The sequence below is a fragment of the Antechinus flavipes genome, chromosome 1 (assembly GCF_016432865.1).
Source record: "Antechinus flavipes isolate AdamAnt ecotype Samford, QLD, Australia chromosome 1, AdamAnt_v2, whole genome shotgun sequence".
Taxonomy (NCBI): domain Eukaryota; kingdom Metazoa; phylum Chordata; class Mammalia; order Dasyuromorphia; family Dasyuridae; genus Antechinus; species Antechinus flavipes.
The window spans coordinates 222,368,699-222,657,056 of NC_067398.1; the positions used below are offsets into that span (position 1 = coordinate 222,368,699).

Below are 288,358 nucleotides of genomic sequence, written 5' to 3' on the forward strand. Positions count from 1 at the left end.
CCTACTTCTCAGGCTTCAGAAGTTTGAGTCCTCAAAGTTTCTTATCCCTGTTGAATTGGATTCTACTCCAGAACTTTAGCCTATGGGGTCTTATTTGACTCTTTTAAAGCCTTTACATTCTTCTTTCTCAAAATTTAGGGCTCATATCAGATTATCCTGTCATCTTCCTGTCACCTAAAACCATGCCCTGTATTTATTCCATCTCTAATTCTGACGCTCCTCATTGTTTCTCCCTCCTACCGCACTTCAGCACTGCCACCTTTCTTAGATTTCTCATGTGAAGATATTATTTTTATATACAATTTCTCCTTTTACATATCTTGTTTCTTTTTGAGAAAAAACAAAAATATGCCCATCCAGAAACATCTCACCGGTAGCTAAAAGAGCAAATTTTCTCCTTTTACTAAGACTTCTATTTTCTTCTTAGTTGTTGCCTGAACTTTGAACATTTGTAGGTAAACATTTGATGACATAGGTTTCATTGCAGCTTCCCTTTTTTTTTTTTTTTTTTTTTTTTTGGATTTTGTCTCCTATGAACTTTTTGATAACTCAACTGCTATTTTTTTTCACTGATTATAGCATCTCTCTGGTATCTAGCTTAAGTTGTCTTGAATTTTTTGCTCCTCTATCATTTTTAAGTTAAAGGTCTTTGAATAGATTTAAAACAAATGTGGTATCTCAAAGTTGTCTTAATTTGCATTTCTCTGATCAAAAGTGATTTGGAACACTTTCACATGAGTGGAAATAGTTTCAATTTCATCATCTGAAAATTGTCTGTTCATATCCTTTGACATTTCTCAATCACCTCACAGAATTTCTTGACAAAAATAAAAAAATTAAAATGAAACTGCTAACAAAACAAAAAACTTATATAAAACTATTAACTTTTTGATTCAATTAAGATCATATATTCATGGATTGATATCAACATTTATTTGTTTGAAAAAACATTTTCAATAAAATCCATAAAATATCAAAAAAATTCTAATTAAGACTATTTACCCCAAAAATGTACTCAGCTATCATCACTATATTTTTTAATTCTGTAAACAAAAATTGATGTGTTCAACATCATACAGCAAGTATGTACCAAAGAACAATTTAAAATGAGGTTTTCTTAACTCCAAGACACTATCCACTCACATTCTAAGGAATTGTTAAAGGAATTCTATGAAAGTATGTGAAATCTCAAGACTTCTTCAATTTTTTAAAGATGTAGCCAAAAGGTATTACTGTGGAAAGCAGACTGTAATATTCTATCTAGTTTTCTGGAGGGCCTTTGGAACAGCCTTGGTCTCAACAGAATAATCACCATAAGAATAGTCAGGGATAAAGTCCAAAGTCTTTATTGTCTCCTTCAGTCTCTCAGTCTGTGTCAGCAGTTCAGCCAGTCAGCCAGTCAGCAGTCTGCATATCTCAATGTAATGTCCTGCTTTCTAGAGCCCCCAAGTTGGGGTGACAAAATGTACCATTGCTTTCTAGAACCCCCAAACAGGTAGATTAAAATATAGTATCCAGACTAGTTCTCTGGAGGATCTCAGGACCAGCCCGAGTCCTTGGTCTTAGTGGACAATTAATAAAGGCAGAAGAGCCACTATGAGGCTGGTCAAGTCTTCTCTTCCTGCCTGAGTTTGTCCCCAGTTTATATACTCTATTACAATTAAATCAATTCATCATACTGAGTATAAGCCAATCATTATATCACTAGGGAACCAATATTTGTTGTAAGATTAAATCATTCATACTGAATAAAAAAAACTATTAATCACTATGCTACACTAGATAACCACTGTCTCATCATTTCCATTGAGTTAACATTTTGTTATAAGAATCATTGCCCCAAGTATATTTCTCCAGAGTTCTGGCCCATTACTGGAGACCTTGTCCAACTCCCACATGGAAATAGAAGAAGCTGACTCTTCCCAGATTTACCTGTTTCTGTTCACAAGGATTGAATGTTTTTTATATTCATTGCCTTCTCCTCCCTCTTCTTTTCCTTATGAGAGACTGGAGATTTGTTGTCTAAGGTACCACTATCTTGCTACATTGGTGAACTCATTTTAGCTTAACAGCAAAAGAAATCTAGTAGGTCTAGTTTAAACTCTGGTTATTGGGAATTTATCAAAGATTACTAATAAAATAATAATCATAAGATCCTCTCATATATAATTTATCATGCTTATAGTTACAGAAAGCCCTCACTTTTGGTCAGTGATAAAAACATCTGACCTATGTAAATTCAATACATCAAGACAGTCACTAGCATCACTCAGTTTTCATATTCTAACATACAACTAAATCCATATGTGACTCAAAAACAATTAAAATTGATCTTATATTTGTTCAGATAGCTATCTTTAAGGTACTATTGGAAAAAAAATAAAAAGCTAAAAATGAAGACAAAATTCTTGATTTAAATATCCATTTATGGAAAAGGACTCTAGGGATAAGAAGGGGAAAAGAGGAAATACTTTACTAGACTACTGGATTTTCACTCAGTAGAAAGCTCACCAGTGAGCATTCATGACTTGTTCTTTGGTTGGACAAAGTCATTGGTTGCCTTAGTGGAGCCTCAACACACTCAACACTATTCTTCTCTCTCTGGGACCTGACCAACTGTGCACCTGTGAGTATCTGTCCATTCCTCTTCTTTGTCACAGAGCAATTCAAAAGCAAATGTTATAGGCAAAACTCCATCCTTCAATGCTCCCTAGACTTTCCCATTGCAAATAAGAAAACAATTTCTCCTATAAATTTTAGGGTTCCTATCTAGTTTAGGATACCCTCCCTTCAGCCTTCAGAAGAGTTAGTCCCTTTCAAAGATATACTTTAAAAAGGTTAGACTATTTAAACTAAATTCGCAATGATTTTTTTTTTCCTTCTCTTGGCCACAGTAATTGTTTGAGCAAAGAACATTTCATTGTTTAATCTTTGTATAATAAGCTCCTACATAGTGTCTGGCACAAAGTAGGTGTTTTAAAATTAATTATTGGTTGATTGGTGGGAAAATAAAAGGAGTCATAGATATTTTTAGACCAGTGAGAGGATTAGAAAAGAGTTGGATATGATAGTTTTTCTCTACTCTTCTTTGAAATACAAGTTTTCCATTCAAAAAAATTGGTTAACTTTTGTCAGCCTGAATTCAAAAGAAAGCCAATTCAAAAAAGTGGAGGTCTTTAATCAGAGTGATTGAGTTGCAGCTTGAAGAGCTGCACAGCTAGTGCTGGGGCACTAAGGAAAAGCAAATAGCCAGACTGCAAGTGGGAGGGGTAGGTGCATTTTACAGTTTTTATAAGACAAGCTGTTTCACATAACAAGCAAAAGTGCATAGAAAAAGCTTGAGAATCTCTGAAAAGAAGAGTTTGGGGCATTTATAAGATAGTCTGAGTCTGGGGGTGATCATGTCTGGTCAGTCTCAGGCAATTCATGGATCAGTTTCCATCATCTGAGTTTGACACAATAATAAAACAAGAAATATGTTCTAGAAAATTTTTGTTTGCATGCTGCTCTTGTAGCTCTTAAGTATTTTAGAAAGGTTGTATTAGAAAAATTATTTTGTAAGGATCTGATTATTCCATCAAGACCTGCAGGGTAGGTTTTTTCCCTTCAAATACAGATATTTAGATTGACTATTTCAGTTAAATGTTCTTTAGTAGTTTCCATTTCAAACTCTCTGTTCTTTAGATGAAGAACATTGTTATTGCATGTGGCCTGAATATCTTTCATTCTTTTGTATACCCTGAAGACGGTACCAGGTGTGCATCTTAAATAGGAAGACACCAACAGCATTCCTGGAGTGGTGAATGTGAAATGCCCTACTGGCTAAGCCCAAAGCTTTCCTCATTAATACTCAGACAGTAAATAGAGGTGGGACAGCTAGACTGTGCAAATAACATGTTCTTAAATGAAATTAGGTTTATTCAGAGATAAGCACTTCAGACTGATACATTTCTGGGAATATAATCATCCAAGATAATATCTGAATTTAAAGACCCTTAATAATTATATTAGGGCCTATGGACCTGTTTTATTTTCCCATCTAGAAATAAATCCACTAATGGAATGTTTATTTGAATACATTATCAGAATACAGATAATTGTAAAGCTGAAGACGAAACTGAAGTCATCCTTTGGAGAATCCATTGTCTACCTCCACAATCTGAAACTGTGCCATCTGGATGCACTAATGTGAAATAGAAGAGATGGTTCAAGGGGGTTGAACTGAAAGAGTTCAAAATGTTTTTTTTCTATCTATTTTTCTATCATTTTGCTTTCTTTGAATGATTTTTCCCTCTCTGTGTAATACTTTTTTTTTTTTCCTATGAATATTTCATGGATCCACTCGCTAGTTAAGAGTGATCTAGTATAGAGATGTCAATCAAACATGTTGCCTATGGCCTGCATGTGGCCATACTTGGGAGAGAAAATATGACTCCAAATCAAATTAAAATACAATTGAGAAATACTTTAACAAAATAAATATGTGATAAAATATGCATAATATTATCTATTAAAACTAAATGAATACATGACTTTTGGAGATCATTATTTATGGAATAGTGTCCCCTATTTCCATTTGAATTTAACACCACTGATATTCCCTCCCTTTTTTTAGTTCTAATTATTTTACACCAAAACAAACAGTTGTGATTAGGTAGGGTTTTTTCTTTGTGTATTTGTTTGGGGAGTTTCATCTTTAAGTCCAAGTATAAAAATGTTGATGTGTTTGAGAGAACATTTTCCTTTAAAAAGAAAATTTATTTTATTTTATTTTATAACTTTTTATTGACAGAACCCATGCCAGGGTTATTTTTTTACAACATTATCCCTTGTACTCGCTTCTGTTCCAATTTTTCTCCTCCCTCCCTCCACCCAATCCCCTAAATGGCAAGCAGTCCTATATATATTAAATATGTTGCGGTATATTCTAGATACAATATATGTTTTCAGAACCGAACAGTTCTCTTGTTGCACAGGGAGAATTGGATTCAGAAGGTAAAAATAATCCGGGAAGAAAAACAAAAATGCAAATAGTTTACATTTCCCAGTGTTCTTTCTTTGGGTGTAGCTGCTTCTGTCCATCATTTATCAATTGAAACTGATTTAGATCTCTTTGTCAAGAAATCCACTTCCATCAGAATACATCCTCATACAGTATTGTTGTTGAAGTGTATAATGATCTCCTGGTTCTGCTCATTTCACTTAGCATCAGTTCATGTAAGTCTCTCCCAGCCTCTCTGTATTCATCCTGCTGGTCATAACATTCATATACCACAATTTACCCAGCCATTCTCCAATTGATGGGCATCCACACAATTTCCAGTTTCTAGCCACTACAAACAGGGCTGCCACAAACATTTTGGCACATACAGGTCCCTTTCCCTTCTTTAATGTTTCTTTGGGATATAAGCCCAGAAGTAACACTGCTAGATCAAAGGGTATGCACAGTTTGATAACTTAAAAAGAAAATTTTTAAAACTAAAATAAATACTATACTCTATATATCTACTATATAGATCCCACTTGTTCTGTTTTTAGAGCTCTTCAGATTTCAGCAGCTTTTCGTACAATAAATGGTTTTTCATATAAGAAAGCTCTATATCCATAATATAATACTCAAAGTATGACTGTTCTAACAATAAAATCAAATTCTACTGCAAGCAGCATATTGATGTCATTAGCAGTTAGTAGTATGCTGATTAGAGTTGGATGGATCATTTCATTCAATACTGTGTTCTTTTAGGTGATTTTGATAGAGATTTTTTTTCCTTTTAAATTTATTTATTTATTTATTTTTAATATTTTATTTTATTTAATAATAACTTTATATTGACAGAATCCATGCCAGGGTAATTTTTTTTTTTACAACATTATCTCTTGCACTCGTTTCTGTTCTGATTTTCCCCTTTCCTCCTTCCACCCCTTCCCCTAGATGGCAAGCAGTCCTATATATGTTAGCTATGTTGCAGTATATCCTAGATACAATATATGTTTGCAGAACTGAACAGTTCTCTTGTTGCACAGGGAGAATTGGATTCAAAAGGTAAAAATAACCGGGGAAGAAAAACAAAAATGCAGATAGTTCACATTCGTTTCCCAGTGTTCTTTCTTTGGGTGTAGCTGCTTCTGTCCATCATTTATCAATCGAAACTCAGTTAGGTCTCTGTCAAAGAAATCCACTTCCATCAAAATATGTCCTCATACAATATCATTGTCAAAGTGTATAATGATCTCCTGGTTCTGCTCATTTCACTTAGCATCAGTTCATGTAAGTCTCTCCAAGCCTCTCTGTATTCATCCTGCTGGTCATTTCTTACAGAACAATAATATTCCATAACATTCATATACCACAATTTACCCAGCCATTCTCCAATTGATGGGCATCCATTCATTTTCCAGTTTCTAGCCACTACAAACAGGGCTGCCACAAACATTTTGGCACATACAGGTCCCTTTCCCTTCTTTAGTATTTCTTTGGGATATAAGCCCAGTAGTAACACTGCTGGATCAAAGGGTATGCACAATTTGATAACTTTTTGGGCATAATTCCAGATTGCTCTCCAGAATGGTTGGATTCGTTCACCAACAATGCATCAGTGTCTTAGTTTTCCCGCATCCCCTCCAACATTCATCATTATTTTTTCCTGTCATCTTAGCCAATCTGACAGGTATGTAGTGGAATCTCAGAGTTGTCTTAATTTGCATTTCTCTGATCAATAATGATTTGAAACACTCTTTCATATGAGTGGTAATAGTTTCAATTTCATCATCTGAAAATTATCTGTTCATATCCTTTGACCATTTATCAATTGGAGAATGGCTTGATTTCTTATAAATTTGAGTCAGTTCTCTATATATTTTGATTATGAGACCTTTATCAGAACCTTTAACTGTGAAGATGTTTTCCCAGTTTGTTGCTTCCCTTCTAATCTTGTTTGTGTTAGTTTTGTTTGTACAAAGGCTTTTTAATTTGATGTAATCAAAATTTTCTTTTTGTGATCAGTAATGGTCTCTAGTTCATCTTTGGTCACACATTTCTTTCTCTTCCACAAGTCTGAGAAATAAACTATCCTATGTTCCTCTAATTTATTTATAATCTTGTTCTTTATGTCTAGGTCATGGACCCATTTTGATCTCATCTTGGTATATGGTGTTAAGTGTGGGTCCATGCCTAATTTCTGCCATACTAATTTCCAGTTTTGATAGAGATTTGATAGAGAAATTTGATAGATAGTGGACATGTCACTCTAGAACTCTGGACCTGGAGTCAATAATATTTTAGCTCAAATACAAACTCACTGCTAAGCTGTGTGACTCTGGGTACTGGGTACTTTTTTCATATGTTAAGTGAGAATAATAATAGCATCTACCTTACAGAATTATTGTGAGGGGGAAAATGAAATAATACATGTAAAATATTTTGTAAACTTTAAAATGTCACACAAGGTTAGCTGGAAAAATAGACATCAAGCTATGTTAAAAATACATAATATAATTTAATTTGTCCAATTAAAATTCGGGCAGTTATGCTCAATGGTTAATGGCTAACATATTAGGGAAGAATATTTTCTCAAAACTTAAAACAATTCTGCATTTGAAAAAAAATTAGATATTGTCTCCAATAAGTCTACACCATAATTGGTAGAGTTTTGAGGTACAGTCAGACTCTGATATAGGACCACCAAAATGATGGGATTGCCCACCAAATTATGGAGTATGAGGAATGATTCCAAAAACATAATGGAGTCACAGGCTAGCAGCCCAAATTATCTCAAAAGAATTTGTAGGCTTAAACCTTCTTCAAAATCAAGAGACAAAGATTTTATTATGCTACTTACAGTGTACTAAATCCATTAGGGTTTTTAACAAAAAAAGGGATTTTATTAATTAACAAGGAAGACACTATTTAGGAGGAAGACTCCATTAAGGTAAACAACTGGAGGATAAGGTAAACAACTGGAGGATTATGTCACTGAATAGTAGGGTAATCCTAAAGGAAGTTACTTATAAGTATTAGCAAACTAATGAGATACAGGTGGGCTCTTTTATAGGGGAAGTATAACCTCATGGAGTTGACATCATAACTTGGCCTTTTGACTGTATATACTAACTGTGGTGTTATGATGATTTTGTCAATACACAGTATATAATGAGGAACAAAAGTCTATTTGAGAACAAAAGGTCCATTTTGGGCCCAGATGATCCTATCAGTGTCCCTTCCTGCTTGCCTCAAACATTAGTTAGGCTTCCAGATCGTTTACTGTAAGTCTGGCTTTCTCCTGATGCCATTCCTTGAATCTTGCTATTGATAATAATATCAATGATCTGAACTTCTACCCTCATTATAACCAAGTTTTTAAATGGTGGGTTTTGCCTCAGAACAGTTGTAAATGATAACTGGTATTTATTATAGGGCAGGTAAGGGTTTTCAAATTACTTTGTATTCATTATATTACTTGATCCTCAAAACAATCCTGTGAGTACAAGGTAATGTTTGAAAGAAAGAATTCAACTGTTCATGCTACTTAATAAATTTCTTGTGGAATTTGAATTTAGTTTTTCCTGATTCAAGTCCAATGTTTTGCCCTTATATTATATTATCTCTAGAAATAAACCTTTAATGTTGTGGAATATCCTAGGCAATACTGAGGAGTTATAGTAATGCAAACTGCCCACTCCAGTATGAATGTCAACTCCTTAAGTTCATATAAATGGTCTCCATTAAGTTTCATCACTATGGTTTCCAGATTTCTTCACATTATTGTATCTTCTTAACATACAATGTTATACCCACTTCCTCTCTTTACTTATTCCTTTTTTTTTTTTATTCTGAATGAGGTATTACCATCCAGAATTATATTCCAGTCATGCATTTCATCTCAGTGATACCGCTCCATCTCAGAAACTCTACTTTTGTTTATTGCCTAAATTTTAGGAATGTCTTTTGACACTATCCATTATTATTTTTAAAAATTTCCCTTGCTTTTTTTCCACTTAAAAAATGTCCAAAAGAGGAGAAATAATGGGCTAGCCAAGAAGAGTCATCACTATCATGATCTTTACTGCACCAAATACAGCTTCTGTGGGACCTAAGGACAAGGCCATCAAGAAGTTCGTCATCTGGAATATCATGGAAGCTGCAGGCTGTTGGGAACATCTCCAAGGCCAGCATTTTCTTTTTTTGGGGGGAGGAGGGATATATAATAATAATAATTATTATTATTATTATTATTATATCTTTTTATTTACAAAACATATGCATGGGTAAATTTCTCAACATTGACCCTTGGAAAACCTTCTGTTCCAAGTTTTCCCCTCCTTCCCCAAACCCCCTCACTTTAATGGCAGATAGTCTAATACATGTTAAATGTGTTAAATTATATATTAAATCCAATATATGAATATGTATTTATACAGTTATCTTGCTGCACAAGAAAAAGCAGATCTAGAAAGAAAGAAAAAAAAAAAAAAAAACCAACCTGAGAAGGAAAACAAAAATGCAAGCAAACAAGATAGAGTGAAATGCTATGTTGTGGTCCACTCCCAGTTCCCCTAGTCCTCTCTGAGTGTGGATGGCTCTCTTCATTACTGGACAATTGAAACTGGTTTGAATCATCTCATTGTTGAGGAGAGCCACATCCATCAGAATTGATCATCATATAGTCTTGTTGTTGCCATGTATAATGATCTCCTGGTTTTTCTCATTTCACTCAGCATCAATTCATGTAAGTTTTTCCAGGCTTCTCTAAAATCATCTTCCTGATCATTTTTTACAGAGCAATAATATTGCATAATATTCATATACCACAATTTATTCAGCCATCCTCCAATTGATGGGCATCCATTCAGTTTCCAGTTTCTTACTACTACAAAAAAAGGCTCTCACAAACATTTTTGCACATTTTCCCTTTCCCTTCTTTAAGATCTTTTTGGGATATAATCCCAGATGAAACACTATTGGATCAAAAGATATGCACAGTTTGATAACTTTTTGAGTATAGTTCCAAATTGCTCTCCAGAATGGTTGGATTCATTCAGAACTCCACCAACAATGCAACAGTGTCCCAGTTTTCCCACATCCCCTCCAACATTCATCATTACTTTTTCCTGTCATCTTAGCCAATCAGAGGAGTATACTCAAGGCCAGCATTTTCAACTAAGAAATTGATTAAACTCTGAGAAGTTGAGTAATCTATCCATGACAAGTGTTCACTGGAACTTGAATTTAAATCTTCTGTCCTAAGCCCAATGCTCATGTCCCAGTACAAATCTATGGAGGACAACTTGTGCAAAGGAGATGGAATGTTTTGTGTAAAGAACAGCAAGAAGCTCAGTAGAAAAGAAGCTATACAAAATATAAAGGAAACTAATATATTATGATTTCCTAATCCACAAGTCACACACCTTATAAGTTGAATTTCAATACAATTCTTTGAATTGATTTTCCATTTTATTTAGCTATTATTGTTGTGCCAAGATATATAGAGACAAATATTAATTTTTAATTGGAGAATTTATTAAAGTCTACTGGCCCACAGAAATCACATCCAAAGCTTACGCTGCAGAACAAAATGACTTAGGGCTTTTTATAGAATTTGATAGAAACCAGCAAACAGGTTAGCTTGCTTCCTTATCTGACATATTTGTAACTATTTGTTAAAGGAATACATAAAAGACAGGGCAGGGAGACAGAAGTCTTGCATGAGATTTATGTTATGCAGGAGTAAAGGACAAAGGAGTGCAAAAGGAGTTTGGGATTGCTGGGTCATATAAAATTCTCAAACCCAGTTTTTCTGGGGTGTTTGGGCTATGGTTATAACATTATGTCATAAAATTCACTAAATAACATGACTAAAATTGAATTGAATCTAAGAAAATAATGAAATTAACAGGTTAAGTGATTCTTATTAGTTTTTTTTAAAGGAATGAAAAATTGAAGACCAATATCTATGCTTGTCTCTAACTCCTTAACACACATACCCCTAACTTCCTCCTAGAATTTTCTGGGGATGCATTAGCATTTTGGTTTTTGTTCGTTATTTGGCCCAAAAAGACAGAAACAGGAGCTATGGGGAGTTTTAAAGAAGCAAATTTAGGCTTAACATCAGAAACAGCTTCCTAACAGCAAATGCAATCCCAAAGTGGAAGTAGTTACTTTAAAAAATAATAATAATAATAATGGTTTCCTCTTATTTGGTGATTTTGAGACAGAACCTAAATGGTCATTTGTGAGTTGTGTTATACTGGGAGGCAGAAGCAGGTGCTAAATATCACTTGGAGCTTGATCAAATGATGAAGACACTGAGATCATCCATTATATCCAAGAGTCATTGCCAGTCATCTTGACTTTTGTTCTGCCATGGTTAAATAACTCTGAAGAGAATGGAGCTGAAGGCTTTGGGTAACTGCCTCATTTAAAATCCAATTCACATGCAAGGCCAGACTTCCCCATGATATCACTGAGTGTTCTTCAGAAACAAAGGATAAATAGCTACAACAAAGGAATGGAATTACTCTATTCTGGATTCCACAAGCAAAGCAAATAACAAGGCTTCAAGTACAACTGTATTCTGCAATTACACTGGAAGAGATTATAAAACAAGATAATGATACTGTTAGGAGAACAAGTATCCAGAATACACTACAAATAACCATGTGTTTCAGGAATTCATCAAAGGAGGTGACAATCTCCCTCATCCCAAACCTTTCTTGATTCATACCATCATTAAATGAAGATTTTTGCAACATCTCTAAAATAATACTTTCAATTGACCAATAAAATTGGTTTGACAATTAAACTGTCAAATTTAAATTTGACAAATAAAATAACACAGGTCAAAAAAGATGAAAGAAAATTATTGTGTCCCTTTCATGAGATCACTGGCAGTTATTAATCAAAGATATTTTTTCTCTTAAAATGGTAGAGCAAAATTATCCATGACTGAACAACTTTGTTCTATACCTTTGTTAAGTTGGAATATGACATGGCAGTAACGCTCAGTACACCAAAACCGATGGACATTGACAGACAATCTGAATGCAAAAAATAGTTCAGGTAGTTGGCAAGACAGGTAAATAAATCGTGCTTGCAGAAATGGCAAATAACTGGCTGTTGGGAACTGTGAAAATAGAGTTGAAAACTTTTTGAAGATTAATGTAGTCTCCTGTGAAGAAATGTCCTTACAATTTGTCATGTTAAATTATTAAGATATGTTATCAGCATGCAGCCTGCCAGGTGGCTCATCCCCATACGCAGAAATTTTATTTTTGCTCCTACAAGAGTGTAATTATAAAAACTGCTGATGTCACCCTAATTGCTATTTTATTTAATGATCACACAGGGTACTGCTCATTGGTGTGGATTTTTTTTTTTAATGTAATATATGGCAGAGTAGGGAGAAAAAGAAATAAACCCATCTGTGTTATTGTGGATCGCACCAAGGGGTAAAGACTTTTGAGACAAGGGTGGTAGCTCAAATTCTCTTGGAAATGTCAATGTAAGCCAAATCCAAATTATTCTCTCTGTGTGTATCTCTATGTGTCTTTCAGTCTCTGTCTCTCTGTCTCTATCTCTTTCTCTCTTAGGACATTATCTATATAACTTAAGTGTTATATAGATTTAGTAATATATATTAAGTGATATCAAAATAATAGGTTATATTCATATTTCTCATTATAAGTACTTACATTTTATAATTATATTTTAAGTCAAGAGAGATTTCAGACTCTAATGTTTGCCCATAGAAGGTGCCTAATTCTCAGAGTCTAGATTTTCTTATATGGAAAGTAGTAATACCTATAATGCTTTACTCAGAGCATATCAGATAAGTTATTTTATATACACATATGTATATGTGTATTTGCATGCTTGTTAATATAATTCATTAATGTCTAGAGTTCAAATGTCAAAAGAGAACAAAATGACAATAACAACAAAAGATGAATAAGGGATTCATCAGTGGGGCTTATATTTATTTAAATGCTAGATGGTCTGATTTTTAAAATTCAAATTATTTCTTTAGAAATCTGAATTAAAAGGTTTCATTTTTCTATATAGCAATTTATACTGTGAGAACGTTTCATTGCAAAGAAAAATTCATTAATGTAGTATTTTTCCAGATTATTGAGAAAAACTGAACTGCTGATTATCATGCTAAAAGCATATGGTTAACTTTGTTGCATGTACAGTAGTAATAATCAGTTGCATATTTCTAATTTCTTCAATAGGGATGACAAGTAATATAGATTATTGTGTCTACAGGGAAAATCAGGCTATCTTACATAGAGCCTGAGAGATTTCTACATATTCCTAAGATGTTCTGTCCTTTACTGTCAAAAAATGTTATATCTTTTTTAAAAAATTTATTCATTATTTATAGACTTTACAAGTTCAATGACAATATGCTAAAGTAATACATCTCTCACCTTTGTTACACACACATATATAACACAATTCTCCATTTTTCCATCCCTGTGTATAAAACTCTACAGGAATTATTATTATTATTTAATATAAGAACGTTATGGAAATTTTTGAAAAAGCATATAAATACATGTTTATGTAGATAGATAGATTTATTGATTAATGATAAATAGATGGAGAGAGTGAGAGAGAGAAATTATTTTACAAAATTTAAAGGGTTATGCCTGGACAAGTCCTTTCACATGATACTCATTTTTGGATATTTAATGAACACCTACTAGAGGATTATAGTAGACATACCCAGAAGAAAAGTAAACGAACTTAAAGAGTTCCCTGAAGCAGAAAGTTAAGTGACATACCCATAGTTAAAAAGTTAGTTTGTGGTGAGGCCATTGACACTATCAAGCAGCAATAGACAGTTATCAAACCCAGGTAATGTCAAATTGAAGCAAAGTTGATCACTCCCAAAACAGAAATTATTCCACCTACCTACTTCCATCCAATGTTAAAAAAAAAAAAAAAAAAAAAAAAAAAAAATCTTTATTCTTTCTTCTGGTGGGCTCATGTGTTGAAGAAGAAAAATGAAATTCGTGGGTTTTCTTTAAATCCACCAGGCTCTCAAATACATGGGGAAGGAGAATTCCCTCATTCACCCATATCAGTGGTTGATCTACTTCAGGGCATACTTTGGAGTGTACAGATCATTCTTCATGGCCTAAATGGTTACTAGACCTTTGCCTCCATACAAAGGCTCCTCATAATGAACTTGACTGCTCTCAATTTAGTAGAATGAGAAAGCAAGGAGATTTTTCTATTGAGGATATAATTCTCATTAATAAAGAAATGGTTCCTGGATATTAATGATTAGTAACTTCAAGGGAAATCTCAACTTGTTCATGTCTTCATTCAGCAATTTATTTGGTATAGAAGAAAAAAGTTATATGCTGTCTAAAATGTTCCTTAGATTTAGGGCAAACAGGTTTTTAAAAATTCAAAAGTAGGATTTAAAAGGAACTAAAACTCTACAGGGAAAGTAATCTCTTGAGCAATAGCAAGGGTTGGAGAATAAAATTTTGAAGACAAAAAAATAATAATAAAACTGATGAGATACATAGTTAGCTAAAGAGAAGGATATGCTTACAAGGACTGCCAAAATCAACTTAGATTTTTAAATGATATGTACAAAAGATGGAAACAAAGTGAATTAATGGGAGGGAGTAGGTGAATAGAAAAGCATGGTCCTCTGTGAATAATTTCAGTATTCAAATATGTTGAATTCAAAATTCAAAAGATATTGAAACTGATGAGGAAAGTTAAGAACATCCTCCCTTAAAAAAAAAAAAGAATATTTAAAACTATATTGGAGAAAAGAGAAGAAATAAAGGAAAGAGTAAATGGAACAATAGAAATGAACTTTGCAAAGAAGGCAAAGCTGCAAAGTTAATATTTTTCTTCTTTTCTCTGCCAAGGAGTCAATTAGTAAAGGAGTATAATTTTTTGACTGGAATGAACAAAGCAAAAATTATTGAATAGGGAGCTCATCTACTCAATAGGTGGGGAGATAATAAGAGGGCAAAAAATCCTTCAATGAATTCAGGCCAGAAGAACAATATCTTTGAAAACCAAAAAAATTGACAGTTATTATTGCTAAGTCATTATCAATGATTGTTGAAAATTCAAAAAAAAAGAGAGGAAAAAATGTCTTTTTTTTTTCAGAAATAGGGATAAGAATAGAAGAAATATAGACTAGTAAATTTGGTTTTAAATTCTAGCAACATTAACAATTATTTATTCAAGTTAATGGATAAACTAGAAAAGGAAGCAATATTCCCAAAGTGAAGGCATGGCTTCATCAGAAACAATCCTTTTTTGGATAAGGTTACTAAATTGGAAGATTAGGGAAAGGTTTAAACACAATTTATCTAGATTTTAAACAAATATTTTACAAAGTCTTTCATGCTGTTTTTTTTTTTCCTTTAAACTTGAAGAGTAGATGAGACAGTACACTAAAGTAGATTCAGATCTTGATGAATGACTAGACCCAAAGAGTAGTCATACTTTGATGTCAACTTGAAATAGTTCTTTGATGTAATCCCCCAAGGATTTTTCCTTAGTCTTAAGTTATTTTTATCAATGACTTTGAAAAAGGAATAAAGAGCAGGCTTATAAAATTTGCAGATGACACAAAGCAGATCACACTAAATATCCCTATTCACAAACTTAGAATCAGACTTGACTTCTCACTCTCTCACCCTACACGCCCAATCTATTGCCTTCACAAGGTCTCTCCCATATTCCCCTTCTCTCCATTGTAGCTATCACTATAATACAAGTCCTTTTACCTGAACCATTACAATAGCCTCCTAATTCATCTCTCTGCCTCAACCCTTTCTGATCAGTTCTCTATGTAGTTCCCAAAGTGATAATCTTAAAATTTATAGCTAATCACAGCACTCCCTTAGTCAAAAAATTCAAGTCTTTAGCATAAAATGTAAGTACTAGTGTCATTTAAAGCCCTTCAGACTAAATCCAACCTACCTTCTCTCCACCCCCAATTAATAAGCTTTTTTCCTCTTTCCTGCCACTTCCTCTCTCCAGTGGGTATTTGTGTGAAAAGACAAATGAGAGTTGAGGATGACCTCACCTTTTTTTTTTCCTATTAGGAAAAAAAAATTGTCAAATCAACATAGATTTTTATTAAGTACTTATTACTTGCCAGGCACTATGCTAGCATTTATGCTAACTGTACACCTTGATTTCCATAGAACTATAATTTCAGAACTGGAAGAGATCTGTCTTTTTGTTCCAAACCATATCCACAAAAATAATCCCAACTATTATACCCTCAGCAATTGGTCATCCAATTTTAGTTTAAAGAGTTTCAATGGAAACTTCTTTATTCTAGGAAAAAATCATTTATTATATTATTTAGAAAAACTATCATATTGGTGAAGACAGACTTAATGTGATCGAATGTTGTCTCTACCCAAAACATTTTTTGACTCTAGTAACTCTCTAGGAATGCTAGAGTTGGTTGCAAGAAATTTTGGATTCCTGCAGGTCCTGAATTCATCCAAAACATTTTTTTTGGGGGGGGAGTTGGAGGGAGGGGTATCTTCCATACCCAGATCCAAAATTTTATTTAATGTTTACAGTTATTCATTTCCATCACAATCCATCTTGCTTTCAAGTTGCTGTTTTGGCAAATTTACTTAACTGTATGGGGCACCATTGTGTAAATCCTACATAACTGGGCCTTCCAAGAGCCTGCTTGGGAGGAAGCTATATATCTCCTTTCTGGCTTACTTTTCTCTACCACAAAAAAATAATACATTTCTTTCTAAAACTATTTCAGATTTTTGGGATTTGTTGTCACAAACAATACTCCATTGTTTCCTAAAGCAAATCATAGTACTTTTATAGAGTTCTGTTAGGAAGAGTCAGATACAACTCAAACAACTGAACAACTACAACAACAAATTGTTAGGAAGTCTTCCATGGTATAAAACAAACTTTTTTTCTCTTTGCAACTTTTAGCCATTGCTTCTAGTTCTTCACCCTGGAAACAAACTGAACAAGATTTAACTTTTCCTATCTAATAATAGCCTTTATATATTTCAAAATAACTATTATTTCCCCCTCAAGTCTTTTCTTTTCCAGCCTAAACATTCACAATTTTCAGTCTACCCTTATATGGAGAGCATATAAATCAGAAAACAAAGGAGACTCAAAATGAAGATGTAAGGAAATAATTTTACTTAGTTAAGATGGCAGCAGGCCATGCAATCAGATTAGGTCATTCATACCTTAGGTCATAAGTGCCCCATTAAAAAGGACAAAGACAAAGGGAGAGGAGAATGTGACAAATCAGCCGGAGTCAGGATAAACAAAAATGCTTAGTCTTTATTCTTAGTCTTTAGGGGTAGAAGTGAAGGGGATGGAAGAGAATCTCTGCAACTTCCTTCTTCCTATTCCACCGCAAAAAGTGACTCTGGCTACTCTTACTCCACTCCCTAGTCCCTCCTACAATCTTCTGTATATACTAATCATTGAGCCATCACAGGATAGTGGGAAGGGCCATTTTCCAAGCATATGCCCATAGAGTATTGTCCAATCAGTAGTTAGCCTCAAGTGCTCAGCTGTCCTGACCTCAGTGCATCTACTCAAGAGTTTCAGCCCTCTACAGGAGAGTTAGCAATTTTTTGAAAATCAGAGAGAGGTTAGAAGTTACCCAGAGTCTCCTTAAAAGTTACATGGTACATATCACTGGTGAAGAAAATCATTTGATTAATAATATCTATTCACCAGACAGGGTAATATAAATCTATAATCTATGCTATTGGAGAGACTGAAGTAGTAGATTATTTGAATTTGAGAGCTCTAAGCTGTCAGGGCTAAAGATCATCATGAATCTGCATAAAATCTAGCAACAATATGGTGACTCTCTAAATACAGGAACCCACCAATTTGCTTAAGGAAGGGCAAACCAAATCCAAGTTAGAAATTAAGCAGGGCAAAGTTTTTAGATTAAGCAGCTTCAGAATCTTTCTAGTGGGTGGCTATTACACTTCCAATGTGGATGAGATAGCAGTCTAAAATAAAAATCCTAGTATTTACTACAGTTACTACACAGACAAGTTATGATTTTTGAAAGGATATTAAAATGGCAGGAATGTGGACTTAACAATTTTAACTGCCATTTCTACTTTTAGATTCTATGGAAAAATCCTAATAAGAGGGTGAAAACTTTCTGTTGCATTTTTTTTTTGGATGAGTGGAGAAAGGCAACAGAGTAAAAGAATTTAGTAACAATATACTTTATACTTTAATACTTAATAATGATACTTAAGTATCATTGAGAAAAGTAGGCTGTATTATTTGTGATCAATGATTGAATCTTCTCTTTAAACCAAAATTTTAAAAGTTTTCACTTTTGTCAATAATTCCAACTTTGTAGTTCTTTAATCATTTTACTAGACCCATTTGACAAGTTTTTGTTTTCCCCTTCTTTTCTCTTTTCTAAGCATTCTAGTAGCACTTATTAGAAGTGCTAATCAATGTTCAGTGAAATAGTGAAAAAAGACAAGATTGTAAATTACTGGGATTCCAAGGAACAGAAATCACCAACACACTTTCTGAAAACTATATGGCAAGATGTACAGAAGAAACAGTAGAGATTTGAAGAGCTTTCCTAATTTGAGTCTCCTCACCAGGGAACATAGAAAAATAGAACAGAAATCATGGTTTTTCCAAAGATAAACCTGCACTTTCATCAATTCCTTACTACAAAACATAATGGTAAGAATACCTAGCAGAAATCCTCTGAATTTGCTTAATGTATCTTCTTACAAGATGGTTTAGAACTCTAAAAGATCTTGGAGACCATTAATCCAACTTCCTTACTTTATGAATAATGAAGCTGAAGCATGTTGAGGAATTTTCCCAAAATTTCAAAGCCAATAAGTTTCTGGGATAGGATTTGAATCTAGATCTCCTAACTCCAAATCCAGCTCTATGTAATATGAATGCTTTTCTTTTCTTTGCCAATTGACATGAATAATTAAAAAATGACCATGTTTAATTTTTTTTTTAGTAGTTTGGTTTATTTTTTGGTTTTTGTTTGTTAAGTCCTTTTTTAAAAATAGGAATCCCGTTTGAAAAAACATAACATATTCAACTTAGGGACAACTGTTCATCAGCAAATTAACATTTATTAAGGACCTACTATGTGTCAGGAACCGTACTAGGGATACAAAGAAAGGCAAATACAGTCCCTATTCTCAAGGATCTCAGAATCTAATGGAAGAGATAGCATATAACTATATATAACAAAACATATACATGATAAATTAAAAAATCAGAAAGAAGATATTAACAAGAAGGAGAACTAGAAAAGGCCTATTGAATAAAATGGGACTTTTGCTGAGACTTAAAGGAATCCAGGAAAACTAACAGATAGAAATGAAGAGGAAAGAGATGCAGACATGGAGGGAGCCCATCAAAATACTCAAAATGGGAAGGAGTGTCATATACAAAAAACAGCAAAGAGATCATTGTTATCTATTCTCCAAAATTTACTAAATTCAGTTTAAAATTGCATGCATTTTAAAATTACATATTCATTTTTTTAAAGTTAATAGTGTCATTTTCAGTTTGTTTTCACAAGTGACATATCATTTCTTTAAGAGTATAACCTAAGGTTTCAAAAACATGTCAATTCTCTTGAAATTTATAAAATAGATATTTAAATTGAGAAATTCCAAATTTTGATTTATCAAGTTAAAAAGAAATCTATATTCCATTTGTACAAATATTTTTCTTTCAGTGGAAAAAAAAGATCTTAGTTTGAATAAGTATGCTTAGAACTTTTGAGAAATATCATTTTATGAAAGTTTATATATTACATTTGGAGTTGTCTTGACTCAATATAACTCATTAATGCAATTAGAGAGGCTTAAGCTTTGGTACTTAGATAGTTGGCATGAGTCCTCTGTTAATTAATTGATTGATTGATTAATTAGCAAGCATTTATACATATAACTTGCCAGACACTGAGCTGAGTATAAAAATATAAATACAAAAAGAAAAAAAAAAAGAAAAGAAAAAATCTCTCCTCTAATAAAACTGACATTCTAATGGGGAGACAATAACAAATACTAAGAGGATATTCAAGATAAACATATGCAAAAAATAAATATAAGGCAGTTAAATACAAAGTAGAGAGAGAAGGAATGAAAAGTTGGGAAAATCAGGAAAGACTTTCTGTACTAAGTAGGTCTTCAACTACATTTTAAAGGGAATGATTCAATTCTTGGAAGCATAGATAAGGAAGGAATGCTTTTCAGCTATGGTATATTATGTACATATGGTATATGTACAAAGATACAGAGATAGAAGACAAAATCAGTTCAATTAGAATGCGCAAGGGAGTGATACATATTAAGGCAAAAGTGGAGCTGAATTATAAAATGTTTTAAAAGCCCAACAGAAGAATGTCCCCATTATGATTTCATGTTCAGGATAAATGGATGACTCAGAGCCTGAGTATGTGTATAAAAATTTCTTTAATAAAAACATACTCAATAATTCCAAGTTAAAAACAATATGCAAGGTGGTAAAAGCAGACCACAGAAAAGGAAAATGATATACATTTTCTTGATATGGAGATAAAAGCATTAAGTGTTGGGCACTGCCCTCCCCCCTTCCTTGCTATTAAAACTGGAAATTGAGTCTTACATACCATTGTGACACAATGAAAGATAGAAAAGAAAAACAGTGATCCAGATGCCTGCCACTCTCACTCCATCCTTGTCCAAAACTACCCTGGAGTAGAATTATGTTATCTTGCTTCCTGCCTGTGCCCTCATCAAATGTCCCTATCTATCCATGAATGGTCCTACTCCCTTCTCTGACAGGATCTGAGCCATGATCCAAAGTACTAGGTTAACTTCTCTCTCTGCTCTCTCTCTGAAGTAAAGACTACAGTTGTAAAATGTTAGACTAATTGCTTTCTCATTTTCTGTATCCTGCTTGTAAATGCTAATTAGCTAAAGACTCTTTAAAAGTTCCCTGACTCAGTTGCTCAGGGCCAAATGATTTTTGAATATGAGTTTGATTAGGTCAGCCTAAATTCTCCACATTTAAAATATTAAAAACTAATCTTTGTCTTGTCTCAGTTTCCCTGGCATTACATAAAAACAGAAGTTTCTTCTGATCTAAAGAGTTACCCACTAAAATTCTAAAACTGCCTTTATATACTATTTCACTAAAGGTCCATGGTTAGGTTCAAGGTCAACCCACTTGGAGACCCTTAAACCGCCTCAAATCTGTTATTCAAAGTCTTAGCTTACAACAGTATCTGTACTTGGTATGGAAATATGGAGATTAATTCAAGAAGTCTGGTTTTACTAATGTCCTGGCTATTAACAAGGTATTATCTCTCCCTCCCGTAGGCAATAAGTAACCACTAGAATTTATTGAGTAGAGAAATAGCATAGATAGATAGATCTCCAATTAAGAAAAGTTGCTTTGGCAGCTGTGTGAAGGATTGATTGGAGTAGAGAAAGATTTGACTCAGGGAGACCAATTTAAAAGTCATAGAAATAATGTTGGAGTGAGGTAATGAAGGCCTGAAGTAAAATGGCTGCTGTGTTAGTGGAGAGAAAGAGATGCATACAGGAGATATTGTGGAGGTACAAATAAGAAAATTTAGCAACTGATTGAATATATGAAGTGATGGAGAATAAAGAACTGTGGGTAACACTGAGATTACAAATTTGAGAAACTAGAATAATAGTGTTCTCCTCAAGAAAAGTAGGAAATTTTAGTATAGCCATGGCTTTTGGGAAAAGGCAACAAGTTCTGTTTTAGATTTGTTGAATCTGAGATGAGTCCAATGCAGCCAGTCTGAAATGAACAATAGTCAGCTGGTAAAAAGAGACTAAAATTCATGATAATGAGTGAGCTAGATATAAAGAACTGTGAGTCATCTTCATTTTTAATTATGCCTATGAAAGAAAGTATTGAGGAAGATAAAAAGAGAAACAGGGCAAGAATTTTGAAACACACCACAATTAGTGGACATAATATGGATAATGATCCAGTAAAAAAAAAGAATGAGATGGATAGGTAAAAGGACAATTAAGATAAGAATATCATCAAAAAAATACAACGATGAAATAGTATGCAGGAAGATATGGTGGTCAACAGTTTCAAGATGCAGGAAAGAGTTCAAGAACGATAAATACTAAAAAAGATGAAATGATTCGGTATTTAAGGGAATAATTTCGATTAAGTCATGAAGTTGCAAAAGTCTAAGGATTAAGTAAGGAAGTTGTAGCAATTACTGCACAGGAAAAAAATTAAGTTTAGGAGATAGAAGACATAAGTAGGAAGGGAATGATAGAAAATCAAAATGAGAAGTTTTCAAATATAGACAAATATTTTGAGGTAATGGGGAGATCTGAAGAGTATGAACCCTGTGTGTGGTAAGTTATAGAATATTTGATAGGATTTAAGGAGACTGAGGAACTTAAAGGCTTTCATATTTGAGAGGGTAAAATAAAATGGCATAAATTGAGAACTAGAAGAAGGTACTGAACAACTTGAAAATGAAAGAAGAATGACCTTGGCACCAGGAAATAGAAGCCATCATGGTTTGTAATGGGTAAAAAATTTTAAATAAACCTTGAAATAGAAAAAATCACTGAATATTAGTAGCAAAGAAATCTAATTTTGGCAATAAAAACCAAAGTATATTTTTCCTCCTCTTTTTAGGACTGTACTTAGGGTAAAGACATGTTAGAGAAGATCCAAATGGTGCTGAAGAAGATGGCCAGAAACTGAGTGTTATCTGGACAAAACAGATCCCTAAAGGATGGAGGTAATATGAGAAGAGGATGTTAAGAATGAAAAGAAAATTGTTCACTATAGAACAAAAATTTTAAAAGACACAATGGGAGGCATAGATAGAGTTACAGTGGGATTTTGGAGGGGTAAAATTGGAGATAGAGATAGAAATGAGAGAGAGAAGTTGGAGATAATTTATTCCAAGATAAGAACCAATTAAATATTCAGTAGGTGATGAGTAGTAAGAATCTGACAGGGATAAGAGTAATGCTAGGAGAGGAAGATAGGAATATGTTTGCTTAGAGTCCTATCAACTTAACTTTCATGTCTTAATCACTCCAACATGGAGTAATATTGACAAGTCTGAAGGCACAAAGATGTAAGACTGGGGACCTGACTTTTTTGTCTCTTTCTGCTGATTGAGAGTATCTTGAGGACTGTGCCAAGGACATTGCTTCTTCTTTTGATTGTGCTTCCAGTTTTTCCCCTCTGGCGGACTGACATGATCAAAGTGAAATTTATCTGCTTAATTTTATACTGCTTTTCTCAATTCAATTATCAATGTTTGAGTGATTTCTTCTCAATTTTAAGATATTTTCCGTAAATATTTATTACAAACACATTTAACATGTAGCCCCCAGCTACTTTCATCAGGAAGAGCATTAAACTATGCAAGGTGATGGAGTGCTTTCCTTCAAATTACCTTCCTCTGGCTAAACTACTTTGCAGATTACTAACTGGTTTCCATTGATTTATTTTTAAGGTTACTCCATGCTCCTCTACACATACACTTTTCTATGAATTATGCATGGTGAAAAGTCCAACACCTGGCAAAGGCATCATGCTATGTATTTGCTTCTCTCGTAATTTACCCTTCTCTACAATAAAATGACTTAAGCATCTAAATCTTTCATTCAGAAGGTACTCTAAGCTGAGATACTTTTTAACTACCTAATTATATTATGCTCAGCCTCATTTCCTCAAGACTCAAAACTTAAAGAGTAGGTTTTTCCTAAGTTTTATATAAAAATATAAGCCATACCTAATAAATTACAAGGAATCATCTAATAGGAGAGTAATGCATTTGGAATAAGAACTTCTACTTATATTTGCGGACAGCTTGTCTGAGACACAATTTCTTTATCAATAAAAGAAGACTAACATTATTTATAATATTAGGTTTGTTTTGAATATCAAATGAGAGACCAAGGATTTGACAACACTTTGTAAATTCTATCGTATAAATCTAAGGTTGCTATTTTTACTGTATCAAAAGATTTGAAGAGAAGAAAAAAGTAAAATCTATTGCAAGATGATTTGACTCTGTCTCAATAAATTGCTAAATTCTAAATCTAATCTTACGCACCTTTGTGTAACAGAAGAAATTCTGACTGTCAAACTTCCATTTTTTTCAGCCATTATCATAATCATTCATACCTGGAAATTATAAGAAAGAATCTTAATTTGGATAATAATGCAGTTTTCCTCCCTCCAGTATCTTATAAACTGAAAGAATAGGATAACAAAATAAGTAGGAGACCAGAAAATAGAGAGCAAAAGCTTTGAATGACTCATAAGTTTTATTTAATCGCCTCTCCCAGAAGTATTTAGTCTTTTCCTAGGGACACTTTTTTTTTTCTTTCAGTTCTTTAAGTTTCTTGAAGCCAACTATTTAGTTTTGCTCATAATAGGTATTTAATAAATGCTTATTGAAAGATTAAACTTAACTCACAATTATAAATTTTCAGAAATGAGGATAAAAGAGTAAAGAGTTATTTTATTTTGTAGAGATGATTACGGATTTTTAATTTTAAATAATTATTTTTATTATGAATGTGATATATACAGCGAAATATGCACATTTTTGAAAAACAAATATTGAAGGCTCTTGTTACTACCAGTTTCTATTTCATTTTTTCTAAGTATTCTTATAGTCTGGAAGCCATTTTTTTGACTCTGCTTATAGTTGTTTTAGAATTTATTATCTTAGAAGTCTTTTTTCCCCATACAATATTTTTTCATAGTATTTTGTGTCTTATGCTATTTACTTATACCTTCAGCCTAAGTTTTTTTGTTCAACTTTGTGTCAAGGCCAGGATGTCTTACTGAATAAATCTAAAATAGATGATCAGACTCTGATTTTTCATTATTTCATTTTCCTGGTCTTTTACCCTTGATTTCTAGGTGCTCCTGGTATGTTCCTCAAATTACGGCCTGCAGGCCAGATGCAGCAGCTGAGGATATTTATCCCCCTCACCCAGGGCTATGAAGTTTCTTTATTTAAAGGCCCACAAAACAAAGTTTTTGTTTTTACTATAGTCCAGCCCTCCAACAGTCTGAGGGACAGTGAACTGGCCCCCTACTTAAAAATTTTGAGGACCCCTGTGACACTCTATGCCTTATGATGATAGAAGCTATCAGGCTTCTATGTTCCTGGTCAAAGCTCTGCAGTCTTACGGGGCTACTGTGGCGTACTTGTTTAGGGCATTGTTACTGTCATATGTGACAGTGTGAGCAATGGTATGCACACTTTTAATTTCAGGACTATGTCTTGTGAAAGCACAGTTATGGATTTCTGACCTATTCACCAGAGCTAATTTTGGTTTCCCTGATAGGACTTTGCTTCCAGTAGCTTGTGGTTATCTATTTATACAATCTCACATTGAATGAAGGACATCATTAATATTTTTCTGGATTTCTTGATAAATTTTTAACATGCTATCTTTTTTTAGTTTATTACTGCAACATTTGTAAGAAAGCTCCAATTCAGAGCTTCATTTATTCCCCCCAATTTAGCTTTCCTATTCCTTATTATAAAAGTACTTAAATATTTACATGTTATGGACTCCTTTGGCAAATTGGTAAAACCTATGGATCCCTTCTCAATATGATGTTTTTTGTTTTTTTTTTAATATCACAAGTGGTGAAAATGGTGAATTGCAGTTAAAGGTTAGTGAGAGTAAAGATGTATTTTTTTTCCACTCAAGTTCATAATGCCTTTGAAATCAATCCATAATTTTACATGCAAAACCTATATCAGATTGCTTGCTGTTTTAGGAAAAAGAGAGGTAAGGGATAGAGGGAGAAAAATTTGAAACACATCTTACAAAAATTAATGTTGAAAATTATTTTACATGTATTTGGAAAAATAAAGTGCTATTGAGAAAAAAAGAAATAAACCCATAGACTCCCAGAATCCAGTCTTAAGATCTCCATTAATGTGACCTGAGAGATTGAGAATTAATAAATGTAAAATGACTACAGATGCCCACTGATATATTTTTATGAGGTAGAAATGATCCTCGGATCTCAAAGACTATATTGATGGAATATAAACTCAAGACAGAAAAGTTACAAATTCAGGCCTGGAGGAGAATGTGTATCTGTCATTTGAGAACCAGTCAGGATACAATCAGAATATTGTAGCAATCAGTTACCCATGGATGGATGCATTTTTTGGCAACAAAAAGAGTTGGAATAATATAGAATTTGGCTAATCTCAATGATTTTAGTTTTTTAGAAGAAAATAAAGATAAAAATATATGTTGATCCAAGCTATATAATATTTTCAAAGGAACTTTGTGAAATAACTAATAATATGTAATTTAGGAACTACATCTATCACTCAAAATGCAGGAAGCAATGTAGGATGAAAGAGAGAAAAAATATCCAAATTGTGCCTTATTAAATACGAGATCTCACATTCTTTCCACCTGTATAAATCCCTGCAAATGCGAAGCAATACAGCTGTTAAATACCTGTTTAGCCTGTTATTTAAGAAACAAAGATTCCCCTTGAAACTAGCAGTGTCAAAATTTGAACAGTTCTGAAGGAGATGAATAATTGTCTGAATACACAGATTCCTTCACTGGTTAAGGTGCCAAGAATACTATCACCAGGCAAACTGTTGTTAGTATCTCTGACCTGTTTTAGATGGTCTTATTGCAAAACTCCTATTATCTTCCAGCAATAAATTTCATCTACTCTCTTCAACCCCAGTTACAAGGGGATCCCTTCCAGGGATTAACTCCAATCATAAAATATTAGCTCTATAGTCTTTTTACTGTTAATTTAGACCAATCCCCTCATTTTTCAGAGGAAACTGACTCCCAAGATTAGAAATTAGATATGCTGATTTATTTGGTAAAAAGCAATGAGTTTTTCATCCTACAATGCTACCTTTTTGGTGAACGGAAGTAGGCAGGAATTACCCAGATAAACTTCTAGGCAAATTATACTAAATCTCTCAGAATTTCAATCAACCCAATACCCTTGTTGTATTCACCAAGACTAATGAAGACTAGAGATATTTTAGAGAAAAAAGAAGGTTCAGATACCCTGTACCTCAGACTTCACACATAAAATACTGTAAAGATAATATCTTGAAGAGAATAGACCCTTTCTATAGGAAAACATTTACGATTCAAGGACTACTTATAAAGTGTGTCATTGAATGTAATTAAATTGCAGATCTTTAAATCAATCCCTACTACAAAGAATGGAACATAGAAAAATACTGATGGATTCCAGCTGCAGGACTGGGGTCTATAAGCAATGATCTTTACCAACAGTCATAACTGTGAAAAAAAGAGAAAGATGTTCTTTAAAGCGCATTGTTGTTATAGGAATAGCAGAATTTGTAGTTCTGCCATGAAGTATTGAATCAGACTTTAAAATGAATGTAGCATAGTAAACATAAACTTTATTTATGTCAGGGAAACCTGGGTTCTAATACTGTCAGACATATATTATTGTGTGACCCTGTAAAAGATACTCTCTTTGTTTCTAAGTTTCTCCATCTGTTAAATGAGATTGGACTTCAAGATACTTTGAAGATTCCTACCACCTCTAAATTTATGATTCTTTGAATTATGAGAATTCCACTAGTGGCCTCAAATTAAAGCATGATAGGCAATGATGATGATTTTTGGCTACCTAAATCAGAGAAAACTCTGAATCTAGTACAAAATAAGTTTTACTGGTCTCAAACAGCATCATATTTAAATACAAGAAGTAAGAAATTATTAAATTTACATTGAGAGGATACTGATTTAAACTACTTATCAGGACAGAATAAATAGCAGCAAAACTTTGGTGTTTATATATAGACTTTGTCTATGCAAAGAGACCAGAAAAATATAAGCAATACCCTAGTAGTGATAAACCAATACATATAATATACACAGAACTATAAACCAACAACCATATGGCAATCAGCATTTCCTTCAAAGATTCATTCTGATTAAAGATTTTGAGAGCAAACTGTGCAAAGAAGTTTACAGGAAAGAAGGAATTAGAAAGTCAAGAAATGGCATCCTTAATGAGACTTAAACCATTTTAATGGCACTCTACTGAAAATATTAGAGATATTGGGGCCTTAACACAAGATTCAGTGGAGTCAATTTGTGACCTTCCATACATTACAAAACAACCATGATATATGAATGTTATGGAATATTATTGCTCTGTAAGGAATGACCAGCAGGACGAATACAGAGAGGCTTGGAGAGACCTACATGGACGGATGCTAAGTGAGATGAGCAGAACAGGAGATCATTATACACTTCGACAACGATATTGTATGAGGATGTATTCTGATGGAAGTGGATTTCTATGACAAAGAGACTTAACTGAGTTTCAATGGATAAATGATGGACAGAAACAGCTACACCCAAAGAAGGAACACTGGAAAACGAATGTGAACTATTTGCATTTTTGATTTTCTTCCCGAGTTATTTTTACCTTCTGAATCCAATTCTCCCTGTGCAACAGGAGAACTGTTCGGTTCTGCAAATATGTATTGTATCTAGGATATACTGCAACATATTTAACATATATAGGACTGCTTGCCATCTTGGGGGGGGGGGGTGGAGGGAGGGAGGGGAAAAATCTAAACATAAGCGAGTGCAAGGGATAATGTTGTAAAAAATTACCCTGGCATGGATTCTGTCAATACAAAGTTATTATTAAATAAAATAAAATTTAAATTAAAAAAAAAAGATAATTAAAAAAAACAACCATGAATAATGTCATAGATTTTCAACCATTTGTATTGATGGCTAAAAAAGAAAAGTTCTGGCTATCTCTGAACTGGAGCTTCTGAAGATGCAGAAAATCCAGAATAATAAGCAGTTTCATTTTTTCTAAGAGAACAATTGAAGGTGGTCTAATATCTAGCTACAATCTAGAACAGGACAAGGAAGGTTATAAAGCCCATGTTCTTCCTACAATAGAATGATCTAATATAGAGAACAGATAAGAGGCAGCATGATATGGAAAATAGAGAACAGTCTTGGAGGGAATTAGTGAGCAAGTCACTAATTCTCCCCATACCCCAAGTTTCCAAAATCAAAATTTACAGTCAACAAGCATTTATCAATGACTTACTACATCCTAGACACTGTGCAAGGCATTAGGGATGCAAAACCAAAGACAATCTCTGCCATTGAAGAGATTATATTGTAATGGGAGAAGACATACATAAAAAGAAACTCAAAAGGAGAGGGGAGAATTATTCACATTGGACCTCCACATGCTGGAGGAAAAAGATGTGGAGAGGAACAGAGGTTAAGAGAGATAAAGATATAAACATGGCTGTCCTGAGGGCCCTTAGTTGAAATAGAAGTTCTAGGAGAAAATACACAATCATAGGAAAGGAGCACAAAGGCAGAAGGGACCACAAAGGCAGAACCAACAAGACTGTATTTGTCTTTGACACATACTGATTATGTGAATGACCCTAAATCTTTCAGTGCTTTCAGAAACTCTCAGAAATTGTACATTTCAGAGAAGGTTAGAATGAGTATCTTTTTCAGGGGTTTCTACCCTCTGTTGTATAATTATGAGAGTTAATTAATAGCTAATTACATTTGAAAATGATTTATTTCTCTAATAGTATGAAAATTTATTAAGATCAAAGACTGTCTTTACTTTTATGTTCATTGTATATTTTGGAGGATATCATATGGATAAGGGATTAAATTTCTATTTAGCTCCAAAAGGAAGAACCAGGGACAGAGGGTATTGCATAGTTAAATATAAGCTTAAGGCAGCTATGTGGTTCAGTGGAGAGAGGGCAAGGTCTGGAGTCAGGAAGATAAATATTAGGTGTGTGATCCTTAATAAGTCACTCAACTTAGTTTGCTTCAATTTTCTCTTCTGTTAAATGAGGTAGAGAAAGAAACGGCATTCCAGTATTCTTTGCCAAGAAAACCCCAAAGGTGGGTAATGAAGGGTTGAAAATGACTGAAAACAACTGAACAAAAAAAAAGGAAAAACTTCTCAATATTTAGAGTTGTTCAAAATGAGAAATGAGCTGCCTTTAGAAATATTGAGCTTCCCCTCTATGGAATTATTCAAGTGGAGATTACATAGCCACTTGTTGAGCATTTTAACATAATTTTTCTCATAAACCTTTGCAACTGAAAATTTAATGGTTTTGGTCAGATCTATATATGTTATATAGTCATCTGTTCTGCTCCTGGCATTTCTCCTGGCATTGTTAGGCATCAAACACCATATCAACTGTTCCTTATCCCCTTCTGAAGCCACTGGTTTTCAAGTAGAAGACCTTCTTCCACTGTGTAGGATCAGCCTATTAAGGAGAACCCTACAAAGAACCTTGCCAGCAGTGACTAAGAGAGAGGCTCTTCTTTGATTATCACAAAACAATCTATTCCCTTTACCTTTATAGAGATGTATAATGGAGACATCCTTGAACTAATGTCTGATAATATGATAGCTTAATCAACTTTTAAGTGAATTCCTCAGAGTACAGATGAAGGGCTAGACTAAATTTCTCTATTTAAGAGAGAAGATTGAGTATTTCTTAGCTCCACTTAATTTTTTTAAGAAAAAAAAACAAATATTTCTTTAACACAGTGGAATAGGAAAAAAAAGATTTTAGTAAATGAAACTATAATCTATTATGTACAACTTGCTATTCCTTTTAAATATATAATAAAGTTATCATGTAAATGTATTTTCTCTTTTTTTCTTCCTTCCCCCCTTTATAGAGATAACCTTGAGATATTATCTCACTTTATTTAAACCTCTAATTCTCATTAATTTCTCTTGATTACATCACTTCATAAGCCACTTTCCTCTTTGATAGTATGCAACTATAACTCTTTTGGAGGATTTATTTGCTAACATACATTGCCATGAGTAGAGAGCCCTTAAGTAAAGTGTCTATTACTACTTCCAGAGTTCTGGAATAATCTTGTGGGTAGCTATTATTATAAATTCTAATTGATGATCCTATCACTAGAGTTCTTCCTTTTAACTCGATTCAGTTTCTTCTCTAGTAAAAGCATAGCAAGAAAAGAAATTGCAAAATATTTTCCTGGTAACAAGAGAACAATTTCCCACAAAAACACCCAGAGTTTTTTTTTAAAATGGGCATTAATTTGTGATACAATTATAATGAAGCACACATTTAGAGTGCACATGTGGTCAAGGTAAGTCACAGCTCTTGAACTTTATGAATTTGACAACCTTGATCCTTATAAGAAACATCTCCACAAGATGATGACTCAACTGGTATTGCTATAGAGTGTATTATAATATTAATATTATTTGAGAAAAGAGTCATGTTCAGGTAAGGAGTTCCCTCAGCATCCCAGGAATGTAGATGATCAACCCTAATAGCTAGGGTCTCTCATGCTTTCTTAGAGCAAAAAGGGTAAAAAGCTCCAATGAAGACCTTGATCATGAAATTCCCCCAGGAAAAAAATAGTTGGGATTGTATACATTCACACACACTGGTACCAGAGCTTCTTGCTTCCCAGGACCTAGTCAATCATACTAAGACACTTTTAGATCTATCCTCTGCCCACCATATTCTACCTCCATATCCCATCAATCTAAGAAAAATATATATATATATATATATATATATATATATATATATATATATATATATATATATTCTCTCTTTTGAGTGAGAGAGAGAGAGATTGGTCCCAAGGTTGGATGGGACAAGTTCAGTAGATCATTCAATGGTATGGGATTTTTAACAAGCTCTGCTGATGTTGGATTGAGCCAAGTAGAAATTGACAGTGGCCACAGATGACCACAGATAGTAGGTTGTTCCGCCATTGCATTCTTCTAAGGATCCTCTCTGCAGATTGGGTCCACTGGCTGTTTTGGCTCAGTCCTCAAGGCATAGTTCATTCCTTTTCTACCTTTACCAATGTGATTGATTGGGTTATACTGTGTTTCCATTTACAAAGCTCTTTTCAGCTTGAATGCTACAGAACTCTTTCTACAAGAGTAACACTGACCCTTAGCTTATGATTAACAGAAGTTTCTTCATATTGAATCTTGCAGAAGTTTCATCCTTGAAATTATTTGTCTGTATGAGGAAAAAGATGAGAAAAAAGTTGACTTTCCTATGGACAAATGCTTCCTAACTTCAAAACATCTTCCCTCAATAAGCCTTCTATATTGTCTTAGAGTGATTAGTCACCACCATTCTCTCTACCCAATCACTCACAACTCAGGTATCAATCATCATCTACTCATTCTCTCATGGCTCTCCATATCCAATTTGCTGCCAAGACCTGCTGATTTTGCCTTTAAAATATCCCTCTCATATGTCCCCTTTTCTCCTCTAACACTGAAAAAATATAATGCTGCAGTTCCTCATTATTTTGTACCAGAACTATTGCAGAAGGCTGTTGATTAGTCTGCCTGCCACAAGTTTCTCCAGCCTCCACTTACCTTTCAAAGTGATCTTCCTATTTTGCAGAACATGTCACACTCAATAAACTCTAGTTATACCCTGTCATTTCCAGGATAAAGTATAAAATTATTTGTTTGGCATCCAAAGTTCTTCATGTATGCTGTACCTCCCCCCATCTCTGACAGTTTACATCCTTTCCCCTATGCATCATTCAATCCAAACACATTGTCCTTGCTCTTCTTCGAACATAGCATTTGAATTCTCAGCTCTGGGCATTTTTCCTGACTGTCCTGGAAAGCTTTTCCACCATCATCTCTGTGTCCTAGCTTCCCTGACTTTCTTCAAATTCCTGTTTGCTACAGGAAATCTCTCCCACACCTTAATTCTAGAGCATTCCTTTTTTGATTATTTCTATTTATTTTTTATGTTTGCATGGTATCTCCCCAGTTAGGTTATGAGCATCTCAAGAGCAGGTACTATCTTTCACCTTTCTTTCTATCCCCAGAATTTTGCATAGTGCCTGATATATAATAGATGCTTAATAAAGGTTTCTTGGTTGATTTGATATGTATTTTTAGTGGGCCTAAAAAACTATATAAACTAAATCTTAACAATAAGAAAGGACAGAGGCAGGGTATGTGAAAGGGGAGCCTTTTGAGCAAGTCATCTTTTTTAGCTCGCTAATAAATTTATTTTCCTTTTAATTTAGTTGGTTACTCACTTTATATACCCTTCAGTTTTATAAACTATATTGTCAACAAGATTTTTTCTAAGCTCTGGAGAAACCCAGGCTGAAAAATTTTTCCAACATATACTCTTTGTGTGAATGTTTATCTATCTGTTTGCACTCTCCTTTTGTTCACTCTTTTTACTAATGAGTGTATCTATGGGAGAATGTGTTCTGGGTTTATTGGGAAATGTTTTCTTGTTACTATAACAGTGTTTTGAATCTATAATGATATATTATAAAATATAGATTGAATTCATAGTAATTTTTTTCACTTAGAAGGATAGCCCTGAGTTTGTGCTGGTGCCACCAATTAGAGCACAACTTTTTCCCTTTATTTTTATTAAAGCTTTTTATTTTCAAAACATATGCATAGGTAATATTCAACATTCACTCTTGCAAAACCTTGTCTTTCAATTTTTTCCTCTCCCTTCCCCCATCCCCTCTCCTAGACAGCAAGTAATCCAATATATATTAAACATGTACAATTCTTCTCTACTTATTTTCACAATTATCATGATCAGATCATAAAGGAAAAGAATGAGAAAGAAAACACAATGCAAGCAAACAACTACATTAAAAAGTGAAAATGCTATGTTGTGATCCACACCCAGTTCCTACAATCCTCCCTATGGATGTGGATGGCTGTCTCCATCATAAGATCTTTGGAACTGGTCTGAATTACCTTGCTATTGAAAAGAGCCACATCCATCAGAATTATCATTGTATGATCTTGTCGATTGTATAATCGTGTAGACCATAACTTTAAAAATGGACTAACCTTGGGGTTGGAGTTCCCAACCTTGGGCTAGGAAAATTCTTTTTCTATACTTGGCTTTCTTTTGTTGTTGCTGTTGCTGCTCCCACTGTTGCTGTCATTGTGTTGATGTTGTATTGATGTTGAAGTCCTTGTTGTTGACTTCTCCTTTGTCTCCTTTTTTCCCTTTCTTTTTCTCCCCCTTCCCCTCTTTCTCCTTCCCCTCCTCCTCTCCCTTCTTTCTTCCCCCTTCCTTTCCTCCTCCTTCTCCTCCTCCTCTTCCCCTTTCCTCCCCTCTTCTTCCTCCTCTTCTTTCTTTCCCTCCTCCTCATCCTTCTTCTCTTTCCCTTTTCCTCCTTTCCTACTCCTACTCTTTCTTTTCCTTCTCTTGCACCTTCTTTTTATTTTGCTTTCAAAGATGGAAAAAAAGAGGTCAGGTAAAAAGACAATGTCAATCATAAATACTTGTGGGAAATACTATTAAAATCAGTAAGCATATTATTTAATGGAATACTAGAATGTGCACAACAAATATCTAACATCCACCTGACTTAGCTCCTGCTGAAACCTATTCTGCTTTTGGATGTCTTTAGTCAACATTAAGTTTTCGTGATAACAAACCTAAACTTACCTTCATCTAACTTTACCAGTTACTTCTAATTCTTCTTTTTGGGTCCAAATAAAACAAATCCTGTCTTTAAACACCAAAAAAATTTCATCATTTCCTCAGTAGATTTTTACTATCACAACCTCCTTGAAATCATACCATAGATTCTTTTTTCTAAATCGAATTCTTTTTTTGCATAAAGGAAATCAATCCCAATGGAAAGAGAAAAATAAAATTGTTTCAATTTTTTAATTTAGTCCTGATTATTTTCTTTCTCTAAAAAATTCATGTATTCCCCATGCCTTAATTTTCATCATTTGAAAAATAGGAACCATAACATTCCTAAATATAGGAAGTTTTTGATCAAAGGATTCTTTTCTTCTCATTGAGCTAAACTGCTTAAATGGTTCAATTTACATTCTTCTGTGTAAATTTCTTTTTCAAATAATTTAGTAGGTTGCAACATATCATTTACATTTTTATCTTCATCAGAACAAACTTTTATGGCTCTGTATTAAAATCTACTAGTTACTTTCATTGAGGTTTACATTCTTTTTTAATTATTTTGTTTATATTTACATGAATATGTATGAATAATATCTACAAACATTCACATGATATATTTAATCTTTGGAATATATTAATATCAAAATAGTTATAATTTATTAAAACTTTTTTAACATTCATTCATATATGAGACAAACTGAGGTTTTTTTGCATAAAACACTAACTTTATTGAAACAGAATTACATGTAAATTAGGCAAATTTGATTCATGTATGAATCTACATTTTCCACTGAGAGAAGATGCATTTTAAAAATTTGGTTAAATTTTATAAAGAAATTTATCTTTACAAATCAATAAATAACTTCCAAAATAATTAATATTATATAATTAAAGACTAAATTTTGTTCAAAAAATAACTTTAACAAAAACAATTTTAACAAAAATATTTTTATTTAGAGTTGTAGTAAAATTAGTTTGCTTTTTCTTAATCTTTTAATCTATTTGCAAAAAAATTCTTTAATTTTAACAATACACTTCTAAATATTTAACTGTGTTAGTATGGTTTCCATGATTGCATCTGTTTATTTGACATCTTTACACTTGTAAAATCATTTTATATTTGTTGTAGTGAAAATAAATTGGCTTACAGTCAATAGAAACAGTTTTACATCAGACAGTGGAGCATAATGGGAAGAGTGTTAGTACTACCTCACAAAGACATCAGAGTTCAAATTCCACCTCTCACTCTCACTTCCTTGAGACTCAATTTCCTCTTCTGTAAAATGGAAATAATGCCTATAATACTTACACACAATGCTATTAAGTGGCAAAAATAAAATAATATATCAAATGTTATATATAAAGGCCAATTATCATCATCATCATCATCATCATCATCATGGTTGTCAGAAGAGGCCTCAATATTGTTAATACTTATCTATAATCCAGTTTTTGGTCATAGAAATTTAAACTGCATAATTAAAGGACTGCTTTATGGGTTTATGAATTAGAAGAAGGAAGATAAGAGGAATAATCCTGAAAATAGGTGATTCTCATAACCATTAACTGTCCTCCTGCAATGCTAGCCCTTTGAAAATTCTTATTCCAAATTCTCCTTTTCAGTGCTCTAAGCAGCCCCTTGCTTACATTATAAGCTTAACCTCTCAATGCCTTTCTTTATAGAGGGCAGAAATTGGACTTTTTACTTCACTCCACTCTCCATCTGCTGCTTCATATGATTTTAACTCCATGGAACAAGATGTTCTCACACCTACGCAATCCCTAGTCTTTATTCATTCCCCCCCCCCATCCTGATTCATTTTTATGTGTATTATCTGCCCCCTGTTTTGGTTTATAATCTTTTTGCAGGAAAGAACTATCTTTCTTTTTATTACTTGTATGTCCAGCACACAGCACAATGCCTGGTACATGTTATATATTTAATAAATATCTACAGGATTGGATATGTGATCCAGATTTGGAAACCTCCACTTTCTACAGTAACATTTAAAATCTATGGAAAATACAGTTTTTATAAACCATTGAAAATAATTCTATAAAAATAAAATTTTACAAATTATGTTTAAAAGAGCAATATAATCTAAAATTCTATATTTTTGAAAATGATACTGTCAGCTTATAAATTTGGTCTGTAAAAATGCAGCTTTAAAAATCACATATTTACTAAAATGTTAAATGATCATTTCCTAACTATCAAAGTTTCTTGAATTCTGTTCTAAAGCACATCCCCTTGTTTTTATGAATGAAAATAAATTCAGTTTGTTATACTTAAAGGACACTTGAGTTAGTTCAGAACGCCAAAGTTTCCACTCATAATGACCATAATCAAGGGATTTTTCTGTCTTCCTGAAGGATGATATCAAAGTTGAAGATTAAATGATACCTTTGTTGTATAGCTAGGAACAGATTCTGTAAAAAAACAAACAAACAACAACAACAAAAAATTCCATTCAATTTTAACTTTTTAGAGACAAATAAAAAATACATGCCTTAACAATATGCATATTGTTACTCAAAAAAAGAAAGAACCTCTTCATAACTGTTGCAGTGACTTAAATGGAAATCTGCCCACATGAAAGAAGTGACTGTATTTTAAACAAATTGTAGAAATATTTAATTATAATATTCATTTGTTTATTATCAAAAGTTGCCAGTTCTGAACAGTTGATTACACAAATAAGCCCACTAGAATAAAAGTTATAAGAGGTAATGACTTTGGATTGAAAGTGAAATTTAAAAAGCAAAGGTATCTACATTTCTTTTTAATTTTGAAGTTATAACAAAGGTAACTATAATTAAAATAACAAAAGGCTGGGTGTCATTTAGTATCTCATGGGTCAATCTACTTCATTTTATATACAAAACTATAAACATCTGTTACACATAATTTGGCTTATTTTTTCTACTAATAATACTCTTAAAATAATTCATATTTAATAAGGTAGTTCAAACACTTCATTGATCATCTGTGTCTCTGAATTTTCTTTTGCTTCTTTCTATTTTTAAATATAATTCATCATTATTATTTTCTATCTTTTCTTCTTTTTTTGTATAACCATCATTACCTTTAAATTTACATCAAGAAAAAAGAAAAAACTCCCCTTAGGAGAGAACATTTTCACATGTTAACTGAAAAGTTGTTTTTATTTGCATTTTCCTTATTAATTATTTGGAACATGTTTGATATGTAGTTGTTGGCTTATCTATCTTTTAAGGAGTGCCTACTCATGTCCTTTTACAATTTATAGATTAAGAGATGGCATTTATTCCTCCCTATCTGTATTAATTTCATATGTATCTTTGATATCAGTTCTTTATCAGAAAAATCTGCTACAAAGATTTTCCCTAGTTGTTTCCATTTTAATTTTAAATATATTGATTTTAGTTTTGCTTAAACTTTTCAATTTCATGTAATAAATATTATCCACTTTACATCCTGTGAACTTGTTCATAATTTGATTAATCAAGAACTCTTCCATATTTATAAAATGTATCTTTATCCCTTCTCCCTTAATTTGTTTATGATGTTACTTTTTTTCTATCTCAATCTTTCATATATTTGGAGCTTACTGTGGTATCCAATTGAGATATTGGTCTAACCTAATTTCTGTTAGATTGCTGAAATAATTTGACAGAGCAATGTGTCGCTGGAGACTTGGAACAAAAGACAGAAAGAGAGACAGACAGACAGATAGAGACAGAGACAGAGAGGCAGAGACAGAGACAGAGACACATAGGGTCTTTTATCACTGTTTCCTAAAGGAAAAAAAGTATATGTGTTTATCATGAAAAACTTAGATGGGTTATTGAATCAATAATAGGATGGGGGAAAAGAGAGGCTGAATAATCCAACACAAAACATCTTATTTACCATACATATATGTATGTGTATGTTCATATGCATATGCATCACATAGCAACTCAAGGAAAACATATGAAGTTAGAGAGGATTTTAAATCTATATTTGTGGAAAAACCAAACCAGCACTTATGATATCTTAAGGATCCTTAAAATATAAGTAAGTTTTAGAAAGATCTGATAAAAGTAAAAAATCCATTTAAATGACTTAATAATTTAATAAGTTCCTCTAATTTATTTCTATTTTTCCTACTTTTATCAAATATATTTGTATATATTTTGTCTATATTGCATTGTAAGTCTATTTAAAATGTTATATAATGTATTGGTAATAATGTGTAGTGATTAGTTGAGTACTACTGTTATCCTTTGCCTTAGTCCAAGATGAAGGATTGGTCAATAAGACAGGCACTGGAATATAAATAGAATAAATCCTGGATGATGCATTCAAAGACCTAAGTTTAAATCCTGGTCCTCTTACTTACAATGTGTGCCATGTTGGATAAGTCCCTTTATTTCTTTGATCCTCATTTCCTCATTTCTAAAATGAAAGGATTTAACCTTCAGGGTCCCTTTAAATACTAAATCCAATGATCCTGGAATTTCTCTGAGAATATAAAGGAAGTCACATAATTTGATCATCCAAAAATAATTGTTGTCGTTGCTATTTTTAAGGTATATTTAGGTCGGTAAAAAGGTAATTAGTTTTCAAGAATTTATTTTTTTTCACTAAGAGGCTAATGAAAACATTTATATGCAAAAGTATTATTCAAAGCATATGACTTACAACAATTGATAGAATTCAATATAGTAGCAATTTTTAAACCGAGATCTGCCTTTTACAACAAAATGATTGTCATGATAGATCCTGAACTCTCTTTTTATATAAAAAAACTAAATGGCAGAACTAAAAGAATAAAAATAAGATGAGTTTGTTTTAATTTTACTCCAAAGCCTGATGAAAAAGTCATCAAAAGAAACCACTGCTCCTTTACAACCACCACCACTATCACCACTTCCAGTGATGTAGCAGGATGACATAGACCTCAGAGGCAAGCTACAATCTTCAAGGGTGACTTTGCCTTATTCCAATTGCATCTTTAAATTTCACTGAATCATACAGAATGATAGAGATGGAAAGGACCCAAGAGACCATCTACATAACCTCACAGCATAAAGATTTGATGGAACAAAAATGAGTTTTATAGAAGTTGAAAAATGTAAGCTTCTTCATTAATTCAATACTGTATAATGTGTGCAATCCATGTTTAATTAGACCTGACATTTCCCAATCCAATGACCTCCCAATCCCTTTCCCAGTTTTGTTTTTTTTTCCTCCTAACTCATAGAACAAGTTCTATATTAGTCACTTCTGAAAATTAAAACAGCTTCAAAAAATAGGTTATTTTTAACTTTTTTTCTAAGATAAGCAAATCATATATGCCTCTTGCATAACTCTAATTTTGGCTTTTTCTCAATGCCAAAATATCTTGTCAGAAACATATAAGTGAAATCTTTTAAAGAAATAGTTTAGACAATGTAATAGAATAGTGGTATGTGATATATAATTCAAAGCTAATAAAGAAACCTAGGCTATTGTCCTAAATTTGCCACTAACAAGTTGTATAATTGTAGATAACCCCATAATTTCTGTGATTTTAGTTTCCTCACTAGAAAATGAAGCATTGGACTAGATAACAACAATAATAGCAGCTGACGTTTTAAAAGTTCAGGATTTTCAATGCTTTAGATACATTATTCATAGTTATTGAATATACTTATTGAACATAATATATATTGAACATTCTTATTGAAATAAGTGTAGAAATAGAGTCTCAAAAAAAGTTGACTCACTTAGGTGAGATAGTGGATAGAATGCTTTACTTCAAATTAGGAAGGCTTGAATTCAAATCCACCCTCAGACCCTAAATGTTCCTAGGCAAGTCACTTAATTTCTCTTAGCCTCAGTTTTCTCCTCTGCAAAATGAGGATAATGATAATACTCACTTCACTAACAACTAACAATATTTATTATTAGTACCCCAAATTAGATAACACATACGAAATGCTTTACAAACTTTAGAGTGATCTATAAGTTCTTACAGTTCTTATTAGCTATTATCACCCAAAGTCACAATGTTAACAAGTATGTGAGGCAAGATTTGAACTCAGATATTCCTGCATTCAGGTCTGATCAATCAGCAAGGATTTATCATATGCTTCTGTTTATTTTATTATGTATTAGTTCATAAAAGTCTTCAAAATTATAAATTGCTTTTCTTTTTTCCTTTCTTTACTCTGTACCAATTCATACAAGTCATTCTATTCTTCTTTGAAATCATCTATATCTTAATTTTTATAAATATGAAGAGCCTTTTTACTTGGAAAAGGACTCACTCTGATAAAAATAACTAAAAGTTTCTCTTATAAAATTCACACTTCTAAGAGGATCTCATTCTAACTCAATGATAACAATGATATAACCAAGTAGGTCTTAAGGGAAAAGAACCCAGACTATCTTTAGATATATGAGGAAAAATGCCATAAATCACTAATAATTAGAAAACTGCAAATTTAAAAATACCAAATTAACAAAGCAAACTAATGAAAATGACAAAAGTCTGAAAATTAGATATGCTAGTACATTGTTGATAGACTTGTGAACACAGATAACCATTCTCGAAAAAAATTTGGAATTATTCACAAAATGTTATAAACAGCATATGATATGCCTTTGACTTATATACAAAAGAAATTAAAGAAGGAGGAAATGGTACTTATCAAATTGACAGCAGTATTTGTTTGAGTCAGCAAAAACAAAAATATTTGGAGAATATTATTAATTAATTAATTGATTAATCAATACTGTTTATTGGAGAAACTATGCCATTGTTTTTCACTGGTTTACTCCTCTCTTCAGTTTTAGTTTCTGAATTGGGCCTTTGTTTTTATGATAGAATCCATTCTCTGAAGTGTTTGGGGTAGTTTGTTCTAGTTTGCCTTGCTTTGGCTCACTCTGACCTCCTCCAAGTGGAGCCAGCCCTTCCCAAATCTTCAGCATAAAGATGGCAGGGAACTCAGAAGCCTGGAGTGTCCTGGTCTAAATTAAACTTACTCTAGTCACTGCTACTATGTAGTTTTCCAAGGGGAGCCCAATATGAGTTTGCAACCACATTGGGGTTTTTTCAGGGAAATCTTTGGCTCTTGTTGCTTCTAAACATAGAGTTTTATAAGCAACATATGCTCCTGGATCTTCATTGATTACAGTGGGAAGCTATGGGCTTATTTTTTTATGTTGGAATCTTTACTATTCCCTAGGAGCTGCTGCAATTTTTGAGGTGAAAAAAGTCACAGTCGTTTCTCCTTCAATTTCTTCATCAATATTAAGTCCAGTGAGAATTACTGGATTTTCCTGGAATAGAGGTGAGAAAACTGGGTAGGCTGTTGCTGTTCAAGCAGCCATATTCAGAAAGTCTGAAGACTGAAGAGGAGAGAATAAGAGGTAGAATGATTAAAGGGACAATCTGGTAGAGAGGGTGAAAGGAAATTGGAACAAGGGAAAATGGAGAGGAGTTTGCCTTGGCAAGAAGATGGACCACCTCATTATTAGAGGCTGGAGAAAAGTAAAAGAGTGAGATTCTGATATGTCAAGACAAAAAGAGGGAGGTGAAAAAATGGTTATAATTTCCCTAGCAAAAATAAGGATGACTTCTTTATATGAGAAGAAGCAAGAGACCTTAGTAAAACGTGTGCCATTTACTCACACCACACAGACTCTAAGATGATGTATAATGATTCTTTGGGCTTTTAAATTCTAAAGTAGACTAATAGGTTTTTCTCTTGTGTTTCTGCTTTGTAAACAAATGAGATTATACTTTTCTTTATCAAAAAGATTGAATTTAGTGGCAGAAAATATGCTGGAGTTAGCTTAAACTGCTCTTAAAAGTTGATTGTTAAATTTTCCATTGATCATTTATACCTTGAAAATTAGCCAATGCTACAAATCAAGGCATGAGTTATTATTTTTTTTATTTCCAAACTTAAGAAAACGATGGAGAAAATCCTAATACTGTAAAATAAAGTTAACAGTATGCTCTATGAGCATTTTTAAGTTGATTATTAAACATTAATTAAGCAGCATATTCCTGAAATGAATTAAAGTTGATTCAGCCAATTAGAAACTAAAAACAAAAAATTACATGATTTACAGAGATTATTTCAATGACAGAATTATGCAAACTATCTTTGTTATTGACATGTGTAATTGGATATTAACATCAACAGCTTGTATTTATGTAGTTTTGTAAGGTTTACAAAGTACTTTAAATATATTATGTTATTGGATCCTCAAAGCAATCCTGAGGTAGTTGTTATTATTCCCATTTTATACATGAGAAAATTGAGGCTGAAAGCAATTAAATAATTTGCTCAGAATCATACACCGAGTATGCATCTGAGACAAGATTCACATTCAATTTCTTCCTTATTCCAAGTCCAACTCTCAGCCCTCTATGCCCTGCTTGAGTCTTCCTTGACCTTCACCCATGCCAGTAATCTACCACGTCCTGTTAGTTCTCAAACTTGATGCTTTTCACTATTCCCTTACCTAGACCTAGACTCTCAATGCTTTATTCTTGAATTGTTGCAATGTAGTCTATTCTTAATTCTAGCCCATCTGCTATCCAGATGATAGTACAATCTTTGTAAAACCTAATTTTTTTCTCTGTCTTTATTTTAGTGCTCTTATCAAGCCAAACCTAAATTCTTCATCCTCGTCTTCAAAGCTTTCCAGTAAGTATCCAATCTTATAACAGTCCCTCAGCTTCAACAAGACCAAGTTGCTTCTCTCTCAGGTTTATTACTCCCCTCATGCTTTAATGATTTTGCCAAACTTTTTCCTCTAGTAAGAACGCCCTCATTCTTTCTCTGTGCCATTATCTCCTATCGCTTAATTTACTTACCTCTTACAAAAAGTTTTCCCTGACAAAACTCACTCCACAATGATCATTGCTTCTTGGTATCTGGTTGTTATTGAACACTGAAATTCTGTCGATTACAACAAGCATTTGCATGTCTATTCTTCACCCTTTTGTGAAAAAATACTCTTCCCTACTATTTTCTACTTTTGATGATAAAATTTTCTTTGAGGCTACAATCTGAGCTGTATTGTATCACAGAATAACACAATTTAAGATGTGGAAGGGATCACAGCCTCCATCTAGTCCAATTCATACTCAAATGGAATCTCCACTATGTCATTCTCACCTAGTGGTCTTCTAGACTCCTTGAATACAAGCATTGAGATTAAACATTCAATCTCCTATGGCAGCCCATTACATTTTTGGACAGTTCTAATTGTATGAACTTTTTTCCTAGCATTGAGCCTAAATTTACTTCTTCACAACTTGCCTTCATTTCTCCTCATTCTGCATTCCTTTACACCAAGGGGAAGATATCTAATTTGTCTTCCCTCTGACAATCCTTCAAATACTCAAAGACTATGGCTTTTCTGTGGGGTCTTTGTTATGCTGCTGCATTACTAAGGATAGTAAGAGCAGAGCCTTCTTTGAATGAATCTTTCATTAGATTTTTGAATAAATCTAAAATTAGTTCTCATACTATTTCTCTCTTTACTTATAAAGAATGATCTTTTTTACATAACATTTCTCCACTGTATCTTAGCCTGATGGACTGAGTCATGTGGTTTCAGTAGCACTGAAATATGAAATGACCAAATGTCCCATGAAATGAGGTTTCTTGAGCCTTTAGAGTCATGATAAAACCAAATCTACTGACTCTGTTATCTGTTTCCCCAAGAGAACTCTCACAGAATTATTATAAGGAAAACACATTGGAACCCATAAAAAGCTCTATATATGTGAGTTATATTTTTCCCAATTTCTTTTTATAAGTTCAGAATATTCTGTTGAGACAAGAGAAAATCAGATTCAAATTTTCAAGAAGAAAGTGACAGAAGCTATAGAGAATGTTTTAAAAATTAGTGATTCCATTATTTCAGTTGCATGCTTATGCATACTATACAATTGCTCGGTGAAGCCAATTTGTACTGACTTATGAGAGTCAATTGTCAAAATTTCAGCATAAGAATTCACATTTCAGAAATCAGCAACATACAAATGAAGGCTTGGTTTACTGTTTTATTGCTTACCTAACCTTAACAAAGTGTTGGAGAAAATGTTAATGCAAATTAAATTTAAAAATATATATATTTTTTTTATTTTTGTTTTTCCCAGGGATCTGATTATTAAACATTCAATAGCAACCCCCTGCCTATGGTTTAGCTTCCACCTTTACCCCCAGATCCTTTGAAATGATTCTACCAAATGATGAGTTTTCCAATAAATTCAGTAAAGTTATAGGAAATAAATTCACTTGGATGTGTCTAAGAAATCTGTGAGCATATCCACTGTTGTATTATTCATTGTTTTTAAAGAATCAGATTGCTTAAGGCTGATTTACTAATTGCTCCTCCCTGTTGTCCAAGCATGGGGTCTGTCCACAAGCTCGTGTTTTAAATTAATTACCCCCATAAAAGATCTCCAGGGAAATCTCCTGTTTTGCTCATGGTAGAGCTCATGTCTAAATCTTCCCAAACATGGGTAAAAGACTATTTTTTCCACTATAAAAATTCAAGATAAAAAAGCATATATAATAGAAAAGTCCATTTCATTCCACAGGAAATAAATAAAATGCTAAAGACTCACACAAGCCCATCACGAGATACCAAAATACTCAGAAGGGGATTGAAAGTGGCATTCCTAACAGAACAATGCTTTGACATTCCAGGGAGTACCACTTCTCCATACAGACAGATGCAATCCCCTTATTCAGCAATCTCCTTTCCAATGAAGTTGCACTTTCTTTCCTTTTACTGGCTCTGCTCTTTAAATAGATAATCTTTCTTCTCTTTGGAGTATACTGTATCAAGAAATTCCCTCCTCTTTCTAGAAGGTCAAGTGTCCAAACTGTCAAACAGTGGCACATTATCACCTATGAGACAACTCTCAAAGCTGTGAATTCTCTCTTGGGTAAAGTGAGCTGGTACATGTCTATGTCTGCCATGTGCTTCTTCAGAAAATTCCTCAGTGACTACTAAATACCAGCTGTTGTTCTGGGAATATTCACTCAAGTCTCCAGTCTCTCTAACCTGCTTGGAAAGCAAAACAGAAAGGCAAAAAGTAGACAGGAATCTGATGTTCAGAAACTCCCTTCTCAGATCACCTGGCCAAGCATATGTAGTTTGCTATGTTCTGCTACAACTCAGCATTTACTCTCCATGTGTCTAAGAAAGCTTCACATGGACAGATAATCTTCCCCACTTCTTAATATACCTACCCCCAGAATAGAGGTTCATAATACTATGTTTTGACTATAACATTGTTATTGGAATTGTGAACTGATCCAACCATTCTAGATAGTAATGTGGAACTATGCCCAAAGGTCTATAAAGCTATGCATTTTTGATCCAGCAATACCACTATGAGATCTGTATCCCAAAGAGATTATAAGAAGGGAAAAGGAATCACACTACAAAAATATTTATAACAGCTCTTTTTATGGAAAGAAATTGGAAATTAAGGGGATGCCCATCAGCTGGGGAATGGCTGAACAAGGTGTAATAGATGAATATAATGGAACGGTACTGTGTTATAAGAAATGTTGAGCAGGATGATGTCAAAAAAGCTAGGAAGAGTTGTATGAACTGCTGTTGGGTGAAGTGAACTTAAATGAGACTATTGTACAGTAACAAAAATATTATGCAATGATCAATTATGACAGACTTCTGATCAATGATAATTCCAAAAGACTCATGATAGAAAATGCTACACACTCAAAAAAAAAAGAACTATGGAGTCTGAATACAGATCAAAAGATACTATTTTCACTTTGTTTTTTGTTTTTTCTTTCTCAAGCTTTTTCCCCTTTGTTCAGAATCTTTTTTCACAACACAACTAATATGGAAATATGTTTCATATGATTGAGCATGTATAATCTACATCAGATTGCTTGCTATCTTGGGGATGGAGGAAGGAAGGGAAGAAGAAAGAAAACACAGGAACTCATAATGTTACAAAATAAATGTTTAAAATAAATGACCTACCTTTACATGCAACTGGAAAAAATATATTATGAAGTACAAGAAAAAAAATGTTATGTTCTGGTTTGAATTCAATAGACAAAGAAAAAGTCCAAGGAAAAAAACAAATATTTCACTTTTATAGAACATAGGAAGGCAGGTATGATTCCCAATATATCATAGGAAAATATATTGAGAGTTGGAAGGGAAAATAGAGGTTATGGAATTTAACTATCTTTTTATGCTTCAAGACTCATATGAACAAAATAGAATTTTTCTTTTTTTTAATTCTGAAAGCCTTGGAAGATTCTAATTAATGACTTTTTTTAAAAATCAAGTTTATAGAAATTGCTGACTATGGCTAATAACCCCAACCTATCACACTTTATCATTGTGATAACTTTGGAAGGAAATCAATCATGTAAAAGCATTCTTTGTGAGAAATGACACTTTTTGTGCATGGTTTTATTTGTTTGCCTGTTTATTCATTCATTCATTTAATTGATTGGTTTGTTTTTGCCTTTCAAGGTATTATACATTCTTATGGACATAAATAAGGCACAGTTATATACAAGGGAAGAACACCGGACCTGGATTCTTTTTTCAGCTTTGCTATTTATCAACTATGTGACTATGAAGAAGTTATTTAACTCAGTTTCCTCATCTGAAATGTGGAAAGCATTTTTCAACATAAGGTTATAATGAGTGAAGTATTTTGTGAATTATTATTATTCTGTTCTATTCAATATTATAAATATTATCATTTATTATAATATTATTATATTATTATCATATGAAATATAATTATAAATATGTTGAAGGTTTAGGACAATACCATAAACTATTAAAATCCTCTTTTCTCTCCCTCCTGCTCCAAAACAATCCCCAGCATTCAGGATTACATAATCATATTAGAATTACAGGGACCTCTGCTCTTCTGTCTTCAAGCAGATATAATCACTCTAAAAATGGGTGTGGGTACCCTCTCCTGCTTCCCTTTACCCAAATGTAGCAATACTCTTTCCCTCATTTGGGTTTCCTGAAGCTTCTCCCCCAGAAAGTCTTAAAGATTCTGATGCTCTCTCCCTCCTTAAAAAGCTTGCTCACTTTTCACCTTTATCAAGATTTCACTTTTTCCTTATTAGGGTGAGTTGCAGTATCTTTAGTTCTTGAGTCACTGGGGATTTCTATCCTTACCTAGATGTATGTGTGTGTATGTATACTTGTATGAAGACAAACAGAGGAGAGGAGGAGAAAGAGACACACACAGAATATACAAAGAGAGACAGAAGCAGACAGAAACAGAGAAAGACAGAGAAACAGGCAGAGAGGTATGTATCCCAAAGAGATTAAACAAAAAAAAAGAAAGAAAGAAAGAAAGAAAGAAAGAAAGAAAGAAAGAAAGAAAGAAAGAAAGAAAGAAAGAAAGAAAGAAAGAAAGAAAGAAAGAAAGAAAAAAAGAAAGAAAAAGACTATATATACAAAAACATTTATTCCAGCTCTTTTTGTGATGACAAAAATTGGAAATTGAGAGAATGCCTACCACTTGTGGAATGGGTAAAAAAATGATTGTGCTATAAGAAATGACAAGCAGAGTGCTCTCAGAAAAATGTAGAAAGACTTAAATGAACTAATTCAAACTTAAGTGAGCAGAACCAGAAGAACACTGGATATAGTAATAGCAATATCATGTGATGATAAATAGCAATTGACTTAGCTATTCTGATCAATGCAATGATCCAAGCAATTTCAAAAGACTTAAATATTTTCCATTTCTAGAGAGAGAATGGATGGAATCTGATGACAGAATGAAGACAATTTTTTTCATTTTATTTTTCTTGCATTTATTGAACATAGCTATGTTTTTATAGGAATTGTTTATATGTGATTTCACATTTATAATTAATATCACATTTCATGACTTCTCAATGGGAGATAGAAGAGAAAGAATTTAAAATAAAATTTTTTAAAGAATGTTAAAAATAAGTAATAAATTTTTAAAAATTGATTTCACATCTACTCCATGCCAGATACTGTGCTAACCTCTGGGGATACAAAAAGAAGCAAAAGAAAGTTCCTGCCCTGAAGGAGCTTACAACCTAAAGGGGGGGAAAAACCCATCTAAACAGATATATACAAAGCAAGCTAAATACAGAATAAATAGGAAACAATTAGGAGAAGGAAGGCACTGGAATCAAGCAGTATGAAGGAAGTTTTTTTTGTTGTTGTTTGTATGTTTTTTAAATAGAACATGGGGTTTTTAGCTGAATCTTGAAGAAAGCCAGGAAGTCAGTAGTCAAGAGTGGAAAAGGGATAGTGTTCCTGGCATGGGGAACAGCCACAGAGAATGCAGGGAGCTGAGAGATGGGACATCTTGAACTAGGATGTCAGTACCACTGGGTTGAAGGATATGTTGAGGAATAAGTTATACAAAAACTGAAAAGGGGGGAGCACAGATTATAAAAGGTTTTGAAAGACTGAGAAATTTGTATTTGCTCCTGGAAACAATAGGAACCCACTAGATTATTGAGAAGAGGAGTACCGTGGACATTTTTATGTTCACTTTAGTGGTTGAATAAGAATGGATTAGAGTAAGATTAAGGTAGGTAGTTCCACCAGCAATGTCTTAACAATAATCAAGGCTTAAATGATGAGAGCCCAAATTAGAGTGGTTGTGATGTCAGAGAAGAAAATAGTAGAGTCAAAGGATCTTGCAAAGCCTTCTTTTCAGGCACAGGTTGAATTAAGTCTACTCTCTGAAATTTCTTCTAACTCAGTTAATCAAAAGAGCATTTATTAAGTGCTTACTAAGTGTCAGACTCTATATTATATGTTAGAGACACAAATACAAGCATGAAGCAGTCCCTATTCCAAAGGGATTCTAATAGGGAAATGCAATATGTGAGTGAATGGTATAGTTTTAGTCTGAAGACTCACATAAATGTGAGCTATTATCATAAAAAATTTCATATTACTTTAAAAAGTATACTTTGGAACTCAGAATTAGTCAGTCAAAAAACACTTATTAAGGGTTGACTGTGCACCAGTCAGAACTTAATTTTGGATCCTATTAATACTAATTTCTTTAATATCAACTTGTTTTATGTTTTTTGTCAAGTCCTCTATAAATCTTGGTTTTTTAACTACAAAAATAGATAAAACTACTTCCACACTGAGTTGTTTTAAGGAAAACACTGTTTAAACCTTTAAAAACTAAATAAATACCTGCTATCATCATTAAGAATTAATTTTCAATTACCTTCATGTCTCTCAATTCCACTGCCAAATAATTAATGACCATTTAAGTTCATTAAAGAAACTTGATATTTTAAGGAAGGTAAGAATAGGGGGAGATAGCCTCAGGAAACTGGCTCCAAAAAAAAAAAAAAAAAAGATAGAGGACTTGATGCTGTTTTTTGTACTTACTTAGTGACCTAAACAGCTCAGTTTACCAACATAGTCCTCAGTTTCCTCATGTGTAAAAGATGGAATTTTGAACAAATGGTATCTGACAATGACTGGTTTTTGTTTTTGTTTTTTTATTTTTTGCTGAGGCAATTGAGGTTAAGTGACTTGCCCAAATTAACACAGCTAGGATGTGTTAAGTGTCTGAGGTCAAATTTGAACCCAGGTCCTCCTGACAAAAATGACTTTTTATGTATTTACTTGTAAAAGTATTGTATTTCTTAAAAATCTACTTTACGAAGATACCATGCTAGGTCCTTTATATCTTTGGAGTACATTTTTATATATGCATAATGCCTTGTCCATTTTAGGCACTTAATAAATGTTTGACTTGTTTTTAAAAAAAACCATTAAAAGTGTAATATTACCACACACAAATAATTGCAATTTATATATACATTTTCTAAAGTATGAATTCTCAACAACTGTATATGTTGTATTAATCTTATGACTGGTTACCTAGTAATAATAGTAAAAGTATGTATCCAAAGTTTAATATATGTACCTCTTTCTTTTAGATCTTCAATGTAGGCTTTCATAAACTCCTTTTCAAAATGCTGAAGATCTTGCTCACTTCCTGTCATTTCTTCACTGTCTTGATAGTTGGTTTTCCCAATTGGGTTATCCACAAGGCTTACAAATCTATTATAAAAGATATAAAAAAATACTCATTTTTCCATATGACTTCATTTTTTTTCAAGTAAATCTACTATATATGATCTTTTCCTATTAATGCTCACTTGAAAACAGCTTCCTATCATTTGGGGTGTGGTAGTTTATTACCAGGACTCTCCTTTCCTTCTTGCTTCTTCACTTTTTCTTTTTCTGCTTTTCTCTCTTCCCTCACAGCTAAATCCCATGCTCTAAAGATCCTCATTCTCCCTTCCCACCCCAATCTTGCTTTTGCTTCTAATCATACTCCAGTACTATCTGAAAACAAGAGTCTAGAGAGAGAGCTGTTGGTGAAGGGGGAAAGGGAAGAAAAAAGGAAGAAGTAAATACTTTTCAATCATTCTCTCCTTATTGCTATTCTCTCATTCCCAGTACTGTCCTGGTCTGCAAAACCCCAACCTCACCCCATCATCATGCTTCTCACTCTAATACCCATACCCCAGTGATAAAATATTTGAATATGGAATTTCCTCTGAAATAGAGGAAGAAGAGGAGAAAACAAAGGCAATAGAGAAGAAGAAAGAAAAAACTAATAAGACTATAAAATAGCTCTTAAACCTGTAGTGGATTTCTTCATTTAAGTATTCTAATTTATCCTTGAATGTAAAATATTATTGAGCTTAGAGAAATAATACTTATATTAAATTTAAAAGAAAGGATAAGAAGATTAGTACAAAGTAAAGTTTATATTGAAATGATTCAGAGGTGAGTGAGTATATGCCAGACACCCCATAGTTTTTCTAATATCATCATTATATGGAAATACTTAAATACTTAAAGATATGATATAGGAAAACATTTAATCAGCACCTTTTGATTAATCATCTATTTTATTTTACCTTTTTTTAAACAAATAAGGAAAAAACCTGCAGTGATTTAAATTTTTTAATTGTGACATAGACACTTATCCTTATCTCCTTTACAACAATACAAAATACAATAATACAACAAAGGAATTGATCTTAATAATTAGAACCCCAAAGACTTTCAAAATCTTTAATTCATATATTCAAAAGTATAAATATACTACGCTTATTAAACAAGAAGGTAGATTTTGAAAAACAACAAGATTTGGATAAAAGGGACTTTTGGGTAACAGGTAATCCAAGTATTCAATTATTCAAATTTCATTTCCCAAGAGCAATTTGATGAATTGAAATTTTATGGTATTTTGCATTTTGATGTCTCCCTAATATTCTTATATCTTAGAGTACTATAACAAATTATCAAAAAACCTGCACCAAATAAAATCTTATTCTCATCTTATTGGTATGTGAAATGACCAACCAAATGTTCAAGCATTTTTACAAAGGGATACACTTAAGTAAAACAAAGAAAGATTGTGTTTCCCCCTCCCCATATTTCTTCTTTGATCATCATTTTTAAAAATTTTCAACCTAAATTCATTTGTAGATTGATTTTTTTTCTTTCCTCTACTTACTTTAAAGTGCTTGATTCACAAATAGCTGTTGGAATCTCCACCAAACCTTCCCCACTGACTACTAATAAAGTGAGCTTTGTTAAATTGAGCAAAGATTGAGGGAGGTAGGTCAATTTGTTTTTATGTAAGAGAAAAGTCTGCAGTTCTTCCAATCTAAGAAGAAGGAAAAGACAATATCAGTAAACAAAACATGAGTATAAACCTATTTTAATATCATATGTCAACTCATTTCAGTAGAAAAATACCATGGTGACTGGGATTTTATATAGACATGTATGACTCTTGAATAAATAGCTGAATCTAACAATCCATCATCTCCAATAAAGGTGATTATCTTTAATTCAATCAATCAATCAACAAGCATTTATTAAAGGACATACTATGTACTAAACACTGGAAATAAAACAAACAAACAAAAAATGAAACATTATATGATCTCAAGGAGCTTACACTCTATTGGGGGATGTAATCAATAGAAATGATTATGCTGATAAACATTTCTTCATCAGCAGTGCATAAATATAATACTTAATGTTGAAAAAGCACTTTTCTTCCATAAGTACCCTATTGCAAAGCTTCACTTTGGAGTTGGAAATGTAGCATGACAATAGATAAAGAACCAATATCAAAGTTAGGATGAATTGGGTTCAAGTCTTGCCTCTGATACATATTATCTGCATGACCCTGAGCAAGTTGTTTAACTTCTCAATGTTCCAGATAAGTTGCAGATAAGGTATCACCCTGACCCTAGAAAAAAGAATTTATCTGAATTTGTCCATATTTGTTTTTACCAGATAGTTCCGTACAATAGTGAAATCACAAGCCCTGCCCATATTCCATTTTTTAGATAAGGAATGTAAGGCTCAAAAAAACTGATTTGTCCATGGTCTTTTAGCTAAGAAGACCTGATTAATTGAGAATGAATGTAAATAGCACTCATTTCTGTTCTGGCCAGGAACCCTAAGGATCTCCCCCTCTTAGACTTATTTATTTATTCATTTATTTTATTTACTCAATTATTTATTTGTTTGTTTAGGTTTTTTGGACTGGGTGAAAGAGAAATTTCTTTGCTTCAAATGCTACCTATACTAATCTCTGAATAGTAATGGCCTTAATTAAACTGAGACCTGATGAAGACCTTAGCTTAAAAAGGTCAAAGTTTCCCCTTTGCATCCAAAGTCATCTGTAATCTTCTTGATATATATTTGGCCACTAGGCTGAAATAGCTTTGGAGAGGAAAATGAGGCAGGTGATCTTGCATAGTCTTCCCTCACTTAAATCCAATTCACTCATATATTATAGAATCACCTCCCTGATGTCATGAACCTATTCAAGACCAAAGGACAAAGAGCAAGAAAATCTTTAACCACAATCTCTGATCTCTGAGTTCAACACTCTTTTCCCTATATAACACAGGAAAAGATGATTTAGCTAGGAAAGAGTTCTTTTAAATCAAAGGATCTCAGTTCAAATCTTGCCTTTGAGGCTGATGCTCTCTTCATGACCTTGGGTGGACCTTCATCTCTAAGACTAGAAAAGTCTTAGAATTGGCCTTGAATTTATATTGAGAGACATTGTGAAACATTATACTTAAGTAAAATGATTTGTGAGTAATAAGAATTAGACTTAAATTAATCATATTTGGTATTTTGAAGTGTTGAAATCACATATCTACTTTCTCCATAATTTTCCTATCATACTTGAAGAATGACTTTGAAATTAGTGAGGGACTTGCATAGGAAAGAGGAAATAAACAACATGAGCATTTCATTGCGGATATGTTGATGTAGCATCACTAGATCTCACATTAGCTTAATATAATTCCTTGCACATAGTAGCCATTTGATAAGTGCTTGTTAAATTAAATTGAATACAGAAAGGTAATGGTACAATGAGGTGCCAATTAAAGATTTAAGTGAGTTAAATAGTACTTGAAGCAAAGAATCCATAAAGTGATTGTTAATCACTAACATTAAATGACATTTCACAGCATAGGCTTTAAATTATACAAAACCATTCCTTAAAAGAAGTTTATGAGGTAAGAAGTACAAATATTATGTCCATTTTACAAATGTAAAAACCAGTTCAGAAGGTGAAATAACTTTCCTAATGGCATATGCTTAATGAGTATCAGAGTCAGCGCCAGTCAAATGAAACTTCAACCCATGTCTAATGGAATCAAAAATAACATTTCCCAAGGTAGTGCAGGCCTGAAGTCAGAAAAACTCACTTTCTTGAGTTCAAATCTAACCTAAGACATTTATTAACCATGGGACCTTTGGCAAGTTATTTATCCCTATTTGCCTCAATTTCCTTATCTGTAAAATGAGCTAGAGAAAGAAATGTCCAAACTACTCTAGTATCAATGCCAAAAAACTCCAAAGAGACTTAATGCAGAGTAACATGACTGAAAAACAAAAATTATTTCCACTACCTCATGTGGCAAAAACCTTTTCAGAAACCAAAAGAATGCTTAAAATTAACTGTTATTTTTAAAAGAATTTGTTACATGTTTTCTCCAAGGTAATATCTAATAATACTTTTTAGAAAAAATCAAATATTTTACCTTGTAATGTAAATAGCTACCTGTCTATATCTTGTGGAAGATCATTTAGGTGATTGCTGCTGATGTCCAACCACTGTAAATTTGACATCCGGAGAACACATATGGGAATACTGGACAACTTATTTGCTGAAACATCTACAAATGTAACTTGTTTCAAATTACTTAGCTAGAAAGAAAAAAAAAAAATTTAAATTACATCTTAGAGAAGTTCTTTTTTTTTTTTTTTTTTTTTTTAATCTACAAATGTGTTTGTGTTTGAAGGATTTTGTTTGTTTTGTTTTGTTTTATTTGTCACCCTGGAAATGGGGTGGGGTGGGGAGGGGACTTCCATAGAAAGGGAAGGAGTGCTTTGTGTGACAAACAGCTACATTGATTTACCTGTTTGTCACACACAACACATCTCATCCCACATGCTACCCTCCACCATGTCTTTGCATTAACTATTCCTTATGCCTGAAAAAGTCTTTCTCCTTATTTCTGCCCATTTAATTTCCATGGCTGCCTTCATCACTCAGGTGAAATTCCATCTTGTTCTTATCTGAATATTAATTCTGGCAAAAAAAAAAAAAAAAAAAACAAGGTCTCAAAGGACCTTCCATCTGTTCTATTTTATATGCACCTAGTCATTTAAATGTCGGCCCCCCAATTAAGCTGTGAGCTAGTAAAGGTAGAAACTGGTTTGGTTTGGTTTTGTTTTTTGCCTTTTGTATATCTCTAGAAAAGCACAATGCTTATCACCAAATAAGCACTTAATCAATTCGTGTTGATTGTTGATTGAATAAATGGTCCTTACCCTCGAGGAGCTTATTTTGTCAAGAAGATACTAGACCCCCCAAAAAAATGTAATACAAAAGGATATGAAAAGTTCAGAAGAATTAGTATAAGAATTATAAGTAAAGATACTACATTTTCTTTATGCGGCTGTACATAAAGAAAAACTACGAGGGAGCTCATTTTGGAGTCTGGATTTGAACAGAAATTCAACAAGCAGAGATTGTGTTGGAAGGGCATGCTGAGAAAAAAGGATGCCAGGGGTTTCAGTTTGTTCAGGGGATGGTTAGTGGTTTTATTTGATTGGACCATGGGATATGCAAAGGGGAGTAATGTCAATCAGTCAATTAGTTGTACGCCTGTGCAACTTGAACAATACCCCAGTGTCATGCCAGGAAACTGAATTGCTTCTTTTTGAATTGTCTTAGGAAGATTCTGAAGATCACCAGGGCAAGATAAGATACTGTCTTTCTCCAACTAAACCTCTAAGCATTCAAACTCTACTGCAGAGAGTTCAATTCAGATGAACTGGCCACATTCTTTGAGTGTCAAACTATTTTATGGCAACCTTGCACAACACAGGGGCACACATGGTTATCAGATGGATTGATACAAGGACACATATATCAGTCTCTATGAAGAACTTTGAATTGATTGTGTGACAGGAGAGAAGCTGGCAATGGATCAATAGCATGCTTGCATCAAAGAAGGCACTGTGCTCTGTGAGAGAAGCAGAATGGTAGTAAATCAAAAGAAACAAGCGATGTGCAAATTTAGAGACATCTCCACTTTGGATTTTCATATAGACTATTTGTTTTTGACCTATGGTAAAGCATTCTGCACTTTTATTAGTCTGATCAGCCAGCTAAATACAATATATCTTGTCTCCAACATAGTGATGTCATTTTGATTCTTTTCGAGAACAAAGGAAAACAACCAACCAACCAAGCATTTGTTAAATGCTTACTGTGTTCTAGGCACATAACAATGAGATATAAAGAAAAACAAAACACAATCCTTGCTTTCAAGGAGCTCATAGCACAATGAAGAAAACATGCAAACTATGTAAAAACCACATACATACATACATACATAGATATATACTTAGTTTTCATATGTAGAGTTATAGTTATAATTGTAATTACATAGAGATTAAATTATAGATATTGTTTGCATATATGTAATTTATATTTAAAATTATAATTATATAGATTAAAGATATACAGTGTATGTATTTGTGTATGTACATACATATATACATGTATGCATATATATGCATATAGATATATTTGTATCTTTGAGAGGACCTTGGGCTTCTAATTGTAAGGATACATACATACATACATACATGTATACACAATTGGTAATAGTGGCAATGGTGAAAAAGAAAACCCCTATTTGGGCTTTTCTTGATTGAATTGATTTGCCATTTCCTTCTATAGCTCATTTTACATATGAACAAACATGGCTAATGATTCCCTGGTTCCCACAATTAATGTCTAAGACTAGATTTGAATTCAGGTCTTCCTGGCTCCAGGCTCAGCAGTCTATCCACTGTCCCATTTAGCTGCCCATATACTTGATAAAATGAAGATAATTAAAAGGTGGGGATACTAGAGTTAAGATAGATTAGGAAACATTCTTATAGAAGGTAGGAATTAAACTGAGATTTGAAGGAAGACAGAAAAGGCAGGAGGTGAAGATGAGGAGGAAAACTATTGTAGCCAGTGAAGATGCCTGGGAGTCAGGAGATGGAGCAGCAATCATAACATTGTCCCTCGAAGAATCAAGACTAGAAAAGTAGGAAGGGAGTAAGTTGTAAAGGGTTTTGAATGACGATCAGAGGATTTTATATTTGATACTGGAGATGATGGGGAGCCCCTATTGAATAGGGGAGGAGGGTGACATGGTTGCATCTGTGCTTTAGGAAAATTAATTGGATAGTTGAATAGAGACTGAACTGGAGGGGAGACAAATGAGACAGGTAGATCAACCAAAAGTCTTTTGCAACAGTCATGAGGGCTTGTACTAAGCTAGTGACACTGTCAAAAAAGAGAAGGTATAACATAAGAGATATGCTAAAGATAAAAATAATACTTGACATCATATTGGACACAGGATGAGAGATGGCAGTGAGAATGAAGAGTCAAGGAATAAGAAAGTTATCTATTTTGAGTCAACTGAATTATATGACAATTCAATTTCAAAAAGACCTCTAAGAATTTCCTAAGCTTAATAGTAATAACTGACATTTGTATGGAACTTTTACAGATCACAAAGTCCTTTACATGTATCATCTCATTTTTATTTGTACAGCAACTCTGCTAGATAAGTATTATAGGTATTTATAATATGGATTCTTATATGCTCTCTGTTCCTACTTTTCTGAGTGCAGAAACATTGAAATGATAGTGAAAGAAAATATTTTTGACCTCATATATAGCTTTGTTTGTGAAAGACAAAGTAAGAGACTATCATGAAAAAAAGATAGCTCTACAATTTGATGGAGTGTACAAATTTGATAGTTATTTTTGAACTCAAGATTTTAATGGCTAACTGTTATTGACTTGGATGGGAAATTTATGAATAAAATCTGTGCTGTTCTTGAGAATAAATCTTTACAAAATCTTTTTAAAGAGCCATTTAAACCTTCAAGCCTTCACCATTTTTTATAAATGCCTATGGCAATAGGCATTACATGAATAACTAATAGAATAGTTTGACCCAAACACATAAATATAATATTAATGTAGAGTAATACCTTTCATCTGAATACATTTTAAATGCATTAAGTATATTTTAAAGCTATCTGTTTTATAGAAAGCCATAATATCAAGTCAAAAAAGATATTAAACAATAACACCTCAGACTAAATACTTGATACTAAATGCATTGTTCATAAAATAAAAACAGTTAAGTGCTGAAAGAGCTTTTTTTATTGAGTAGCAAAAACTCTATCAGCCAGTAATTACTTTCTAAAGGGGAAACTGAGGTCTCTAGGATGAAGGGCATAATTATTGTAAACTGTTCTGTCTCTTTACAAACAATCATTTTGAAAAGAATTGTGCTTGAATTCACTATAAAAAAAAGTTTCCCTATTAACTGATTCTGTTAGGTTTTTTCTAAGTTGTTTTCAAAATAATTGATGCTTTGATTATATTTCTTTAATTCTCTATTGAGTGCAGTGCTATTTACACCAGCAGGCATCCATTTCTAGCATCAAGATATCCTTGAGAACTCTGCAAAGCCAAGAAAGTGCAGGTGTACTTTGGGTGTGTGTGTGTGTGTGTGTGTGTGTGTGTGTATAGAGTACACATAGCCAGAGTAGATGACAAACAAACAAACAAAAACATTCCTAAGAAAAAATTGGCATTGAAGACACTCTACAATATTGTTTAATTTTAAAACTACCTTTTGGTCAATGTTTACCATTAAAAAAAAGTCATTTATTAAGCACTTATGTGTCAGGCACTATACTGGGTATACATAAGCAAAAATAGTCCTTGCCCACAAGGAACATACACATTAATGGTAGAAATGTTAACTCCATATAGTATTTCTATACTATAATGGTTTTTTGATCTCAATTGTCTCAATTAGTAAAGATCACAACATAACTAGGCTCTGGCCTGTTTCCTGTCCTTTCCTATCATGTCCTGAGCTTTCTCCTCTCTTCTTTTTTTTTTAATTTTTAATTTTTTTTTAATTTTAATAGCCTTTTATTTACAGGTAATATGTATGGGTAACTTTACAGCATTGACAATTGCCAAATCTTTTGTTCCAATTTTTCCCCTCCTTCCCCCCACCCCCATTTCTCCTCTCTTCTGGGAGTTCTCATTACCTCCCATTGTTTCAATTATTATTCTGTATAGATGATACTATGATTCAATTGTCTAGCCCCAACTTCTCTTCCAACCTTTAATTTTGTATTACCAAGACTTTTTTCCATTTTAAATTGGATGGCTTGTAGACATCTTAAACCCAACATGTGTCAAACTAAATTCATTTTCTTCCCCAAAAAACTGTTACCATTTCTAAACTTTCTAATTACTGTCAAGGACCCCATCCCAATTTCCGGGAGTCATAAATTAGAATGTCATTCAATTTCTTGATCTCTCACGGCCCCAAATTCCATCAATGGTCAAGTTCAGTTGTTTCAATATTCTTACCATTTCTTGTCTATTCTCCCTTTCTTCTGCAACTATGCTGATGCAGAGCCCTCATCACCACATACCTACACTACTGCAATAGCCTGGTGTTTGCTCTCTCTACCTCAAATCTCTTCACCCTGCAATCCATCCTCTATTCAGCTGTCAAGGTTATCTTTCTGATGTTCAGGACCCAGACATGTATCATACACACACACACACACACACACACACACACACAATCCCAATGGCTTCCTACATGAGATACCTGTGGTTGATTTTTAAAATCCTTCATAATCTGGGCACTTTTTTCCCAAGATTTTTATCCCTTATTTTCTTCCAGGTACATTATAATCCAGTGATGTTGGCTTCCTTGCTTTTCCTTTGCATATAATATAATATTAATTTAAAATTGGTATTTTAAATGTGAGTTCCTTGTTCAATGACCAATGAATAGGCATAATGGAGGATGAATGAAAGCATCTAGATCTGGATACCCTTGCTATAGATGAAGTTAATGGACAAGAAGAGATTAGAGATAAATGAAAGAATGGCTCACAGATTCCCTCTTAGAAATGAAAATGATGAAATTGGCAAGGTTGATTTTATCACATATCTGAAGGTATCACAAAGGATCATTTCATGGGATGCCTGATCACTTCATATTACAGTGATCATAACAAGCATTTTCTAAAAATATTACTGTGAAGATAAAGCTTATATAATAGCATATAACACAGAGGTGTAAAACTCAAGGCCTACCTACCATAAACAGCCACAAAACTTGAGTGTGGTCCCGGAAAAATCAATATGTAATTGGAAAATATTAGCAAAATAAATAAAAATATAACATAACATAGATAAAGTTAATATGTAGTTTTCTAGGGCAAAATGAAGCCCATCAGGGTTTGTTTCTATTTGAATAGTGAATGGAGAAGTAGAGAACATTTATAAATGCCTTGGCAACATTTCTAAAATTAAATCGATATATAATTTATTAGTGTGCAATTTCAAAGCAAAGTCAAGCATAAAAGAAGATGAAATAAAATGAATTGGAAAACAAGGTTCAGAAATTATATGAGAGAGGTTAAAAGTTTATAGTCTATAGAGAAGATTTCTGTGAGATATGAGAAAGGTTAAAGATTTGTGAGCTATATTTTGCTGTTTATATAATATGAATAATTTATTTGAGAAGAAAGTTGAGATGCTTTGGACATGACAAGCACAAAATATCATTTTTTTAAAAAGGAAGTTGATCATGTTTTTACCAATAGAAAATAACTGATTACCAATGTAGAATCATTTCTGAATCATCTGTATGCAAATGATTAACTTTTTAAGACAAGAATCAAATCAATAATTTAGAAGAAAAAATTAAAGAATTAGAGATATTGCACAATTGAGGCAATTCCAACCTGACCCACATGAAGAAGTTCCAGATAGTTTTTTTTTTTAATGTAGTATGTCTTTTTTTCTTTTTAAAATAAGAATATCTTTTTTATTTTTCAAAATACGTGCAAAGACAGTTTTCAACATTGTAAAATCTTGTATTCCAAATTTTTTCTCCCTCTCTCCTCATCTCTCCCCTTCCCTAGACAGCAAGTAACACAATATAGGTTAAACATATGCAATTCTTTTAAATATATTTCCAATTTATCATGCTGCACAAAAAAAAAAAAATCCGATCAAAAAGGGGAAAAATGAGAAAAAAAAAAAGCACGCAAACAACCAACAATAAAAACAAAGGTAAAAATATTATGTTGTGATCCACATTCAGTCCCCATAATCCTCTTTGTGGATGTGGATAGTTCTCTCCATCACAAGGCTAATGGAATTAACCTGAATCACTTTATTGTTGAAAAGAGCTAAATCCATCACAGCTGATCATCAGATAATCTTATTGTTGCTGTGTGCAATATTCCCTTGGTTCTACTCACTTCACTTAGCATTGATTCATGTAAGTCTCTTCATGCATTTCTGGTCAGCGTGCTGATCATTTCTTATAGAACAATAATATTCCATTACATTCATATACTATAATTTATTCAGCCTTTCTCCAACTGATAAGCATCCACTCAGTTTTCAGTTCCTTGCAACTACAAACATTTTTACACATGTGGGTACTTTTCCCTTTTTTATGATCTCTTTGGAATACAGACCCCATAGAAACACTGCTGGATCAAAGGATATGCACAGTTTTATAGTCCTTTGAACATAATTCCAAATTGCTCTCCAGAATGGTTGGATCTGTCCACAACTCCACCAACAATGTATTAATGTCCCAGTTTTCCCACATCCCCTCCAACATTTATCATTATCTTTTCCTGTCACCTTAGCCGATTTGAGAAGTATGAAGTGGTACCTCAGAGTTGTCTTAAATTGCATTTTTCTCAATAATGATTTTCATATAACTAGAAGTGGCTTTAATTTCTTCATCTGAATATCATCTGTTAATATCCTTTGATCATAAAATGTAATGTTTAAAAGAACAGACTATGACACAGAACTATTACTCGTGTTGAGGAAGCTTAACCTCTGCATGTAAATTGCCCATATGAGGACAACAAAAAAACCTATACTAACCACTACTATCCATCTATACCAGAAAACTTGCTTTTTGCCAGATGAAGAAAATCCCAGCCAGGGACAGTATGAGATGGAATGTAAAATCCTCCAAGAATGAGGATGATAGGAAGTTAAGAACAGTAACAACTCATAAAAAGACTAAAAATAGATTTAAATAAAGCTTTGCAAGAAACCTAGTCTGTTATTTCTGAAGGCATTTATGAATAAAACTAGAATGTGAACAACACAACAAGAAGTAGAAAGGATATAAGATCTTAAATAGTTCTCTAACCCTGCATCAGAATTTGACTTTATGGCGGGATAACCATGAAAATAAAAATGTTCTCAGGAGTCCATTGGTTAGTGAGGCCAGAAACAAGGGCATAGAGGATGGGATTAGTAGAATAGTTAACAAAAATTCCTGGAGAGAAGAAAGAAACAGTGGCTGAAGAGGAAAGCTCAGGCTGCCTCCATTTTTAAGTCCATGAAGAATAAAATACACATATACGGTCTTCTCTGCTCTCTCATTACAAGACTGAAAAATGTACCTTTCATTAGCACAACTGTGGCTGCCTCCAGTTAACAATGAAATGATTGTGACTGGTAAGGACTAAATGTAGTGGACCAGTTTGGGTAAGATAACTCCTGATCCTCTTAAAAACAAATTCTTCCTCTCATGGCTCTGACTCAGGGAGAAAATAGCTGAAACTGTTTTTCCCATTTCTCTGCAGTTTTTGTTTCATTTCTCTATGAGCAGAAAGAGTTAACAGAAAAGCCCAATTCTCTAAGGCAGCTGGCTGAGCCCAGTCAGCATACATCCACAGCAGTTATCCTTCCCCACTGTGATATCTGTGCATTCCCTTGCCACTGTTTATCTTAGTATTCTATAAAATTTATTAATGTTCAATAACTTTAATGTGTTGTTATTTGAGTAATAGAAAATGAGTGCCAATGCTATCTGGAATAATGTGGTAAATTAATCCAGCATCAAATATAAAATCTTCCCTCTGGATTTAACAACCCTACACAATGTTTTTTGTTTTTTTGTTTTTTTGTTTTTGTTTTTCCTAATCTTCTTGCACCTTAGACCCCTCAATACAGATTAGCTACTTTACTGTTTTTCACATAAGATACTCCATCTCTCAGCTCTAGTCATTTGATTGGTTGTTCTGCTTGGCAGGAATTCTGTCCTTCCTTATCCCTTCTTCTGGCCACCCTGACTTCTTCCATGTTTCAGCAAAAATGCAACCTTCTGTAAGAAGCTTTTCCTCATTCCCCTTTAATGCCTTCCTTTGGAGATTATCTTCAATTCATCTTGTTTCTATCTTGTTTATACATAGTTGCTTCCATATGCTTTCCTCCATTTGATTATTAGTTTTGTAAATGTGTGGATTGCTTTTTCTTTTTCTTTTCTCATGCCTTGGTGTTTAGCATAGTGTCTGGCTCATAGTAGGAATTTAATAAATAATTGTGTATTTGACTTAACTGTGGAGACTGTCACTTTAGTAGGAAAGCTACTGAACAGCTTTCCTACCAAAATCCCAGAAGATACTGCCTTCAAAAACTCTGTAAGTTAGCCTAAGATGGTAAATAAGAGAAATAAAATGCTGAGAGAAAAAGACAAACAGAAGGAAAGAGCCAGAGACAGAGACATTTTTGAGTCAATCCAATATATTGCTTGAGAAAATAGAAATGGAACTAATGAATGTGTGCATACACATGCAAAAACATTCATATTTAAGTGTGTATTCATGTGTATACATATACACATGCAAAATAACTATCATCTCTATTTCAACTATGACTCATTTGGACATGTTTTGTTGAGAGATATATGGACATATAGGTAACATATTCTAAAAATTGGGGCATATAGAAATAAAATATTATTTTCTCTCTGGCTTAACTAATAGGAATGAGTTTATTTTCAAGGCACATAGAGGCACCTAATTTTTTTTAAATAGGATCATTTTTGAAAATTAATCTAATTGAATAATTTTAATTACCTAGCATAGTGCCTTGAACATAAGTTCTCGGAGAATTTAGTGAGAGGATTGGAATTGGATCTTGAGTAACTTAGCTGTCCAAATACTATCTCAAGAGTACTGATTACTTGACTATTCCACATGTTTTACATCTTTCACAAAGTTCTTCTAACAAGATCTTTGAAAAGGTTCCATTTTGAATATAAACTGTTTGCATTTTTGTTTTTCTTCCCGGGTTATTTATATCTTCTGAATCCAACTCTTCCTGTGCAACAAGAGAACTGTTCGGTTCTGCACACATATATTGTATCTAGGATACTGTAACCTATTTAACATGCATAGGACTGCTTGCCATCTGGGGGAGGGGGTGGAGGGAGGGAGGGGAAAAATCGGAACAGAAGTGAGTGCAAGGGATAATGTTGTAAAAAATTACCCTGGCATTGGTTCTGTCAATAAAAAGTTATTTAAAAAAAAAAAAAAAAAGAAAGAAAAGAAAAGAAAAGAAAAGTTTCCATTTTGAGATACAACAAGGCTGGGTTAGGGTGCTAAAGAGACATGGGACAACCTTCCCATCAACCTTGTGGCCCCAGCTCAAATGACTGGGAGTTTTCCTGAGATCATGCAGGTTTTGAGAGCTGGTGAACTCTATGTAGAGATATTGAGTGAAAGAAATTCGATTACAGACTACAACACTATTAAATTTAGCTTCCAAAATAATTATTCCATTTAAAATACAGAAGTCATTTCGGACATGTCACTTTAAAATCAACAATCTTCACCTTGGGTGCCACTTCAATGCAACATCAAAGTAGAGAAACATTCTAAAGAGGAATCATAAAGTTAAGAGATGTCCTTAGAACTTGTTCATTACCTACCAGGAATATTGCAGTGGCTTAGCAGTAGCTTTCTCTGACACCAGTTTTACTTCTCTCAAATTCACCCTACCTAAGATATGTCCTAAGGTGACAGTTTGTATCATCTAAATAATTTCTTCAATTCTTCACTTTACGTATAAAATACAACTTAGACATTGTGTCTTTCAGAATTAGAATGATAGACTTTCAGAGCTGAAAAGAAATTTAAAGATATCCTAGTTTTACCTCGAAAGGATAAGTCAAAATTAGATTCTAAATCTTCAGAATATTAGCCTAGAACTCTTTCTACTACACTATATAGTGTTCACTATATAATATACACTATTACCTATGATTGGGAAATAAATAAATAAAATGGTTGAGAAATGGTTTTATTGAATAAAGTAATAACAATCCCTAACACTTAAATAGCACTTTATTGAGGTTTGCAGATCACTTATAATTTATCTTCTTTGATTCTAACAACCTAGTAAGATAGATATCTTCATTTTATAGATGAAGAAATTTAGACAATGAGTTGTTAAGTGATTTGCCCTGAGATACATAGCTAGTTACTCTCTAAGATAGAATTAGAATTCTGGCCTTCCTGACTACAAATTTAACACTACCAGCCAGACAGCTGCATTCCTTCTTCCTAAATATTAATAGCTAATAATCATGAACATATATATAGCACTTACTATTATCCAGGCCTTGTGCTAAGTGCTTTATAATTATTATCTTATTTTATTCTCACAACAATCTTAGGAAGTAAATGCAAACAGATTAAAAAACCTGTCCAGAGTTGTACATTTCAGTATGTTTGAGACCACATTTGAATTCAGATTTTCTTGCTTCCAGGCCCATCCACTGTGCCCCTCTAGCTGATTCAAACTAGACACACACCATACACACATGTACATACACACAGTACACATATATATTCCAATAGATAGATAGATATACAGATAAATAGATAAACAGACATATATATCCCTAACAGCATAATATTTCCTAATTTTCTGTTTTGATGTCTGTTTTTCAGGATCAGTATATAATCATTCATTTTAGGATGGCATTTTCAGAAATTTACTTGTGATAATTGGTGAGCTATAAAATCAGAAAGGCCCTGCAGCATAATTTTAAGAAAGAATATTGTCTGTACCTCTAGGTCATTGGCCTAAATACATTGCCAGGAAGATATAGGCAATAAAAACTTATTACCTAGAAGTCACAAACAGATGACATCTTTTTTTTTATTAAAGCTTTTTATTTTCAAAACATATGCATAGATAATTTTTAATATTTACCCTTTCAAAACTTTGTGTTCCAATGTTTCCTTCCCTTTTCCCCAACCCCTCCCCTAGACAGCAAATAACCCAATATATGCTAAAGATGTATAATTTTTCCATCCATATTTCCACAATTATTTTGCTGCACAAGAAAAATCAGATCAAAAGGGAAAGAAAACAAAATGCTAGCAAACAACAACAACAAAAAAAAAAAAACCTGAAAATGCTATGTTGTGATCCACATTCAGTTCTAACAATCCTCTCTCCAGGTACAGATGGCTCTCTTCATCACAAGATCATTGGAACTGGTCTGGATCATCTCATTGTTGGAAAGAGATGAAGAAGAGAGCTCCAAAACTCTAAAACTCCTCAAAGAACAGATTCTCCTTCAATCCTGGCCTCTGTAAAAGATCCTAAGAGACAGGCACCACCCTCATTGATAACACTCACTACTGGTTAAGCTTCCCATTGAATTAAAGAGACTTATTCAATTGTATTCAAATTTAGCTCAAGCGGTACCCAGCCCCATTAAGAACTGCCCTCAGCTTGTAGCCAAAGGCTTCTATTATAAAAATGGCAATTTTAAACCCAATCCTTGCAGAGGAGTTAATATGCCATGCCAAGGAAACTCTCTCTCTTTCTGGCATAGCAAACTCTGATTGCTGGGATATTCTCTTTCAGTGTTACTCTCTCTCACCTATTTCCCTAATGAGACTTTATATCTCTCTGTCAAGACCTTACTTTATATCTCTCTGTTGGGACCTTGCCACTAAGGAATTCAGCCTTTCTATTCATGCATAGCAAAGGCTGACTTCCTAATGCCAATAATAAATTTCGTTTTATCAGTCTAGTTTTTTGAGTTTGTAAATTCCTTTTCCAAGGAATTCTGTGCCACCAGAAAGGGGGGTTCCCAAAACTCCTTACCCATGTGCCAAATCCCAAGGAGATTTAGGGGAGCCAAACCTCTTCATTTGGTTCCCTGAACCCCAATCCTGCCACTAACCTCATCATCTAACTCCTTGACCACCAGGAACCCTAATCTCATCATTTGGTGCCCTGAATCTAAATCTCATCACTCTGACATCTCCATCCATTTCTTCCTTTCTATAAGCAGGAGAACAGGAGGAGGAGGAAGCAGCACTACTAACTGTGTAAAGTCCAGAAGTCCTCAAACTTTCTAAATAGGGGGCCAGTTCACTGTCCCTCAGACTATTGGAGGGCCGGACTATAGTAAAACAAAAACTTTGTTTTGTGGGCCTTTAAATAAACTTCATAGCCCTGGGTGAGGGAGATAAATGTCCTCAGCTGCCCGTGGGCAGTAGTTTGAGGACCCCTGCCCTCTAAACTATCTATTTCCTGTTCTTTCATCCTGAAGACCTTGGAGACTTGAGGAAGGAATCACAATTCCATTCACAAGGTAAACAGCTCTTAAAGCTATTTCCTTACAAACATTTCTTTTTCAATTGTTTATCTCCTCTCCCTTATATAAATGGGGGGGGGAGGGGGAGGAAGCAAGAACCCAAACCAAAATCCTCTTTTGTATAGTTACAGCTTAAATCATATTGACAGAGGGAACATTTTTCTTTTATCTTTTAAAAGACAGAGAAAATATTTCCACATGGGGAAAATTGAGATGAGGAGGAGGGAGAAGGAAGAAGCCCCAACTGAGCTTCTTTATAAGAGAGATATAATGAGTATTAAAAATGAAAATATACATATAGGATAAACTAGAAATAATTTCAGAAAAAAGACATTAGTATTAAAAGGGAATCAGAAGCAGTTTGCAGAAAGTGAAATTTTAGCTGAGGCGAAGTCAGAAAGGCAAGTAAATGAATATAAGGAGGGAGGGATATCAGGAATGGTAGAGAATTAAAGAAAATACCCAGAGTCTAGAGAAAGAGTGTCTTGTATGAAGAATGACAAGGGAAGATTGATTCATGAAGAGGAGAGTAATGGAAGAAAATCCTTATGAGCATATAAAGCATGCTCAGGTAAATGTATTCTCTTCTGCAGATTTCAAAGTATATGCAGGTAGTCTATAACCTCTATTTTTGTCCATTTACTGGATAAGAAAGAGAAATTTTATAAATGGTTACTTAGTAATGAGCATATATGCAAAAGATACTAACAAGTCAAATTATCACATTTGTTTCCTAGCTACATTTAAATAAAGAGGAAGTAACATAATAGCAGATAAGCCAATATCAGCATCAGCACAGGGAATGATCTGTGGTATCTGTCTCAAAACTGAATGGACAGAGCAGCAAGAAACACCTTTAAATGGAGAGTAACTTATCATTGGCTATGAGAAAGGAGAACATTGGATGAATTACATTTAGAAGCCAACTTAGTGGAACAAATTCTTTGTAATGACCACTTTAAGTTTAAGCTAAATATCTCCATGAACTAAAGTGGAATAATAAGGAATGTGACCCTATTTTAAGGACTTCTCTTCTTTTCATATCTTCTTAATAAATATCCTTTTGTAAAAAATAATAATAATAATAATTGTTATTAGTTGGTCAAGTGATGATGTGCTAATTAGGGAATCAATCAGTTATGTAAGCGAGTTGTTTGAATAGAATTAAAGAGAATCCCATAAACCTTTAGGATTACCCAAGAATCCTAAGAATGAAATGCAGCAATCCTGGAAACCTGCCTCAAAAGTGCAAATGAGAGTTGAGATAAGTACTTTCCGAGACTATAATGTGCACCACACAGTAAGTGAACAGGAAATAATTACAGATGATCTGCACATCCTCTAAATTATATTTAGAGAATTGCATCAAGTAACTTGCTGTATTTACTCATAAGAACTAGACTTTCATTGGTCAATCCCCTAATATAGGACATAAACTCTAAATTTTAACACCTTAAACAACAGCTTAAATAAGCTACTGACACAAATTAAGACAACTCTGAGATACCACTACACACCTGTCAGATTGGCTAGAATGACAGGGAAAGATAATGCGGAATGTGGGAGGGGATGTGGGAAAACAGAGACACTGATACATTGTTGGTGGAATTGTGAACACATCCAACCATTCTAGAGAGCAATTTGGAACTATGCTCAAAAAGTTATCAAACTGTGCATACCCTTTGATCCAGCAGTGTTTCTATTGGGCTTATACCCCAAAGAGATTTTAAAGATGAGAAAGGGACCTGTGTGTGCCAAAATGTTTGTGGCAGCCCTGTTTGTAGTGGCTAGAAGCTGGAAAATGAAAGGATGCCCATCAATTGGAGAATGGCTGGGTAAATCGTGGTATATGAATGTTATAGAATATTATTGTTCTGAAAGAAATGACCAGCAGGAGGATTTCAGAAAGGCCTGGAGAGACTTACATGAACTGATGCTGAGTGAAATGAGCAGGACCAGGAGATCATTATATACTTCAACAACAATACTATATGATGATCAATTCTGATGAACATGGCCCTCTTCAATAATGAAATCAATGAAATCAGTTCCAATAGAGTAGTAATGAATTGAACCAGCTACACCCAGCGAAAGAACCCTGGGAAATGAGTGTGAACCACTACATAGAATTCTCAATCCCTCTATTTTTGTCTGCCTGCATTTTTGATTTCCTTCACAGGTTAATTGTGCACTATTTCATAGTCTGATTCTTTTTGTACAGCAAAATAACTGGACATGTATACATATATTGTATTTAACATATACTTTAACATATTTAGCATGTATTGGTTTACCTGCCATCTGGGGGGAAGGGGAAGGAGGGGAAAAGTTGGAACAAAAGATTTTGCAATTGTCAATACTGAAAAATTACCCATGCATATATCTTGTAAATAAAAAATACAATAATTTTTTTAAAAAAGACATCTATAAACAGAAAAAAATAAATAAATAAACTACTGAGAAGAGGACAGATCCCAGACAAGGAAAGGAAGTTCCAGACAAGCCCACTACTTTGAATTGAAAAGATGTCTAGCACAACACTTAGTTCATTAACATTCCTCTACAGTATCTATCCTAAATTTAGCTATCCTAAATTATTATTACTATTTCTAGGTACCTCTTATACATGCTACTTGCAGAATTCCTACATAGCCCAAAGTTATATATGGAAATTCTCTCTACCTTTTCTCTCTTCTCAATTATTCAAATAGCATAAAGGATTCTTATTATTAATCTGTGTAAAGCTGTGAATTGGTCTTGAACATTATTTTAGGGGCCACTGCAAACTAAATAAGGGGGTTGGAGCAGATGACCTACAAAGTCTATAACTCCTCTGAATCTATGATTCTTTGAAATATCAATTCTACCTATAAGTCTTCTTTTCTCCTATTCCAGCTATTATCAAACAGAACTAGTCAGAGGAGTAACCATTTATCTACTTCATTTTAACAATATTTGATGGCTCACAAATATAAATCAAATTTATATTTAATTATGATAGTTATCTTTAGTTAAAAAGCTACTTATATGGTTCTTTATCATGATGATGAACTTATATAATATTGAAAATCTTTTTTCCTGTTCTTTTGACAATTAAAGGCAGAATTAAAAGAAAGGGTGTTGGTTGCTATTCTGAAAAAGGCTTATGGATCTGATTTTATTCCAGTTTTACTACTGTCATTCAAAATAACTGACTAGTAAATTCTATTGCTTTTTTTTTTAATAATCTAACTATGCACAGAAAAGTTTTCAGTGTTCCTGGGAATAATAATTTTAGAGCTAGAATATCTTAAAGATCATCTAATGTCTAAGTAATACAAATATAATCTCTTTATAGACATAAAATATGAGATTTAGAGAATATGTAAAGCCAAAATAAAGCTAGTGGTAACAGATTTGAGACTCAAACCAAGAGTAATTCTAAAACCATTGTTCTCTACCTCTGGTCACTACTCTAGCTCTGGAATTTTGTCAGCAATTAATATAAAAGAAGTTTACCTCCCATTAATTTTTTTAATTTAATTTAAGATCAAAGGGCCATAGATGTAAAATTAGAAGGAACTTTCAAAGTTATCTACTCCCTCATTTTACATGTGAGAAAAGTGAATCCTAGAGAAATTAAATTACTTGTCCCAAATCACATACCTAGTTATAAAAGAATCAATTAATCAACAAACCAACCCATCAATTGATAATGATTTGTTAAGAATCAAGGATGTGCCAAGTATTGTGCTAAGTGCTGGGGCTACAAAAAGAAGCAAAAAATAGTCCTTGGATTTAAATCCATGTCCTCTGAATGATGAATACAGTTTATAATGAAGTTTTTAAATAGCTTTAGGATAAGTGATGAGAGGAAAAGTTGAACAGATGAATTATTATCAAAAAGGAACTAGACATTCCCTAATTTGTACTGACTCCTATGATGCTGCAGAAAAAAGCCTCAAAATCCAATTTAGAATCTTTATACATCAAGGGATACCATCCCATTCAAAGAGTTAAGGATCTGGCACCTAAGTCTATTCAAAAAATCTATCTCCAGGTATTGGGAGGATAAATGATCCTAAAACTTGTCCAGAAATATGTAACTAACTGTTTACATTCACAGAGGCACAACCATTAACTCATCATGCCTTAGACATGAAATAGCTTATACTTATCAACATATCCATTGAGAGATTATATTAAAGATACACCTACTACTTATAATCATTGTGACTATAAACTTCCACATGCTCATGTGCCCTATATTCTAAAATACTTTTAAAACACTTTCCAATTATATATAAAACCTATTTTAACATTCTTTTTTAATATATTTTAAGTTCCATATTCTCTCCCTTTCCCCTTCCCTTTGCCCCTTCTCTTTTGAGAACAACTAGGGAATGATTTGGGTTCTTATAAATTTGACTCAATTATCAATATAAAATTTCCCCCAGTTTTTTTTTTTTTCTAATCTTGGCTACATTGGTTTTGTTTGTGCAAAACTTTTTAAATTTAAAATTATTAAAATTGTCCATTTTGCATCATGTATTGCTCTTTATCTCTTATTTGGTCATAAATTCTTCATTTAGGCATAGATCTAACAGATTAACTATTACATGTTCTCCTAATTTATATTCTAACATTCTTAAATCCATTTGGTTTTAATTTTTTCATGCCAACTGAGAGCTAGCCCAACTACCATTACTTCTTTTACAAATACCAGTGTCGGGGACAAATAAAATATTTCTCATCACTTGCCACTCAGTGGACATCCTCTCCCATAAGTAACTGTTCTTATGGATTTTTACAAACCAATTTCAGTCATAGTAGAGCATGATGCCAAAGAGAGAAAATCAGACTTTATTCAGACACTTGTCTTGCTTCAACTTAAGAGTTCAGGGAGGTGGGAAGGGGAGGATGGGAATCATTTAAACAAAATTTAGTTATGGATTATGTCTAGAGCCTCTCTCAAAAGGATTAACAGATTCTCTATTAGAAAAATATTCACCATGCAAAGCTAGATACAGAACCATATCTATAACTAGAAGCCATAAAATTATCGTTTATTTCTCCTCCAATAAAAAAAATAATTGACACACATACACATATAACCCTCATAAATATAAATTAATATTATTAGTACTCTCTCTGGGATCAATCTCCCAGCTCCCCCTCACAATGACAGGTTCAATCCCCAGATGAAAGTCAACTATCTCTCATTGTTCTAAGGGTAAACCTGAAGATCATCAGGGTTTTTAAAACTCTGAGTTCCCATTAGTTATGGCCCATTATCAACCAACCAATACAACTCTATTAGATTTTTGATTTTTTAAAAAAGAGATTCACTATGCGGCATAGCAAGAATGATAATTATGTAATCACTCCCCTCTCCTGCATAAGAGTGCACTCTTCCCATGCATACATAAAATCTGTATAAAGAACTGGCTCAAAGTATAAAGGCAATGAGACATGTAGAGAACATATCTCAGAGGAGTGCCTCCAAAATCCTAGCCACTGAAGTTTTTTACTACCTTAATAGGATCTTTGTGAGTTTCCCCTTAGGTGGAATTCTCTATTGAGCAGCAGGTCATAGGGTAATGTCTTATGGGAGTAAAAGAGAGGAGCCGAATGTTGGTAGTTAATAGATTGATTGCTTTTAGAGAATCTTAAGGCACATTCAATTGTTTACAGAAAGTGACTCAGATTTATGTCTCCAAAGCTCAGGAAGGGTATAATTCTATTGGAGATTAGGTGAGGGAGAAACGATAAAGTCTAAAGTCGCAAAGAACCATCTATAACATGTCTCACCAAACTTGCCAAGATATTAATAACAGGCATATAGAGTACTTTAAAATTCTCAGATAATATTACATATATTATTTTATTTGAACTATACTACAGCACTATGAGGTATACTACCTGCATTATCATCCCCCCTCCTTTTACAAATAAAGAAACTGACACTCAGAAAGATTAAATGATTCATATAATTAATAAATGTCAGTATCAGTTTAGGCAAAATAAAACTTGCAAAACATTGGCACATTTGTTGGAATGTATGATTTTCTGGATTTTTTTCACCTAAACTTATCTTTCATTTCTCCTTTAATACATGTTCTCCCAGGCTTCATAAGGTAGTTGGTCCAATGATAGCTAAGTCCCTAAGGACCACTGGAAATTATCATTTGAACAATCACTCTTCTCTCCTATAAATCTGGCCTACCTCAATTAAAATGTGAGGACCCTGAGAACAGAATTTTTTTTCAATTTTTTCTCTATAGTCATAGCACTTAGCACTCTGCTTGGCATACTATAATTAAATTATTTTTCATTATTTCATTCATACTTTTAAAAAATTTGCAGAAATTAGGATACATTCTAGAAGAATTTTGCTGATACTATATACTAATAATACTGGTACTACCTTAAGATAATATCCTGGTTTTCTGTTTTGTTTTGTTGCTTGGAACCATTAACCATATTGAAATATTAATGGCATAAGATCCAGAAGAAAAAAGCAAATGCTTTTCCTCTGAATATAATTCTATCTTGATTACATTACTTTTTGTTTACATCTTTTTTGTTTTCTTTTCTTTAAAAAAATCCATAGTGTTTCCATACCCTTCAACAAACAGCTGGCATTGTGACTTAAAGTCATCTTGACAGAGAGATGTTTTTGCCCCTTGGTTTGGCAGTATTTTGGAAGTAGTTGGAAGCATCAATGTGGCATCACATTTTACCACATTTCCTTGTAGGGCACTTTCAATCTTAGTTGGAGAATACAACTATTGCCAAACAAAACTTTGAAATAAAAACAAAACAAGCACCTTAAAAATAAAATTATATTTCTATTGATTTCCTGAAATGTCAGTTGGAGATAAATTTTAGACTGAGTTCCATTGTTTATGTACTTTCTATCATTTTCCTTCTTTGAAAGTGATGGTTTACCTTTTGAATGCTGATATTACATACTGTAGAACTGCAGAATCCTAGGAATAGAAGAAAATTTGGAAGGCACCTAGCTCTGTGACCAGATGAAAAAAAACTGAAATTTGCCCTCAACCTTGCTTAAGATAATGGGTTCAACTACATGTTTTTTCTTTGTATAACTGTATTTTGGCACCATAATAACTTACAATGTAAGATTTAAAGGATACAATTATGTCCTTCAGAGCAATCCTATGAAGTAGGTACTAGAATTAGAAGGCAGGGCCAGTGAAATTACTTCAGTGATGGAGAATCTCCCCATCACTACTGAAGGCACTCCCATTCTCTCAACCACTCAGACTCACAATCAAGTCATCATCTTCAACTCTTCATCTCACTTCCTGAGATATACAAAACATTGACAAATCATTCCATTTCTACATTCAAAAGTCCCCTGTATAGGAACTTTTTCAAATTATACTGGTTCCACAGTTCACACCTTTATCAGGTCTTACCTGTAGTAGTTAATCTTCCTACCTCATCTCTCTTTCCTTCAACTGCATCCTCATCCCCTACCAAAGTCACTTTCTTAAGGCATAGATTTACCTTTTATCACCTATTTAATAAATTCCAGTAGCTCCCAATTATCTCCAAAATTAAATACAGGATGTCCCAAAAACCTTCATGCAAGAACTTAAAATAAAATCTTATGCTTGGTATTTAAAGCTAGTAATAAATAAACCCCTTACTATTCTGCAGTCTTTTTGTATTTTTCTCCCCTTCATGGTCTCTGCAATCCTACTTGGCATTGCTCCTGGGCATTTCCATAATCTCCATCCCCCTGTTTTGAGCCTTTCTATTAGCTGTCTCTCACATCTGGTATGCTCTCCCTATTCACTTCTGTCTCATTTTTTTCCTGACTTCCTTTAGGATACAGCTAAAATTCTACCTCCTACTAAAAGTACTTCCTAGAGCTCTCTCCCTCTCTGTCCCTAGATTATTTCACATTTATATTGTATATATAATGTATATGCTTTTTTACATTTTGTCTTCCAAATATGAGCAGAGATTGTTTTTATCTTTCATTTTATCCCCAAAGCTTGGCATTGGTACATAGTACCTCTTAATAAATACTTGTTGATACAAAAATTCTCTATCCTTGTCAATTATATGTGTTAACAGGAATCTGGCCAATGAAAGCTAGTCTTGAGAGCAATGTAAGGTACTGACCTGACATTTGCTAATCCTGCTTCTAGAAGCTCCTAATGACATGCAATAAAAGAGTCTGGCTCTCCTCTTCAGATTATACTCAACTATATTCTGATTTATTTCCTATCCACTTACTGTGGCGAAATGATCTTTTGGCTAGCTGTTACTTTACAACTAAATTAATCTAAAATATCTCAGTAAAGGACTTGAATATTCCTACTGACTGAGGTTTAAGGATGACTCTGAATTTCAAAGGGATGAGGGTGTGTCTTTTTTGCCCTATCACCAAGAAAAACTACATCTGTGATAGAGATTATTTCCTTTTTCTTCAGTTTTGTCAAGAATTTCAAGAGATCTTAATAGTTCATACTAGGGTTTTCTAGCAGCCATGTTCTGTGGAGACTACAAAAATGAAGAATAATCCTCAGGACTCAACAGACAATATATAATTTCCTATAAACAGGAAGGCAACTCTGTCTGCCAGCTATTTCATATCTGATAGTGATTTGGTGTATCAAATACATTGTAAGTTCTAGCCCATTCTTCTAGGAACAGAGATATAGAAGGGAGCTGTGTTTGTAGTTCTCTTTTTGCTAAATCTTCTTAGCACTTACCTCCCAGTATGTTAGTGAAGATCAAATAAGATATTAATAAACCACTTAGCACAGTGCTTCAAACACATCAGTGCTTAATGAAAGCTTGTTTCCTTCTCCTTTAGTATGTATTCCTTTGTAAAAAGTTGATTGATATTAGATATATATCAATTATATATAAAAAAGATAACTGACCAGTGATTTGGGGCACTAATCACTGGATCAATGATATTCAGGGAGAATACAATGGAATAGGAACTTAAGATCAAAGAATTTTAAAAAGACAACTCAAGTCCTCAGGAGTACCCTTGAGGTACTTGAGGAAGAGGAGAAGTAGACGTCCTCTACAAGGAACCTGACTTGACTTTTTGAAGGGGAATTGGGATATCAATTCTCAGAATCTTGTAATGTTACATGTGTAATGATATGTTTCATTTCTTAGAATTTGTAATTATGCTATCCCTACTCATCCAAGAATAGAACACATTTACATGTAGGTATATTAATAAATGAGGTAAATCTTTCTGCATAAGAAGTATATTCCAACTTCCTTTATGAAATCTGATTTAGCATTTCATATATGGAATCCTAGGAGAAGAAGAATAGGATATAGCACCTGTGTAAGAACTTTCATTTTCACTTGAGAGAATAACTCAAGGTCATTTTCCTGATGCTTCAGTCTTCTGATGCTTCTTCTGAACTGACTAAGAAGATAATGTCTATATAATTTTCCATGTGGTCTGGAAACATTCATTATCTCCCCACACTTTTTTTTGTTCCATCTCTAAAACCAATTCAGAATCATAGAACATGAAATTTGGTAGGAATCTCAGTGGCCTTATATAAAAAATATATTCTCTTCCACAGTTATATATTACTTTCAAACATTTATCCAGCCCTTCAAGGAAGTCTGTCCTTTGTCTAAAAAATAAAATTATAAGGAGTTTCTAAATAAATTCAAATTATACCTATAACTAACATCATAAATAATTCTCCCTCTCCCCTCTCATAAGCTACTCTTACATAAAGCAAGTAATGATTAATTTTCATGTTTTCATCAAACCATCCCTAAACAATTTCTCCATTCAAGACCCTAGGCAAGTCATTCTTAACCTTTCTTGAACTTGGTTCCCTTATCTGTAAAATCAGAAAACTGGCAGTCAGAAAAATCAGCATTCATTAATGCTTATTTACTCTATGTTGTTTCCAAACACTAACAGAAAACATTTCTGTATCTTATCCTTGGTATGTGTTAATCATCCCTAAAGGAACCAAAAAGAAAAGGGTTTAATGCATGAATCTTTTCATTGCAGTTAAATGAACTGTACTACAAGCTCCTTCTTCAAAAGACTTTAAATTTAGCCATCAGGGAAATGAATAATTGGGGGAAAGTCATCAATAAGGTCCTCACACAATGGTGTAATCACAGCATTTATATAATTGGGGATTTTTTCCTTACTTTCTCTTTGACCAAAAGTGAAGGAAGATGCAAGATAATGTCAGGGTATTGTGGGAAGAACAGGCTAGCTGATTAAAATCCAAATAAGGCCATCCTTCTTGTTAATTCTAATAAGTTAAGTAGGACAAATGCACCATTTGTAAGTGTGATAAAAAGAAGTTACTGACAGATGAAGAGAGTGATGGAAAACTGAGTTTTTTCACATCAAAATAGGTCAAAGTCCCCAAATCACAAGCCATCCTAAACAGGGTATAACTACAAGTTAGGGGCTGTCATTTAAAGGTCATACCTTTCTTCCAAAACCATCCTCCTTTGGGATAAATAATCAGCTAATTATTGTAATGAGCTAAAGGATGAAGAAAGAAAAAGAATGAGAATGTGTTGGTAAATGTTTAATAATCAGCTTCTAAAATGCAGGACATGCTTTTAAATTTAATATGTTTTATTAACATTTTCTATATTACTTTTTTAAGTCCAGACAATCAACAAAACAGTAAAGGAAAGCTCTTATTTGTAGAGTTTGCTGATTTCCATTGGAGAATTCATTGGAGCTGACTCCAACATAATCCTGTATGCAGCCTAGTAGATGATCTGGTCACAGCAGGAAGTGATAGAGGAAAGATCAGAAATTAAAGGGCAATGATAAAATGGTGAACAGAGAAAAGTGGTCCTAGATTCTGAATTGCCTCAACTAATTGGACAGTACTATAGTTAAGAACAGCTATTAGGAAATTATAGTCTAAGTCTCTGACCCAGATCAAAGGACATCTAGACCAATGTATGCATAAACAAGAGTTCTTTCTACAATATATTTTCAAATAGATCCTCCATAAAAATCTCCAGGGAAGTTTGTTAATACTTTCTGAGAAACACCATTCCATTTTTTGATAGCTCTCATTATTAGAAAGCTAGTCTATGAAGCTTAATAACATTTCTTCTCATTAAGCTTTCTGGAACCCAAAAGAATAAGTCCAATCCCTCTTACTAATAGTAGCTCTTGCAATACTTTATGATAGTTATGATGAAGTCTCCAAATCTTCTTTCATGGTTAAAAATTCCCAGTATTTTCGATTAATTCTCATATTAAATAGACTTCCTTCAACATACCTGTCACCCTCTTTTTGATGGTTTATAGACTATCTGGGTTGAATTAATCAACCAACCAGCATTTGTTAAACATATACTATGTGTCAAGTCAGTGTGCTAAGATGTTGGGGATACAAAGTCAGAAGTGAAAGTCAGTCCCAAGGGACTTACATTCTAAGAGAGGAAACATAAAAATATAAGATCATTTTGGAGGGAGGAGAGAAGGAAGGACATTAGCTACTGGAATAGATTAGAAAAGGCCTGAAATGGTGATAGAGTCTTCAAGGTTGTTAAGGATTCTAAGAAGCAAAGGTGTGGAGGATGGACATTTCAGACATGAGGAGAATCTCACACTGAGATAGTAAATGGGGTTCTGTGTACAAGGAACAAAAAAAGGACAGTTTGCCTAGGCAATAGAGTATATAATAAGGCTAGAAATGTAATCCATGAACTAGTTAAAAAGAGGTTTAAATATCAACAGAAGAGTTTTCATTTGATCCTAGAGGGAACCATTAGAATTTATCAGAGTTGAAGAGTGATAAGATTATACTTCAATTTTAGAAACTTTGTTGGGAAGAATTCTGGGAAGATGAGGGAGTAGTTTGGTAAATTTCAAGCACTCCATATTTTCCCCAAAATAAAACAAATTTGGGCCTGAGGGCAAACATAGGCTGTGGAAAAATGAAGATTTGGGTCAGAACAATGGTTTTCCTGGTACAACCCAACTTTATCTGAAGTCCCCAGGCTAGGATTAACCTGTGTAAAGTGCAAACACCTCTGAGCTAGCTGCACTGAAACAACAAATGGTCGCCTTGGGCTAGTTCGGTGTGGCTAGAACTTCTTCCCGAGCCACTGAGACTTTCACTTCACAGACTGTCTGTGGAGTTGGAGTTGGAGTCGGGGGAAAATCAAGGGAACTTCTGCTGATTTGAATACCAGCGCCAGCTGTACTGCTGAGAAACTGCCCTAGGAGAAAAGGAACCCGTCCCGGGTAAATGCTGAAACAGCTGGGCTAGGTGTTAGCTGCTGGCTATAGGGATTTACAGGAGGGTGGAGCTCTTGATTTGGGATTCCAGAATTGAGCGAAGAGTTGAAGGAAAACCTGAGGCAGCATCCCCACACCGAGATTAGAAATTAGAGATAATTAGAGATTAGAGATTAGATTAGTGTTTACATTAACACATTTTATAAAAAAAAAAAAAAAAAAAAAAAGACTGGGGAAAAAAGAATCCCACCATTGAAATATACTATGGGAACAGGGAAGACTAGGGTGCATCTTCAGAGGAGGACACATTAGTAAAGAAGAGCTTTTATCCAAAGAACAAAGTGAAATGGCTCCATGCCCAGAGAGAAGTTATAGAACTCAAAAAAAAAAAAAAATTAAAATTAAAATGAGACATTGAGAAAGAATTTTTTTAAAACCAAGAAAAACAAAATTATGAAAAAAAAGTTAATCAACTAGAAAAGAAGATAATGTCTCAAAGATGAAAATAATTCTTTGAAAATTACAGTTTTCCAGGGAAACTGGAAAAAACAATAAATAACTAAACAGATTATAAAAAATGAGAAAATCAAACAGAATGTGAATTCTAAGAAAAATTATGGATCTGGAGAACAGAACAAGAAATTATAAGAATGATTGGACTTCCTGAAAGTTGTGACCAAAAAAAAAAAAAAGAATCTTTTTTTTTTTTTTTTTTTAATAATTTTTTATTGATAGAACGCATGCCAGGGTAATTTTTTACAGCATTATCCCTTGCATTCACTTCTGTTCTGATTTTTCCCCTCCCTCCCTCCAACCCTTTCCCCAGATGGCAAGCAGTCCTTTACATGTTGAATGGGTTGCAATATATCCTAGATACAATATATGTGTGCAGAACCGAACAGTTTTCTTATTGCACAGGGAGAATTGAATTCAGAAGGTAGAAATAACCCGGGAAGAAAAACAAAAATCCAAGCAGTTTATATTCATTTCCCAATGTTCTTTCTCTGGGTGTAGCTGCTTCTGTCCATCTTTGATCAATTAAGGCTCTCTTTATCGAAGAGATCCACGAAAAAAAAGAATCTTGACACAGAAATTCAGGAAATAATTCAAGAAAATTGTCCTGGAGTGATAGAACATGAGGGGAAAGTAGAACTAGAAAAAGCCCATCGATCACTACCTCAATGAGATCCTTTGTGGTACATAGGAATATTATTGCCAAATTTCAAAAACCCCAGATTAAAAAGAAAATTTTGCAAGAAAGAATTTTAAAAAAACAATTCAAATAGGTTGGAGCTACAATTAGAATTGTATAGGACTTATCAGCATTTACAATAAAAGACTATATAGGTCCTAGAATCATATTTACCAAAAATATATCCAGCAAAATTATCCATAATATTGAATGAGAAAAAATGAACATTCAATGAACTTGCAGATTTTCAAGACTTTCTATCACTCAAACCTGAACTTAATAGAAAATTTAACATATAAAAGCCAATATCAAAGATCAATTTCAAGGAAGAAACATGGAAAATGCTTTATATTTTTTATATGGGAAATGTACACTACATGTTTAAGATTCCTATCAACAATAGAAAGCTCAAAAGAAAGACTGGCAGAGTTAAGGTAAAAATAGTGATTATACAAATGAAGTACAGAAGAAGAATAGACACAGAGGCATTAGCAGGGAGAGAAGGGCTCATAGTTCTGAAAACCTACTCACATCTGAAATAGGTCAAATAGGCAACATTACATATATACCACAAAGGGTATAGCACCCTCCAAAATCTATAAAGAAATAAAGGGGGAAGAATAAGCAGATGAAGAAAAGGGTTAGGAAAAGGCAAGGAAGAGATCCATGTGTGGGGAAGGTTAAATAATAGCAAGACAAATTAAGGAGCAGAATTAAAGCAAAGTTAGCAGGTATAGAAAGATATGTGTGTGTATCAATATATGTACATATGTATATATGTATGTATGTGTATGTATATATATTTTAACTATAGGCTTCTTGAAGGAGGTGGGGGGGAATGAAAAGGGGGAAAGAGAATAAAGTAAATAACACAACTTTTCTGCAAAGAAAATTCCTGGTATATGCTGCATTTCATGGATTATTTCATAGTTACTGTGCTGAGAAAAGTACATATTATCAGGATTAATGTTTTGTTAAAAAGTATATGCGGAAAAGTTATGTTTTCAGCATCTCTTGTGAAAGATTAAAGTTTTTGGTGGTCTCAGGAATATAACCCCCTATTTCTCATAGGTTCAATGTATCAGCATACATTGTTTCTGACTTTTGTACCATTTTCTAAAGACATTATCCTATGAAAATTGAAGAATGACTATAGGAACTCTATGTAGATGATTTGGATGAAGACCAGTGACACCAGGGGAGATGCATTTAAGGGAGACAGACTTACACAAAGTCATAAGCCTCACTATCTCTCCAGAGTGATCAAAGTCCAGTAGTAAGACAAAAGTCAGGACTCCAGATGATGGCTCAGGATGCAGTGAATGACCTTGGCATCTTTAATGTCTGACCAAACTTGACATGCTCCACAATGCCTGTTTCAACCATCTTTAGAGCCAATGGAACAAATTGTTCTCATCCCCCCCCATTTTCAAGGATAAATCTTCCCATGCTTGGGATAGATATTCCCCTAACTCACTAACTGTTTAGAGATCTATCACTAATCTTCAATCAGGTTTGGATTGTCTGCTGAGACAGTTTTGCCAAGGTGTGACTGCTGCACATGTCACAGTTTCTTGGAGTCACAGGTGAGAATTGGTGAAGGTAGTCACCAAAGAAGGATGAGCAGACCTAAAAATCTCTGAGCAAACTCTTACATCAAAGATGTTAGTCATCCCTGAACATCCCAACCCCCGCCCCTCCCTAAAGGAGATGTTATTGGGACTTTATTATCAGAAGAGAAAAGACTAGTGAGGACTCAACATCATCTCCAACACTCTTATCCTTCTAATTAGAAGATCATTGATAAAGGCAAATCTACTCTCTTCAGAGTAAGCTATCCCATTTTTGATAGGCTTAATCCAATTAAAACCAATTCACCCAATGTATATTAAGTAATTATTCTATACAAAAGATATTGTGCTATATGTTCAATGGAAAAATATCTTTCTGTTGAACCAAAATCAACAATCTCTTTGAAATTTCTATTCCTTATTTTTTGGGATTCTTTACCAGTATTTTCTCTCCCTTGAACTTTTCAGCAGAATGAAAAAATAATTTCTCTCCTCCTCAAACCTCAGTGACAATGGGAACTTACAACATAAGCACATGGGAGAAGAATCATATCCTTGCCTAGGCAGACCTAAGGCTCCGTCTTGAGCACCCAACTGCCTTCCTTAAGCAAAGGTCAAATATCAAGAAGCATCCAGCCTTGGCTCTAATGTTATAAAAAGAAAATTCCTGGATTTTAAGCCAACTTCCCCTGACCAGATTTATTACCCTGATCATGAAAATTCTCAAGGAAAAGGGGATTCCACTCCCCAACCAAAATCATCCTCTAGCTGAATTAGTTAAATCAGGACCTTGTGAGCTGCTCAGAGAAAGCATATCCAAGGTGAATATGAAATATTTATTCAGTAGTTTCACAAAGTTGTCTTTACCTTTCAGGGATACATAATGGGTCATTTGATATGTTTTATGTATTCTGTAACTGTTTATCATTGAGTCTGTTGCATTTTGTGCACTTTCTGTGATGGAGGAAATAAATCACTGTCCAGATCTGGAACCCATATTTTATAATGAGTACTTTTTCTAGAGGGGACCATATTCCTCCAATTTTGAGGAGGATGTAAGCATAAGCTATTCCTAAGCTTTCTTTCACAGATTTTCTTAGAATTTCTTTTCTTCCTTTCTTCAGAATTTCATTTTTGACATCTTCCAATCCATCCTGAGTTAACTTTCCCTATAGAATTTCAACCCAATTTCAACCCATCCATTTTTACTCTGTGCCCTTCAAAATCTGCTCTCCCTAATGCCTGACTGCTTGTCATTATGCATCAAGCTCTTTCTTTTTAGATCTAAATTCACACTTTATAGTTTAAGAATTGGGCCTTTACACATTCATAACTGTGCATTTTTAATCTCAGCCAATTTTCTTAAATTCTATTGTGCCAGTTTAATTAGGAAGATTACCTCTTCTCAACTAATTTAACAAAAAGATAAGAACAAGGCACACCCACTTATTCTAGGAAATACTTAACATTAAATATGGCTAGAATTTTCTAAGCTTTCATGCAAAAGCATTGGAAATATGTAAGCAGGACGTTTAGGATTTTGAAAAAAAAAATATCTTAAACGTCATATTATCCGTTTACTATATTGCCCAAGGTATATGTGAGAAATTGAAGAATAGCATACAATTTTAAAATTTAGATTCCTTTTCTTCCACATTTAAATGTCAGTCTGTGCCTTTTGTTAGAAATGTTTTCTAAATCGTTCTGTCAAAGACAGGCTAAAATATTTGAAGGGTAATTCAAGGTTTTAAAATACAGAGAATTAGGAACAACATAGGTTACATTTCCTCTAAGGAGGAAACATTTCAAGCTTTGTATAGCATTCTTGTTAATCATCAGAAGATCCCTGTGAGCTAAAGCATGGAAAGTAGTGTTTTCTCTCATTTGCAGCCATAAAAACAGACTTTGAGAAAAATTAAATGGCTTTCTGAAGAAGTGGCAAGGTCAGGCACAGACTTAGATTTCGCTCCCATTTTTAAATGAGGAGTCATGTTAATTTTTGTTCATGCTATTTTTGTTTAAATTAAACACATCAGAAAGCCCATAAAAATATTAAAATTAAAATTAGGCATTAAACAGATAAATCCAAAATAATTTTAATAGATTCAGAAAAGTCATTGATAAAATGCAACACCCACTTATGATCTCTAAAGGCATAAAAAGCACAGATATAGAAAGAATTCTTTTTTCTAGTATGTGATTAAAAAAAGGATTTCTTTGAAACGAAGTACTATTATCTTAATGGAGAAACAATGGAGGTTAGTAAACAAGAATGTTCCATCTTCAATGTTAATATTTGACATATTTTTTAAAATACTAGGTAAAACAAAATAGAAAAAAATTAAGAAATTACTGCAGGCAAAAAAAAAGAGCTGAGATTTATATTAGCAAATAATTTTTAAAAAATAAGAAAACGAGACTACAAAATAATTAAGAATATAAATAATTTGTGCAAGATAATGGGATATATGGAAAATCCTCAGCAATCAGTATTTATTTATAACAACAATAAGAAGAAATTGCTAGAAAAAATATGGTAATTTCAGATATCTGGGCAAAAACCTACCAAAATATATACTAAAGTTACATTAAAAACAACTCTGAAAAGATTTTAACATAGGAGGGTAAAAGAAAAACAAATCATTGGAAAAATATGTAATGAAAATGATTAGATCAAGCCAATACACTAAAGATGGCAATAACACCCAAATTAATGTATAACTTAATTCAATGTAAATTACAAAAAAAAAGTGGGTAGTTTTGTAGAGGCATACAAATAACATGATAAATATGTTGATAAATGTAACAAATATGAAAGAACAAGGCCATATTGTTGTTGTGGCTTGTCCTTCATTCTCAAAGAGGACCATAAGATAGATGAAAGAGGTGATGTTCTGACATGGAAATGAGTTGGATTTAAGTGAGGAAGAACTGTGCAAGCTCACCAGCCTCACTCTCTTCTTCAGAACCATTGGGATTTAGTGGCAAGATACAAATCATATCAGAATATCAATGGAAATTATAAAAAGTTTTTAAAAATTCAAAGGGGGCTTTTGATGCCAAAACTCAAGTTAATCATTGAAATTATCTTGTACAAGCATTCTGGCTTAAAAATTTTAAAAGAGGTCTATGAAACAAAACAGATAATTCAAATAGAGAATTAAAGGAAGAGAATTAAAGGTATGCATTAGGCAGTTAGCTAAATCCAAAATCACACAACACCAAAGAAGTAAATCACTGTTCTATAGAAACTCTTGGGAAAATTAAATTGCTATATAGCCAAAAAAAAAAAAAAAAAAAAAAAAGGTGTGTGTGTGTGTGTGTGTGGCAGGGGAGGGGGGAGGGGTAAGAGTCATACATTAAAAAAATATACTGCAACAAATTTCAAATGAATCAATGATCTAAACATAAAAAATAACATAAGAAATAAGAAGAAAATGAAATGACATTCCTATCAATTGTAGAAAGAAGGAAAATTATCAAATTAGGTTTTGGGAGAAATATTGTGAATTCTATTTTGAATAAAAATTTGAGATGACAAGGGAACATGAAACTAAAGTTTTGCAGTCAGTTGGGGATGAGAAACAAGTTCATGAAGGGAGCTAATAATTTTTGTGTGGTACATGTGTCTGTATTTTTTAATATATACATATTTTTATACATATAGGTACAAATAAAGTTTGTTTAAATTTGAAAACCATGCCAATATATATGACAATTGATTCCTGGGAGTTGACAGGATTATTAAAGGGGAAAAATGCAAAGGGAAAAGAAGACAATCCAAATCAGAATATTGTGCAATACCACTATTTAAAAAACAAGGTGTACATAATGATCTAGCAAATGAGAATGAATGAAAGTCAAGAAAAGAGCCAAGAAATGAAAAGAAAGGAGAAAATACACAAAAGAAGGAAATCGAAAACATTATTGAAAGTTACATGAAGGTCAGGTAGGATGAGGATTTAATAAATATCCTGGAATTCAGAACTTGAATTCATCAAACTTGACCATGTGTTCTATCCTGGCAATATCTTTTTGAACTCTGAATCTCTCATCTAACATTTTTGATATCCTAGCTATTTTGTGTCATAGTCAAATCTGAAAAGCATGCCATCTAAAAATGTTGAACACCACAGACCCAAGCCCTGGAACACTCCATTAGTTAACTCCTTCCTAGTTGGCTCTTTTAGAACAACCTTTCAACTATTTCCAACAAATGATTATGAAGCAATTTTGACAGAAGAAAGAAAAGAAAGAAGAAATAAATAATTGGAAATGTATCCAATAAAAGTGACTAAGTCAAGCCAATATACTAAAGATGACAATGTTTTCAAATTAATGTATAATTTAACACAATGTTAATTTTAAAATAGTGGATAGCTTTGTAGAGTCATATAAATATAAATATGTTAATGATGTGTCAATGGAAAGTATAAAAAAAATTTAAGGGGGACTAGTCAAATCTCTAGATAAGTGCACTAATATCTAGTTCAAAGTTCTCCAATGTTTCCAAAATAATAGTATGAAAAACTTAGTCAAATACTTTGGTAAAATCTAGGTAAATTATACATTTGCAGGTTTCTCCCAATCTACTTGTTTAATCATGCTGGCTAAGTTAGATATGGTTTATATAACCGAATCTACATTTGATGCAACCATTGTGATCACCATTTTTCTATATGTTTATTATTAATCCCTAAATACTAACCTTGAATTTTATCAGAAATTGAATTCAAGATCACTGGGTTATAGTTTGTAAATTCGGAATTAATTTTGATTTTTTGTTATGTAAGAGCACATCTTGATAATTCTTTGGATTGAAACAAGTCCTAGACACCTTCCTAAATGCTACAGGGAACACTGGATTAGGTGAGGACTTGATCACACTTTTTGAGTCCTATGTAAGTCATTAATAAATCAAGCAAATAATTGACAGATGGTGTTCTAAAAAAGTAATCAAGGAGGAATTACTTGGCAGGGAGATAGGAGATGTATACCTTGGATATTGAACTTGATGATGATCTTCCCATTGGTAATCTAGGAGTTTTTCTAAAATATACTATAGCAGAATCTACATCAGGAGATAACAGATTAAGTCAAGATTCTAAAAAAATTTAAGAGGGAAAAAAAACTACACCTTACTCAAGGGGAGAAAGGTTGAGAAATTCAGCAAAAATAACTTTCAGAAATATTGATTGACCCTGTGGAAAAGTGTACTCTCTGGCTTGATTCCACTTTTCCCTGGACTCTGTCTATATTTGCAAGAGGATGTATCAACTTACATCCTTAGACTTGGGGGGGAGTAGGGGGAGGAATGTTTCATACCACATGCTTTCACTATATTGCTTTAGTAATACCCCTTTTGAAAAGCTAATTCTGTCACACTAATTTATATCATCTCATAATGAGGGAGGAAGAACACTGTAAGAGACTTGTGAGCCCCTTACAAGTATTACACAGACACTCCTAATTATCCCTAGATTCTTTTAGATACTGTATGAGAAATTATTTACCCTATTCTGGGCACATGACACATTAGTGTAGGGAGATTTAGGATAAAGATGTCAGAATATATATAATCTATAGTTTGTAGAAACTATTTTCTTCTTTTCTAAAGATCATTCCTCTTGGAAGAGAAAACAGAAAAAAAAAAAAAAAAAAAAAAGGAATTGAAAAGTTTTGCCTTAGCTTTGTTGTATATTACCATCCCCTAGCAGAATTACTGTTCCTTCTTTGTTTTTTTTTTTTTTTCCTATTTGATGAAACATTATGAACAAAACATTTTTATTATTCTTGATTTCCTCAATGACCTCAGCCTATTTTAAGGTTTAGTGATTGTGGCAGTATTGCTAAAAGATAGAAATACTATATTCCAGGTCTTCTGGTGCTTTAATATAAAAGCTGCTAAATCTTTTGTTACCCTGACTATGACACCGCAGCACTTGAATTGTTTCTTTCTGACTGCTTCCAATATTCTCTCTTTCACCTGAAAGCTCTGGAGTTTGGTTATAATATTTCTGGGAGTTTTCATCTTCAGATCTCTTTCAGGAGATGATCAGTAGATTCTTTCAACTTCTATTGTAGCCTCTGATTCTAGAGTCAGTTTTCTTTGATCATTTCTTTAACGATGATATTTAGGCTCTTTTTTTTAAATTGTGGCTTTTAGGTAGTTCAAAAAATTTTAAATTATCTCTCCTGGACCTATTTTCCAGGTCACTTGTTTTTCCAATGAGATATTTCATATTGTCTTCTATTTTTTTTTAATTATTTTACTTTTGTCTTATTGTTTCTTGACTTCATAAAATCATGAACTTCCTTTTGCTCAATTCTAATTTTTAAGGAATTATTTTCTTTAGTGAAGGATTTATTTTTTTTACATCTTCTTTTCCATTTGGAAAATTCTTTTTTCATGGCTTTCTTCTCATTGACTTTTTGTAGCTCTATTACTTTTTGGCCTAGTCTATTTTTAAGCTGTTATTTTTGTCTCCTTTTCCAAGTTACTGACTTGTTTTCATGTTTTTCTTGCATCACTCTCATTTCTCTTCCTAATTTTTCTTCTACCGCTCTTAGCTTGATTTTCAAAATACTTTTTGAGCTTTTCCATAGCCCCCCAATACATATTTTTCATGGAGGTTTTGATTGTAGAAGCTTTGAGTTTGTTGTCTTCTGAATGTGTTGTTTTGGTCTTTCTTGTCACCATAGTAATCTTCTATGGTCAGAATTTTTTTTCTTTTTTTTCCTTTTTGCTCATTTTCCAGTTTATTTTTTGACTTTTAACTCTGTTAAAATGGGGCTCTGCTTCCATAGTGGAAGGTACACTGTTCCAAGTTTCAGGGGATTTGTGCAGCTGCATTTAGAGATACTTCTAGAAACCTATAAGTTTTCAGTTCTTCCCACATGGTATGATCTAAGAAAAGACACAATTTATGGCCTGTGATCTAGTTTATGAGCAACTAAAATCACTCTTTTCTGCTCAGAAACTGACAAGGTCTATGTTGATTTTTCTCCACCATCTTAACTCTGCCTCCCTTCCATCTGTTGGATTCTTGAAGTAGTTTCCTGACAGGTCTCTATTCCTTAATCTTTTTAACCTTGGTTTAAAAAAAAAAAAGAATGTTTAGCTTTTTTATTTATTTGGGGTCTCTGGTTTTTTATTATCTTTTTGATTTTGAACTCCCAATAAAGAAATTCCTTTAATAGTTCTGTGTTAAAATTGTATCGTGTTCTAGTCCCTCTGACTATCCTCCTTTCCTATTTAGTATAGTAAATAAATGTATACAAAGTTAGTATAGAGGAGCAATATTATGAAGATTGCAAAGGGAAATCTGAAAGTAACATACAAACTGTCTCAAAGATCAAAAGGGCATAATTTTTAAGTTGTATCCTGAATTAGCCAACAAATCCCAGTAATATGTCCTAAAGCAGGGAAAGACATTTAATTTTTGCTGTCAAGGCCTTTTAATATCTTATGATATGTAAATCCCAGACAAATCCCTGACCTCCACAGTAAAGATCAGCAGATCACCAAATGGGACCAATAATTTTAAGACAATATCAACTATGAATTTAATATTTTACCAACAACTTGAAATGTTTTGAATATATTAATGAACTAATGCTAAGGTGGCAAATATAAGAGATAGTCTGTTACTCCTAAAACCCATTAAAGTGAGACCTCAAATTCCTGCTGTTTGACCATGTCTTTAATTTTTAAAGTGTAATTACTTCTTCACTTCCTACTGCCATCATGATCTTTTCTAGTGAATACCCAAAGAATCGGGTATGCCTGCCCCAATTTCATAATTTCATAAATTAATTATCAATTTAAACATAGATCAACTACTTCTCTGCTACTATTTTCTGGGACAGTAAGGAGTTAAGTGACTTGTCAGAGACAAAAGCCAGTGTTTATCAGGGTTTGAAGCTCAATTTTCCTGATGCTAAGGTAGCTCTTTACCACTATACCACCTTGCCTTTCAGAAATGGAAAATATGGCAATGACTATATTACATTTTTTTTGTTTTCATTCTCTCATTTATGACAAGTTAGATATATATTTGTTTCTGTTTTAAAGCAGAGAAAGAGTCAAGATTGTGGATTGGAGCAATATTCTTGATTTTTTTTTAATGAAAGACTGAAATTATTCTGTTGCTTCAGAAATATTACCTTCAGTTGTCCTGTCAACCAGGAGCTGACTTTTTTTAACTAAAAATTGTCATTACCCCAAAAAAATCTTTTCAATCAATCAAAATAGCACTAATTCAGATACAGCACAAACTCAGATAGGCAGTATACATGTAGAACTCTGTTGATATCAGTAAGTAAAATCAAACAATTTAAATTGAATCCCTTAGATAAATTGGCTATGCATTATAAAACTAAGACTCAAAAGTAACTGACATACTTTCAATATATTTAATAAGATAAATGCAACATTTTAATGTTTGTTCTAGCCTAAATTTCTGTTCTGTGAATTCTATTTTTGCGTTGACTTACATTATGAAATTAGAATGCATTTCTAGAAAGATCATCGAATTAGGAGTTATATATAAACCCAGCTCCTCTTTATCATCTTAAAGCAACAAGAAATGTACTTTATTATCATTAAAAAAAAAGAGGGGAAGTAAAGAAACACTTACTGTGAAACATCTACTGAATAACCAGAAGAAAAACTGAATAATTAAGTAAATAAAAAAGATTCTATATTGTCATGAAGAAATGCTATGTTATAAAATAATTAGAGGTGAAATCTTCAAACAAATTCTAACATAACTACAGAATTATAAAAATTGAAATGGAACAACCGCAAGAAACATCTAGGTTCTGCAGTGGGTAGAACACTGGGTCAGAATTTGGGAACTTGAGTTCAAATTCAGCCTCAGATATCTACTAATTCAGTTTCTCAGGAGGAAGAAGTAGCTTTCCTGAGTATATAACAATCCCAGGAAAGGAATTCATATTTTGATCAGTTATTTTCAGTTATGCCTAATGCTACATAAATCCATTTGAGGTTTTTTATTTGTTTTGCATATACTGGAATAGTTTGTAATTTACTTCAATTTACTGATGAAAAAACAGACAAACAAGAGTAAGTGACTTGTCCAGAGTCATACAGGTAGTATGTACCTGAAATCAGAGTTGAACTCAGATCTTCCTGAGTTCAAATCTTTTTTGACTGTCTCATCAGTTGCCTAATGATTTAAAAGAAAAGATCAAGAAGTTTAATAACATATTGAACACACACACACACACACACACATACACAAGATTAGGGCAAAGATAAAATGCAGTAATAGTATGATGCAATAGAAATATTAGAGAAGTGATCAATAGAAGAATTTTTTAATTGAAATCTTTATTAGCCAAAACAATTGCCTTTACAGAGAAACGTCAGTAAGTCAATCTGAAAAGAACAAGTCTTATAACAAAATATCAGGGGGAAAAAGTCTAAATACCATATTCTAAACTCTGATGTAAGAAAGTTTCTCAAATGTAGTAGAAAGTGAGAGCCAAATGAGAATAGATAGAAACCATCGGACTCCATCGGAGAGGAACCTAAAGATAAACACATATAAATGTAGACATAAACTCTCAGGGCTTCATCATGAAATACCAACATTTATAAGTTTTCAGGAGGAGGAGCTTTACATATGAAAGAAAACAAGTAAAAGTTGTTCAAAGCACACACATTAAAAAAGAGAAAGGAAATGTTGGCATATGATATAGTGAAAAGAACAGGAATTTATTTATATCCCAAAGTAAGATATTATGCAAATACAAGCTTCAAATGTTTTTCAATTATTTTGTTTCATCATGGCTTTCACCATCCTGTATTGTGGAATTATTTTTTTTTTAAATTTTTTATTTAATAATTACATTATATTGACACTCGTTTCTGTTCCGATTTTTTCCCCCTCCCTCCCTCCACCCCCTCCCCTAGATGGCAAGCAGTCCTTTATATGTTGGATATGTTGCAGTATATCCTAGATACAATATATGTTTGCAGAACCGAACAGTTCTCTTGTTGCGTAGGGAGAATTGGATTCAGAAGGTATAAATAATCCGGGAAGAAAAACAAAAATGCAGATAGTTTACATTCGTTTTCCCAGTGTTCTTTCTTTGGGTGTAGCTGCTTTTGTCCGTCATTTATCAATTGAAACTCAGGTCTCTTTGTCAAAGAAATCCACTTCCATCAAAATATGTCCTCATACAATATCGTTGTCGAAGTGTATAATGATCTCCTGGTTCTGCTCATTTCACTTAGCATCAGTTCATGTAAGTCTCGCCAGTCCTTTCTGTATTCATCCTGCTGGTCATTTCTTACAGAACAATAATATTCCATAACATTCATATACCACAATTTACCCAGCCATTCTCCAATTGATGGGCATCCATTCATTTTCCAGTTTTTAGCCACTACAAACAGGGCTGCTACAAACATTTTGGCACATACAGGTCCCTTTCCCTTCTTTAGTATTTCTTTGGGATATAAGCCCAATAGAAACACTGCTGGATCAAAGGGTATGCACAATTTGATAATTTTTTGGGCATAATTCCAGATTGCTCTCCAGAATGGTTGGATTCGTTCACAACTCCACCAACAATGCATTAGTGTCCCAGTTTTCCCGCATCCCCTCCAACATTCATCATTATTTTTTCCTGTCATCTTAGCCAATCTGACAGGTGTGTAGTGGTATCTCAGAGTTGTCTTAATTTGCATTTCTCTGATCAATAATGATTTGGAACACTCTTTCATATGAGTGGTAATAGTTTCAATCTCATCCTCTGAAAATTGTCTGTTCATATCCTTTGACCATTTATCAATTGGAGAATGGCTTGATTTCTTATAAATTTGAGTCAGTTCTCTATATATTTTGGAAATGAGGCCTTTATCAGAACCTTTAACTGTGAAAATGTTTTCCCAGTTTGTTGCTTCCCTTCTAATCTTGTTTGCATTAGTTTTATTTGTACACAGGCTTTTTAATTTGATGTAATCGAAATTTTCTATTCTGTGATCAGTAATGGTCTCTAGTTCATCTTTGGTCACAAATTTCTTTCTCCTCCACAAGTCTGAGAGATAAACTATTCTATGTTCCTCTAATTTATTTATAGTCTCGTTCTTTATGCCTAGGTCATAGACCCATTTTGATCTTATCTTGGTATATGGTGTTAAGTGTGGGTCCATGCCTAATTTCTGCCATACTAATTTCCAATTATCCCAGCAGTTTTTATCAAATAATGAATTCTTTTCCCAGAAGTTAGGGGCTTTGGGTTTGTCAAACACTAGATTGCTATAATTGACTATTCTGTCTTGTGAGCCTAGCCTTTTCCACTGATCCACTAATCTATTTCTTAGCCAATACCAAATGGTTTTGGTGACTGCTGCTTTATAATATAATTTTAGATCAGGTACAGCTAGGCCACCTTCATTTGATTTTTTTTTCATTAATTCCCTTGAGATTCTCGACTTTTTATTGTTCCATATGAATTTTGTTGTTATTTTTTCTAGATCAATAAAATATTTTCTTGGAAGTCTGATTGGTATAGCACTAAATAAATAGATTAGTTTAGGGAGTATTGTCATCTTTATTATGTTCGCTCGGCCGATCCAAGAGCACTTAATATTTTTCCAATTATTTAAGTCTGACTTTATTTGTGTGGAGACTTTTTTATAATTTTGCTCATATAATTCCTGACTTTCCTTTGGTAGATAGATTCCCAAATATTTTATGGTATCAACAGTTATTCTGAATGGAATTTCTCTTTGTATCTCTTGCTGTTGGGTTTTGTTGGTGATGTATAAAAATGCTGAGGATTTATGGGGATTTATTTTGTAGCCAGCTACTTTGCTAAAATTATGAATTATTTCCAATAGCTTTTTGGTAGAATCTCTGGGGTTCTCTAGGTATACCATCATATCATCTGCAAAGAGTGATAGTTTGGTTTCCTCATTGCCTACTCTAATTCCTTTTATATCTTTCTCGACTCTTATTGCCGAGGCTAGTGTTTCTAATATGATATTAAATAATAATGGTGATAGTGGGCAACCTTGCTTCACTCCAGATCTTACTGGGAAAGGTTCCAGTTTTTCCCCATTGCATATGATGCTTACTGATGGTTTTAAATATATGCTCCTGACTATTTTAAGGAAAAGTCCATTTATTCCTATGCTCTCAAGTGTTTTTATTAGGAATGGATGTTGGATTTTATCAAATGCTTTTTCTGCATCTATTGAGATGATCATGTGGTTTTTGTTTGTTTGGTTATTGATATAGTCAATTATGCTAATAGTTTTCCTAATATTGAACCAGCCCTGCATTCCTGGTATAAATCCTACTTGGTCATAGTGTATTATCCTGGTGACAATTTTCTGTGATCTTTTTGCTAATATTTTATTTAAGATTTTAGCATCAATATTCATTAGGGAGATTGGTCTATAATTTTCTTTCTCTGTTTTCAGCCTACCTGGTTTAGGTATCAGTACCATATCTGTGTCATAAAAGGAGTTTGGTAGGACTCCTTCAATCCCTATTTTTTCAAATAGTTTATATAACATTGGAGTTAATTGTTCTTTAAATGTTTGGTAGAATTCACATGTAAATCCATCTGGTCCTGGGGATTTTTTCTTAGGGAGTTGATTGATAGTTTGTTCTATTTCTTTTTCTGAGATGGGACTGTTTAGGATATTTACTTCTTCCTCTGTTAGTTTGGGCAAGCTGTATTTTTGGAGGTATTTTTCTATTTCATTTAAGTTGTCGAATTTATTGGCATAAAGTTGGGCAAAGTAACTCCTAATTATTGCTCTAATTTCCTCTTCGTTAGTGGTGAGTTCTCCCTTTTCATTTTTAAGACTAACAATTTGATTTTCCTCTTTCCTTTTTTAAATCAGATTTACTAAGGGTTTGTCTATTTTGTTGGTTTTTTCATAGAACCAACTCTTAGTTTTATTAATCAATTCAATAGTTTTTTTACTTTCAATTTTATTGATCTCACCTTTTACTTTTAGAATTTCAAGTTTAGTGTTTGACTGGGGGTTTTTAATTTGTTCCTTTTCTAGCATTTTTAATTGCAAACCCAATTCATTGACCTTCTCTTTCTCTATTTTATACAAATAGGCCTCTAGAGATATGAAATTTCCCCTTATTACCGCTTTGGCTGCATCCCATACATTTTGGTATGATGTCTCATTATTATCGTTTTCTTGGGTGAAGTTATTAATTATGTCTATGATTTGCTGTTTCACCCAATCATTCTTGAGTATGAGATTATTTAGTTTCCAATTATTTTTTGGTCTACTTCCCCCTGCTTTTTTGTTGAATGTAATTTTCATTGCATCGTGGTCTGAAAAGGATGCATTTACTATTTCTGCCTTACTACATTTGAGTTTGAGGTTTTTATGTCCTAATATATGGTCAATTTTTGTATAGGTTCCATGAACTGCTGAAAAGAAAGTGTATTCCTTTCTGTCTCCATTACATTTTCTCCAGAGATCTATCATATCTAACTTTTCTAGTATTCTATTTACCTCTTTGACTTCTTTCTTATTTATTTTGTGGTTTGATTTATCTAATTCTGAGAGTGCAAGGTTAAGATCTCCCACTATTATAGTTTTACTGTCTATTTCTTCTTGCAGCTCTCTTAGTTTCTCTTTTAAGAATTTAGATGCTACCCCACTTGGTGCATATATGTTTAATATAGATAGTGCTTCATTATCCATGCTACCCTTTAGCAAGATATAGTGTCCTTCCTTATCTCTTTTAATTAGGTCAATTTTTGCTTTAGCTTGATCTGAGATCAGGATGGCTACCCCTGCTTTTTTGACTTCACCTGAAGCATAGTAGATTTTGCTCCAACCTTTTACCTTTAACCTGCATGTATCTCCCCACTTCAGGTGTGTTTCCTGTAAACAACATATTGTAGGATTCTGGCTTTTAATCCATTCTGCTAACCGCTTCCTCTTTATGGGGGAGTTTACCCCGTTCACGTTTATGGTTAGAATGACCAATTCTGTATTACTTGCCATCTTGTTAACCCCGGTTTATGCTTTCCTCCCTTCTTTCCCCTTTCCCCCCCTTCCAAGTATTAAGCTTGTGAGCACCCCTTGCTTCTCACAGCCCTCCCTTTTTAGTGTCCCTCCCCCCGCCTTAGAGTTCCCCCTATCTTACCCCTTTCCCTCCCAGTTCCCGTATTCCCTTCCGCTTAGCTTATTCCTTCCCTTTCCACTTTTCCCTTCTCACTTTTCAATGAGATGGGAGAAGTTTCACCATAGATTGAATATGTCTTAAGATTTTTCACTTAAAGCCAATTCTGAAGGCAGTAAGATACCCACTATATTCATCCCCCTCCATTCTTTCTCTCAGATATAATAGGTTTCCTATGCCTCTTCATGAGATGTACTACCCCCACTTTACCCTTTTTCTGGTACAATGTCCTTTCCACATCAATTTCTAGAACAAGGTATACATGTATTCTTTATACGTCTATATAGTCAAAATATAGTTCCCAAGATTAATCTTTACCTTTTTAGATTTCTCTTGAGTTCTATATTTGTAGATCAAACTTTTTGTTAAGTTCTGGTTTTTTCATCAGAAATAAATGAAATTCGCTTACTTCGTTGAATGTCCATCTTCTTCCCTGGAAAAAGATGCTCATTCTCGCTGGGTAAGTTATTTTTGGTTGCATACCAAGTTCCTTAGCCTTTCGGAATATCATATTCCAGGCCCTTCGATCTTTTAATGTGGATGCTGCCAGATCCTGGGTGATCCTTATTGTGGCTCCTTGATACTTGAATTGGGTTTTTCTAGCCGCTTGCAATATTTTTTCTTTCATCTGAGGGTTCTGGCATTTGGCCACTATATTCCTTGGTGTTTTGATTTTAGGATCCCTTTCAGTGGGTGATCGATGAATCCTTTCAATGTTTATTTTTTCCTCTGTTCCTATGACTTCTGGGCAGTTCTCTTTGATAATTTCCTGGAAGACAGTGTCCAGGCTCTTTTTTTCATCATGTTTTTCTGGGAGTCCAATGATTCTCAGATTGTCTCTCCTGGATCTGTTTTCCAGGTCTGTTGTCTTCCCCAGAAGGTATTTCACATTTTTCTCCATTGTTTGATTTTTTTGGATTTGCTTGACTGATTCTTCTTGTCTCCTCGAGTCATTCAATTCCACTTGTTCAATTCTGATTTTCAGTGAAGTATTCTCTTCACTCACTTTTTTAAAATCTTTCTCTAATTGTCCAATTGAGTTCTTTTGTTCTGTGGAATTTTTTTCCATTTCGCCAATTTTGTTTTTTAGAGAGCTGTTTTCTGTTTCCAGTTCACTAATCCTATTTTTCAAGGATTTTACTTCTTTATCCACTCTCTCTTTAACTTTCTCCAGGCTCTTTTGCCAAGCCTCCCTCTCCTTTTCCCAAGCCTCACTCTGCTTTCCCCATTTTTCTTCTAGCTCCCTTGTGAGAGCCTTCTTAATCACTTCTATGAGGTTCATCTGTGCTGAGGAACAGACAATCTCCTCCTTTGGGGATTCACCTGGGGACTGCCTGTTTTTAGTCTCCTCAGGATTTAGAGTCTGCTCTCTATCTGTGTAGAAGCTGTCAAGGGTTAAAGTCCTCTTCAGCTTCTTGCTCATTCTGTCTATTAATCAGAGACAAACTGCCAAAGAAAAACAGAAAAAAACTGGAGTCTTTCTTTGGGGGGGGGGGGGGGGGGCTGGGTGTGTTATCGAGCTTCCTCTACAGACTGCAGGGGGGCAGCAGTGAGGCACTAGCAGGACTGTGCTGCGCCTGCGCTCTGAGATCCCAAAGCGTGCTGAGTCACTGAGGGGGGGGAAGGAGGGGGCAGCCAGGTCCCGAGAGACTCCAGCTGTTTGGGGTTGTATTCTTCATCCCCGGTGTTTTTAGCTTCTCTGCTGGGCTGCTGACTTGCTGCTGGAGGAAAGTATCCAAACCTGTAGCGAAGCTCTCCCCGCAGAAACGGCTACGATCACTCTCCACCCCCTCTCCAGTCTGCTCCCGTGCTCTCACTGCCACTGCCCTCAGCCTGTGCCCGATCTAAAACCGTCCCAGCCCTCCAGTAAAGACAGACCTTTCTTGGCAGATCTCAAGGATGGCTTCTCTTGGTAACTATTTGTGGGTTTTTTTCAGTCAAGCATTGATTCAGAGGCTTGTAATGAAATGGATAGTGAGAGAAAGCGTGGAGCTTATGCAGCTGTGAGCCTCCTCTCCGCCATCTTAACCGGAAGTCCCTTGTGGAATTATTTTGACTCAAGAGTAAAAAGTTACTTTTTCTCTATTAAATTTCATCTTAGTAAAGGTTATTGAATAGTCAAATGAGATATTTTAAGATTGTGACTCTGTTAATCAATCACAAAAAAACACATTACTTTATAAATTTCACTAAGCTAATTTAAGTTTCAACTTTCTCAATATGTATAACTTTATAGCTCAGGAATTCTTTTGAAATTTTTTGTAAGTTTCAGAAGTATAAGAATTTTTTTCTTCTAACACTAGAGTTTATTGGACTCTGAACAGACAATGAATAAGTCATTAGCTTCCAAATTTAATCATGGAAAGATTTTTTGTTTTGTAGTCAGGCAATATGGATGTGAATGTTGCTATTTATAACCTGTGTGACATTAGAAAAATTCCTTAATCTCTTTGGACTTCATTTCATTAATATGTAAAGTGAGGAAGTTGAACTGGAGAATTTCAAAGTTCCTTTCCTACTCTGACTTAAGTTTATAACTTCTTAGAAATTAAAACTAGGACAAATAGCTATCTATCTTGATAATGTTCAACAATAATGAATGAACAAACTGTTCTGTTCCCAACCCAATGGTCTATAATTATTTAAGTGTTAATTCTGTCCTCATAAAGGTTGTTAACAGTTTCAATAGTTTGATGAGTTTTGAAAATTACTGAGCAATTTTAAGGATTCATGGATAATAGAGAGGGCCATCACCCCAGTATAATACAATACCTCCTAACTTTGCTTACCATCTAGCTTTTTTCCAGATGCCAATATAATGAAAATCTAATCATGTAATGCCCAATTTCTCAAAATAATAAATTATATGAAAGGTGAATTTAAAGAGGTGTTGAAAAAACTATTTTAAGATAATAGTATAAAAACTTCCTTTGCTTTAAAATGAATAAGATGGGATATTATGAAAGGTGCATGATAAATCTTAAGTTACCTTAGAATGCATAAATACTTTTAATAAGTTAATTCCTTCTATGTTACATGATTATTTAGTAAATATTAAGCTGGGAATGTCTTTGAAATAGTCATTTACTGCTGTTTTCTGTCAGCAAAAGGAAATTACTTTCTAAGTCATGCATCACAGAAAAAATAATGAGCAAGGTCTCTCACTATTTTATGAAGAGATGGGATTTGATCCATGATATTTAAGAATTAACTGAGAAATTGGGGTTAGTTAACCTAGACAAGAGATGGTTGAGAATGAGGATTGGTAGGTTGCTATATAAATACATTTGAAGAACTGTCTTGTGGAAGAACAACTATCTTTGTTCTGTTCGGCACCAAAACAATAAAACTAGGAGCAAAACAACAGAGGCAAATTTTGGATTGACAGCAGGAATATCCTTTTAACAAAAAGAGCTATCTAAGAGTAGAATAAGATGCCTTGATCAATATTAGGTGCCCCTTATCAAGTATCTTCAGGTAGGAACAAGATGACCATTTATTGAACATTATTATAGTGGGTATTCTTTTTTTGAAGAGTAATTGTATTAGAAAGCCATAAAGTTTACTATCAACTCTAAAAATTCTGTGATTCTAACATTAGATGCATGAAAATTAATATCCTTTTTTGAAAGATGTGTTTTTAACTTCTTATTTATTTCAAAGTATTTTGAAGTTCATGGTTCCTAATTTCTTCTTTAAAACTAAATTTCTTATACTTTGAAGAACTGGGTATTAAATAATTAGATTTTTAGTATCTTTACATTGAGGCAAAATCAAGTGGAAAATCTTTTCAAAAAAGGAGGGAGAAAGGAAACTCCTATTGTCCTTTCCTAAGCATTAGAAAGAATCACTTTTTTTTAAAATAATTCCTTTCTATTGATTCAGATTCAAAGAATTCCCACATCATCTCTAAAAAAAATACTGCAAACTCCAAATAGTTAAATTTATTAATTCAATTCAGAAACAACAGATTCTGCAAGCCATCAGGAGAAAGACCTTCAAATACAAAGGAAAGGACTTTCAAATAACACAAGACTATTTTGAACCCATTGAAATAGGAGAAAATGGAATAATGTGTTCCAAAGATCAGTAGCTGCTAATCTAAGGATACAGTAGAAGGTGACCTATCCTGCAAGTCTGAGTTTAACCACGTAGGACAAAAGATGGACATTCAATAATAAAGTTTGACACATTTTTATAAAGAAAACCAGAACTGATTGAGATTATCTGCCTTCCAAACAATAGAAATAGAAGAGGAGTGAATAAATGCAGCAGACAAGGACAGTAACAGCAACTAAGTTTCAACAACGAGACCAGTATAAGACTTTTTTCTAAATGTACACAAGAAGAAATGCACAGGCATAAATCTAGTAGAGGTAACAGTAAAGAGACAGATGCTATATTATGAACAAAACTTATCAACCCCTTACCTACAGATGACTGCTTCTGTTATGGGACTACATCACAACATGAAAATATACATAAAAGGGGGTAAGGTAAGAAGAGAAAGAAAAAGAATGAATATTGCACTGGGGTCAGTCAAGAACTGGCAATGAGGGTAAGAAGACCTGGTCTCAGAAAAAGAAGTAGAGGTTGGGGTGGGAAGATTTTAAAGAGTGAAAAGGAAAATAGGTCTTTCTTTCAAGGTAGAAGGGAGTTCCACTAAAAAATATTGCTATAAGTGAATGAAATTGGTATTGGAAAGAAGATGATGATCTTATAGAAGTTTAGGAAATTTGGTGCCTGAAAAGTCTATTGTCCTAAGCTTAGAAGTGGGAAATGGGGACTTGTAACCTCTGAGGATGATTAGAACCTAGAGGAGATTTCTAGGCAAATGTTTACAAAAAAGTCAACAAGAGCAGATACAGATCAATGATGGACTGCAGTATAATCAGGGCTGTGTTGGGGGAGGACCCTAATAGGAGCTATATTCTCGCTGTCATTTATAATAATTGTCATTTTATAAATGGGGCGCAATGGAAAAGGGCAATCCTTGGGGCAAGCCATACTCAGCAATGATAGAAAGTGCCTGGAGGGAAGAACTTAGAAGAAATATCTTAGAAGTTATGCTAGCAAGAAGAATACAGAGAAAAGAGACTACGTAATTATAAGGGTCATATGAGATTCTGAGAATGAGGGTATAGAGTAAACAGAAAAAATAGATGGATAATTAAGAGAATAAGAAAAATTCTTTTTGGAAAGGGTTAAAATAAATTTAAAAGCTAAGGAACAGTAAGGACTAGCTGAAGGGGAAGAGTGGAAGGGAAAATATCAAATGAGAAAATGACATTGGAGCTGTGGATGAGAGCCAGTGTGAACAGAGAACAGTTAAAAAAAAAAAAGATTAAAATAACTGAAGGAATATAATACTGTGTTTACAGCAGAAGAGGAAACTTGAAACTGAAAAACTCTGCACAGATAACATTAATGTATCTAGGGTAAGAAGAGAAATGATAGAATGGGGGAAAATCTTTATTTCAAATTTCTCTGATAAGGGTTTGTTATCCAAGATATGTAAACAATTATGTGTGTGTGTGTGTGTGTGTGTGTGGTGTGTGTGTGTGTATGCATATACACACATGTGTGTATATGTGGATATATATGTACATATATTTTTAAAAATAGCCATTCCCCAATAGAAAAAAGTTTAAAGGATATAAATAGTTCTCACAAGAAAGTGCCAAGTATTGACAAGCATTTAAAAATGCTCCAGATCACTAATAATTAAGACACTTACAAATCAAAACAAACAAACAAAAAAGCCAGGGGTTTTATCTTGTACCTTCTAAATTGGCAAACTGGCAAAAATGATCCCCCAAAATAGCAACAGTCAATATTGTAGTGGTGGCCAAAAAAAAAAAAAAAATGAGCTCACTAATATGTAGTTGATGAAGCTATGAAATGGTAAAGAATATTTTGGAAAGCAATTTGGAATATCAAATAAAGTGGCTAAAATGTTTATGCTCTTTTGTTCAGAAACTCCTTTACTGAGCTTGTACTCCTAGGAAGTTATTAATGATGGGATGCAGCTTCCAGGGGAAATGTGGCAGTAATCTGGCCTTGGGAGTGTTATATAGTTCCACAAACAATGCTGACTATCAGATAACAAAATGTTGTAATAACAAAGTTTCTGAGACAATGTGAGGTATACTCCTCATTATTAACTCCACTCCTCAAACTTATCTCTAAGCCATAGAATTCAAGAATGAGGTGCATACCAAACTGCTCTTCAACCCCAAGTCCAAGACCACTCCTCAATTCTACCTCTAAGCCATAAAATTAGCATATCAGTGACATGAAGCACCTGATCTCTCTTTTTTTCTTTAAATGTATCTTCTTGCTCCTGATTCTTTGCTAAATTCTTTTGGAACTTAGCCTGTTTCAATTGGTACTACAATTACAACAACTTTGCCCCTTTACTTGGAGAATTCTGCAAATTCTTTAGAGACACCTTGAGACATTAGTCTGAAACCCAAACCTTTTGGGATTTCTTTGAATCTCAACATTAATAAGAAAAAAAAAGTACTCATATGCTGCAGATTATTTCTAGCAGCATATATTGTAATAGATAAAAACTGCAAGCAAAATAGATACCTGAGAATTGGGGAACAACTAAACAAATTGTGGGATATTATTGTGCTGAAAGAAATAATGTGCCTCAATATAGATATAGAAATCTACCTTACCCTGCAGAAAAAAAAAAAAAAAAAAAAAAAAAAGAAAGGAAATGGGATATGGGAAGGGGAGAAAGTGATAAAAGAGCAGGCATATTGGGGGAGGGAGTGGTCAATAGTAAAACACTTTTTAGGATGGTCATGATGAGAGAACAGAATAAATGAGAGAATAGTTAGCAAAAGCAATTGTAAAAATAATATTGAAACAAGTTTCTCTGATAAAGCCTTATTTTTCACACATAGAGGAAACTGAGTCAAATTTATAAAAAAATTAGAGATATGTCCCAATTGATAAATGATCAAAAGATATGAGCTGTGCCCAAAGGGGTATAAATTCATGCATATCCTTTAACCTAGCAATACTACTTTTAGGGATGAATAGCAAAAGAGATCAAAAAGGGAAAGAAAAAGACATATGTACAAAAATATTTGTAGCAGTTCTCTTCTCAGGGCAAAAAGTTGGAAACTAAGCAGATGCCTATCACCTGAGGACTGACTGAATAAATTTTGGTATGTGATTGTCTTGGAATATTATTGTATGGAAATGATGAGCAGGATGTTTTAAGAACAAAAAAAAAAAAAAAACCTGGAAAGTCCTCCATGAACCCAAGCAAAGTGAAATGCTCTCTATACAAAATAACAGCAATGCTCTGGGATGACCAGTTGTAAATGATTTTGCTGTTCTCAGTAGTCAATAATCTATGACTACTCTGAAGAAAATATGATAAAAAAAAATCTTATCTATAAGCAAAGAAAGAACTGATTGTGTCTGAATACAGATGGCAGCATACACTCTGTGTCTCTGTGTGTCTCTATCTCTCTGTCTGTCTCTATCTCTCTTTAATTTTAGGGTTTTCTTTATTAGGGTGGGAGATCTATGTTTTCTTCCACAACATGACTTTTATGGAAATGTTTTGCATAAGAGTTGGGGTTGGGCGTAATGGAGAGAATCTGGAACTCAAAAGTGTTAACAAAAAAAAAAGTGTAAAAATTTGTTTTAAATGTAATTGAGGAAAATATTAAATTAATTTAAAATTTTAAAAATAGTATGTGTAATGAACACATAAAAGCATGGAAATTTGTATATGAACTGATACAGAGTGAAGTATGCAGAGTTAAGAAAATAATATAAATGATAACTACCATAAATATAGTGAAAATAAAAAGCAACTGTAACATAATTATAAAGATCAATGAGAATTCAAATGAAGAAAAATAAGAAGACATCCATAACCTATCTCTTCTTGGAGATAGGAGACCCATAGGTATTATACCCTGCATGTGTTGTTGGATTTTCTCAATATATTGCTTTGGTATGCTGACCTTTCTTTCTCTATTTGTCAAATGAAATAGCTATCTGGGAGGGGGAGGAATTCATAGGAAACGATGATGATATAAGAGATAGAAAATATCAATAAAGATTTATTTTAAGAAACAACATTGAAAAGCATTGGGAAATTAGTTATTACAAAGGATGGAGAGTTGGGCCTGCAGTCAAGAAAACACAAATTTAAATATGACCTCAGACATTTACTGCTGTATGACCCTGGGCCAATTCCTTTCAAAAAAAAAAAAAAAAAAAAACCTTCTATTTTTCTTAGTTTTTTTTTTCCCCCAAATGGCGGTAATTGAGAGATTTTTATGAAGATTAAATGAACAATATCTGTAAAGCACATAGCACAGTGCCTGGCACATAGAAGCTGTGCTTTTCACCTTCTCCTCCCCATTATAGCTGAACCATTATAAAAATTTGCAAGTAAACACTTATGAAAAATGTGTTTTAAATTACAAGCATAAAGTGCTATGAAAATGTTAAGTAATAAGGAACCCTAAGACATCATTCTATCTAGTTCTGCATTAAAGTCCAATTCCCTTGTCAAACCCACTTTATTAAGATGCAGGCGAATTTCACCCTATTTGAAAGGGTTATGTTCTAATTTTACTGTGGTTTTGTACTTAGAAAAATGGAAGTGGAGACAGTGATAAGACAATAGATAATAGGTTCAGAGAGATTAATTGGGTGACTATAATTCAGTCTAAAGTTTCTAACTGTATTACAAAGGTTTATGAGATCATCAGAACTCTAGGAACTGAATTATATCTTCAATAATCAGTCTCTCTTCTTTCTCCATTCCCATTTTTATCACATGTAGAAAATGCCTGTTTTTGAGACCATAAAACAATTTATTGAAGACATGTAAAGGAAATCATTTAGGATTTTAATGTAAGACAGGTTAAAGAAAAAATTACAATGACATCAAACTAGCAAGTATAAAAATTACAGAGACGTTTAAGTCAATTTCTTGCTAAAAAGTTCTTTTATCCAAGGCAAAAGAAGACAACCAGCTCATCATGAAACATAATATATCCAGAACAGAAACAGATCTAACAAATCATCTAGTACACAGTCTTCATTTTACAAATGAGGCAACTGAGATCCAGAGGTATTAAAGGACTTGCCCAAGATAACATATAGTAAACAATGTCAGTGATGGGATGAACTCCAGTATTCACATACACTTATACACACACACACACACACACACACACACACACACACAATTAGTACTGAAACTTTGCAGAATCATATCTCACAAATTGCAATCCTTCCATTTTTCCTTCTTAATTTTTCTGGTGTATAAACTAAACTCTATTTTATTAAAACTACTCATTAATCAAATATTAATAATATCCACACTGAAAATAAGAGAGATCAGGTGCTTCATGTCACTGATATGCTAATTTTATGGCTTAGAGGTAGAATTGAGGAGTGGTCTTGGACTTGGGGTTGAAGAGCAGTTTGGTATGCACCTCATTCTTGAATTCTATGGCTTAGAGATAAGTTTGAGGAGTGGAGTTAATAATGAGGAGTATACCTCATATTGTCTCAGAAACTTTGTTATTACAACATTTTGTTATCTGATAGTCAGCATTGTTTGTGGAACTATTGCCAGAGACCATGCTCTTGAAGATATGCCAGAGACCACTCTTGAGGATATGCCAAGAGACCATGTCCTTGAACATTGCCATGTCCTTGGACGCAGGAGACAAAGAGCTAAGAAGATTAGCATACACCCTAAATTCCTAAAGATTAGATAATGTGTGTCCCAAGAAATCGGTCATCTCCGCCCAAGATCTAGATAACAGTATACTCTAGGATTTCCGCCACACCTATGTTCCGACATTCTTCTCATTGTAACCCCCCACTCAGAAATCCTATTTAATTAAACTCTCTTCATTCATTAAACAGAGACATTCACCATCTTAAAGCTTGAGTTGCCTCTCTGTCTCTCCGATTCCATTCCAAAGCACGTGGTGCTTTACAGACTGATTGTCTTACAGAGCCTTTGCTCCCCCTCGGCCCTGGTTCCCTTCGATGACCCACTGTTGATGTCCTGCCGGACAGGACAACTGGCGCCCAACGTGGGGCTCTAAGTGGACCTCGGCCCGACATCGCCCCCGAGCATTCCGGGAGAGAATTCACGGTCTCTACGGAACCCCATAAGGGTAGAGGTAAGTTTTAGCGATTGTCGGTAATATGGAATCGTATTTATCTAAAGAACAAATATTCCTTAAAGATCTTAAAGGAAATCTTAAGGAAAGAGGCATAAAAGTAAAAAAGAAGGACCTTATAAAATTCTTTATATACATAGTTAAGGTCTGTCCTTGGTTTATTGTAAATGGCCCTGAAATACACCCCGGAAATGGCAGAAGGTTGGCCGAGACCTAAAACGAGAAGGGCCAAACGTTGTAAATGTTTTCCCCCTCTGGGCATTAATTAATGAAGTCATTGAAGGAGCCTCTAACAACGGCAAGGTTCGGCAATTACCCCCGGGTCCTCAGATAATTTGGGAAGACGCTGAGGGAAATACGGGCACTGTCCGCCCTTACATAGTTCCTAATCTACCTATTAACCTATGGGGAAGAGATATTCTCTCACAAATGGGTATTATTATGTACAGCCCCAATTTTGTAGTCACAAGACAAATGCTAAGCCAGGGTTTTCTCCCTCAACTAGGATTAGGGAAAAATAACCAAGGTAGCAATCAGCCTTTACAAGTACAGCCGTACCCTGGCCGTGCTGGCCTTGGTTTTCAGAACCATTTTTTATAAGGGCCACTGGTCCGCCCAGCCTGCAGGCGGATAAGATCAAAACACTCCAGTCTGGTTTGACCAGTGGCCCCTTTACAAAGAAAATATGTTGCGCCGTCCATAGATCCTTTTCGCTTGAAATACCCCAAACCTGCCACTAGACCTTAACCCTAATTTCGTTTAGGTACCCCAAAGCTAGACCTCAACATTTGGGGCACACTCAGAACCAATCTGGGTTTTGAGCTGTTCAAGCAGTATTCTTCCGGGAAGAATCTGCGTTCTTTCTTTGGTCTCACTCTATCTCTAAAGGTAGTGGGGAGAATATCTGTGTTCCGTCTCACCCTACTTCCATTTCAGGTGAAAAGGCTTCTTTGATCTAGACACTCCCCTGTCTCTAAAGTCTTTTCCTGGAGCAGATGCTTTGCTTGAAGAAACTCCCACAGACCAAATCCTTTAGAGAGAGAAAGGCCCTTCCTTTGCATCTCAATGCATTTCTAATCTTTTTTTCCTGTCACCAGATAGTCCTGCTCTCCAGCAGGAACTGTTGAGACACGAGAGGAAGTGTCTCTTTAACACCACCCTGGTCATGTGGCCGTTCTGGGGACCTTACCCTTCTCGGGGGTCCCAGGCCAGCGCTCTCTTTGCTCTGTTCTGGGGAGATAGCCGGAGAAACTTAAAAGGAGCTGTGTTTGAGCCCTTCTCCCACTCCACTGTTAAATGCAATGGAGTCTCTAATGGTCAGGCTGTAGCCACGAGGAGAAAGGTCACTAAATTGGGGTGAGTTTAGAGAATGTCTCTGCCCACGGCAGCTACTCCCTGGACAGGGGTAAGCAGTCTTCCCTTCAGGTTTTGCTCTCCCAGTAAGATCTGGGGACTTAGATGAGCTGCCCTGCCTTCAAGTTCCAGCGTGGAATCGCCAGAGGAGCCCTCGCCATTCAAGACGCACTGCGCTGGGTAAGATGGCATCTCTTCCTCCCCCACCCTCGTTCTGGCCTTTTCTTCCCCTTCTTACATGGAGTGGGGAGTGTAGAACTCGAGGCCTGGTTCGGACCTCTCCCATGTGGCTTGGCAACCTGTCGTTTAAATGCTCCTATCCTGCCCTCTCCTTGGGGTTACTGTACAGTGGGGAGATTGGGGACTCAATCTTAATCTTCTCTAATCTCCGGAAAGGTTATCACCAACTTTTAAAATAGAAATTTGCTAGCAATTTGGACAAGTGGGCCGCGCCCCTTCCAGACATTTACCTGGCTCTTAAAGCCGCAGCTTCTAGCCCTCGGGACGTGTGCTCGTCCTATACATTTAAACGGGACTCAGTTTCCCTGATTTGGTCATCAAGGCTGTCTACAAAGATGGGATTTTAAACTGCTCTCGGTTTTTTTCTTAGCTTCAGGGCACTACTTAAAACTTTCTTAGCTGCTTATGGAGAGATAATCTAGGTAAGCCAGGCTAGGTCTGTCTGTCTCACACTTTCCTACCTAACCCTACAGGTGGGAACTTTTTTGCTCCTAATTTTCTTAGTCCTAAAACCTTTTGCTCTTAGCACACTTGGTTTCTATTCTTTTCTGGATTGGCATTCTATGTCCCTGCCAACAAAGGATTTTTTCCTGGGCTCCAACCCTGGCCAGGTTGCAGCTTCAAGAAAGACCTTTGGAATGATGGCTGGGGAATAAAATTTTAGGTCAAGGCAAATTAAATTCTTTAGAAGATGGCTTTCTCCTCATTCCTTGACTGCAGCAAGAAATGAGTAAATGAGAGAAACTGAAGCCATTCAAGAATTCGGTGAATACCCTTAGGAAAGAAGTCTGCCTTTCCTGTGTGCTTTTCTATGTTCTCTAGACTTGTTCCCTGTTTTCCCTCCTCCATTCTTTGAGAAGTTACTGAGGGACTAAGATGGGATAGTTTACCTTCCTACTTAGATGGTGTGTTTTATAGAGGTATTGGGTAATTTGTAACTGAGTTATGCCTTAAAATTTGTCATCTCTGATGGGCAATTGTAAGTTATATGAAGTTTGGTTCAGTTACTTGTGAACTTCAAGATCTGTGTAATGTTAAATTTAAAACTATCTACTTAGATAAGAAAGATAGTTGTATAAGCTGTAAACCCTTTACTGTGATTCTTGAACTAGATTTTATCTGAAGTCCTAGATTAATGATAACTGATGTAGAAGATAAAATCCTTTGGGACTGCAGATAATATTTGCTGGGAGTTTTGAGTTCAGGTGTGATTGCATAGACCAGAAGTAGAACTGCCTTAAATAACTATTTTAATTTGTGGCCACACTATGATTGTTGCTAAGCTTTTTTCCTGGGGCTAGAGTTTCTTTATCTAAAGGTTTACTTCGCCCAGGTACTTGGGGCCGCTCCCACCTTGCCTTTTGAGAAAGATGACCGGCCTTTTACAATGTATGTTGATGGAAGGCAGGGCTAGGCCCCTGACTTGCGGCTCAAATGCCCGGGCTAATTTGAGCTCGCTGGGAAACTCTTGCAGTCTTGGGGGGATTTGTCGCTCATAGGACTCTGTGAGGCCCTGAGTCTTAAACTCTAGGTCTCTGGACAGGTAGGCTTGGCTAGGCCTTCTAGGGTGACTGGAGTCAATTGGCGACAATTGGCGTGTTTGGGTGTTTTTAGAATTTAGATTCCGTCCAAATTCAATGGGTGTGGCCCAGTCCCAGCCAGCCCTCGCGGAGAGAAATGAGAAAAATGATCAGAGAATATCGGTAGATAGTCCCTTGGGAAACGAATTAAGTAATTGGAACAAACTGCCAAAATATAAAGGAAAAAGCAAGAAAAAGATGATAAGGTATTGCTGCTTTGTCTGGGGTGACAAAGACATTGATGGAGGCACTATTTGGCCTAAATTTGGCTCCCTTGAAGATTGGGTGTGCCAAATACTGAATTTGTGGGTTAATAACAAAGAACCTGTTAATCCAGAGGAGGTTCTATATGCAGGACTATGACTTTCCGGGGCTTCTATAATGTTGAGTAAGAGTCCAAGTGTAAAGGACACGAAGGAGGAAGCTTTAAAGACCCAGCAATGGGACCCATTGTTATCTCTCCCTCCTCCATACTTATCCCCACCCCCAGAAGAAGCCATGGTTTTAGGAAAGGGAAGGTGAGGACTTAATCCCATCAGCTCCTCCGGGGCCCCTCAGGGCACGGGAGGATTTAATTCGATTGACCCCACCTGGACTCCAAAAAGAGTCATTCTCCTCTTTAAGGAAGGAATTAGATCAAATTCAAAGAAATATCCGAAATTATCCTTTGCCGGGAACTAAAACCCCAAGTCCTAAATTATATCCCTTAAGAGAGGTTCCTTCAGCCCAAGGAGGTATAGGATTTGTGAACGCTCCCCTGAGCACCACAGAAGTCAGGGCCTTTAAGAAGGAAATGAGGTCCTTGATAGAAGACCCCACTGGGCTAACAGAACAGTTTGATCAATTCATTGGAATTTGTCTCCTAGGACCTAACATGCTTCCTCCCAAACAGCTTGAAGGCGTTTGCAACCACACCATACCTGTCAACCTGACTTGGCAATATGTGGCCGCTCCTGACGGCTCTTATTTTGCCTGCTCTGCTGGCCTTACTACATTTCTGGATGCCCGATCTTTTATCAAAAAACGCGATTACTGCGTTTCTGTCTTTCTCTTCCCTCATATTAATATACACCAGGCCGATGATTTCCTTGATATCTGGGAAAGAAAAAGTACTGGCAATTTCAGGACCAGGAGGGAACCCCTTACTGCATTAACCCTGACCGTCCTCCTTGGCCTAGGAGCGGTAGGAACGGGGACGGGTATAGCCTCCCTCATACAAAATGATAAACAATATTCCCAATTGAGCGCTGCTATAGATAAGGATCTACAGGAATTACAAACAGGACTTAAACACCTTAAAGACTCAGTAGCATCCTTAGCTGAAGTCGTCCTGCAAAACAGAAGAGGCTTAGACCTTCTCTTCTTACAACAAGGAGGTCTTTGTGCAGCCCTCAAGGAGGAATGCTGCTTTTATTCAGATAAACTTGGCCTTGTTGAAAACAGCCTACAAAAAGTTAGGGACAGTCTGGAAAAAAGAAAACAGGAAAGAGAAAAAAATGAATCCTGGTATAAGAACTGGTTCTCCACTTCCCCCTTGCTATCCACTCTTCTCCCTAGTATTCTCGGCCCTCTTGTGGGACTCCTTCTCCTTTCTTTTGGCCCTTGGGCCTTTAATAAACTAACCACTTTCGTTAAATATCAAGTAGATTCTGCGATCACAAAAAGACACATCTTTTATCATCAGTTACGAGACCAAGACACCTTGGAACCTGAAGAGAAGATCGAACCACTCAAATTCACTGAACAGCTCCTGAAACAGACAAGGTGTCAACGATTGAGAAAACTGTTGTTCTCATGCTTTAAAAAATCTTGAATGTCTGTGTAGTCTGTGTGATATATGTTCCATGTTCTGTGTGGTTTGTCTGTTATGTTGTTGTTTGGAAAACAACGTTGCAACTGTACATAGTAAATTGGAGCTCCATGTTTGTCTGTGTGTGTCTGTGTTAAAAATTAAAATAAGCTTGTATGAGATAAGGATTCAGCTTCTGTATTGCAGGCTTAGAAAATATCAAGAAGTTTGAAAAATCTTTTTTTTTTTTCTCTCTCTCTGTCTCTGGCTGACTGCAGCAGCCTGTGAGAAGGGAGATAAGAGAAAAAGGAATTATACTTCTTTCGGAGGGTGGGGAATCCTGGAAAAAGCCCCTAATCTGTTTTTGCTGATTTAAAAGCTTTGTTAAGTTTTAAGAACAATGATTAAGGATAATTTGCATGTCTTTAAGGAAAAGCCTGCTAGAGTATAGAACTATAATATTCAAGCTTAGCCTGACCTAGGCAATAAATAGCTCTAGAGATAAGATGATAATCGCTGCTAGAAGAAATGTGGTAAAACTTTTAAAAACAGCTGTATTACTTTGATTCAGTTTGTTACCTTCTGAAGGTTGTTAACACAAGTTAATACTTTAAAACCAGCTCTGCTGGACATGTGTGGATCTTTGGAGGTTTATTATTCTCTATAGGGTTGAATCTTACAGGTTTTTGATGGGAAAAGGAAAGAGGAATGCAGGTGAGTTAGGAAGGACTGATTTGCAAGGGAAATTAAAGGTTTGATTGGTATCAGAAGGGTGAAAGAAAGACTTTTGGGAGTAGGTGAAGAGGTGGGGGAAGGAGTCACCCACCCCCACTGCCTTCTGCTACTTCACCAAAGGAGTATCTGGGAAGGAAAGTTCTTTAAGGAGATTGTTTAAGTAAGTAGTCAGAGGGAAAGAGAAAGTTGGAAATGGGTGGATTTGGGAAGAAACCTGATATTGGGAAACTGATGGGTTAAATCTTGAATAGGATCCCCATGTAGAAAATTGAGTGGGGAACCTGAGGGAAGTTTTTTCTAGGGGGTCAGGAGTGGGGGAAGGATGGCCATATGGAATCTTCTCCGCCCCTCACCTCCCTGAGTATGTTCCTGCCGCTTTTTTCTTAACTGATTACAGCCAGTGCAGCAAACTGTGATTTTTAAGGACATGCTTACTTTAGCTTAATTGATTGAATATTTGTTTCTTCATAAAGGTTTTCTTGGTTAAGAGATATGGTCGTAAAGGTGATCCATACTTTGGTACGAATATTTCTAAGAGTTTAATTGCTATGTTAAAAAAACCTTCTTGAATTCTTTTATGTGGAATTGGGTCTTTTGTATAAAGTTTAAATTGATTGTATTGGGTCATTCTGAGGTTATTTAAAGGGTCTCTGAACATAATAGTTTTTTCTCTTTGTCCTTTTGAAAATGTTTGTTACAATATGCAATTTGGGATATTTTTCTATGTATTGGGTATTTTAAAAGCAAAATGATTTGTATGTATAATGCTCACTTATGTAACATCTACCTAGATATGATAATTGTTCTAAGTTGTGAACTTACTGAGACAAAATTGCTTTCTGTTATGACTTATAAGGATATGATAAATAATTGTTTAAGATTTATCCGAAATTTGATGACATCTGTTGTTGGAGTCTTTGGGCTTAGAGTTAATTCGCTAATGCTATTTGGGAATTTTAAAGCTCCACCCTGTGACAGTTAATGGGACAATTGATTGATAAGCTGTTAAAACTCAATTGCTTAGGTTATGTTATAGTTATGTTCTTGAATTTTTCCTTCTGTAACTGATCTCTCTGATCAGAGCAATGGTCAATAGAACTGTTAATGCAATTCAATTATGTCATGCCCTGCTATTTTCAGTCTGGTTATATGTAATCATTGTATCCTAAATGCTTGGCCAACTGAGTATTTCGCCTGGTCATCTGTCTGTTACTGGATATTTGTGTTTTGTTCCTTTAAGGTTTCTACATAAGTGGACAATTAACAGAGGTCTGTAACACTGCAGCCGTTTGCTTGGCCTGTAAAGCAAACTCATCTCGTCACATAGGAAACTGCTGGCCAATCCATTTTGGCCTCCTCGTATTTTGCAACAGTCTGGTGAACTGAGTCTTTCTATCTGAGACTGATCCAATCTTTATGTGTTAGATTTGTGTTTTTGTTTTAGATTTTGGTCAAATTACAGATATTGACTTGCTTCTGGAACCTGGATCAGCTTTGATCAGCTTTGATTGCCAGCATGACACACCCACTCTACAAGGAATGAGAGCCTATCACTTCACAGCCTGAAGCAGCAGTTTTAAAATGAGACCATGGACTTGACCCTGCATCGACTGTACTTTGGACTGATATGAGGGACTTTGGGAATGGTTGACTGACTGTTAAACCTTGCCTGGATCATCTATTACTGTGTGTTTTAAGATTTGATATGGATTTGTTAAAACTATGTAATTATTGCTGTTATGTTTGAGGGCTTTTTAGGAAATGCTACTGTATTAGTCTGTTATGTATAGGGATTTTGATTTGCTCTTGGGATTTATATGGGGAATGGTCATTTGAAAAGGGGAGGTAGAGATAGAACATTGGGGAAACTGGTATATTTTTTCAATATACCTGAAAGAATGGGAACTCTTAGCTCCTATTCACTTTGCCTTAAGCACTTTTGCCCCACCTCCTCCTCATATCCATACAAGGTCTGGTCTCAGGTATTGCCCCCTCGCATTCGGTAGTTAAGCTGTGGGTGAGCCAATGACGGGATTATTGTGGCCCCATATTTCAGGGTCATCATACCCTCTGGCTGCAGGAACACCCAATGACGGGATTATTGTGGGCCCGTTTTCCAGAAGCACACCCTGGAAGTTTGATGCTGGGGTGCTGGGACGGATGCCGCCCACATAGCCTAAGACAGGGGTCCTGCCCTTTTCTGGCCTTTTAAGGTCGGATTACTTGGGTACTGAATATGGATGCCGGCCACATAGCCTAAGACAGGCCTCCCACCTATATATTAATAAAGAAAGGGGGATATGCCAGAGACCATGCTCTTGAAGATATGCCAGAGACCACTCTTGAGGATATGCCAAGAGACCATGTCCTTGAACATTGCCATGTCCTTGGACGCAGGAGACAAAGAGCTAAGAAGATTAGCATACACCCTAAATTCCTAAAGATTAGATAATGTGTGTCCCAAGAAATCGGTCATCTCCGCCCAAGATCTAGATAACAGTATACTCTAGGATTTCCGCCACACCTATGTTCCGACATTCTTCTCATTGTAACCCCCCACTCAGAAATCCTATTTAATTAAACTCTCTTCATTCATTAAACAGAGACATTCACCATCTTAAAGCTTGAGTTGCCTCTCTGTCTCTCCGATTCCATTCCAAAGCACGTGGTGCTTTACAGACTGATTGTCTTACAGAGCCTTTGCTCCCCCTCGGCCCTGGTTCCCTTCGATGACCCACTGTTGATGTCCTGCCGGACAGGACAAACTATATAGCACTCCCAAGGCCAGATTACTGCCACATTTCCCTGGATATACTGGATAAAATACCAAGCCTCATCTTCCTTTGTTCAAATCCAACCTCAAATATTTACTAGCTGTAAGACGCTGGCCAAGTTATTTTCCTCAGTTTCCTCATCTGTAAAATGAGCTGGAGAAGGAAATAGTAAACCACTCCAGTATCTTTGTTAATAAAACCCTAAACGGGGTCACAAAGAGTCAGACACAACTGAAAAACAATTCAAAATAAAAACCTTCCTGCCATTGAATCTCTCCTTGACATGTGCTTTTCCCAGATCTCAGCTCTCCATAGTCACCCCCATACCTCAGCCAAACTTAGATTTATTCTTATTTTCAACAGATCAATCCAGTTATAAGCAAAATGTGACATTTTGCTACATTTGCTTTACAAACACTATCTTATTTAATCTTCACAAAACCTCTCATTTATCCCCAGTTGGAAAAAACTAAGAAAAATAGAAGTTTTTGTTTTTTTGCTGGTACTTGGGTACTAGATATTCTCTGAGATCCATTTCCATCACGGATATATTATGCTTCATGATGAGCTGATTGCCTTCTTTTGCCTTGGATAAAATAATTTAGCACGAAATTGACCCTCAAACCTGTAATTTTCATACTTGCTAGTTTGATATCATTGTAATTTTTTCTTTAACCTGCCTTATAAATGATTTCCTTCTTCAATAAATTGTTTTATGGTCTCAAAATTAAAACAGATTAATGAGTAGTTTTAATAAAATAGATTTTAGTTTATACAAATCCCTCCCTGTACTTTATGTTAAGTAAAATGAACTAGTTCCATAATTCCAATAAAAATAAATCTCCACATAGAAATGGATATATCTTACTTCAAATGGAAGCTCCGTTAATTCTAGATTTCCAGACAAATCCAGTTTCTCCAGATTTTCACAGTCTCCTAATTCTGGAGGAATACTCTTCAGATGGTTGAAATTCACATTGAGTTCTTTCAGGCTCTTCAAATAACCTGTTGCCATAGAATGTTGCCATCAGTTGAACAGGTGTCATTTGAAAGAAACAAAGTCATTTATGAAATATTTGCATAAATAATAATTCTACATGGAATTAAAAATTGAATAGTCTATGAGCAGATCGATACGTAATTTCCCATATATTTTGCCAAGATCATAAATTGTAAAATAATTTGTCATTGTTTCTTGTTATTTGCCCTTTTTTATATTCCCAGTGAAATTATATGAATCCTCAAAATAGTGGACATGCTTTTTTTATTGTCCTATGTTCCATCTCAAGATCAAGCACAGTGCTTGCCACTTGGTAAACCTTAAATGGGCCAATTCATGTTTTGCTCCAAAGCACCAAAATTTATAGAAAGCATAAATATTTTAAATAAATCATTGAAAAAATTTGGTAATTTTAAAATGTGTTACATTTACAAATTGACAACCCTCTCTTAAAAAGCATAGAAACAACTGAATTTAAGACCTAGATAGCAAGAAAAGTTAGTTAAAATATGAAGCAACCAGTCATATTATTAATAATATCCATCTATGGGCCTATAATAACTAATTTTCTTTCTAGCTCACATGAATTCGCCTTAATTATTTCTTGAATTATTTTCACCTCATTTATTGCATAATTGATTTGAGAGAATATCTTATGCTACTTCTTTTGAGGAAGCTATTTATTTCAGTTACCAAAAGTGCTAAACATTCAAAAAATGTCTATTGCATTGAGGTATTTTTTTTTAATGAGCAACTGCATTCAATTCTTTCAATTAATTTTGTTTACATTCAATAAACAGTAAGTGCTTACTTTGCACAATTTAATAGAGATAGCTTGATGTAGTGACTTAAGATTCCGGAAGTCCTATTTTCAAATCCTATCTCAGACTGGCTATAGAACACTAAATATGTCACTTGACTTCTTTCTCACTCCCTCATACAACAATCTGAGACAATCTAGCCACAAGGTAAGGTTTGTTTTTGCACATTGTTTGAGAATTTTGTTAAATTACTATGCATTTCTGAAAGAGAGAAACAGAGAAATGGAAGGCTTGTGAGGAGAGAGAGAAAGAAAAAGAATATTTATAGCTGTACTAGGTGTCCCAAAAGTCTTCCTGCAATTTAAAGCTTTAGTAACTTTTGGGACAACCTGCATAGAGATCATATCATTCCCTACAAAAGATTAATACTTAAATTCAATACTTAAAATTCAATAATCATTATTTAGAAATAATTAGAAGCATTATGATGTAGATGCTGAAGAAAATATAAAATGTTCCTGCTTTCATGAAGCTTACAGTCTAGTAGAGAGATATCTCATATACTGAGGACCTAAAATTACATTGAGATATATTATAAACATATTGATAAGGACATTTTTTAAGTGATATGCAAGACTGAGGAAATAAAAACCATTATCAAAAAGGATAATAGTAAGAAAATGAATTTCCAAGTTCACGTTGCAAAATACCACTGAAAATGATGGAGTTATAATTAATATTTAGTTAATTTCATGTTCCTGCAATATTTATGGATTTTCCAAAGACATGTAGAATTTAAATTCTACTTCAGCTGAACTTTTAGAATTTTACAAATATTGTCATTACCATGAGAGGAAAGAAAACAAGCCAACCAAAAAAATACCTCCATTAGTATATTCAGAACAATTTATAAATAAATTTTATAAGGAAACACATTTTCATTCAATCTTAGGTAAATATTCATAGACCTATTTTTAGATTTATATACTAATTCAAAATAAATCTGTAAGTAAAGTTACTACAAAAATTGTACTAATATGCAAAGTAACTAGGACAAAGTAAAATAATTAAGTTCTTATATTATGAAGCTTACAATTTTTATATATTTTAATTTTTAAATTTTATTTTATTTAAAAAAGACTAAGAAAAAGAAAAACAGAATAAAAAGAAAAACAGAAAAGGAATACAAAACAAAATGAAACAAAACAAAAAACAACATTGTCATAGGCTCAACAGACATTAGGGAGGATTCAAAATATTTACCAATTACCAGATCAAGAAAGTATATATATGTTAGTAGAAGAAATTATATTCATGAGAGTCTATCTTTTTTTTTACTTTCTTGTAAATTATTCTTTTATTTGTTGCTGTGCACCTTTTTTACTTTATTCTTTTTCTCCCTTTCATCCCTAAGCAGCCTATAGTTAAGAAAGGATATATATATATATATAGATAGATAGATAGATAGATAGATACATATATAACCACACACACACACACACACACACTATCTTTCCTATTCTTGATAATCCTTTGCTTTAATTCTGTTCCTAACTTGCCTCCCTCACCCCCTTTTTTATAGATTTTGGAGGGTGCTATACCCTTCATGATATATATGTAGTGTTGCCTATTTAACCTATTCCTGATATGATAGGGTTTTCAAATCTAGGAGCCTTCCTAGCCCTCTAATACCTTTGTTTCTACTATTCCTCTGCACCTCGTTTGTATAACATAATTACTATGTTTACCTTAACTCTAGCCCAAATTTACTTTTGAATTACTCCATTGTTAATAACAATCTTAAACATATGGTATATATTAGCCATTAAAAAAATAATTTGTAGTTGTTAAGTTTATTGAGATTGATCTTTGATATTGGCTCTTATATGCTAAATTTTCTATTAAGTTTGGGTTTGGTTGATAGAAAGAACTGGAAATCTTCAAGTTCATTTAATGTCTATTTTTTTCTCATTCAATATTGAATATATATAAATCAAAATTATAATTTTGCTGGATATGTTATTTTTGGCCACAGGACTAAGTCTTTTGATTGTTGGTAGATATGATTCCAGGACCTACAGACTTTTATTGTGGCTGTTGATAAAGTCTTGTACAATTCTAACTGTAGCTCCAGTGTATTTGAATTGTTTTTCTTAGTTCTTGCAAAATTTTCTCTTTTACCTGGGGGTTTTGAAATTTGGCAATAATGTTCTTATGTGTTTTTCACAAAGGATCTCTTTAAGATGGTGATCAGTGGATTATCTCTTTTTCTACTTTCCCTTCATGTTCTATCACTTCAGGACAAGTTTTTTGGATTAGTTCTTGCATTATTGTGTCAAGGTTCTTATTTTTGTTCACAACTTTCAGGCAACCAAATATTCTTATAATTTCTCTTCTTGATCAATTTTCCACATCTGTTGTTTTCCCTATAAGATATTTCACATTCTGTTCTATTTTTTTTTTATTCTTTATAATCTGTTTTGTTATTTCTTAGACTCTCCTAGCTTCACTGGCTTCCCCATGCCCAATTCTAATTTTCATCTTTGAGTCTCTGTATCTCCTTTTCTAGTTGGTTAACTTATTTTTCATAATCTAGTTTTTCTTGGATGGTTTTTATTTCATTTTATGCTTTATTTTTCTTCAGCATCTCTCATTTGATTTTTAAATTCTTTTTTTGAGTTCTGTAAATTCTCTATGGGCAGGGAGCCATTTCATGTTACTCTTTGGCATAGAATATTTTTTTCCTTAATTCTCTGTTCTGAAGATGAACCCTGGTCTTCCCTGTTCCCATAGTAAGTTTCTATGGTTGGGTTTCTTCTTTTTGCCAATTCTTTTTTTTAATAAGAGGTATTAGTGTAATTACCTCTAATGCTGGGGGAGGAGGGAAATGGTGTCTCTAGCTTCACTTCAGTTCTCCCTTCTGACTAGAACCCCAAAGCAAGAGCTCCCCACTCTAGCAAGTGCCTGCAGCCAGCAGCCTCCCTGCCCCACTGCCTCTGCACTCGTGGGTATGCTGGTTCCTTTTTGCCCAGGACTATGTCCCTAAGCACAGCTAGGTCTGGCATTCCTAATCAGCCATGGTTCTCTCTGTCTTCAGGACTCAGCCCCTGACTCCCTATCCAGGAGGTGAAAGTTTCTGTGGTTCCTGCTGAAGCTCCAGCCATACCATCTAGTTCCATATTGGTGATTCTGCAGAGATAGCCCAGAGATGTTTGCACTTCACTCATGTTAATCCTGGCCCAGAATCTTTCTTCTGATCTTCTGGGTTGTATTATCAAGAGGATCCCTGTTCTGACCCATCTTCTTGATTTTTCACCAGTCTATGTTTGCATGAGGTGCAAATTTGTTCACCTCAGTTAAATCTGAAGAGTCTGAAATTTATCAACCTATTCCACCCTCTTCCCAGAATCCTCCCCTCCTTTTTTTTTTTTAAATTTCATATGCAATATTGTAGTTAAGTGGCACAGAGAGCTGGGGTTGATGTTAAGAATTTGTTTAGTAATTTTCAATTGTGTCTGACTCTTAATGACCGATTTGTGATTTTCTTGGCAAAGATACTGGAGTAGTTTGCCACTTCTTCTCCAACTCAATTTATAAATAAGGAAACCAAAGCAACTGGGATTAAGTGATGTGCCAGGGTCACACAGTTAGTAAGTGTCTGAGGCTGGATTTGAACTCAGGAAGAGGAGTCAAACCTGACTAAAAGCCCAGAACTATTCACAGCAGCATAATCTGAATTCAAACTGGGCAAGTCTTTTAACTTCTGTCACTTGTAATGTGAGTAATACCATCTGCCTCACAGAATGTTTGTGAAGATAATTGAGATCATATTTATAAAGCCCTTATGATCATTGCATGGTATCTAGTCAGCACTTAATAAATACTTGTTCCCTTCTGCTCTTTCAACATATCTTCTTTATAATACTGTTAATTTTTCCGAAAATTTGGTAATGATAAGGGAGTCACAATGTTTTGATATATTCTCTTATTCTTCATCATGAAAGTACATTTATATATTTTTATTATAAAAGTTTTAGAGTCTAGCCTTCATTACATTACATAGGATTTTAATATACTGTAAATCACATAAATTCTAAGACCATTGAAACATGCTTTCTCTCGATTTGCTGAATAAATTTCTTTTTTTTTCTTTTTTTTGCTGAGGCAATTGGATATTAAGTGACTTGCCCATGGTCACATAGCTAAAAAGTGTTAAGTGTCTAAGGCCAGATTTGAACCCAAATCCTCCTGACTTCAGGGCTGGTGCTCTATCTACTGTATCACCTCGCTGCCCTACTGAATAAGGCAGCATTATTAATTAGGCAAGGTTAAGAAACCCTGGTATGGGTTGGTGACATATGGGATGGCATACATTGTATTGTGGTATTATATCTCCATTCAGAAATTTCTTTAATTCTGGAACAATTTGTTTCTCAGTTTCCTGATAGAATTTGTCTTTCAATGGTGACAAATCTTGAAAGTTTTTTTTTTAATCCTCAAATTATATTTTTGAGTGAATGTTTATGGTTAACTGTCTTCTCTTAGTTGTTTTGCTTTGTCCTTAAATGAAAAACTGAGTTTCATCTGGATAAATTTTTGTTGTTCTTGAATTTTTTCTCTCATGTCCAATTCTCCATTACCCCATTTGGAGTTTTCTTGGCAAAGATACTGGAGTAGTCTGCCATTTCCTTCTTTAGCTCATTTTATAGATGAGGAACCAAAACAAACAAGGTTATGTGACTTGCCCAGGGTGATATAGCTAATAAGTGTCTGGGGCCAAATTTGAACTCAAAGTAAAAAATCAGCATTCCAATCACCAACACTGAGCAACCTAAGCAGCTTTTTGTACTAAATTCTAGAACTATTTTTTTTGAAAAAAGACAAAACACAATGTCTGTCCTCAAGGAACTTAAGATAACATGCAAACAAATATATGTAATATATCAATATCAAATATTACAAATATATCTTGACATATAGAACAAATAGAAAAGATTAATAGAGGCAGATATTTTTTAAAAGGATGCCCAAGAAATCAGTAGGTAGTATTAAGGAGAAAGAGTATTCTGAGCATAGGGGATAGCTCAAAAAATACCAGAAGCAGAAAAATGGAGTATCTTATTAGTGAAACACTCAGGAGGTTAATGTCACTGGATCTTAGAATACTTAGTGAGGAGTAATATATAAGAAGAGTAGAAAGATAGGAGGACATTAAGTTAAAAATATCTTGAAAGCCAAACATGGCATTTTGAACTTGATGCCAAAAGCAATAGTGAGCTACTAGTTTTTTAATTTATTTAATTTTTTTTCTCCAGTAACATTTAAAATAAATTTTTTACATTTGTTTTTAAAACTTTGAGTTCTAGACTCTCTCCCTTCTCCCAGCCCCCAGACCCCATTAAGAAAGCACATGTGAAGTTATGCAAAACATTTCTACAAAAATCATGTGAAAGAAAACATAGATCTCTGTCCCCCCTTAAAAAAAAAAAAAAAAAAAAAAAAAACACCCAGCCCTCAATAAAGAATAAAGTTAAGAAAAAAAAAAAAAAGAGAGAGAGAGAGAAAGAGTTTATGATTCAATCTGTATTCAGATACAATCAATTCTTTTTTTGGGTACAGATAATATTTTTCATCACAAATCATTCAGCATAAGCATTTTATCTTTGTATTGTTGAGAAAAGCAAAATCATTCACAGCTGATCTTCCCACAACATTTCTATTACTTTGTACACACTTTGTTTGAGTTCATGGAGGACTTTCTCAAGTTTTTCTGAGAACATTCTGCTCATTATTTCCCATAGAACAATAATATTCCATTATACTCACAGATCCCAATATATTCAGCCATTCCCCAATTGAAAGGCATCCCTTCAATTTCTAATTTTTACCCTGAGAAGAGAGCTGCTATACATATAAAAATATCTTTGAGGATTCATGCCTGGAAGTGGATTGTTAGGTTAAAGGATACACATGATTTTATATCCCTTGGGCACAGATCATATCTTTTGATGCTGTTAGATTTTGTTACCGTGTTTCCCCGATAATAAGACACTGTCTTATTATTTTTTTGGACAGAAAAACACCAGAGGGCTTATTTTCAGGGGAGGGCTTATTTTAATCAAATCACTGGGGAAGAACAGGATGATGCGCTCACTGCTGCAGCTCTGATTGGATGCAGCTCAGAGCACGGAGTGTGTTTCACCCAGGGGGGAGACGGTGCATACAGAGGGTACTGTAATGTAGCGTGTGTAGCACAGGGGATCACCGTCACTAGAGTAGCAATCTCAATAGGGCTTATTTTCGGGGGAGGGCTTATTTTAGAGGAATCTTACACAGTAAGGAGAGGACTTATATTCAGGATAGGTCTTATTATCAGGGAAACACAGGTAAGTAGGAGAATGGTAAGATTGGACCTAAGTTTTAGGGAAATCATTTTCCTGGCTGAATGATTAAGTGAACAGAAACCTGAGCCGGGCAAAACCATCAACAGGCTATTGTAATAATGAAGCATAAGGTGATGAGGATTTGCAGTGTCAAGATGGTAGTAATGTCCAAAAAGATAAGGGAGAATGCATGAATGATGATGCAGAAGTCAATGCTATAGTCCTTGACAACTGCTTGGATGTGGTAGGTAAGGATAGTGAGGAATTCAGGATGACTTGTAGCTTGTAAGGCTGAGGAACGGGGAGGATGTTATTGACGACCACAATAATAGGGAATGTAGGAGGCAGGGAAAATTTAAGGGAAAGAAGCAAGCAGAGTAAAATACAGTGCGTATTATTAGAGAGGCATGAGGAATATCAACTCTGAAGATAAAGGACTAAAGAATTATAGAGTTTATGCAACTTCTATTAACTCTGAAAATACCAAAGACCTCACATAGGTTATCACAACCATTATTAACTTTAAAAAATCAAAATAAAATAAAAGCAAAGAGCTAAGGAAGATGAATCTTCCTGATTCCAAACCTGGCATTCTATTCATTGTATCACTATGACTGCCTTTGGAATACTCATTCTTAAAAACTACAGAAATAAAAACACTATAAAAGAGCAAAATAAAAACACAACAAAAGTTTCATCTGGTCAGTGTCACATGTTCTGAGTTAACATAGTGTCATTAGAAGTTACACCTGTGACCATTGCTTTCACAAAATTAAAGCATATAAAAATTACCTGAAATCTCATCATCATGTCTATTTGGGATAGTCAACATCTCCAATCCTTCAGATTTCTTTCCCTTCTGTTTCAGGTCTGGAGGAAGGAGAACTAAACTCCTACCAAAGCTTTCCTTTTTTTTTTTTTTTTTTTTTTTGGCTGAGGAAATTGGGATTAAGTGACTTGTCCCGGGTCACAGCTAGGAAGTGTTAAGTGTCTGAGATCACATTTGAATTTAGAGCCCCCTGACTTCAGGGCTGGTGCTCTATCCACTGCACCAACTAGTTGCCCCAATTGTCAATTTCTTATTCAAAATAACTTATCCACCACCACCCCTCCTTCCAATTCATTGTCCATATTGGAAATTCCACTTAAGAGATGACTGCATGAAAGGAAGCAGGTAATTCAGATTTCTTTCTTTCTTTTTCTTTTCTTTTTTTTTCTTTTATTTATTTATTTTTGCTGAGGCAATTGGTATTAAGTGACTTGCCTAAGGTCACACAGCTAGGAAGTGTTAAGTGTCTGAAGCCAAATTTGAACTCAGGTCCTGCTGACTTCAGGGCTGGAGCTCATTACACCACCTAGCTGCCACCTAGCTGCCTCTTCACCACCCCTTCCCCTCCCCACCAAACAAAATCTTTCCTTCGTAAAAATCTAGGGTCTGAATTTCCCAGGCAACTCACTACTTTCTAGCAGCAGCTCTGAGTGGTTTGGACCCCACAGAACAACATGCCCACCTAGCCTTGAGCTCTATGGTGGTCGTTGCCCCTCCCCACTTTCAGTTTCTTTTGGTATTGTCTTCTCCCATAGATTATAAGCAACTTGGGGACAAGAACTCTTTTGTCTTTTTTATAATCTCTAGCATTACTCCTGATACATAATAAGTACTTAATAAATGTTTATTTGTATTGCATTGTATTGTATTGTGCCATCTTGTTTGTTGTTTTGTATATAAGCATACATATACACACATATACATAAATTTGTTCTTCAGCAATTTTTTTAAAATAATAGTAATCAGATTTGTGGGCAAGGATGGCTTATATTTATAACAATATGGAAAATCTGAACTATTATTCTAAATGTGTATGAGAAAGAGATAGACAGACAGATAGAGACAGACAGAGACAGAGAGAAAGTGAAAGGGAGAGAGAGAGAGAGAGAGAGAGAGAGAGAGAGAGAGAGAAAGAGAGAGAGAGAAAGAAACAGAGAGAGAGAGAGACAGAGACCTTGAGACAGAGAGAAAGAGAGGGACAGAGACAGAGAGAGACAGAGAGGGAGAGAGACAGAAAGTGAGACAGAAAGAGAGAGGGAGAGAGAGACAGAGAGAGACACAGAGAGAAAGACAGAGACCGTGTGAGACAGAGAGAAAGAGACAGAGAGACAGAGACTTAGAGAGAGAAATCAGGCAATTTCTAAGAAGAATTCTTTTTAGTTACCACTATTAAAAGATTATTAATGACCTATGGAACATTCGTGAGAATTCTGTAAATCAAACCCATCTTTCTTCCTGTTAAATCCCAGGCCACTGCAATACTCAGTTTAACCACATTGAATCCCTTCTGTCATCTGTTAGGCATTTAGCAGAAACAGTTTTATGTAAAATTAGGGGAAAATGCTTGCCTTGCAACAGAGGACATTATAAATTGGCAATGCCAGCTTATGAATGTGATTGGTAGGATCAGATTAACTGAGTTTTCTTGGCCTGCACTGGGTAAATCTGTGTTCCATGAAAAGTTTCATTTAACTTCAACAAGGAAAGTAAAGGTTTAGCTCAGATTGTGTGAATATTTCATTCTATTTTCAGGTTTTCCAACACATCAAGATAACTGCATCTATTACAAGAGTAATGTGGCACAATCTATGGAGGCATTTACTCTAATCAGGAGCTTATGTCACATTTATACCTTAGTATAAATACATGTTACAATAGAGTGGGCTGAAAATAAAGTATTTTTTTTAACTCCTACCCACTCAGTGATAGGAATAGAAAGGAATCCTACAAAACAAATTCCCTTTTGAATTGTTTACACATGGGCCATTTTATGCACTCTTCTCAGTAATATTTTTAATCATTACTGCTCTTTCACAATTGTCGCAATTAAATATCATTACATCGGAACTATTTTTTTCTTTCTAACAATCCTAATTAATCCTAAGGATTAATGTTCTTCTTTAATTGTGACTTTGTACTTCTTATCCTTTGAGTTGTTCTCCACTATAGTGTCATCTTTTCCAAATGTTTCTTAATAAGATCTTCGAGTCCCCAGAGCATAACTCTTGCTTTTTCAAGTGACTCAATATCTGACACACAGTCTCTCTCCCCAACCAGATCTCTGCTCTAATATTTGGAAGCCTCAATACACACATTTATATTTCCTCAAACATCATGACCTCATCAATTCCATGAAGAACTTCAGAATTCTGAATTCTGGAAATCCCCTTTCTAATCACATTATTCTATTATTCTATTTGATATAACAGCAGCAAATGCAAATGGAGAAGTTTGCAAAGTGTTTGACTGAATATGTTATCTCAGTTGATCCTCATAACTCAGTTAAGTAAGTGCTATTATTAACCCCATTTTACAGTTGGGAAATTTGAAGCAAATAGAGATTACATGACCTGCTGGAAGTCTCATAGCTGCTAAGTGTTTGAGGCAAGATTAACTAAAGATCTTCCTCACTCCAAGTTTAATATTATATTCATTGTACCAATGAGTTGAATCAATATATCAAAATATTCTCAACATCAAATATCACAATGTCAAAAGTTCAACTTAGGCCTTTGATCCCATCACCTCCTCTCTGTTCTGATAGCATGCTTTTTCAATGCCTTTTCTTCTCTAATTTTTATTTTCTGGTTTATCAACATGTTCCATTCCTGATCTTTCTAAAGTATATGTCTGGCCATCTCTCCCCATTTCCAGCCCATTCAAAAAACTCCAATGACGAAATATTATATCTAGAATTAAATATAGAATCTTCCATCTGGCTTTTCAAGGCCTTCATATAATTTGACTTTTTCCTACTTTTGTGGCTTTCTTATACTTACTCTTTTTCATGTACTCTTTAACTCAGTGACACTAGCCACTTTGCTATTTCTTAAACAAAACACTCCATCTCTAATTTTTATTTTCCTCTCTTGCTGGGAATTCTTTCCCTTCTCATGTCCATTCTTGTCTTCCCTGGCTTCTTTTAGATCTCAGCCAGAAGTCCACTGTGTACAAACATTTTCAAATCCCCCTTAATACTACGCCTTACCTCTGAAACTATCCTCAATTTATCTTATTTATTATTATATTATTATTATATTTTTATATTATATATATTATATTATTATTAAGATATTATTATATCTTATTTACTCATATTTGTCTGCATGTAATCTTCCTCATTAGTACAGTGACTGGCACAAACTATGTGCTTAACAAATACTTGTTTCTTTCCTAGAGTAAGAACTTTTTCTTTGCTTTTCTTATTATCCCTAGTGTTCAGCACAGTGACTGGTGCATAATATGCTTTACAAATATTTGTTGATTTGATGTGACTTGTGTATATATATATATAAATGTTCGGATATACATCACAATTTTTTTTAAATCCTCACTTGATCCTACTATGCTGTAACTTATAAACCCATATTTCTTACTCTTTATAATTCCTCAAAAAAAAAAAAACCTAAACATGTATAATTGCTTATTTTACTTCCTATTTCTTCTGTGAATCTCAATCCCTTTATATCGTACTCCTGTCCACACTAAACTTAAATTTCTCTCTTCAATTCCACATTCTCTTAACATCTAATTTCAAAGGATGTTTCCCATTAAATGGAAAGGATGTGGGAATATGAGGTGCTTGCTTGGCAGCTAAGTGGATGGCAAAAGATTATCTGGACAGAACAGGACAAAGCATGGCTTAGGATGATCAGATAAAGGGACTTGTGTAACACACTCTCCAAACAGAATAGCATAGGCTCTGGAAGGAAGTTCCAAAGCTGAGAGGGTTAAGATCTGCCAGGAGTATTCAGTAGCAGCATAAACAAAAAGGACCACTGCAGTGGTAAGGAAGGTGCAGCAGGAACCAGTAAAGAAAATGGCAAGTAGATAGAATTCTTCTTTTAGATAAGTACTCAAAGACCATTCTGAATAGGTCCTTTGTGACCAATAAACTCCTTGGAATGATTATCCTGAAACTATTGCCTTTCAAGTACTTTGATTTATATGTCTTTAGAAGAGAGATAGAATGATTTGGTTGACTAAGCAATGACCAAGCCATGCACAGAAAGAAGGGCTTGCTATTCTAAGACTTGGTAGTTTGACCTGGCAAAAATATCATTAGACAGAGAATTATGGAACCTGAATTCTGGTCCTGGCTCAACTCTATGATTTTGGCTAAGTGGATTGCTCTCTTAATACCTCAAGTTTTTTATTAGAAAATGAAGATAATAATATTCACCCTAGTTACTTCAAAAAGACAAAATAAAATAATAGATGTAAAAAGGCATTAAAAATTAAAAGACTATAGTAAAAATATGAAGTATTTTTATAACTTGCTTGTCATGTGACTATGACCAAATTTTCCTGAATAAATTTTCCCTCTGTTCCATTTCTTCCAAAGTAAGAATATTATTTTTAACCTACTTCATGAAGTTAATATAAAAGGTAAATCTTAAATGTTATTGTAAGCTAATAAGAATTGTTTAAAACAAATTGATACTTAAAAATAATCATTTGAAGTAGGTGATAGAGCAAGCTAATCTTACCTTCACAAATAAAATTAGTTGGATTAGTTATTAGTAGTAATAATAATAGTAGGTAGCACTTATACAGCACTTTAAGATTTGCAAATCACTTTACAAATATCTCATTTTATTCTCACAACAAATAGGTTCTCTTGTTATCCTCATTTTGCATAAGAGGAAGAGGAGACAGACAGAATTTAAGTATTCTATGATCAACTCTTTTCAGCAATGAGTAGATTCAAGGCAATTCCAATAGACTTGTTATGGAAAGTGCCATCCACATCCAGAGAGAGAACTATGAAGACTGAATGTGGATCAAAATATAGTATTTTCACATTTTTATTATTTTTGTTGTTTGCTTTTTTTCTTTCTCATATTTTTTCCCATTTTATCTGATTTTTTTTTGTGCAATGTGATGAATATGGAAATATGTTTAGATTGTACATGGTTAACCTCTATCATATTGCTTGCTATCTTGGAGAGGAGGAAGAGAAGAGGAGAAAATTTTGCAACACAAGGTTTTGCAAAGGGGAATGTTGAAAATTATCTTTGCATGTATTTGAAAAAAATAAAATACTATTACAAGATAAATAAATAAATAATCTAGTCCCATTCAGATCTAAATCTAGGAGGATAATGTGTAATAGAATGATTATTGAAGTCAGAGAACCTGAGTTCAAAGAATAATTCTCCTAGGCTTTGGGACTCCAGAGGTCATCGAATGGAACGCCTTCATTTTTTCGTCAAATATAAAGGGAGTTCAAGAGACATGTCTATACTCACATAGTGATAATTACTAATGGACATCACTGAGCAAAACTCAAAACTTCTTTTTGCCTCCATTTCTTCATCTATGAAATAAGGGTGTTAACTGTTTCACAGAGTTGTTGAACGTAAGTGATGTTTAAATCGTGTTATAGAAACGTGAGTCTCTTTCTCTGTGTGAGGAGCTACCTCTTGTTCACTGATAAAATTATCTTTGCATGCACAAAAATTTAACTTAAATATTGCTTCAATTTGAGTCTGAGTCATTGCTTTGATGAAACAATATATCTCCTTGGTTTTTTAGGCATTTAATAAATATTTATTGATTGATAGGTTGATTACAAATTATAGATCTCCTATTGCTGATATTTTCATAAGAAAACCAAAAATGACCAGTTTTCTATGTCACTGCCTCAGATACTTTTAAACATTCATCATGTAATAATAATGTTATTTATTACATGTTATATCACGTAATATATATTACATGCATATATAATATACATTACCTAATATCATATATCACATTAAAAATAAGAACTAGCATTTCTAGAACATAAAAATTTGTGAAACACTTTACAAATAGTATCTCATTTTATATTCACAATATTCCTAGAAAATAGGTGCTATTATTATTCCCATTTTACAAAAGAAGAAACTGAAATGAAGTGACTTGTTCAGGAAGTTTTTGAGGCAGGATTTGAACTTGGAGCTTGCTAGTTAGAGGTCTAGCCCTATATGACCTAATTGTCTGTTTTACACTTTACAAGAAAAATATATAACTGTGTTTTCACTTTCTTGACCTTAGAAAGGGTTTTTTTTTTAATTTATACTTAAATTTTGTTCATTTTAAGTGCATCTCCACAAATGAAAAAAGGAACATGAAATGTTTATAGAGTTGGCAGAATGAATTCTATGCCCTGTGTGGGAAGTATATTATAAGTATATATAAGTATAAGTATATATATGACATATATATACTTATATATGTATATATCTAAGTATATATAGATAATATAAGTATATTATCAAGAGTCCTATATGTAAAGTCAGAAAACTTAGGTTTTTGTTGTTGTTGTTGTTATTGTTGTTTGTCTTTTCTCAAAGAGGACCATGACCTCAGGGAGATGATACTATGACATGCAGGTGAGTTGTGTTTAAGTGAGGGAGGACTCGGCAAGGTCACCTGCCTCACTTTCTTTTCCAGAGACTTCTGGGTCCAGTGACCAGGTATAGATCAGGATGACTGGAGATGGTCCTGGATGCAAACTGAGGTTTCATACTGACTCTGTTAATACAAGGATGACTCAAAAAAGTCACTTCACTACTTTGGGCCTCAGTTTCCTCATCTGCAAAAAAGATTGGAGATAACTTGATGATCTTTAAAGTCTTTTTCAACTCTACATCCTATGACTTCAACTACTAATCATTTCATAGCTTAACATAACATGAAGTGATATGAGATATCACATAACCCTAAAAAGAAAAACAGAGAATTGTTGCATCAACATATACTGGTCTTTGATTATTAATTTTATTCACATTTTATTTGTTTTTCATTTTTGCATTTAAATTGGCTGACCAGTAGAGGTAGTGAATTGGAACTCTTTGATAATTGGACTCCAGTTATTATACAATAGCTATTAGATCCAAGGAATACCTCTCTCTACTCCAGTTAAGAATAATCATGTGTTCCATAAGGAAATGGAAGCAAGGTTTCATTGGGGGAAAATAAAACAACACCAACAAAAGTATATGAGATAGAGAAGAAAAACACATGCCTCACCAAGAGGCAGAGAGTAGGAGAGTGATCTACAGAGAAAGAAGGAAAGGAAAAGAATAGTTGTACAAGAGAACTGCCCACTGTTGACATGAAATAAAGCCCCAACTTCTTCAACACTCCAACCTTCCTTTGACTCTTATTAAATGATCTTTTTTCCATTGACAATTCCTTTAGTACTATTATCTCATTCCCTGGAAGTCCAAAGGCTACTTTCTCCTCAAAACATCAAGTTCCCTCCTCTTCAGGGTAATTTCAAATATAGCTTTTTCATTATATTGAGTGTGTCCTGATTTTTTCCCTTTTTTATCTTTTAAAAACAATATTTATTACATGTGATTATTCTCTGGGAGAAGCAGGGAAGGAATTCTGGAGAAAAATTATGATGATATAAAACAGAAAATATCATTAAGAATATTTCTGAAAAAGAGAGACTGGGGTCCTATACAAGTAACACCTTCAAAAAAAGTCTTGGCAAGTATTACTTTCTTGGTTAGCAAAAGATTTAGAGTTCTTGATTGCTGCCTTATCTATTGCAGTCTTGAGGACTTGATAATTACAAGCTTCTGTGTCCAGAAATATTTTTCTTTATTTCATGACTCAAGATTCATGGAGAGCTACCTTTTTTTTTTTTTAGTTGCTCCTTTTATAGAGTACCAGTCCTGAAATCAGTCTGGTCTCAGACTCTTAAAACACTTCCTAGCTGTGTGATCTTAGGCAAGTCACTTAACCCCAATTGCCTCAGCAAAAAAAAAGAAAAAAGAAATTGCTCCTTTTGAGTGCTTGCAATTTCACTTTGGTTCACTTAAGACTCATATTCCAAGACAAATGGTAATTAGTAAGGTAACCTATTAATCTATAATCTAATTAATATATATCTTTATATACTGACATAAATAAATAAATTCAAGGTGTGTCATAATTTGAGAGATCTCCCATTAAAGTATAATGGTTAAAATATTCCATAATGTTTTTCTCCATTTTCTGATACAAACCTTTTCTCCATGATGACAAAGACTGATTACTTTAGGGTCATAACATTTTCTGATTCATACTAACAAAAACTATATAAAATCCTGCATATTCAAGCAGCTTGCTACTATGTGACTTTGCCTTGCATAGCAAATTCTTCAATTGATTTAACAAGATCAGAGAATTATCCTTGATAACTCAGATTCTAAAGTGAACTATAATACTAAACAAAATTTTCTCCTATCACCTAAATTAAATACTCTACCACCTAACTAAATTCTTTGAAGCACAATTTTAACTGTGTTATATTCAAAGGTGGTTGGGGCCAGCCCCAAGTTGTAAGAATTAAATCTTCAATGTGAATATTTATACCTCAAAATTCAGAAATTTCTATAAACCAGGGCTTGATTTATTATTTAATTACCTAAACTTAATAATATATTAATAATGAAAATTAAAATTAAAAAGCATACATTTTTTCTTTCTTTCTGGAAGAATTTAACAATATTTAACAGTAGACCCCTGTTTCATTTTATAAACCTTGTTTGAGTTTAGCAAGAGTGTAATAGAAACTGAAGATATGAAATCATCACTTGACTATAGGCCCAGTAAGTATAGGTTAACAACAAATTCAACAACAACAATAAATAACCAGCATTAATAAAAAGATTTTATGTTTTCAAAGTACTTTATATTCATTATTTCATTTGAGTCTTAAAATATCACTGGATATTTGGGGGCCAGATTGTAGCTACAGACAAAGAAAGCAAGGTCCAATTGAAAAACCTACCAATAAGCAACCTTAATCAACTGATGAATGGATATAGACTTCTTCCTTGGCTTAAATTCATGATCTTACATAAAAGTTCTACCAGAATAATATGGCTGACATGGCACAATGTTGATTCTGTCAGAATAGCCCTATGTCTATCCCATCAAATATAACCATGCATGGCTCAGGGAAGTTATACTTTTAGATAAAGAGAAATAGGAAAGAACTGTTGTTGTTTGTCCTTTGTTCTGGAAGAGGACTATGATATCAGGGAGGTGACACTATGACATGCAAGTGAAGTGGATTTAAGTGAGGGAGGGCTGTGAAAGGTCACCTGCCTCATTTTCCCCTTCAGAGCCTTCTGGGTCCAGTGTCAAGATACAAATGAAGATTACTGAAAATGGCCCAAGATGAAATGGGAGACCTGGGCCTTTATAAGATAAGGTCTTCAACAGGAGGCCTTAATCGGTGATTAAGGTTAGGTAGCGATTGAAATAAAGAATCTCCTCTTTTTCCTCGTCCCAAAAAATCTAAATAAATAAATAAATGAATTCATCTGGGAGAATTGGAACTAATGTGAACTGTTCCTTTATCACAACCTCATTTCCTTACCTACTCCTAAATTTTTTTTTTAACTAAAAAGTACACCCATACATTTTAAATTTTAATCTTCATTATTAATGTTATTAATTCTAGATAATCAATAAATAATAACTAAAGTTAAAGTTAAGACAATTGACAAAAGTACAAATAATTTATCCTGAAGATGTCAATGAACGTTTTGATCAGATTTTTTATTTCATTAACCTCTGTTAATATTTTACAGGGGGAAGAGGTTAGACTAATTAAATTTATTATAAATCAGGTCCATCAATGATACTGCCTGTCTGTCAAAATTGTTTTTGTATGAATAATGCAAACCACATATAGAACTGTAGGATCTAAACCTAGCAGAAGCCTTGGAGATCACCTTTATTTGATAGAGAAGGACCTGAGGCTAAGGAATTTAAATAAATCCCTAGGGTCACAGAAGTAGTGAATTACAGAACTGGGGTATTTTTTCAATGATAAGAAAATCTATTTCACTAATTATTTTTATTAAATTCTAACAAATATATTATTATAGAAATGCTTTCTCCTCCAAGAAAAATGGGAAGAGAGTCAGATGGCAAGAGAGTGAGAATTACTCATAAACATCTTTTGGAAGGAAACAAGGGGAAGTGTTTGATTTCAAAACTTAAAAATGGAAAGGACTAATAGTGCTGCTTGGCTGTACTTGGCTCAGGACCAAATACAATAAAGTCAGGTTCCCCACATTCAGCTCCGTGTGCCCATCTCTCAATTTGGACAGTGCATACCCACTTCCCCGCCAGTCTAGAGGCACTCCAGCACAGACTGCCAGTTGTAATACATTCCAGGCTTCAGGCCTTTTTACAAACACAGGCTCACATTGAGTAGCAAGCACAATGGGACCTTATTATCTCTACTTCTATTTGAAAATTAATGTAGCTTTGTGAAACCGGGAGCATTTAGCCCCAGTGGTCATCTTTGCTTGATCCAAAGCTATTAAAGAGGAATATACTGTATATATAAGAGGGTATACAGACACACAGATAAGATGATCTGGTAAACATTCCCCTCAGGTTGATTTCCTTTAGGAAATAGAGTTTGTTTTCCAAACCTCAAATTGAACATTGACTTGGACAACAAGAGGGGTTACCTCATTAAAGAATGTCTTACTTGTAATACAGGCGCCTGAAGGATTGCAAGGAAAATAGTGTATCCCACTGCTGTGGCTGCCCATTTGTTTGCTTTATTCTATGTTATCAGGGTGGGAGAGAGGAAACTACTGGATACATGAGCTCAATGGAAGAATGATTTCTATGTAAAAGTGAAATTACATTTGAAGCTTTGATTTCCAAAATTAGTTCTTTTCATTTCCTTTCCAAAATGACCATGGAAAGAATTGTAGAGAAATCAGAGAAATAAATTTCTGTCAGTACATTCAGACTTAGCCATCTGTCAAATGTTCTCTTCCCCCAATATAAAACTAAATCAGAGTTTCTTGACCTTTTTTTGTATCATAGATTTTTTGGCAGTCTGGTAAAGTTCTTTTCAGAATAATGTTTTTAAATTGATAAAAATAAATTCATAGGGTTATAAGACATTTATCTGTCTATGATTTATGCATATAAAGCATGTGTGTTGTATCATATACCTATGTGCATATATGTGTGTAGATATATGCACACATATGTATTGTGTACAATATATCATGTATATGTACATATACACACATATGACAGCTAGATGACACAGGGTATCCACTATTAGGCCTGAAGTCAGGAAGGCTCATCATATTGGGCTCAAATCAGGCCTCAGTACTTACTAGCTTTGCAACCCTGGCCAAGTCACTTAAGCCTCTTTGCTTACTTTCCTTATCTGTAAAATAAGCTAGAGTAGAAAATGCCAAACTACTCCAATATCTTTGACCAGAAAATCCCAAACAAAAGTCAAGAAGAGTTGGACACAGCTGAACAACAATATATTAATAAATTCACAGGCCCACTGAAATCTCTTCAGAGATCCCGTAAACAAGGATCATGTTAAAGCCAGGTCAAACTGGCTACAGAAAATCAATTGTTAATTTTTTTTAGCCTGAATATTTACATCTTGGAAATTAGCAAACATTTCAGCTCAAAACTTGATTTATTATCTTATTATCTAGAAGTGAGAAAGTGGTGGAGAAAGCATTGATAATGCAAATGAAACTTTAAAATATATTCTGATTTTCATAGAGTTCTGTTAAATATTTACTATTATACCCTGTCTTAGAGTCTTTGAATCCCAGGTCAAGAATTTCTGTTCTAAACTATTAGTATTCTTTCATTCAGTGGTTGATTTGCTATATCTGCACTGCCCTATCTGTTAGTTAATTACAAGTCCCTCAAATTGAGTAGATCAACCCGACAACAACCTAATTCACACCAAGAGTCAAAAGACTGGAAAGAAATTACGGTTTACTTCTGGATACATTAGGATCCCTTAGCCCAGACACCATTTGTTTTGTCCATTAGAAATGTGGCTCACTTATGTCCTCTTCAGGTAGAAAAATGTTTTGTCTGACCCCACCCCGTGTCTAAAAGCACATTTCTCTCTTAAGTGATTTAAAAAAGACTTTGCAATGGAGAATTAAATGGACATATAGGATAGGGAGGGAATAATTTACAATTTTTAACAATAATTTACAAATGAATAGGTTAATAATTTCACAAATTAAAGAGTTGTATAGGTATCCTGTTCCTGAAAAGCTACCCTACTACATTTGCCTAAAATTTGTTAGCTTCCATCTTTTTAACTTCCTGTCTAAACTGTTATGTCAATTATAGTGCAATTAGTGGGGACTGGTTGGCTGGAGATGCTCTTCTAAGGCCTCTAGAAGATGCTGAATCAGGAAAAAATACTGAGGATTAAAGGTGTTTGGGACATAGGCAAGAACTGAGCAGAGTTTTGCTGGGAAATGTTGATATTAAGACAACACAAAAAATAGTAGATCTATTGAAATTTACTTTATGTCAAGTTGTTAAGAGACCATTCAATTTGCCAGTTTGTCAAATGGTCCTAGAAAATGGTGAGGACCTAGAAAGATCATTGATTGGAACCATCTATTAACCATAGATACCAGTGTCAAGTGAAGAAACTTTGTGAAGAAATACAAAAATCTTTTATAGAACTGAATGGGATCTTATTTGGGGGATTAGACTGGGAAGCTGAATGTCAAAGAAGCATATCTCTAACATCTTAGATATAAAGACCCTCAGAATACAGTGACAACCTATCACACTTGGAAATGATGAAAGCCAATTTGGCACCTCAATTAAGTTCAGATTTAGAAACTGAGGATTGTAGTTCTGATGAAAATGATCTGTTTATCAACCATTCTGGTGTGAATGCAAAAAGCTCAGGAACTACCAATGATCTTGCAATGAAGAGAGCCATATACAGCCCAGACTGTGGGCACTGAGTGTGGATTGCAACATAGTATTTTCACTCTTTTTGGTGTTGTTTGCTTGCATTTTGTTTTATTTCTTATTTTTTCCCTTTTTGAACTGATTTTTCTTGTACAGGAAATAATTGTATAAATATATATATTTATATTGGTTTTAACATATGTAACATATATTGGATTACTTGCCATCTAGAGGAGGGGGTGGGGGAAAGGAGGGGAAAATTTGAAACACAAGGTTTTGCAAGGGTCAATGTTGAAAAATTATCCATGCATATGTTTTGAAAATAAAAAGCTTCAATAAATTTTTTTAAAAGCTCAGAACTAAACATAATGTTCTAGTCTCAAAGAGCTAGAACTAAACAATTAGTAATAAGGCTAATTTATGACATGGTGGGAAAAACCAGGGAAGTAGACACACATACAGCAAGACACTGATACTGTTTGTCTTTGAAATGTATGTATGCCTTGCATAGTTTATGCCACATATGACTAAGCTAACTATTGCTAGTGTCTTGAATGTAGAACAGCTAAATCTGTTTGCTAATGAAGAATAATTTTGTTGTTTGGGATAATTGCATCATGCTATAATATTTTATCCACTCTGGTATTCCACTTCATCAATATGCTACATCTCTGATTAGAGAATGAAGCCATAAACTCCACATTAAGATTTTCTGACTTATTTATTTCAATAACCAGTGATTTTCTCTATGTTAAATAATGGCTCATTTTACTATAGTAAATGTTGCTCAAATCTCGCTGCATATAGCACATACCAGTTCTCTCCTACAAGAAAGAAAACCTGATTTATTTTTGAGTAGGTTTTGACATCTTTCATATCTTGATTTTATATAATATTTTCATCATCTTCCTTATGCTTACCTTATCAATGAAGTCATCAAATATAAATGAATGCATTTTCTTAGTTTGCAAACTCTTAAGATCTCTAATTTATTCATCATCTGCAAGTTATTTTAATACATCTAGCATGTATATAGACCTGTACAGTTTGTAAAATGCTTCACATATATCATCTCATTTGATCCTCATAAATAGCATGTAAATTTGGTACTACTATTCTTATTTCACAGAAATTGAGATTGAGAGGGCAGTGAAGCAACTTGTCCACTGTCACACAACTTGTAAATGTCTGGGACAGGATTTAAATTCAAGTCTTCCTGACTCCAAAACCAGCATTCTATCCACTAGTATATACCTCCAAACAATCTTCATGGTAGCCTCTTTACACAGGATCATCACAAGTATTTCAAGATGAAATGACCAAATATATTTTTATGAAAAAAAATCAACTCTACTTTTTCTGTCTTTCCAAAGAGGCATCCTTACATTTAGCTTTAGTTTCTTTATGTCTTCCTTTTTCACTACTAGGGAGAATTAGTAATGTATATGAGATTTCTCCACAAGATATGAATTCATTGGCCATTACAGGGAAAAATATTATTTTAAGTATTGACAATTAAGTTAATCTCTAGAAATATTTTAAGAACCATAATTCTTAGTTTAGGTTACTTTCTAACTCCCTATTTTCTGTCATTGTCAGTATAGAAATGGCAGGAAATGTATGTTGATATGTAGAATATATTTCTTGAGAGCAAGGACCTTTTTTCCCCTTTACATATTATGAACCTAACACATTGCCTTGTATGTAGTAGGGATTTAAAATAAATATTGAACTTAATTAACTGAATTTATCTGGTTTTTGACCATGGACATATAACTCATCACCACATGTAAACCGTCAGATAGTTAGAATTTCTATACTTCAAAAGCAAACACAATCTATACATAGGTTGGTATATTTCTCTTCTTTTTTCTATCTTCTACCCATAGAGCTTTATAGCCTCAGGCCTTATAAACTTAAGAAACCTAGAAAGAATGGAAATCTAAGGGATAGCCACTAATTAAGGAATAAGCAAAAAATTATTGTATAGAAATGTGATGTAATACTGTTGTGCTCATCTCTTATCAGTTTAACAGCCAACCATAATTCTAAATGTCTAATGATAAAACATGTTGCTCACTTCATGGTAGAAAATTAATGACTCAGAAAGAAAAGTGAGACTATTTGTGGGGAAAACAATTTTGATGGCCTTTATATGTTTATAATGGGTTTTGGTTTTCTTTTGTCAATTAGGGAGAGCCATGGGATAAGAATATAAGAAAGAAAATTCTGGTTGATTAAAACAAATAAAATATTTTAATTTTAAAAATACTATGGTAAGGCTTTTTTTTTTCTTCCCATACTCCATAAAGAAAACTTAAAAAAAAACTTTATGGTTATATAATCTACCTCATCAAATTATTATGAAGAAAAAATATGTAGTCTGAAAAGTTATATGCAAATAATGATAATAACTGGCATTTTATATCATTTAAAATGTTCAACATGATTTATGATTCAAACACTTCATTTCCCATGCTACTCCATTCATTTTGGATCCTTGAATTCTCTAGCAACACTCACTGAGGACTTTGACATCTCTACCATGCCCTATGATAGAAACCTTTTCCTTGAGTCCTCTGTACTTTTTTCAGTTTCCTTTTGTGTATTGTCTTCCTCCATTAGATTGTAAGTCCCTAGAGAACAGAATTTTCTTTTTTAATTTGCATCTCTAGTGCTTAGCACAGTGCCTAGCACATATTAAGTGCTTACTAAATGCTTTTTGACTATTGACTATGTGAATTATTGTATTCAAGTTCCACAACTATCCAGTGAGTTACAGGCCACCAGTATTATTAACCCCATTCTACAAATAGGGTGACAGATTCAAAGAGGTTTAACAATCTGTCTCATAGGTATAAGTGTTGGACATGGGACTTGTTTCCAGGTCTACTTAATTCCATGTCTAGAAATCTGTTTATAATAGAGATTATGCTTAAGTAAAGAATTGGTGTGACCTTCAAATCTCTGAACCAGTATGTATTCATTTCTTATAAACTAAGGAGAAGGACAAGATATAAGTGGATGGTATATCTAAGTATATAAAAGTAGCCTCTATCAAAATAAGATATAACAGAATAATTGTTTGCTCACCCCCTAAGGAGAAGAGTAGTTTAATCACATACCAATTTCAGCAGGAAGATGTGTGATTTGGTTTTTTGGCAAATCCAGAATTCTCATCGCCTGAAAGAGCTGAATATAAGTAGGAATAGTTTGAATCAGGGTATTTTCTATGTGCCATTCTTTTAGATGAGTTTGTTCCTGAAGGGAATCTGGGAGTTCCTAAAATAAAATGAAATTATATGAATCAGAACCATGTGAGGAATTTGGTGCTCATCTATAATACACATATGTATATGCACACATATAAAAATATATAATAGTCAAACAAAACTGTATGTTACCAAAAGAGTTAGGTATTAATTTCCTATCTATGTAGCCACTTGACAAATAAAGCACAAGAGGATCAGAGAGGCCATTTACTTTAGTTTCAAAGATTTGTCCACTTTTTAAAATGCATTGAAGAGACAATAATTTTTTTAAAAATCAGATGAAACTGGTGAAATAGCAAAAAGTAAGAAAAAAATTTGGGGAGAGGAGGAAGGGGGGATGAGGATGAAGAAAGGATAGAGAGATACTGTAAAATCCTTAACTTACATTATAACATTTTCAATGATTTTTATAGCTTTCCCTTAATCATATTCATAAGCTACTAATGAAGTTTTAATAATTTTGCTGCCTTTTTCTCACCACGAGACACTTGATAAATATTCCTATTGGCCAATATAAAAATATCTCCAAACAGAAAGAGGTTGATTTTATAAGGTACAAATAAAAGAAAGAACACTAAAAAGTCCAAGTGATCTGTGCTCTAATTCTAGAAGATGGCTAATTAATTGAAGAATCTAGAACAAATCATTTTATTGGGGAGACCATAGAAACCAAGGAGAGCCACTAATGTTTACTCCAGGGAATCAACCAAAATGACTTATACCACCTCTTTTTCTCCTACTCCCTACATTGGTGAATCACCAGCTGCCTAAATATTAAGCCAGATCCTTTTCCAATTCCTACTTCCCATTGTTTTATCCTGATTCAGCTCAACTGTACCTATTCTATATCTTCCTTTTGCCTCTTCTACTGAGCCTTCTGAGATTCTGTTCCATTATTTATCTTAATTTTATCCTTTTCTTATAAGATTTTTTCCATTTACTCACACTCATAGAGATTTGCCTCTAACCAGATGTGACTAGCTCTATCTACTTCTCTATCATTAACTGCTTTTTATATCCTGCTCCCCAGTATATTCATCCTGGAGGGGAAGTTATTATACATATTCCCCAGTGCCATTTCCAAAATATATCTTTACTGCCATCACTCCAAATCTTCTATATTTTATTCCATTTAAACTTACCACCCAGTCAAGATCCTAGTAACAATTTTTATTGGCTCCCAGAGCAGTTTTCTTGCTTTCATAAGGAATTTAGTATCTCACTTATATTTTTTTTTAACTCCTGTTCTTTTCCTGAGGAACCTCATGTTGATGTCTCTTCTACTCAACCTCAGTTACAGACTGGAAGGGTCACATCCTTGTCTTGTTCATCACCTACAAAGGGATGCACTTCATTGGTCAAAAACTAATTGATTTTTCCCATTTGTCTTAGAGTCTTTCAAACCTTCTTTTCCCTCCTCAGTTTTGTCATACCATTCTTTTCCCTTTCTTCTTTAATAAAGGACCTATTTTGATTGAAAAAACAGATTCTATTCTATATCTTACCCTCATCTCTATATTGTAAAATCTCTTTATATCATTTCTCTCCTTTTCTCCAGTCCCTAGTGAAGTGATGCTTCTCCCCATGAATCTAAATCTACCATTGATTGCACTCCCTAACATTTTCTTCAGCAATTTTTTCTCCTGATTCATTCCCTCTCATTAACCTTCAGTCTCTTCCTATCTACTAATTCCTCTCTATTGTCTAAAATTCTGTCCTGAAATTTTGACTTATAAGATCCTATGTGAATCAGTAATTCCTATATATCTTTCTCCACCTTTTCAGGAAAATCCCTTGAAAAAATTGTATATACTGATTTCTCTTATCCCTCTTATCTCATTCAGTGTTTTAAAACATTCTTCCATCTGACTGTGATCTATCTTTTCATATTTCCTATTGCTGACTTCTCTTAGACTTATTCTTTCTCTTTCGTTCTTGACTTTATTTTTTTCTTCCTCCTCTATCATAATCTGGCTTCTGACCTTATACCTAAACCAAAACCGCTTTCTCCAAGTTACAATTGACATCTTAAATAACAGATATAATGGATTTTTCTCAATCCTCAATCGATCTCAAACTCTCTGCAAACTTTCTCATACTTTTTCCCTAGATTTTCTTCTCTCCTCTCAGATGTTTGTTGTATTGATTGCTCTTGTTTCTTCTTCTATGTATTTTCTCCTCATTCTCCTCATCTGGTTCATCTTCGACTACATATATTCTAACTATTGGTATACTATTTAATACTTTCTTTCATTTTGTTTGTCTCTGTATGTTTCTGTATGTCTCTATCACCTTTCCATCTTTTTCTCTTTGTTTCCCCTTCCTTTCTTCTTCTCCTCTCCTCCTTTCCTCCACCCACCCACCCACACACGAGGAGGGTTGGGGAGAGGAGACAGAGAGAGAGAAAGAAAGAGAGAGAGAGAGAAAGAGAGAGAGAGAGAGAGAGAGAGAGAGAGAGAGAGAGAGGTGCAATTTTTATGGTAAGTAAACCATAACTTAGTTATTATCTCATAATAACATAATAACATTCCATAAACTTAGTTATTATCTCTATGAAAAAGCCAAGATCTATATTTCAGGCCCAAATCTCCCTTTCTTGAGCTTTAATCATACATTTCCAACTGTTATTTTTTACACATTTTAGATTGGAAGTCCCACTGATATCTCAAATTCAGGATATCAAAATTGATATAGGTATCTATACTAGTAAACACATAGCAACTTTAATCTGCATTAATTATATTTAACCATAACTCTCTTTAGTCTAACTATTCAACAAAACATGCTAATCACTGATTTGTAGTATTTGTCAACTTCTGAAGTACAAATGTTAACTTAGCAAATTTAAGAAATTTAAGAATTCTGTTTGGCTGATTTGAGCTGCCTCTCATACATTCCTGTTTTTTTTAACCTTTTCAAACACATTTCTTGAAGACACTAACAAATTTCTAGTCACCCCAGTTTGCAGTTCTGATATTATTCTGTCACTCATCCCATATGTCTAAGCAATTGCCAAATATTTTATTTTCTACCTCCACAATGTGTTTTGTATCTGACATCCTTTCTCTTCTCCTATGATCACAACTCTAGTTCAAGCCTTCATCAGTTCCTGCCTGAACTACTGAAACAAGCTTCCAAAAGTATTGCTCCTAAAATATAATGTCTTTCCTTGTTTCTTCTTATTGAATCAATTATGAAGGTTTTATACAATCTCTACAAACAACTCTAATGGGTTAAAAGAGTTAATACAGACTCCAAGAAATATTTTGTGCACAAGAAAAATTTAGATCAATAATTTTAATCTATAAACTTCAACATTAATTTTAGTGGGTGTTCATTTGACTATTGTTATGCAACAAAGTATTGTGTCTTTCATTTTGACTATGTAACTTTCACAGCAAAATCTAGTACCACCTCCTACTGGAAGTTCATTCTGATCCTTCTCTGCATTGTCAATACCTTTGTCTCCAAATTAATTTATAAATATTTTGTGCAAAGAGAAAAGTATTGATCCGGGCTCCTCTAATCAATTGGGTTGCCAGGTCACTTGATGAAATCATAGATAACATCAAACATAAAGTGTTATGGTAGTTGACTTTGTACCTTATCAAAGGATATAACACCTTCAGATTTTGAATGAACTCTTTCCCTCTTAGGCAGTTTGTGAAATCTTGAATAACTCATATCCTGAATGAGCTTATCTATAATTTGTAAAGGATGAGAAACTGGAAAGTTTCCATCAGTGCTTGTAAAGGAGGATAAAGAAGTATTTCTATTTTGTTACTATTTTGAGTGATATGGAAAAACTTCCCTCAATTTGATGGAATTATAAGGTAGTTTGTCAGAAATGATTGAAGGTAAGCCAAACCCCTGGTGACATTTAAAAAGGCAGCCAGGTCTATAGATAAATACTCTTTGGGGAATAAGCCAAGACAGGAGCTGTATTATAATGTGAAAGATAACCCTCTTTTGTAGTTGAAGATAAAACCAACTATGGAATAATTGTACCCCTGAAGAATATCCTCCCTCTTCATCACCAAAGACATCTTACATAGGACATCTTGCCCAGGAGGAAATGGAGCACTCATCATAGAAGATACCCAGAGAGTTCAACTATGCAGATAAACTAAACTCTAAACTCTAATCTCTAAAAAAAAGAGCCCAGGGAATACAATTGAGCTATTTGCCACAAAAAAAAAAAAAAAAAAAAAAAAAATCAGTGCTCTGGGAGGATCCACAAAAGATGAAGAGGAGTTAGGGTCTCACAGTTCTAGAAGTATGAGTTGTTTTTGCAACATATGCCTTTCAATACATATATTCTTGCCAGAGATGCTATGAGCATTTAGGGAGATTGTATCACAAGTTTATGAAGGAATGTTTTTTTACTCCTGTTCGTTGTTATTTCACTAAATGCTTTTTCTTTGACCAGTTATGGTCTCTAAATAAATTTTACTGGTAAAGATTTTAGAATTATTTTAAGAGTACAAACCAACTAAGTACCTTGAACTCGGGATAGTCAGTATATCAAGAGCCCCAACCTAATATGCAAGTTTTGGAGAAATATAGCATTTATATTAACTTTTTTGTGCACTACCTTACTGAAGAAAATGCAAGTTTCTTGGAGCATCAATTGATTCCTTTTTATCTTAGTATTCCTGGTATGTAGCATAATGTTTGACATATGATATATATTTAATAATAATAATAATAATAACATTTACATAGTACTCATTATGTGTCAGGCATTTGTGCTAAGCACTTCACAATTATTGTTTCATTTTATCCTCATAAAAACTCTTCAAGCTAGTGTTACTATCCCCATTTTATACTTGAGAAAACTGAGGCGAAGGTTAGCTGATTTGTCCAGGGTCATACAACTAGTGAGTATTTAAACCACATTTGAATTCAGGTCTAGGGAAGATAAGTGGCACAGTAGAGAGAGTGCCAGGTCTGGGGTCAGGAAGACTCATCATCCTCAGCTCAAATTCAACCTCAGACATTTATTAGCTGTATTATTCTTAGCAAGTCACTTAACTCTATTTGCCTCGGTTTCCTCATCTGTAAAATGTATATTAAAAAAAAATCACTTCAGTATCTTTGCTAAGAAAACCTCAGATTAAGTCAGTCTCACACAACTGAAACAAGTCAACAACTTCCTGACTTCAAGCCCAGAGCGCTAATCACTATGCCACCTAAGTGCCCCAATTTATTTATTTAATATTTGTGGAATGAGTGAATTAGTGGATGCAAATGATAGAATGTTGAAAGATAATACAATCCTTAGAAGAAAAACCACAGTAAAGTTGACACTAATTCCACAATATCAGATCTAAAGCTTTACTAAATCCTGCAGACATTTAGCTCATGTATAACTCTGCAGGGCTTTTTTCCCCTTCTGATATGGACCATTTCATTCTTTGCTTCATTTTCCCACTAGGTGTACATTACAATGTAATCCATCTCATATCTTTGTCAGTTTATGACAGCTTAAAAAAATAAAATGCTTGGATTGCCTCAAGGCTGGTAATGAGAAATCTCTCCAACTTCCCATAGAATTTTTTTATGGGTTTCACAGTTTTCTGCACCAAAAAAAAATCCTTTGCTGTTCAAATCTGTCCATTTTTTTGTCCCCTTCCCTGCTTTTATTTTTTTCTTGTCTTTATGATATTTACTACATTTTTGCTTTATCATGTTTATTGCAATATCCTTGATCCATGATTGACGAGATATAAAAATCAACAGCTTACCTACAAATGGAAAAGACTTATCTCTGTCACCCATTAGTTCAAGACACTGAGATACTAGCAAGTATTTTGAAAAATTTCCAGGCATAGTAGAATGTTTCTATGTATGTATGCATATACTTATAAAATGTAAATGAAGATGATTTTATTTTATATTACATCTGACTCTCATAAGAGCCCTATGAAGAAGGTAGTAAAGGCATTTTTAAGTCCATATCACTGATGAGAAATCTGAAGCTTAGAGAGATTATAGGATTTGCCTGCCTGTGATCCTTATGGCTATTGTGTTTGAATCATGTTTTGATTCCAAGTACAACAGGAAATGCCATAAAGCTTTGTCTGAAGAAAAAGATAGCCATTTAAGAATTACATGTCAGCTTAAAAAATGGTGGAGAGAGAGAGGAAAGGGAGAGAGATGAGATACTGACCTGATAATAAAATCAAAGATTAAACTTTTAGTATTGTGGCACTGGTGGTTCCATTGTCTCATTAATATCATTTATCTGGATATAACAAAATGTTTTTTTAAAGCTTCTCCTGTTCATGCTGTTATTAAGAAAACATTTTAGGGATCCAGATAATTCTGGGTCCTCTACAATGCCCACCCTTATTTGCTTTTCCCCAGAGTATTCCATGATCTTTGATTATAAAATGTATTAATGTTCCTTATTTCAATTTTCAATTCACAATTTGGAAAAAAATGACTAATATTTGAAAGAGCTAATTTTTGCTCAGTAATAAATTATTTTATGACAGCTGCCTTTTGAATGAATTCAGTTCTTAACTTTCTTTGGAAAATTCTTAACTTGCTTGATCAATTTAATTCCATTAACATTTTTAAAGTGCCCATTATATGCAAGAAAGGCAAAAACAACATAGTCCCTGCCCTAAAGAGACTCATATTGGGGGGAGAAAGGAATAAGAAGGTGGGGATGAATAAGACATATATAGTAAGAAGCATAGTACAAAGAAAATTGAGGAGGGAGAAACAAATAGCAACTAGCATTATCCTATGTTGGGACTACTAGACAAACTATCATGAATCCATCAGCAAAAAATAAATAAATAAATGAAAAATAAATTTAAAACAAAAAAAAAAAAAAAAACAAGCAAAAAGATTCCCATATGAGGTTTTGGGTTAAGGGATAATCAAAAAATCAAATTTCAAACTATGCTTCAGAGCTAATCTAATACAAATCCTTCTTTTATAAAATAAGAAACTGAAGCTCAGAGAAATTAATCGCTTTTCCAAAGTCACATATATGCAGAAAGGAAGATTTATACCTAGGTCCTTTAACTCCAGAATTAGTGACCTTCTCACTACATTATGCTACCTCCTCAAGCCATTTTATCAGTGAAACTATCAACATTAAGTAACCAGAAACAGTGATAATAGTCTACAGAAATAATTTAGTATTAATTGTACCTAAATAAACACTCTAGTGGTAGGCCAAGGGGAAAAAATGTATGATAGTTCTACTTATGACATTCTTCTTTTTTATTTACTTTCTCCCTTACCTCTGCAAAAAATATGACTACTTTCTTGTGTATGTCAATTAATAAAGAAAACTAGTTACTATTGAGAAAGATTGTATATATAAAATATGTATCTGCATATATTTATTTGAAATAATGAATATAAATAAATGATTACATGATGAATTATGTTCATCTACCAGGCTGGAATCCTGATAAAAGAAACTGAACTCAGACATCTTCATCATAACTCACTCATTGTCAGATGGCAATGTTGTTGTTGTTTGTCCTTTGTTTTTGAAGATGACGGATAACATCACAGTGTAATGTTTTGACTCTGGAATGAGTTTCATTTAAGTCTGTTAAGAATTGCACAAAATCATCAGCCTCACTCATTCTTCATGAGTCACTGAAGTCTATTTGCAAAAATCAAGACAATTAGTGATGGCCCAAAAGGCAATAAATGAACTTGGCATCTTTAATATCTGACCAAGCTCTAAGTGTTCCACAGTACTAACTTCAGCTGACTTCATAGCCACTGGAATAAATTGTTCTTATCCATCCATTTTGCTGGAAGAAGTCTTTACATGGTTTGGCTAAACATCCCTTAAATCAATGGCAGGTTTGAGATCTATTGGTTGCCCTCAAACTCGTTTAACGCATCTGCTGGTATAGTTTTACCAAAATGTGGTTGCTGTACATGCTACAGCTTCTTGTAGCTGTAGGTGAGAATTGAATGAATTAGGTAAACACCAAAGTGGATGAACAGTCCTGAAAACAGCTGCACAAGCCCTTGCATCAGAGTTGCTAGTCTTCCTGAGCACCACAATCAGATGGTAATAATGAACAATGAAAGCACTATGTGACAATTTTTAGTATCAAAATCAAGTCTCACATCACGTAGATAACTTCTCTTACTATTTCTCCTTATACTTCTCTTTTCACACAGTGTCTATTCTCTTTGCCAAGGCAAACATTTGCCATGATAATATTCTATTCCCTATTATCTAGCACATCCCACTCTCATCCCTCATTGTTTCACTAATTTGCATTCCTCCCATCCCAATATTAATTATTTTCCTAATGCCTACACATTCATATCTCGCTCATTTTTACAAATCTTTCACTTGATCCTACTATATCACCCTATATCTCTTCTTCCCCTTATGAATAAACTCCTTGAAAAACTCTCTAAAAACAACACTTTGACTTCCTCTTGCCTCCCTGGATTTTGAACCAAATGCATTGTCTGGTTTCCAATTTAATTATTCAACTAAAATCCTTTAGTTCAAAGTTATCAATGATCACTTATTACTAGATCAGTTGACCTCTTCATCCATTGACACTATCAATCACCTCTCCTGAAAATTCTTTCTTTTATAGGGTTTTTTATGTACTTTTCTCTCCTAGTTCTCCTCTTACCTATCTTGCTCTTTTTCTCAGTTACCTTTGCTAAATGTTTCTCCATGTCATGCCGGCTGACCAGGAATGTTTCCTCAAGAGTCTGCTCTGGGTCCTTTTCTTTTCTCAATCTATATAAAATGTTCTTAAACTTTTGGTGAGTCGTGATTCATTAGGCTGTCTAGTGATACATATGGATCTTTAATAATATTCTAAAATCCATAAAATGGAATTCTTAGGATTTTAAAAGAAACCCAAATTATATAAAATATAATTATCAATTTTCTTTTTAAAAAAAGTTAACAAACCACAGATTTAGAATTCCTGCTTTGTTGATGATCCTGTCAACTCCAATAGGTCCAATTATCTTCTTTATGCAGATGATTCTCAAATGTATCCAACTTAACTTTTCTCCTGACCTCTAGTCTCATATCCAGCCACCTGATGGATAATTTGATCTAGATATCCCATAAATCATTTCAAACTCGACATATTAAAAGTAACCCATTATTTCCCCAAAAAACCCTTTGTTCATACAAACTTCTCTATTACATTCAAGGGCACCATCATCCTCAAAGTCACACAGGATCTCAGTAATAGTGTCAGTTTCTCCACCCACACTTATCTCATATATCTGTTATCAAGTGGTGTCATTTCTAAATTCAGTGTCTCTCATAATATTTCCACTTTTCTCTACTAATAGAGCTGACATTTTGGTGCAGGCCCTTATCATTTCAAGCATGAACAATTGCAGTAGTCTTCTGATGGGTTTTCTCTCCCTATTCTGTCCTGCCCTAAACTCCACTTCCAAAGTGATCTTGCTAAAATTCAAGTCTGATTAGGTCACATTCCCACATTTAATGATAGTTCTTTGCTCTTTCTTATCTCATGATCAAATAGAAAATTCTATTTGACTTTTAAACCTATTTTTAAACCCATTCAAAATTTTTCTCCCTGCTACTTTTCCAATTTTCTTAAACTCAACTCCTATCCATACATTCTGCAATCTAGAAACATTGACCTATTGGCTGAGGTTCAACATAATAACAGTTCATCCTTCAATTTAGCCCATTTATACCAGTTTTTCTTCATGCCTGTGGATGTTTCTCACTTTGACCTCTTATATTCTCTAACTTTCTCTGAGAAGTCAGTTCAAATCCAACCTTCTTCAGAAGCTTTTCCTGGGCCACCCCACTGCTATTTCAAACTAAAATTACCATCTATTTATATTATATGTGTATATGTATGTATATGTGTTAGTATGTCTTATATAGTTTATATGCTATCTCCACTGCTGAAATATGAGCTATATTAGAGCAGGGACTGTGGTTTTGTTTTTTGTTTTTTGTTTTTGTTTGTTTTTTTGCATCCCCAGCACTTAGCACAGTATCTGTTACATAGTAAATTCTTAAAGATTTTTAATTGACTGAGTGAGTGCTTCTAGTAGGAAAAAAATCAATACTGTGTAATTTGAGAAAACCAATTTTCAGTTATTTAAGCATCACAAATAGCTTTAGAGTTGCCAAAATGAGATGTGGTATGATTTAAGAGACCTTGGCAGAGTTTAACCTCAAGAATAATAACACAATAACCATAGTGATAACAGTTTTCCACCAATCCCTTTTCTGATTTTTCATTGTACCTTGAAATGATCCTGCATTCTCAAGGGTTATTCCAATAGAGCCAAAGCTCTAATACTTTCTACCAAAATCTTGAATACATTTTGGAAAAAAGTCAGAGTTCTTTCTAAATGAATGTTTAACAAGATCATAAGTAGTAAACTGGCCAATTGCCAATGATTTCTTTGTGACCACCTGTGATACAAAGGCAAGTTCAAAATGACACAGTCCCCCAGTGATTTTGACAGAATAGTAGAAAAGTAGAGAAGAGGGTGCTAAAAATCATTCAGGTTTTTAGGCCAGCTCTAGACTTCAACTGTTGCTACTCTAAATGTGAGCCTCTTCTCTAATGATCAAGCATACCTACAAGAAGAGGAATAAATTGAATCAGACGTGCCATTCTTACTATCAATATCAGCAGAAGTAATTTATATAGGTTTTCCTTAGAGAGACAAAGAAAGGAGTTTGATTCATCCTGTAGTCAAAAGCAAAGAGAAACATTTCACTAATGGTAAATATTTTCAAAAAGACAATCATGAAAATAATTGTAGCTTATATATCAACATCTCTTGTTAAGGATGGATGGGTAGAAAACTTCTAAAAACAATTCAATAAGGCCCTTAAAATTAGGTTAGATTGAATTAGAAATGTGACATTGTTGTCCATTTAAAGGAAAAAAAAAAGTTGGCTGCAACCAGAAATTTGCCCATTCAGATGTTAATGAAGGGAAAGAAAGTCTATATGTCTTGTAGAGGGAAGAAAAAGAGTAAGCATTTATATAGAATTTACTATATACCAGAAGCTAAACTAAAAGCTTTTTTGTTTTGTTTAATTTTTACAAATATTATCTCATTTGAGATTCATAATAATCCTTCGAAGTAAGTGTCATTATTTCCATTTCACAGATGAGGGAAATTGAGGCAAAGATTAAGTGGCTTGCCCAAGGGGTATACAGTCACTAAGACCCAATTGAACTTGAACTCAATGCCTTGTCACTCCAAACTCAATACTTTATCTGCTGTACCACTACTGAGGAAATGTCTGTTCTTGTAGAGTGATTTTTGAAATTTTAAATATGCCCAGAAAGATCATTGTGACAGTTGTATGGTAAACACATCTGGACAGGTTGTCCTATCTTATAATTAATAATATAATGAGGTTCTGAAGGTTTAAATCTGTGATATACATACACAAATAAAAATCCTCTAAGTGCTGAACCTTATAACATATGTGGTTTATAAAATGAAAATGATGAATATAATAGAAGACATGCATTTTTAATAACCATTCTGAATAAGATTAATAGTTCTGAAACATGCCAGATGGTTGGCCACAACCAATTTATCACTTCAGACTCCAAACTGTGGGAGGTTCTAAGAAAAGCTATACTTTCAATAGACCACAGGAATGTTGTGAATGATCAACAGAAAGCTATAAACATATAAAACCATCAAAGATGCATATCTGATGCAATATCATAAAATATAAGAGACTTATATTATCCTCTACATCTCATTATATTTTGTATGGCTCTCTCAAACTTTTGGGGCTTCAATATGTAAAGACTGTAGCCTTCATTACAGGCAATCTATTATAGTCTGCAGAAGCAGGTTACTTCTTTTTCAAGAAGGCTTAAAGAGACATAGAGGGATAGTCTAAGTATTACATTGGTTGAAAGGAGATGTTTACACATTGCACAAATCTGTATAAGAAAATTTTTTAAAACATAGTTGCAGATATAGAAGGCCAGCATCAGAACAACTTGGATATTAGCTAGTTATATGAGCACAAGCTTATTTTAAGTTCATTTTAATAATTAAAAAAAGAAAACCTTTCAAAGCATTCTAGGAATTCGTTTGAAAGTTAAGTCATTTCAGTTCTGACTTTTGCTCTCAAATCAGTTGGACATAGGTAGGTTACCTGAAAGAATTCAGAGGCATCACCAAGGGAAATAATTTTTGAAGAATGCCATCAATAAGTTTTTAAGCCAAAAGAGAGTCTGCCACTTATAAATGACAATTCAAAGACTGTTCAATGGTCCAGTTAGTTCATAAAATCAAAGGTATACTATTATTTTATGGGTCAAAACACCTTTTGTTATCCCAATGTACTCTGAACATTTAAGTAGTATAGTAATTGCTGTTACTGTATGGACTATCCATAATCAACAATTGAGTGCCGCTCCTATAAAATTTTCAGTAGTAAGAAAACTATTTATGACAGCCTCTAAAATAAAACAAAGCAAAACAAAATGTTTGTACTATCTATGCTAGAGGTGATGATGTACAGCTAAGAACAAAGGAAAACTTTAAAAGTGACATGAACAGACTTTTTGATGGATAGAATATTTATTGTGACAGAGGTTATGACTGGCATTCAGTAGATTGCTCATAAAATCAAAGATGTTGACAGAGAAAAGATTACAGAGACGTTTTTACCAAAAAAAACTATAAAAGATAAAGCTCAGTCAGGATCCTGTTCAAGAATAGAAAAAAAATATTCTTCAAAACTATGGGCAGAGACAGAAAAATTGTTCAGGTCAAATGAGTAGGGTGGCTTATATAGTTTAATGGTTGGTTCAAGCAGACATCAAATCTAAAAAAGCTCTAGAATTGGAAGGTGGGAGTTTCCCAAAGGATTAGTTACAACCAGCTTCACTGCACAATGATTTTGTCCCCAGGACTTCCAGTCCTTGGGTATCAGTAGTCTCTTAAAGATAGAATACCCACCAGAATATAGTATACCTTCACCAATGATGTTATTTTTGAAATAGGAAATCATACAGATTCTAATTGCTTTACTCTGGAGGAAAAAAAAAAAAAAAGCACTCTATGACTAAGAAGATATAGGCTCTGAACAACTACATCACTTTAAGCAAGAAAGTCCAAACCAAGGCAACTATGGACGATATATGTCAAGCTCTGTGGAAACCTTTTCATTTCACTACAAGATAAGGTGCTATTGCTATTGTTGAAAATGCCAGCAGATGTAACAATTAGCAATGTTCTATACCCGGCTGACTTAATGGGTAGATTAAATACTTTCTATATGTAAATGGACAGAGAATATACACAACATTAACATTGCTTTATTGAAGTATATGTCCACCCATAAAAGTTGCCACCAGCTGGTATAACTTATGGTAAGTCTTAATACATGTTTGTGGGAAAATTAGACCTCAGCACCAGCATCTGTGGGTAAAGATGGCCCCAAATTAACTTGTTTCATGCTATTTTGGAGAAGTCTATGCACTCAGAAAAATAGAAATTTGAAAGAAAAAATAATATTCTTAAGACCTTGAAGACCCTCACATGTACCAGGATTATTACAGAGAACAGGCAGGAAACAATTTAATAGGTATTTATGGTACCCTAAGGACATACATGGATGGTATAGAAGGGCAATTTTGAAATCTTTTTAGAAAGGTTGTGCCACTTTTCAGAAGGGATTTTGGTAATGACAAAGCTTCACATGAAAGCAGTCAAAAAAAATATTATTAGGACATGCTAGGTCATGTAGTCAATGCCATTTTCAATAAGTAATCAGAGCAGAAGAGAGCAGGATTCATGTATATTAAGAGAAAACAGAGAAAAAACAGGAGACAATATCTCCCAGAAGCAGAAAAGAACAAAGCAGCCCAGGTCGGGTGCTCCAGACAATCTAAGCCTTTTAAAAAGAAAATTCAAAAGAGAAGGGTCACTCATCAAAATAAGACACAGTAGGTTAGAAAGCATGGCCCCAAATCCGCTAACAGGAACAACTTTTAAAGGCAAGGCACATCAGTGATGATGTTTGCACACTGGGATTTAGAAGAATTCTAGTTCTAGTTGGCCTGGTTTCAACTTTCACCTACACAAATGTACTTTCCAAGAAGTATTTATGTTGAAATGCTCCAGAAGGCCATTTTACCACAAGTTCTCCCTTTGGAATTGTACATAGATTGCAATGATAAGATTGTTCATTTATAAATAAAAATCTTCACTTTGTGATCTGCAAAATCATGAAGGAAGATGAGCATATTTTTTGAATAATTACCCTATCACCTTTATTTTTGCCCAACTCAATGTGACTGGGGTGGTGACTGACTTGTCAGACAGAGCAGCAACTTCACCCCCCACAAGGTCTTCATTGAGTCAGTGCCCAATTACAGCAGCAACACAGTTTTTGGCTTGGGGGGTTTATAAAGACACAGCAGGTCACAATGAAGATGTGGACCCAGAGGGAGATAATGATGGCTTTGTGAACTGAATGCAATTGACAGCCAGAAGCAGAAAATTGGCACTCCTACACCATCTGTACAGAGTCTTGGGTTTTTTCTTTTTTTTCCTGAGGAAAAACTGTTGCTCAACAGTGTCGATGTCAAAATCAAGCTGAGGAGACAAAAGGATGCTTTCTGTGTGATGACTGCAGAATGAGACTAAGTCAAAGCATACATCCTTTCAGCTTCTCACTGTCAAGAGAGTCCAGGTGGTCCACACTGTGTTCATCTAGGCCAAATCAATGGTTCATTTACCTCCAATTCCTAGTCTTATAAGAACTGTGTGGAAATGAACAAAGTGAGCATCCCAAGAGGCATCCCAGGCTAAAATCAGAAGGATCTATGCCTGGGTGAACTATTCAAAATGTGCATTTTGGGGTTTGTGGATAAAAATGGAGGGTTATGTGAAAATCCCAGGGAAAGTAGACCAACTCTATAATATCCTATTAAAGGGAACAGAGTTGTTAAAATCTAAGCATATCACCTCCTCAAAACCCAAAGATTTGTAAATTACAGATTTATTGACCATTTATTGACCAATGATTTTTTTAAACTTGAGAAACAAAGTCAATATTCCCAAAATGGGAATTAATGGGGTAGTCAAATTCTTAGGATAGATTTATATACTCAGTAGAATCATAACACCAAAAAGAATGATTGAATTGGTAGAAAAATAACACATGCTGATGTCACAGGGATCAGTGTGGGGAAAATTCCTGTGTTATATCAAGGGATGGATGAGGAGAGGTTTGGGAAAGAATGGGACAGTTTTACCAGATAACATTGCAGGGGAATAGGAAAGGCTAGAAAAGTCCATGTTATGTCACAGGTGCCATAGGATTGAGGCAAATGTTTTCACAAGGGCTTTGTGAATTGGGAATACCTTTGCTTGACATTATCCAGAAATAAGACTGACAAATTTAGATTATTAAGTGGGAGTTTACTATTTTCCTTCAAAGAGAATTTTAGTTTTATTAGAGAACTTTCAAGATTAAAAAGTCTTTTAAAAAAGACGTATGAATAAAGTTTTGTAGTTATTTTCCATGAAAAAATATAGAACAATGTGAGGGAAAAAGAGACATGTTTCCAGTACATTTAAATCATACTTTATCAGTCTTTTGACTACTCCCAAATGTGACTTTGAACACCATAAGGATGATATCCTATTCATGTAATTTGGGAAGTTGATTTATAATCTGATCATTTAAAACTTTTATATTGGATTATTAGACCCTAGGGGAAAAAAAGATGGGTTATGAATTATTCAGTTATAGTGTCCCTAATTACCTTAATTAGGGACATAACCCATCGATAATGGTTAAATGACCATATTACTTTTGCAACATAGAAACAGCGTTAGAATTGTAATCAGTGTGTTGAAGAAAGTAAATAGAAGAAGGAAGAAAAGAAGGAAGGGAGGAAAAAAGGAAGGGAAGAAGGAAAGAAGCCAAGAAGGGAGAAAGGGAGGGAGGGAGGGAGGAAGAGAGAGAAGGAGGGAGAAAGGAAGATCAACATATATTAACACTGAACATATAATAGGACATGAAGAAATGCATAATTCCAATTGAACGATGAAATTAATCCAAAGTGGAATAAAGGAAAAAAGAAAATAAGGGCTTCAGTAAGATAATAGATTTAAGGAAAAGAAAGAAAATACTTCTAAAGTTTTATTCCTTGGTTATCATTCAACTTAGTCTTTCATCCATGGTTAACCAGAGATTTCCATAATAATAGATCAAAACAAAGAAAAGATTGAAGATTTACATTATCAACAATGCTTGAAGCTCTATACTTAACAAGGGAATAAGTGCTTCCTCAAGTGTTTTTTTTCTCTTGAATCAGAAGTCCTTTAGAACCAATTTAAGAACTTGAGAAAAAATATAAGCCATTTTAGGAAGGAGAAGAGGCTAGTTTCCCAGCAGGCCACTATCTCAAAAATTATGTTAATTCATCTTCATTTTTCAATGGTTTTGTCCATAAAAAGGAAGAAAAATAAGTACATTGGTTTATTACAAGGTTCTTCATAAATTGTGTTCCTAAACACTTATCATTTGTCCAAGTAAGGTCTTTTTCTTTAATCAAAGGCATTAATAAAATAAAGATATTTGATGAGTTTCCCATTGAGAAATTTAAGTTTTATAAATAACTTGCTAAAGATCTGTAATGAAGGTGCAACCTTTTAAGTTTAAAAATAACCTTGGGAATAAAGTATAAACTGAAAAATATTCCGGAAAATAGATAATTGTTCTTCTCTATTATATAGATTAGCCTACATTCCTTTAGCATATGTGCGTGTGTATCTGTGTGTACATATACACATTTTTATGTGTGTTTACATGTATATATAGTATTTAAAATATCTTTTGTAACATGTTATGAATGGGGTTAAAACTAATCTCAATGACATAATCCTTACAGGTTTTGTTCTTTGTTCTCAAAAATGACAAATGACATCAGAAAGATGTCTTGACTTTCAAGTGAATTGGATTTAAATGATTATATGTATGTAATCTTATCTTCCTTAGTTTCCAATTAAATGTCATTTCATAATTCCATAGTTTTATTTATATTTTAATAATGATTAATAAAATGATGCATTGCCTATTTATTAGCTCTGAAATTCCTGCATCTTATCATAATATTTTGTCATTCTCTTCCTCTGCCTTGTATCCCCTAAGTTTTTCATCTTTATTATGACCTTCAATCCCTCCCCACCTGTTCTTTCTCAGACTATCATCTCTGCACTAGCTTCTCTCCTTCCTTCACCATGTTGACTCCTTGGTTAACCAGTTAAACTCTACACTGTCTTCTTCTTTAGTCTTTTTCCTCTTGTCCTCTTATATTCTAGTCCTACTAAGTCTCATCCTTACTCTTCTTTCATGAACTGCTGCCTTCATTTGTGTAATATGAAGAATTGATGTTTATCTTAGTATATCTGTTTGTAAAGGACTTGCTGTTTATTTTCTGGAAAAAAACTGTGTGTCTGTCTGAGTCTGTCTGTGTTTTCTTCTGAAAAACTTATTTATCCTACACATAGCTTGTTTTTGTACATATTTTCTTGTTGTCTTCCTTCATTAGACTATGAGTTCCTTGAGAGTAGGGACTGTGTTTTGCCTTTTTTTTTTTTTATCCCCAATACTTACAATTAGTGTCTGACACATAGTAGATGGTTAATAAATGTTTATTTACTGACTGCTCATAGTGCTATATAGCAATGGAGGGGAGAATGACAAAACATACAGAGATAATTTAATACAGATTTGTTGCAAAGTAATCCTTTTACACCTCCTAAATCCATTCACAATCCTACTCACCATAATGGCTTTTAAAAATCTTTTCATCCTTCCTCATATCTCCCTTTACCCCTTCTCCCTCTTCCCTTATCAGCTGAGAAACTTGCCTCAAACTTCATTGAAAAAAATGGGATCATTTTCTTAAAGCTCCTTTTCCTCTCCTCTTCAACTTACCTCACTCATCTAGATACAATGATCTTCCTCTCAAAAACAATCCATCTCTGGACCCTAAGAATTTTCACTGGCTGTCCAAAATTCTTGTTCCTCTTCTCCATCTAGTGGCTTTTTTCAAGTCTCAGCAAAAACTTTACCTTTCCTGTGAGACTATCTCCAATTTCCATATATTTTGTTTCTACATGATTATTTGAATGTTACCTCCCAAATTAGATTATGAATTCCTAGAGGTCAGGGGCTGTGTCTGCTTTTCTTTGTATCCCCAGCACTTGTTAACACTGTGCCTGGCTTCATGTTGTGTTGTTTTGTTGATTTGACTTAGGTCTTTTGGAAAATTTGTTCCAGATATCCAGAAATTGTCTTTAATTAAGAATAAATGTAACCCAGAATTTAAAATAGCAGATTTCCAAAGTTGAAATGTATTTCAAGAGTTTTCTAGTTCAACTTTTATCTAAAAAAACAAAAACAAAAACAAAAACAAAACAAAACAACAAACCCCACATGATAACATATAATGCAAAAGATCATCTAATATGTCTTTGAGATCTCCAATGAAGAGCAACCCATTATCTCCTAAGGCAGCAATGAAATTGCTATTATTTCCTTAGATATCAAGGTTAGATTTAGCTCTTTACAAGCTCCATCCTTTGCTTCTTTTTCTGCCCTCTAAGAGAAAAAAGGGTAAGTTCAATCAGTCTTTCACATGACAAAAATTATCAAGTCCCTCCAGTCCTTCCCTCATCCTGAGTTTTCTCTTCTCTACCTAAGTTTCCTATGTCCATTTCCCAATGAATACATAGTCAAAAGTTTTGAGTAGTAGTTTTCAGAGGAAGAAATCAAGGCTAGCAATAATCTCATGAAAAAATATGCCTCGAATCACTAATAATTAGAAAAATGTAAATTACAATAACTCTAGCATATCACCTTACACACATTAAGTTAGGTAAGGTGATAAAAAAATGAAAATGGAAAATATTGGAGAGGATTTTAGGCAACCAGTACACTAATGTACTGTTGATTCAACTGTGAAATAGTCTACCCATCCTGGAAAGCAATTTGGAACTATGACCAAAAAACTATTAAATGGCACATATCCTTTGACCCAGGGGTAGCACTATTAGGTGCTTAAAGAGAGCAAAGAAAGAGGAAAAGGAGTCATATATACAAAAATATTTATAGCAGCTTTTGTGGTGTTAAAGACATGGAAACTGAGGGAGATACCCCATCAATTAGGGAATGTTGAACAAGCTATAATATATGATTGTGATGGAATAAAAATGACAGGATGATAGAAAAAAACATGAGAAGATGTAAATGAACTGATGTAAAGTGAAGTGAAGAGAATGAGGAGAAAGTTGTACACAATAACAGCAATATTATAATCAACTGTGAAAGAATTAGTAATTTTGATCAATTCAATGATCTACCATAGTGCCAAAGGACTCATGGCAAAACATGCCATCCATTTCCAGATAGAACTGATGGGTCCAGTGCAAAATGAAATCTATTTTTTCTCTTTATTTTTTTTTAACATGGCTAATGTGGACACTTGCTTTGCATAATTATACATATCTGTAATGTCTTTTGCTTTTCTTGCCCTCTAAAAGGGTAGAAAGGGAGGAAGAAGGAAATAATTTGAAATGAAAATTTTAAAAAAACTAGAAAAAAAGACAACAGAAAAAAATCCTACTTCTTTCAACATGCCTTTATATGATAGAAATTCACCTAGTTTCCCTACTCTGAATATTCTCTTGCTTATCAGTGTTATTCAGACTTACAGACAGAACTCATCATAGTACTCCAGACATTATCTCATCAGTAAAGAGTACAAGTAGATAAACCTTGAGGTCTACCTCAGTTTTCTCATCTGTAAGGTAGGAACCCATTTTCCAGAGTCATGAGGACTTTGCAAATCTTAATGTGCTATATAAATAGCTATTGTCACTATAAATAATAACACCTAGCTTCCTCCAAAGCTCAGCTCCCAGGACACCACCTACAGAGAACTTATTCTGATAGTTCTAGATGCTAGTACTCTTTTCTTGGAAAGTTACCTTGTATGATATGGTATTTAATTTTTTTGTAGCTTTATTGTCCCTTTAATTCTTCACCCAATAAGATGTAATCTCTTTAAAGTCAGAGTCTGATTAATTTTAATTTCACCATAGGGACACTAATACATTATTGATGGAATTGTGAATACATCCAACCATTCTGGAGAGCAATTTGGAACTATGCTCAAAAAGTTATCAAACTGTGCATACCCTTTGACTCATCAGTGGGCTTATACCCCAAAGAGATCATAAAGAAGGGAAAGAGATCTGTATATGCAAGAATGTTTGTGGCAGCCCTGTTTGTAGTGGCTAGAAACTGGAAACTGAGTGGGTGCCCATCAATTGGAGAATGACTGAGTAAATTGTGGTATATGAATGTTATGGAATATTATTGTTCTATAAGAAATGACCAGCAGGATGATTTCAGAAAGGCCTGGAGAGACATGAACTGATGCTGAGTAAAAAGAGCAAGACCAGGAAACCATTCTACAAGGTAACAACAATACTATATGATGATCAATTCTGATGGACCTGGCCATCCTCAGCAATGAGATGAACCAAATCAGTTCCAATAGAGCAGTAATAAACTGAACCAGCTACACCCAGCAAAAGAACTCTGGGAGATGATTAAGAATCGATTACATTGAATTCCCAATCCCTATATTTTTGCCTGCCTGCATTTTTTATTTCCTTCACAGGCTAATTGTACAATATTTCAGAGTCCAATTATTTTTGTACAGCAAAATAATGGTTTGGTCATATATACTTATTTTATATTTAATTTATACTTTAATATAGTTAACATCTACTGGTCATCCTGCCATCTAGGGGAGGGGAAGGGGAAAGGAGGGGAAAAATTGGAACAAAAGATTTGGCAATTGTCAATGCTGTAAAATTATCCATACATATAACTTGTAAATAAAAAGCTATTAAAAAAAATTTAATTTCATCTTTGTTTCATACTTGCTGTATTGAGTAAGTTGTTGAAATAGTGGCCAGAAAAAGGACTTTGGATTCAAAAAGAACTAGATTCAAATCCATCCTCTAATATATACATGATACATGAACCATAGGCAAGTCATATGATATCTAATTGCCTAAGGCAACTCTCTAAAACTATAAATCTCATAAGAGTGGCCAATATGCACCAGTGGCTGATAATAAAAATCAAAGCATAGATTTAAAAAAGAGAAAGAGAAGTATTAAATACCAACAGGTATAAAAGCATTAACAAAAACCTAATGCATGATGCTGAATTTTTAAACTTTTAAATATTTTGTCAATAAAACCTTTGTTACTCTTCCTATCAATTTTGATAGTGTGCAGAATATGGTGTGAAATTGTACTACTGCAATGACAAGAGAAAAAAATTATTCTATAAGGTCTTTCACCCTCTTTGTATGATCAACAGAAAAAAGGGTGTTTTTCTTCTTTTTAGAAACTTACTTGCCTAAAGCTCACTGAAGCTTTCATTATTTCCTTCCTATACTTCCTCATAGACTTTATCCAAAAAAAATTTAGATATAATATTTATTATACACTTTGGTAAGACACCAAAACAAAGTTCTTGAATTTCCTTCTCTGGAGCTGCTTCTGTGAAGAACACTTAAGGAACATTTATCTGTTGCACCGATTGAGTTCAATGACTTCTTGAATCAAGAAGACAGACTAAATGAGTTTAGTTTTTTTTCAACATGGTAATTATGTCATAATACAATAAAACCATATCAGTTGTTTTCTATAGTCACAGACAAGAACTAAAAAGGACCTAATTATCTAATACAGCTTTTCATTTTCTATAACCTTGTTTGTTTTTTTAAAAAAGTAAGTCTTGATCTATAATATAGAATCTTAAATTAAGAATCTTAAATTTCAAAACAGAGCCATAAAATTGTGGATATTAGAAAATAGTGACCAATTAATGGAGACTGGTTGCTACTATTTTCCCCCTAGATATTTTCATAGAAAGCTTCTAATACAATGTGACAATGAATAAATAGCATTTTGGACAGTAGTTCATTGACAATTAGAGAAATGATCATTGTCTTTCATATCCCTGAAACTTTTTAGGATGTGGGAGAATATTATTTACTTAAAATGAAAAAAATAAGTAAAAGCTATTGTCTCTCCTAGAAGCTTATTTCAATGTTAGTGGTGGACATCAGTAAAAACCCCATGTGAACCACTCAAATGCTATAAGCAGAGGACCAAATCCAATTTACCTTCCACTCCGTCCCTGAAAGTTCAAATATGAATTTATTTTTTCTTTTTCCTCTGTCCTTGGAAAGTGATTCCTTTGTCAGTGATGAGTTCTTTTCTATCCTCTCCAAAAGCCTCACATTGGTGTCTACAAAACCATTCTTGCAGTATGCAGATTGGGGAATGCCTTTCTTTCTGCATTCTTGAACGAAATTCCATTCTTCTTTTATCCTAGAATAGTACAACAAAAAAGCAGTTATAATAATAGTTAATGTTTATAAAAAGCATTTTAAGATTTTCAAAACCCTTTACATCTATCAGCTCATTCAGTCCTCAAAATAACTCTGTAAATTAGGTGCTACAACTGTCTTCACTTAAAGATAAGAAAACTGAGGCTGAGACATGAAGTACAAACTCAAGGTTACACAACTATTAAAGGGGAAGGGAAGAATCACTTATTAATGACTTACTGTGTCAGGGTCTTCTCTAAATGTTTTACAAATATTATATTATTTGATGCTCACAACTACCCTGAGAAGTAGATGCTATTACTAGCTACATTTTACAGTTGAGAAAACTGAGGCAGATAGAGATTAAGTGGCTTGCCTAGGATCACATAAGTAGTAATAAATGAGGTTGTATTTGAACTCGGATTTTCCTGACTCCATGTCTAGCAAGCCATCTGTTACATCACAATATTTTAAGTTGTAGTTTCATAAGTATATTTTAAGCCTCTGATGTATAGGAACAGTCAGTGCTCATTTATACAGAAAATTATTGAATTTCTGGATTATTTGGATCCTTTGTTTTTTTTTTTTTTTTATTTAGCATTTAGTTTTTGTTCTTCTTGTTGTTGATATTTGTTTTTGTTTTACTTTTTATTTTTTCTTCCTGTTTTACTAGTGTCTCCACTAGGGGTGAAATAAAGGATAAAAATATTAAATGCAATCTTAACTCAACTAAAATGAGACTGTACAAATGGAGCCTAAACCTTGTGAGAAGACCTAGCTGAAATAAAAGAGATGGAGGAACCTAAAATTTTCAATTTTGGATTGACCTTTCTATCCCAATTATCTGTAATTGAATTACATTGTGATGTTTGTTTTCAAGTGATAATTCACAGAATTCTCAAATATTAAAGACTGAAGCATCTGTGTAAATAGTATTAGATTAACCATTTCCATTTACAGATAGAAACTGAGGCCCAGAGAGTTGACACAATATTCTTGAGGTTGTACAGAAGATTACTCACAGCGTACAATTAGGACATAGGCCTCCAGCCCAGCATTCTTTCCATTGTTATAGGGCTTAGGAGGAAAATAAATGAATAAATTAGGGTAGAGTATTCCTGACTTAGAAACTCTTAAGTCACCAAAAAAAAAAAAAAAAAAAAAAAAAAAAAACCCTTTATATAAGTCTTCCTTGGTAGTCAAGAATTATCCTGATTTTCCCTCCCCAAATCCAATATTTCTGGGTTTTTTATTGCTTATTGCTCTTCACTTTTGCCCCATTGGCCCTGATTCTCTTTGAAAATGAAGTCCAACAAAAAACATCTTATGGCATCTTCAAGTTCATAAACATACCTTATTCTGAGTCTTCCATCCTATCCCATTCTATGCCATCTCCTCCCCACCAATACTTGCTGTGAGTCCCTTACCAAACCCCAACTTCCTCACATGTTCCTATGTCCTGATGCATTTTATATGTCTATTGAAATGATAGAAAAGGAGAAAAGTTCTTATTGCCAGATAAAGAAGAAATTCCATCTCTCTATTTGGTAAGAATAAGAAATGGGGGAAGAGGGAGGCAATAATCTCTTTATAAGTGGATAAGGAAAGAGGAGACTCTTATAGAAACTTCATAAATAGTCTTCTAGATATCATTGTTTTAGGATTGTGATGAGATGAGATTGCCATAAAAACAATAGAAGTTTTCAATATTATTTAGTACACTTCAGGAGTACCATGAGCTAAATAGATTTCTGTGCATTAGCCGAGAATCTAACCACCATAAATAATGATGGTGCTATAGGAAATGCACTCCTAAAATATCAATTTATAAGAGTATATGGAGAAAATTGGCAATTGTGAAAACATCAACAAAATTCATTCAACAGGTCTATTTTGAAGTTTTATTCTTGTGGACAAACTGTTTAAAGTATAAATTTGAAGTTAAATCAAACTCTGAGACACATCTTATTACACTTGACATACCACTCTTCAATATCTCTTTCATGCTATTCTTTCTGACACTTTTCATGTGTTTATATGTTACCCTTGGTACCGTTTTCTCTCAAAGAGAAATTCATATTGTGAATTAAGTTTTGCTAGGCTGAAATGAAGTTCTTTGTCTTCCACAGTCCACAGATGGCAGAGGTATTGTGTTTTTTGTAAAAAAAAAAATGATTTAATAAACATATATTTTCATTCTTTAACATCTATGTATTCCCCCAATTTAAAATAAAAGAGATAAGAAAAGGAGAACTAGGGAGAGGACAGGGCAGAACTGGACAGAACAGAAAAAGGGCAAAGGGAGGGGAGAGGAGACTGGGCAGGTTTGGGGAGAGGACTGGGAAAGAAACCCTGATAACAAATATGTACGGTCAAGAAAAACAAGAAGGGAGGGAGGGAGGAAGGAAGAAAGAAAGAAACAGAGAAAGAAAGAAAGAAAGAAAGAAAGAAAGAAAGAAAGAAAGAAAGAAAGAAAGAAAGAAAAAAGAAAGAAAGAAAGAAAGAAGAAGGAAGGAAGAAAGAAAGAAGAAAGAAAGAAAGGAAGAAGGAAGGAAGGAAGGAAGGAAGGAAAGGAAAGGAAAGGAAAGGAAAGGAAAGGAAAGGAAAGGAAAGGAAAGGAAGGAAGAAAGATTCTTTATCAGAATCCCCTGTCCTTTATGTATCAGACATAAAATCCCCAAGATGATCTTAATCAGGAAACTATGATGGCTGTTTAAGGAGTCAGCAAGGTCTCTGACAGACAGCTTGCCCTTAATGAGCAAAATTATAAGTATTATTTAAAACTGAAAGGACTAAACCTTTGGGAATTAATTGCTTGCAGTTTTTTTGTGTGTGTCCTCAAGAGCCTTACAAGGAATCTCCATTTAGACGGGAACTGTCATTATAGCCAAATCACTGAGAACTAAAGACAGAAACCATGTCTTTATGTTTGTCTCCAATACTTGGCAAAGCTCTACAAATAGTATTAAGCACTCAAACAAATATTTGTTGATTTTACTTGATTTAATCTCATTATGAATATGCTGAACAATTCGTGTTTTAAATGGTAAAGCCTAACCTCTTCATTTATTTCATCAAGGCATTCAATAAATTGTACCAAATATGCATACACTGTAAAATACTATACCAGGAATCTTACTCCTTCCTTAGCATGGGTCGTTCCAGCTTTAAAATGGCACTTAAGATAAATTCTTATCTAGGTCCAGAACTATATGCCTACTGTGAATTAGGAAGTCAATATTATCCTAGAATTAAGATGCAGATGGGTAGTCCAGGAGTAACTAAATACAAAGAAGTAGTAATGATACCTATCCAGGTAGGCTTGGAGTGGGGAGTTGGGGAACTTGGCTAAGACAATCTGTAAGCATATTTGTTTAGAATGGTAGTAGAGTGAGGGAGCCAGTATTGGGCAAGATACGTTGTCAGCAGTGCAATGTATGCAGTAGGAACAAATAAGTTTGGATTTTATGGGATGATTATAAATATTTTTTGGAGTTAGCACTAGTACTATTTTAAAAAGGAACATTCTTTGAAACTTTAAAGCAAGTAAGAAAGCTAGTCTCAAACCCTGGGACTATGACAGGGTAGTTGACTGTGGATATTGATGTGGTTGGCGTGAGTACAAATATGGTAGCCATCAGTTGGTTTTTATCTCATTCATTCCCATCCCACTAATTTTCAATGCAATGGGAGTCATGTGCACCTGTTCACAGTATGATTTCTCACTGGCTTTTGATTACCTTTTTCTTTTTTACCTGCTGGGTCCTCTAGATTTATGCTTACTTCATACTCATCACAATTGCCAACTATTGAATGATACAGAAGGGAGAATAAACGAGAAAAATAGGAAAATAAGGTTCCCAAGGAGGAAAATAGACTTCTAGGAGTATAAAATCTATCCTTTTTTTCTGGAGTATATGTATATATGGCAATGTTTTTGAAGTGCTTAAAGAGAGATTTATTCATAGATGTAGTGTATGTGTATACTATAGCTGTGAATATATATATATATATATGTATGTGTATATACATATAAATAGTACATTTTTTGAATTGTAATAAACATTTCATAGAGTGACTCTTTAATTGAGGGAAGTTATAATTATGTTATACCTAGACTAGATTTTTAGTGTGTGTTTTGTATAAAATGTAGTAATCAAAAGAGAACTTGAGATCAATTGCCTTAAACATGATCACCAACCAATGTTAAGTTCTCTCACTGATGGCACAATTTGGGGCCTCATTTTAAAAATGTGTTTATTCTTATGTGTCTATAAGTTTATTTGTTTTTAAGTCAACAGATTATTGATCAATCACATAGCTAAATGATGTGTGCTACTGTTTGGATAAAATGATGGGGGGGGGGGGAAACAATACAAAATAGTTGGACCAATATTAGTGACTTTTGCCCATAATCCCAGCTACTGAGGTGGCTGAAACTGGTGGACCACTTGCTTTTGAGAGTTGAGTAACAGTAAAACTAAAGTCAGTAAGTATTCACACTAAATCTGGAACCAATATGGTGAATTATCAGGCCAACCCTACCCCTAATTCCATGCCTTTGTTTGTTATAAATAACACTGTATGAAAATATTAAACAACAGGTCAAACGACAACATTTAAAGTACCAGTTTCAACTCTGGAGAAATAGATATAGACATACAGACATACCAAGAAAGAGAGACAGAGACAGAAAAAGAGAGACTGAGAGAGAATATGTATATTATTTATACATATATACGTATATGAAGAAAAATATTGACAAATTAAAGTTCATCTTCAAAGCCAGAACCATAATTTTTGAGAGATCTGGTAATCATTTCACGTGAATTTTAATGAAAGAATCATGTTTATTTGGGTAAAAGAAGAAAAGACTGACAGAATAGGATGGTTCCCTTCAAATATGTGAAAAGAAAAATAAATAAAGTAAAGACATGTCCTTTAAATTTATCTCAATTAAATGTTCTTTTTTGGTTTGAACTGACATTTATAGTGTGGTAGGATTATTGTGAATCTTGTTTCTGCCATCCAATGTCTCCTTTGCCAAACAAGATTAAAATATAATTGGGAAATATTTAACAAAATAAATAAAAATACAATACAACAAAGATAATGTTAATATTTGGTTTTCAAAGTGAATATGGTTCCCTTTGGGATTTTTATATATAGTTTAGTAGCCACCATTTCTATTTAAGTTTGCTACCATTTGCTCTAAGCCTCTGTCATGGGTATATGTTCTATTTAAATTCTCTTTGTTGAGGATCCCCTGAACTTCCATTGAGTTCCATTATCATTTCTATGTAAATGATCTGCATGTGTGAATGTAGAACTCTTTTGGGTAGCAGGGAAAGTCAGAACAAAAATTGTCATGGTTTTTCTCTCCTTAATCTTCAACAAGTTAACTCTACCATGGACTGAAATAAGCAGACTATGATTTACAGGCAAGACATCCTAGACTTAGGGAAATATAGCACAGAATTCACATTTTTGGAGCTAATGTTCAGTAGGGGGATGCCAAAGAAAAAGTTCTGGAAAAAACAGTTGTTGCAACCTAGAAAACAGAGTTATTAATATTTAAATAGCACATTAAGATTGCAAAGAACATTTCATTAATTAATACATTGCTTTTAAAAAATAATCCATCAATTTACTATTTACACCAGCAAGGTGATATTATCCTTCTTCCTTCATAGCCCATATAATATATATCCTTTTTTACTTGTTTTGTCAGTTTAATGAGCATAAGGTAATATTTCTAGAACCTAGCACAATACTTTTTGCAAAAAAAGCAATTAATAAATATATTTGTCAGTTTGAAATGACTAAGTAAGCAGGAAACAATGAAGTTTGTTATCTACCTCTCTTTAGAGAATTCGTGGCCTATTCTTTCATTTAACTGAAATTTCATTACATCATCTGTTTTCAATTATTGCAAAATAGTTGACACAGTTCAGTTCTACTTTTTTTTTTTTTTTAGCTTTCTTAAAAAATATATATGGAGTTTGATAAATGTGAGTCTTAACACTGCACAATGGATTAAGAACCATTTTATAGTTTTGTAACAATAATAGCCAACAGTGTTATAGTTATATTATATATTACATAGTGCTTTAAGGTTCTAAAAAGATGGAAAGGGATCCTAAGATTAAAAAGTTTGAAAAATACTATATTTCACTGTTCTGCATCTCTCTATTTCATGGGTTGCCATAGCCCTCACCAAATCATTAACAGTCAGTGAACCTTTTATTGTTTAACCTCCCTGGATTTATCTAGACTATGCATATGAGAGATTTGATAAAAATCCACTTCTATTAAAGAAGCTCTCATTTAAAAATTCTTAGTTGTTCTTTTATCTCAAAATAGTGCACTAAACAGCATACATAATTTATTGTGTCTCAATATATTTTTATAGTTTACCAAATTTTGTTAATTTTAATCCAGGTCTTGGGAAATTAAAAAAAAATTAAAATACAAGTGATGGAAGTGAAATGGAAAGTTCATTTTCTCCAGCCAAAAGTTAAAAAAAAAAAAAAAAAAAGGATGATGATAAACAGAGAGTTAGAAGGCTAAATCTCAGATTTATTTTTTCTTTATCTATTCATGCTTTGACTTTAGACAAGCAATTTGTTTCCAAATCTATAAAATAGAGTTAATCATAACTACTGTACCTCCCCCACAGATTGTTAGGAGGACATAAGATTGTGAATATAAAAGTACTTTTGAAACTTTATGAGCATTCTTAACCTTTATATGTTAAAAGGTTAACACAAAGGTTAGATCCCTTTAAATAGTTTAGTGAACACTAGGAACTCCTTTTCAGAAATAAAGATGATTTTTTTTTCTAAGTTCATAGACCCCCCCTCCTAAAAAATATCAGCAGGTGATTCAGGGCCACATTCATGAATTCTCCTTCAACCATAAATAAATTTATTTCTATGCTTTCATTTTAAGGAAAGATTGAGACTATCCAACATTCATTCTCCTCCCTGATGTATTTCTGACTTTCTAAATTCCTAAACCTTACTCCAGCCACAGTTTTATCTTGGAATCTCTCTTTGAACATGGGGACTCTTTACCCTTGAGCATTTGTCTGCCATGTGAGACCCCTTCCATCATTGAATTCTACCTAGTGTCTTCATTTTGAAAAGATTCCTAATCTGGTCAATCTTAATTCTCATTACAAATGTACTTCTGACTTTTAAAATATTTATCATGCCTCCACAAGGGCAAATTCTTTCCCTAACTCCCTTCCATTCTTGCATATAATCTTCCCTAATTATAAGTAAGTTGCTTGAGGAGAAGAACTATCTTTCTTTTTGATCTTTTTATCAGTATGTTTGTTTTTATCCTTAGTGCTTAGCACAGTGCCTGGTACATAAGTGATGAATAAATGTTTACCAATTTACTTTACCTCATCTTATCAATGGCCATCAGATCATGAAACCCTGTTCTAAAGGATTTTTTCAGTTATATACTATTTTAAATGAGGTGAATAAATGTAGGGGTGACAGAGCAAAGCCTTTAGTATGTTTTTCTTGAGTACTTAAATTTTTAAAAATGTAAAAACATAAATGTTGCATTCGTATCTAGAGATCACAGTGTGGTTTTCAATGGAAATAAAAGAGAATTTACTGCAAAGTCATGTATTTAAGCAATTAACAAATCTGAAATTGTAGAAAAGATTAATGAAGAAGAAATTGGAATCAATGAATAACAAGTATGACAGCTACAACCTTGGTGACAAATTTAGTGAGAATGAATCATGTTCTAATGTAAAAGTATGAAGAACAAATCTGACAAGCATTTTGATATCTGTGTGAAGAAACACATTTCTCAGAGCTTTTAGGGAGCCATATCTTATGGTCATGAGGTTAAATTCCATTGACAAGTATATTTCATAAGGATGGAGAACACATTAATATGAGGGGGAAACCTCCCCCCAAAAAACACTGGATTTTATCCCCTAAGTCAGAGTAAAGTCATGATATATTCCAAGGGCAGGCACTCTAATCATTTGCAACCATTTCTTGTACCGAGGGGACTGATTCACTCACCCAGTGAATCAATACAGATTCCCTGGCCCAGAAAAGAAGTATAAATCAGCAAGTGACTATTGTATGCAATCCGTGCATCTGCTCTTACTCCCAGCAAGTAGAGGGAGGGAAAGTGGGGCACTTTCAGCAGTCAAATTGCCTTGTGCCTTTAAATCTAATGCCTGTTCAGTTAAATTGTAAATTCTGAGCTGTAGGCAAAATCAAATCAATATATCTCTACCTAAGGAAGGAGAGTACGTCGGGTTTTGGAGATCATTACTTTCATTTAATCACAGCTTGGTATTGCAGAACAGGATTACTATTATTTGTTTTAAGAAAGAAAACATTATTCCCAAGTTCACTATACTGAGCTAGCACAGCAGCAAATTAGTTGAAGTAATTCACTAGTTGTAGTATGATTTTTATAATGTATACACATCTGTTAAAGGTAATCAATTAACAATATTTATAGAGTCTTCTGTATAAAGCACAATGAAATAGAAAAATACACAAGCAACCATGATGTACTACTGGGGCAGATGCTGCACACATTGTCGGACAAGACTATTGTCTCAAGTGGTTTTGCTTAACTCTTTACCTTGTTCCTACTAGAAATGAATGGAGATGATTTTGAGAAGTGACTTTAATTTAAAAACTAAAGGTTTTTTACACATTTACACATGATGGAATGATTCTAAAAAACAAAACTAAATATGAAAAAAGAAAAAGAAGTCATTATCCCAAAAAGAAACAAAAAAGGAAAAACTATGACTGAGATAGCAGGTGTAGGTGGAGTACTGGTTGTGCTGAAAGCTTACTTTCAAAAGATCTGAATTAAAGAGGAAACAACATATACATCTAAAAGGATATAAAAGTCTTCTTAAGTTATAAAGAAATAACAGAACTAGGGAAGAAAATAAGAGAGGGGCTTTTTAGAAGAGTGTGTAGATTAAGATTTAGGAAAGTAATGGGAAAAGGTAAAGCAATAAGGATTGAAGGAAAGAGAAACTTAGAAGCACAAGAGTAAATAAAAAGATGGAAGGAAATTCACAAGTAGGAATTTAACTTTGAATGTGAATGGAATGAATTCACCCATGAAATGGAAACAGCTAAATGAATTAAAATTAAAAATCAGAATCCAACAATATGTTATTTACAGAAACACATTTAATAACGATTGATGCACAAAGAAAACAAACAAACAAATAGGAGGCATCTGGATGGTGCAGTGGGATAGAGTACTGGCCCTGGAGTCAAGAGGATATGAAATCAAATTTGATTTCAAACACATAACAGATCTCATTGGGATGACCCTCGGCAAGTCATTTAACACTAAGTGCCTCACCAAAAGAAACACACAAGAATGGTTGATACACAGTGATAGAAGTAAAAATTTTTATGCTTCAACTGCTCCAAAGAAAAAAAAAGGGTAGCAATCATGATCTCAGACAAACAGGGTAATTATGATTTGATAAAAGGTATCAGATGGTGAAGTCATAGTATTACTGAACCAAATTCACCAAATACTATAGTATCTAATTTTTTAAAGGAAAAGTTAAGCAAATTATAAGTAAAAATAAATAGTAGTACTTTACTAGTGGGGAACTATATTCTTCCCCTCTCAAAACTAGATAAATCTAAGCAAAAAAGAAATAATAAAGAAAGAAAGAAAAAGTGACTAAAATTTTAGATGAATAAACATAATAAATATCTGGAGAAACTTAAATAGGAATAGAAAAGAATATTCCTTTTGCTCAGCAGTTCATAGTAACTTTATAAAGACTGAACGTATAATAAGACAAAAATTTTACAATAAAAATTTGAAATATTAATAGTATCATTTTCAGATCACAATGAAATCTAAAATTATATTTAATTTAAAAAAACAGAAATTTAGATTAAAAATCAATTGGGGATTAAACAACCTAATCTTAGGGAATGAATGGGTTAAAGAAGAAATTATGGAAACAATTAGCAATTTCATAAAAGAGAATGATAATTATGAGACAACATATCAAAACCTATGGAACACAGAAAAAGTAGTAATTAGAAGAAAAAATTTATGTCTAAACATAAATACAGTGCAGAAATAGCAGACCAATGAATTAAGCATACAATTAAAAAAAGAAAAAGATCAAACTAAGAATCCTCAATTAAACACTAAATTAAAATTTCTAAAAATTAAAAATGATACTAATAAAATTGAATGTCAAAAACATTAAATTAATAAATAAAACTAGGAATTGGTTTGATAAAAAAACAAGATAGATAAACTTGGTTAATTTGATTTTTTAAAAAGAGACAAGAGCAATTCACCAGCATTAAAAATGAAAAAAGTTACTATAACATTCATGAAGATTAAATTAAAACAATAATAAATAATTATTTACCAATTATATGCCAATAAATATAACAATTTAAATAAAACAAAAGAATATTTACAAAAATATAAATTTCTGAGATTAATAGAGAAAGAAATATAATATCTAAATGAACCTATTTTAGAAAAAGAAACTGAACAGTCTCTAAATGAGCTTTCTAAGAAAAAAAGCACCAATACCAGGTTAAATTTACAAGTAAATTCCATCAAACATTTAAAGATCAAATAATTCCAATATTAAATTAATTATTTGGAATGACAGGCAAAGAAGGAATTCTACCAAACCTTTTATTAAACAAATATACTGATACCTAACTAAGAAGAGTAACAACAGAGAAACAAAATTATAGATCAACTTCATTAACAAATTTATATACAAAAAATCCTAAATATTGGCTAAAAGATCACAATAATGTGTCACAAAGATTATACATTATGACTAAAAGGGACTTACACCAGAAATGCAGAGATTGTCTAACATAAGAAATACTATTAACATAATTGATTCTATCAACAATAAACATTTAAAGGTCATATGGTTATATCAACAAATGCAGACAAAGCTTTTGTTAAAGTACAAAATTCATTTCTATTAAAAACACATGAAAACATAGGTTAAAAAATGGATGTTTCTGTGTATTGATTAAAAAAATGTACCATATAATAGGGATAGGCTACAAGTCTTTGCAGTGAAATTTGGTGTAAAACAAGGATACTCATTGTCACCAATATCATTCAATATCATATTTAAAATTCTAGCAATAGGAGAAAAAAAGGAACTAGAATACATCAGAATAAGGAATGTAGTGATTAAAAAATCTCTTTTTGCAAACAATATGTTGATACTTAGAAAATCTCAAAGACTCAACTAAAATGTTTGTTGAAACAATTAAAAATCTTAGCAAAATAACAAGATATAATAGCCAAATTTCAGCACTTCTTTATAACATAAAACCTTGCAAAGAAAGATAGTAAGGGATATCCTATTTAAAACTACTCTGGACATTATAAAATCCCTGGGAGTTCATCTGACAAACAGGCTTATTAAGTATATGAACAAAATTATTTTTAAAAAGAAAACTTTTCAGATAAATAAAATCAGATTTAAGTAATTTTGAAAATACAAATTAATTGTTCATGGGTTGGTAAGATCAATATAAAAAATGACAATTTTACCAAACCTAATATATTTATTCAATACCATCCCAATTAAACAAGAATTGTTTCTTTGTACAAAATCTTTTTCATTTAGTGTAATCAAAATTATCCATTTTATACCTCACACTGTTCTCTGTATCTTGTTTATTATAATTGTTCATCTATCCATAAGTTCTGATAGTCGATATGTTCTTCAAATTTTCTTCTAATAGCTCTTTTTTTAGATAAAAAAATTACTTTACTGGATTAGAAAAAAACAATAACAAAATTCATTTGGAGGAACAAAAAATCAATAATGTCAAAGGAACTAATAAAAATGTAAAGGAAGGAAGATTAGCAGTACCATATCTTAAACTAAATTATAAAACAATATTTGTCAAAACTATCTGATAAGATATAATAGTTAACCAGACTAGATATAAATTTTACTGCAGCAAAAAAATATAGTTACCTTATTTTTGATAAATGCATTCTACTTGTTTTTGTTTTTGTTTTTTTGGATAAGAATTCATTATTTGGTTAAAAATGCTGGATAAACTAGAAAGCAGTCTGGTAGAAATTGGGCACAGATCAATATCTTACATCATTACCAAGATAGATGATCTAGATATAAAAAGAGCTATTGGAAGAAAATTTGAAAAACAATCAACATATTGCCTATCAAATTTACAGATAGGTGAACCATTACAGATAAATAAGAAACAGAGAGCAGTGTAAGGTATAAAATGAATAATTTTGATTACACTAAATGAAAAGGGCTTTGTACAAGGAAAGGTAATGTAGCCAAGATCAGAATGAAAACAAAATATTGGGGATACACACACAGACATATACATAAACACCCATATATATGTACAGATTCTTAGATAAAGGTAACATTTCTCAACTATATAATGAACTTTTTCAAATCCATAAGAATATAAGTTATTTCCCAATTATTAAATGGTCAAAGGATATGAACAGGGAATTTTCCAATGAAGAAATCAAAACAATTTGTCATATAAAATGTATTATTGATTAGAAAAATGCAAATTGAAAGAACCTTGAGATGTCATTTTATATCTATCAGATTGGCTAAAATGATTGAAGGGAAAAGCAACAAATATCGAAGGATACTAATTCACTACTTGTGAAATCATGAACTGATATAACCATTTTGGAGAGTAATCTGGAATTATATCCAAAGGGTTTATTAAACAACCTATATAAACCCTTTGACTTATCAATTCCACTACTAGGGCTATTTCCAAAGATAGTTAGGAAAAAATAAAAAGAACATATAGGTTTTAAAAATATTTATAGCAACTGTCTTTACAGTGGCAAAGAAGTGGAAGTTGGGGGCACTCCTGTTGATTGAGGAATGGCTAAACAAGTTGTAGTATATGGTTGTGACATAATGCTAGTGTGCTATATGAAATTAAGAGCTCAATGATCTTAGAAAAACATGGAGAAACTTGCACAAAATAATGAAGAACAAGATAAGGAGAACCAAGAGAGCATTTTACACAATAATAGCAATATTGCTTTAAGAAGAACTTCAAATATCTAAGTCATATTACCTGTTACAAACACCAACATTAATTTCAAAAGGCACATTGAAGGAAATGCTATATATATCCAGAGAAAGAACTGATAAATAGAAGTATGCTTAGAATAGTTTTACACACATATACATATTTGTGTCTCGTGATGACCAGTGAGAAGAGGGGAGAAGATGTTTGATAACTTTATTATATATGTAATAAGAATATCATGTTTCATATTATAGATTTGCGATTTCATGTACAATCAACCATTTTTCTATTTTACTATGTTATGAAAAATATAGACTAAAACCATGGTTGCTTTTGAGCTACCTAGATGACATTGTTGGTGCATACTGAATTTGAAATTCATATGAACTGATGACTAGGAACACTGTTTTTCATTTCTGCTATGTGACCTTAGGCTAATCATTTAACCCTGTTTGCCTTAGTTCTTCATATATAAAATGAATTGAAGAAGGAATATCAAACCACTCCATTAACTTTGCCAAGAAAACTCCAAATGGTGTTATAAAAAGTCAGATATAACTGAAAAATGACAGCAACATCTACAGACATAGGTGAATACAATGCTATAAGGGCCATCATTTAAGGTTTTGCATACATGTGGAATCTGGAGTCATTCTTTAAAAAAAGCTAAAAAAGAGATGAGGATGCAAGTGTTTCAGCCACTTGGGGGAAGACTATAAAAGCAGAGAGGTAAGAGATAAAATGTCAACTTCAGAGGAAACTTTCTAATCCAGTTCAAATGAAATATAGATATATAGAATAAAGGTCATTATGTAAAAAAAAAAAAAAAAGCATTGCTGTGACCAATGATGCTTTTATCAAGTACAAACAAGTCCCATTATTGAATTAAAAAGAAGCAATGACAATGACCATGAATCCAGGTGATCTTAAAATATAGTGGAAAAATATAATGGATTTGAGATACAGCCTAGTTCTCATCAAGATGGATAGAAGGCATATGAAGATGAAAAATGAAAAGATTGAAAAGCTACAAGGAGGTAGAAGAAGATAATTCACATAATCTGTGAAGGAGAATGATATACAATAATTATGGCAAGATATAGTCGAGATACATTTTGGAGGCATTAAATAAGAAGTTTATATTTTATCTTGTAGATAATCTTTTTGAACATGAGATTAACTCAGATATAGTAACTCCAGAATAAAATAATTGATGATGCTGATGTTTTCTTTACTATTCATACCATACCTGAGATAGTCAAGTATTTTGAAATATTTAGCCTATAAAAGATATCATGATAATTGTCTTCAAGTATTCCTGTCAGGAAGCAGGATATTGAGGTTAAAGATTAGCCACTCAACTCTCCTCAAAGACAGAATATATATTGTACTGGGATGATTTCTATCTGCTCCTTTTAATATTATCAGTTTAAGACGATATAATTTTTAAGTTCAAACTAAACTCTAGGCCACTATTCATCATCAGAAAAAGGAGAGCCCTAAGCTATGTATCTAAATCTCCCTTCTCACAAAATGCTATTTCCACAACGAACACATATAACAAATAACAAAGAAATCAATTTAAATACATTTATAGCAAAATAGAAATTATAAATATGTGAATACATACTAAAGTATATAGATTGAATGAGTTTTTCCTCTGGGAGCTCAACCAAAAGTCAAAGTCCCAAATATCACCCCGTGGGAAATTCTCCACAATTTCCAGTGTAACAAACTGAGAATAAGGACATGTTTAAACTTCTACATACTAGTTTCTTTTCTCTTCAGTGAGAGATTGAATGCTGCATCTTCTCTTTCAATACTGGAATCTAGGAGAGCCAAAGAACCTAGTTTCTACCAAGATGGATATCGGAGATAGAAAAGGGAATTCTAAAAAGCTACATGGAGCTGGAAGAAGAAAAGTAGAAGTAAAAAGAGCCAGAGTTTGAAAATAAGGTTGCATGGAACTATAAGGCATGAGTAATGTCAGGATAAAGATTGTATTGATGAAACAAATCTACATGGACTATAGATCCCAAGGCAGTAATTCTGTATTTTCTTCCTGTTCTTGAGCTCCAACTCAGGAGGTTTTTTCCTCGAAGCACAAAGAAAATCTATTTACTTTTGGTTTAAATATCCCTTTCTCTCTATAAACTATTAATCCCAGATATTTGCAAATCTAAATCTATTTATTTGTAGGGATTGTAGTTGAGAGGGTAGGATTGATTGTGAAGTATCCCAAAAAGGAGGAAATGGAGAAGGAAAAAGAGGAAGAAGAGAGGAAGAAAAAAAGTAAGGGGGGAGATCCAGACAGAAAGAGAAGAGAAAGAGAGAGACAGAAGACAGAGACAGAGAGAGACAGAAACAGAGAGACAGAGACAGAGAGACAAGAAAGAGAGTAATTTAAAATTGAGATGTTTTGTTAAAGAGCTTTCTGTCTGGAGCTTAGAGCAAAAAAAAAAAAAAAATATATATATATATACACACACACACACACACAGAGAGAGAGAGAGAGAGAGAGAGAGAGAGAGAGAGAGAGAGAGAGAGAGTGAATTATAGATTATTTTGTTACAGATGGCCAGAGATGAGAGAGAAATCCTCATAAGCATGACTCAGCAGTACAGCTGGAGCAAAAGAATAACTGAAATAGCCTGTCTTACAATCACACTGATCCATGTAATTCAGCTGTTTAAATATAATAAATAATATATAGTACTCTTTATTTCTACAAACATCCTTGCCAATATTATGATTACTTTAAATCAGCAGACTTTTTTACATTTAAATTATTTTAAGGTTCTACAAGGTTCTACTCTAATGTCCACTGTGATGCATGATTATTTAATTTACACTGACTATACACATAGGGTAAAAATAAGCTAATACCCATAATAAGCAGTTTAAAGAATAGTCCATAAAGCTGGTTCATCATGTATCTTGGAAAGACAATAAAGATGAAGGGAAAAATTGGTCCTGAAATTAATGAATAACTTTAGAACAAAATAAATATCATCTAAATTACATCTCTGAAATTGTGTAGCACTTTTTATGATGTCATTTTCTATCTGAAGAAAAATACCCTTTTTTAAAACATCAATGTTCTCTTATTGATACTATACTAAATATGTTCAACTAGGAATAAAAATTGCAAGTCAATGAAAGAACAATGGAGATGCATATTGTCAGCTCAAATATACTACCACATATTAGAAAAAATGAATTGGCACAAAAGGAGTTTAAAATATAGAAAAGAAATATGTGACAATAAAAGGTAGTGAGGGGGAAATATTAAAAAGATTTGGAAAAATAACAGAAAAGAAAAGAGGTGATCCAGTTAATCTTATGAGGGATAACATATGTTCAACTCTCATGCTACATTGGTATCCAAATAATTTCAAGAAATGCAAAGTAAAAGCCCAGGAACACTGAGTATATTCATTGTGGAAGACATAGACAAGTGTTTCCCAAAAGAAGAAACAGGAGGTGTCAACATGAGGCAGCTAAATGACATAATGGATGGGGCTCAGGACCTGGAATCAAGAAGCCTTGAGTTCAAATATGGCCTTAGATATTTACTAATTGTGTGACATTAGGAAAACCACATGACTGCTGACAGGGTTGATATAAGGATAAAATTACATAATGCTTGCAAAACACTTTGAAAATCTTAGTGTTATATGATTTTGATATTATATTCTTCAGTGCTTGAAGAAATACCCACAAAGATATGGGTATGTGTCACCCTTTACATAGAGCTTTGCATGCATAAATATGTAATAAATAATTGCTGAATTAAATCAAATAATTTAAGACAATAGAGCAATCATTTGAACACCATAGGTAATAAGTAGTCCAAATTCCTTTCTTTCTGAAGAGGAAGATAGCTGAGACCTAGAATAGTCAAAATAGACTTCATAGAGGAGGTGAAACTTTTGGTAGGATTTGAAATGGCAAAATTTAAACAAGATAGGAGAAAAATTATGTGCAAAAGCACAAAGGAATGTTCAAAATATGTTTTAGAAATAGTGAATATATACCTGATTGTAGTGCAGGATTCACTTGAGGAGGGGAAAAGCTAACAGGTAATAAAAGATAAAAGTGGAAATATGGCTCAAATTAGATTGTGGAGGGCCTTGAATGTCAAACTAAGGAATTTGAACTTTATCATATAGGCAAGGAAAAAGCTACTGAAGTATTTGAGGGCATGGGAATGACAAAATTAAATGATTAATCTTGTTTAGGAAAATAAATCTGATGGCAGTGAGAAAGATGGACAAGAACAAACCACAGATTAGTAAAAAAAAAAAATCATAAAAGAAATGTTTAGTTAATAGGTTTATAACACTTTAAAAAAAAAAAAAGAAACCAATACTTAAATCAAAACAAAAAGGAATTTTAGTTGACCATTTCTAACACACCTATTTATTTTCTCTTCAATAGACAATAATCTTCTTTTATTAGAAAGAAAAAAAAGTTTCTTTAAAAGTATGATTCACTGATGAGACCAGATTAAGAATGTATTCCCCTTCTCAGAAAAGTTTTCCATAGTATCTTTTGGTTAATGACATTGCAAAGTGATCCCTGAGAAGAAAGTATCAAAAATAGATGATAGATACAGATAATTTTGCTTTCAATAATTATTTTATGAGAATATTTTAAAAGTTATTGTAGTAGCATAGATATAAAGTGATAAAGGGCTGAAAAAACTGGTATCAATAAAAATGAAGAAAAAAATAAGATTAGACTTATTGGTTGAGGAAAAAGGTGAGAGGAAGAGGGAATATGGTATATGTCTACCCTGATAAAAAGTATGATGGGATAATTTGGCTGAATCTATATTTTATATTTTCTATGTTTGACTTTTTTCCTTGAAAAACCTAGAGTTTAAAAGGCAATCCTACTCCTATAATCCACAGCCAGAAATTTTAGTCATGATTCAGCAACCTGAAGTTTAGAGGAAGGGGAAGAACCAACTAAAATGCCTAAGAAAAGTAACCAAATTATAGAAGGGATTTTTTCAGTCTTTATCTTCCATGATCCTTCTAGAGCTTTAAATCTTCTCCTAGACACCTTTTTCTTCCTGCTTTGATTTGAGAATTATGTCTTTTTCTGATTCTCCTACTTGAACAAATCCTTCTCAATCAACTTTGCCAGATCATCATTCTTTTTCTCCATTAATAGGATTTCATTATCTGCTTGTATAGGTTTTATTATCATGCCTATGATGATATTCATGAATCTCCACATCAAGCCCTCCTATCTCTCCTGAATTCCATTCCCATACTGGCAATTCTCTTGCTTTCCCATCAATGGTAATTAGGCATCTCAGGTTCATTATATTCAAAATTGAAGTCTAACAAACTTCCCTTCTTCAAATTTCTGTTTCTATAGACAGTTCTATCATTTAGGTTGAAATACTTGGAATCTTCCTTGATTCCTCTCCTTTATACTTCATTTCTTGTCAATCAACATATCCTGATTCTGCTTCCACAGAAATCTTAAAGCTGGCATTTTTTCCCATTCACATATTAAATCAAACCCTCATCACCTTTTGCCAAGACTATTTTGTAATCTCTGTCCTTGACTCTCACTAATCTAACCCATTCTGAATATAGATACCAAAAATAGAGACAGATTTTTACCATGTCACTCTAATTTTATAAGACTCCCCATTTTGTACAGGATGAAAGTCAAATTCTCTCTTCACTCCATTCACTTGCACAACCATTATCCATGCCCAGAATAAACTCATATGAGACTCTCAGAATCCTTGTATTTTTTTAAAGATTTATCATATATTATCGTTCTTTGTACTCAAACAAGATCAATGAAATTGCAATGTTGTGGTCAAGGTACACTATGTTTAAACTGTGGCTAATCAATTCAATATGAGGATCTAACACATGTCAGGTGCAAATTGTTTCTTTGAACATTTGGGATGGAGATGTGTCTAGATTTGTTCATCTCAAATTTTCTTTATGCTATTGCAATTCTGCTTTTCTCATAGAAAATGTCATCTTCTTAGATATGCACATATCTAAGTAGAAAATCCCATGTCTGCTTCTCCCTTGTCTTACAATAGATATTTTCTTAATTGTTATTGATCTCTCTTTTTCCAAATTTATTTGTACAATTCTTATATAAGAGAGTATAATTCCATAATAGAATATAAATTCCTTGAGGTCAAGGATTATTTTGTTTCTGTCTATATGATCCCATGTAACTACCACAGTATCTTGCATATAGTAGTTGTTTTATTCATTCTTGTTGGATTAAATTGAATTTTCAGAGGAAAAAAATGTTGTTTTTTTTTTTTAATTTGTGGCACTGACAACCGATTGCTGTAAAACAGGAACTGGAGTTTTATTAACTAAATTGTAAGTGGAAAGGAAAGAGACCTATAGTTTTCCTAAAACCAAAAATGATCCCACAGAAAAGATGCATTGGCCACTGTACACAAAAGAATATTTAGCCATTGTGTGGACCTAGAAAAATTAAAACCGTACATGTGGGGACAATAATTTACTTTTCATCGACTTTTTATCATTATTAAATACTCAAATTAGTCTTTAATCCCATTAATTTGGATTTTACTCCCAGTGTTTCATTGCAAAATATTCATGCCTACCTATTCTTTGAAATTCATTCATGTCCTCCTATAAATACAAATTCATTTTGGGGGTTCTAAGTGCCACAGGCTCCCTTTTTTCCTGATATCATGAGAATACCAATGAAACAATGAAATTAGCTACTTGTCAATCCTTCACCATCCTCCCTTTCTTTTTGTAACAACTTCACATATGACATCTTTTGTTCCTAGTGTTTGAAAGATCAAATTATATGTAGCCTGTTCACAGCCACCTGAAGCCTTTCCATTACTTTTTGGGTATACAAATTTTAATTTCTTCAAACACTGTTGTGTTCAATGTTACACAGTCTTACAACAACATATAGAGCTATTAAAACATAGGCCTTTATTTAGGAGAGAAACTTGGAATCATTACATGAGACAATCTAACCAACTCTTCTTTTCCTGAGTAATTCCATGTCCAGTTTATTGTTCATTTGTTATTGTCTGTCTCAGAAAACATACTGATCAATAAGGTCAATAGTGTATCCATTCAATTGCATATTATTACCAGTCAAAAGACATTTATTTATCTACTTTTTTTTTCTTGTGTGGATTATCTGAACATTCTCTTTTAAATGGTCTCTCTTCCTGGAGATTTTACTATGTTCCAAGGCTTGATGCAATTAGGATGATATCATTGGCAATCATGTGCAAAACCTCACTATCTACAGGAAATCTGTCTTTAAGTTAGACTTCATGTGGAATCTTCTACATGACAGTGGCAAAAAAAAAAAATCTGTGGTAAGCATGCGCCTGTCTCTTTCATGTCTCACCTATTTATAGATATCTCTTGTTATATTTTTCAAGGGATCTTACTAAGGATGTAAGAAAGGGGGTTCTCAGCTTCGATTTTGTTCTCCTAAATCAAGTGGTTTCTCATGACTGACAAAAAGCATAGTAATATTACATAGTCAAGTGCATAATTGATCTACTAGGAAATATCATTTTTCTATGAAGGAATATACTATATGCCCCCTGAGAAAGACAGATAAGATGACTCATAGAAACATGCATACTACAATATTAGGTATATGTGTGTTGCTATATATATGTGTGTATATATGTATGTATGTGTGTGTGTGTGTGTGTGTGTGTGTGTATACAGCAAGGGATGGGAAGGAGGGGAAAAATAAAATAAGAAACATGGCCCAGAACAAAGAAAACATAAAAGGAAACAAACTAAGCTGAGTAACCTTGAAAACAAAGTATAGTATTTATTTATTATATAAGGTTTTTCTGAAAATGGAAGTTTATTGTTTTATATTGAATCTCTCATATTCATCTGTATATATGGAGCTGTCCCTAGCTCTTTTTTCTTAAAGATTTAGCCTCTGATGTCTTTAGCAACTTTTCTTCAAACACATTGAGGATTATGATAATTTGTATATATGTAATTCCTTGGAATATATCTTGACATTAGAATGGGAGCTTCTTGAGAAAAGAGACAATATTTTCATCTTTTTTTTTTTTTATCCCCAGCACTTAGCACAATATGTGCTTTATATTTTATAATTCTTTATAAATGCTTTTTGAATAACTGACTTGAATTCAAATATAGTAGCTCTACTCTCCTTGGTGATGAGAATAGTTTATACTTAAAATATTTGAAGGCCTTTTCTATTTATAGTCTATAAAACATACACTCTCCATTTGGGTTGACTGCTTTCTTGGGTCAGTAGTTTTATTCTCTGTTTCTTCTTTCTATTTTCTAAAGGCAATTCTGCTCAATAATTCTTTATCATCCTTCATAAGATAGCAAAGAAGTTTGTTCTCAGATGAAGTCTCTAGTCAGAATCTCTCCCATTTGGCAAGTTAATCAAGAATTTGCTTTATAGTACTTTATACTACACACACACACATACACACATACACACACACACACACACACACACACACACACCCCATAGTCACCTGCTTTGTGTTGGGTTTTTTTGTGGTTTTAACAACTAATTAATTTACATTTTTTAAATTTCTGTATAAAAATAAAATTAGCACCAATGTAATTTCTACTGTTTATTGTCCATTTTTCATTATGAATAACATTTAATTCTAATTCTACACCATGATGCTTGTCCTCACATTCAACAATTTTAATAAGCATTTATTAAGAACTTACTGTATTTAAATTACTATACTAGGAACTAGAAAAAAATACAGAAAATATAACTAATAATTTCTCCTTTCTCTCATGGGAGTTAGTCTAATGAGGAAAATGATACCAGCAAGTAACTATAATAGATAATACCACTTATTTTACATGAAATAAATGCAAAATAAACATGTGTATAAAGTTAAAGGAAAAAAGGCTATTGCCTTCAGGTATTAGGGAAGGCTTCATGGAATGGAAGTATAAGCATTTAGCTGATATTTGTAGGATGTGTATAAATATGACTAATATAGAAATGTTTTAAATAATTGTGTATAACCTATATCAAATTGCTTGCTGTCTTGAGGAAGAAGGTAAGAGAGGGAAGCAGAAAAAAATTTAGAACTCAAAACCTTACAAAAATGAATGTTGAAAACTCTCTTTACATGTAATTGGAAAAACATAATTGAAAAACCAAAAAATAAAATAAAATAAAGGATGCATATGTATTCAGTGAGGGGGAACATGATTTCTGCCTTGAATATATTACTAGGCCCAAGATCTAAATAAGTTAAATCTCTAAGGAAATGTATTTCAAATACTTTTTAGCATATAAATTCCATTAGATTTAGTTATGGAGAATAATGATTAGTTTTAGATTCAAGAAGATTTAAGTTCAAATGGAGCCTCACATATTTAAAACTTGTGACTCTTGAACAAGTCACTTAATACTTAATCTTTAGTATCTTCATCTATAAAATGAGGATTATTAATATCTATTTCCTAGAGTTGTAATGAAGAGAAAATCCCATAATATTTATAAAGTACTTTGTATAGTTTGGGGAATTATGCTAACTACCACCATGAATAATGATTATTATGTATGTATATATGTATACATAATATTAACACAAATTAAATATTATGTATTTAATTATAAATAAATAATAACTAAAATACCTAGATATTAATGATCTGTGTTGTCCTATAATCCTAGAAATTTGGAAGAATATTCACAGAGATTTTAAGAAGTAGCAAAATAAAAATTTAACCTATTTTAAACATAAAGGAAAAGGGCGTTAAAAGGAGGCATACTGTCAATCTCCTGGGTTTTCAGTAAGGAAAGAAATGTGTGACTATTAGAATCAATTGATGAAAGGTAGAGATAAGTATTATAAAGAGAGTTAGACATGAAGAAAAAGAAAATGGAAAGACTTTTAGCAGATAATATATAGAGTCCCCAGATAATTGCTAATGTAGTATATGATGTCATTGTGCTTAAACTCCCACTATCTGCTTGATTTCATTTAATGGTATTTTTGTTCTCAGGATATTCCTGATCTAAGATTTGTCTCAAGTGCTTTATTGAAAACTAGCAAACTGGGGTACTTCTCACGAACACACACATAAAAAAGAGTAGGTAGAAATTGATGACAACCTTTTGCATTGGAAAAACTTAAAACCCTATAAATTGCAGTCTAGGAAATTCTATGTTGTAGGCCCAGCTAGATTCAAACTAACCCTTTGAGAATGTTGAGACATAATCTAATACTTAACAACAGGTAATTTATCTAAACCTAGTATAAAAAGAATAATAACTTCTATTCAATTGAGCATGACTTCCTTGACTTTGTATTTATAACGGTATTAAGCTTTTTGCTCCTATCAAGGAGGCTATCCAAAACCAAGTACAAATACCTTTTAAATACTGCAAATTCCTTGCACAAAGGAATTATAAAAATATTTATAAAAAATGACAAAAATAAATATGATCCCAATAGCTTTATTTTAAATAACAGCAAAATGAGGGCACTTAGGTGTAGCATAGTAGTTAGAGAGCTCTAAACTAGGAAAGAACTGAATTCAAGTCTTGTTTCAGCAACACAGTGGCTATGTGACTTGTGGAAATCATTTAACCTCTTAATACCTAGACTACTAGTTAAGATTATAAATTTCAGAGCAGGTGCAATCAAAATTAGAAGAGGTAGTTCATCAATGGTAGTTCTCTACCAGTGAATTAATAAGTCTGCTCCAAAGAAAATATCAGAGTCTCAATATTAAGGATAAGTTGTTTACATTCTCAATATTCATAAAATGTCTTTATACATTAAAGAGAAAACTATGTTAAAAGGCACATATGAGACAATGTCATGACTTTAATTTCTAACAATTTTCAATTCTGTGAAGGCTTTTTTAAAAATATCACACATGAATGTTGGAGGGGATGTGGGAAAACAGGGACACTGATACATTGTTGGTGGAATTGTGAACACATCCAGCCATTCTGGAGAGTGATTTGGAACTATGCTCAAAAAGTTATCAAACTGTGCATACCCTTTGATCCAGCAGTGTCACTACTGGGCTTATACCCCAAAGAGATACTAAAGAAAGGAAAGGGACCTGTATGTGCCAAAATGTTTGTGGCAGCCCTGTTTGTAGTGTCTAGAAGCTGGAAAATGAATGGATGGCCATCAATTGGAGAATGATTGAGTAAATTGTGGTATATGAACGTTATGGAATATTATTGTTCTGTAAGGAATGACCAGCGGGATGAATACAGAGAGGACTGGCGAGACTTACACGAACTGATGCTAAGTGAAATGAACAGAACCAGGAGATCATTATGTACCTCAACAACGACACTGTTTGAGGATGTATTCTGATGGAAGTGGATCTCTTCAATAAAGAGAGCTTTAATTGATTAAAGATGGACAGAAGCAGCTATACCCAAAGAAAGAACACTGGGAAATGAATATAAACTTCTTGCATTTTTGATTTTCTTCCCAGGTTATTTCTACCTTCTGAATTCAATTCTCCCTGTGCAACAAGAAAACTGTTCGGTTCTGCACACATATATTGTATCCAGGATATACTGTAACCTATTCAACATGTAAAGGACTGCTTGCCATCTGGGGGAGGGGGTGGAGGGAGGGAGAGGAAAAATCGGAACAGAAGTGAATGCAAGGGATAATGCTGTAAAAAATTACCCTGGCATGGATTCTGTCAATAAAAAGTTATTTAAAAAATAATAAAAATAAAATAAAATAAAATAAAAATATCACTCATTTTCTTATAGGATTCAAGCTCTTTTAATTGTTTTATTGTGTGTGTGTGTGTGTGTGTATGTGTGTGTATATGTATACTGATTGAAATATGGCTTTGTCCTGATCACCCCATGGATTCCAAAGCTACTATTGAAGTTAATGACAGCACTGACTACAGCAGAAGTTTTTCAGTCAAAGAGAATTCAGGAGAAGCACAAGGATAGAGCACTATGGAATTTATAAAGTCACATACACAAGACTGACAAGTATGAAAAACTAAAAATGTCTATTCTAGTTCAATAACAACCTTGTGCCAAATTTGGATTTCTGAGTTCCTAACTTCACTTCCAATTATTCCCCATTAGATTTGATTGGACTCTGGTTCTAAACTAGTTTTTTGTTTGTTTGTTTGTTTGTTTTCCTGGAGGCATTAGCATTGCCTTCGGCTAAATTAATAGCTGACCTTAGCCTCTGATTCAGATACTATTTTAGGTCCAAGACTCATGAGACTGACCACTAACTTTGATTGTTTGTAGTATTAACTCTACCCCCACTCCATAGTATGTGATAGGCCCTCCTAACAAATTTTTCCCCTCTTCTGTAGTGGGAGCTTTGGTCAGCTCTATGGAACTAAAGCAGCTGCACTCTCTATCAATCCTCCAACATGCAAATTGTTACATACAAAATACTTAAAGAGTAGATGAAAGGTAATCTCAGAGGTGAATGCAATAACTCCTGGGATAAGGTGAAAGGCTGTCTGCGGAAGATGATGTTTGAGATTAGTCTTAAAGATAGCAGGAAACTCTAAAAGATGGAGGTGAGAAAGTGCAATCATGGGGAACAACCATTGCATAAACTGAGGAAGGAGAAGAAGAATTTTCTAGGAGAATTAGCAATAAACCTATACATAGATGTTTTGGAGAGTGCCTGAAAGCGTATAGTGTAAGAAGACTAGAAATTAGAGAAGGTTTTAAAGGGCTTCAAATGACCAACAAAAGACTTTTTAAGTGATCCTATATATAATAGAAAAACACTGGAATTTATTAAGTAAGGGGATAATATTTTTTGATTTACACTTTAGGAAAATCACTTTGGCAGTCATGTGGAGGGGATTGGGATGGGGGAAGACTTGAAACAGGGAAATCAACCAGAAAGTTATTGCAATAACCTAGAGAGAGCACAGTGTACCAAACAGTTCTTCTGACCTCACAACACACAGCTCAGTCACTCAGTCACAGAGCCATCACTGTCATAGAAAATCTTCCTGCAACTCTTACAGTATGTAAGAAATCTCATCATCAGATCAATGAAGTACTGAAGTCTCCAGAATGCCTTTTTGCACAACAGCTATAGCAGGGAGGAAAAGCCTCTTGTTGCCATTTCTACCCAACACTTACTCTTCCATTATTGAGGGGAAAACTTCTTGAAAAGGAAACCCAACACTGTCTCTCACTAATCTGATATAGTTTAGCTTCTGCTCTACCCCAACCCGCTATACAAACATACTAGTCATCTAGGCTGACATAGAAGCTGTGAGACAAGAGAGCCCCTTCCAGACACTTCTAAGAGTGAACTTCTCCAGTGATATTATTCTTTCCTTGGTTGAAATGAATTACTAAAGTCAGAGTCCATTTATCTTTGCTCTAATCTATATAAATTCTCCAATATTTGCTGTATAACTTTCTTAGATAAATATATTTGCTAGTTATCTATAACTGTTTTTGTGTAACAAATATTTGAGGGATGGAGAGGTAAAGTGGAAGAAAAGTTAACTATCTGATAACATTTATTGTAGAGTGACAGGGAATATGTCTTTTATTCTCTTACTCTAAAGTAACCCTCTTGAAGATAGCAAAGAAATGTTCATCTATCCATCTATTCTCCACAAAGATAGAAATTTCAGTCTTTAAAGAGATAAAGTAGGCCAAATCTCAAATCATATATATATATATATATATATATTTCTATGCATGATACATGTGTTGCCTCATCCTTATGGCATGGCCTTTTTCTGTAATATGACAATTCTTACAACAATATATTTAATAAATTGCTACAATCCCAATCTTTTTTAAAAGTATTATAATTTCAACAAAGTTTAAACTCATTAGTTACATCTTCATTGTCTTCTGGCTTCTCCTTTTCTGCTCTCATTTCAATGTACTCCCTCTCCTTTATGCTTAGAAAATGGTCCCAATATGATATAACTCATGAATAATTCTCTAAATAAGTACCATTCAAAATTTTTTCCTAATTAATAAAGCTCTGTACCCTCCAAATTTGAGTGGGACATAGTCCAAAGAGTCTGAATTAGAACAGAAATGAACCTATTATATGAAGATCAGATACTTTAATTAAAATCACTACATGTACATATATATTATATATATACATATATATTCAAAATATATTCAAGGTGATTTTGAGGGGAAAACATTAGCATCTGGAAGACTTAGCAAAAGCCTCCTGCAGAAGATGGCAGATCATCTGTCTTCAAAGAATCCTGGGATTTAAAGAAATACTTTCCCGATCCCAATGATGTAATTAGTTTCCATTTTCTTTGGACCTTCATCAAGTATACACCTAAAAATAATCTCTGAAATTTATCAATATATGCAACTGAAGCAATTATTTTAGAAACTAATAAGATTTATTTCTTTTTAGAATACGTCATGTTGCTAGAATCCATTCTTTCTTTCTGTCCTAGAAGATGTCATCACCATAAATCCAATCTAAACATCTGTCACTAGTATTAGCAGGTAGAAATGGGTTAAACCAAGTCAAGATTCCATTTAGCTCCCTTATTTTATTTGAAAGCTCTAGGTAAAAATGTAACCATATAAGACAATCATTGGCTAGAGTTATATATTTTTATGAGGAAAACAGGACTCATAGTTATGCTTTTCACTAGGGTCTTTGCCACTAGTGAAAAGGGAAGGAGCTAAAAATATCTGCCTGACAGGATATTTCTGAACTATGTATTGACACAATGTAGAGATTGCATTATAGCAAGAAAATCAACTCTTTCTCATGTGATGAGATTTGGACAATGCCTTCCAGTCAAGTTACCTTCCAAATATTTCATTCAAAGTGTGCTTTTTGAAATGGAAAGTGACAAAGTGATATTCTTCAGGGGGAAAAAACATTTTAGGAGTGCTGAAGGGATGACACAACCAATTCTTTGAAATACATTATGATCTTGAAGTTTGGAGAGCATGAATCATTCGTCAAAGTGGATGTCAAAAAAGATATGTCAAAAAGAATGAAATCAAAAATCCCTTCAGCAATAACTTAAGCTAGCACTTTAAGAGGTCAGGGATAATATTAGAGACAAAGGAAATACATAGGAAATTTGGTTTAAAAATCATATAATTTAAGTAAATATTATACCTAAGAATTAACTTTAATGTTCCTAATACTTTAGATAACTTATAGAGACCATTTGTTGCTGTATTGTGAATACTTCGTGGTAATCAATATATCTGTTCCAATTGAGATTTCAGCAATCAGCCCATAGAGGGACCTCAGTAGGCAAGAATAACAACATTCTGCATTTAGCATTAGGTGGGGGAAAGAGATTTATAGAAAGAAGGGGTAGTAACAGGAGCACAGCAGGTGCCACAGAAGATGAAGCACTTCACAACTATAATGAGACAAGTGTAACCCTTGGCTCTTAGACTCTCCACCTATATGGTGTTATTATAGAGATAAGAAACCCAATAGAGTCTATGTCAGAATGCACCCATTTGATAAATATCAACCATATAAAAGTTCCACAAGAAAGAGAGATGTCATAATATAGTTTCTATAGTTTCTTCAGAAAAGCACAGATTCCTTAAAAAAAAAAAAAAAAAAAGGAAAAAACTACAGAGCAGAAATATACATATGCATCCCCATAACATATATATATATATATGTATATATGCATATATATTACTCATTATCTATGTTATGGAGACATATACATATATAATGTGTATGTATATAGCACTCCCTTGGTTATCACCCTGATTTCCAACCTTAGTATATGCTCAGTTCCATTGACCCACAAAAAAAAGGGTTGGAGAGTTCCTCAAACTCTGATCTCCAACTCCCCCAGAATTCCAGACAAATGAATTGCTGGGATTTTAATTAATACTTAAAGGAGGCTACAAAAATTAAGAATTGAAAGTGAAGAGGAGAGTTTTTCAAGTCTTGGGGAGACAACTATAGAAGTGGAATGTCACAAAGGGAACTTGAACCCTAGCAGCTTAATTGTAGAGTGCTTAGAAAAAATAGAAGTGTAAGAAGACTGAAAATGTAGGAAGGATGCAGATTACAAAGTGCTTAAGGTGCAAAAAAGAGGATTATATATTTGATCCTGAAGATAACAGGGAATCACTAGAATTTTTTGAGTAGGGATGTAACATGGTTGGCACTATACTTTAGGAAAATGACTGGCAACTGAGGGTATATAAATTAGAATGGGCAAGATTTTAATTAGGGAAACCAATTAGAAAGCTATTAAAATAGCCCAAGAGAGACTTTATAAAAATCCTGAAACAGGGTGGCTGAATAAGTGGAGAGAAAAGAAATGAAGGTAGAAATGGCATTTTTTGTTAACTGATTGGAAAGGTGAGGTCAATGAAACTAAGATGATGCCAAATTCAAAAGTTAGGGTGATCTAGAAGATATTGATGCTTTTGAAAGCAATAGGGAAGTACAAAAGAAAGGAGGATTTGAGAAGATAATAGTTTTGTATTGGAAACATTGATTTTTATATGCCTTCTAGATGTCAAAGGCACAATTCCACTTGGCAATGTGGAATTAGAGATCAGAAGAGAGAATAGGTTTAGATTTATAGATCTGGAAACCATCTGCATAGATATGATAACTAAACTCATGAGAATAATTGAGATCACCAATGAGATAGTAAAGTGTACAAAGAGGAGCACCCATATTGAGCCTTGGGGTATGTGCACAATTAGTTGACAAGATATGAAGATCTAGCTTCAAAGAAGACTAAAGAGAATTCATACGGGTAAGAGGAGAACCAAGATAGTGTCATGTAAATTCAGAAAGAAAGAGTATAAAGGAAGTGAAGGTGATCATCAGTGTCAAATAGTGCAGAGAAGAAAAAAATGAAGAGAAAGAAAATAAGGTCATTAGATTTAGCAATTAAGTGATCATTAACCTGCAAGAAAAAATGATTTGAGAGTTTCTCCAAGCTTCATCCCCTGACTCCTCCAAAAGAGCTATATTAAGCAAACATACCTTCTCTACCTCCCCCCTGAGCCAACCCTCATATTTTGACATGACATACACCCTGAAGCAACAGCTTGTTTTCTTAGAATAATTCAGAAATTCTCTTGCTTCTGGTGCAGTTGTTGCCAAACTCAACTGCTACTCTCACCCCATCATTCTGTGGCAACAAATGCAGATCCTAACTGTGACCACATACTTTTAAGAAGACAGGGAGATATAGAAAGATAGGAGCTTAAACACTACCTAGTGCAGCAGCCTACAGGCACAGAATAAAAAAATAAAAGAAACAAGAGAGGGAACCACAGCATTTATGGATGAGTCTATACCTGAAGAAGTTTCTTGAAGTAGAGAGTGATGCTGATTTTTTAAAAAATATATTGAAACAACAACAACAAATTTCTCAGCATGAAAGGAGGGTGACACCTTTGAAGGCCAGCCTGCAGGGGACTGATATTAAAAGGGAAGAAGGAAGAAATTATAAGAGAATATAAGAAAAATAAAAGAAAAATCACTAAAGATCTCAAGAGGAAGATAATTCACCTTAAAACCCAGGACAAAAGTAGATAAATCAAAAGAGAATATATCAAAACAAAAGAGAATATGGATACTAAAACATTTAAATGTTTCCAAATGTCTCTAAATAACTATTGGAAAGGTTTTTTTTTTTTTAAAGTGAACCAACACCTGAGGAAACAAAAAGCACTGTGGATTTTCAATAGAATATGAAACTGTAGTTGTATGATCAAAAGAAAAAAATATGTAATCTTGAAAGAATTGAAAAGGGAACATATGAGATCAACTTTTGGGAAATACAAATGTACTGAAGTGAAGGACAACCATGAAGAAATAGGAAAAAAGCAATAACATTGAAAAGATACTTGATCTCCATGCAAGCAAAGATTAAGACAAACAATTTAAAGTGATGGTTCTTCTGAAATACCATGAAAAATCAACTTGAATACCATAATGCAAGAAACAATACAAGAAAATTAACAGAACTGAATACAGAAACTAAAACACCAGTGAACTGTGGGAGGGTAGGTGCTGTAAACTCCAAAATATATTGTGGTTAAATGTGATTGTTTCAATTACAAACACAAATTCTGCCAGGGAGCAAGAGAGACTTTCAAATATGAAGGAAAGGAAGTTTGAATAATACAGGTTTATTTGACACCCACTGAAAACCACAAAAAAATACGGAAAATAATACTGTTTTTAAAAGAGTTGAAAGGAAGCCTCTATTTCCCTACAATACTCTTCAAATCTGAGTTTGGTTATTAATGGCAAAAAAAAAAAAAAATAGAGACCTTCAATATAAGAGAAACATTTGAAACATGACTTCCAGATGAAAAAAAAAAAGAGAAGAGGAGAGAGAGAGAGAGAGAGAGAGAGAGAGAGAGAGAGAGAAGGAGAGAGAGAGAGAGAAGAAGAAGAAAGAAAGAGAAAAAGAGAGGGAAATAGTATATGAGCAGATTATTTTACCTCCAAACAGCTCAGATATAAGGAAAGGTACATAGAAAAGTACATAAGATACAGGAAAGGTACATAGAACTACAAAAAAAAAAAAAAAAGAATAACAAAATTAATTATCCCAATTCTTAAAAAATTAGAAAAAAAACAGAGAAAAACATATGCCCACTAAAACAAAAAGAAAATAGTTCACAAAAGTACACAAAAGGAAAGAGAGAAGGGAAGGAAGAAGAACAGAAGGAGGATACAAATATGAGAGGGAGATAGAAACAGAGAAACAGAGATAGACATAGACAAAGACAGAGATAGGGACAGAGACAGAGAGAAGGAGGAAGGGAGAAAAGGATGAGAGGGAATGTGGAACTTAAAGGAAAATAGATGATAGAGGAATAGACCTGAAATATCTAACTCTCTTAACAAACCCACCTATCTCATAAGTGATGAGTGCATTTTGTGGAATTAAACTGCAGAACTGAAGTGTGGATTAAAAACAGGGATAGAGGTAGAAGACAGAGAGGAATGTATGATGTATCCTAATCAAAGATAAGGAATGAAATAGGGAGAAATAAAGGGGAAAATACTGATTCAGTTGTGGAAGGAGGTCCATTGAAGAACACTACCATATTGGAGAAAGATATATTCTATACTGTAAATGGGATATTAACAATAGGTATAATTTTCAGGGATATAGTGCTCAGGAAGACCTACGCTTGATGAGAGTGCTGTGTCTCCATGGAAAACATCTTGTCTCAGAAAACAGGGAATCAATGATCCTGGGATCCTTTATGGCATGAAGTTGAAAGAGAATGAACACAGAGAAGGAATCTCATGAAAATGAGATAGAAAATGATCATGAGAAGGACATGGGGTAAAATTGAAATACACTGTCAGGTACACAAGAAAATTTCTACCAAGGAGCATTACTTGTATTATCCCTACTTTCTACAGGAATTTATACACTTAAGAGTGAGGCACAATTAGAAAAAAAGAGGCAAATGATCTACAAGTTAATAATAGAAATTGTTTAGAAAAAGGAATTGGAAATTGTTACTTTAAAAGTAACTTTTCATTCCATAAGGAATACAGAAGATAAAGAATAAATAAATATTAATATTATAAATCAAAAAATAAATGTTTAACATGAAAAGGAAGAAGAAATAATGACTAGAATAAGGTAATGATACTGTTCTTTAGAAAAGACAGAGAAAAAATTTAAGCATAGAAGATAAAAGGGAGTCGTTATTTTAATTTAACTAAGAAAGAAGGGAATTAGGTAACTAAATAAAAAAAAAGAAAAAAGAATCAATATGTTAAGTAAAACTTCAAAACTAGAAAAATACATGTTAGGTGAAAAGGAAAGAGGCTTGAATATGAGAAGATAACTTGAGAACATGGGTTCTTTTAAAATAGATTAAAATAATTAGAGAAATAGATTAAAATATTAGAGGAAAAAGTATTATCTTTAAATATGAAAAGAAACCCAAAGAAGGAAGAGGGACCAAAGTAGGGTATGAATATGAGAGGGAGACAGACAGACAGAGACAGAGAGACAGAAATAGAGACAGATAGACAAAGACAGACAAAAGTCAATGTTAGACACAGTAATAAAAAGCAAATGTAAAACTGATACATATATTTTTAACTTTAAATAGATTAAAGAATCCAATAAAATGAGAGTGATACATCTGATAAGAAAACAAAATCCTACAATCTCTCATTTTTCAGAAACCCACATAAAAAACAAAAACACACATAGGATAAAAATTAGAGGATGCAACAAAATTTAATAGGTAGCCATTGAATACCAAAAAAGTAGAAATTTCATTTATACTATCAGGCATTTTTTAAAGTCATAATATATTGATAAGAAAATTGCATTGTAAGGAAAGGAACCACAGGCAATAAGCCAAAAAAATATTAAGTGTATCTCTCCCAAATGCCATTGCATCTACATACACAAAGAAAAGAATATGAAAAATATAGAATTTAACAAATTGCTAGAGAAACTGGAACTAGAAGAATTTTTTTTATTTTTTAAATGGTGCTTTAAAGGAATATAATTTTCTGTACCATGTAAAAATTTGTTTAATATAAAAGGACATAGATAAATTTTGAATACATCTAAAAGGGGCAGAAATAGCAAACACATCCTTTATGAACAATAATAATCACCATCAGTTCAAAATCATGATTGAAATGAAGATGTAAGAATAACAATCTAAATAATGAGTTGTTCAAAAATTCAATTAAAGAAACTAAAATTATATGAAAAAGTGATGACAAAATAATATACAAAAAATTTCTGAAACACTGCTAAAAACAATCTTCAGGGGGAAATTATATCCATTAAAACATATGTTAAGGAAATAGAAAAGAAAAAGGATTAATTAACGGAATATGCAGTTTAAAATTAGAAATCCAACAAATGAACAAACTCAAGATAAATCTAAAGAACAGATACTGAAAATTAGAAGGTAAAATGACAAATTAGAAATTTAAAAGACTATAAAAATAACAAAGAAAAGCAAAATCTGGTTCTTTAAAATAACTAATGAAATTGAAAAAATCAATAGAAAAACTTACTAAAAAGAAGTAGGATGAATATGAATTCAAATTTTTTAATAGAATTTCATAAAATTAAGTACAGAAACTTATTCACAAAATCACTTATTATGATCAAGTTGGAATTATGTAAAGGATGCAAGGATAGTACTAAGAAAATAATCAACATAATCAATCATGTTACAAACAAAAACATCCAGAACCATGATTATTTTAATATATGTCCCCAAAAGTCTTTAATGAATGCATTAAAAAAAACTTATCAAGGGTTTCTTTGCAAAATGATATGATTATTTAAAAGCAAAAAATGTCTCATAAGTAATTGAGAACCCTAGAAGCTTTCCCAGTAAATATAGAAGGAAAACAAAAATGTTTAATCTTCCCACTATTATTTGATATAATTCACATTCCAGAAATGCTAGCAACAAGAGAAAAGAAATTGAAAATATAAAGAAGACAAATGTGTTGATTTTTACTTAGAAAACCCCAAAGAATTGGCAAGTATATTAACTGAAACAATTAATAGTTTCAACAGAATTGCAAACTAAAAATAAACCCACAAAGATTTGCATTTATGTATAATAAAAAAAAATTCAAAAAACAGTCATAGCAAGAGAAATAACTAAATAAAATATTTGAAATTTACTGCCAAAAACACACAAAATACTTGCATAGATCCAATTGCAAAGTGTTCCTCAAAGAAATAACTAAAGGAATATTCAGTACTCATAACTGAGCCACAATAATAGCAAATTGAATTTAAAGTTTTAATATAGCAATTGAACTATCAAAAATATTTCTATAGAACTTTAACAAATAACATTTAAAGACATGATAGATTCTCAATAATTAAGGAAATAATTTTTAAAAATAAAACTGAAAAGGTAATAGCATTTCTAGAGTTCAAACCATATAAAGCAGCAACATTCAAAACTATTTGGTATTAATTAAAAGAGAAATAGATCAGTGAAACAGACTAAAAAAAAAGAATCAGAAATAATGACACCCAATAATACAGTCTTTAACAAGTCTGAAAACATAAATTCTTTAGAAAAGAATCCCCTAAAAATTTTACAAGTATCTCTGATTAAGACCTCATTTCTCAAAAATATAGAAAATTGAGTCAGATTTATATGTATATAATTTCTCAGTTGATAAATGGTCAAAGAAAATGAATAGAGGTTTCCAGATGAAATCAAAGTTATTTATAGTCATATAAAAATATTCTAAATCACTATTGATTTGAGAAATGCAAATTAAAACAGGTTTGAGATGCCACCTCACACCTTTCAGATTGACTAATGACACAAAAGAAAAATGATAAATGTTAGAAGTTACGTGGGAAAACTGAGAAACTAATGTACTGTTGGTGGCATTGTAAACTGATCCAACCATTCTGGAAGCTGTTTGGAACTATACCCAAAGGAAAAGAAAACTGTGTATACCATTTGATCCAGCAATATCACTGCTAAGAGATCAAAAAACCTGGGGAAAGAACTAGTTATACAAAAATATTTATATCAACTCTTTTTGTAATGGCAAAGTATTGGAAATTGAGGGATGCCCATGCATGAGAAATGGCTGAACAAATTGCGGTATATGTTTGTGATGGACAATTTGGCAACTCAGACTTTTAGAGAGGAAAGAGGAAATTATTGAGTGTCTTGGGGATTTAGAAGAGAAGAAAATCAAACATATAGCCCCACAACTTCAGTAGGAGGGAATTTAGTTGAACATGGGGGAGCAAAAGACTTAGATTTTGTCATTATGTATATATAATTTGGGTTGGAGATGAGGAATGTTTCTTGTTTGTTTGTTTATTTTTATTTTCTGTAGAGTGTTCCATAACCAATATCTGTTGTTATTATAAATGCTTTCTTAGGAACACTTTTAATATATATATTACACACACACACACACACACACACACACACACACTGAATTATTCCAAGGGAGTAGATCCATATTCTCAGATTTCTGAGAGAAAATCCAAATATAAGCAAAATTAATCAGCTAAATATTATTTAGGAGGCTGCTTACAAGATTGAACCCATACTCTAGAATCTAAAGTTCTATACTTCAATCTTAGTAGTCGCTCACAAAGAGATCATGTAAGCAATAAAAAAATGAATATGATCAGAGTAACCAGATTTCATAATGAATTTTTATATGATAACCTACCATTTGAAATGCCATGGATTAAGACAACAATTTTGTATTGACATTAGAAAAGGCTTACAGGTATTTTAATAACAAACAGTAAAGTTTCTCTATCTTCCAATACATATTTAACTCTTTTCAATACTACTCTTTTAACTTCTCTTGTCAAGATACAAAAATTGCACTAATTGAACTCCCCACTTTACCCCCACTCTGCCTCACATGCATGTTTAGCCTTTCCAGTAAATATTAAAATGATTTAGAACTGGGGGCAGCTAGGTGGTGCAGTAGATAGAATACCAGCCCTGAAGTCTGGAGGACCTGACTTCAAATCTAGTCTCAGACACTTTCTAGGTGTGTGACCCTGGACAAGTCACTTAATCTCCAATTGCCTCAGCAAAATATATATATATATAGCTCCCCCAACAAAATTAAAGAAGAAAAAGGGAAATCTCAGGAAAAAAAATAAATCAGAATAAGGAATCCAAGCAGATCTTACTTTAATATCTTTATCTAAACAATCATGTAATTTTGAAAAATCAGAATCAATAATAGTATTCATTCTCTATCTTTGGAAAATTTTAAGTCAAATAAAATTTCTTCACTTTATATTTCATCATCAGCATGGTAATTAAATATGATTTCCCCATTGAACCCATTACAATGGAATTATAATTATCAAGGTAAGCATTTATTGTATTAATTAAATCTCTTCAATATGCAAAAAAGAAAAATCTTCTTCATTTAAGTAAGCAGCGTATATCTTAAATAACCCCCAATTTTCATTAAAGATAAAATTTTTGGCCAAGGCATAATGACATTTCAATTTTTCTTAATTAAAAGTTCTCTTATAAATATTTTGTTTTAATGCTAACAAAAGTATCTTTTTTACCTTTTTCTCTAGTTATAAATTTTGAATAAAGACACATATCTCATACAACAAGTGTTATAAGTAAATCCATTCATAATACATAAGGTAAAAATAGAAATATTATGTTTCTTTTATAATTGAGGCTAAAAGCACAAGCTGAATAGCACAACAAATTCCAATCAGTGAGTTCCATTTCTTTTTGTATACATCTATTCATGAGGTCATTTATGGCTTTTTTTTTTAAATATGTGAATCTAAACACTGCAAACAGATGCTGTCAACCTGGGGCTAGCCTTCAAACATTACTAAGAACTGTGAGTTTATTCAGGAATCTCATCAATGATTTATAAACATTAATTATGGAATTCCAAAATATCTTGGGGAAGAAGGAAAAAGTTAATATGATGATCTTATTAAGGCACAGAGGGGCCAACCTAGGTCAGCCTCTATGTAAAAGGTTGCGGAAGGGTGGAAATGAAAGAAAGCAGTAACTCCTTTATTCTTTCAGCCCTATCTATAGACATGCTTCAGCTTAAGCAGAAATTACCCAGCACATCAACAAAATTATCAGATAATTACAAATTTTCTGACCTGTCAGGAGACTAAAGATAGTCTAACCTAATTTAAAAAATTCTCACTGTGTCACATGCACAACTGGTTGTATAGCCTATTAAAAAATTATATTAGTGAGTTAGAAAAAATAATAGCAAAATTCATTTAAAATAAAAAAAGATCAAATATGTCAAAAAAATTAAGGGAAAAAATATTAAGGAAGGAGATACAGAAGTACCAGACCATAAGCTGTATTATAAAGTGAGAGAACTTCTTTTGAAGTATTAAAATAGAGAATTTTAACTGTCTTAAATTAAAATTTTCTCATATAAATAAAACCAATGTAGCCAAGAATAGAAAGAATGCAGAAATTGTGGGAGTGGGGGGTGGGGTTAAAAACAATATATCAGATTGAATATGATTGTGGTAAAATACTGCTGTGACATAAGAAATGATGAGCTGACTGATCAGAAAAAATACAAAAAGGCTTGGACTTGTGAAAATATTATCAAACTCTAGAGAAAGAAATGACAAATGGAAATATGTAGAATATAGTCCTATATATGTGTGTGTTAGACTATATTTATATAAGATTGTGTGTGTGTGTGTGTGTGTGTGTGTGTGTGTGTGTGTGTGTGTGTTTATAGCTATCACTCTATTTGCATTTAAATTAGCCTTCTGGTGGAAGGACAAAGCAAAGAGTGAACAGCAAAGAAAAAAAAAGAAAACCTGAGGGGATGCAAAAAAAAAAAAAAAAAAATCTGTGTAGTTTTGAAAACAATGTTTAGTATGTATTACATAGGTTTTCTTGAAATGGAAATTTATTGTGTTATATCTTCTTGTTTTCTGCTATGTACATGAAAATGTTCTTTTTTACTTTTCTCATTTTGCATTTAAATATTTTTTGATATTTTTCCACTTGAGTATTTTTTATAATTGTGTGTAAATATGGTTTTTGACATTTACTTTTCTAAGACTTTGATTTCTATTTTTTCTCCCTCTATACCTCTTCTCCCTCCTCCCCAAGATGGCAAACAATTGTTATGGATTATACATGTACAATCACATTAAACATATTTCCACATTACTCATATTGTGAAAGAAGAATCAGAATAAAAGGAAACAACCAAAAAAGTAAAAAAAAAGTATGTTTTGATCTGAATTAAGACTCCATCTTTTTTTTTTTTCCTACAGATGTGGATAGCAGTTTCCATCATGAGTCTTTTGGAATTGTCTCAGATCATTGTATTGGTAAAAAGAGAAAAGTCAAGTTGATCATTGTACAATGTTGCTGTTACTGTGTACAGTGTTCTAATTCTGCTCACTTCAATTAGCATTAGTTTCAGGTTTTTCTGAAATTCTGCAATTCTGCAATTTCTGAAATTACATTCATATACCACAAGATGAACAGCCATTTCTCAATTTAAAGCCATCACCTCAAATTCCAATTCTTTTCCATCACGAAGGCAGCTGCTATAAACATTTTTGTACATGTGAGTCTTTTTCTCTTTTTTATGATCTCTTTAAGATAAAAACCTACTACTGGTTTTGCTGTATCAAAGGTTATGCCTGATTTTATAGACCTTTAGACATAGCTCCAAATTGCTCTCCAGAATAATTGAATCACTTCACAACTTCACAAAGAATGCATTCAGGTTTCATATGTTCCACATTCTCTTCAACATTTATGATTTTCCTTTTCTGTCATATTAGCCAATCTAATAGTATGAGGTGTACCTCAGAGTTGTTTCAATTTGCATTTCTCAAATCAATACTGATTTAGAATATTTTTACAAGACTATAGGTGGCTTGTATCATCTGAAAACTGTTTGTTCATATCCTTTGACCACTTATCAAATCCTATAGTATTCTTTACAAAAACACATATGAAATAGAGATACACATAGAGTAAAATTAAAGAGCAGAATATATTAGGCTTCATTTGAAGTTTTAAAAAAAAGCAGGAATAGCAATTCTGATCTCAGACAAACAAAAGCAAAAAAAAAAAATAGGTCTAATTAAAAGAGATAAGGAAGAAAACTACATCTTGTTAAAGTTCTATAGACAATGAAGTAATATGAACATTAAACATACATACAATAAGTGGTATAGCATCCAAAATCTTAAGAGGAAAAGTAATATAAGTTACAGAAAGAAATAAACAGCAAAACTATACTAGTGGGGGTTCTTAACTTGCCCCTCTCAGGTTTAGATAAATCTAACCACAAAATAAATAAGAAAGAAATTAAAGAGGTGAATATAATTTTAGAAAATTAGCTATGATAGCCCTCTGAAGAAAACTGAGTAAGGATAGAAAACAATATACCTTTTTCACAGGAATGGCACTTACACAGAAGTTGACCATATATTAGGAAACATAAATCTCATAATCAATTTCAGGAAGGTAAAAATATTAAATGCATCCTTTTAAAATCAAAGTGCAATAAAAATTGCATGCAATAAAGGGCCATGGAAAAATAGACTAGAAACTAATTAGAAACTAAAAACTTCTAATCATAATAAATGAGTAATTCAAACAAATCTTAGAAACAATAATTTTATTCAAGAGAAGGACAATAAAGTGACAATATTCCAAAACTTACAAAATGTAGCCAAAACAGTTTTTAGGGGAAATTGTATATCTCCAAGTGCTTGGATGAATTAAAATAGACAAAAAGAACATCAATGAATTGGGCATGAAATGAAAAAAACTACAGGAAGAGAAAATTAAAAATTCCAATTAAATACCAAATTAAAATTCTGAAAATTAAAAAAAATAATAAAATTGAAAGTAAGAAAAATTTTATACTAATAAAAGTAAAAGCTGGTTTTATGAATAAACTAATAAAATAGATAAATTTTTGCCTAATTTGATTTTTAAAAAAAGAAAGAAGAAAATCAAATTACCAGTATCAAAAATGAAAAGGATAAATTCACTACCAATGAAGAAGGCATATAATAATAATTAGGAGCTATTTTGTCCAACTCTATGCTAATGAATGATACAATCTAAATGAAATGGATGAATATTTACAAAAATATAAACTGCACAGCGGAAATAAAAAACTTAAATAACCCTATTTTAGAAAAAGAAATTGAACAAGCTATCAATGAACTTCTTAAGGAAAAAATCTCCAAGGCCAGATAGATTCACAAATAAATTCTAACAACCATTTAAAGAACAATTAATTCCAATACCATATAAATTATTTGAAAAAAATAAAGAGTTCTACTAAATTCTTTTTATGACACAAATATGGTGCTGACACTAAAACCAGGAAGGCCCAAAATAAAGACCTTAAAATTATTGTCTAATCTCCTTAATATATATTGATCAAAATTTTAAAGTAAACTATTAGCAAAAAGATTATAATGATTTATCACTAGAATAATACTCTATGACGAGGTAGGATTTATGCTAGGAATGCAAGATTGCTTCAATATGAGGAAAAATCAACATATGGACCATATCAATAATAAAACCAATAGAAATCATATGATTATCTCAATAGATGCAGAAAAAGCATTCAGAAAAATACAGTACTGTTAAAAACATGAAAGTACAAGAGTACATGGAGTTTTCCTTAAAGTAATAAGTACTATCTATCTAAAACTATCAGTTAGTACTAAATGTAATGAAGATAAGTTAGGAGCCTATACTATCAGGGGTAGAGCAAGAATATCCAATATCAGCAGTGTTATTCAATCTAGTACTAACTTTAGCAATAAGAAATGAAAAACATCATCAAAGGTATTAGACTTGGCAGTAAAGAAATAAAACTATCACTCATGCAATCGGTATGATACCATTCTTAGAAAATGCAACTAAAAACTGCTTAAAGTAATTAACAACATATATATATATACACACATACATACATATAATATATATATATATTATATGTATGTATGTGTGTGTGTGTGTGTGTGTGTGTATAGATAGATTGATAATTAACAAAGCCCAGCAGCAAGAGATAGAAAAAGTAATTCTACTTGGAATAACAGTAAATAATATAAAATATTTTGGAGTCTATTTCCCAAGAGGTTTCAAGAGAATAAATACAATTATCAAATACTTTTCACACAAATAAAGTCAGATCTAAATATCAAATTGCTTATGAACAGGCCAAACTAACACAATAACAATGACAATTTTAACTAAATTAATTTACTTATTCAGTGCCATATGGATCAAAGCATCAAAAGTATTTTAGAGAGCTGCAAAAAATAAAAATAAAATTCATCTGGAAAAATAAAAGGTTAAGAATATTAAGGGAAGTAATGAAAAATGCAGAGGACTAGTCATATCAGATCTAAAATTATGTAATAAAATGGTAATCATCAAAACTAGTTGATACCAAATAAGTAATAGAACAGTGGATTTAAGAAATAATCAGTAAGCTGATTTCAGAAAGGCCTAAAGAGACTTACATGAACTAAGTGAATTAAGTAGAACATATGCTAAGTGAAGGAAGTAGAACCAAGAGAAGATTATACACAGTAACAATAAGATTATGTGATGATCAACTGTGATGGATGTGGCTCTTTTCAACAATGAGATGTTTCAAACCAATTGCAATAGACTTGTGATGGGGAGAGTCATCTGCACCCAGAGAGAGGATTACAGGGACTGAATATGGATCACAACATAGTATTTTAACGTTTTTTTTCATTATTTTGGTTTGCTACCTTGCTTTTTCATCCTCGTATTTTTCTCCTTTTGATCTAATTTTTCTTGTGCATCATGATAAATATCAAAATATGTTTAGGGAAAAAAAAGAATAGTGGATCACTTGAATAGGTTAAGTATACAGGACACAATACTCAATGATTTTAGTAATCTACTGTTTGGTAAACCCAAAGACTTCCGTTTCTGGGATAAGAACTCACTATTAGACAAAAACTGCTGGGAAAACTTGAATATAGTATGGCAGAAATTATGTATTGATCAACATCTCACACAACATAACAAGATAAGATCAAAATGTATATATAATTTATACATTAAGGGTAATATCATAATTAAATAAAGAGAGCAAGAATAGTTTATCTGTAGATCTTTGAAGATGAGAATTTATTATCAAACAGGAAATAGAAAATGTTATAAGATGCAAAATGGATAATTTTGATTACAATAAATTTTAAAAGGTTTTATACAAATAAAGCCAAACGTAACTAAAATTAGAAGGGAAGCAGAAAGCTGGAAAACAATTTTTATACCCACTATTTATGATAAAGGCCTCTTTGGAAAAGTGAGCCAATTTTACAAAGTTATAAATCATTCCTCAATCAATACATGGATACAAATACAAAGGATATGAACAGGTATTTCTCAAATAAAGAAATTAAAGCTATCCATATTCATATGAAAAAAATGCTCTAAATCACTGTTGATTAGAGAAATGAAAATTAAAACAACTCTGAAAACTGGAAAATAATATGTCAGAAATTTGACATAGACCTACATCTCACACCCCTTGCCAAAATAAGGTCAAAATGGATACATTATTTGGGCAAAAAAATATACCATAAACAAATCAGAGAATAAGGGATAATTTACTTATCAGATCTTTAGAGAAAGGAGAAATTTATGATCAAAGAAGGACCAGAGGACATTATGAAAGGCAAAATGAACAAGTTTGATTACATTAAATTGAAAAGGTTTTACAAAAACAAACCCAATAGAAACAAGATTAAAAGTGGAATACAAAGTTGGGGGAAAATCTTTACAACCAATATTTCTGATAAAGGTCTCATTTCTAAAATATATAAACAACTGTATCAAATTTATAAGAATACAAGTCATTTCCCAATTCATAAATGGTCAAGGGATAAATGGTCATAAATGGTCAGATTATGAAATTAAAGCCATTTATAGTTATATGTAAAAATGCTCTAAATCACTATTGATTAGAGAAATATAATTTAACACAACTCTAAGATACCAAGCTCACGCTTCTCAGAATAGCTAAGATGACAAGAAAAAGTCATGATAAATATTGGAAGGGATACAGGAAAATTGGAATAATAATATATTGTTCATGGAGTTATGAAATGATCTAACCATTCTGGAGAGCAATCTGGAAGAATGCCCAAAGAGCTATAAAACTGTGCATACCATTTGACCCAACAGTGCCATTACTGGGTCTGTATCCAAAGGAAATCATAGAAGAGGGAAAAGAACCCACACATGCAAAAATGTAGTAATTTTTTGTGGTAGCAAAGAATTGGAAAAGGAGTAGATGCCTGTCACTTAGAGAATGACTGAACAAATTGTGGTACATAAAATTAATGGAATATTATTATTCTTTTAAAATGATGAACAAACTGATTATAGAAAAGCCTGGAAAGATTTAAATGAACTGATGCTGAGTGAAACAAGCAGAACCAGTAATACATTGTACATAATAACAGTAAGAATGTGTGATGATCCACTATGAAAGACTTGGCTCTTCTTAATAGTTCAGTGATCCAAAGCAATTCCAATAGACTTTGGACAGAAAATGTCATTTGCATCCAGAAAAAGGACAAAGGTACTAAATGTAAATCAACACATGCTATGTTCACTTATTTTTTCTGTTTTTTTATCTCTTTCATGTTTTTTTCCCTTTTGCTCTGATTTTTCTCTCCAAACAATGGGTATTAAAAATAAATAAACCTACTACAAAAAAAAAAAAAAAAAAAGCCTGAGATGTCGCCTCATATCTATCAGATTAACTAATATAACAGAAAATGAAAATGATAAATAGTGGAGAGAATGTGAGAAAGTTGGAACATTAAAATATTGAACCATTCTGGAAAGTAATTTGGATCTACGTCCAAAGGGCTGTAAAATTGTACATACCCTTTAATCCAGTTAAACCACTATTAGATATATATTCCAAAAAGATCATTAAAAGGGGGAAAGGATGCACATGTACAAAAATATTTAGAGTAGCTCTCTTTGTTGTGGCAAAGAACTGGAAATTGAGGGAATGCTCATCATTTAAATAAACAAGTTGTGATATATAAATGTAATAGAATATTATTGTGCAATTAGAAATGATGAATAGGCAGAGATCAGAAAAACCTGAAAAGACGTACATGAACTGATGCTGAGGGAAGTGAGCAGAACCAAAACACTCATACAGTAACAGCAGCAAAAAAGTCTTTGATAGACTTTGATATTCTCAGCAATATAATGATCTAAAACAATTCCAAAAGACTCAGGATGGAAAATGCTATCCACTTCCAGAGAAATAATTATGGAAATTGAATGCAGATAGAAACATAGTATTTTCATTTTTTTGTTGTTTTTCTTTCTTTCTCATGGTTTTTCCCTTTTGTTCTGATTCTTTTTTCACAACATGATTAATATGGAAATGTTTACTATAAGTGTATATATGTAACCTATAACAGATTGCCTGCTATCTTGGGGAGAGGGAAGAGAGGCAAGATGGAATGGAGGAAGGGAGAAAAAAACTGGAAATCAAAATATTATAAAAGTAAATGCAGAAAACAAAATTTTAAAATGAAAAGAAAAGAATGAATGAATGAATATATTTTAAGTTGTTACAAATAATCATAGTACAGAAGGGACATTGTTAATACACCAAGACTAAACTGGCATTATTCATATGCCCTTTATAACCCATTCCTAAAACTTCCCAAAGTCAAGGAGTTAAAAGTCAAAAGCAACTCAGCTTGGAATGATCTCAAGAAGTGCAGAGTATTAGAGGTGAAAAGGGTCTCTGACATCTTCCAATCTAGTCCAATGCCACCATTTTATAGATGAGGAGACTAAGACTCAAAAAGATGAATTGTTTGTTTTTTATTTTTAGCAAATTGAAAGCCATTCAGCTATCTACAATCAATTTTTTGTGCCTCCACTAAATTGGAATTGACATTAACATTTAACCTGTATATTCACATTTATCAGAGCATAATGAGCAACTTGATAATCAGATTATCCTAAAGTTTCAAGCAGACAAAAGACATTATGATATCTCAAGGGGAAAAAAATGGCATTCTCAGCTAAAAAGCAGTAACCTCCTGTGAGGCCTATTTTGAGTTCTATTTGGGTAAATTGTAGGCAATGAATATAATTACAGAACGTGAGCTTACTTTTCCAAAGCACTTTGTTCCAATCTTTCAGCTTCCTTCTTCTGCCGTTCTTGATGCTTCCTGACACGGGTTTCCCACAATCCTCTTATGACAGAAATGTCAAATACAATCACCTTATGCCCCATATTGGTAACATGAAGCTTCCCTGTCTAAAAGAAAAAAAAAAGTTAGCTTCCACAAAAAGGATTAATTTTAAATATAATATTTAAAATAGAATCAGAAAGTTAATATTATAAATCAAGAATTTATAAAACTATTTTAATGTTAACTGTTTGTAATAAAACACATGGGACCTACAGTAGAACAAGGCATCACCAGTACAGATGCAGTTCATCTATCACTTAGTAGATAGGTTTTATTAGGTTTCATGAGATTGTGACTGGCCCAAAATAATCTAGCTAGTATATAATCACATCAAACAATACTTGGGCCCAGATTCTCCTGTTTTCCTAATACCCTTTAGTCTCAAATTCCCTACTCACAATAATAAATTTTACTAATAAAATAGTCATTCAGCATGAAAAGTTATCCAAAACAAACAAAAAGAAATTCTAGAGGTAAGAATTATTATGTGGTTGTAAAATGCCAAAGAATCATAGAGATTAGAGAGATTTAATATTTTATTCGGATTTCTGAGAGGGAGAGATTTTCTGGAGGAGAGAACAGAATCTATTATTCCCCCCAGGGCTGAATTGGACTTTTATTTCAAATAATTCAGCATGGAATGTGAGATTCCAATGATTTTTATATGGTTCTAGAGATCAAGGGAGGTAAAGGCAAGGGGTGGGGTCCAAACACTAGTGGGTAGGGAAATTTCAAGGAAGGGACCATCAATTCAATTGACAGGTTGGAGATGGGACTATAAATTCTGATACATTGGGAGTGAAGGAGGTATTGAGCTAGAGACAGAAAGTCTGGAACAAGAGATATGCTTATATAACTCTAAGTAACTTATCTGTAATTTATGGCTCTATGGAATGCTAATGATCAGGTCTCCCAGCCCTAATTATTTCAGTCCTAATGGTTAGGGAAGGAGTTTGCAACCAGGGATTGAGGGAGAACAATTCAAGGAACTGAGATGATAATGAGAAAAATAAATGCTTATTAATTTAAAATATATATAAAATTTTAATTAAAAATCATGAAAGGGATTGCCCTTGAAGAGAAATCACAGGCATATCTGCTGAAACTGCATTGAGGTGAGAAGTCATAGTAAAAACAATCCAAGGTTACTTCACACAAGGCATGTCTATAAGTAACTCAAACCTCTAGCAATTCAAGGATTGTTCATAAGCAAATTTTGCTACTTTCTGTGTTCTCTGTTTTATGTTCTTTAAGCTTTGTTGTTCCACTTGTGTCCTTTGATCTAAAAATTAATGTTTGAATTTGTTTAAATTTGTGAAGCATGTATATATTTGATGAGTTAATTTAAAAAATTAAGTCCCTAGTTTGTCAGTTAACCAAAGAAATGGTAACTTCCCAAAGATTAAGTTGAGCCCTTATTGTCTTGTGAAAATCTCTAAAATATGAATTACATATTTAATGGGAAATCTCATTACTGGAAAGCTGATTATTGAGTAATTAGTTCTTTGGACATGGGAATCCATTAAGCAATTGTAAGGAGGTACTAACCATTGAAAGCATAATACTAAGAGATAGAAAAAATCCCATAGAGATTTACTGTACCTTGTTCTGAAAGTATCTGATGATGAAATGGAGGTACTCTCTACTTCCAGGTATGTGCATTCAAGAGATACTAATCAGCCAAATCAAGCTTTCTTCACTGAAGGTAAATGAGGCAAGAAATATAGTAGGCTTCTCAAGGCCCTTCTCCATCTGGGCCCTGACTCAGCATTCAACTAACAGGTTTTTCTTCCTCACTCATTAAGTAGACAAGAAACAGTCACAAATATATTTGTGAAAGTTCTAAAGTAGAAAGCTAGATGCCTCCATTCTTCATCATACACTTCCAGAACTTGGGTCAATAGCAGGCAGAAGTTCTTGTGTATGCTTCCAATATTAGGCACCCATCCCTCCTTCCAGTTACATAGGTTAAAAAATATCCCCTTTTTTCTGAACTCTTTTTTGCTTCCATGCTAGCATTCATAGCACCAAAAAATGGGGCAGAGAATTTCCCAAACATGTTGGAAAGTATCATTCATGATTAAAAATGAAAGACCAAAAATATCTTTAAGTTTTAACTTGTCTATTACTTCTCTTAAGATTTGGTCCTCCAAAAAGTTATCCTTGAAAAAATTGAACCATAATAAATATTCTTCCTTATAAATGATCTCAGAAAACATAAAGAAGAAACTGCCTATAGTTTCTCATTTAGAAAGTCACATGGCAGGGAAGGAGAAATGGGGAGCCATGACATCATTAGGCACCCATGATAAAAAAGAAACACAATTTCCTAAGTCTTAGTTATCTTACTTGGGATTGCTCATGATAAGTATAAGCAAAAAGACCACCATGTAGATAATTATTTTTTTATGCATCAACAATTGTCGAAGCAGATGAAAACATAGTTTTAGGAATTTAATAGAATCTCAAAACCAAGTCAATATACACTGACACTTGGTGACATAATTGTGAAAGAGAACACTATTGGAAAAAATTGTTGGAAAATGTTATTAATGATTAAGAATGAAAAAGGTCCAGAGAAATTGTAAACAAAAGGCTACTCAGAAGGTTCTTCAAGAAGAAAAAACCAGCAGTTGAGCACTGAAAATTAAAAAATAAAATAAAATAAGCTATGAATAACTGCTTGTTGAACTGGGAGTCATTTCAGAATGATCTATCTGTGTGACCAAATCATCAACTGGTTAAAGCAAAGGTCAAATCAGCATCAAATTATAAAAATGGTTAAAGAAAAGAGAACCCTACATAAAATTATAATCATTCCAAACCAAACTCTAAAAAATGGTTAATGAATAAAAATAAAGATATTGATTCTGATTACTATTTTTCAGAGAATTTATACTATTTAAATTGCCTATAAAAAAGGAATCACTTTATACAAGAAGCATCTGATCTCATAATAAAAATGGAGAGAAATGACAGTCCAGGTCAACAAGAGTTCAGGACACAAGATTATTTGAAAAACATTATTGAGAAGGGAGACAGACTAGGAGCACTTCCCCAGACAGCGAAAAGTAGCAGGTGATAACATTTCTTCAGAAAACTTGGCATGAGAAACATTAGGATGAAATTGGATGAAGGACAGTAAATAGGTATGAAATGGAACATTTACCAGCATTACTGTAGAGACCCAGTCTCAACAATGAAAGTAAAATCACCACTCTAGTAACTTATTTGTTATGTAAGGAAAAGGCAATGACAAGTAAGAAGAAAATTCTGACAGTTGTATCTATAAAATATTATAAGTTTGCAATGTACATCCCATATAACTGCCTCAAGTAGATAGTAAAAGGACTATTATCTCCATTTTTCAGATTAGGAAAATGAGCCTGAGATATTGCCTATTTCCTACAGTTAATAAAAACAACTGCTAGAATAGCTAGTAAGTTTCTGAGAAAAGATCTAAACCCAGGTTTACTTGAATTCACATTTTATCCTTGATCTGTCCTGCCCTGTTAACTCTCAAGAAATCTAAATCAAGAAACCAAATCCAAACAGCATTTCCATGCTGATGATGACAATTTTAAAGGTATTCAGAGATCAATTTTCAATTTATCTACCTCAAAAAAAGAGAAAATTATGAAACAATGGGAAAGGTTACATATCTATAAAAGTAACTGAAAAGACATTAACATCTATTTATTTTTTATCTCTATAAAATCTTTATGAGACTGATCAATTCATATATCATTTTTATGTGTGAGAAGAGACAAGTCAGGCTTTTCAAGACAATGTTCTACAACAGACTAGATCATTGCAATCACAAAATTGACTGAAAGGTCTAGAGATACAGGATCATGAGATTGGCAAGATGAATTGATATATTTGGTAAAAAATTTTCCTAAACCTAAAACTGAAAAAAAAAGTTTGAGAAATAAAATAAGTAAAGTTGAAACCACAATATGAAATAGGTAGAAACACTGCACAAAATAAAAAATAAAACCAAAAACATCATTAATGTTTTGAGCTCCTCAGAATTCAGAATTTGAGCTCCTCTGAGAATCCTCAGAAAGTATGGTGAGCTCCACCACCATACTTTGCTCTGGAATAGTGCATAATCAATCTTATAGGCTTGTATTTCAGGATCCGTCCACGGGAGTCCCTTATTCCACCAACATTTCAATGACTCAGCCTGAAATTCTCTCACCACACCACTCCCTACCTCTAGTAGGTAGCCCAGGCACTAATTATACCCAGACACAAAAAGAAAAAGGAGAACAATTGAAGGAGATGAGAAAGCAGCAAATGAAGCAAAGAACTGGAAACCAAAAGGAAAGGAGCTTCTGACAAAAGGAAAAAGGAACTGATAACCTAGTGGGTGCAATTCTCTCCCCATAGTGTTCTCTAGGTATAATATCATATCTTAAAAATCTATGCAGCAGTAGGAAGGATGAGAAACCCTATGTAAGTAAGGAAAATGGAGTTAATTGACTAAGAATATAGGAAATGCTTAAAGATTAAATGGTCAAAGTCCAAGGAAAAATATGGTTTACAAGCAGATAAACAGAGGATTCATAAAGAGACAAAGAAACTATTCAACTATAAAGGATCCCTTGAGGCTTAACATTGATCAAGACATAAAACAAAGAGACTCAATAGTGTTTACCACTGTTGTGGAAGATGTCCTGCACAAATTCCAAATGCAATGAATACTCTTTATTAATGATGAAAATTTCTACATGTTTCCATTTCTGGCAGATATTTTACCATTTCTATAAAGCCCTAGAACATTATAAGGATTCCTTACAAAATCCATTTCCACTTAAAAGAAAGATTTCCTACCAGTCTAATCACAATAACAATATAATATTTTAAGATCAGCAGAGCTGTGTACATGCTATCTCATCTTATCCTTATAACAATCTTATGGTACATGTGATATTATTATCCATATTTACATATGGGGAAACTGAGGCTAAGTTAAGTGACTTGCTCACAGATCACAAAGCTGGTAAGTATCTGAGACATGATTCCAACTCATATTTCCATATTGAGTTCGGTACTCTAATCATCGTGCTTCCAAACAATTTCAATCTAACAGAAAAAGTCCAAAAAAGAAATCCCTTCAACATTATCCTCCAATTTATATTATTTGGTTCCATACAGTACCATGATCTCAAAGAATAAAGATGGCAAATGATCCAAAGGCAAAGTAAAAACATTTGATAGAAACAAGTACACAGAAGTCTATTGCCAAGTCTATTGAGAATGACAAATACTATAGAAGATAAGATCAAGTACTTGCATGACCAGAAAATGAGGCTGGCCAGCTGTGGAATGAGAGCAAAGAATAATTGATCTGAATAGTTATGGTCTGTAGGGAAAACAGATGGACCTCTCAAGTTCTTGACTGTTATCTATGAAATATTAAAAGTATATTTTTAAAAAATCTCATTAGTGCATTGAGTCAGTTCTCTATAGACAGATTTATAGAATGATGTGGGAAAAATCATTAAAAATGAGAACACATGAATGACTTGAAATTTGAATGAAAGAATGAGCACCCATGTTTATCAAAGTATCAAAAACTTCTTATCTCATGTAATAGTAACTTTCTTGAGAACTGACTTTTTTTAATCATCATATCATCTACAGTACTTGTAGACAGAAAGTGTCCTTGTTTATCATATTATATCTGGGCTCTCAAATGCATGTTAGGTAGATGAGGAATATACAGTGCATCAGAAATGAAGTTACTGAAGATCTGTTATTGAAATGTTTTTTTCAGTCTTTATCAAATAACTGATCCTGTGACATTCTCAAAGGTTTCAAGCACTAGCATAAACCTTACATCCTTGGGGAAGGGACATGCAGACATGGAAAAGAAAAATAAAACTTGTCATTTATTTAAATGTATTCTCTTAATAGACAGCCACAAAAAATGATTTAAAATTTAAATTTATATAGAAGAAGGAGCAAAATCTTACCTTTAATAAGAAAGAACTAAATGAACTAAGAATCAATCAATAAATTAAGAAAATTTCTTTGATCAATGTCCCTTTCCAGGGCTACTTTCAAATTCTACCATTTTAAGCAATATTTCTTTCTTTTTTCTTTTTTATATAGTTGCTGTAAATGTGCACAGTATGTATTCTTCTGATTTCATTCTGCATCACCTCACATAGTTATATATTTCCATGTATAGTACATATTTATCATTTTTATGGAATTCTAATATTCCATTACATTAATATACCATATTTTATTCAAGAGATGGTAGATTTAATGAGATGGTCTGACTTTGTGCCTGTATTCTATTTGTATTATTTGACACTCAATAAATCAACCAGTATCTCTGTTCTGGCCAGGGAAATGAAAAACAGGAAGAGAGGAGGACAAGTATACCATTTATTAAGTACCTACTGTATGGTAGGCATTACGTTAAAGACTTTACAGATATTATCTCATTTGATCTTCACAACCTTGATTGGTCCTATTATGATCACAATTTTATACTTAAGAACACTAAGGCAGAGAGAGGTTAGAATCAGGGCTCCTCAAACTTTTTAAATAGGGGGCCAGTTCACTGTTGGAGAGCTCGACTATAGTAAAAACAAAAACTTCGTTTTGTGGGTCTTTAAATAAAGAAACTTCATAGCCCTGGGTGAGGGGGATAAACGTCCTCAGCTGCTGCATCTGGCCCGGCTAGTTTGAGGACCCCTGAGACTCATTTGGGATCATATAGGTAGTAAATATCTGAGACCCAAGTAGAACTCAAGTATCCCTACCTCTAAACCCACTATTTTATCTATTTTTGCCACTTACCATCAACTAGGTAGGTGTTTTAGATACTTTATTAGGCACTCAGGATACAAAGACAAAAATTAAATAATTTGTGACCTATAAAAAATCTTGAAATTTATCTGGGGAGCTGAAATATAACTATATATATATATATATGTGGCAGAAGTTTAGGACTAGGATACACTGGGCAAATCACAGGTAGAAGAAAGCATATTCCAATGAAGGAGGCTCCTTCCTAAAGAATATGTGCCATTAAGAATTATAAAAATATAAGAATTAAAAGAATTATCCACTTAGTAAATATAAAGGAGAAAACAACTTCTGCTCTCATTTTTATTCCTGTCTTCTGAACATGTGACTTGTGACTATGATAGTGCTCTCCTAAATTTACTATAAGTGACAAGAGAATATGTCTTCTTTCCTTTACTCTTGGAAGCTATGGCAGTTTTAAGTATATGAGCTTGTCTAGGTAAGCCTGAGACTATATTTCAATTCTCTGGACTTTCTGTTTCTGAGTACAGGTAATGAAACAGCAATCATAAAATGGATGATCTGGGTGTGGGAATAATCTCATGAAAGCTTGAGAACTCCTGGATCTGAGTAATTGCGACCTAACAAAAGGTGAGCCCTGAAGCAAGTTCTCAGAGAAGACAATCATCTCCAGAACAGCACAGTTGTTCAATTGATACAGAACCAAGGTTAAGTGAAATGTCTGTTCAACATTCCCAAAGAATGTTTTATTTTCAAAGAATATTGGGAAAGAATAATAGGAGTTATACATTGATGTATCATGCTTTAAATCATCATCATTGTGTATTTCTGAGTTCTTTGTATTTAATTATATCTTTACTGGAGATAATGATTGATCTACTTTTGGCACAGAATGTCATTCTAGAATGACCCTCTTAATCACTTTTGAGTTTATTCCACAAATGAGACTTATTAAACTTTGAGAGACATTGCCTGGAGATCTAAATTGTGTGAAATTAGTATGATCTCCCCCTTTTGGGAATAGGCTACCTTGGGAGTGGGTTATTTAGTAAGAGAGGGTATTTTTACACCCCTAGGACACTGGATCTTTACATACTTATACAGAGCATAGGTTATGTTATCTGGGGGACCCTAGCAGTTGAGAGGATGAGGAATGGCTTCATGCAGAAAATAATTCTTAAACTGAGCCTTGAAGGTAACTAGAGGTCCTAAGAGATAAGGTGGGGGAGTAGCATTTTACAAATCAAAGGACATCTTGTGTGGTGGTATGAAAATAGGAAATAGAGCTTTACCTGAAAGAAACATCAGTTCAGCCAGTAGGGCTGGACCATCACATGTATGGAAAATAGTATGAGGTAAGACTAGAAAGATAGCAAGCAAATTGGAAAAGGCTATAAATGCCCAACAAAGGAGTTTGTATTCTTGAAATAGCAGGAATTATGTGGTCAGCTCTGGACTTTAGGGAAATCCCTTTGATAACAGTATAGAATGGATTAGAATGGAGGAGATGAGTTGGGAGATAAACTAAGAACTTATTATAATAATTCAGGTGAGGGTCTGTATATTTGGAGGTGACTTTATGTATAAAGAAAAGGAAAATGAAATGAGAGATGTGATGGATATAGAAAGACAACTTTTGGCAAATGACTGAATATGTGGAATAAATGAGAAATATCAAGGACATCACCAAGGTTGTAAACTTAGATGATTTAGATGAGATTCAAGTGAATTTTTGAAATTTAGTAGTAATGTTTCTGTAGTCTGAGGTTCCCACCAAAATAACTCTAACTGAGTCTCTTCTCCCAAGTCCTTCAATTGCAAGATACAGTAGAGTAACTGGGTAGATAGATTACTAGACCTAGAGTCAAAAAAAAACTTAGATTCAAATTTCACCTCTAAACACTTACCAGCTATGTGACAAACTTCTTTGAGTTTCAAACTTTCCATTTATAAAATAGGAAAAAAAATCTGTATTATCTATTGTATAAGATTACTCTAAAGGTTCTATATTTTTAAAAGGTTATATATATATATATATATATATATAATACTGTATAAGTATAATCTACTGTAAAGATTAGTCTAAGGATTCTATATTTTAAAAGGATATAAATATGTATGTATATATATATATATATACATACATACATATATATATATACATACATACATATATATATATACATACATACATACAAATATATATATATATATATATATATATATATATATATATATATATATATATATACTTGGCTGAGGCAATTGGGGTTAAGTGACTTGCCCAGAGTCATGCAGCTAGGAAGTATCTGAGATCAGATTTTAACCCAGGTCCTCCTGATGTCAGGGCTGGTGTTCTATCCAGGTTCTATACATTTTAAAGCATATGCATATATATACATACACTAAGGGGGGGAAGATGTAATTCCTGATAACCAATTTACTTGAAATAGTCATTGAAGGCAGATAATATAATCACAAAGTAATAATGATGTGTTAAAATGAGATATAAAGATGCCACTTGCCTTTATGAGTTGCCAACTCCTCTCTGAGTCAAAAAAAAAAAAAAAAAAAAAAAGCACAACTGAGAAAATAAACTGGCCATGGCTTTGTGGTCATTAAATAGCTAAAACCAAGAATCTCACCTTGGAACAATTGTAGTGGTGCACTAAAAATGAAATAAAGGTTAAAAATGAGCTTTTTAAAAGCTATACTGAATGGCAAGCACAAATCAGAGAATGTCAAAGAGATAGTCTAATGATATTGGAGTTATTTGTCTTAAAGAAAATAATAGAGACTCATTATCTATTAGTTTGGAAAAAGTAAGAATTGTTTCCTAGTGTATTTGTTTCACTTTTTGCTTTGGCTTTTGAAATTTTGGGGGGAGGGAGGGTGCTTTTTGTTTTATTGGGATTTTTTTGTTTTTAATTGCTCAGACTTATAATCCTCCATAACTATTCTAGAAGAATTGGAAATCTGAAATCCAGATTCTCTATAGCAATCTTCACTCTTAAGGAGCATTGCCACCATCTTCCAAACACCATTTCTTTTTAAACAGGTTCATCAGTTAAAAAATTCATTCAACTCAACCCATCATTTCGATTCAAATCTTCAAATATGGTGGGGAGAGGGGAATTCTTTCCCCTTATTTGAGTTTCATTGACAGTAGGGTCTAGCATCAATATGCCCAGAAGGAAACAATATAATGAGTTTTTCTAGAGTTCATTAGCTTAAAAGAATATAATTAAGAGAGTAGAGACACACACTGGAGACAAGCACAGGTGCAGAGAGACAGCAATTTCAAGAAGTATGACTCCTTGAAGTCAAAGGCAGACAATCAAGGGGCAGCACGTATAAACATGGATTCTGTGAGAGAGAAGTAGTCCCTGGGAGCCCAGTACTCAAGAATTATTTCGAGGGGATTCTACAGAGACAGAAGGAACTTCTAGGCTCTGTCTTATCAGGAGCTATGAGTTGTCTTTCTGAAATATATATATATATATCCTATATTCACTTACCAATATACTCTAAGTTTGAACCCATATGTACCCATGGATTCAGTATATATTTGTAGGAATATATCCCCTATGTTTATAAGGCCAGGGAAAGTTTTATATAAACTCTTCTTACTATGTTGTCCTTGGCTAAGAGCTAATTAAAGGGAACTAGATGATACCAAAGGATACAGCACTTGATTTAAAGTCAGAAAGATCTGGGTTCAAATTCATCCTCAAACACTTACTGCAGCATACAAGTCATTTTACATGTGTTTTCCTTAATCCCCTAGAGAAAAAAATAGCAAACCACTATAATGTCATTGTCAAGAAAACTCTATGGACAGCTTTAGTGTGCTATGGAACATGGGATCACAAAGAGGTAGACACGACTGAGCAATAACAACAAAAACACATTGCTAATTATGTCTACTGACTAAATGTTAGTGGGAAGCCCAATTATAGTCATAAACTATGATAGTAGCTGTAACCCACCAAAAAGTTACCCCTAGAATCTAAGTGTAGTCACCCTCTAGGCATCCAGCCCACAATTGCAAATTTAAATCTCAGTACCCTGGAGGGAATGTTGCATATAAATGTCAATTATTATTTCCTGAATGTCTGATGCCTGTCAGAATTTCCTGATGCCACTTTTGAAAGACAGAGTAAGTTTTATGACAATGTTTGATCTTTAATGGTTCAGCCTTCCAGAAACATCTCTGAATGTTTCTGATATTTTACATGTTCTGAATCTACACACCATCATCTTGAGTGCACACTTGAAAGTCCAAGAGTGGTGATTGAAAGGCTGATTTGGGATCATGCTGTGATTCATTCACATAGTATCTTTTTCTCAGCATCAATTATCATACCACAGTAATGATGATAGATGTTGAAGAGGTATAGATTTAGCTCTATGAAATAAGGATCAATCTACACTAGCACACTATATATTTTACATAGGATTTTTGTTATTTCATGAGAGTTTTGTTATTTATTAAAATAAATATTTGATAAGTTATCCCCCCATTATTTGTTCCTTCTTCTAAAAGTCAAGCTGCAACTCTAAAATTCTGCTTGGTTGAAGATTCTAGGAAGTTGGATTTTAGATCATTGAGATTTACTGTACCATGAGCTCTCACTTTCTAAAATATAATTTATTTTCATGCCTCAAGGATTCATCAGTATGGATAACACCACCACCAACTTAAATCACAACCTTTTTCAATACTTCATCTATGGATGCCCCAAGGGAAGGCAAGCTACCTACAGAGATAGACTTATTAAGGGCAGGAAACAGTAACATCTCATTTTTACCATATACAGACATGACTGAGTGTGTTGGCTAGAAGCTCCGAAAATATTTAGGTTGATGGCAGAAGTTAAAAGGAATTTACCCACCCTAACTTTGCTAAGAATGGGAACAAAAGAACTGTCAACTGGGAATAGAGGGGAGCCTGTGGAATTAAGCAGAAAACATTTTAACAGACAACTTAAACAACTCTACAATAGGCATTTTTGAAGGAGGTCATCTAGATATGGCAATGGATCTGACTCATAAAGGAGCCAAAAAGTGTTTTGATAAGTTTCTAAAGTGTATTGTCCCAGGCAGTCTTGTGAAAGAGTTCTAGTAATTTTACCACTTCTTTCATCACCACCAAGAAGCCACAATCTAAGCAGAAAACTCCAGTAGATGGCAGCAGACATCCAACAGAACTGTGGACTTTGGACAGCGAATCCATCTTATAATCCCAGGGGAAGAGACACTGGGGGTGATAGGATGTCAAGGATATGGAAAAGTCTCAGTTCATGTCAAAATAGTTGTGAGAAGAATAACTGAGAAACAGTGTGACTTAGATGGTTGTGGGAAGGCAGAGAAGTGAAGGGTATTCCAGTTGTATGTCCCTTCTTCCATCCCAACAAACATGATTTTTTCAGGAACTAGTCAGTTTGTGAGAGTTTGTACCCTTTTGTGAAAGGGGAGTTGAAAATCAATCTACTACTTTATTTTTCTTTATTATGTATTTTACTATTCTAACTAAATATCTTCTTGTTTGATTTATTGTTCTTGCCTTTTTGTTTGGTAAAAAGAAAAAAAAACTCAATTGGAGATAAATCCACATTTGCATAATTATCATTACCCAAAATATCCCTACACTGAAACCTGGGGTAGCAAAGAGTTCCAGAGTCAAGTGGTGTTCATATTATATCTGTGATTTGATATGGCCAAAAAATTCATCACCTAGTGGCCAGCTGTAAATTTAGTTAGCTTTAACTTTAAACAATAGGAATACAATCCACAATCAGTCCCACAAAGAGTAGTACGATATTGTGAAAATAATATTGGCTTTGGAATTGATTATATCATTTGTACCTGTATAGCCTTGGAAAAGATATTTCACTATTCTGGGCCTGTTTCCTTTTCTGTGCAATTAGAAGTTTAAAAAGGAATCTCTAAGATCTCCAGTTATAAATCTATGATTTTATACTCTCTTTTTATAACTTAGATTAAAAAAAAAAATGTGTGGATCTCCCACAAATTTTTCAATTGGTTGCCTCTATGGTCATCAGTTCTGACATTCTTTTACTTGAAATTAGTTTTGTAACAACAATAAAAAATGCATCACCTGTTCTCCAGAGCAGAAATTCTTAAACTTTTCCTACTCATGACCCCTTTTCATCAGAGAAACTTTCGCATGATCCTGGTTATATAGCTATATAAGATATGTGTATAAATTAAATAGTTATTGATAATAAATCAAAATTAAACAACCCCTACACTCAGTTATGAGATCCTATATGAGGTCATGAACTATAAGAAACTAGGTCATAAAGAATATATCCTCAATATGCTATAATAAAGCCATATACATATATAAACCCATCATAAATAACTGGGATTAACAACATTTTTGTGAGTCTATTCTATAACATGTTTTTAAAAGGTAATGAAGGAGATAAGCCAGGTGATGAAATGGATAGAACTGTAAACCTGGAGTCAAGAAAACCTGAGTGCAAATGTGACCTCAAACATATAGTAGCTATATGACCTCATGCAAGTTACTTTTGCCTGACTCAGTTTCCTTATCTATAAAATGAAGATAATAACATAGCATCTTTCTACTAGGTTTTTTGTGATAAAATGATATAGTATTTGTGACATATTTTATAAACTTTAATGTACTATATAAATGCCATGTATTATTATAAAAATATTTCAATTATTTCTAAACATATTACCAGAATATCATGGCTACATAAATTTTTTTACCAATTTCCAGACTTTTTATGGAAGTCTGGCCAAGATTAATTTTTTTTTAATTTTACCATTTAAGTAGAAAGAGCAATTAATCAATAAGTATTGTGTGTTTTTTCCTCCCCATTTCAAAAAACTAAATTGACACCTAAAAAAATAGTAGGGATATGAAAATCAAATACTTAATTTTCTTCCTTCTGTATATGCTGACCATAAATGGCTTGCCAATATGGATAGGTAAATTTGCTGGTGTTTGTGCTGCTAAATATTTTATGCCCATCACTTTAATGTGGAGAGCTTAAAATACTCACCCCAATTTACTCCTCCAATTCCACTGACTTCTAGCTTTTATTGTTTTGCATTTTACCACTCTTAAATCCATCCACTTTAAGCACAGCTTAAATAAAGTGTCTAAGTCAAAGATAGGATGATTATACTCTTTTAGGAAATAATTCTCTTTTTACTATTGCTGTTCCTATGTTCCAAAAAATCATAAGAAAAACTTTGGATAGTACCAATACTTTCAATTATGTTTCAGTTAAGAAAATATTGTTTATACTATTATTTCTCTAAGCCATTGAAATTATAGGTCAACAAAAACGAAGCATACTTTTAACCTCCTGCCAGTGAGAAGGCAGACTTAAAATGCAAAGTGAGACATATGTTTTTGGACATGACCAATGGGGGATTTGCTTTGCAGGACTATGCATGGTTGCTATAAGATTTTTGTCCTTCCTTCCTTCTACATTTTCCCTCCCTCCTTCCCTTCCTTTCTTCCTATTTTCGTTCATACCTTCCTTTTTTATTTTCCTCCCACCCTACTTCCCTTAATTCCTACCTACTATTTCCTTTCTTATCTTTTGCTCTCTACCCTCTTTCCTCCATCCCTTTCTTCCCCTCTCTTTCTTCCTTCCCTTCTCTTCCTTTCCTTCCCTTCTTTCTTTCTTTTCTTCCTTTCTCTCTCCATTCCTTCATTGCTACCTCATTTCATTTCTTCTGTCCTTCCTGTCATTCATTTCTGTCTTCTTCCTTTTTTTCCCTTTCTTCTTTCCTTCTTTCTTTATTTTGTTCTTTCCCTTCTTATTTACTGTCTTTTCTTTCTTTCTTTCTGCCTTTTCTCTATCCCTTCCTTCCTTTCCTCTTTTTTTTTTTTTTTTACTGTTTAATGAGGGAATGAGGAAGAGGAAGAGAAAACAACTGCTTGCAAAAATAATTTAAATGAAACTGTAAGTCCAGTTTCTTCCCAAAAAATATAAATAAAAATAAGAACTCTACCTTAAAAGGTAAATAAAACAAAGGAGCTAACATATATGTGAACTGTTTTACTATTAGACTATTAAACACTTGGTTATTTTATTAATTGCATTTGGCATATAATGAAACAGATATATTTCATTTTTCTAAGAGTCCCTTGCTTCTAGGGTTTCTTCCTCAGCAAGCCTATTATTGCATCAGAAATATAGCAACACAAATCAATGAAGGTATGTGTTGGCAAATGGTTAAAAATAATGAACTGCATTTATAAAGAATTTTTCTGTGAATACCCAAAACACTTTTTCAACATTATTTCATTTTCACAACATTCCTGTCAAGCAATAATCTGTCCAATATGGAGCTCAATTTAGAAAGGCAATCTGTCAATACCCCGTCCACTACTCTATGGCTTCTGCTGGGTTATCAAGGGGATTGCAGTGATTCAATAATAAGAATGTCAAGTCATCTTCTCTTTCCTAACATAAGAAATCTAATGATATTCTCTCAGTACTAACTGCAACCAATTTAGCACTCCCCTGGGCCCCATTCTCTACCTTACTTCTTCATTTAGCAATACTTGTAAAACATTCTCAACATTATTATCTTCACTTTAAAAAGAGCTAAGCTGCAAAAGTCTCCTGATTCTGTTTTGATGTTAAAAACTTCATAAAACCTTTTAAATATGCAGAGTTGGGGGAAGAGTTTAGAAAGGAGAGCAAAACACGTATTCTAATAGAAAAGAGCCACACTACCTCATATGTTCAACTCTTATATAATCATATAATGTATCTAAACAAATGAAAAGAGCCAAAACTATGTTGGGGCAATGTAGAAAGAAAATCTGACTGAAAGAAAGATTCTTCCTTAGAATATGTTTTAATAGGAACCACATAGCTATATTATATAGTGATTAAATGAGGAAAACTTCTGACAAATCCTCCTTTATAATCTGAAAACAATAACAAATGTACTACATAAGGCAAAAGAATAACAAGTTGTTATTTAGTCATTTTAAAATGTTTGTGACCCCATTGATGTGTTCTTGACAAAGATATTGGAGTTTTGCCCTTTCATTCTCCAGCTCAATTTACAGATGAGGAAACTTGGGTAAACAGGGTTAAGTGACTTGCCCAAGGTTACATAGCTAGTAATGATGTCTAAGGCTAGATTTGAACTCAAGAAGATGAGTCACTATTTCTCATGGTTGCCCATAACAACAAAAGGGAAATTTTTGTAGAAAGAAAAAAAATAATCAATTGAAATAGAGATCTCAAGGCATTTACAATACAGAGGTAATAGTTACCATTTATATAGAGCTTTAAGGTTTGAAAAACATTGTATGTATATTATCTAATTTTATCCTTAAGACAGACCTACAAAATAGGTACTATTATCCCCATTTTGCAGATGAGGAAACTGAGAGGTTAAGTGACTTGTTCAGTTCACACACCTAATGAATGCCTGCAACAAGATCTGAATCCAGATCTTTATGATTCCAAATTCAATACTCTATCCATTGTTCCACTTTTTTTTCCATTATTTAATGCCATATTATAAAATAAAAGAAAGAGAATATAAATTTCTAGAAGGAAATAATACTTTTAGTATTAAATCATATCCCTAATAGAGAGAATAGGACAACTACAAAAACTTTCAGAGTAGCTTAGAAGCTTAATAAAAGAATTCAAGGAAGATCTCATACAAATAAGGATAGAAATGAAATTTCTCAAACAAGATTGCATAAAACAATTATTAAGCTGATAGCTTAGAATAGCTAATGGAAAAAATCTTAAATCAGCAGGCTCTGAGAAAGGGAAGAGCAGAAAGGCAACAAAAATGCTAAGCATAAAGAATGAATTATGACATATTTCAAAATAAAAAAAAAAATTGGCAGAAAAATTATACCTGGTTAAAAACAAACAAAAAGAATTATTGGCATGTCAGAAAAACATAATGAAGAAAATCTGAATGCTAATTTCAACAAATAAATAAATAAAATTCCACAAGTATTAGAAAGTAGGGAAGATGAATACAAATTGATTGAATCCATATGACACTATCAGAGAGGAACAGCAAGTTAAACTCATACAGAAATTTAATCCTCATGGCCCAGAACTTCATTACTGAAGTAATAAGCAAGAACAGAAATAAATTTGCATATCAAAAGACACTAATTCAAATCATACAATATTATTTTTGACGAAGAAATGAAAGAAAATGCTGGGACATAATATATTGAAAAGAAAAGGAAATCATCATGCCTACCAAAATAGCATATCCTGCAAAGCATATTATACTGCTTCCTAAAGGAAAGCTAGATCTTCAACAGAATCAAAGATTTTAATTTCTCCTGAAAAATAATTTTTTTTTAAAACCTAGACAAAGTAGTTAACATGTAAAATATCCAAAAAACAAGGAACTAATCAGATAAGCAAGTCCATATAGAAATAAGTAAGTAATTGTTAAATCTGAGATAGCATTCCCATAGAGAGGGAATAGTCAAAAGGAAACTAAAGGAAGAAAATGCAACAGAGGGATAGTGATTTTAATTTCTTTAGATAAGTGGTAGAAGACAAAGAAAGTCATTAAAAATAAGTGAATTGCATGGATTCAGGGAGTGGAAAGATTTTTAATCATACTCTTATTGACACTGGTAAAAGCAGTGTGAAAATTTTATATCCTTTGGCCTTTCCTTGTATAGTCAGAATTTAGCACAATGGCTATCATATAGTAAGTGCTTAATAAGTGTTATTGAATGGCTGAGGGCAATGGAAGGGAGACGAATACAGGGAAGGGAAAGGAATGTAGAGAGGAAAGGAGTGGAAAGAAGGGAAGGGAGGAGAAAGAGAGTGAAGTAGAAAGGAGAGAGAGGAGGGAAAAGAAGGGGAGTTAAAGGATCAGGATAATGAGTAGGAGGAAGCAGAGAAGAAGGAAAAAAGGAGACTGGAGGAGACAGGAGGAGAGGAGAAGGAAGAAAGGGTAAGAGGAAAGGAAAAGAAGAGACAAAAGAAGTCAGTTCTGAATAATAATTTGTGATAATTTTTTAATAAAAAGGCCTTTTCAAAAGTTGAAGACTGCTTCCTACTCACAGTGAAGTAATTACTTGTTTCCAATGGACACATTAGACAATAATGATAATGGCCAGCATTTACAAAGCCTTTTAAAATATGAAGAGTCCTTTATACAGAATATCTTATTTTAGCCTCAAGATATCACTGGGTTCAGTGACATTAAGTACTATAGATGTTTTATCCACAATTTTAAGGTAAGGACCAAAAGATCTAGAGAAATTAGATCATTTGTCAGTGTTCTCACAGCTACCAAGTGTCAGAAGATGCACTTGAATCCAGTTCTTCCTAGTGCCAAGTCTAGCACCACATGATACTCCTTTATTTGAAATTAATATTGATTTCTTCCTCTGTCCCTTCTATAATTATATTTAACAAGATTTATATAGGTAAAAAAAAAACAAAGTGAGATATGCAAATTTAGAGACATCTCCACTCCAAATATTTATATGAATTATGTGTGTGGTAGAGCCTGTGGTAGAGCCTTCCAAGCTCATATTGTTCTGATGAGCTACAGTGGAACTCACTGTACCTTGACCTCCAACATTTTGGTCCTCTTCAAGTACAAGGGACAACAACCATCACCTCCATGAGGAGAAAATGATGCAATTTGATCTTGCCATGTTACCAGAAATTTGTCCTAGGAATCTAAGTCATTTTCACGAATAACTATTATTAAAAAAAAAATGAAAAGTCAGATCTAAAGCCAGCAATTTGTATTTAAACTAAAGAGAAACTTGGAGAAAATCAATTTGAGATTTTTCTCCCACCACACAACAGATGAAGCAATTCCAAAGACCAGTATGAGAAGGATCAAGTGAATGCATTTAGATGTTAAGCTACAATGTGTCTTTTGTTGAACATAAGAGGATATTACACAGCAGTATTATTAATTCATAGTGCTATATTTTATGTAGGACTGCCAATTTATGTTAGGGGATAAAATTTTAACCCAAGCTAGTGGATGTAAAGTATTCTCTGGGATGAAAGAACTCAACTGACAATCATCGGTCATTTTCAGGGCATCAAGTGGGACACAAACTGAGTTGATTTATCTCCAAATGGGCAAAGCTTTACATTCAGAATTTTTTAATCACCCTTGCTTCCTAAAGCATAAAGTTTCTATATTATCTATTCAATTAGGCAGAAAGATTCACTAAATTTCTTACAAGATGCATCAACAGCTCTGATGAAATCTCCAGAATCCTATATTTATTATATCATTCTTTCCAACTCAATTATAAGTTCAAGACCAATATAAAAGTAACTGTGGACTTCATCTTCTATTTTTCTTTTGTATTTAGAAGATACAAAATAAGACTTGGTTCTAGGGTTACTAAAAAAGAACCTAGGAAAGTACAAATAACTCAGGTGAGAGGAGGCTCCCTTCAGAGATAAATACAATAGTTTTCAAGTATATAAGCAGTCACCACCCCAGTTCATGAGATACTGTCAGGACACTACTATGCATGCCTTTTATTCCCTTACATTTTAGTAACAACAACTCTGAATTGTCTGCTTCTCATTTCTCCCTGTAATGGTCCCTTGAAATCTCAACAAGATATCAAAAACTGCCACTTACCAGTAACTAAAGAATACCTCTGTCCAGCACTCCAGGTTGTACACAGCCAGCAGCTTAATTAGAGCCACTGAGGTTGTTTACAATTGCAAGAGCAAGTCCTGGCTCCTTGTGAACTCCAGTGTCTTGAACTTTGCAGCATGACTTGCCCTACGGCTTCGCTAATAGGCTATATTTGTAAGCTGATAACATGATCTGTGGTCTTAGAGAAGGGACATGTGCATGAAAAAAATATCCTCCCTCTATGACTCAACTCAGCATGAGACACAAGACTTTAATAGGAGAGTGTTATCACAGAGGAAATGATAAAGCCAACAGTCTGGGGACATGAAGCCTGAGGTTCTGTGGATTTCTCATACAGATGTGCAATTTTTTTTTTTTTCTAGAAAGAGAATGCATTTAAATTCTGAAGTCAGTTAAATACACGGAAGGGCTAGGAAGAAGATGTGGGAAAAAAAGAAATTTGCTGAAGATCCATGCTCTTAACTGTTTTCTAATAGCAAAAAAACAAGTAGATAAATATGGAAATAAAAAGCCAAGTGACCAAGAGATAAAAGAGGCATTTCCTTCAAAGCTCCAGAAAATAGATGTTGATGGTCTATTTATTGCAACATTATTGCTATTTCATGCATGGATTTTATATGAGTTCAGGCTTTCTATAGATATGTTTAATCTTAGGCAATAGTACTTTGCTGCTGTTTTCCATTGTAGCATATGAACTGTATTAAACTTGTGTACTTATCTCCGAAGTCACCTGGTTGGTAACAAAATAGAAGTCTCTTTAAAAAAAATGGAAGGAAAAAAATCCTTGTGCTATATAAATGTACATATGTATGTATTTTTTTCATATATATGCATATTGGACAGCCAGAATTTACAAGGTAATACAAGATATCTACAAAAACAGTTCTGGGTCTCTAATCTACAAAAAGACAAAAGAGAATATATAAACACTTCAGGATCAGAGATTATCAATTGGAAGGGACTACAAAGTCCAATGTCTTCCTTTTCCAGATGAAGAGATTGAGGCCCAGAAAGACTGACTTTCCAAAAACAACAAAGTTAACAGATTTAAGTGACAGAGATGAGATTTCAATACAAGTCTTCTTAATCCATATTGATTTATAAACTTTGGCTTTACCACACTTCCTCTCTTTGGAATTAAAAATTACACATTAGAATAACTATAAAATATAGTCTTATACTAACTAGATTAACAGAAGATGAATATAAATGTCAACTCAGAAGAAAAGCATTTAAGAAGAAAAATGAATATAGAGAAGGGGCAGTTAGTTGACATAGTGAATAGTATGCCTGGCCTGGAGCCAGGAAAACTTGAATTAAAATGTGAGCTGAGATACTACTAGTTGTGAGACCCTGGACAAGTCACTTAAGCCTGTTTGCCTCAGTTTCCTCATCTAGAAAATGAGTTAGAAAAGGAAATGGCACTCTTAGACAAGAAAACTATAAATGAGGTCACAAAAAGTCAGACATGACTGAAAGGACTGAATAATAACCAATCAAAACATGTCAGGCTTTACTCTAAATACTTTACAAATTCAACTCAAAATCTACATCTGTAAAGAAATTGGGGGGGAAGGAATAGGATAAAGGAATAACATGCAAGGTTTTGTAGATAACAGGAAAAGGATACGGAATGTAGAGTAACAGGAATGGAATAAAGAGAGAGGGAGAGAGGTGGGGAAGAAGATAAGGGAAGAATTCTTGGGGGACAAGATAGGTTAAGTGATAGAAAAGCTAGGAAGTGTGTAGAAGTAAAGTAGTCATCAAGGATAGAAAATAAGAGATACACACATGCATAATAATAATGATCAGGAGTAGAATTTAATAGAAAAAAAACAGATGTAAAAATCATTGATCTCAAACAAAGTCAGGGCTAAAATAGATTTAATATAAAGAGGACCAAATAGGGAAACTAGACTAAATATCAGCCATATTAATCAATATTGTTTTATACTAATATCATATTAGACAATATTAATTTAGCAAATTTAAATAACTAGATAGCATAAGGCTAGAATACTTTTGTGGATGAAGAAATTATGAGTTGGTGAATTTAGAAAAATATGGAAAGACTTGGAGTTGAGAAGGACAATGTTATGTTTCAGAGAAAATGAGGACAAACAAGCATAGTGCAGTCTTATATAGATATATGAATCTATGTTTCTATATATGTGTTGATTATAGATATAGCTATATGTAAGCATGAGTATATATTGTGTAAATATATAGTTATAAATATGTATATAAACATATCCATGTTTAATTGTATCATTCTTGAGGAAGAGGGGGCAAGGAGGAAAGAGGGAAGAAAGGTACAGAAAACAAAAGAAAACCCACAGGGAAGCAAAGAAAAAGTGGATAGCTCTGAACAAAATGGATAATATTTATTATATAGATTTTCTTAAAATGAAAAATTATTGTTTTATATTTTGAATCTTCTCATGTTCTGCTTTGCACATGGAAATGTTCTTTTTTTTTCTTTTTCTATTTTTATTTCTTTTTAATAAATAAATTATTTTTTTAAATAAAAGAAATCATCTCTTTCTGACTTCAGACCTGGCACTCTATCCATTGTGCCATCTAATTGCCCAAAAGATCCAAGTTGTGGGGATATAGGTACTAATATACTTCTAAAAGCAATGAAAACTTTTGAAGAACCTGGAAATTCACAACAGTCAAGAAAATGATGATGTACTTTGATCTGATCATTTTACCAGGGGGACTATGTTCCAAAACAACAAGTTATTTAATCTCTTTGAACCTCATTTTCCTTATCTCTTAAAGGAAGATAATAGTACCTTCTCTAGAATCTACCTCACATGCTAATATAGAGATTAATAAGGGTAATTAACATACATAAAATGCTTTACAACTCTTATACAGGGTATTCCAAAAAGCCTTAGTAAGATTTTAATTGAATAAAGCTTTAACATGTACTAAGATTTTTTCAAACATGATATATATCACTTATTATTTAAAGAATCTATATTTATACACATACACATTATGCATGCATTCATATGTGCATATGATCATTCATATTTTTAATCTATATATGAACATTTGTGCTATATTTATGTATACATATGCATAAATGTGTGTGCAAAGATATGCTGGAATATACTTATATATGGCTTCTGACATATAAGCAAATATAGTATATACAAGGTAAACTAGTTTAACTCTTTTTAATAATATTGTTATTTATACATCTCTTTGGAGTATGCAAAATACATACATTTATGAGCCAGGTAAGTGATTCAATAGATAGAGTGCTAAACTTGGAGTCAATAAGTCATAAGTTCAGATGTGACCTCTTTCACTTAATAGCCATGTGACTCTTTCCATCTTCTTTCTGCTCAGTTCATCATCTGTAAAATGAAGATAATAATAATAATATCTACCTACCTTCTGGGGTTATGGAGGATAAAATGAGATAATATTTATAAAATTTTTGCAAACCTTAGAAAAATGCTATATAAATTCAAGTTATCATCATCATCATCATCATCATCATCATCATCATCATCATCAATATTACCTTATTCGCCCTTTTGGTCAACTCTGCATTTAACATGGCCTGACATATAGTAGGGGCTTAAGTGTTTTTCAAATGGACAATGAAGTATCAAAGTAGGACATAGAGAAGAAATAACATAAAATACCATATGGATTAAGAAAATGTTTGCTATTGTTCAGTAGTTTCAGTTTTGTTCAACACTTCATAACCCTATATAGGATTTTCTTGATCAAGATACTGGAATGGCTTTGCCATTTCCTTCTTCAACTAATTTTTAAAGATGAGGAAACTGAGGCAAACAGGATTAAAGACTTGCTCAGGGACACACCAGATTTGAATCCAGGTTTTCCTGACTTTACTGGTGCTCTATCCGTTGCATTGCCTAGCTTCTCTAATTAAATTTTAGCGACCCTTATGAATGGGAGCCTTTAACAAGATATCTCAAGTCTGGAATTAAGATACAAGAACGTGCAAACCCTGGTCAAAATTACTTTTTTTTTTTTTTTTTACAAAAAACCTACCAAACCGTAAGAAACTTGCACTTTTCAGAATGTTTTCCTATTGAATAAACCATTGAGGAATATTATGATATAGATAGGACTATCTCTACAAACTTCCTATTCAATGAAATAAAATGATTCACAAGCAAAGATATGATCTCCAGGACCAGAAACCCAAAACATCACATATCACTGTCTGGCTGTCTCACAGGTCTGCTTAAAAGCTCAGGAAGGCAAAAGCAATTGAGCTGAGAGTCCAATGCCCAGAAGGCATGTATAATTCATTCCAGCCATACAGCTCATCATGTATTTAAAAGTGCATCAGTGACCTTGGGAGACCAGCCATGCTATCTCCAAGGGGAGATGGAAAAGGTCCAACTTGTTAATTCCTGGTACGATCCCAGTCCTGACATATCTCTGAAGAATTTGCATGAACTCATGCTGAACAACATGGCCCTCTCACTTTTTTTCCCCTCACAATAAACAGTTGCAGGATATTAAAAGGTCATCTGTTGTGCTGCTAAAGGAAAACTCTAGTGAAATAGATTCAACATGCCTCTTTGCCTTGCCATGAATACCCCTTGCCTAGCCCTACCCATCCCATTCAGGCAGGAAAAGAAGAAAAAGGGCAGCAGGGTAAGGAGGTGTATTACTTCTAGCAATATACCACTTTTATCATTTAATCAATACAATTCAAGATTTATGTGGATCATAACAGGCTGTTTTGTGAGTTGAGGAAAACTTAAATACAATATTAAATACAAGCTCTCCTTTCAAATAGTTTGTAATTTTTTTAAAAAAAAATGATAATATCAAAATCAGAGTTGAAATAAAACCTAATTATAGAAATAATAAAAACACATTAGATTATAAGCCAACAAACTTGATTTTGATTCCTAGGGAAATTCTAAAACAGATCATTAGAGAAATTGTTACTGAAAACCTAAAGGGAAAAAAGCCACTCTTAATAATAACCAGGATAGCTTAATCAAAAACAGTATGCTAAACTGATGTCGTTTACTTTTCTTATAGGATGACAAAACTATTGGGTGAAGGAAATGCTGTAGATACTGTTTGCCTAGACATTAATGAAACAATTGATAAAGTTTCTCATACTATTCTTATAGGGAAAAATGGAGATATGAGAAATATAGATAGTTGATGACACTTAAATGCATTCAGGCAATTCAAAGATTTGGATGGCTGGACTCAGTTGTAATGGTCCAGAGTCAACATGGCAGAAGGACTGGCTTTGTTCTATTTAACATTTTTATCAATAATGTAGATAAAATCGAACATGATGTATTTATCAAAATTGCAAATGACACACAGGTAAGAGTGATGGCCAATATAATGAATTACAATTAAATTCCAAAAGGTTTATGACAAGCTAAGAGTTGTTGTTGTTTGACTTTTCATAACTCCAAAATACTGGAATGGTTTGCCATTTCTTTTTCTAGTTCATTTTATAGATGAAGTAACTGAGGAAAACAGGGTAAAGTGACTTGTGCAGGATGACATAGCTAATATGTGTCTGAGCCCAGCTTTGAACTCAAGATGAGTCTTCTTGACTTCAGGCCTGGTACTCTGCAATGTATCCCCTAGATGCCAAACAAGCCATATAGGGAGTTTTGAAATCCATTGACTTGTGTTTTTTGCTTGTTCATTTGTTTGTTTGTTTGTTTTGAGAAGGATCTCCTTGACTCCCTGAGTTTGCATTCATATGTCCTACTACTGTTCAGTAAAGAAGGTTTAACCTACCAAAATTCTAATCTGGGCATTCTTGCTCCCTCTTCCAGACCCTCACTCCACTCCTACTTTCTGCCCCATTTCCCTCCTCCTCCTGCTTCTAGAGGCTCATCATTATTGGGTCCAGGCTTATTATAAGCATCCATTTGGCTTTATCCCTACAAAAGCTCCTATCTCCAGAATTCAAGCAATCTACCAGCTTCATGCTTTCAGAAAGACAATTACAACCATTGCAAGCACATTGCACTAATTTTTTTATAACTATATCTAAAAATAGCTAGTTTCTTTTCTAATTCTAATCATTTAAAAACATTGTTCTGATCGAAAAAAAAAAAAGAATTTTTTTTAAAAGGGAACAGCTAAATGACATAGTAGATAGGAGCACGAGCTCTGAAGTCAGGGAATTGAGTTCAATCTGACTTCAGACACTTAATATTTTGTAGCTGTAAGACTCTGGACAAGTCATTTAACCCCAATTGCCTTATAAAAAGGAAAGAAAAAAAATTTTTAAAACCATTGTTCTGAGAATGTATCCATAAGATTCATCAGACTGCTAAAGAAGTATATGGCACCTGAACGAGAGAATTAGGCTGAAGTTTAATAGGAATAAGTATAAAAACTTACATTTGGATACAAATTTCAGATTTATGAGTCCAAAATTAAGGAATCATGTTTCAGCAGCATTTATTCTGATAAATACCTAGGATTTTCAGGGGCCAACAACCTCAGCATGACTCAGCAGTGGGATATGGCAACCAGAAAAGGTAATGGAAGCATTGACTGTTTTGAGAGAAGTATAGCCTCCAGAAAGAGGGAAATTATAATGCCAGTGTACTTGGCCCTTATCATAGCTCTGCTGGAATGTTATACTCAGTTCTGGATACTACAGTTTAAGGATATTAATAAATTGGAACGTGTAAAAAGGAGAGATGGTAAAAGTCCTTGCATATATGTCATTTAAGAATTAGTTGAAAAAGCTAAACACACTCAGCCTAGAATAGCAAAAGTAGGTAGGCTGAGGAAAGGGAAAAGCAAGTATTTGAAGATCTGTAATATAAAAGAGTTATTAGATTGGCTCTGTTTGGTCCTAGATGCCAAAACCAAAACCCATGAATATAAGTGGGAAAAGGATCAATTTAGAGTTGCTATAAAGGCAATTTTTATATTAGAGATGGCAATAAATAGAATAGAGTGCCTCAGGTTCTGGTGGGTTCCCTTTCTTTAATGCCTTTAAATTTGGGGAACTTTGATCTGGCTATCTAACTACTTGTTAGATAACCCTCTCCTAAAAAACAAAACCAAAAACCAATCATGCTCCAAACTGATCTAAAACTTGAATCACTAGAAAATGGAACAAAAATTTAAAAGGGGAAAAATTGTCATTTCCCAATACTCTTAACATGCACAACAGTATCCTATATCTCCAAATACTCTGCCATCTTCAGTTTTTTGTAGAAGTTTTTTCTTCACCCTCTTTTTTTACTTTTAAATTATTTTAATAGTGTTTTATTTTTACAAATACATGTAAAGATAGTTTTCAACATTCATTTTTGTAAGATTTTGTGTTTCAAATGTTTCTCCCTCCCTCTCTTACTTCCCTCCTCCCTAAGACAGGAAGCAATTTGATATAGGTTAAATATATGCAATCCTTTTAAACATATTTCCATAATTGTCATGTTGTACAAGAAAAAAATCAGATCAGAAGGGAGAAAACCCACAAGAAAGAAAAAGCAAACAAACAAAAAAGGGTGAAAATACTATGCTTTAATCCTTATTCATTCTCTATAGTTCTCTCTTCAGATCCTGTACCTTCTTGAAATGTTATATTCTAATGTGCTTACATATGCCTACTGGCCCCAGAGTTACCATGAATGTCTACCACTACCATATGATCCTTGAAAACTTATAAAAATTTACCACCTGCCTTCACCATTAGGCCTTTGGGTTATCATTACAATATGAATTTCTTGCATCCTCTAAAATGGCACTACTTTACCTTCTTTTTCTTCAAACTACTATATTTCTTTTACCCAGCTAAATGTATCCAAAATAGCCATTCATATTTGTATTTTTTTTTTTTTGGTTGAGGCAATTGGGGTTAAGTGACTTGCCCAGGGTCACACAGCTAGGAGTGTTAAGTGTCTGAGGCCAGATTTGAACTCAGGTCCTCTTGACTTCAGGGCTAATGCTCCATCCACCTAGCTGCCCCACCTATTTGTATTTTCTAACTGATGGGCTTCTGCCAGTGTGTGCCTAATTCTACCCCCACCTAATTGGAACCTTGCTGTTCCTGTGATAGCTTCCCAGTGACTACTAGTTTCTTTCTTCACTAATAATAAAATAAATTCAAATGAAAACATCACGGTTGTTTCCATTTATCCACCAGATTGGTGTAGACGCCAAATGATTAAAATTGTGTAATCCCAGGCCCAAAGCCCATTGCTAGGATTCTTCCTCCTCGTTGGTGAAGTTGAATGTCCTGGCCTGTGTGAGGGATGGGGCAGAGTTGACTAGAGAAGGAGACAGGAGAATTCTTTAGTTGTTTAAGATCCTCTTAGAGTGAGAAGCTCTTAGCACTCTGCAGCAGTTTCAGTTACTTCTGGCTTTCACCTTCGAAAGAGAAGATGGAAGATGTGAGACCACAGGAAGGTCAAAATGAGAAAACTTGACAGTCTTCATGATAGCTAGCAGAGACTCTCCAGCTTGAAGAGGATCTGAAGAAAAGAGAGCTCTCCTATCTTCCACTTGTGAGCTCCGCCCTCCTCCCCATGAAGAGCAAGGCATTTTGATTCCACCAAGGAGAATATTGTTACTGTACTTATAACTTAGAGGAATGGGGTTACATTCATAAACAATAAAGGAATCATAAGAAGACAGGTACACGAATGTACTGGTTTTTAATCACTTTAGAAAAAAAGTTTAAAATCATATTAAAAAGCATAGTTTTGTTTTTTTTTTCCCTTTTGAAGGGATTATATTAAACAATCTAACCTATGACTTTGTGATATCCTTACTTGTATACCACAAAGGAGAAAGTAATTTAAGAAAGTCATTGATGGATAGAGAGAAAGGTAGAAACATATATATGTAAAATGTATGTTTGTATATAGACATATTTATAGATATACACATATTATATACATGTTACATGTCATGTGTTTTGTGAATATATAATATTCATAGTAACACTTTTTTGTAGTAACCAATAAAATAGAAAGGAAGTGACTAATTATTGATTGGGAAATAGTTGGGCAAATTGTGGCATATGAATCTGTGATGCACATAGCTTTGAAGCTACTACTCTGCTCTGCTGCAAAGAACAACAGGGGTTTTGGCCTGAAGGTGTGAGAGAGTAAGCTGTGTGATTCAATGGCATCAGAGAGTGATAGTCAAGGTCAAAGTAAAAAAGAACTAGGAACACGTGAAGATGGCATGGTTCTCATAGGGACTGGCAGCCAGTTTGATTCACACTGCTCTGTGATGTATAAGAGGACACTGGCATCAAATCAGAAGTGGAGACAATTTTTTTCTGAGTTTTAGTTCTCAGTGGAGGCTACATTGTTCTTCCCATGCTATAAATGAGCTGAAATTCTAATTCAGTGTTTCTGCATATCCAGTTGATAACCAGTTCTAAGAAAAATGTGAGTAGAGCATCTTGTGAGTTGTTACACGTTTTTTGCCTTTTCAGGAGAGGACTCAAATTGCCTAGAATTCTTGGATCCAAAGTGATAGCTATGTCTAAAGAGATTTAGGCAATTTAAGATATTGATGGGCTTGCAAACGCCTTCAATAAGATCATAGGGTCCATCTATTTAGAACTCATAGGACTTTTGTCCACCACCAGACACTATTTTACCTATTAAAAAACTGAGAGCCAGAAAGATTGTGACACATAACATGCATGGACAATAAGAGACAGGCAGTATATAAATCCAGGCTCTCTTACTGCAAAACCAGTGTTATTTCCATGAGCCCAAGTTGTGTTTCCTGCTCTTTATTGTTTGTTTTTATTTGATTGTTAAGTGGTATCTTTTGTTTCTTAATTCAATGGTGAGTAAACTTACCTTGTACAACATATATAAATAACTATTGTTATTTATACCCAATTATAACTGGGTAGATCCACAAATTCATATACTCCTACATAACAATTGTTACCTCCCCCTAAGAAGAGGCAAAAGGTAGACTGTGTAGTAATCATAGAGTACAGAGAGTCAGTTAGTCATGTCAAACTTTTTGTGAACCCCTTTGGGATTTCCTTGGCAAAGATATTGGAGTGGTTTGCCATTTCCTTCTCCAGCCCATTTTATAGATGAAGAACTGAGGCAAACAGGGTGAAGTGACTTGCCCAGGATCACACAGTAAATGTCTCAGAACACATCTTCCAGGTCTGGCACTACGTCCACTTCACCATCCCCTACCACCCAGTGGCCCCTGTGTGTGGCTGGACTATATAAATAGTGTTCTGATTAGACTCTCTGCTTCCATTTTCTCACCAGTCAAATCCATCTTCCAGTCAGTTGCTAAAGAGACCTTCCTAGAGCTATATGTCATAGAGCATTCCTGAATATGTGTCTCCATTCATGAGGAACAAAATTCATTAAACCAAGGCTAAGTAACTTGCGCTCTTTAAAATATAGCAGGATCAAAAAGAAGAAAACTTAGCCAATGAGTAGGAGTTGGGTAGATCCACAAATTCATATACCCCTACATAACAATTGTTACCTCCCCCTAAGAAGAGGCAAAAGGTAGACTTTGTAGTAATCATAGAGTACAGAATATTGCTCACATAAAAAAACATCAATATGTGTGGACTCCTCAGTGTGTAGTTATCAGTGCCATCTAGTGGTTAAAAATATAATGGACCACTACTATGCCCAGAAAAATAAATAAATAAATAAGAATTCAGAAAATCTTGGGAATACTCATATGAATGGATCCAAAAAGAAGTGAGCAGAATCAAGAAACAAATTTACATAATTGTCCTATTAATTTAAAGGAAAAACACATTGAAAAACTTTAGATATCTGATCAACAATACATCTGCCTCTTGGTAGAAAATTGACTAAATATAGATGTCCAATTCCATACATGTCCAATGCATTGATTTCTTTTTCCTTCATTCTGCTTATTTGTGTTAAGGGAATGTTGTAAGCTGTGAGAATGTGGGAGTCATTAGGAGTAACCCTAATGTTTCAAAATAAAGAAAATCTTTTTTTTCAACCAACCAACATTTATTGAATGCCAGTAGGCTGTCAGGCATTACGCTAGGTGATGGGGATACAAAAACAAAAACCCTAATTGTTCCTGCCCTCAAAAAGTTTACATTCAATAAGGGGAGATGGCATGTACACATAAAAGTATATACAAAATAAATAATAATATTTTGAGGCATGCCTGGGGTGAATAGGACCTTAAGTTCTCATGAAAATGGTGGTGGTTGAGCTGAGAGTGAAGAAAGCTAGAGATTCTCAGAGGTAGAATTGGGTAAGAAGTACATAAGAAAAATAGGATATACAAAGGTACAAAAACAGGAAATGAGTGACATTGTGGTACCCAGAAGGCCAATATGGTTGGATTGAAGAGTGTGTAAAAGGGAGAAATTTATAAGGCTGAAAAGGTATATTGAAGTTAATAGTAACAGCCTCTAAATGCCATACAAATGAGGCATAGGGGAACTGGAATTCACTAAGAGAATTACATGGTTAGACTTGTGACTTAGGAATATCTCTTTGCAGTTGTGTGAAAGATGGATTAGAGAAGGGAGAATTAAGGAAAGAAAATCAATTAGACTACAACCTACATCTAGATAAGAGAGGACATGAGCTTGAACTTGAGTGGGGGCCATGTGAGGAGAAAGACTGGGATGAATGTGAGAGACGTGGAGGCACAGGAAATGAACTGGAAAAATAGGGTAAGAGGCAAAAATGACTGTGAAGTAATGAATCTGCATGAACTTAAAGGATGATAATAATGCCTTCCACAGAAATAGGCAGATTTGGAAATGTGGAGGATAGGGCTGGAAGTAATGAGTTATATTTTAGACATTTTGGTTATATGGAGCTCAAGAGATAAAAGGCTTGGATATACATAAATTTGGGAGTAATCTGCATAGAGATATCATTAAAGTCTTGGGAACTGATGAAATAAAAGGAAAAAAGATGACAGAATAAGAGTTAGGTGACCTGAGTTTTATTTACTGTATTGTAACAGTAAATAACTGAGAGATGTTGAGAAAGCCATCATATAGTCCTCAAGCTTTTTATTTGTAAAAAGAAAATAGAAGGGAAAGAAGGAAGGGAGGAAGGGAAGGAGGGAGGAAGGAAGGGAGAGAGGGAGGAAGGAAGGGAGGAAAGAAGGAAGGAAGGGAGGGATGGAGAGAGAGAGGAAAGGAGAAGGAGAGGAAAGGAGGGAGGGAGGCAGGAAGAGAAGAAGGGAGGGGAGGGAAGAAAGAAGGAGGAGAGAGAAAGAGGGAGGGAGGGAGGGAGGAAGGGAGAGAAGGAAGGAAAAAAGGAAGAAAGAGAGAGAAAGGCTAGCCTTTTAGGATAGCAAAGAACTGGATCAGTACTATAAGTTGAAAAATTGACTAAAAATGTGATGTGTACATACAATGCATTAGTATCATATAATAAGAATAACACAGGTGAGGAATATAAGAACTTTGGAAAAAACATATAGGCAGCTATAGAGTGAAACAAGTAGAAACAAAAGAACAATATGGACAATTACTATAAAAATGTAAATGAAAAGAACTCTAGAAAATTGAAAATCCAATAACATAAAAGAAAATGAAAATAACTTTCTCCTCTTAGCAAAGAGGCTGAAGGTTAGTAGAGGAAATCTTATATACATTGTCAGATGCAGTACCTATTACTGGGTATTTTTGCTTAACTATTTTCCATTGTTAAAAAAAGGAATCAAATTGTTTTGAAAGTGGTATAATATTTCCAGAAGTGACAGTGATGTAAAAATAAAAGGCATTAGTCTAAACTTATTTTTTTTTAAAAGAGGGGGGATTAAGCTATAGGAACTCTAAGTTCCTTTCTAGATCTAAATTATCTGATTCCAAAATGGCTTTCCTATAATTCCCATTGAATACTAACATAACAGCAACTAATAGTACTAGGACATGAACATTTGCTACTAAAATGAAAGCCATTATGATTCTTTTTCCTACAGAAACTTAATTCTTTTCCCTGGGAAGCTTTCAACTTTACACACACACAAAATGATGGGGGGGGGGAAATGAACTTTAGAACTGATAAAAACAGACAAAAATTTATAACACACTTCTTGTAAATATATAAACAACAGGTGTAAGCAATTTGAAAAGCATTTGCTTTAGGGAAGAAGAAGCTTGGCATAATGGCTAGAGAGCCTGTTTTGGAGTTAGGAAGACCTAGAGTCATGTACCACCACTGACATACATTGGCAGTGTGATTTTGTCACTTAATTTCTCAATGCCTCCTGGCATCTCTCTAAAATTATAAATTGGAAAGCACATGCTGATCTATATTGGTGGAAGACATTTCCTCACAGTTAGTTCCCTGTAGTGATAAAATCAGAGATCAAATGCAAATATCTATCTATTTATCTTTCTAACTACTATTAGAAGCTGATAATTAGGGGCAAGGAGATAGGAGTTAGAGATTTGATTGCAGATTTGATTGATACTTAATCAATAGACTAGTGAGAAGGAGGATTTATGTATGCCCATTTCAGAAAAGAACTAGTGACTAGACAGTAAAACTGCAGTCTATATATTTAGATATTTAGAGGGAGGCAAAGTTGGATGAAAGGATAGAGAACAGTAGATATATGTATCCTGACCCTCTCTGGGCGCATTCTCCTAATCCCCTCCCACTTTGGAAGATTGGATTCTTAGAGGGTGGTTTACTACTTCTCCCCTTACTGGTGGAGTAACCCTGAAAGGTTAACGATTAACTATAAGTTACTATAACTTCTGTGCTCCAATTTTGATTACTCAGTTCATAGCTTCTCAATAACAAATCTAGTGGGTAAATCAATTATCTTCTACACAAAGATATTTACTGAAATATGAAAATGAAAGGAATGACAAAAAAAAATCTTCCCTTTCCCAACTTGGATCATATAATCTTCCCGCATCACTCACTGAATCCCTGGGGAGAATAGTTAGTTCAAAATATTAGCTGACACACAACCTTTCTAACCCTGGGAGATAGGAATCTCCCACTCAAGTTCACTTCTGTGTGTGACATGGTTAATGTGTAAATCATTCCCTCACTCAGCTGAACTGCTAGCTGCAGAATGACGTATTTCACTGGGCAGATGAATTTTTCCTCAAGACTGTCTTTTTACTCCCTTCAATTATTGCTGTGGCCATCTCTAGAACACTAATTGTTGGCAGAATCCCCTATGGTTTTCATGGATCCATTCATCTCCCCATTACACTGGTAGCTAAGTCACTCCCATTTCAGAATATTTCTTCACTTGTAATAAATAATAAACACAACCCCTCTCCCCCAAATAGGAGCACCATGTATTTATAGATGTGTCATTTGTGTGAGGGGGCCTTTCCCTACCTGGAAACTCAAAACAATCCTCATTCAAAAGCTGACAGGAAAGAGTTTGAGAAGTCTTTTCCTAGAACCATTTGCAGGAGTTCCAGTTCAAGATTCTACTTTAGTCTTTCTGATTCCTTAACCAAGAACATTTTTCATCATTATGTAGATACTCTCAGATCTTCAGTCTCTCATAACTGAAAACTGGCTCTTCCAAATACCACATGCTGGAATTGCAGCATACAAAAAATCTTTTGTATTCTCAACATAACCCATCAGGAAGAGCAAATACTCTAATGACTGGAGTCTAATAGTCCAGCGTTCTTTTAAATATATGTGTGTATGTAGGTTGTGCATATATAATACACACACAAATACACACACACACACATAACACAAATTGAACCTTGGGTTTTCTATAGGATCTAAGACAATACGTAATGATAGCAATAATAATGTGAATATGACTCCATTAAGTAGCTAACACAGTCACAGATCACAGATCACAAAGGAAGTGTTACCCATTGATAGAAGCAAGGGGATTGATTCATTTTCCTTAGAGCCAACTGTCTAATTATAATATATCTTCAGTATCATCTCTCTTTCTCTTTCAGGTTGCTTAGGGCATGAGGTATTTTGTTTCTTTATCCAGGTGAGTATTTGAAAGTAAATAGCCAAAGGTGCAAGCATGCAAAGCTTCATGTGGGCAAATTTGTGTGAAGTCTGTTTTTCCATACCCAGTAGAGCTGTGGTACAATTCCATGGTTTAGGGATTTTCTATTTCAAAGCTGATGAAGTTTTGATCTTTGGGAAAATGTGATTTACTCTTCTAAAGTTTACTGTTTTCAATTAGATTTTTTTCTCAAAAAAGCTTCCTGCAGCATATGGGACATCAAAAAACTTTTGGAAAATGGCACCATGATGAGAAAGAAGGGGAAATGTGCAAAATATGCAAATAAAAGCACTGGCTTAAAAATAAAAAGAAATGAAAATACTTGGTAAAACATAACTTGTAGTATGTAAATTACTTGAACTACTAGGAAAACATATCTAGACCTTTTGTCACTTTCAAATCGTGACTGGAGTCATTTATCTCAAAAAGAAAATAAAGTACAATGAATTCATCTTTCCTCTTCCTAGTTACCAAAAACAAATCAAAAAATAAAAATTCTTAAAATCTTCAGCATGTGGAATTTGAAGGAGCCAGTTTCCAGTCATGAGAGACTGAAGGTCATCTATATAATAATGAAAAGTGTTTTTGGTTGAGGAGTCAGAAAGACTAAAGTAGAATCTTAAGTAAATCTCTTGCAAATGATTCTAGCAAAAGACTTCTCGATCTCTTTTTTGTCAGTTTTTGAAATAGGATTGTTTTAAATTTCCAAGTAGGGAAGGTCTCCCTCACACAGATGACACATATCTACAAATACATGGTGCTCCTATTTGGGGGGCTTTGTGTTTATTATTTATTTCAATCTCTTAAACCTTGGCTATATACCCTTACTTCCACCTAATAAAATTCTCATACTTTAAAGCCTAGCTCAAGTAACATTCATGAAATCTGCTGAAAAAGACTGCTGCTTCCTCAATTTTTTCTAAAACGGTGACTTTGTACTGTCTTGCATTCTATAGTATGCATGTTGCCCCCATTACTAGAGTGAAAGATTCTTGAAAGAAGAGTCTGTGCCTTTCTTTCCTTAAAACTTAGAAAAATGTCCTGTGACCATCAGCACTTTATAAATGTTTATTAAATTGAATTTTAAGTCTAATATTCCAGTGTTATAATACATATAATACCCAATACATTGGCCCCCTAGAGGCCAAACCAGCCCCTTTGCTGTTCCTCACACACAAGATTCTATCTTCTGTCTCCCTTGCCATTGCACTGGTTTTCACCCATAACTGAAATGCACTTGTCCCTCTCTGCCTTATATGCCCTGGCTTTCTTCAAGACTTAACTAAAGTTTCACTTCCTGCATGATGCCTTTTCTGGAAGCTATTTCCCTTCCCCTCACCCCCTGCAGATTACATCATATTTACTTTTTGCATGTGGTTTATATATGTGTATGTAGATTAGGCTGCAATTCATTGATCTTGCATGGAATTGGATCTTTAGGCAGCATCCCAGGATGCATGCATCAGAGCTCCCCTGAAAATTTCTAGAAATTTCAAGGAACATATTACTCAGTGATGAAGGGCTATGTATTTTGAGATGATTGAATAATCTCTCATTGACCATTTAATAGAAATAGATATTTATTCATCCTTTATCTTTTTTGTCTTTCCATAATTTGTTCAGTTATTCCTTAATTGATGGGCATCCCATTAATATCCAATACTTTGCCATCACAAAAAAAGAGCTACTGTAGATATTTTTATACATGTATGTGCTCTCCCTTTTTCAAAAAATTTCTTTAGGATATAGAATCACAAAAGGTACTGCTTGGATAAAAGACTCCTGTCTCTCTCTTTCTCCCTCCTTATCTCCCTTCCTCCCTTCCTTCTTCCATCTCTCTCTCTCCCTGCCTCTCCCTGTCCCTGTCCCTGTGCAGTTTTATAGTCCTTTGGGCATATTTTCAAGTTGCTCTCCAGAATCATTAGATCAGTTTGCAACTCCACCAACAATGCATTATTCCACATTCTTAATAAGATGATAACTGTAAGCTCTTAGAACAATGCCCAAAACACAGTAGGTCATATTAATATTAGCTATTATTATTCTTATCACATAGTCTTCTGAAATTGTCCCATTACTCCCATTATAGCCTCTCTCATTCAACTATCATGAAAAAAATGACCTCTTGTGAATCTCTTCGATAAAGAGATCTAATTCAGTTTCAATTGATCAAGGATGGACAGAAGCAGCTACATCCAAAGAAAGAACACTGGGAAATGAATATAAACTGCTTGCATTTTTGTTTTTCTTCCCGGGTTATTTATACCTTCTGAATCCAATTCTCCCTGTGCAACAAGAGAACTGTTCTGTTCTGCACACATATATTGTATCTAGGATATACTGTGACATATTTAACTTGTATAGGACTGCTTGCCATGTTGGGGAGGGGGTGGAAGGAGGGAGGGAAAAAATCGGAACAGAAGTGAGTGGAAGGGATAATGTTGTAACAACAAATTACCCTGGCATGGGTTCTGTCAATAAAAAGTTATTTTAAAAAAATAAATAAAATTTTTAAAAATGACTTCTTTTCTCCAAAGCCAACCCCACTACTCTTCATCCCATCCCTACATTCCTTCCCATTCTAGAAATTTATTCTACCTCTGGATTTCTTACATTGGAAATATACTCAGTCTAAGTAGTCCCTTCCTCTGATTATCTTGTTTTCCCCTAGCACCTCTAATCTAAGAAAAATATTCAAATCATCCATGTCTTCATTCTACTCTAGATACTATTTCTGTCTTTCTGGACATTCCCTAATGAAGAGGGAACCCTAAAACTCTGAAAATCCTTAAAAGAGAAAACCTCTTTCAATCTGCCTCAATGAGGGGACTCCACCCCAAACACAAACAGTTTCATCTTTGTTAGCTGGGAGAGGTCGGCTCAGCCCTGAAACCCATTCAATTCAATTCAAATTCTAACCCTGGCTGAAACCCATGAGGAGCCAACCTGGGACTCCACCCACAAGCCCCCTTCAGCTTGTAGCCAAAGCCCCCCTATTATAAAAGAGCTAAACTAAAACCCTCTCTTTGTGGAGGTTCCAAACATGCCAGCCCCATGCTTGACACTCCAAGGTCTCTGCCCACTGGAATACTGTTTCCAGTGTCCTCTTCTTTTCATCCTCACCCATTTCCTTAACTAGACTTTAACCTTACTTTCAATCCCCATAATAAACCTCTTTTATCAATCTAGGTTTTTGGGTCTGTTAATTGTTTTACAGAGGATCTTGCACTGCCACTAGACCTCATTTAACTCCCTGACCATCAGAAACCTTAATTTCATTTGAGTACCCCAAATCTAAACCTCATCACTACCATCCCCCTATATAGGTAGTTTCCTCCGCTCCAACCTCTTTTCAGCTTCAATTTCTATGGTATCTTCCTCATTATAATATAAGCTCCTTGAGGACAGAAGCTGTCTTTCTGCTTGTATTTGTATTCCCATTCCTTAGCATGTCTGACACACTGTAAACACTTAATAAATGCTTTTTTACCATGATTTGACTTGACTTCTCCAGTAGACTGGAGAAAATTCCCATTAACATCCCCATTTTCATTCTAATTTTCGATCTTTCCTTACCTACAGTTTCCTTTCATTGTATACAAATGAATACAAGCCTCTTCCATACTAAAAAAAAGTTTATTAAATCCTACTGTGCCTTAGTATCTATTGTTTTAAATCTCTCCTCCCCTTCTTAGCAAAAATCGTAAAAGTCATATACACTCTACCTCACTTTTTTCAAATCTTTGCCTTTTCTTAATCTTTATCCTTTTTGAACTCTCTATAGCATGTGATACTTTTGATCATTGTCTCCTAAATACAACCTCTGTCTGGGTTTTCCTAATAACCCTCAGTTGACTATCCTCCTACTTTCATGGTTGCTCCTACTCAGTCTTATTTCTTGTGTCTTCACTCATATACTATCCCCTAACTTCGTGTGTCTCTCAAGATTCTAACCTAAGTCTTCTCTCCTCTTTATTTTCTCTCTTGGTAATGTCATTAGCTCCTATGGATTCAATTATCATCTGCAGTTGACTCAACTCTTTATATTTAGGTTCTCTAGAGCCAGCTTAAACTGACTCTTGAGAGATGATTGGTAAATTTTCAGTATGAGCATTTATATTTCAGAATTGATGAACAGTACAAATCTGGTTCTGATTTATTATTTTGTTGATTGTCTAGTTTTGTAATAGATATTCTATATGCATCTTAAATTCAACAAATCCAAAACAGACTTCATTCTCTTTCTGACCTACTCCAATCTCCCCCTCCCTCCTTCCCTCTCTGTCTCTTTCTCCCTCCTTACCTCCCTTCCTTCCTTCCTCCTTCCATCTCTCTCTCTCCCCCAATCTCCCTGTTCCTGTCCCTCTCCTTCTTCCTCTCTCTCCCCCATCCCTGTCCTGTTCCTGTCCCTCTCTTTCTTTCTCTCTCTCTCCCCCACCCTGTCCCTGTCCCTGTCCCTCTCCTTCCTCCCTCTCTCTTCCCCCCTCTTTTTTCTCTCTCCCCTTCTCTTTCTCTCTTTTTTTTTCTCTCTCTCTCTCTCTCTCTCTCTCTCTCTCTCTCTCTCTCTCTCTCTTTTTCTCTTTCTCTCTCTCTCTCTCACACACACACACACACACACATTCTTTATTACTGTCTAGACCCTTCCCGGTCAACCATGTTCACAATCTCAATATGGAGCTCAACTCATTCATTGCTCCAGCTCACCCAGTTCTGCTCAACAACATTTCTCATATATCTTATGTGGACTATTTAGATAGAAGTCTACTGGATTCCTTGTCCCAAACATATACTTTATTATATATAATAAAAACAAAATCACCCAAATAGGAACACCATGTATTTATAGACATGAGTCATTTGTATGAAAGAGACTGTCCCTACTTGGAAACTAAAAACAATCCTAGTTCAAAAACTGACAGGAAAGTGATGGAGAAATCTTTTGCTAGAACCCCTCCCCCATGCCTCATGGCGTCTTATACCTAACTAACTCTTTTAGAATACTAAAACCCTTTTAGGATTTAGCCTGCCAGTCAGTGGTACACCCCTACCTCATAGAGTATTTCCATTCTCCTAGTTAATTATGAGTTCCACTAGGGAACTTATCGTTTCCTTTGTTAATTGTTTAAACAAACAAACAAACAAAAAAAAAAACCTTTTCCTTGGTAACCCTATTGCTCTCCCAAATCTATTTCATATTTACCACTCCTGGTGTCTATAATTTTCTCATAAATAAACTTATCTTTTGCCAAAAAGAATCAGCATTGTAAATTCTTCATTTGACCAAACTCCAACATTTGGTGCCTACATCAATCTCATCATCTGGTGCCTGAACCCCAAATATATCATTTGGAACTAGGAATTGCTACCCTGAACATATCACTAGAAAATACCTTAGGTTTTGAAAGTGAAATATCAACTTCTTAGGAAAATAAACACTGTTATAAATTTATATGTATATATACATATATATATATATATGTTTCTATCAACATATATAGCTGTGAGACTTTTGTATTCAATTTTTGTTTCAGGTAGCAGAAATAAATAGCTATTCTGTTTCCTAATCTACTGAACACTGAAGACATTTCTACTCTTGCCTTGGGGAGACTCTAGATATTAATTAAAATCTAAAATTTGAATAATGAGACTGTTGACAGAGAGGGAACTGAATAATTGGGTAAACGTCCAAAAGGTATGTATGAGATAAAAAGACTGTCTTTTGTTTTAAGTTAGTCAGATTCCTTCAGTAATGAAGTTGGTCCTCTTATACCTAGGTTTAGAGCTGAGAGGGACCCCTAAATGGAAAAAGAGAAAGTATAATGCCACAGTCTTCTAGTTCATCAGAGACTGTTAGTGTTCAACTATATAATATATGTGAATATTTTCTCTCTTTTAGAATATAAGTGATATAAGATCAGAGACCTCATCTCCAGTATCCCCAGTGCCTAACACATAGTAAGAATTAAATAAATGTTTTTTGATTGACTAATTGATTGAAAGGACTGAATATGAGAAAATATACATCCTTACAAATTCTAATACTGGACATGTTGATGAGTAGTACTAAGAAAGAAAAGTCCCTACCAAAGTTAAATAGATTAACTTTGATTTCATCAGACAAATATTTCCAGGGGACAACTCTAATTACAAGAGGTAATTAAAGCTGGTCACAATGCAGTTCATCACCTAGGATGATGAATTAAATAGAAGAAAGCATAAACCCTCTAAAGAAACCTAATGGCTTTCTTTAAATGATGCTCAGATCAAATGCTATTTAAAATAATCTAGGGGGAGGTAATGATTAAAAGAAACCCCTACTAATGGGTACTAAACATTTCAGAAATTAATCATCCCATTATACTTGGCATTTGTCATTTCTGTTTCACAACAGGAATGTTGCAAACTCTACCAAATGTACCCTACCTTTAATAAATATCAAAATGGCTTTTGATAGTAATGAATGAAAGAACAGAGGACTAGGGGAAAGAAACATGATATATGTTGGTCATAAATATAAGTTATGAAAATATACTAAATTTCAAGTTGTAGATTGAAGCAGGCTAAATCTACATTGGAACACAGAATTCCACAGCATTCTAAAATTTACTAATTGCCCAGTTCAATGTCCTGCTGCAATTCCAACTATATAAGTCATTATCATTACCTTTTTATATAAGTTTGATATATAACTTATCATATTATCTTTTCATTAGGTATGTAATATGCTCTCAGTTGGTACTACAAAAGACACCACCATGATGTGTACTGCATATGCAGAGAAAGAAATATGATTCTAGGGACATTACATTTTTTTTCTTGTTATATTTCTCTTTCCATGAAATTCTTCAAATTCTTATCCTGCCTTCCTTGACTTAGTTCTAGTTCCTTAAAAGAAATTGGCTGCCCAGATTCTCTTTTCACAACATCTTCCATTTTGGAACCTTCCAAATGGGATTCACTCAGTTTTCTTTAGGAATGTTGGAAATAACAGAATCTCAAAAGTGGAAGGAACTTAGGATCTATTGATATAACAAATAGTCCTTGTAGAACATCCCTGACAAATGTTCATCTGTTATTTGCTTAAAAACCTTAGAGAAGGGGAATCCATTTCCTGTCAAAATAACCAATTCCAGTTTTGCATAGCTCTAATTAAGGGTTTTATTTCTTTATTTTTCTTTATGATGTAGCCCCTTTTCCAAAGCCCATTGATGTGACTCTTTCTCCTAATTGGTAGAGATGAATGCCAGGACCTGACTGAAAGGACAGAGTGGAATGAGCAGCAAAAGTTCCAATCTCCTTCAATCCTTTTCAAGCTTTGAGTTTTTTCAGATGTTTCTCACTTCCAGCTTAAAGAGGAGAGATAGAAAAGGCCAACCTCATCTAAAGTTGCCAAAAGAAAAGACTCTAAGAAGATACAGGAAGAGTTGGCGATTTCCATATTGTCCCTATTCCTAGTTTACTAGACTAGAAACTGTGGGAAGTTTCCCTTTTGGAAACAAGATTTAGTATTCTTTTGTGAGTTGAGCTGAGTGTCTTCACTCCCAATGGAGAATACTCTTTCACTATGGATTTACTGGCATATATTCTCCTATGTATATCTTCTCTGATTTCTGTTTTGCAACAATTTGAATAAATCAGTTTCTTAACTATTCACTAATAATCACTTCCCAGAATCTTCAATCAAGCAGAATTTTAGAGTTGCAACTGACTTTTAAAAGAAGGAACAAATAAGGAAGAAAAAAACTTATCAGATATTTATTTTAATAAATACCAAAACTCTCATGAAATAACAAAAATCATATTTAAAATATAACCCTGAAGAACTTTTGTGATCTACTTTATACAGACAAGACCAAGATATCTACAGGGAGCTACCTAGAATGAAGAATGGATATCATGTTGTACAGCATAAACTTCTTAAACTTTTTCCACTTGTGACCTCTTTTCACCTGAGAAATTTTACACAACCCTGGATATATAGATATATAAAATAGGTTTCCAAATCAAACATTTACTGGTAATAAATCAGAATTTTGTGATCTCCCTATTCAGTTACATGACCCTAAATGGGATCACAACCCACAGTTTAAGAAGCTTTGTGCAAGACCTAAAGAGAAGTTGCACAGAATGAAGAGTTGTGGAGAGATTGTTTTCTGCACCATTTGGAGTGAGTAGAATCTGAGTGATGTTACCAGGCATATTTGAGCTTTCCTTGATAGTAGTAAGAAGAGAATTATCAAAGTTATCATTGTAATTATTAACTTTCAATAAATCATTTATAATTTTAACATATACATGGAGATCCTTTAAGACCACATTTTTAATCAATCAAATTAAGGGGTTTGTTATAGTCCTCAAACAGTAGTCTCAGTGGGATTTTGAATTATTTGAACCTTTTGGTCAATTATATGTCTATGAAGATACTTTCTGTTGTAGAATTTCCATTTGTGATTGCTCACTTGTTCTCTCCTCATCAAGGATACTCTTGAAAGGTGTGTAAATTATTATCATAAAGATTTTGTGACTATTACTGTAAAAGTAAGAGTGTACAAAAACAACAATTTATACTATAATATCAATATTATAAAAATGAAAAAAACTGGAAGATTTAATTCTTATTATCAATTATTAATAAAATTAAAATAAAATTATCAGAACTAAGAGAACAATTCATATGACATCTGTCAAAATACAATTTTAGAAGCTATGAGAACCATGATCGATACAATGATCATTCATGATTCCAGAGGACTGATGATGAAATATATATAAAAAGGTCATAGATACAGAGTTCAGAATGGGACATATAAATTTCTGCATGCATTCATTAGGGGAATTTGTTTTTCTTGTTGATATTTATTTGTTAAAAGAAATTTTTTTTCTTTTTTCCATCATGGAATAGCATGTGAATAGAGAGAAAATAGATATCTGTTAAGTTTTTTAAATAGATAAGGAAGATACAGGATATTACAAGTGTGAAATGTTACATAAACTTTCAGTTGAAGTCATGCTATTATTAGTTTTATTTACCTATGTCCTTTCATAAAGCAAGAGTCATTTGTAAATGTTTGTAATTTAAAAACAAACCCATCAATAAAACTGAGTTTAAAAAGAAAATCAAATAATTCCCCTCTCATGAAAAATGTAATGATAATTAAAAATTGATTATAATAAAGGTATCATACATATTTATATGTAGTGTAATTTAAGCTACTGTTATCACTACTTTTCATAGATAATCTTTACTCTATTCCATATTTCTTTGTACAAGTAGACATTCAAACAATATTTAATAGTGGTGATGAGGAGTACAATGCTAATTGATAATAATGATGATAAATGATATCCACCTTTATCCCTTTGTCAGCAATCAGTTTTCTCTTCCCTTCAAACCTCACGTAACATTCTTAGGGACAAAAAGTATTCTTCTTATCCCTTCCCCAGTGGATAATTCTAAAGATTTACTTCTGTTACAAACTTTGAGATTTACCTAAGTTTTGGACTACATCTGATTTTGAATTAATGAGGACCATTGAAATATACTTCTTCATATTCCCTTATTTGTCCCTTGGTAAAGAAAGGTAAAGTTAGCTAGTTAATTATATGATTGCTTAGTACTCTGACAAAATATTACAAATCCTCCAGGACACTTTCTTACTGAGTTTAAGATAGGAAGAATGGACAGTTAAAGCCTAATTTGTTTCAAGTATTATCAAAATAGATCATCATCATCTGGGACCATCTGGGAAGCAAATGACAAGACATTTCACTCTTAGCTGAGGGACAATTCAGATGACTAACATAGACCAGAGCAAACCTTATTATATACAATTTAGGAAGTTTGGAACCAGATAATTCTATATGGTGAAAATGGAATGGTTAATGACTTTGTTAATCACTTTGATTTGCTCAAGTTCCCTTACTATCTAGAAAAGGCAGACTGACCTGGGAATCAGATAAAACTGAACATTCCTTAAGATGGGTGTATTGAAATTTATTGCAGTATTTATGCATTGGAAGTTCCTTGAGGTACTGGTATATTGTATCCAATATACTTCCCCTCCTATGCCAAATAACTCAAAATAATCCCCTTCCTATGCTAAATAACTAACACAGACTTATTCATATCAACTTCCAGTTCTGAAAAACAACTCAGGAGTTGAGATAACCTGATTAAAACCACTATGTGTTTACACTCCTTACCTCGCTGTGATTTTTCTTCTTATAACCCCTGCTGCCTGTGTCCACCTTGAGCACAGTTTTAAATGTGCTCCCATGTATACATGTCTGCTTACTTAGAAAGAATAAAGCTATGGATAAAATCTGTTTTGTTTTTTTTTTCAGACCAAATTCTATGGTGGGAGGAGAAAGGTTGACAATATAAAAGTCTCATATGTGCTTTTAAAAGAAAACTGGATTGATGATTCATCCATGTAAGGAATTCTTCATGCAGAAACTTCTTTCACCCATGTAGATCATCAAATCTGTAATTTACATTCTTCAAGATTTGTTTAGGGAACTGAAAGGTTAAATTATTTGTCCTTAGTCACAACTGGAATGTGTCAGAAGCAGAAATTCTTGACAGATGTTCCTAACTCTAAACCTGGATCACACTATACTAGGACACTATCACTAAGCTGAATCTTATAAATGATTTCTGAAATAATAATTTTTTTCCTTTATAAATAAACCTGAGAAAATTAGCTGTTGTGATATGGAATATATGGAGACAGGGGTAAAAGGCAAACAGGGAAGAGGTTTCTAGAGAAGAATAGCCAAAGACTTTAACAGTGTCAAAAAAAATGAAAACTAGTAGATTAACTGAGATTCAAAGAATAAGAACAGTCCAGTAAACAGTGCATTGAGAACTAAAGATTAGGAAAAAAATTGTAACAAGGGCAATGGGAAAGAACAATGGATAGAAGGCAAAAATCCCATTGACCAGTTCCAAGAAGAGCTGGTCCAGTGAAATCTGATGATGGATTAGTGAAGCCTGAGTCCCAAGACTCGATTTTGACATCTTTTATGCACTTAATAAATATTAATTGAATTGGCTTCAATGAAAGTTAACTCATTTAATTCATCTGAATTTTGGTTATTTAGAGCAGTGAGCTAAAAACTTTTTTGATCATCAACCCCATCAATAAAAAAAATTTTAAACACATCTCCAATACATATATATTTACTTATTTATAAGTGATATATATGTGCTATCATATTAATATTTGTATAAATTATAAAAGAGACTTAGATGAACATTTTAAAAGGCTGAGATAAAGATGAAGTAATATTTGTTCCTAGAGTCATTAGGGAACATTGGAGTTAATTGAGTAGGGAGTCAGATCTGTACTTTACCAAAAAAAAAAAAAAAATCTGTTTGGCTGTTGTGTGAAGGATGAATTTAAGAAGAAAGAGACAAGACAGAGAAATCAGTTTGGAGGCTATAGCAAGAGTCCAGAGGATAGGTGATGAGGGATTGACCCAAAATGGCTTTTCAGTGAGCAGATAGAAGAACAAAAGTGGGAGAAGTATGCAGATAGAAATGATAAGATCTGACTAATGAAAAGACACGTAGGGAGAAGACATCACAGTTTCAAACCTGCTTAATAAAAAGGGAGGTGGTACTCTTAATAGTGTAGAAGCAAGAATAGATTTTAAGGAAAAGACAGCGTAATGAGCTCTGAAATACATTTCCATGTCTTCTCATTTACATGACTTATTTTATCTCAACAAAAAGTAAGAGTGAAGAGGGATTCATTCACTAGCCACTATTCTGCTAGCCACTATGTCTAATCCAATTAAAAAGTAATCTTGAGATGGTGGAATGCTGACACTTGTGAAAGGAAAGGAGTAAGGGCAGGAGAGTTGTGTATCATAATTAGGTTATATCCACACAGAGTAACACAGCCTCTGATGGAAAGAGTCAGTAGAGAGTGATAAGAAATAGGGAACAAGGGGCTGCTTTAGCTATTGGAAGCAAGCCTATTCCTGTCTATATTAGAGTGAATTATGGCCCATCTTCTTACCACCACAGGTTCCTAGGGGTACATAGCCCTCACTTTGTAGACCATGGATCTAGAATATAATGAGATCTAATGTGGTACTAGAAACCAACATTCAAGGGTTATCTCCAACTCAAAAGACAATAATATACATTCAAATGGGAATATGTCTCTAAGTTTCTAAACCAATCAAAAGATAAAGCTTAAAACTATAAGATAATATTTCTAAAATTTAGACTGTATCTTACAGTTTAGAAGTACTTTCCAAGTGGCATAGAATAAATATCATTGTCTTTATCTGACAAATAACGTAATTGTGACTCAGAAATATACAGTATCTTGCGTAAGGTCATACAGCAAGTATATGTCATCTCTTAGATCAAACTATGTCTTTTTGATATTATTTACCTATCTCATTATGCATTGATTAAATAACTGCTATATGCAGATCACTAGATATGAATGAATGAAAATAATGTTTTAAGCATTTACTATATGGCAAGCAATATTCTAAGCTCTGGATATACAAAAATAAAGAAAATCACTGTCTTCTAGCAGCTTACATTCTCATGAAAGAAATGATAAACAAATAAGTATGGTGGTCAGGGAAGGGAATTTTGTCCTAGAAATTTAGAAAAATAATGAATCCCATAGTAGATAGAGAGAATGAATCCATAGTCAAGCTTATTGATGAATCCCATCCAAGAACAATTATTGGGTTGATGTGGTTTTAGTCCAAGTTTCCATTACTGGAGTGACAAGGTACACATGATATGCCAAAGCAATTGGCAAGGAGATTGTAGAAAAGGCAGCCAAAGAAAAGGGAATGAGGTGAAGACCAGGGTTTCCCTTGAAATAGTGTTTCAGAATAGACAGTCACCAATCAGAAGAGGTAGAGCCCAGAGTTGAAATTCCTCAAGCACATAGTCTGGTGTAGGCAACAAGGTGGCCAATGAGTGGCGAGGTTGCTGTTCAGGGGATCATAGAGAAAGGAAGCTAGGTGCTAGGTAAAATTCAAATTTCAGATAAGGCAAAGTCCTTGATCTCATGAAGTTTACAATTCAGTAGCATACAGGGATAGCGATAACACAAAATAATATATAAGTGCATTGTTGTTCTTCAGTTGTTTTTCTGTTGTGTCCGAGTCTAAGTGACTCCATTTAGGGTTTCCTTGACAGAGATACTGGATGATTTGCCATTTCCTTCTCCATCTCATTTTACAGATGAGGAAACTGAGGCAAACAGAATTAAGTGACTTGCCCAGGATCATACACCTAGTAAGTGTCTGAGATCAGATTGGAATTCAAAAGATAAATCCTTCTGATTCCAGGCCTGGTACTCTATCCTCTGTGTCACTTAGTTGCAATAGATAAGTACAAAAAAACACAATTTGTTGCCCAGGGGGAGTAAATATTACTACTATTGGGATAATCAGGGAAAATTTTATAGTAGAAGAATTCAAGGGACTGGGTCCACTTACCTAAGATGTCCCTCTATCCCGGCCACAGGAGAGTACAGTTGGGTCAGCTTTGAGAGAGCACCTAGAAGAACCAGACTTTTTTTTGTATTTGTTGGCTCATTACATCCCACCTCATGGGGAAAATTTTCTTAAAGTTTAGATTTAACTCATGTCAAGTTTCTTCCCAAAGGGGAAAGTAGAAACATATTCAATGTAGATATGAATCTAATATGAGAAAAGTATTTATTTTTCCCACACAAAAGAAATGCTAAACCCAAAAGGCTCCTACCATCATGCACTGATGACAGAAACTTAAATGAGTACAATAAAAACTACTGTTATTTTCTCCCAGGAAGATGAGACTTAAACATTAGACCATACGCAGTTTGGGAACTGCAGAATAAGAATTGTAATATTTCATCCCAGCTCTGTACTGCCAAAACAATTCCCTGCAGGCCCATGTCTTTTGGCAAGTCAAACTAAGGGGCTGAGCTCTTTTCCCTGCCAATGAAGTCCTCCCTGATACCACTAGTCAGCTTTGATCAAGGAAACTAGAGTTTCCAACCTTTTAAACTCAGGAGACTGTTTTCAAGATAGACATAAACCTGGGGCAACTAGGTAGCACAGCAAATAGAACACTGACCCTGATCTCAGGAGGACCTGAGTTCAAACCTACCCTCATGTATTTAATAGTTCCTAGCTCTGTGACCCTGAGTAAATCATTTAATCCCAACTGCCTTGCAAAAAGAAAAAAAAAGGTTTGCATAACTTCATACATAACTTCAAGACTGCTGTTTGATCACCTATGATTAGGAAAGGAAACATCCAATAAATAAAATACCCAAATGGCCACAGTGCTCAGGCTCACCTCCTCACCTAGCTGAGCACTTGCTCTAGATGTCAGATGGAATCACTTATCAAGTGACCAAAATGGGAATGAGGGGATAAGGAAAACTTCTCTCTCCTTCCTACCTCTCATGGTTAGAGGCTTATATGGTCCTGAAATGATCTACAACTGAGAGGTGAAGAAGCACTTGAAGCAAGTCATTCCAATTGAGTCAGCAGATCTTTCTGCTCAGTGGCCAATAAGGGGATTATCACCATGGTGCCCAAGTCCTTTAGTACTGATTCAGTTACCTGTGACTGACTGGAAGCAGTGACTTCATCATCTCCAAAGCACCCATGAAATGAGATACACAATCCGCTAGAAGCAGACAGAGCTGCTCTGGGTATGTGCTCATATAGTGATTAAAGCAGAATTTCTGATGTCCATCAGAAAATAACTTTCTTTTTTAAAACATGCCACCAACAAATGTCAAGAACAATTTATATAAAACATAGCATTTTTCAGATAGAAAATTTACATATATTATGGGTCTGCCTAGACTTGAATCTATAATCATCTGTTCTAAATTGAATTAAGTATGAATTCCACATTTAAAAGAAATTTGAACCTAACTATTTTATTAATCACTTGATATACACAGATGAAATCAAACTGCACAGCTTCATGGAATCCTTCTCCAATTATCTCAAAATGTCATTTGGACTCAGTAAGTGTAAATTTTTTTAATGTATACTAAGAAAAGGTAGAAACTAAAAGCTTTTATCTTGAATGTTGAGATTAATGCTACCTTGGTCTCCTCCAGGAAAAATATATTCATTGAGCATAAAACTGTCAAGCAGAAAACTATGTTTGAATATATTAAAAGACAACCTGATATCTTGAAGTCAAAGCTCAATGAGAATGACATCTTTTGCTCAATTAACACCTAAGTAATACCAGTTTTAATGTATACTTTTGAAGTATAAAATAGACCCTAAAAGACTTGAAATATAACCTAAGAAAATTTGTACAATATTAACGAACCATAAGGCTTATCATACTAAAGCAGCTAGAGAAAGATTAACATTTATTTCCTCAGCAAGAAAAGAAGAAAAAGAGAGCTGAGCATTCTCAAGGCACATGATAAATATATTTTTAAAAATCTACAGAAATACTTCTTTGAATATATAAACATTGCTTCTCCAAGTATAAAGGCTGATAATGGATACCTATTAGTAGATTTGTCAAATATAAATCTGGGATATGCTGAAGCTCCTATGAACCCATTGTTAAATTATCAATATGAATATTTATAACTTTGTAATTGACAAATGCTACAATCAGGAGTTAATTTGCTGTTTTGTTGATCATCTAGACTTAAGAAAGAAAATTTTAGTAATATGGATTATGTGCTCCCTTCCTTTTTGAGAGCCAGTTATTTTAAACTGTGTTTTACTAGCATACGCCTGAATGTAAACAAACATCGTTTATCTCTATGAGAAGCTTATGAAAGGTTTCCAGTTTAAGACTGGAATGAAGAAACTATCTATAGGTAACATTCACAAGAACTCATCCAATGATATGTCAACAAAGGAACATTTAACAAAGAGCTAGGTCATGTAGATATGATTGATTTGAAAGATTTATGATAACAATTCAGGACCATCAAAATTGCAGAAGAGTTTTCCTAAAAAAGCCTATATTTAGTACTCAATGCAAATTATGCAATGAAACGTCAAAAACTGTATAACACATCTCTAGAAGTGGCAAAAATTTAGCACCTACTGCATTTATAGCAAGACATATCCTTATAGCTAAAATTTTTCATAAGTAGCTCACTATCTTTTTTCAAATAACAGATAACAAACTCCCATGTTACAAATATAGATTTCAAAATGGTTTATTGGCTCAACCAATAAACCATATTAGAACTAAGTTACTAGAAGAAACTAAATAATCATCTGAACATAATGCTGATCCATATAAACTTAAAAACAGCATTCTTAATAGATGTTATCACACCAAATTACATTCATCTTCAAGGTACATGGAATTAGCTTCTTTGAAAATATAGAGTAAATGTATGCATATGTATCCATAAATATATGTGTGTATGTACATATATATACACACATACATATGTGGGTGGGTGTGTATATAACTGTCTATAAAGAGAAAGAGACAAAGGCAGAGAGACAGAGACAGAGAGAATGTCTTAGCTGAAGAAATCAAAGTCATGTGGGAATAGAATGAAGTATATGTCATTTTCCACTAATATTGGAGGTCTACCAAAGATGTTTTTAGTGAACATAACAAAAGATGGACTTATATCTTTCTACCATTTATTCTTCAACTGCAAAATCCAGTTATTTTATCGACTTATGCAATTTTCTGCAGAACATTAAATATAAAGAATAATGGTAAGGATTATGACTTACCCCATAATGATTTCTATATTAATTCCATCAAACTGATAAACAGAATGATTTTTCTACAATAATAGTAATAGTAGTTTCTATTTCTAAGCTTATTGGTTCCGTAGAGAAAAAAGGAACTTAAAGTGAGTGAGAAGTAGAGATATGAGTAAACAAGGGAGGAAAAAGAAGAGGAATCAACCAAAAAAGAAAAGGAAAACAACACTGAACTAATAGGGAGAATTTCAGAGTTAGAATTTCTAGAGCATTTTTAAAATGCCTATTCACTTAGCTTGTGAATTTGTTTAGATCCTTGTTCTGTTGCCCTTGCTCTTCCTTGCTTCTACTCCATTTTTGGCCATTTATTTATTACTTTGCATTATGTGATGCGGAGGTTAAAAAAAAAAAAAAAGAAACTGGATTTAGGGTTAAAGGACTGGAATTTGAATTTTGCTTCTATTACTTAATATCTGTATCACATTTGGTAAGTCACTTATTCCTCTGGGTTTCATTTTCTGCCTCTGTAAAGTGACGGATTCTGTTCTAGCAGACCTCCAAGTTCCATTCTAGTTCCAAATAAGTGATCTTCTTCACATGATTTTATTTCATAGAAGTCACCCCCTAATACTGGATCTCCAGGAATTTTTTTATTTTTTTTCCTAGGATCCAGCCCAGTGTAAGTTTTATATATATACATAACTATGCAATTATATAATTGAAAGACTTTCATTTTGGAAATGCTAAAATAGCAGTTCTCATGGTATGGTCCAGATACTCCAAGAAGCCCTCAAGGGTCCAAGAACTCAAAACTCTTTTCATAACAACACTAAAATGCTTTAATTTCTGATATGGTAAACAGCAATATAAACAAAAGCTATTTGGATAATCTTTGATTATTTTTAAAAGTTTAAAGGGCATAAAATGATGCTGAGCAAAACAAGCAGAACCAGGAATATATTGTACATAGTAACAGCAAGATTATGGCATGATCAACTGTGAAAGACTTGGTTCCTCTCAATGGTTCAGTGATCCAAGGCAATCCCAATAAAATCTGGATAAAAAACACCATCTATATCCAGAAAGAGAACTATGAAGATTGAATGTAAATCAATACATGATATATTCTTTTTTTTCTGTTTTTTTCTTCTGTTATGGTTTTTCCCTTTTGTTCTGATTTTTCTCCGGCAATAACATTCATAAATAATTGTGTATTTTAAAATCTATATATGTATAACCAGAAAAAAAAACAAATTTTTAAAATTAAATTAAATTTTTTAAAAAGTTTAAAGAGGTCCTGAGATGAAAAAGTTTGAGAATCTCTGCTTTAAGGAAAATAATGTACATGTAGCCTTCAGTGATAGCTGTATCTGAAAACCACTAATCTGCTGTTGTTCACTAGTCAATTTTCTTGATAATGGCTAATTGCTGCACAAATGTAAGATCCTTAAATGAATAGAATAAATCCCTTGTTAAACAGAAGTAACTGTTTTCTTGTCCTGCTAAGGCTCAGAATGATTATATTGCGCTTTTTTTCCCCTAATCTGCAAATTAGCATGAGGAAAATGAACATATAAAAAATGCACAAAGAAATGCTCTTTACTGTCTCTTCCAAAGAATGAAACAGTCCATCTACCAAAGAGTGAGACAAATTGGAAAGCACTTCAAGACATTCTAGGATATTTAAGCAATGTTCTCACTAAAAAAAAAAATATGTTCAATTTCTAAATATAGAAACTGCAGAAAGTATTTTCCGTTCCTGCCTTCTCAATTTGCTTTACATTTAAACAACTTTAGAACCATTCAAAGTTGTAAAGATAATCAACAATAAAATCTCCTTAGGAAGTGACTTCACAGAATGATTTTCCAAATCATCTGAGGTAAAATCCAAAAGAAAATGACAGCTTTCCAAATCTACCTCAGTAGGACAAACTCCTTTTTCCAATTTACTTTGAGGCTCTTTCTTTCTTTTCTAGGGCAATTATATTACCTCTCTCTGTACTCTGAACTACTTCCTGTTATACCATTCCCAGATATATCATATCAACAACAATTTAATAAGAATTTATTAAGAACTTATTGTGTGGCTAGTGATAATCATTTCAGGTTCTTAGAATATAAAGATGAAAAATGACAGTCCTGGGTGCATATTATGATCATTTGCTTTTGTTTTTTTATCTTCAGTGTTCTCTGGAAGGAAAGATATCATAGTTTACTGAATTTTGTAATTTTATTTCCCCAGATATGGTCTTCTGTAAGAAAAAGGGTAAAAATAATAAAATCCATATACTTCCCATCACATGTTATTTTGAAGATCAAAATGTATACAACATACACTTGGGAATATGGGTGTTTGGGCTCATTTGTGGGATAACATAGGAAAAATCTTGTTAAGGAATTGAATTAACTCAGAATGCAATATCTGAGTTAGCCACAAGGTGGTAGTTCACATGAACAGCTCCTCATGCTTTTTAGACCTTGTAATATGCTCCCTTCCAAGTCTCTTGACTTAAGCAAGCCTAAGGCCACAACATGCAAAGTGATCTTTCTCCAGTAGACATTTTTCAATATCAAAAATTGATAAAACTATTAGAATATAAAAGTGCTTAAATTATATTTTTACCCCAGTCTTTAGCCTTGGAATAGCTCAGTTCTCTTTTTTTGGTACCCATTGATATATCATAGAGCAGAGATCATACAAGCAAAATTGGAGGTCTTTTGTGTTTCTGGAGAAATTAGCTTTGCTGTAAAGACCTATGGAGAGATTTACTCCCCTTTGTGGGTTGTTTTTTTTTGTTTTGTTTTGCTTTGGTATAGAACCTTGTGAGACATAGAAAGGTACCTGGTATCTGAGCAATTAACATGCTTTTCCTGAGCATCTAAGCAGTAGGGTATTAGCTATTAGAGCAGCTACAGTGATAACCAAATTGGCAGAGGGAAAGGTGGGTGGTCAAAAAGGTAAGAGTAGTCTACAGAGAGACAAACTATTAGAAAGATCTTCCTTGGTATTGATCAAGTTTTACTCAAAGGAAATGAAATGTAAAATGACCTAATGAGGAACCCTGCTGAAAATGTCCCATGGAGGTTTGACTCCTAATCTCTTGACTATTTGTAATCCTTATGATGCCTTATTTGTTATTGTTATTGATTCATGTCCAACTTTTTGTGACACCTTTTGGGGAGCAAAGATACTGGAGTAATTTGTCATTTTCTTCTCCAGTTCATTTTACAGACAAGGAAACTAAGGCAAACAGGGTTAAGTCACTTCTCGGTCACATAATATCCAAGACCATATCTGAACTCTGGTCTTCCTGACCCAGACCCTGCACTATATCAACGGGACCACCTACTTACTCTACTCTGCTTTATTGGTTAGATTGTATAGATTGTGTGTGTGTGTGTGTGTGTGTGTGTGTGTGTGTGTGTTATGTGTGTTTAGAAATAAAATAGGCTATTCTATACCTGGGGAATATAAAAGAAAATAAAAGCCTCTTTCTGCCAAAGAAGTTTGACACTCTCTGGAATTTATTACTTAAAGAGTTACCTACGGTATTTAGAGGCTAAGTATTAATAATTATTATAACTAGCATTTATATAGTGCTTTTAGAGTTTGCAAAGTACTTTGCAAATATCTTATTTTATCCTCACATAATTCCTGGGAGATAGATAATATTATCTCAATTTTATAAATAAGGAACCTGAGTCAGACAGAGATTAAGTTATTGACCAGGATCTGTTTGCCAACTAGTCAGTAGCTGTAGCAGGATTACTCAAGGTCACACAGCGAATATACCAGAAATGGGACATGAACCCAAGTCTTCCTTGCTTGATAACCAGCTCTCTGAGACCATGCTCTCTCATCTACTATCTATGCCAGAGCGTTAGTATGAAGAACCTATAGGGAAATATATTCCCATGAGAAAGAATGTTGTCCTTGACATAAAAATTACCTTAAAAATTGTTGATAAGAACTGTTGCCAACATATTTATCAACATGTAGAGACATTTTAATGTCTGATTTGTTATATGCTAGGGATGGACTTGCTTAGAAAAATATCAGTGGATCCCAAGCAACCTTTCTAGCAACTTCATATAGTTAAATCAGGCAGAATAGATACAATGGAATTTTACAAAGGGCAGAGGGAGGAAGCATGTCTCATGATGTACCAGCTGTGGAGAAAGTTTTTCTCCAACAATCCTCCAGCTGTGGGACAGTGTACCCTAATAGCCCCTGGCCACTCAGGATGGTTCTGGTTTCTGGTCATTTCTTCTGAGAACTATTTTTTCCCTGTCATTTTCTGATCCTAATAGCCAGCATTTTTATTTCTTTTTTGTCTGTTTCTTTATTTGTCATGTCTAATACTGGTTCACCTTGATTTTCAAAAAAATCACCCATCTCTTTTTGTATATGCTATATTTATATTATCCTTTGTGATAAAGGCATATTCACATAAAGACACATTCCAAATTTTGTCATTTATAAGAACTAAGTTCCAAAAGGATGTTTTTTTTTTTCACTTGCCTGTTCCTAAGGAAGCAAGCATATTTAAATTTGTAATAAGCTCCTCCTTAATAAGAGTTTATTGTAGTTATGTAACTCTCAACTCCCTTTTCTAGATAAATAGCTATAAAAATGGGAATTGAAAACGAGGAGGGGAGATTTCATGTTATTGGAAACTCGAGCAAAGAAGAGAGATTAAGAGAAAAATTAAGTCTCCTTAAAAAAAAAAAAGGTGGACTCAATCAATTAATAAAGAGCAAAGCTAAAATTGCAATGGATCCCAGAACAGTCTGACCACTTATTACAAAATGATAGAAGTCTGTTTCTTTGTTTTCTTTTCCATGCTAATAGAATTCACCTTCAAATGAAAATATATAAAAAATTGAAATGAGTTTTAAAAGAAAATAGGAATTTTCACAATTTGAACAAAGATATTTTTTATCTGATCCAACCAATCATACAGAACACACAAATAATTGTGTTTGTCTCTAATAAATTGAGTTTATCTCTGAACTTAGTTGAAATTATCAAATGAGAAAGATATTTAAATATTTAATTTAATTTAATAAACATTGCTGCCAATTACATTTATCAACATATAAAGACATTTTAATATCTGGTTTGTTATATGCTGGGGATGGACCCACTTACAAAAAATATCACTGGATCCCAAGCAAACTTATACAGAATTTAATTAAATCATGAAGAATAGAATAGATACCAACCACTCTTATTTCTTTGTGTGTCCTCTTTCTGTGTCTGTCTGTCTGTCTATCTGTCTTTCTCTCTCTCTCTCTTTCTCTTTCTCCATCCTCCTCCTACTCACTTTTTCTCTTACCAAAATTATGTGATACAATAGTTCCTCAATGACTGAATTAATTTCATTTGTTGCTGTATTCATTCTATATTCACTTATTACTAACTGATTTGAAGATTTCTAAGAGGATGATGATGATGATGAAAAGTGCATTTATACAGCCCTTTCTATGCATGAAGCACTGTGCACTTTAGAAATACCTCGTTTGATACATGTAGCAACCCTAGAAGGTGGTTGCTGTTATTTTCCCCACTTTACAGATGAGGAAACTGAGACAAATAGAGCTTAAGTACTTATCCAGAGTCATACAATTAGTAAGTAAATAAGATCATATTTGAACTCTACTCTTCCTGGCATCAAATTCCTCTCCATGACAGTCAGGACTCCCCAGAATCGAGAACTACTCAAATTTATCTCACATTATTCCCTACCACGAATCTTATGCCAAACTGTATTCATGTTCATATAACTAGGCTTTTGCTTATGCTGTTTTCTAGTCCTGAAATAACCTTCCTATTCCTTTTAGCCTATTGAAATCCTACCATCTTGGCAAATACCAAGAAATCATCCAAAATAAATAAATAAATATGTAATTAAGTTTCACAAGGCATTAACTATGATTTCAAATTAGTAGCTTCAATCTCTTGAGCAAAAAGAACAAATGTAATAGGTTATTGCTAATCAATTAGTTAAAAGACAACTTGGGGTAGTTTAGACATTTTCATGAATTTTCATATAAAAATTAATTTAAACCTTGAATTTTAAACATGGCTGTAACTGAAGTAAGAAATGGTCATTTGGAGGTCATCTGAATATGACAATTAAAGAATTTCATTTCGATGTTGAAAATTCAATTTAACAATGGAAAAAAGATTATATGCGTTTTATACAATTTTTAACTTATCCATATGAAATACACACACACACACACACACACACACACACACACACACACACACAACTGAGTCTTCTCCCTCACTTATTACTACATTGAGAGGTGGTACTTCTAATAGCACTTCATTAAGGAATTTGTTTAATATAGTGAATAGGAAATGCACTTTTAAGAGCATAAAGAATTGGGACAGCTAGATGACACAGTAGATAGAGCACTAGCCCTAAGTTCAGATATAGCCTTAGACACTTAACACTTACTAGCTGTGTGACCCTGGGCAAGTCATTTGACTCTGCCTCACCAAAAAAAAAAAAAAAAAAGAAAAGAAAATTTTTAAAAAACAACACACACACACAAAAAAAAAATCAAGAAAAAAACAAGCCTAGCTACTATGGTAAGGATTTAGTGTTCAACAAAAGACCACTAAAAAAATTAGAAAACAGTCTAGAAGAAATTTATTTACAACCAACTTATATCATAATATCAAAATAAAATTCAAAATGAATACATACATGTATGTAAAAGGCCACATCATAAACAAGATAAAGAAGCAAAAAAGAAATTAGTTTTCAAATCTATAGAAAGGAAAAGACTCATGATCAAATCAGAGATAGAAAGGAACATTAAAAATGAAAAGTATCATTTTGATTACATTAAATTAAAAAGGCTTTATGCAAACAAAAAATATAGCTAAAGATTAGAAAAGAAATAATAACTTTAGGAAAAAGCTTTGCAACAAATTTCAGTGATAAGTCTCTTTTGCAAAATATGTGTTAGTGATTCAAAATTATAATAAAAGCCATTCTCCAATTGATAAATGATACATGATAAAAGAATATGAAGAGATAGTTCTTAAGGGAAGAAATCCAAGCCATCAATAGCCAAACAAAAATGTTCCAAATACTAACAATATAGAAAAATGCAAATTAAAGAAATTCCAAGATTCTACTTCACAACCCACAAATTTAGAATAATTGCCCCAAAAAAAGATTACAATAAAACATTAGAGGGAAATACAATTATTACTTCCCCATGGTGACTTTCTCCATCATGGTTTCAATATATATTACAAGTTGGTGTAAGAAATTAAATAGGAATTTGAAGGAGATTTACAGAAGCTGCAAATGAAACACAAGAGGACATAAAATTTAGAAACTCAAATATGTAAAATATGTATATTATTGTATAATATCAACATGTTTTGTCTCTTAATATAATAATTCAGACTTCTCTGGTACAAAGAGAGAACAAAAAAATGTACAAGGATTTTCCAGATCATGTGGGTCATTGTGCTCTTAACCCCAAGGATGTAGAAAGGACAATTGGAGATGCATTAATGCACTGTGGGTAGATTTGTAAATTGTTTAATTCTGGAAAGCAATTTGGAACTTTGCCACAAAAGTTACTAAAATTTACATATTCTTTGATTCAGTGATACTATGATTAAGTCTATACCCCCAAAAGATCACACAAAAAAGTGAAAAGCATTCATTTGCACACAAAAAATATTTATGGCAGCACATTTTGTGATGTCAAAGAATTAGAGACAAAAAAAATGTGAGACAATTGGGGTAAGGCTTAATAAAATATAGTACATATAATGGAATAATATTATCCATAAGAAATATGAAAGGGATAATTTCAAAACCTGAAACTGTTGCAGTATATGAATTGCATGCAGTATAATTTCAGCAGAACCAAGAGAACAAATTATATAACAAAAAAATTGTAAAAAGGAAAAACTGTTAGAAATTTAAGAAATCTGATCAATTGAATATCAACCATGATACCTGGGGGTACAATTTTAAATAAGTCACGGATCTTTTGGTATTAATATTAATTGTAAAAGATTATTTCATCTTGCTTTAATTGTAAGACTAGAATTTGATTATCAAGTGGAATCTCTTAGATCAAAACTTGACATGTATTTTAATCCTGATAAAAAGGATTCATGTTGGAAAATCAGCAATTCACTTTGCAAAGATAAAAATCCTAGAAAATGCATCCCTTAACTAAGTCATAGTGAATGTTATCCATTTACTAAATATAGTGAATATATATATACATACATGTATATGTATGTATATATATATTCACTATATATAGTATTTCTGAGCTTACCAGGATCAAATAGATTTGAAAAGTCTTGTCATTATATGATTCAGAAAGGTTAATCTATGATGTTCACATCAAGACCTGATAGAAGTTTCCATTTCCAGTACAAAGAATCAGAGGACGTTGCAAACCCATCTAACCCAGTGATTGCATCCAAATAAAAGCCTATCAACCTAAGACTTAAGTAGAATCCTGTTGTTAAGGACTTATACCAGATTCTCCTCCTCATTAACTATATAATCAAGTTCCAAAGCCTTGAATTTACATATTGCACTGCAATCTTGTTACATTCCTGAGGATATATCAGTCTTACCATGATCCCTACTTGCATCTATTGAATCCTCAGATACCAAAAAACAAGTCCCGAAGAGGAAAGAACTTTGAGACATTGGATTGGTAACATCTTTGTCACTCACCAAATTGACAAAGAGTTAAATACAACCAACTGCAGGGTCTATTAGACATGACCTCTTGTCCAGGAAATGTGTGGGGGAGAATATAAGAAGGAGAAAATCATGCAGTTTTATAACCTTGAACACCACACAGATCAGAAAGCTCACTTATTGGTCATCAAGAGAGTTTTATACTTAATAGGAAGCTTTTTTTCTTACCTTATTTATTATCCCCTCACTCTCCTTCTAACTTGATAATGGGCATTAGTTGTATAAAAACATAATTAATAAGTTGCATGATGACATCAAAAATGTAGAAGATCTGTCCAGAAGTTAACTTAGGCCCTATTAAAGTTGGATGGTGAGTCCTGGGAGATCTCCGTATCTCCTTCCTGTGCCATAGTCCCAGTGCTTGGAGTTACATTTGTTATGGTTATCTCTCTAATATTCTCCATCAAATAACCATCCCTTTATTCCCTCCACAGCAAAAAGTTCAACTCATGATATTTGTCCTCTATTAGAATTACTTATCTACAGCTGTTAGCTACCTCATGCTTCTTTACTCTATATCTAGAATGGTTTATCTTGTTTTCTCACAGAGGATAGAGATGTGGAAGTGGGACTATAGATCTGTTTAACTAATTGTGCCTCTAGAGTGAGGTTTTTTAAACTTTTTTTCACATATGATCCCTTTTCACCCAAGAAATTTTTATGTGACCCCAAGGATATAAATATGTAAATCAAATATTTGCTAATAATAAATCATAATTTTGTGATCCCCACATTCACTTATGCAATCCCATATAAGGTTGCAACCCACAGTTTAAGAAGCTTTGCTCTAGAGATACTGACTTCACTGAGAGGGTGTGCTATTGCTAACATGAATAAACTATGAAAAAATGTGTTCTCATGGTAAAGAGTCTTGGTTCTAGGCAGCACAATGGAAACCACTTTACCACCAGGTTGTACAGTATTTTCTCCTTAGTTTCCATCTTTTTTTTCACTTTCCAGATTATATAGAATCCAATTCATCACTAGCTCCTACAAAACTTGAAATATATGCCTAGTAACATAAGAATCATAGCAAAATGACACTATAAGAAAGAAATATAGATGTTCCATATAGTTCATTTTGATGGGATTTACGTCTAGTTCAATTTTTAACAAGCTCTAAGTGGACTAACAGTATTGGAGATTTTCTTCAAATCAGTCTTTGTCAAAAATGAACTGCTAGGATAAGCTTTATTGGAATAAGCCTATTTTAGTAAGTGATATTGAACGCAGTTAGCTAATGCACTTCTCAATATGCAATTTTGGAACAAGAATGGACCTTAAAGAAAATCTAATCCAATCACCTGATTTTAAAGTTCACCTTGAACTCAAAGAGTTGAAATGTCTTGTTCAAAGTCATGTAGGTAGTTAATGGCAGAGCTAGAAAGAAAGAAATGGTGTGGACTGATGAAAAGAATAACAAGCTTAGAATCAGCATAGTCAGTTACAATTCTAACCAGTATAGTGAAAAAAGCTTTGGATTTAGGACTGCAGGACTTGGACTCAGATATCAGGTTTGCTATTAAGAATCACAGATTTAGAGATAGAAGAGACTTCATCTAATACACTGATCTTAAACATTTTGGCTGTAGGACCTCTTGACATTCTTAACAGTTATTAAAAAAAGTGCTTTTGTTTATGTCAATTATATCTAACTAATATGTGCTATATTAAATATTTTAATAGTTTTGTATGATTATGAAAATTGTTTTGACGCTGTGGATTCCTTGGCCATAGTCTCAGGGATCTCAGCCCACACTGAGAACACTTGCAAATTAAGAAAATAAACCCAACAAAAGCTAAATGACTTTCATTTAAAATAAAAATAGTAAAGCCAGGATTGTAATATGTTCTCTGACTATAAAACCAGTATTCAGTACTCCATGCTTCACAATTCCAGGCAGACCACTTAATCTCTCTGGGTCTGAGTTTCCTCATCTGTGTCTAGGGAGACATTGAGGATTTGCTCTGATCACAGAAAGACAGAGAGTTTTGTTAGGGACGGATACAAACAGTAAAAAGGAGCAGGGGAAGTAGGAAAGTTGGAGGATGATGGCCTTGTTTTGATTCACTTTGCTTTTATTCTTCCTCAATTTTATCTGCATACCATTAAAAAAAAAATGAGTTGGCAAAGGAAGTAGCTTTTCAACTCAATTTCCACATAGCTTCTATAGGGAATTTTTAGGGGAATCAGATACCAACATTATAACATAGGGCATAGAATCCCACTTTGGGGCTAAACAGAAGTTAGGAAGAATTTTCAAAACAAATTTTACAATTATCTGAAAGATACAACAAAGACTGGGGTAGAGTACCCTGATGGAGAGACAGGAGGTAATTGTGTGCAAGTGAGTCAAACTACTACAAATACTTAAACTTAACATCACTTTTTCTAAAACTTTGACAAAAACAATCCACGATATTGACCCTAATATCCCAGAGAATTACTGTCAATCATTCTTCAAGCTAGCCTCCATAACCTTCACTAGGGGGAGCAATCTATGTAGAGAAAGAACTTGTTTAACACTAATCACTAACTAGTTGACACCAATAGGCAAGTTACACAAATGGTCCATTGATCCCCAAATCAAAAAAAAAAAAAAAAAAAAAAAAAGATCATATTTGTTCTTAACATAATGGCTATGAAATTTAATGTAATGAACACTTATTAAGTATTACATGCAAGGCATTGTACTAAATGCTTGAGCTAATAAGACAAAAATATAAAACTAGCCTTACTCAATCCTTGTACCATTTCAGAATATGCTGATAACTAGTCTAAAAACAAACAAAAACAAACCCTTTCCAGAATGAGAATGAGGATAACATTTCTCCTCATCTCAAGGAGAAAAGTGATAATAACATAGGTCACTAACCTGTAGTTCACAAGTGGAATGAGGATTAATGAGTGCTATATGGAGAAAGTCTTAAACAATTCCTGGGAAGAAAAGTACTTACAAGAAAAGATTTTGTCTTGCCTAAAGTTTGAGGGAACATATTTCGAAATTATTGGCTTAGGCAATTTACTATAATTTTGTAAATCTTTTGGGCCAATCTCCCATTTGGCAGCTACTTCAATCCTCTAATTTGAGTTCATTGGCCATTTCAGAATTTTATATCTGTAGTAATACCTCTTGTCTCTTCAGGTAAGCTATAATGGTGCTGAAATACAAAAGTCACTGGTAATTTTGAAGCAACAACTGTTTTTCAAAATTCAAACCCAGAAGAGAAGAAAATAATATTGACTTTAGAATAAGTGAAAAAAAAAGTCATGTTTTATAGAAACAGGATCTATAATTCTCACCTCTGCTTTTTTTACTCTTTTCATAATCATAACAAGAAAGTGTATAATAGGATGCTAGATTTAGAGCAAAAAGGAAGCCTAGAAGCCATCTAGTGGAATTCATTCATTTTATGGATGAAAAATAAGGGAGGGCTAAGAGAAGTTAAATGCCCTAAATCAAACAGTTAGTATGTGATATATCTGAAGTACAAATTCAACTTTAAATCTAGAATCCTCTCCAGTATATCATATTGAGCATCAACATACAATAAAAAATGATGGGATACTCTCTATGTGTTTCATTCAATTGTGTGATTGTTAATTTAATTCAACTACCTGTGCTAGATCCTAGACCACCTTAATTCTAGTGTCACATTTTTCTTTCCTTTTCTTTTTCTTTTCTTTTTAACATTATAATCTACCAGTTTTTAAAGATAAAATTAGGGAACTTTAGCCACATTTGATAAGAATCCTTTAATATTTTAGGGTGTTGAAATAGTAGTGTGTTCAAGTATAGGTTTAAAAGAAGTATATTTATTGAAAGTGAAGAGAAGGAAAGGGTCAGTTCTATGCCTACATCACACAGCAGGAGCTAATGCCAAGCATCAAGCTAAGTGAACAATTAATTTCCTGAACCACTGACCTGTATCCTTATCCCAGCAAGTTTATGGCTTTGTTATTGGATTGGTGACTTTCACAGTATGGAACTATCATAGGATCAATAGTTATTTGACTTGTGTGGGCACTCTGAACTGTCTCAGGTACTGATTCTCCAAGTCACTCACATACCTTTAAGTTGCTGTGGGATTAGACCAGTTTCTCAACTGGCATTTTTCTGGAAATTTAGAGATTTTTGCTGTGATCTCCAAATAAGAATTCAAGATGCATAGTTCAAATAATTCACAGACCTGGACAGTAAAGTTTTTTTCTGGGAATGAGAAGAGGAATTATTTTGTTTTTCTTATGAACAGATAAGTTTTTTTAAAAGATAGGAAAAAAGCACATAAAATTGTTTGTGGATTATGAATCCTGTGGTCCCACTCTTTGCTTTCTCCAAGAGTTTTCTCCCTAATATTAATAATAATAATAATAATAATAATAATAATAATGTAATTATTTTGTTATAGTAATAATGATGATGATAATGTGCAAAATACTGTGGTTGTAAAAAGAAATGTGAGGTAGCCTCTGCTCTCAAGGAGCTCACTTTCTAAAGGGAGAAAGAGCACACAAGGAAGGTTAAAGTGTAAGTCAGGTAGAAAGTCCTTAAGATGCAGCCTGAAAGCAAGTGATATGACCTCTTCTTTAATGTCATTTCCACTGATAAAATGTCAGTTTCTAATGCTGAAATATGTGACAGTGCCAGGGATTTTAGTGGAAAGAACTTTTTTCCTGGGTCTTCTGTAGCTGTGACTGTAATATCCACAAAACAGATGTCAGGCTATATTTGTAGAACTTTGAGGCTTTCAAAGCTTTTCCTGCATGACAACCCATTGAGTTCATGGTGAAATTTTTAATATACCCCATTTTATAGAGGAGAAAAGAGACAGCTGGAAAGCACAACAGACATAGTGCTTTACCTGGAGTCAGAAGGACCTAAATTCAAATGAGATTTCTGATACTTATTAGTATCTGACTTTGTGTGTATGTGAGACTATGGACAAGTACTGAACATTTTCTGCACACTTCTGGCAATTTTTAATAGCTAGTATTCTTAAATAGATACACAAATGTTTTTATATTGTGGGGAAAACTTTATTATACTACTTTTAAAACCTTATTAATGTTCTTGTTTTTTGACTCTTGCTTTGTATATGACTAAATAACCCAAGACATATATAGGTCACACTGATCCCAAAGACCCTCCAGAAGAGCCAGGGTTTACTACACAAAAAATGGCTGGGACTCCACCCAAAGTTCACATTTTTGACTTGCCAAATAATTTGTTTTTTGGCTTTATTCAAATTTTATTAAATGTTTATATTTATCTCCTGATGTACATCTCAAGCAACCTACCAAAACCAATCTTTTTGGAAACTGCCTACTTCCTGTTCTGAATTTAGCAGTTGAATTTGTTTAGCTCAAATAAATTGAGAATTGCTTTCCCACCCTCTCTCTACCTCTCCCTTCCCTTCACCATCTGCCCCCCAAAAAGATAAGGAAACTGAGACAAATGAAGGTTAAATAAGATTTCAGATATGTTCTAGATTGCCAATATATTATTACTACTACTTCTAATTGCTCAGTAAGCATTGTGTGGAATGGAGATAAAGTGAAGAACTTCCAGGAATGTTTAAATTCCTTTTCTATATTTTATTTTTCATTATTTCTATGTCTCTGACCTGCATAAGTATGTTGTGTGTTAGCTAATATTTACTTAAACTTTAGATATATTTACTTAACCTGAAATGATGACATTTATCACTGTTCAATGTCATCAATATTTAGACCATTAGTTGAATGTTGTTAGCTTAGTAATTTAAATTTTGAAGGTCTGTTGGCACCCATGTCTAACATTCAATTAAGGGTAGAGGGCACCTATTTTCTTAATGCTCCCCAACCTATGATGTAATCCTTTGTAACCAAACCTATAAAAACTGTATATCTTTCCTAAATCTTTAGCCTTTCTACTGTGAGCTTTCTCTTTATCCCTCCTCAGGGTGGAATTGCTCATTCTCATGAGAATCTATTAATAAACAACAACTTTTCTGCTTTTTACTTGGAGAAGTCTCTGAGTAGTCATTTTTGGATAGGAGTTCTATCCCTCGCAACACTATTCAAATAGTAATTTTTCTAGGCTTTCACCATAAAACTATAGAGTCAAGGTCAATCACATAGACAATAATTCAAATTGTTCAATGATATCGTGTCTTGCACATGTCAATTACTTAATATAAGCTTGTTAAATTAAATACTAGAATGTTAACATTAACAATAAAGCATAAAAAGTAGACTTATTAAAAATCAAAGCACCTTTGACATTAGATATTTTACACTAATAATAATAATAATAATAATAACAAAAACTTTTATACAGTACCTATTATGTACCACCTATTGGCTAAATATTATCTCATTTGATTCTCACAACAACACAGTGAAGTAAGTGCTATTATTTTACAGATGAGAAAACTAAGGCAAACAGACTTTAAGTGATTTGCTCAGAGCCACATGACTAAATAAAAATCTAAGCCTGGATTTAAATTCAAATCTTCCTGACTCTAAGTCTAACGCTCTAGCTACTATACCACCAGCTCTCTCAGATATGGAGGATTGTATAATCAATTAATTTTATCATAAAATTACTTTTATAATAATACTTCATGGAAAGAGAGGTTGTTCAGTAATCTGCTTCTCTAGCTCTGAGGCAATATATGAAGCATCAAGGAAAGAGCAGTTGTTCAGGAATCTGTTTCTCTAGCTGTGGGGATAGTTTAGAGACAGAGACAACATTTCTAGGCTATTCAATACTATTAATAAATTGCATAGTCATTAAGAGGGGAATAAATCTAATCCTATGAATTTATGGCTTTGTGGTTGAGAACAGAATATATAAAGGGAAATAATTATTCAAGTCTGTGAAAGAAAGTTTTATGTTTGGTGGGGTGGGAGTGGGGTGGGATGGTAATTACTGAATATACTCCAAAGGATATTCACCAAAATGATTTGGATCATGGAGAAAAAGTTAACAAGGACACAAACAAGGGGTGAATATGGAAGGAGGATTGACATAGTAATTCTGAGTTCACCTTTTAACATTCTAGCATTCACACCCATTCTCAGCTTTATGGAGAATGCAAAATCCTACACTGACAAAATCACATTTTCATTAAAATATTATATTTTGGTTATCTTGTTACTATACTATATTTTTATTTTTATTTTGGATATGCTGTTTCTTTTTCCTCCTCCCACTCCATTATTGCACATAGAAAATATTCCTATAAACTCAATTGTCCTATCTTCTTTTTTTTTTCATCTTTACCTAGCTAGCACTACAGAATTGTTCTAGCTCAGTAGTGTAAAATTAAAATAAAATTGGGTCCTGACAGTGGCGAATTTACTTAGAAAACCCTAATTAACATTATTTAAGTTGTTTTGTATTTCTATTTATTTTGTTAAACATTTCTCAATTATATTTTCATCTGTTTTCTGCTATACTTGGGAGTTTTGCTATGACACCCCCATACTAATTCCTGCCTTCTCATAGTTAACTTTTGTTCAGCTGTCAGTACTTGCTGCTCAACATCTTTTATGCTCCTAATTTCACAGCTGCCACCTCCCCTGCTTACCTCTTCTATCTCTTGTCTTCTCTTTACTAATCTTCTTTCTTGATTCTCCTGTCATTCTATGACTTTGGGGCTCTATAAAGAAAAGTTATTTTGTGGGTGGTTTCAGTTAATCGGAGAGATGCTTCTGTGAGGGAAATTGAGCAATTACTTCACAATGAATGTGATTTTCAAGTGTCTGAATTTTTTTGAATATATATAAATATTTATATATAGATAGATACACACATGCATGCATATATGTCTGTATACTCATACACTGCTTTTTCATTAAACCAGTAGAAACTAGGATGTCATAAAAGGGTAACTAGGCAAACATTTGATTAAGGAAGGGCAATCCTTCTCTGGGTGTAAAGAATGCAGAATTTCAATGATAAAGAGTGTAAGCATAAAAACAGACCACATTGGTACCAGGGAGTCTGAGAAGAGAAAACATTCAAGTTTTTAATATAAGCAAGGGAAAATTGGTTGTCTAAATAATGATTTAGGCCAGATAATTTCAGCTAAATCAGGAGGTAAAACAAAAGTACTTTGAAATTATTTTTATGACTCTACCTATCTTTCCAAAATCTCAATCCTCTTATGATCATTGTTCTTATTAGCAACATTTCCTCATCATGCCAATGACTCCTCTTATTATGTGTGTGATTTTTTTTTATTTGTTTAAAAGTTAAATAAAACATGGGGGAAAAAAAACATTACCAAGTACACAACTCAATATAAAACAGATTCAAAATATAAAGTGATACATTTCTATTTCAAGAAAGCCAATATAATAAACATTACAAATTGTGTTCAGAGCTGTTCATCTTTTTCTGTTTCCCTCTAGGTTTTCTTTTGTTTTTTGCTATGCACTTTTTATTTTATTCTTTTATTTTTGTTCTTCCCTCTTCTCTCCCCCAAGAAGGCTACAATTAAGCATGAATACACCCCCTCATATACACACATATGTATATGCATACATACCACACATATATATGTTTACATACATCCTTATCCTATTTTTTTAATGTGACCAGCTTATGCTCTCCAAAGTCTCCCCTCTAATTCAACCATACCTGGTAAATCATGGGATGACACAATTTTGCTTCCAAAGATGTTGGGGTGATGATGGTATGTGTGTGCGTGTGGGGGGGGGTTAAGGAAGAGAGAGATAATATTTCTTGCTTTTGCTTTTACTTGTTACTTCTTAAATTTTATTTTTAATTTATAGAATAAAATAAACATTGCCATAACATAGTACAATAAAAAAGATGATTGCACATGAAACTGTAAATCTACTGTGCCTGACTTATAAGGCTATTTATAAGGCCAAAGATGTTCCAAAAATCTAGTTTCTAGATAAACAATGTTTTACAACATTCTTCTAACAATTGAAACCACTGCTATGTACAGGGGCAGTCAGTGCTGCATCCTTTTCATCTCCATTAAGGAGTTATATCTTTTTGGACGCACAAAAGTCATCCCATGGGTTCAGTTGGGGGAACTTGGTTTCTATTAGGACTACTTGAGCTTCCTTTTCTCACTCTTTTCAAGTTCATTAAACTTCCACTCTAGCATCCTGGGGGGAAAATGCTTAAGGGTTAGGTTCTGACTTATGTCTAAAATCCTCCCAAAGAGAGAAGTAGAAAGGTATTCAATATAAAAAATGAATGTCAGTCAATAAAAATCTATTAAGTATCTCTTCTGTGTTAGACACTGTGGTAAATAAGTTCAGTGGATACAAATATGAAAAAGAAAAAGGGAGAAGGAGAATATATGGGAAATGGGGCATAATAGAAATGTCTAAAGGGGTGTAACTGGATAAGAAATAAAGTGATGGTTGGCCTTGAAACCTGAAATGGAAGTCTGAGGAGGTTCCAGAACAGCGGATACTGATGAGGTATGAGTACCAGTCAAGACGGATGTGATCTTATAGGAAGATGAGGTTCCTATTGGATGATGCAAAAGTCCAAAGACAGGTATTAATTTCCTATACACAAGAAAAATACTAAATGCTAAATGTTAACAAGAAAATATTGACAGACAGGTTTAAAATAGGATTCAATAACTTAGTTTATATTGACTACTGTACGTTCCTAGCAATTTAAGACCTAAATCTCCTCAGAAAATACATTTTGTAAAACTATTGAACCAGCATAGTTATATTTAGCCTTAATTATGCACTGACTCCTCAGAGTCTTGTCTCCTGACTAGCCAAGCCAAGAGTTGGGCTCCTCCTCTTTCTGGTGAGCATCTTGTCTAATGCAAAAACTCCTTCTCTTCTCCCACCAATCCAAAATGTTTGTGGCAGCCCTGTTTGTAGTGGCTAGAAGCTGGAAAATGAATGGATGCCCATTAATTGGAGAATGATTGAGTAAATTGTGGTATATGGATGTTATGGAATATTATTGTTCTATAAGGAATGACCAGCAGGATGAATACAGAGAGAACTGGCGAGACTTACATGAACTGATGCTAAGTGAAATGAGCAGAACCAGGAGATCATTATATGCCTCAACAATGATACTGTTTGAGGATGTATTCTGATGGGAGTGGATCTCTTCGATAAAGAGAACTAATTCAGTTTCAGTTGATCAAAGATGGGCAGAAGCAGCTACACCCAAAGAAAGAACACTGGGAGATGAATATAAACTGCTTGCATTTTTGTTTTTCTTCCCGAATTATATATACCTTCTGAATTCAATTCACCCTGTGCAACAAGAAAACTATTCGGTTCTGCACACATATATTGTATCCAGGATATACTGTAACCTATTCAACATGTAAAGGATTGCTTGCCATCTGGGGGAGGGGGTGGAGGGAGGGAGGGGAAAAATCGGAACAGAAATGATTGCAAGAGATAATGTTGTAAAAAATTACCCTGGCATGAGTTCTATCAATTAAAAGTTATTTAAAAAAAAACCTGGCCATTGGACCTCTGATCCATTCTCTGTCTTACTTAGGTACTTCTCCTCCTTTACTTACCATTTATTCACATAATAGCCATGGAGGGGAAAAAGGTGAATTTTCTTTCCCCATCCACTTACAGAATGTTCTCCTTTATCAGAATGCAATCTGGAAGTTTAAAATACAAGAGAGACAGAGACAGTCATTTCCTTTTTAAAGGTCCATGTTTTTAGTCCTTCATTCTCAGTGTCAAATAAAAGATTATTCTACATATCCAAAATGACCAAGAGGTAACATGGAAAGCTGGAAGTAGCCAAGTAGTTATCTACAAAGTGCCCATATAAGAATTGAGTTATCACTTATGGTCAACTAGATATAGCTACATGTAAACTATATCCAGAATAGATGGAAATAAATATATATATATATATATATATATATATATATGGCACACAATTATTTTTGTGGAATGCATGAAAGACTCAATGTTTGGACAAGCAAAATAATTTTTGTAGAAGAAAGATATGCTTTATGGAAGAAACCATATCTTAACCTTTCTTCAAATGAATGAACAATCTTTCAACCAAAAAAAAATCATTATGTAATAGAATTCCAGTGTATAATAAAAATGTCATATATCTAACACAGTACACAAAGTATTTATGCTATTTATTTCTCATGTGTTAGTCTCATATCTGGAGTTTTATAGAGTGTGGGTTTGATTCTAAAATTTTCCTCAAAAAAAGGTAATGACAAATATAGTTTCAAAGCCAAGCGCCAGTTCTTTCACTCTTTGGACTTTTCCTTAGCTTGTTTTTCCTTATGGATATTTCTAATTTTGTCAAAGGGTCTAAAAGGGAAAGTAGCTCTATATACTTTCTATATGTGTCCTATTAGTCCCAAGAACCAGGCTTTATTCTTAGAATCTACTGAGATGCCAAGCGAGAGGTAGGATAAGAACAGAAAGGTCTTGGTTTTTTAAGAGGAAAAAAAGTCTTATTCCTCTTCTAATTTCTTCACTCTCTTTTCATTAATCATTATCATTAATCTTATCATTAATCAGTCAAAATTGTGAACATTAACTTTTTTATCCATTGGAATCAATTTATAAACAAGGAGACAAATAAACTGAAGAATTAATCATTAAGAATGCTAGCTGCCTAGACTATCAGCAGAAGAGAAAAGAATAGTTTTCTCTATTTGTCCTATAATTTTTCCTATCTTCATGAGTAGGATGGGAACCAGGAAACAGATTTTTAGAAAGTTAATGAAGGACCCTATAGACAGAAAAGAGAAAGGAAAGATGGCTCATCTGCCCTCTTCATTGTCTGCTGTTTCCAATATTATTTCCCATATCACCCTTAGTTCTACTTACCATGTTCCTCAGGTGCAGTGATCTTCTCAGATTAATAGGTGAGATGCTGCCCCAACCAATGTTTCTAATTCTTTGTTCAGAGAGCCGCTGTTATAACTCTGGTCCCAACTAAATTACTCAAAGAAGTTGTAACATCTTCTTCCTTACCACATTTTCTCTCACCCACATCCTATAATCTTATCTTTCTTCCAGCATTCTCCTATAATGCCAAATTCAGTCTCATAGTCATTTGGGAACTCTAGATAAAAAGATCTACTCAGATGCTCATAGCTACTTCCTGAGTTCTAAGATTCTGTGATAATGTTGCCAGAAAAGAAATTGAGTTTCAATACATTGAGAGTTAAAAAGAAGCTTGGTAACCATCTAATAAAACCTGTTTGTTCTGTTCACAGTCACAAATCAGTAAGCAGTGATCATAAAACAGGATCAGCAGTAGGATCTACCCTTTATAAAAGAAATTTGTTTAATCCAACAAATTTTTTTAAGTAGCTACTGTGTCCTAAACCCTAAATTAAATTATGTAGATTCTTAACTTAGAAGGGTTTACAACAAATCTGATAATCTAACCAAAATGGATGAATATTTACCAAAATATAAATTGTCCAGATTAACAGAAGAGGAAATAAAATACTTAAATAGTCCTATTTTGGAAAAAGAAATTGAACAAGTCATTAATGAACTCCCTACAAAAAAATCTTCAGGGCCAGATGCATTCACAAATGAATTCTACCAAATGGTTAAAGAACAATTAATTCCAATACTATGTAAACTGTTTGCAAAAGTAAGTAAAGAAAGTACTGCCAAATTCCTTCTGTGATGCAAATATGGCATTGATACCTAGATGAGAAAGAGCCAAAACAGAGAAAGAAAATTACAGACCAATCTCCCAAATGAATATTGAGGCAAACATTTTAAGTAAAATATTAGCAAAGAGATTATAGCAATTTATCAGCAGGATAATATACTATGACCAAGTAGGATTTATACCAGGAATGCAGGGCTGGTTCAATATCAGGAAAACTAATGCCATAATCAACTATATCAATCATAAAATCAACAGAAATCATATGATAATCTCAATAATTGCAGAAAAAGCTTTTGAGAAAATACAGCACAAATTCCTATTAAAAACATGAGAGAGTATAGGGATAAAGGGAGCTTTCCTTAAAATAATAAGCAGTATTTATCTAAAACTTACAGCAAGCATTATTTGTAATTATGAGAAGCTGGAAACATTCCCAATAAGATTAGGGGTGAAATAAGGGTACCCATTATCACCTCTATTACTCAATGTTGTACTAGAAATGTTCGCTTTAGTAAGAAGAAAAAAATATAAATTAAAGGAATTCGCATAGGTAATGAGAAGATAAAACTATCACTCATTGCAGATAATATGATGATATACTTAAAGAATTCTAAAAAATTATCCAAAATCTACTGGAAACAATGCACAGTTTGAGCAAAGTTGCAAGAGATAAAATAAACCCACACAAATCACCAGCATTTCTATATTTTACTGACAAAGCTCATCAGCAAGAGAGAGAAAAATTCCATTTAAAATTATTGTAGACAAAACAAAATACTTGGAGGCCTACCTGCCAAGACAAACCCAAAAACTATATGAACACAATTACAAAATATTTCTCACACAAATAATATCAGATATAAACAATTGGAAAAATATCAATTGTTCATGACTAGGGCAAGCCAATATAATAAAAATGACAATTCTGCCTAAATTGGTCTACTGCCAAACTGCCAAAACATTATTTTATGTAACTAGAAAAAGCAATAACAAAATTCATCTGGAAGAGCAAAAAGTCAAGAATATCAAGGGAATTAATGAAAAAAAAAATACAAAGGATGGTGGCTTAGCAGTACCAAACCTAAAACCATATTATAAAGCAGCAGTAAGTATAACTATTTGGTACGAGCTAAGAACTAGAGTGGTGGATCAGTGTAATAGATTAGATACATATGACAGAACAATCAAAGCCTATTAGTAAGCTAGTATTTAATAAATCTCCAACCTTCAGCTTCTGTGCTAAGAACTCACTATTTGACAAAAATTGCTGGGAAAACTGAAAAATAATATGTCAGAGACTCAGGATAGACCTACAATTCATACCCTATATACTAAAATAAGATCAAAATGGATATATGATTGAGCATAAAGGATGATACCATAAATAAATTAGGAGAACAAATAATAATTTACCTATCAAATCTTTGGAGAAGGGAGGAATTTATGACCAAAGAAGAACTAGAGAACATTATGAAAGATAAAATAGACAATTTTGATTACATTAAATTAAAAATATTTTCTACAAACAAAATCAACAGAAACAAAATTAAAAGGGACGTACAAAGCTGGGAAAAAATCTTTACAGCCAATATTTCTGATAAAGGTCTCATTTCTAAAATATGTAAAGAACTGTATCAAATTTATTAGAATACAAATCATTTCCCAAGTGATAAATGGTCAAAGATATGAAGACAACTTCCAGATGATGAAATTAGTCATTTATAGTTATGTGAAAAAATGCTCTAAATCACTATTAATTAAGAAATGCAAATTAAAACAACTCTGAGATACCATCCCACAACTCTCAGATTGACTAAAATGACAAGAAAAGATCATGATAAATGTTGGAGGTGATGTGAGAAAACTGGTACACTAATGCATTGTTGATGGAGTTGTGAAACAATCCAACCAATCTGGAGAGCAATAAGGAACTGTGGTCAAAGGGCTATAAAACTGTGCATACTCTTTGACCCACCAGTACCATTACTGGATTTATATCACAAAAAAATCATAAAGGAGGAAAAAGAACCCATATGTGCAAATATATTTGTAGCCGTTCTTTTGGTAGCAAAGAATTGGAAAAGAAGTGGATACCCATCAATTGAGTAATAGCTGAATAAGCTGTGGTATATGAAGATAATGAAATATTATTGTTTTATAAAAAATGATGAACAAGCTTATTATAGAAAGACCTGGAAAGATTTACATGAACTAATGCTGAGCAAAATGAGAAGAACCAGGAATATACTGTACACAATAATAGCTTGAATGTGCAATGATCAACAATGAAAGGCTTGATTCTTCTCAGCGGTTCAGTGATGCAAAGCAGTCCCAATAGACTTTGGACAGAAAATTCCATCTGTATCTAGAAAAAGATCTAAGGAGACGGAATGTACATTAATACATGCTATGTTCACTTCTTTTTTTCTGTTTTTTAATCTCTCCCATGATTGTTCCCTTTTGCTCTGATTTTTCTCTCCCAACATGATTTATAAAGCAATATGTATTATTATAAAAAATAAAATTACTACAATAAAAAAGAAAAGTTCACAATTTAATTCTAGGCAATTTTCATGTAAGCTGAGTTTCTATAGATAGATAATAGATTCTTTCAAATGCACCAAGGGAGCTTTATATTTAATAGAATCTTGTGTTGAATTCTTTAGTAAAATTGTCACTACCTAAATAATCCACTTTTGAACTTATATTTTACTATGAAAGTTTTACTTAAATTGCAATACATCTATGGTATATAAACAGAGATTTCCCTACTGTTATTGGAAGTTCTCCAGAACAGTTTGACATCCATAATTAAAAAGTTAGGGGATATGCTGTTCATTGGAGAAAATTCAGAACACCAGTCTCAGAAAACACACCAGAATGAAAATTTTAAAAAGTAGGTATACATGGGAGACAATAAGGAAATTCAGGTGGATTAGTATGTAGCAACAACTATACTTAGAATCTAGGGTATCCTGGAGTATTATAAAATTGGAGGAGCAGGGAAGGTATAATCTGTGATAGTAATGGAGTAATGAAGAGGAATTATGTAGAACATGATATGTCCTGAACCCAAGACCACCATCAAAATTTTGATAATTCAGAAGCCCAAAGGAAGTTCCATAAATCGCTAAGAAAAGATGAGGAATTAATTAGATCTTTTCTCATGGCCTTAAAAGTTTTTCAGTTGTAAACCAGATACTGTCATGGAACATAAGAGTCTATGATAGTATGATGACCTTATTTCTATCTCCAGAAAGGGACAAGAAAAAGTGAGAGACAAAAACAAAGACAGAGATAGACAGAAAATGACAGGTAAAGAAAAAAAAAAACAGAAACAGAAAAAGACATAGGCAGATAAAAACAGGGGAGGATGAGATAAAGAAAGAAGAGAGAAAGACAGAGAGAGAGAGAGAGAGAAAAAGAGAGACAGACAGACAGACAGACAGACAGACAAAGAAGGGGAGGCAGGTACAGGCACACAGACAGAACGATCCAGACATACAAAGAAAGTGCTTTGCCTCTTAGGGCCAAATCATAAACAAGATATAATCTTCTAGACTAACTAGCTCATAAATTAGGTATAAATTGTTTAGCAAAGAGATTCCTAGCAGGCTGTGCTGAAAAGAAAGTTTCCCAATCAGTTTCTTAAATTATGAGAGCTGTACCATCATATTTTCACACATGAGACACATCTGTATTAATAGAGGGAAGAAAAAAATATAAAGGAAACAGTTCAGTTTATACCATGAAAAAAGGAAATCCACACTTATTAATGAACAATCTATTCAGATTAAAAACTGAATAGAAACAGTTGAGTCACTTCATATTCCCTATGAGGCACCTGAAGACACCTATTTGTCTATATACTTCTCCATCAGTGTGCATTGTCTTCACTCCTTCCACTGGCTTAAAGAGGGAAATTGCCTCTTAGTCATAGCCCTCTGCACCTCTACTGTTTAAAATCAGTCCCTGACAGTCTTTTTTAAACTATGTTATCATATCCCAACCTAATGGCAGGAATTTTTAATCACTGACTTATATCTACCCTCCCTGTCCATTTTGCTGAACCTGATTATTCCCTGGAAACCTCAAACTACATTTCCGAGGAAACTATGCATTTAATCCCTAAAGACTGACCCTGCCCATAGGCAGTCTAACAGTTATTTTTATGTTGTTTTCTTTATTTTTCTGGTTATATATAATTAATTTTTTTAATACTCATTCTTTATGAATTCTTTGACAAAGAAAAATCAGAACAAAAGGGGTAAACCACAAAAGAAAAGAAAACAACCAAACCCCCCCCCCAAAAAAAAAATGAACATAGCATGTGTTAATTTACATTCATTCTCCATGATTCTCTCTCTGAATGCAGATGGCGTTTTTCTATCTAAAGTTAATTGGGATTGCCTTGGATCACTGAACTTCTGAGAAGAACCAGGTTTTTCAAAATTGATCATTGCACAATCTTGCTGTACAATATATTTCTGGTTCTACTTGTTTTGTTCAGCCATCAGGTCATGTAAATTTTTCCAGGCCTTTTTAAAATCAGCTTATTCATCATTTTTCATAGAACAATAATATTCTCTTACTTTCATATACCATGACTTATTCAGCCATTCCCCAGTTGATCAGCATCTATTCCTTTTCCAATTCTTTGCCACCATAAAAAGAGCTGCTATAAACATTTTTTGCACATGTGAGTCATTTTTCCTTCTTTATGATTTCCTTGGGAAAGAGACCCAGTACATGCACTGTCTAGAAAGTATTTTTAATCCTATCAACCATCTAAGGTTTAGTTGGAATGGACACATTTATATGTAGGTCTAAGAATGATTCTGCTTTTACACTTAATGAAATAATTTTGTTATTGGATTTATGTGTCATTTATGTTCTAGCAATACTGGACAGGAGCTCCAGGTATGATTTATATGTTTTAGGCATAATGAACCTAGAAAAGCAGTTAAATAGCATAGCAGATAGACAGCCAAGCCTGAAAACAGGAAAGTCAGAGTTGAAATCTAGCCTCATACATTTATTAGCTATGTGACACAGAACAAATCGCCTAATTCTATTTGCTCAGTTTCCACATCTGTAAAATGAATTGGATAAGAAATAGTAGTACTTTTGCCAGGAAAACTCCAAATGAGATCACAAAGAACTGGACATAAATAAAATGCTTAAACAAGAATGAACCTAAAAGGATACTCCAGAGATAAAGGTCTCAGAAATTTCACAGGAATATTAAAATAATAAAAATTTCTCCATGCCTTTAAAAAAAAAAAAGAATTAAATAGCATAGCTAATATGCTTCATGTGCATAGCCACAAGGGTGGGAGGAGGATGGAGAAGGGGACAATCTAAGGAAAAGAAGGAGACAGAACACATGATTACAAGAATGTGTGCTCATCCAGATGAGCTTAAAACTATACCACAAATATGAATTTATGGAATATTATTGTTCCATAAGAAATGATCAGGAGGATGATTTTAGAAAGACCTGGAAAGATTTACATGAACTGACACTAAGTGAAATGAGCAGAACCAGGAGATCATTTTATACAACAACATCAGTATTATAGGACGATCAATTCTGAAGAATGTTTGACACTTTCCAAAATGAAATAATTGATGCTAGTTCCAATAATCTTGTGATGAAGAGAGCCATCTGGACCCAGAGAAAGAATTGAACAATTCTCAAACTCAGATCATCTCCCTAGCCAAGATATGTATGGTTTGATCCTTTTATCTATAACACCTTTCTAGTATTATTGGTCATATTCTCCCCTAGGAAGCTGCAGCATGTTCTCCTCTAGGAAGTTACCTCTAGGTAACCAGCTCCTAAATCAAAAACCCTTGACTTTTCAAATGCATGAGGCTACTAAAAACATCTATCTCTTAGGATCTCTGATGACTCAGGTTCAGGGAAAGAAACACATAACACAAGAGTCAGGGATTTAAGGTTTAATCTCAAGATCATCTAGGCCAGTGGGATGAAACTCAAATACGAATGGGGGCCACTAAACAGTACAAAAGAATCCTTGTGGGTCACGTATTGATCTAGAAAACCCACATATTAACCTTACCTTTGCTCTGTTGCGTTTTTTTTTCATTTATTTTGTCAAATATTTTCCAATTGCATTTAAATTTGTTTTTTGTAGGCCTCATGCTTAACACCTCTGACCAAGCAATCATGTATTCTCATTGTCATACTTGTAAAATCTTTATTGGGAATTTAAGGGAGTCAATGATTACAAATGAAGCAGAACCCCAAAAGAAAGAGAGATAGAGCTTTTTTTATAAATCTTACTGCCTAGCAAGGAGATAAAGGTGGAAGGAAAGGGTAGCTCTTCATGGTTTACTCTTTCATTACTTCCATCAAAACCACCATTTTAGGGAAACAGAAACAGAAACTATTGTTAATGTATGTAATTTAACAATATGACAGAACATCTAGCTCACTCCTCAACTCTGTGGGAAGTGTCCCAGACAAATGAATGGGGTGAGGTGGGGCATTCACATTCACCCTCATTACAAAAGGGATTTTGCAAAAAAAGAAAAAAGAAAAAAACTCTTCACTTTCCCTCTTCTGTCAACTATTTCCTTCACACACATAGCATGGAGACCAGCTTTACTTAATCACCCAATCTGCAGTCTAAAATTTATTCCTAATTACTTCATGCCATTGCTTGTT

The 288,358-nt window shown here is 33.5% G+C and overlaps 1 protein-coding gene across 1 annotated transcript; it reads right to left on the minus strand.

Annotated features, from left to right (window-relative positions):
- Positions 1-35,256: 35,256 nt before the first annotated feature.
- LRRC2 (leucine rich repeat containing 2) lies at positions 35,257-228,680 on the minus strand. Its single transcript, XM_051996718.1, has 9 exons — positions 228,552-228,680; positions 209,022-209,170; positions 163,007-163,214; positions 140,619-140,775; positions 116,441-116,577; positions 54,695-54,840; positions 52,109-52,261; positions 50,501-50,637; positions 35,257-36,983 (listed from the first exon to the last, which is right to left on the minus strand). Exons 2-9 carry the CDS (start codon positions 209,144-209,146, stop codon positions 36,934-36,936), a joined length of 1,113 nt encoding a protein of 370 aa, XP_051852678.1. The 5' UTR covers positions 209,147-209,170; positions 228,552-228,680; the 3' UTR covers positions 35,257-36,933.
- Positions 228,681-288,358: the final 59,678 nt, after the last annotated feature.

Excerpts from the sequence above, each read along its gene's own strand:
- LRRC2 (XM_051996718.1), bottom strand. The coding sequence starts at position 209,146 with ATGGGGCATAAGGTGATTGTATTTGACATTTCTGTCATAAGAGGATTG. Across the intron at positions 116,578-140,618 it reads ACATCTTCCTGCTGAAATTG|GTTATTTGAAGAGCCTGAAA; the intron begins GTATGTGATTAA and ends CTATGGCAACAG. Across the intron at positions 50,638-52,108 it reads TGTGAATCAAGCACTTTAAA|ATTTGTAAGCCTTGTGGATA; the intron begins GTAAGTAGAGGA and ends CTTTTATAATAG.